This window comes from Gouania willdenowi, chromosome 17 (genome assembly GCF_900634775.1).
Source record: "Gouania willdenowi chromosome 17, fGouWil2.1, whole genome shotgun sequence".
In the NCBI taxonomy this organism is placed as follows: Eukaryota; Metazoa; Chordata; class Actinopteri; order Blenniiformes; family Gobiesocidae; genus Gouania; species Gouania willdenowi.
This window is the reverse complement of record NC_041060.1, coordinates 6,588,469-6,842,750: the sequence shown is the minus strand read 5'-3', so window position 1 is coordinate 6,842,750 and position 254,282 is coordinate 6,588,469. Positions and strand designations below refer to the sequence as shown.

Below are 254,282 nucleotides of genomic sequence, written 5' to 3'. Positions count from 1 at the left end.
CGCAGAGCCAACAGGTAATAGTTTTTATAGAAGGGGCGGGGCCATCAATAGTGTTTCATGATGTAAAAAGCCACCAAAATGTCACAAACCACCATTCTCAGCCAACAGCAAAATTTGGATTCAATGGCCTGGTTTCAACCCATAGAGGGTAGTGTTTTATTTTTACAACAAAATATGACAAATGTTAAATACTTTGACCAAAATGTCACAACTTGGACAAGAATCAATCTACCAAATACATTTGTTTAGTTTCAGAGTTTAATTAATCTTTACGTAAGACCATTGCCATTATTATTTAATGTACATATTACTTTTTTTTCTAATGTAGATTGGTAAACTATTTCATACAAGGATATGCACTGTGGGCGTGTTTGTTTACTGTGGACAAATCCCACTCATCATAATACGTAGACACCGCGTCGACTGCTGCCGCCCACTAGAGCGGTGCGTCTACAGGGCGGCCATCTTGGACCGGTGGCAATCTCTCCTACAGTTCATACATCTATAGAGGAATGATGTGTTTACACTATTCTAGTTGTCATAAATCGTTCAATTCTAAAACAATTTCCACGGGGTTTGTTTGTAACAAACGTCAGACATGATAAGTAGATATAGAACAAAAGGAACCCAGAAAACATTCAGATATGCTCAGGTTTTCATTGACAACGTTGTTTAAGTCTATACATTGCATTTGACGATTATTATATAATTGTACTACAACTGTTATTGTTATTCTTATAAATATCATATTCTCATATTATTGTTATTATTAATATTTTATAATATAGTTACTGGTATTCTCATTATTATATTATTATTATTGTTCATATTATATTATTGTTTTATTATTAATATTATTGTTTTATTATTGTCACTGGATTCTTATAATATTATTTGTATTACTCGGATTATTATTATAGCCATCACCATTATTACTACTACATCATCATCATTAATTATTGTAGCCAAATAACTGAAATATTCAAGGATGTAGGTGTGGGATAGTGTTGAGGGTAAAAGCATTTTAAATATCTCCAAGCACCTTGTATCATAGCAACATGTGTAAAGTTTTAAAAAATTAAACAGTTTGAAATCGGTTCAAAATTCAACGAATAATTCTACTTAGAGATTGAGAACTACGTCTTTCTGTTGTAATGTCCATGTACCAACAGTCCAAGATGGCGGAGTGTTGACGTGTCGTTATATGTAAAGTAATCAAGTATTTTTTTTTTTTTTTTTTTAACTTTTTCACTGTTAACGAAGTAACTGGTAAGGTAACAAAGTACAAAATTAAAACAAAAAAAAGTTATTCAATCTCACTTCCTTTTGATGGTCAAAGTGTCTAATTACTGTGTTTTCTTTATCAATATTAGTGATGTTAATGAAATAACTGACTCATTAACTGGCTTCATTTGAATGAAGGACTTCCAATCATGACTCATTTTAATTTAATGTGCCGCTGCGGATCAATTGTTGATTATTCATGGTTTGTGGAGCTGTTTCAGATGAAATGGTGGTCACAGACTGTCACACTGCTGTATAGATGAATGACGCACTAGAACGAACGGAGCTGTCAGCACTTCACAAAAGAACATGATTAACAACCGTCAGACGCGTATGAACGTCGTCAATGACTCATTTGATGTTTGCCTTTATTAAAATGCAGATTTTTACATCTTTAGTGCATAATTAACAGCAAACAAGCATCTTTGAAATATTATGTGTTACAAAAAGAGCTCAAAACCACTTCAAAACACACAAAATGAAGAAAGAAAAGAAAAAACACAAAATGTCCCCAAAAATTAGTTAAAAAAAAAAAAAAAAAAAAATCAACAAATGACAGAAAAATACTCATGAATACAAAAACACAAAAGAAAAAAAAAAAAAAAAAAAAACAAAACAAACAACAAAATTAAACACATTTGTCTCCAAAAACAATACTCAATACACAACCCTTTGTTTATTCTAAATGCTGACATAAATGATGGTAATGTGGCCCTTTGGATCAGACAATCACATTCTTGTGGCCCCAGCTGTGATAGAAGTTTCCCTATCTGTTTTATTAGATTCCTATTATTTCCTGGGCTGCAGAGACGGCAGAACTGGTGACTTCCAGTCATCCTGTTTTCCTTGAGAGCAAATCTCAGATGCTTTTAATGCTTTTTTTGGCATCAGGGAGAATATAATGTATTCTAGACTTCAGGCTTCATCGCTGTGGGGGTCACAGGGGTCATTTGGAACCTCTCCTAGCTGTCATCATGAGTTACACTGGACAGGGTGCCAGTCTATCAATCGACTAACACACAGGCAATGACACTTGAACGGTAATCTCAAGACAACAACACATGTCTGCTTCATAACACAACCAAAAAATTAAAATAAACTTTACAATAAACTAAGAAAATCTAATGAAATCAGTTGGAATGCAGATTAATGTGAGTATACCTGGTTCTTACACATGTAAATACATCATGTATGCTTCATAGATCAATAAAGCAAAGGTATTTCTTCCACAAAACAAGATAATTTATTCACAAATGTCGAAGGTTGAAAACGCTGCTCACAAATATGGTTTTGAGATTGCATTGTGGGTTTGGGAATCACGTAGAGGTGGTGGTGTGTGTGTGTGTGTGTGTGTGTGTGTGTGTGTGTGTGGGGCGGGGGTTATAATTTATTTACACAATTACAATTATTGAATAATTATTAAATACAATAATAATATTGAAACAGATCATTTCAGATAAAATATGCTAGAAAACAATAGCAGGGGTTAAATTATAGAACTGCCTAAAGGATGAAATAAAACAAAGCACCAACATAAACCAGTTTGAGAAGTTTTTTAAGACATAAATCATAAGTTTAAGAAAGACGAGCAACATTTTTCCCTCGGACAGCAATAATATATAATATGTATATATGAGAGGGAGATTTTTGATCATGTTGTTTTGATGATTTCAAATTGTTTTTTGCTGCCAGTTTTAATGTCCTTATTGATTTTAAGCTGTTGAATATTTTCTGTTGCACTTTTTGATCATGTAAAGCACATTAAGTTGCCTTGTGTATGAAATGTGCTATACACATACATTTGTCTTGCGTATATCGGTATGAAATATAGTAATACTTAAAAAAAAAAAAAAACCTGTTATTATGTATTGCCACACTAAATGTAACTGAATTATATTAACATCATGTACATTCATGTGTGTACACATGTTTGATGTGCATGTATAAACCTGTATATTGTGCAGAATTATTTGTAACAATAGGAATAAGTTAAAACATTTGTGTGTGATATTATCTAGAGCAGGGGTCACCAACTTTTGATATACAATTTTCAAATACTAAATTGCCACGGTTTCACTTTAATTAAAGAGTAAGACAATAAAGAAAACTAGTAGTAACTTAAAAAGGTTGGAAATATTTCAACATGCAACACTTTTTTTCTAAATTCGAGAAAGGTTTCATTTTCATTACATTTCATAGTTAGTGGCTAGTAAAATAGAGACAATGATTTCCTAACAACTTTTTAACAAATCATAAAACTGTGACATTTGTACAATTTTGTAATATTTTACAAAAATCCACTTTGCATTTTACATCTTATAAAAATCTGCAGTGTCTTAAGTTAAATTCAATCTGCAACGCTTAAATTTTACCCAAAGTTTAAGCGAAAATAAACATGTATAGATGTCAAATTTAATACAAAAACTTATGAGACGCAGTATGTAACTACTATGGCTCTGACTACATCCGTTACCCGTATATATCTTTGTGAGTTTGAAGCCTGGCAAGTAAATCAGATTTTAGATTAAATAGACAAAGCTCATTGGTTACTGGTGCGCCTGTTAGAAGAGATCTGATGGCACCTCTTGTTGTCCATGTGGGCTACCCGGTGCCCGCGGGCACCATGTTGGTGACCACTGTTCTAGAGAACCTTGTTTTGTTTTGTTGTGATGGGGTAGGTATGAATAAGCCTTCACCCTTTCGGTTGAAGAATTAGACATTTGAGTGTTTGTTCCATTGAATTTTATTTTGGCAGTCTTCAAACCCGAGTTAGATTAAAATATAGTTGAATAAAAAAAAATGCAATCAAGAAGAATATTTTGAAAAATGTACAGAGTAAAAATTTAGTCTTTCAATCTAATCACGGCAGAAGCAAAACTATGAAAATGTGATGGTCAGCCGTTTTTTTTTTTTTAGCAGCAGCAACTCATATCACGTCACAGTTCAAATCCACAGAAGCTCCAAACACAGCTGCTTACGTCATCAAAAGACCCAGAGTAAAAAAGCACAGAGTGTTTCAGTATTTGTAGCTCACTTTGTTCTTTAGAAGAACATTAAATCAACTTTTCTGTGCTTTAAATGTGATAAAGTGCTATTAGGGCTTCATACACTTGCTCAAGTGTTTTTTTCATTGATTCTCTCAATCGTTAGAGGGTGATTTGCTCCTTTCTTACTGCAGGGTGAGCCCAAACACCTCGCTCCAAATTTGACATGGCACTGAGCTGGAGAAGCCACGCCTCCAGGAAGCCGTGATTGACATGTAAACAGACACACCCACAAAGGTGAGCATTTCAGCATCCTTTGCACAGTGCCATGTATGTACAGTATTTTCTACAGTCTATGTATGTACCGGTAAACGCCCCGCCCCCACACTCTTTTTCAATATTGCTAAATATTATTAAGTTTAGGTTCAGATAGTGGCTATTTGACACTTCAAATAGATTTTTTTAGTTGCTGATTCCATTACTTTTATTGATGCCATTTTTTTCATTCAAGGTTAAAACATATGTAACCATCAGTAATTAATGGGTCAGTTTTTCCTCATACCGACTGTGGCTGACTATGGTTTTTGAGTAATATCACGCGATCAAGCCTTTTCTAACATTCCACACTACAAAATATGTAATAAAAGTTTGTATACCTACTAATATTGGATCAGATTGCTATAGATATCAGCCAACACACAAGGCTGCAATATTGGTGTCATATCGGAAATGAAAAAGTTGATCGGGACACCCTTAAATATCAGAATCACACGGCGATCACAGAATGATGGGTATTTTTCCACATCTCGTGTGACAGCTATTCTTCTTCTTCTCTGGCTAAATGACTCAGTTGGGCACTAGATATTTATATATTAGGTCAGCGTGAGGCACAGACTTTGCTTCAGGCAATAAAACCAGAGATTCATTTTAAAAAAAAAACAATGTTACATTTTTTAAGATTTATCAACATTTCGACACCCAGGAATGGCTGTTTTAGGAAAAGGTGTTTGTAAACAACAACTCCAGCATGTACATGACACAACATGTAGAACGAAACATCTTCCTGATGGGACGATTGATGGCATTAGAAGTCTGTGTGAAAAAAAAAAGCCATTATCATTCAAGGTAAAGTCTATTGTAGCTGTGGGGCAACGGCCTGATCGAGGACACTGATGGCTGGAGGAAAGGACACACTCATGCTTCATGTTTTGAAGCTTGCTGCATATATGAACAGAGGCCCTCTTTCCCCGTATCATGTCATTGAAACACCAAATTATAACCCAGTGGAACTGATGAGCCGTCACCCATGAACCCGCAGAGCCATCGCGCAGTCCACAACCAGGAACGAACCAGGAACGGCCAACGACTTCATTTCAGCTGCAACGTTATGGCAGAGTCTATTTAGACTTCAGTAACGTACGCAGACAATATAAAAACTGTTAAACCACAACTGATGACCTTTTGTCCACAGGAATGATTGGTCCATGGATATTTTCTCAAATATGTAAAATTAAGAAAGTGTTTATAGATACGTTAAACATAGCCATAGCCCCTATGGGTACAACCGATGACGTTGGTCTAAGGCACCAGACTCAAGGATTCTTCCTTCTGCTGCCGTGGGTTTGAATCCCACTTTTGTCATGTATTTTTTTTTTACATTTTAACATAATATATGTTTTTTAAAGGTAGAATTAAATATTTCCTGGGTTAGGGTCAGGGATAAAATAAAAGGGTAGCTAAATATAAATATGAGCTAAAATAAAACTGACGGAACTTTAAGTCACATGGTGCACCTATCACGTGACCTAAACTGGCCAATGAGGGGCGTTGCGTATGCATAGAGTGGCAGTCTATTGATACGTTTAACATATCCATAGCCTGAGCAGCTTATACAGTTTGCATCACAAATAGGACCTTCACCTAAGGTTTACTATTCCACACACACACATTAAAGTGTCTAATGCTGTGTATAAATCATGGCGTCATGAGGAGCTAAAGTGTGCATTAATCATGTGCTACAGCAGAACACCATCGTCAGGTGCAACTAAACAATATGTTTTTATGTCATTCTGAATGTCTGTTTGCACATCTCTTTATATATTTAAGATACAAATGCCTATAGCCAAGTTTGTTTTTCATTGTATAGGTAATAGTTGAAGTGTGGGGGGGACTTATTGAGAGGCAGAGGGAATGCTTTTAGGTTACAATGCAACATTTGATATGAAAAAGGCATTGGAATCATTGTCGGTTGATTGAGAGATATATATAGATATATACACACACATACATAATATAATAGAATGAGATGACCAATATTATAGATCTGTTGATATTTGCCATGAAATGTCATATCAGTATCTTTTTTTTCCACCATTGTCTTTAATGTTTTGAGAAAAAAAAATGTATATACATATTTAATTTATTAAAATGTAATTTTTTTCAAGGAAATTTAAATTTTTAAAAAGGGTTTTTTTTTGGGGGGGGGGGTTAAAAGTTTTAAAGGTATTTTTTTATTAAATAACAAAAAAAAAAAACAAGATTATCATTTTTTTAATTCTGAAATTTCAACTTGGAAATTCCAATTTCCGAGCTTGATTGAAAGCTGCATTAGCCGTGTTGTTCGGCTATATCCATGGACCTTTGGGGGAGTGCATATTACACCTCTAGGGGCGCAATTTTTAGATATTGAGTGAACATTGTGAGGTTTGATCAGATGTTTTACACACACAAAACAAAAACCACCCTTTTATAGTAAAAATGTAGCTCAGGGATCAAACTGAGTTCAGTAGACAGAAGTGAAAGTTAAGGATCTATAGTGAACCAAATAAAAGAGTGAAAAGAAACTCGACAATAAAAACTAATCTTAATTTTAAAAAAAAACCTAAACTACCTCTGAGGGCTGGTAGATCAAGGGTAAAAGGAGAAGAAAGGAGCAACAGCAGCAGAGTGGAAATGTGCAGACAAAGCAGCAAACGCACATCGACAAACACCAGCCGTAATTGCAGTGATTAAACAGGGTCATTATTAGTAAGAATCCTCTCATGTAGGTTAAACATGAGGAAGAAGAAGGTGAAAGTAACTCCCTGACACACACTGACAAAGCCCAACAGAGAGAAAGATCCGGAAATAAAGTAAGTTTAAAAATCAGAAAACCTTGATCGAGACACACACAGCTCAGGAAAATGTAGCTAGGGTTATTGGAAGTACGTGTGTGTGTGTGTGTGTGTGTAGGCAGTTAAACTATTCATGAACGAATCAAGAATTTTGCATTTTTCCACCATGAACATTATTTTGTATTCCGTTCCTCAGCCTGAACTGCTGGCTTCACATTTTCAGTGTTTTTCTTCAATCAGCTTTGACATTCTCATCATAAGGACAAATAAAGGGCATTGCTGAACAAAAGCTATATTCTTTCTGCTCCTTGATGGCTTTTGGTGGGATTTGGTAAAAGGAAGGATTTCTGTAATTCTTCTTTCTGGAATCAGCAAAAAAAAAAAAAAAAAGTGTCAGTGTAGCGATGTGGCAGACTATAGGGAGGGAAAAATAGAATGAATAGCAATGAAGCAACGTTTCTCTGCTCGCCTGAAGACATGCAGAAGTTAAAAGCGGGCGGTTGTTCCGTGTGAGGACCTCTAGGAGCTCCTTCAAGTTTGGGAGAGTAATTTTACAGTCTAATCCGAGTCCTGACGGCACAGCTCGTCTCGGATAAGAGAAAGTTGGACAAAAACTGTCCAATTCTAGGTGTTAAAAAAAAAAAAGAAAAGTAAAGCTTTACCGAATACTTTTGCATTTTATGTTCTCTGAACTTTAGGGATTCTGGTGATGTTGTAAAGTACAAAACTCTGTCCCTACTATTGAAGCACATACCTTCAAACTTGTCCCTGAAGTTCCTCTCAGGGTGTATTCACACCGATTTATTACTGACTCTCTGATGGGCATAGGACAGCTGATCATTATGGTTTGGCTCTATTTGTGTTCCAAGTGCAACTTCTGATCCAGACCAAAGGCACCATGACTGTAAAGATTTCTCTGGGCAGACGAACAGAAACCAAACAAGAGGCTATGATCTATGGGTCAAAGCGAGCGCTTAAGAGTTTGCAAAAAAAAAAAAAATCTGCCTTCTGTTTGTTCTTTCACAACATTCAACAATGGAGCGGAAATAAGTTACCGTGCTTTTTGTGCCGTAGTCAGTTCTCCTGATCACCCAGCGCTGTGCGTGCACTACATGGTTCATCACAATTCCCGTTTCCAGTCCGCACCGAGTGCTGATGTTCACAGCGCACCTACAGTAAATCCATATAGACTTTGATAGGAAACGCCCTGAGAGCGATAGAAACAATCACGCTAAAACTTGCCCGTTTGATCCGCTCTAGACTCCGTTTGCGTGTTCACACTGTCCAGACTAGCAGTGCAAAGGAACCCTAGAGCATTTTAAACGCTCTACAATCTTGGTGTGAACGCACCCTCAGTACTCAGCGGAGGGCCAGTAAAATGAATGGTTTGTTTTGAAAATGTGTTGCGATTCAGTTTCAGTCATATCTTTGTACTAAAACGCAACTTAGTTTAAGCCAAAATCAGTCATCAAGTCTGTTCAGTTATAGATTTAGCTGACTAAATTACATTGAATTTTATAATCGACTACATTCTTGTTGCTTTTGTTGTGTGAATCATTATCAGGGAGGTCAATCATTTTTATCCATTGGCTATTTATTCTCCACAATCAGAACATTCATTAACAAATATTTGTGGCTGAATAATATGACTGTGTGCCTTCACTCTAGTTTAACCTATTGCAGACCTGATTGGAGGCTTTGACAGGCCAAAGTTGGACCTTGGGCCATTAGTTAGACACGAGGAATGTGTGTTAAGTGCATTAATAAATTGTCAAACACTACTTAGTGATTTCCATCCACTGCTCTCATTAATTTGGAACAAGCTGCCCAGTGTAAAGTGTGAGTGTGGTTCAGCAACATGTGGAACATCTTGAGTTGAGAAGCAAAAAAGCAGAGAGATTGATGACCAGATGAACGGGACTGAAGACAGACAAGAGAGAAGAAGAAGACATGAGCGTGGGATGAGGCAAAAGACGCACACGCGCATAGAGACGGTGACGTCAAACCGGAGCGCAGCTGACCACCACAGCCTCGCGCTCCGTGCAAATCTACTCCACGCTTCCACGCTGAGAAAAGGAAAAGGAAGAAGGAGGATGAGAGGGAAGACAGGGAGGAAGAAACAGTAAGAGTGAGGACGGAAGAAACGCTCGGTGCGCCATTGTGAGCACAGGACACTTTGATTAGGTCTGTGCATGTGCGAGTGGCCCAGCGGACAGGTGTGTGTCGAGGAGGAGGAGGGTCGATCTGTGCGTCTGCCAGGATGGATCCAAGGATCCAGTGATCTTCTGTCTGCTGAGCCGTGCGCGCAACAAACAATAAGTTCCCGTGTGTCTCGAGACCGCATTGGTGGATATTTACGCATTTTATCCCTGTTTTGAGCCTAAATTGATCTCACGGAATCCAATCATTTTCAGCTTGTGTATATGTTTTTCCTTTTCATTATTATTTAAGAAGAACTGGATTTAACGCGGATCCCTGTGGCGCAAATTGGAGACGGATGGCGAAGTGAACGGATCCAGCTGTGCCAGCGACGCACGAGCCGATATATACAGTTGTTTAATTTTATTTTTTTTTCCAAACACCGCCTGCGTCCAAACCAGGCTCTCCGGTCGCACCGCAGCATCCCGATGGTGCGGGCGGTGGGCGCGCGGTGGCTGCAGCCACGGTTATTCTGAGTGAGGATGGTGGTAATGAACGGGTAATCCCGGAGATGTTTTTCCACTCGAGGAGGATTTGTGTGCCGTTTCTTCAGCTCGGGGATCCCTCGCGTGACAATGACCTCCAACCTACAGAGAACAAGCTTCGTGTCTCCGGTTCGAGAGGATGACATCTTCCCACAACCGCTAAACTATTTCCTATAAGGAAACAAACCGAACCTAAGGAGAGGAGAAGACAATAGAAGAGCAGCAGCAGTGATGGAGCTGTCCGAGGTCCGGTGCTCCAGCGCCAGTGAGGAGCTGTACACCATCAACAGAACCCCGAGCAGCAGCAACAACAGCAACAGCAGCGGCAGCGGCAGCGCGCGACCCAAGCGCCTGCTGTGGCAAGACCGCGGTGCGACACATCACCGAGCAGCGCTTCATCCACGAGCAGGGCGGGGTGAAGGGCATCAGCCCGGACGAGCCCTACGACCGAGCCAGCAGCGGAAGCAGTCTGCGGGTCGGACGTTCTGTGGGGGACCGGCACAAACAACGGCGGCACCAAAGTGTTCCCAGAGCGCGCCAGCAGCGACCTGGGCTTCCTGCAGATCGACTGCGCACCGAGCAACTCGGATTTCTTCCTGAACTGGGGCTACACGTATCGGGGGGTCATCTTCCCCACGCTGCGCAACGCCTTCAAGTCCAGGGACCTGGAGCGGCTCTACCAGCGCTCCTTTCTGGGCCAGAGGCGCAAATCTGTGGTTGTGATGAACATCTTGGACGTGGTGACCAAGCTCACCCTGCTGGTGCTGCACCTCACCCTGGCGTCCTCTCCCATGGACCCGATCAAAGGCACGCTGCTGGGCTTCTTCACGGGCATCGAGGTGGTGATTTGTGCCTTAGTGGTGGTGAGGAAGGACACCACCTCGCACAGCTACCTGCAGTACAGCGGCGTGGTCACCTGGGTGGCCATGGCCACGCAGATCCTGGCGGCCGGGCTGGGCTACGGGCTGCTGGGGGACGGGGTGGGGTACGTGCTCTCACCCTGTTCGCCACCTACAGCATGCTGCCGCTGCCCCTCACCTGGGCCATCCTGGCCGGACTCTTCACCTCCGGGCTCCACATCCTGGTCCAGCTGCTCATCTCCCAGAAGGCGCAGCTTTCTACCAACCAGGTACAAAACTCATCATCCCACACCAATAACCTATAGTTTTTATTCTGAGTCAAGTATCCATTTGTCCGACTACATTTTGCTCAGATACTGTGGAGAGAAGGAAAAAAAAAACTGACTAAAGATAGAATGAATAAGTGATAACCCACGTCTGAAATAATTACCATTTTCTAAATAAGTGGAAAGAAACAATGTTGAGTGTCTCCTGAATATATATATATATTATATTTTATTTTGTCATCACCTTGTGTGCGACCAAGACTGACTCTATATTTTCAGTTCATATTCTAATCAAGATCATTTCTATCGTCATTATAATAATAAATTTCACCTAAAAACACACATTTTAAAATCCCCATATTTTAGTGATTTCATTTGTTAATTTTCCACATTCTCATTTTCTTAAGTACCCCCGTAGTGCCAGCGTGTACCCCTATGGGTACACACACCCTCATTTGAGAAGCACTGCTCTTGACGGGGTTCTCAACTGGTCTCACATTTTGATAACCTGACCAGATTTAGTTTTTTCAAAAACAGCTGTTGAAAACACCACATAAATAATGTTTCTGTGCAACATGCATTTCACAGCATGCCTGTCAAAAGAAAGTTTATTTCAAATTAAGTCCAGCATGAGAGACATTAGTTATTTATTATTTATGACCAACCAGTCCACGACCCATCCAGTACAGGTTTACGACAAACCAGTTGGGAATCGATCTAGTCTTTGTGGATATTTATGAGACCAGAACATCCCAATGCTTTTCTCCATGTTTTCTCATTACTGGGTTATTTATTTATTTTGCTAATGTCCTGGGTGCTGTATATTTGTGGGGTGCAAACTTTCATTGGAGATTCAATTATTCTCATGGTATGGGTTTTAATGGTTGACTACTCAGGGATTCAAACCACCAACAAATGCACAACTAGGACTGGTGGAGAAACAGCTCTGGATAAGTTCATTAAATCCATTATTCCCCATTTAAGATAAAAAAACAAACATTTTTAACAATCACATTCCCTGATTATTCACCATCTTTTTGGGCTTTTTTTTTTTATTTTGACCAGTTCCTTATTTCAAGCCACGCTTTTGGCTCCTTGGTGTGTTTTCCACTATTTTTATGCGTGGCTTTACATTCCAAAACCCTAGATGGACTTTATTGCAGCACATGGCTATTTCAGTTCTTTGTCAGATTTTTTGTTGACAGCATCCGTCAACCAATGGGTGTCAATCTGTCAGTCAACCTGTGCCGCGTGTGAGGTTCTGAATTGATGGGATGCTGAAATCCAGCTTGGCCTGAATGCTGAAATTTCAGCACCTGGAGCTGTCCAACACAGACGTCATCCATCCTTACCACATCAAATAGTGGTTCTTTACATTTCCTGTTTTTTGTTCCCTTTTATTTGTCCCATCTTTTTGTTTTGTCATAACTCAAGGAAGGGTAGTTTACTAATGCAGATTTAGTGTTTCCCCACATTATTGGAAATTAAAATCCTAATTTCTTTGGGAGTCACGGTCTGTTTTAAAGTATAAAAGCAGTTTTTTTGGGCAGAACATGGCATGACCACTTGTTACAAAAATCCCTTACAGTGACTCTCAAATAAGTAGATTTACATGAACTCCATTTTTCATATGGAGAGAAAAGCTTGAACGACTGGGTGTTGTACTTTAACACCTTTAGCTTACAAGCTGAAGTTCAGCATTAGATCAGCCATTTGGAGCAAATAATTAAAGTCATTTAAAAAGAGAGAGAGATGCAAATTTCTACGTAGCAGGTGCAATCGTCATTAGAACTTAGTTTATCAATTATACAAGAGAGAGAAAAAAAAAAATGTAATCAGTTTTGTGCATGAGATCACTGATGTGAAACTGAAACGGAAAGTGCATGGAATGCATAAAAAAAAAAAAAAAAAAATCAGAGGTAAGTGAACGTGGCACCATTCTGTGCTTTAATTTTAACTCCCAGTGCAGACTCGTGAAGGCTCCAGGGTATGGAAACTTCCAGCTGGGAAACTAATTTGTCGGCTTTTTGAGTGTTCGTGCATCTGCATTAGTAGTTCTATGGATTTATAAACCTTTTTGTAGCGATATCAAAAATTCCAAACTTCTAGACTTTTGTGTACTATATCAGACATAGGCAACTGGCGGCCCTAAGGTAAATATACAAAATTACAGAAAAATACACAAAATGAGCAAGAATACATTAAAAAAAAATACAAAGAATTACAGCTATGCAGGAAAATACAGTAAAAGACAAGATAAGAAAACTCCCAAAACTACTACAAAAAAAAAACAAAAAAAAAAAAAACAGTAAAACTAAAAATTAGTCAGAAAAAAATACAAAATTACACAAAAAGACAAGAAAAACACAAATTACTCTCCAAACCCACAGCACTAACAAACAAGCAAAACGACAACAAAAATTCACAAAAAAAATGCTCAAAAATACGTAAAAGTACTACTGAAATCGGCCTCACAACAACAATATCTGAATATGTTTAATACATGTTGGAGCTTCATTAATAAATGGATATTGAATGAGAACTTCAAGTCTAGATTCTATACTGAGATATGTAGAGTCTCCTCTGACCATTTTGAATTAAGTGGAAGAATTTCAATAATGTTTTTAATCATCTCAATGTTCTGCTGTAGGTCACACAGACTCAATGAGTTTGGCTAAGATTAGAATTGTCAGATACAACTTGTTCACTTGTGATACAGATATTAATTTAATTTCAGCACAAATCATACATACTTTTTTTTTTTTAATGTGGAATGTTAGGAATGAGAAGAACTGACCCATTTCTTATTAGCCAAAGAGTTTCATACATTTTCACCTTGAACATATTCATTTTATAAATTTGTAGAAAAGGTTTAACATAAATTATAAGACCCTGAAAATAACGCCAATAAATTAAATAAACAAATTATGAATCAGAGTGCCAATATCAAAGATTTTAGATGCAGGCAGATATGAGATACTCATTTTTGCTGATATCGGACCAATATTCAACATCACTAGTGGATCAAAAATAACATTTTGCTCTCACAAAGAAAAGCCCCCCAAAAATGAAAACCTCAAAGACTGACAAATGGGAAGTAGTTAAGTTACTTTTCCGTTTTTGGAGTTTTTGTACTGTGGTCAATTTTATGACAAATCAATAGGATCAAATATTGTATACATGGTTACGTTGTCAAATATTTCAGTATTCTGGGAAGGGTTTGGGTCAGTTATGCATGTTTAATTCCAATTCAATTATGATTACGATGGCCTGCATTTTTTCCAATTAAAATATATTTTTTTTTTTCCCTGAAAATAAAATACAATTTCATTCTCAAATACTAAAGTTCAATTACAATTACTGAGCCATTAATAAACAAGAAGACAGTCATCAACATCCCCCGCCAGATTGTTTGCCATTATAACTTACAACCTTTTCCTAAATATCCTAAATCTAAGAATGTAGATGTATACGTAAGAAATTATATCACATAATAAACTAACTAACAAACGAGTTCTAAGAGAAACTGTCTCCTTTAAAGATACCTCGAACATAGTTTAAAAAAAAAAAAAAAACAGAACAAGGGCAATAACTCCAGAAAAAAATAATTGTGCACTTCTCATTTTCAAACTCCATCAGTGTATTGATAACCTGAAGCCACACACCAAATTTGGTTATTCTATCCTAAACGATTTCTGAGAAACGCTGTCCCCTTTGAAGATACATTGAACAGAGTCCAAAAAACGGAACAAGGGCAATAACGCCGGAAAAAACAATTGCGTGTCCCTCATTTCCAAACTCCATCAAGGTATTGATACCCTGAAACGACACACCAAATTTGGTTATCGTACCTTAAACGGTTTTGAGAAAAGCTGTCTCCTTTAACTCGGACGGCGGGACGCACCTCAAACCTAAAGCCCCCTTCACACTTTGTGACGGGAGATAATAAGCAATAAAACGTAACCTTCCTCTTGTGTTAGCATCTCTAATGATAACGGGTGAGTTTGATCCATGTCTTAAACCAGCTGTAAAATACACTAACAAAAATTATTTATCATCTAATTTCTTTCTCATCTCTTGGTTGCATTGTTTGGCTTCCTTGTCCTTGAAGATCTTGATATTAACATTTTTAGTGTGGGCATCTGAGCCCGAAATATTAACTTTATTTTTTAAAATGGTGAAATGTTCCTCGAGAATAGTGACAGGTAGTAGGAAAAGTTGACATGAAACTTATTTTAATAATTGTTAACTATGGACGCGTGTGAGCCATAGAACTGTAACAATTGTAAATGACCGGTACAAAGTCAATTATCTGAACTCAATTACAATTCAATTAGGATTACAACAGCAACAGATTTTTACAATTATAATTGTACATATATCATACAATTATAATTGACCCCAAACCCTGATCCTGGGTTTGCGGTCATGCAATCTAGTCCTAATAATCCCCTTCTGGGAGTATTGGCAGTAAACTCTTCTGTTGGTTGGACATAGCGTGTTAAATGCTGTAGAAACACATGCACCGGCCATGCTTAGCGTGTAATGTCCTCCATCTGAAGACAGGATAAATGGGGACTCACCCACTGATGTCACTTTTCATCCCATCATGCTTTGCTGTCTATTCAGTGTTGACATGGTTGACCCTCTGCGTGGCCATATAGATGACTGTAGATGTGGGTAGCTGTTTGGGAGGAGGGTTTCCCAGTTTGCACAGGGGAAAATCTGCTTTCCTTGCCACTGGTGCCTTAAAAAAATAAAGGATAATTTGAGAGCTGGAATCAAAGCGTGTCTGCTTTGTTTGGCTGTTACAGTCTTTTATTATTGATCAATAAACACTCATGTCTGATAGTGGCAAGAGTCGGTCTCCTAAAAGCTTTTCCAGTCATTTAGTTGCTATAGCAACTAAAAACACTACTTCCATTGTGAGTATGCCATTATGTATGAGATTGTAGACTGAGAGGCCGCTAACCTTTTAGCTGGCCACAGCAACTGTTTGTGTAGTTCACCAATTAGGTCTGAGTCGAAATCTGTGTTTCTGCTGCCAAGACTCAGTGTGATCATCATATCTGGGGTTATTTAATGCCAGGTTTTAGAGCCATGACCAGGGGCAGTAGGAGATCAGTGAGGGCAGGGGTTGGACTAGATATGTCAAGGTTTGGTGTTGGATGACACAGTTACAGAGATAAAGGAAGGTACCAGAGTTACCAAAATAAAATCCATCTTCAAAGATATTTTTGAAGTAATTTGCTTATATTTTAGACTGGCATGACATGTATATACTGTAATAATTGCAGAGTGGAACTTTTTTCACTTTAAAAATAAAAAATTGGTCTGAGGTCAGGAGTGTCAAACTCATTTTAGTTCAGGGGCCAAATATGAAGAGATTTGATCTTAAGTAAGCTGCAGATTTTAGTTGGTAATGAGTAGTTTCAACATTATTGGAGTTTACACTTCCATGTATAAATTATATAAGGCACTGACAATACGTGACATATCAGTCCCTGCATGGTCTGTAGTTAAATTTTCCCTAATTTTGTGACCAGTTTTTATTTAATTTGGGAAAATCTTGTGGAATAATTTGAGGAAATTTGCAGGATTTTGGAAAAATTCCAAGTTCTTTCAAAAATTTCAGACTAAAAATGACTGTCATCATGTGACATAGGCATGGGAAAACTGAGGCTGAGATGTCTACCATTAAAGGTGCAGTCCGCAACTCTCAGATCCCTCCCTCCCCCTCTCTCCACGCTGCTCTCTTGCCCTGCCTCCAAACTTTCTAAAGGCCCTCCCTCAGAAGAGCTAACAAGCTAATGTTAATCCGACATCACAGTAATATAACATGCTCTGTTAAAAGCATATTACTGCAGCGCTTCTCGCTCACTTTGTGCACAAACCTCAGCAGCAGCAACAACAGAGTGTCACAGCAGCCCACACAGAGGCTGCTGCGCGCACACGAACAACACATGCACTACAGAGTTCTAGTGTAACAATTACAAATCAAACAATGTAAATCAAGCAACAGTAATTACCTTTCAAGCAGAAAAATCACCAATTCCATCTGATGGACTGTCAGACAGTCCATCAAACACAATCCCAGCTCTGATTGGTTCTTTTTGCTCGGTCGCGGTGCATTCTGGCATGAGTCTGTTTTTTTCACACAAACTACTAGTTTGATGTTAAGCTGTCCTTACATAGTGACAGCTTTAGCAAATATGACAAAACGTCATTTTTATAAGAGTAGCAGACTGCACCTTTAAATCAGTTGGTAAATTACACAATTATTCATGTTTTCTGTTTTTAACTTTCTCCTGCAGGCCACATTGAAGCTTCTGAAGGGTCATTTTATTTTTATGTGACTATTGAGTTAAAAAGGAACCTAGAGTAAGTATTTAAGTATGAGTAAAATCAAATAAAAACATTTTATTTTTCCCACTGCAAATTTGTTTTTTCTGTATTGTGAGCCCATTATTGTCTATCTTCTCACCCTACTTGCATAGTACAAAACCCAACAAAAGCCAACCCAAAGAGTTCAAATAACAAAAATCACACAGACTTACCGACAAGAAACAAATAAATAATCCGGGAAACGTAGAGAACCACACCTTAAATATACAGGGACAGTAATTAGGTCATTAGGAACACCTGTGGGAATGGGAGGAGCAATGGGAGGAGCTAATCAATCCCTCCCCCACTCACAGGATGTGAAGACAAACAGCAATTAATGACCAACCAGAGCAACAAACTAACAGCATAAGTTACAGAGAAAATGCTAAACAAGACTAAAACAGGACCAACAGCAACAAAATAAAACATTTCAACCAACAACCTACAGAGGATAGAAGTAAACCAAAAAAACAAAACCACAAAAATAAACACAAAAATAACCACCATCCCCAGATTATTATAGTGTATCAACACATGGCAGATGTAACAGTGCTGAATACAGGGTCTGGTAAGGCAGAAGGTCTGTAATAAGGAAGGAAATTTTAGTCACATGGAATTTAATGTACATCTTATTTTACATCATGCATGTTAACTGTAGCATGACACTGAAACTGCTTCAATGTAAGGATGGTCCTGGGCTCGGATTAAATGGGTGGAGAACTGTTGATCTTTTTAACACTGATTTATATTTATATATATTTATATTCTTCTTTTTACAATGTACTTTTGTAATCGCTTTAAACTGACAGGAAAATCCCAACAGTTATGAAAGTAGAGTGAACGAGGAAAAGTGATGCAAAGCTTCTCGTCAGCGAGAGCAAATGGGAGGTCCTAATTATAGATAATTTGTGATAGAATTTAAATGGGAGCTGCAAACGTTTGCTAATGAATCACTGAGTCTAACACGCCTCAGTAACGCTGTCCACTCCACCCGTGATCCCCTCATTAAAACAGAACGTTGCTAAACGTAATGAAATGACATCCAATGATAAATCGATCGCTTGGTTTTAACACCTTTGTTCTAACTCGTGGGTGTCAAACTCATTTTAGTGCAGGGGCCAAATATACAGACCAGTTTGATCTCATGTGGGTCACAGATTAGATTTTAGGCAGGAAAAAGAGCAATTTCAACACAAATGTGCCCTAGTTTGCACTTCCAGGTATAAATTACATATACAATATATATGAGACCGACAATATCCAGGCATTAAGTGACCTTAAACTTAACTTTACTCACATTTCCTTGATATTATGTTTGATTTAGCTGAATAATTAAAGGAAATTCACAGGAGTTTTACAAAAGTTGAGTTTTTTTCCCATCAATTTGAGATTAAAAAAATAAATTTGTAAATTTCTATCATGTGTATTTTGAGGGGCTGCAATATCTACAAATGAATTATTTTGTCATTTACACAATGATACATGTCTTCTTTCATTTTTATTTTCTCCTGCAGGCCAAATTAGATGCTCTAAGGCAGCGATTGTCAACTGGTGGGTCGGGACCCAAAAGTGGGTCGTGGACCTGTACTGGGTGGGTCGCGGACAGCTGGTCAAAATTAAATAAATGCTTAATGTCGCTCATGTTGTATTTTATTGTGAAAGAAACTTTTCTTTTGATAGGCATGCTGTGAAATGCATGTTGCACAGGAAAATATGTAGATTTATGTTGGAAAAAAATATTATATATGTGTTTTCAACAGCTATTTTTGAAAAACAACATTTTGTTGGTTGAATTCTAAAAAAAGAAAAGAAAAAAAAAGTGGGTCGCGATTTAATGTCCGTGGCAAAATGTGGGTCCCAGGGTGGGACCAGTTGCTCTTAGGGGCCGGATTGACACGTATTCTAAATTATACTGTTTTTTTGGGGTCTTATTCTTCTAAACTGTCAAATGTTTCCAAGCTCAGTTTGAATCAGTAATTAATCCATACTAATAACAATAGTTAAGATAATAAGGGCAGTATTATTCCTTTGTAATGTTTAGTATGAATTATAATATAGATAGATGTTAAAATTGTTCCCAATAAAAGTCATTTCTATGCTTCTGAGTGAAGGATAGCACTTTTATCTACATATTTTGAAGTCCCAATGCTTGTATAATGATAATTTCTGCTGTGTAAGCTCAAGGGTTTTTGAAGATTTTAATTATCTTCAACTCTCAGCGTCCCACGTCTTAGCCTACGGCGTTCATTTAAGCACAGGCTCGCCCTGAAATGTGTCGGAGAGAAGGATTACTTTAGCGTAGCGTTTTGGTACGAGTTGACCTGAAAACACGCCTCACGTGTTCCGTCTTAATTCAGATGGAATGACATGCAAGTGTGATTGCAGTAGGGGTGGGGGGGGGGGGGGGGGGGGGGGGCGGTGGGATTAAGAGGGCTCATGCAGCACCCCCGGGGTTTGGACGACTTGGCACAGTGTGAAAACAAACATCCTGAACTCAACTCGGATTAATCTGCTCTTAGTAAATGTGTTTGCAGAAGGATGGAGTGAAGAAACTTTAGCATTCATTTGGAATACTCAACGAAGATGAAATAATAAAGAAAGTGTCTATTCTTACGGTTGCCGTACGGGCTACCCCCGTTACTATTGGTACATTTACCGAAGTATGCGTACGTACTGTAGCGTTTTAGGGTTAGGGTTAGGATTAGGGTTAGGTTATAACCCTATATTGCAACAATTTTTAGGGTTAGGGTTAGGTTCAGTCTTAGTCACATGACTTAAACTGGCCAATGAGGGGCACTGCGTACGGATAGAATGTCGGTATATTGATAAGGCAACCGTACGGACCGATAGCCTCTACCAATAATAAAAGCTACTCCAGTTTAATTACAGAATAAAGTGTCAGATTTGCTGTTAGGACATAAAATCTTGTCCTTGCATTTAGGATGATTGGGTGAAGTCAGGTGGTTACATTTAAACATTTATTTTGCCTAAATGAACAATTATTTTCGTGAGTCTTCTAGGATTAACAACTTTTTACACTTAAAGCTTCAGGGACGATTTATTTTCTTTTTTTTTTTTATCAGATAAAGACATAGTGTGGCCTAATAGATCAATAAACAAGATCATTTTCTCAGAAAAAAGATGTGAAAGGTTGAAAATGCCAATCGAAAGTTTATTTTGATGTCAATGGTAAGCACTCATTTTATTGACACTAGCTGTGTTTCCATTACAGTTTTTTGCAAAAAACAAAGAATATTTCAAAAGTTTCGACAAAGTCATATTTGTGCTTTGTTTTTGTTTTTTTATCATTGATGGTTGTTTTGGGCAGGAGCCTCCATAGTAACTCTCGTAAAATCTCATCCCGAGAAACTTCGCCACAGGAAGTTGGATGCTGAGAACCTCCTTATAACACTCCTCATTACTTTGTTGTTTCCTGTCTAATGTGGTAGCAATAATTTTGACGTATACTGCTAAGAAATGTCTTGGTGTCCTCTTCTGTTTACACATACCGCGCCATGTTTTCTCAGAGAGCAGGGGTCATGTGACCATTTACGTCTTGTTCTGTCATGTATTTGTGTGTTTCCATAGCACTTTTGCGATACATTTCAATATTGAAACGTCTGAAAAACCTCCACATGAAAGCGTGCACCTTTGAGTGTTTTTTTTCAAAATTCAGGTGTTTCTATCACCAGTTTTTATTGCGCTATTTAAATGTTGTGCATTTCTATGGGGAATGTAAATGCAGCTATTGTCAGAAAAGTTTCACGCATTGCATTGTGGGATGTGGAGTCCCAGAGACAAATGGATGGAAGTGTTTTTACTCCATGATTTCTTGTGTTTCTTGGCCAGGCAAGGAGGACAGGGATTCGCTTGTCACCATTTTTCTTCTTGTTTGTTCCCAGTGTTTCCCGTGACATCATCTCACTTTCATTTTCGGCCTGGATTTGGATCTTTTCATGTAAATCCCAAAATAAACAACCATGATTGGTTTTGCCACAACTTTTGGCCATGAAAACACAAGAAATGTGTTGGGAAGTCACTTTTGCAGAGTTTTTGGGGGCAAACACAAGAAATCACAGTAAGAATGAAGAAAAAAAACACTTCTTTGCGTCCGTCTATAGGACGCCACATCCCACAATGCAGTGAACAAAACTTTTTCAATGAAAATAAACTTTCAAGCGGCGATTTAAACCTTATGGGAGCAAATGATCTTTGATTTAGTGATCGATGAGGCCAACACTGTGTCTGTATCTGATAGAAAACATAAATTTGCCTCCAGCAGCTTTAAGGTTTATATAATCCATAAACTACTTAAACGAGTGGACCCTCCGAAAAAGCCAAGTAGCGATAAGCATTCATCTATAATGTTGACGTTTCTTAGTGATACTTTGATTACATTTCAAGGCTATGAATTTGCTTTTTTTAGCTTCTTGTTTCATTGAGTTACAATACTCAAACGTCTTTAGATGCTAACCACACTGTGCCGTATGACTTCTATTTCATATCCAGTCTTGAAACAGGCATTTCCCGTGCCCACCCTGTCTGTCTGTCTGTCTGTCTGTCTGTCTGTCTGTCTGTCCCAGAAGCTGATGCTTCATCGTGTGGGACTCATTTCCACAGATCCTCTCCCTCCATCCCTTCATCCTTCTTGTCTTTTCTCACCCCTAAGCTTCAATCTTCCTGTCTGACTCAGAATAGCCTCCATCGATCCGTCCTCATCTCTGTACCCTGTAGGCCCTACATCCTTTATATGTAGCCCGTCCACGGCTGCCGTATTGACCTCCACGTTTACTTCCAAGCATGTCTGATTCTTGGTTTTTTTTTCCCCCCACTGGCTGGAGTATTGATGGCCGCCCGTTTGCGGATGTCATTCATTCTTATTTGCCTTGTCGTTAAATGAACACATGCATCAGTAAATAACGGATTAGCTTGTTCTGGTTGTTGAGTGTGTCTATGCTAACGGTAAAGGAGGCTAGCTTTTGTATTTGGTGTTTGTTTGCACGTAGGTAAGAGCTTTATAAAACTGCCAATAACAGTGTGTGCATCCGTCTGTTCTCTTTCTCTCTCTCTCTCTCACACACACACACACACGCACACACAGGCGCCCGCGCACAAAACACAGGGTTTCGTACCCACCGATTAGCTGCTCTTCAAGCTCACTGCAGCTTCCTCTTTCAAGGTCAAACTCGGCTTACCTCTAGCGCCTGCTGCACAGATGAGATAGAAGAGGAAAAAAAAAGAAAAAGCCAAGTGTGGGTTTCACACAGAGGCTACACACACACATGCATTTTTCAATCCCATGCCCAGGGCTTGGAAATTTCTGCATTTTAACGTTTCCAAGGCTTTGCGTCTATTTTCATATTTAACCAAAACCAACCTAATCCTTATGGTGGTCGTAGTGTCTTTTTTTTAAATTTTTTTTCAAGACAATTAAAACCTCCTCTTTTGATTTAATATTTAGAATTCATGCATTTATGTAAGAGCATTTGCAATTAATTTGAAATGTGCTTATGTGTGCTTTATTATGACTCGTTTGCTGTTTATTTTTGGAATCATCCATTTTTTGTGAATAATATCAAAAACACATACATTTTAGGGTTAATCTTCTCGATGTCAAGCTGTGTTTTTTGTGCGCTGTAATTTCATGCTACTTCGCATGAGTGTGCATCTGCAGCATCCTCAGCTTCTCTGATGTTTGGATCAGTGTTTCCCAAATGGGGGTACGCGATGGTTCAGAGAGAGAGAGAGAGAGAGAGACAAATTCACAATTGAAAGGATAAAAAATATGGGCATTTATAATGTTTATTTTCAGTTACAAATGATAATCGCACTAAATATTATCAGCAACTCACAGGAAGACAACATAAATACACAAAAACGACAACAAAAACACACAAATATACGGAATAATAGAAAAAACTGACACAAAATGACACCAAAAACACAGAAAATTACAGAAAAAATACACAAAATGGCATAAAAACATTCAAAATGATGGTATAAATGATCTTGATTAGAACATGAACTGAAAACACAAATGTTAGACTTTAAAAACTATAGAAATAAATCTAATCAGGGGGCACTAAATACAATTTAATTCCACTTATTTACAACACGAGATTCTTTCAAATATGTGTTATCACTCATAATTATTATATTCCACAGAATTCTGAGTAAAATGTTGCAGTCGGACAAAGGGGGTACTTGAGGCAATACGTTTGAGAACCACTGGTTTAGATTATACACCTAAAAAATAACACAATCTAACAGTTAACACTATGGATGCAAAATGCAGTATGCAAAATGAAACAGCTCATTAAAGGACTAAAGAGAGAAAATTCAAACTATCAACCCAGGCTATATTATAAATGATGAACTGAGGTTAACGCTGTGAAAGGTGAACTGGTGAACGAGGGACTACTGTAAATCAAACTGCCAACGAACTTAAAATAAATTATTATTAAAAAAAAATGTAAAAAAATGCAGCCTTTGCGATGAGAAAATTGAGTTTTAGGATATCGTGATAATATCACAAATGCAAATGCAGCGACATTTATTCGTCATTTTCTATATTGCCAAAAAATGAAAACTCGATATATCTTAAATCACGATATATTGTCCAGCCCTAGTGCATAGTACGGAGTGTTGCCATTTGGAACACAGCTTTGTTTTTATGCCACAGTTTCTTTCTATTGCCTGAATTCCCAGCGACCTTCAAAGTGTGTCTGATGTATGAACTGTACTTGATCTGCAGTTTTCCTTCTGTTTACTGAGAACCATGACTGAAGTTGATAAAAATAATTTCTATTGGGGGGGGTTGGGGGGGTGGGCAAAGAGTGGGACAATCCATTGATTCCCTCCTCTCTTACGCGTCTCATGCGGTTGAACTTGGACAATCTGGCTGTTACCAGACACTGCACTCAGCCGCTCTTAATATTTAATGAAGGATCAGAGCCATCAACCGCTGCTTTTTGAGCTTTTAATGGGAGAGTTTTTCACAAACATTTCTGTGCACTGACCTCCCAGGCATTTTCCAAAAATGGGCGCAGACGGTAAAAGCTTTTACCGCCGTTCACTTTCACCAGCTGTCATGAATAAACACTGAAATCATGGCAGAGAATAAACACTTGAGTGCCTCAATCTAAACAAGAATTGTTCATGATGAACATGAGTCACACAGAGGTTACTCAGAGAAAAAAACATTTTTAAGAACATATATATGGAAAATAAAGGTTCTGCTAATTAGTTGACTCAGATAAGGAAACTCATTTCTATGGTTGACAACCAAACAAAAAAAAACAACTTTGAATTTTATTTTTATAAAACACCATATTTTTCACATGTATCATCCTCACATTTTCTTTTCCCAGAACAAATCATTGGCTAAATCATCTAATATTTATAATAGGGGAGAGCGGGGGTGAAAGTAACAGTTTCCAAACAAACATTATTTGGAAAGAAATAAAACACTGATAATATTTTTCATTGTATCTACTTACAGTACATGTGTTGTCTGTCAGTACCTGGTACTTTATTTAATCAAATGTGTATTTACAGAATAGATTTTGTTGTTACTTTAGTCCCTCATAATTAGACAAAAGTAACACAATGAAATACACCGTAGTTTAAAAAAACTTTTTTTTTTTTTACCAAAAAAAAAAAAATATGTATATATATATATATATATATATATATATATATATATATATATATATATATATATATACATATATATATATATATATATATATATATATATATATATATATATATATATATACATATATATATTGCTATTGGTCCAGACCGTATACCTCAGACAAACCTGACTTTAGTTCCGGCACTTCCTGTGTGCATGTGTCCGCCCAACGTAAGCCAAATGCAAGTAGTTCCGTTGTATTGATAAATAATCCAAAGCCAGAAAGCCTCCTACAGGTGCATGTGCACTAATACGTATACTTACACGAATATGAACAATACCACCTTAAATGTTCCTACTATGATAAACCCTAATTCTAACCCTAAACCTAAAAATGAAAAAATTACCTTTTTTCAACATGACAGACACGCATTCCCATTGTCTATCGTAGGAAACTTTCACGGTAGGTTTATTCTACGCTACACCGTCACTGCCGGACCCGTCCCTGTCACTTGATCGTGTCCTTCTAGCTATAGTTCCATCAGTTTTATTTTAGCCCTAACCCTAACCCAGGAAATACCCTGAAATGTTTCTTTCATATATGTATTTTTAAAGGTGGAATTTGCCATGTTAAATAAGTTAAAAGGGATTTGAACTTACACCAATGGGAGAAAGAATCCTTGAGTCTCGCACCTTAGACCACTCGGCCATCCTAACACGGTTGTAACACGGGCACATTACGCTTAAATAGGTCCGGCAGTGACGGAACCGCACATGCGCTCAGGAAGTGCCGGAACAATAGTCAGGTTTGTCTGAAGTCCGGGTCTGGAAGTATAGAAACTGTGTTAAATATATTGATTTATTAGAGTCTGAGATGGTTTGCTGAAGACAGCTTTGGGGAGGAGATGCACTAAGGAGATTGGTGTTTTGAAGATTTGGAGCAGTGGTGCTGGTTGTGCTGGTTTCCCTCCTGTAGTTTAAAGTTTGTGGTGTGATTTTATACAAACATTGTTTTTTTTTTTTTTTTAACACCAAATCACTGTAGTTGAAGGTTATATACCTTTTTAGCTGTAAAAACAGAAAACTGTACAAAATGTCCCATTTTTGTTGCTGATTATATGGTACTGTGCTACTGATGGAGAATTGGATTGAACAGTAATAAGTCCAAGATCATTTTTTTTTTTCTTTCCACAGCAATGCATGTTTTGTTATTGCAATGAAATAAATGAATTTATTTTACTGCTTAATTGTGACGATCACCAGCCCTCCCTGAGGTAGGGTAGGAGACATTTTATTATAGGGAGGATATAAAAAGGGAGAGCAGTGTTACACCTAGGTGGAGGGGGAGCGGAAGGGGAGCTATAATGGTGGTGGCTGTGATCAGGGGGAAGGAGTGAGTGGTAGTACCTAAAGCAGGTATTTGGGATCAATGTGTCTAAAGTTAAGCCCAGTACAAGTTTTATCCCACATCCCAAGCATGCCAGCCAAAAACAGCTGTAGAATCCGCAAATATTCATATTTTTTGATGTAGGTAGCACCTTATACTCTGCTTCTATCTTGTTTTCAAACCAATACACATACCTTTCATTTTAACTGAATTTATGATAAAACAAGCCAGCCGAGCATGGAACTATTTGTTCTCTCATGTTCATACTACAATAACTCAGTTGTACTGATACCTACTGTGTTCAAAAGTCTGTTATCTTTAAAAAGAGACCATCCTCATGCATGTTCAACAAACACAGTTATCATTCCAATTTGCTAATGTCTTGGACAGGCGTTTTTCCCAAATCTGGGTGGACTTTAAGGGGTTAAACACCACGAATAGTCTTTGCTTCTGCAGGACGTACACAAGTTGTTTTCCTTTACTCTTCTGTTGGAGAAGGCAAAATGAAATGTTCTTCATTTTCTAACAGCGTTGCTGGTTTGTCACAGTGTCCTGCGGCTTTAGCTAAATGAAATGATCATATAGCCTCTGAGTCTGGCCAATAAATTACACTGTGTGTACTTCACCACTTTCTTTCTTTTGTTTCTTTCACTTTTGATCTCTTTTGTTTTCAAGTGTTCACTTGACCTCCAAAGTTAATAAGCCAGTCCCTCCTTCTGCCAGCCAAACGCTGACTCAGCGCTCACCCTCCTCCTCCTCCCCTTTCTCCTCTTTGCTCTATAATCAGCGAGAGGCTCAGACGTTCATCTCAATGAAACCTTCACTTTATGTCCCTTTCACTGAGCTGCTGAAAGAAGCTCATTACACCCTATCACATTGCTTTCGAGTCGATTAAAACATCCATTTTCATAAAACGCAAACTCTTGTTTATAAACTGAATTAATTCACTGAGCATTGTTACAGATGATGCCTTTGTGACGTGTTTTAGACGTCATTGTGCTCCAGTCGATCCTTTGCCTATTCATGGAAAGCTGAGAGGAACATTTATTCAATAAACGCAATAATATATCTATATATAAGTCTGTTTTTTTCTGCAGGGTGTCACAATCGCAAACAAACAAGGTTAGAAGTGAGACAATGCATTGAGTAGAAGTACATTCTGTCCTGGCTCTGTGCTGCAGTACGCTCAGAGTTAGTAGAATAACATTAGAAAGCAGACATATTGTAAGAACAAATCTTAATTCTTATTCCTAAACCAGCAGCCTACATGGAAAACCAGAATAATATTACATTTCTCAGAGTCCCATTGCTGTGTTTTAATGATTTAGTGAAGTGTTTTTCAACCTCGGGGTCGCCTGAAATGTCTAGTAATAATAACATGTAAAAAAAAAATTCTGATTAAAACTTAAAAATGTTTTTAAATGATTTTTCTGTACATGTACATAACGAAATATCATCCCCAAGTTTCCCCATTAAGCCCTTAAAAAAATAGAGTAAAAGAATAAAAATAGAAAAACAAATAATATGGTAATATAAACATAATATATCCAAAAATAAGACGAATATACAACAATATACAAAACAATAGGGACAATAATGTCATAGAAACAGATGTACAGTAGAGGAAGGGGTAAAACACTCAAAGAGCTTAAATATTTATTATTCTTTTTCAAATTAAAACACCACTGTTTTCTATACTTAAAATATATATATATATATATATATATATATATATATATATTTATACTGAAATATAAACCTAGTTAAAATAAAAAGCAGTATGAATATATCTGAGTGGGCTAATATTATCACTTTGTATTTGTAGCACAGTTTAACAAACATGATTGAAAAAAAAAATATATATATATATACATATTTTACAGGGGTCACTACAAGAAAAAGGTCGGGAACCTGTATTTTTTTCTATGATTAAAAGGAAGATATATTAAAACGTGTAATTAAAGCATATAATTGTAAATAGATCAGTGCTATCACTTGGTTCTTGAATATTTAGTACTGGAACAAAAGGTGAAGGACTAGCAGTGCTGATGGTCGTCAGCTAGGCTTGAAACTTAAAGATGAAACATCATTCAGTGACGGACATGACTCAGCTCTTTTCCCTGAAGGCGTTGCTGTGTGGTCTGCAGAGGAGCGAGGAGTGAGTGAATGGCTGATGAGATGTGACAGAGATCTCTGACCCAGGAGAGAAAGCTTCATAGATATCGATCCTTTGATCCATCAGATCCAAACACTACGAACAAAGGAAAAATATTGTCATAAGCCGTGTGTCATCTGCTGCCAAATGCTAACATGCTAACAAACAAAAGCCAGCTACAAACAAACTATTAAAACAGTGTTTCTCATATGGGGGTAATCGGTGGTCCTAAAGGGGGTATTTGATAAATTGATAAAAAAAAAACTATAGAAATAAATCTATTCAGGAGCCACAAAATCAGTGTTTTTCAACCTTGGGGTTGGGAACCCATGTGGGGTCAACTAGAGTTTAAATGGGGTCACCTGAAATTCCTGAAAAATTAAAATGCATTTTTGAAATGTTGTAATTACTATTATTTTTTAAAAATTGAAACAACACAAAATCTTGTATTTCTATTGGTTCATGAATCTATTAAAGCTAAAATGCAGTAAACATATATCTCAGCTCCAAAAAAATACCTTTTGGGTCGCCAGAATTTATTGATATCAAAATGGGTTCACGATCCAAAAAAGGTTGGGAACAACTGCACTAAAAAATGTTTCATTCCACCTTTTTACAAAATGAGGTCCTTTGAAAATGTATGTCATCACTCATTCATTCCATCATTATGCTCTATAGTTGTTTTTAAATAATAAATAGTTTTTAGAGGAAAACGTTGTAGTCAGACAAATGGGATACTTGGATTCAGAAATAAGAGACAGGGGGTACTTAAAGGTGCAGTCTGCATCTCTTATAAAAGTGACTTTTTGTCATATTTGCTAAAGCTGTCACTATGTAAGGACAGCTTACATAGTCTTTGGCAGATTGCCAGAATGCACCGCGACCGAGCAAAAAGAATCAATCAGAGTCAGGATTGTGTTTGATGGACTGTCTGACAGCTGTTGGTCACATGCCCCGCCCCTTTCCCAGAGCTGTAGCGCCGTCTTTTTTACAGAGTATGGTCTGGAGGAGTAGTAGATGGAATTGGTGACTTTTCTGCTTGAAAGCTAATTACTGCTGCTTGATTTACATTATGTTTGATTTATAATTGGTACACTAGAAATCTTTGGTGCATGTGTTTGCACAGCAGCCTCCGTGTGGGCTGCTGTCAGTGACGCTGAGTTGTAGAGTTGCAGTAATATGCCTTTAACAGAGCATGTTATATTACTGTGATGTTGCTGTCTGACTAACGTTAGCTTGTTAGCTCCTCTGAGGGAGGGACTTTGGAAAGTTTGGAGGCAGGACAAGAGAGCGGGGGGAGAGGGGGGAGAGAGGGATCTGAGAGTTGCGGACTGCACCTTTAAGCCAAAAAAGTTTAAAAACCACTGCATTACAAGATAAAATACATTTCCCAGTTCTAATTATACAGCACTTTGATGACTGGTCACGCTTGTTGTAGCCGTTAGTTACTTTGGATCACACACCCCTCAAATTGAGGTCAGAAACTGAATTGTGAGGCTTCATTTCTGGTATATGTGACCATGCCGTTCTCATTGATTTATGGTAGTGGCTATCCGTACGGTTGCTGTATCAATATACCGACATTCTATCCATACGATGCGCCAGTTTATAGGTCACGTGATAGGTCAGTCATTGGCCAGTTTAGGTCGCGTGACTAAGACTAAACCTTACCCTAAACCTAACCGTAATTCGCTACGTACTTGTGCTTCGGTAACCACACCAATAGCACTGGGGGTTGTCCGTACGGCAATCATACAAATAGACACCTGATTTATGAAGTCTTGTGGCCCACTAGCGCGATCGACAAAATGCCTCTGCGATCGACCGGTAGATTGCGATCGACACGATGGGCACCACTGCTTTAGACACTGCACATTTTTTGTAGCCATCGGTGGAAACTAAAATACTGTACATCGGCAAAACCCATGTGTGAAAAAATCAGTTTCATTCTATTATGTCACATTTTCCTTTTTGTGAACTTATTAGTCAGTGAGAACAGACTGTGTTCTAGTTCATGTTTTATAGTTAATCAAGAATCTTACCTCCAATTTCCATTGGATGTGTAACTGCTGCATAACAGCAACATAGCTGATAGATTTACATTAAAATCAATATGCCAATTTCCACCAAACACATGCAGTTTCACTGCTAGTTACGCAACAGTTACGCAGCCCTTCTATTTTTGCCGGACGCTGGAGCAATTCTGCGTAAATTCAGCAAAGATAAGCTTGTGTGGGACAGGAAGTAGTGCACAGACACAAAATAAAATATCAGGTACTAATAACAATACTCCGTGTTCAAGGCGGACCCTAATTCCATCTGATTTCCAACCCGCTTGCTTCTTTTCAGTGTGGTGCGGGTCTGCTGGTGTCTATCTCCAGCTTTCTTCATGTGCTAGGGGGGGCTACGCCCTGGACAGGGCGGCCCTGGATCGTATTTCACATATAAATATTGCAGTTCTCTATGGTTGAATCACAATAATCTCTACAAAAGCTGAAGATCTACTGGGCAGGACAGAGTCGATTCCCTTCTACTCCTCCCCAAGGACACAATGAACTGTTTCTATGGCTTTGTGGTTTTCTTTGAATTGACTACAACTCTCTATAGAATTAGCGAGATCTCCTGATCTCCGGTGGATTGACGGACTGCGGATTACGCAGCAGTTACGCAGCGCAACTTTTACAACATAGAAAAATTGCCAAGTTTTATGTGGTTTTGATGTCTTGTTTCGTGCCGTAGCCGGTATCCTACCATCGCACAATGCCCTGCATTCTGCGTCATCTTTGACATATCCTAAAGCCATGGCCGAAAGTGTTTATGTACACAGCGCACCTGTATCACGCTTTACTTTAATTGGAAACGCTCCAAGTACGGCAAAAGCAATCACTGTAGAATTTGTACTGGGCAGACTAAACACTCTAGGATTCTTTGGTGTGAACAAACTCTTAGAGATACAAAGCTGGCAGTGATACTTTCTTAGCATCACTTTCCAAACAACTCTTTGCTCTACAATACTTTATTCTTTGAACATTTGCCCTGTTTGAGTCTTGACGACTTGCTGAGGCGGGTTTTTGTCTTCGAGTGAGCGTGTTTTTATGCTCAATCTTTACATTGAGGAGGTGGGATTACCTTCTTAATGTAATCCCACTTTACATGCAATGACTACATTGCTATGTAACGTAGTCATAGCAGTGGGTGTTAGCCTGCTTTTACCCACTGGGGTCAGCAAATGACATTAGTATGTATGAGATCATTGCTATCTTTTAAAATAGTTAAATCAGCCAAACAGTAAATTAAAGGTTCTCTCCTGACTTATGTATTGATCAGACTAATAGTTTGCAGTTTTGATGACATTTGCCTTAATGAAATATAGATTTATTATGCATGCCTAGACGTTTACAGGTTCGTGGACATTTATGATTGATTAAAATCACATTTTGCCTTGAGGTTTTATTCCATTATTCTGAAATGCTCATAGCAATTTCTCTATTACCTCGTTTGTGTGTTAGAAATATATGATTTCTGTTTTGCGTTTGTTAGAATCATAGCTTTTTCTTAGGAATTCATTGAGAGAGTTTGTCGCGTTTAAGCTCGATTGAAGCTAGACAAGCATTGTTGACTCTATCAATTGATTTAGTCAGTGATGTCTCCAGCTGGTTTGGCTCTGCTGCAGTGAAAATATTTTATTACATTCATTTTATTTTTGGACTGGCAGTATGAGGATAAAAATAAATATTTAAGATGCAGTAGTAAGAAAAACATCTTTAACAATGTGTAGACAAAGCTTCTAAAAGGAAAACAAGCCAATATAAGCATCCACTGATCCATTATTAACAGCATTTTAATACAGGTGAATTATATTTCCAACTGTTTTGATGGTTTTTTCCTATTGAGTGTAGTATAGAAAGTATGAGTAAAGTCCAAAATGCATTCTTAGACTCTGGCCAATTGCCGGTGGGTTATACGCAGGTCGACACTTTGCTATTACTCAACATCCACCACCTGTCGGCCCTAATAAAACTCTGGCTGTGATGAATGCATTAGTGATGAAAAAAATTGTCAAAGCCGATGGTGAGAGTGACCTTTTGACCACAAAATTCTTCGTGGGTTCATGAAGAAAACATGGATGCTTTTAGAATGTTGAGCGTTTAACCTCTCGACTGTGAGCTAGCATAGCGTTTATTTGTTATTATATGTTAGCCTAGTCTGAAAAAGAAATGTCGTAGGTGTTTATATTTAAAGAAAAATGCCAGGGCTTCAAAAGAGAAAGTTAAAAATAATCCAATTCTCCCCACAGAGGGAAGTTAAAATGACAGAAAAATCATGAATTATGGTGGAAATGACCAAATATGTTAATTGGAGATATCTCATTCCATCCAAACTCACAAGTTCAATGAAGCTCCACAATATGGGGCTCGCACTTTCCCCTTGCCTATATGTATCACACGACTGCTGTCATCTTTAATTGCATTTAATTGTGGAAAGAACTTTGAATTGTTATGAAATTCTACAAATTCTGCCAAGCAAGTCCATAAAATTATCCTGAAAATATGTTAATTGGTCACAAAATCAAGTTTTTTTCTAACTTAAAGCTGATATCTGGAGTTTCTGAGAAATCTATGTTTATGTATAATTCTTTTGAAATGCGAAAAAATAACTAGTCTTTTACTATGGTCTACTGCCGGTGGTCATTCATATATATCAATGTATATAAGCCCCGCCTTCGTCCTATCGACCCCTATACAAATTAAAACGAGCGCCGTGATTGCCCAGCCAATAGGCTTTGACTTCCTGTAGCGGAGTCTGTCAATCAAAGTGAATATGGAACCGTACACGGAAACAAGGCCGCGCGTCACAACAGCAAACAGATAAATATGATTTTGGCTCTTACCTGACCCATAGACCTATATCAATGCGACCCGATGCAACCTTGTTATGTTCCGCAATGCACATGCAGAAAAGTAGAGGCGTGGCTTCTGGTAGATTGGCAGAGGCAGTGGGAGGAAGTGAAGCTGTTTGGGGCGGGACATCGAGGCGTTTTTCAGAAACTCCAGATATCAACTTTATTTAGACCCTGCAGTGACTGATATCTGTCATTTAGTGCTTGATGTCTTACATACTGTATATCAGTGTCAAACGCATTTTAGTTTAGCGGCTAAATATGGAGCAGTTTAATCTCAAGTGGGCCACAGATTTTACGCTGGAAAACCAGCTATTTCAACCTAATGTAACTTAGTTTGCACTTCTGCATATAATTGTTATAAAAAGTATGTAAGGAATCTACAATATTCAAGCAATAAGTTCTAGATTCTAGATAGTCTTTTATTTTAAAAAAAACCTTTTCTTTTGACAAGAATGCTGTAAAATGCATGTTGCAAGGAAAAATGTATGGATTTATGTTTAAAAAAAGATTATATATATGTGTGTATGTTTTCAACAGCTATTTTTGAAGAACTAAATTTAATTGGTTGAATTCTAAAATATGTAAATAAATGGTTGTGATTTAATGACCGTGGAAAAACGTGGGTCCCAGGGTGAGACCAGATGAGAACCCCTGCTCTAAAGGGCCGTATTGAGTTTGACACGTGCTATATATCATTTGAACGTGGAAGTGAAAACTAGTGCATAATCAACATTAATTTGCTCTTTTTTTCTCCACCTAAAATCTGTGATGCACATGAGATCAAACTGCTCTGTATTTGGCTCCTGACAAAAAAAAAAGAGAGTTTGACGCCCCTGTTTTATAGCATTGCATTGTATCTCACTCTTGCTTGTGTGATCCACTAAAAGGTTTTGTTAGCATTCAGGACTCACTGGTTGTCTAGTGCATGTGGTGGTTTTCTCTCCCCTGGGATCTCTGGCCTTGTACAGCTCCAGTGTTACAGACTCTAGTCGTCCGTTGCCTCAGGCTGTTGCCCGCGGCACAGAGTTGTCCTGAGGGACCGTTGCCCTCACAGTGCAGGGAATAACCATCAGCTTGCAAATAAAGAGCAAACAGACGGACACTGGAAAAATAACGGCTCACATCATGGGGATGGAGAGTTTTTATTTTTTATGGAAAAAAAAACCCATTTCACCTTTTGTCAAAATGAGGGCACTATAGTTTAATATCACTGTCTTTATTAATTCAATGAGGTCAGTCATAAAAATGATTTGTGGTGTGAAAATTAGAATTTCTTGGTTTTATTATATTTTGTATATATATTTGATTTTATTATGTATTGAAATGATTGATAATACGTGAACTCCTTTTGTTAAAAAACAAAACAAAAACAAATTAATGAAGAATTATTATTCATTATTCATTTGTAGCACTACATTTACATTTTCTTGTAGTAATTTCAGCGAGTTAATTTTGTCTTCTTTTTTTAAAATAATAATAATAATAATAATAATAATAATAATAAATGTTGAGATATTTGAGCCACAGACACATGACAGATAGACAGAGATTCCTTGCTTGATAGATAGATAGATAGATAGATAGATAGATAGATAGATAGATAGATAGATAGATAGATATAGAATAATAACAATATTAATAATCATGAACACTCTAGGAGGAGTTTGCTTATTAAGATGGTGTGGTTTGGCCAAAAATTTATAGAAAAAGTGCCAAATTTGGCATGCTGAATTCAAAATTGCAGACTTGCTGTTGAATTTAGGTTGAAAGTTGAAATGACATTTTTGTTAGTCATGACCTAATGCATATACCTATTGAATGCCATCAAGCTAGTTCAAACCAGTGGAAAGTTACAAACGATAAGTAGCGCTAACGAGTCCTGAAATTGCATCAAAAAACTACACGTTAAATTCTTCACCAATCTATACCGTTCTGCCAAATTTCATGAAATTTCACCCCCGGTAAAGACCTCAAGGACCTCATCTATCTATATATCTATGCAGTAGAATGCACATATCAGTCCGATGTATGCATCACTTCCCAGCTGACTATCTAGACGAGTTGTTTACGCTGACAGAAGCCAATAGAGCTTATACCACAAAGGCTGCCCTCAGCTTCTCGCTCAGAGGAAGAACAATGTTCTATCCATACAGTGACATTAAGGGTAGGAGTGAGATGCTGCTGATGCTGAGCTGCAGGCCGAGCTGCAGGAAAATGTCAGGATCACATGCTCAGGATAAGCTTCTCCAAAAGGCCAAATACAGTCCAAGTGCAGCAGTGCTGCGTTTTCTGCTTCAAACATGGAGAGAATTTGTCACAGGTCGGAGGTTTTTCATTAAAAAAAAAAAAAAACACTGCTGTGATCAGCTCTCACGGATGTACTGTCTTTGTGTCTGGTTAACGTATACAGTTACACCTGATTTGATGGATGGAGATAATAATCATGAGATCATCAAGTTGTTGTGATATTTGAAAGCAGAGGATATGGTTAGAAAGTTATTCTCTTGTAATCAATAAATAAATAAAGAAGTGTATTATTGGCAATAACTTTGCTTAGAAAAATCTGTAAAAATTTCCTTGAAGTGTCATAAAGGCTGTCATTAAGTGTTGTTTGCTAAATGATGACACCTTTGGAGCTATGTTGGCATTTTGGGGGTTAGGTGAGGGATCTAGTGGGGTTAGGTAGGGTTAGGGTTATGACACGTTCACACCAAACGTGTCCAAAGCATCAACAGCATCAGGTTTACATAGACAATATATGTTGGACGTGCTTCTAGGGAGCGTCAGAGGTCTTGCTGCGTGTCCAGCGCCTCCTGTGCGGCGCGTTTTGAAGCTTTTCGCGTGGCGGATGCTGTGCGTTTTGAGATTTCAAGCTTTTGACGTGCGTCCGGAACCTCCAACGCAGCCAACACCGAGCTCATCCTGCTTTAAAAACACGAGACAGAGCGTGGGGGCGGGGCGTTCACCGGTACATACATAGACTGTAGAAAATACATACATAGCACTGTGTAAAGGACACTGAAATGCTCACCTTCATGGGCGTGTCTCTTTACATGTCAATAACGGCAGAGAGCTTCCTGGAGGCGGGGCTTCTCCAGCTCAGTGCCGCGTCAAATTCGTCATCAAAGTGGGAGCGTGTCATCAAACTGGAGTGAGGTGTTTGGGCTCACCCTGCAGTAAGAAAAGAGCAAATCACCCTCTAGCTAACGCATTAAAAGAGTTTCTATTAAAGGTTCTTTTGAGCAGGAGCCTCGTATCTCCTGTGAAATCTCATCCTACTTTGAGACTTTGCTGCAGGAAGATGGATGCTGTCTATGGTGACAGTAATGTTTTAGTCAAGTATAGTACTAAGAAATGTCTCGGCCTCCTCTTCCGTCCACATGTACAGCGCCATTTTTCTCCTAAAAAAGTGGTCATGTGACAAGATACGTCACATCCTGTGACGCGTAATAAACGGAAAAAAGTAATAATGATAATAATGGCTTGAATTTATATAGAGCTTTCTTCGAGGACACTCAAAGCGCGTTACAGAAACCATTATTCATTCACACGAGTCACTCACACAGTCATACCAGTGGTGGTAAGCTACAATGTAGCCACAGCTGCCCTAGGGCAGACTGACAGAGGCGTGGCTGCCATTTCGCGGCTACGGCCCCTCTGACCACCACCAACATTCATGCACAATTCATACTCACTCATACAAGGCAATGTGGGTAAAGTGCCTTGCCCAAGGACACAACGTCAATGACTCGGTTAAAGCGGGATTTGAACCCCCAACCCTTCAGATACTGGACAACCCACTCTACCACTGAGCCATGGAAGCCATGTTATTAGATGTGAGGGGAAAGATATCCGATATCCCCCAAAAAATATTGTGCATATGTATAGTAAAAACATTGTGAATGCTAACCTCTAAATGTACTCTCGCTCTATAAACTACATGAGAACTACCCAGTAACATCTGATCTATGATAGAAGCTATGACAGTTTGATGATGCACTCTAAGTGCATGGTCTGGTAGAGGTTGCTTCCTTGTCTTGCAGCAGCATCTTCCATCAACATTCACATTCCAGTGCCGTGCCAGATAATGACCAAGATGATACGAGAAAGTTAATCCAGTTTTTCTTCATCTGGTTGCTTCCGATAACACCTCCAGAACATATTGGCGAGCATCTCAGCTTTCATCACTGTATATCTAAAATGAGGTGCTGTATCTCTCACTCACACACACACACACACGCACACACACACACACACACACTTCCCAAGACGTTCCGTTGGTTTAATTTACACATGCAGCAACACCCAGGCTGTGATAGTAACGCAGCCAAGAGGAGCTGCTGTCAGACTAACGCGGGAGAAGCGTTTATTGAAATCCCACTGCTATCTCTCTGTGCGCTGTAATTTCACTGCATGGTCCACCTACACCTCCTGCACACGCTCTCTGGATCTTTTTCCTGTAACTCTGAGTTCCTACAAAAACTGACAGCATGGTTGTCAGCAGGGGGAGTGTCATCGCTGCAAAGGTCATCGTCTTTTCACATTTCACGTGATGTGATTGGACAGCAGGAGTTGTGCCGTGGCGTGGTCCGTGATGAACACTTGCAAACATTGCAGGTCAGGGGACATTTTTACATCAGTGCATGCATGGTTGTTTTTGGTAGAAGTTTGGTTTTGTTTTGAAAGGTGAGAAATGATATTGCAGATTCCAAAATAAAACAAATAAAATGGATTCTGGTCGCTTAAAGAGAGATTTAACCCAAATGACAAAGACAAAGACAGCTCAACTGAAAGACTGTAAAGACACGTAACTCACACTGGTTTGATGAGGTTTAAGGCTGTTTTTTCAACATGTCACAGCCCGTACTATACACGACAAACACAATGAGTATATACTGTGTATTCTATATATATATATATATATATATATATATATATAAAATCCAGTATTTCATTTTTATATATAAAATCCAGTATTTCATTTTTGAAAGAACAACAGCGAGAGGCGCTTTGTGCATTTTTGGACGGTAAAGACGGCAAAGTGGAGCCGTGTTGTTTTTTTTTTTGTTTTTTTTACAATAGGTGACATCAACAAAGCAAGAGGCTTGAGTTACGTACAATGACAAACGTCGGCTTTTACATCAGTTATTAACATACAGGTATAAAAATAAATTAAAGAGAGAAAAATAATTCTGTATACAATTTACATTTACAGTTCAAATTCAGTACAAAGTTCTTTGGTCTTTACAGCTTTAGAGTTGGTGCAGCGTTTTAAAGTAATTATGTATCAAAGGATCAAAGTGATTGGAATACTATGAATTTAGGTTTCTGATTGGAACATTTAGAGCAGTGTATATGGTATTTTGCCAATAATAGGATCAGGTTTACAACAAAGAAGTTTTTGGAGGGATTTTTTTTTCATAAACACCAAAAGTAACATATTTTCTATCAAATTGTATGTTCACATTAAGCTTTCCATTCACAAACAGACATATGTCATTCCAGAACATTTGAGTATGTGAGCAGTCCCAAAAAACATGGGTGATTGATTCTTCAGCATTATGACAAACAGAGCTCCGAGGATCTACATTTGGGTGAAATTTTGAAATAATACTGTTTACAGGGTAACATCGATGTAAAATTTTCAGGCATACCTCTCAAATCATAATGGTTACAAAAGTATTTTCTAGGCAATAGCCAAACATAGTTCTAGTCTATGTCCATAAAAGCATTGTTCCAAACAGCGGAGCCTTGTTGTTGTTGTAGCAGCGTCTTTGCCGATGACGACGCCAGCATTTGTTACCGTGTGATTGGCTAAAACATATCATGGTGGACAGGCGCTTTGCCCAATCAGCGTCAAGCATTATGTTCATGTCCCTCCCTGGTTCCGAAAGGATTCGCCCAGATCGATGTGGAGAACTCGAGTCAGAGGGAGGGCTACACATCAATCTGGCTCTTGCCAGGTTACAAATTAGTAACAAAGTAGAAAAAAAAGCAGACATAATGCATTGATATATATATCTGTATATTTATATAATTCAAGTAATCCAATATTAGGGATGTAACGATTAATCGTAAGGCAGTTAAAAATCGATTCATAGATATCGATTTTCTGAAAATTGAATCGCAGTACTTTTTTTAACCACATTTCCACAAGTGTTGGCGGCGGGCGGAGTCTGCTAATACTTTCTTTCTGGCTTCCTTCTACTCTTAAATATGTTAATAAATGATTCATTACCCCTTTAGCACCGAAAGAATATCTGTAATATTACTTGAATATCTGTAAAAGTCACGTTTTTCTATTGACTCTGTCTGCTAGCATAGCTTCTCTTCTTCACTCCAAGATATCTGCATGCCAACCGACCACTGTATTACCAGCGCCCTCTGCTGGTCCAAACAAATATGACGTAAATCAGTGCAATCGTTTTTTTTTTTTTTTTTTTTAAGTCCAATTGTTAAGGCACAAAATACATTTTCAGTTGCACTTTTAAAAGAAAAAGAACTATTATGCAGTTTTGCATTGTTTATTATAGAACCAGAATTTAAATTAATAGGCTTCATTTTCATTTGTATTGTTCCTTTATTTATTTCATTCAAGATTTATTTTTAGTTAAATTGCATTGTTTTGAATAGTTTATCAAGGAATTATTTTGACAATGAAAAATAAAAGGAAAATAGTACAGCATTTTCTAGTTTTTTTTCCCAAAAAACCCAGTATCGTGAATCGAATCGTATCGGGAGTTGAGTGAATCATTACATCCCTATCCAATATACATGAATGTGTCCAAACATACACATACATAAGTATATATAATCATGATTAGAGTGTTACTTGATCATAATTAATGAAAATTGGTGTAAGCAGCCATTTTTATCTAGTAAATCAAAAGTGCAGAGCTTTTGTAAAAAAAAAAAAAAAAAAAAAGTGTGAACATTACTCATTAATGAATTAATTAAAGAGGTTGTGCATGTCATGTTCCATTTAAAGTAACCCTTAGTGCCAGATGAAGGGTTTTGTATTTTCATCAGGAGATAACTGAGCGTTTGAAGCGGGTTAGCGTTAGCAGTCTGCTGTCCTCTTTTGCCGCAAGCATAACGGAATAAAAACCCTTATTGGCACAGGAGTGTTTTCTGTAGACGAGCATCAGTAGCAGCAGGTTTAGCGCTAGTGAGCTAAGCCAACTCACGTTTTCATACAGCTGCCATTAGTCGCCTAAAGCAGAATTAATGGAGGTGCTCTGCCAACGGTATGGTCTGGTGATTTCATTGTGACTTCCCCCATAGAAGACAATTCATTTGTTCAATCTGAGAAGTCTCCAACACAAATGTAACATTAGATGTGCTGTGTGTATCTGATAGCTATTGATAGATGATGGTTGTTGTTTGTGTTTCATGGCTCAGAGCCCACTCTGTTAATGATGAAGCTAATCGTGCACGCTGCTGATGTGACGAGCTCAGATACACTCACACTGCATCCTCACCTCATCCGTTAAGCAGTAAATCAAATATTCTATTTGAATTAGTGAGGAGGTCTTGTTATTTTGATGAAGCATATTGATTAAATCATGCATGTAGACAATGGGGCTTAAAGTTATGACGTTGGAATTCCACAAGGCTCCGTTTTAGGGCCTAAGCTGGTTCTAATATATGTAAATTATATTTGCAAAGTGTCCCAAATTCTGAAGTTAATTATTTTTGCTGATGACACAAACATATTTTGTTCTGGAAATTATATTAATAATTAGATTTAATTAGTAGAAAATGAATTGACGAAATTAGAAAAAATGGTTTGAGAAAAAGAAAACAAAATGGATGTGTTTTGGATCGTGTAGGACAGACTGTAGTTTAAAATTGGGTCTAAATGGAACAGAAATTGATTGTGTACTGTATATGAGACCAAGTTCTTGGGCTTCATCATAGTTCATGAGCTTAGCTGGAAGACACACTTAGAATATATTAGAAAAAAATATCAAACTATTTGTATTCTACACAGAACAAAAAGTATAAGAGACTGTCCGAAGTTGCTTCATTCATTTATTAACCTTATATTGCCTTTTCTGGCCTGTTGCTCAGAAAGCTGGAGTAATCCATGTAAAACATATGTAGATCCATTTATCAAATTGAGAATAATGCATGAAGTGGATACGCAGTTAATGCTTCAGCCCATTGCATTTTTGGTTGTTAAAATGTACGTTTATTCTTTGTATTGTATCGTATTGCATTGTATATGTTTCTATCTATCTATGATGTAAAACAAACACCCAGTGTGGACTAATATTTTATTTGCTCTGAGCTCATTAGCTACAGTAAAAGCTTCTGTTTATCAAGACTATAGTGGATTAGACACCAGTGCGTCGCTATGCTAACTATGCTAACATAATATTTTGTATTATTCAACTGTCAAGAAAAAAGTTGTAGTTAGACAAAGAATTTGAGGGAAACTGAACTGTTGTTGTAAGCTAACGCCTTTATGCTGTTAGCCAAAAAGCTAGCTCGCTATAAAATTAGCCTACAGTTAGCTTTCACACTGAATCTCTTTTCTTCTAGATTAATCGCTGAAATAAAGAGAGCAAAACTTTCATCAGGGTAATTACAGTATGAAAATACAGTCGTAGAAATAATTAATAAAAAATGTTAATTACAAAATAAACAAAGAAAGAAAAATATAGAATAAATAAATAAATACCATTTATGGCATATATTTATTTAGGTATTAACTGATTTATTTGTGGCATATATATTTAGGTATTGAGTGATTTTTTTTTTTTTATGACTTACAACCGTATTTTTATTTATTGTTTTTAATTATGGCAGAGTTGGTCATTCATATTTTGGCAATTTATTGGTGGAATTACGATCTCTGGCAATGCAGAGCAGACTCTGTCATGTGTTAGAAAGTTCCAACACAGACACACTTGGCTTTTTTTTTTTTCCAGATTCATTAGAATGACCACCCTAGTTACAGGTGAGCATATTGTTTGTGGGTAACCACTCCAAAAGTTGACAGTAGAGCTTTAAAACCTGCTGAGGCTTGTTTTTATTCATTTTTTTTTTTTTTTAATCACTCAGCTTTGTTTTGCCTGGTTTTAGAATAAAGTTCACAGCTGATGACTGTGGTTTTTGCAGGTGCAAAAGAGATTACTCATGATTTGGAATCCAAATACTGATAATAACAAATTAGTGAGAAATAGAGACTTCCACAAATTCCTGTTATCCAATCATGTCTAAATACAGTATATACTGTATATGTAGACTGTGGCTGATTTTGATAATTGAAGAACTGACATACAGTATGTTGGGAAATATACATACTCTCAGTCAGTATAAATACACAATTTGCCATGTGTCATTTCTGAGTTGTTGAGAACAGATTTAAAGGCGGCTTTTAAGGAGTGATAATAGATCACAAACACATTCTATTTCTGTACGTCACACTGTAGAGGCACAGATCACGCTGCAATTAATTTGAAATCATTTACGATAATTATGACTATTATTAACTATGGCTGATTATTTTCCATGTAGTTGTTAAGCAGTGTCTCTTCCTGGCCTGCTGCTTATAATGAGACCTTGTTAAAAAGCATCCACATCACTGGCATTTCCTTTTAATGAGTGCACCGGCAGTCTCCATGCTGATGCCCTTTATCGTTATCCAGCACCACTTTTTCCAAAACAACATGGCCGCCAGAGCTGTTGCTTATGGGGTTTTTAATTTTGGTCTCCGTAGGTGGGGCACAAGCCTCCAGGGGCCGACTAAGAAATTGAATCAGTGCTGATAGCGTCCAGGGAGACATTCACAATAACACACAGTAGCGCAGGGTAACGCCGAGCTAGGTTTTCTCAGCTCTGCAATACTAGCGAAGCGCCTCGAGGGAGAAAGAAAGGCGCCATGGAGAAAGATGGCTCGGTGCATGAAAAACCCATCCTCTGATACTCCCACACATACTCAGCTTTAAATGTGAAGATTTTCTCTTTTTCCCTTTCATAGCGACAAGCATGGATTCCTACATCAACGCTTAAAGTGGAGGAGGGTACGCCTCCACTCAACTGATACCATCTTCAGAAATAACAAATTTAAGTAATTACCAAAATTAGAGCCTAAGTTGCTATTTTGTGTGTAATGTTGGAGCTTCTTAGTGAATTAAGGGCTGTGTGGGCAGGTTTGGACCATTTTCATCAACATTTCAAAAATAATAATAATTGTGCATTCGATTTTACATTGCACTTTATCATAGACACTCAAAGCGCTTTACAGAATTAAGGCATTATTCTTTCACTCCACACATGGAGCCTTTGATATGTGCTCAGGACGCCCTAGGCATGAGTTCAGAGGCTAATCCTGAATTCAATTAGGTTTCATTTGAACTCAATTATTTTCAATAAACCAGAATTTCCTGCTCACAATTTGCTTGATATTATATATATATTTTCTTTTTAACATTTAACAATTCAAATAGACTTTAATGTATTGGTCACCATCCTTTCTGAAACTGTGAGTTACTTAATAGGTACTGTATAGTTTGAAAAGCACTTCTTAAAGCTGCGGTACTCAAATTATTTTCTTCAATTAAAAAAAAAAGATTCTTCTTTGCATCATATATTATATTGTAAAAAGTAATAATTTCTGAAAAAAATCGTACATCTGCGTGCTGTTTGTGCCTTATAATTAAGTGTTTTAGTTAATAAAACCCCGGAAGACAAAATATTGGCCGTCACCCCCTCCAGCTCCAATCACAGGATTTAGAGAAAGCCTCCTCATTGGCTGCTGTGATAAATAATGAAGCGCGTGCACGGTGCAAACTTGCTTTCAGTCTTTGACTAACTTTGGACGCACAAGTGGCTGTTTTCCTTCTAGACATGTAATCTAATGTTCCATTTTCCTATATTTTGTGTGCATCCTTTTGCGACGTGTTTTAGTGCACGTTCAGCTCTCGTGCGCGATTTTTGTGCACTTCCAGAGAGGAGGAGACTGGGAGGGATTATCAGACTGGGAGACGGGATTTACGGTTCGAATTCAGCCATGCCCCTCTGCCATGGTTCAAGATTCAAGTAGTGCAGCTTCAAATAATAGCAGTTTGACGGTTTCACTTTAATTCGAGGGTAAGATAATAAAGAAGGCTAGCAGTAACTTAAAAAGGTTGGAACCTAAAAAAAACTTTATTTTTCCTCATTTATGCAATAGTTTTCATAATTTTTCTGTATAGAAAATCCACCTTGTGTTTTAAAAAATATCATATTATATATAAGATACCACATACACCAGGTTTGCAACACTTAAAAACATCACAATGTTTCAGTGAAAATAAACATTTAAAGATGAAGGCTTCAGCAGTATATAACTTTACAAAGTACTAACTACTTCTCTCATCTGTATTTGTCTTTGTGAGTTTGAATCCTGGAAAGTAAATCAGATTTTAGACGAAGCTCATTGGTGACTAGAGCTCCTGAAGGCATCTCACGTGGTGTTGGTGACCACTGTTCTAAAGAATGGTAAAGCTGTGACCAGAAGAAGTCACACAGTTACAGTATGTTGTTTACCTGCTTTAATGCAACCCAAACAAAGTATATCAATAAAATGACATATAAAGTTTTAACCAGTGGGCGTGCACCGTAGCTGTTCCCACTGAATGTTCTTGAAGCCAAAATACAGCGTTAGGGACGCTGTCATCTTGCAAATTTGACTTCATTTGCAGCCAGAGTCTGTGCAGTAGGGTCCTGCGGGAGGAGCCCTGGTAACATGCTCCGCCTATTTAGCATACTGCCCTGATGAATTACGCAGCCCAGCTATGCCACAAGCTTAAGTATCTTCCCCACTGGAAATTCTACCAACGGCTTAGAGGTTAATACTAGTACTAGCAGCTCAAGAAAGACAAAAAACTGAACAGAAAAGGTTAATTAATGGCGTCTCGGCAAATCCCATATTTCAACCTCAAATAACTCATTTAAAAACAAACTTCACAGAAAAATGAGCACTTGAACACAATGTAGAGTGATAATAACTAATGATCGCAGTATTTTAACTTTACAGTTTGACCCACATTCCATCCGTTATCACTGAGGAGGCGGGGTTTATGACCTATACTGCAGTCAGTCAGCAGGGGGAGCTCTAAAAATAAAAGCTTCACTTCCCCGTGAGCGTGCATCGTCCATTCTTTTTACAGTCCATGGTTTTAACCAAGACTTGTCTCTTAATTACATTTTAAAGCATTTATACCAGATATTTTTCCAATATCAGATTACATTGGCATCTAACTAGTTTTTATTGGATTTATTGAGATTATATTTTAGGATCTTCTATAATTCTTTATTTATTTTCATTCCATTGTAGATTAAACTTTTGTTGAAGGTTAAAATAGATGTAACCCATTGGTTATTAATGAATAGGTCAGTTTTTCTCACACATACTGTTGCTCACTTTAGTTCTCCAGCCTTTCCTAACATTCCACACTGTAAAAATAAGTCATTAAAGTATGCAGGATTTGTGCTGATATCATATCGTATCAGCCAATGAAATCAAGGTTGCAATATCGTCATCGTAGAGGAAGTGAAAAATATGTAGTAATCATGCAGCGCTTGAATGTAACTGTCAGCGTAGATCTTGACGTAATCAATAACCCTGAAACCTGTATAGCTATAAGATCGAGGTTCTCTGCTTCCTTCACAGCAGAACGCTCCGGATGTAAAGACATGTTTCTCTATCTGACTCCCTTGTCCTTCTGTCTGACTCTGTTGTTCTTCTGGTGCTTTTTCACCTACAGTTTAGAGTCCAGAGGTGGGGGTTTGATCCCCCACTTCTTTCCCATTTGGTGGTCTTGAGGGCCTTTGTTCTCCTTCTGTTTCCTGTTTCAAGAATCATTGTTTTCACCTCTCTGTCGACCCCCTTTTACCATTTACCACCAAGCCTAGTTCTTATTTTACACAAGCATTCAGGTGGACATAATCAGACAGAACTTAAAACCGTAACTTAAATTACAAATACAAATGATTATTTTAGAGTATTTGAATTTAATCAAGTGGAAGCATGTGTTTATATGCCTACATGTCTCACTGTAAGGGGGATACAGTGCCTGATCCCAACCTCTGGTAGAAGTAGTTGTAATGGTAATTACAATCAATGCTGAGAGAACGTTCAATAATGAGCCTCTCTGCCCCTGCACTTAAGCAAGGCTTCATTTCTAACAATCTGACACTTTTTCCAAGAACACCAACAAGCATCAGGCAACACACCTATTTTTTTTTTCAAAATAAACTTTAAAAAAAAAGAAGCAAAAACAATTAATTGCAGCTATAGAATACATGAAAAGCTATTTAATCAGTGGCTTTTCACCCACATTGTTCTGCTTCCTCACACAATTAACCTACTGCTGAGGTAAAGGAAAGAAATCGAGCACATTGTTCACTTCATGGATTTTGTCGTTAAGCTTGGAAAAGTAGTGCTAAGAGCCACAGCCACTCAGGTTTCTGCTTTTTTTTAGGCTTTACCACAGAAATGGGCAAGTTTTATCACAGTGGGGTCCACAAAAATGTGATTGTGTGACCCTAGGGCCACAGTAGCAACATTTATGTCAGCATTCCAAAGAATGACCAATTTGAGCATTAATACAAGCTTGAAAACACACATTTTGTGTGTCTTTAAATTCATTTTGTAGATTTTCTCATCAGGTGAATTTTTGTTGTCATTTTGTGTGTTTTTCCAAGTCATTATGGATGTTTTTGTTATATTTAGTCTGTTCTTGTCATTTTGTGTGTCTTTGAAGTCCTTATGTATATGTTGTTGTTTTTGTTGTCATTTTGCATGTTTAAGTGGTTGTTTAGTGTGTGTTTGTTGTCATTTTGTGTGTTTTATGAATAATTTATTATTGTGTTTTTGTTGTTACCTTTTGTACTTTTCTTGACATTGTGTGCATTTTGCTGTCGCTTTCGGTGTTTTTCGGTAGTTTTGTGTGTTATGTTGTTCTTCATACAACTTCCAACTTCATGAATTACAATTTCGTTTTGGAGGCCTCACAAAATTAGACCTAGGGCTGCATCTGGCCCCCGGGCCGCCAGTTGCCTATGTCTGCTTTACAATAACACATCTGCACGACCTTCCAATGACCGCAGAGTTACAAGAGTGTAGCAGATGCTCCCATCATGTCCAGACTTGTTTACCACTGTAATTGCTCCCCAAACACTCTCACCTCGGAAGTGTTTCTGGGAAAAAAACAAACATCAAATGTGACATCCTGAATATGTTACCAGAGCAGATTTGACGCAGTGAAATGTGGCATCGGAAGGGATTTCCACCATGATTTTGTCCTGAACACTTTGCCAACTCACATCACGTTAAGCTGCTGTTGGCAGGACGGAGGGCGCTCGGCTCGGCAGTGGCGAATCCCTCATGAGCAGTTTCTGCTACTGTTGCAAATTGTTGCATCATCATGATCGTCCTTTCAAAGCTTTCTCAGGTCTTGCTTTTCTTTGCTTTGCACACTCATGGTCGATGAAAGGCTTCAATCCTTAGACAGTCCTGGAAACTACATGGTGGCCATGTTTTTCTAATGTGAGGAGTTTTTTTTCATCATATAGAGAACGGACTTGAGCATGAAATATAGAAAAATATTGTTTCTGTGCACTCAGAACCTCAAAATGGGGTCATGACCCGAAAAAGGTTGGGAACCTCTGTGTTAATGCATATTTTATGTTATTTTGTGTGAGATTTTAAGAAAAATTGTCATGACTTTTACCTTTTTCAATGAAAGCTTACATTTTTACCTATTTTGTTTTCATTCTTTGCAACTGGACTGGAGGGGTGGGGCTTAAAATGTTTCGTTCTTCAAAGGGGGCGTAACAGAAACAGTTTTAGAATCACTGATGTAAAAGATAGAAATTGCTGCTTGAAAATTTGTTCTCATCTCCATCGTAAACACTAGATTTGTGGACATTTCTGGAAAACTTTTACGCATTGCATTGTGGGATGAAAACGAAAAACAGGAAACCTTTATTTGTTTTCTCAATTACCGATTTGCCAAAGTACGTGACCCGGAAGTGAAGCGTTACACATTCCGAGATATCTTTAGTTCTGCAACACTTAGGAGTCTCTAAATCCTCCAAAATGTCCGTGAGGAGGTTCTGTGCCCAACACCAGCTAAAGCGAAAAGGACACGTTTCAGATGCACAGTTGGAAGCAGCGATCATGCCGAACTGCCGTTAGCATAGCCGTTAGCGTGGGGATGAGAGTACTCTTCCACTTTTTCGTTTTCTGTACCGAAGCAAAAGAGCTTGAATTTGAAAAACAAGGCGTTTTCCATTTTTTTCATTTTGGTTTTGGAAACAAATATCAAATTAGTGATTTTTTTCGTTTTTCATGTTTTTGTTACATAATGAAAAATGAATGATACACGGATTGGGATGCGTAGTCCCATAAATTAATGCATTGATTGACAGTGATTGGCTTGACACCATTTTTGTTGTACTCTGTACCTGGTATTTTCCCTGTGATATCACCTCACTCTGCAAGACATTATGTTTCGACGGAAATAAAAAGAAATAAACATCCGCCATTGTTTTGCCACAACGTTCAGTTTGTGAAAACAAATTAAATGTGTCAGGAAAGATGACACATCACGGTAAGAATGATTTATGCATCTGTCTACGGGACATCACATCCCACAATGCAATGCGAGGTTTTATTTTTTTTTTCGAAAACATCAATGAAAACTAATTTTCAAGCCACGATTTCATCCTTTTACACCTACATTATGGCTGTGTTCAAAATCACATACAAACGTACTACTCAAATGAGTATGAAGTGTGTTCCAACATGACAGTATGGAAAGATTGAGTATGTGTGAAACACCTGGATGTATACTATATTGGGACATATGGTGGGCACACTAGTCATACTCAATTGCCCCATGATGCATTGCGTGCAGAACATAAAATCATCCTGGGACCAGCTTCAAGCTAAAAGTCCAACATTCCCTTTTCAAAACAAAAGCATCTCTTCTTGTCTTCCATTACTTTTTTTTAACACTTTTATAAATCAGGCTCTTGTTTTGAAGTTAACCAGAAGTTTTTGTCAGTAGCACAATGGAGGGTCTCCCAAAATCTCTGAATTGTCAGAATGAAATGTGTTTTCCGCAAGTTTTATGGATCAAATGACCACATGTTGATATTCTACTTGGTCAACAGAGATATTTAGCCTCAGTGTGCTTCAGGTTTTTGTCGTTGTACGTCCGTAATGCATCTTGGGAAACTTGGAAGTATACTTCAGTGGGAACGGTCATCACCCTACTCATCATTCTAACCATACTCATAGTATATAGTAGACAGAGTGTGTAGTGTATACTACGTTAGTATGCGATTTTGAACACAGACCATGTATTTGTCTGATAATTCACCCGCAGTTTTAAGTTTCACCCACAGACATAATATTCCATGATGTTGTGCTGTTGTTTACATTGTGGTATCTTGCTTAGACCAGGTTGGGTTTCATCTTATGTCGGACCGAACATTGTGTGGAGATATTTAAGGAGTTGAAAGAAGACACCAGACGTGTCACCTTCATATTGAGGTTTCTATAAACTCTATCTACTTTATTCCATCGACAATGATCTATGACCTGATTGGCTCCTTTGTCTTCTCTGGTTTCAGACTTATTAGAGTTTATTCAAGACGTGCATTGACTGACTGACACCTCACAATAGCAAGCTTGCCAATGACGCTTTGCACACAATGCATTAAGTTTTTATATCATCTGGACTCACCTTTCCTTTACTGACATGATTACAAAGGCTTCATTGTTGTGGGTTTAATCAGGAGTTCTCAACCTTGGGGTCAGGACCCAATTTGGGGTTGCGAGACACTGGGAGAGGGTCGGGTCACCAGACGCCTTCAAGAAACTAAGAATATCTTTGGAAAAATTTGAGCCCATTTTTACCCTTTTTCTGCAACTACACCATATTTTAACCTATTTTCATCACTTTTTCTTGCCATATTTTTACTCCTATAATTACTTCCATTACTGCCCCTACTCTTTCAAATTTCAATGCCTTTTTTGCAATTTTTTTCCACTTTCAAGACATTTTCAACACCCCTACCTAATGTCACATATGTTGACCTCAGGTCACTTTTAACCACTTTTGACCAGATTTCATGCTTATTTTTTGCCAATTTAACCACATTCATGATTTGTCATCATGCCCATTAATTTTCTCTATTTTTTTTAAATCACATTACCACAACCCTCCTCCCCCCATTTCTGCCACTTTAAGGCCAATATTGACACTTTGAACCCTTTTTTACCACTTTTTCTTGTATGTTTTTGGCTTCACTAATTTGCAATTTTTAACCAATTTCTGTGGTTTTTAAAAAAAAAAAAAAAATCACATTTCACCACATTTTCCACCAATTTAGTGACTTTTAACCCATTTAATTCCTGATTAAAACAGGGATGTACATTTTTAAGATGACTATATACTATGATGCAAATAATAATAAACTTCCTGCATAGCAGTGGATATTATTCAGATCAATAAATAAAAGCACGGCTTCTTCTATTGTGTTTGAGTCACCATTCAATTTAAAGTAGCTCTTAGAGTAAACATATATTTATTTAAACAGAAAATTCCCTTTTTATCACCTTACTGCGTATATATAACAAATAAAAATGCAGCCATTGATGGTTTGCTGTGTCACATTAGTCGAGTGGTAATCCTTTCACCCTGCGTCTTATCACACAGCCCCAGGCTGTTACGTCTCATTAAAAGGACTCTGAGATCCTTGAATAGAAAAATCGCTGATTAATGGAGACGATCTGTGTTCACACGATGTTCATTCATCAAGATTTAGAGTCTCCTAAATAATACAGAACCCTAAATGTTTCAGCTGAAGTGGTTGTTTTAAAAACGTCATAATGAATGGTCTGTAAGCTGATGCATTATGCATTTTTTTTCACATAAAACATCCACTAAAAAAAAATGAGAGATTTTAAAACAAGAACAGCAATTTGAAAAGTTTTTTTTTCTTCTTCTTCTTTTGTGTTCAGCTGCTAGTCTTACAACATCTTATTAATTAATCTTGTAGTGCGTATTTTTAGTGTATATTTTAGTACTGCATATTTATAATATAGCCATTTTTTATCATTATTTTTCAATTATTTTATTTTATTAGTTTCTGAAAAGTTCCATTTCATCGTTTCTTTTCTAGTTCAAGGAAATCTGCCTTGAGGTCTTCAGAATCAGCATTGCATACATCTTCACCTCTACATAAATGGTAATAAAGTGATAAAACTTAAGTTTTTTACTGCTGTGTGTGGAGGGCGGGGGGGTTAAGGTCTTTATCAGAGTTTGTTATTATTCGAGGGAATTAAATCTTTACTTCACCTGTTTGAGTACCCTTATGTTTTTCTGTGAGAATAAATGTTAATCTCTTCACTCATGTTTTTAGTCCTTGAATGAACTCGCGTACTGATTAGGTTGGAGTCGTTTTTAATTAATTGGAACCTTTTTTGAGAAGCGAGGCACTATGGGGCACCGATTGTAAAGGTGCGCATGCTAAAAGAAAAAGCTACTTTTTGGAACATTTAGCAACAAACCACATTTACAAAATGTATCTCAATGCTTTTGACCTGATTTACAGCAATATTTGGGAACTTTGTGATGTTGTTTCTCTTAAAATATAATTTCAGTGTTAAACCTGAATGTTAAAGCTAAATTGTAAATATTATATCTAAATCTCAATGTCACATTTCAATCTAAATGTTTATTCTAAATCTAAATATAAATGTTAAATGTAAATATAAATCTTTAATGTCAAAACTAAATGTCAGGGGTGAGACTAAATATTTAGCTAATATGCAAATTCACCGTTTAGATTTAGCACTTAACAATTAGATTTAACATTCAACATTTAGCATTTAACATTTAGAGTTGCCATTTAGATTTACCATTTAGATTTAGATTTAACATTCAACATTTAACATTTAGAGTTGCCATTTAGATTTACCATTTAGATTTAGATTTAACATTCAACATTTAGATTTGGATTTAACATTTAAATTTAACATTTATATTTTGATTTAACATTGACATTTAACATTTAGATTTAACATTGACATTTAACATTTAGATTTAAAATTGACATATTTTTACAAGAAAATATCAAAAATTTCTGTAAATATGCTGTAAATATGGTCAAAAATAACATAAAAAAATGTCACATACATTTTGTAAACGTGGTTTGTTGCTAAATGTTGCAAAAAAATAGTTTTTTTATAATAGCATGTGCAACTTTACAATTGGCGCCACATACAGTGAAACCACCAAATGATCCGATTGTTGCTCAGGTCAGCTTGTGCTGATAAATGTGTGGAGCTAACAATATTAAACTGTGAATTCAGAGCAATACTTTACATGCTTTTTCTCTTTTAACTGAACTTGTGTTTGTTTTTCAGGTAGCAGCTCAGGCGGTGCTGTTTCTGTGCATGAACACGGCGGGGATATTCATCAGTTACCTGTCGGACCGAGCTCAGCGCCAGGCCTTCCTGGAGACACGACGCTGCATTGAAGCACGACTCAGACTAGAAACAGAGAACCAGAGACAGGCAAGTACAGTCCACATCCACACAAACTCATGTCTCCAGCTTTTTGGTTCATTTTCATTATTCAAAGGAATGTTTTACCATTTCTACACATTATTGGTTGTGTTAAATACATGGCTGTCATTTCATGGTGAACTTTTAAGAAAGCTGGATTATTGATCAGATTATTTGGCCATTATTTTGATTAAATTTGGGATGCAGACCTCAACCATTTTGACTCAAATGGTTTACACAAGTAACTTTAGTTTATCCCTAATTCTATTGAAACGGTCAACAGGAAATTAAGCATGTTAATTAGATTTCTGTGATACTAGGAAACTATCGTATGTCCTTGAGCGAGTGCTGTTACTGTGTGAACATTTCCTGGCTATTATCTGACTGTTTGCTAAATGGGATTTATGAGAATTGTATTTCAAAGAATGAGGATTTCCTGGCAAATTTGTCATCTTGGTTTTTAAGATTTACGTTCTTGCTAAAAAAAAAAAAAAAAATGCATGTGAAAAATGTTGTCAAGAATTTTTATTGACGCAAACCAACATCCAATCAGCGTCGCACAAAATAAATAAAAAATAAATAAATCATCCTTTTTGTTCAGTTTACTGCAAAGAAACTCACTTCATAAGACTTTAATTAATGAACCCTTTGTTCTTTGGTTATTTCGTTTCAAAACCAAATTAAAAAATAGAAAAGCGGATTGTTTTTTGTTTTGGTTTTATTAATTTAGAACCAGAGACAGGAAAACAGAAAAACAGAAAAACCAAACAAACAATGGGGTTCTGTTTTGTGTGATATTTGGATATTTACAGGGAAACTAGGACGAGAGCTCCATGTTTTAATCTAACCACAGAACGACCCACAGATGGACTCTTACTCTGCTGCGTTTGATAAAAAATGATCTTGTATCATGTTGTCCACCTCACACTGATGGCAGAGGTGTAATTTATGTGTCGATGATGTTTTGTTAAAGAGTTATTGATGCTCCGAATTTGAGAATATCTGCCAACTTTACCAAACAGTGTTACGGTCCAAATAGTATCCAGATAAACTGGTGACTGGGCGGATTTTTGCTCTTGGTCCAGACATAAAAAGACATAAGTCACATTACTGATGAATTGAAACGTTATTAATACATAATTATATCAAAACCAAAAAATGGATGTTACGTAAAACATGCACACATGTGATTAAAGGGACCAGCGGTGGTGTAATGAATCTACTGGTGCTCCTCGTTTCTTCACTTTATTTGTTAGTTTTCCACTCTCTCTCTTTCAAGTATCCCCTGTAGTGCCATTCCATACCCCTAGGGGTACACGTACCCCCATTTGAGAAACACTGGTTTAAACCATGTCAGACTTGCATTTCTCATACATTTAAGGATGGACTTTCAATTTGGTTTTAAGGTAACTTTGTTCCTTGTTATAGATACAACTAAAATGTACACCCTTGCCTAGTCTGGTCCCTTTCTTAGAAAGTATTTCACTCCGACATCTAGATAACCTTCATTAACCACTGGGCTTTTCTAGCAACAAAACATTTGGTGAAAACCAGCAAATTATCTGTTCTGCAGGTTGGAGCCTTGTGTTTGCAGACTGTAATAAAAGCAAGCAAAACAATGGATGGATTTTAGTGAACTGGTCTAACAGTTATCGGATAGGTTAATGAGAGCGTTGGGAGAACGTACGGCACAGACATGGTATTGATCCGGAGCCTCGTCCCTCACACTGTGCATCACGGCACTTTGTCTCATTCAGACACACACACGCGCTCATACACACACACACACACACATCAAAACTAACAAGAAGGCAGTGAGTCAGGGTAGTGAAGTATATGAGGAAACACAGCTACAGAGCTGTTAGGGACACAGGGACGCACACACGCGCACACACACGCGCACACACGCTGTTTGTGAGCTTTGTTTACACAGTGAAGTGGCGAGTGAGACTCTTCACAGAAAGCTTTTACAGACGTGTTTCCTGGAAGGTTCTCTGCACCAATCAACTCCTTGATGGACACATTTAGCCCTGCCCTAAGCACAGGGCCATTATGTCATCACATATACTCATATAAAACTAGTCAAGATTGATTCTGCTGTTTGTAACTCTGCCCCCAAGACTGGTTGGAAATCTAACCATTGAGTTGCTGTTCATAAGCTCATTATCAAACAGTTCAAAAAGAATTTACCACTTAATGTGATACAAGTAGTGGGTTTTTTTTAAAAATATATTTTCCCCTTGTTTTGAACTTTAAAGTCCTGATCCATTGGGTTTGCTGACCCAACAGTGTTGATCGTTTCTTATTTCAGATCTACGTCTTGTAAATTATAGCACACTTTAGTGTTAAGTGTTAAACCCATGGCCCGGGGGCCAAATACGGCCCTTTGGAGCATCCAATTCAGCCCACAGGAGACAAAACATGAATTGTGTAGATGAAACTCAACAATATTTACAGGGTCTCAGTTTTCCCGGTGCTTATATCGCATGATTGCAGTCATTTTTAATAGTAAACAGTTAAAAAAATTAAAAATTCTCATAAAATCCTTAATTTTTTCTCAAAATATAACATATTTCCTTTAATTCAATAGAAATTGGTCAAAATAATCTAGGAAATTTAAAGTGAAGATGCTGTTTGAGCTGAAATCTATCAGTTATTGTTTGGATATTGACGGTTACATACATATTTTGTATTTTATGTATACGTAGAAGTGCAAACTATGGCACAATAATGTTGAAATTACTCGTTGGAAGCTGGAAAAGGACTGAAGAAGATATACAGAGAGCAAAAAAAAGCAATTTGGGTGCATTACACTTGATGTAGAGTTTGGGTCACTTGATCTTATCTTTCCAGTAACAATAGACGGGAGATTACTACAACAAGAGCAATCTACTAATGTTTGCTACTGGAAAGAACTAATCTGGACAAAGATCCAGCAGAGTGGAAAGCATCATTATGAAGATATGCTGTTTGTCCAACCCCGCTATCAGCACTGTAGTCTGAACAAGGTTTGTCATAGGAAAGGCCAAGTTGACTCCCTAACCAGAGACTTTACTGCCACACCAGTTGTGGAGATGGTGAAAATGCTACTTGTTGATATCAACTAGAAGCCCAATGAAGTCAAGATCTTTAGCAACAGATGGTTTGTAAGTAAACATTTACTGAGGTGTTTATTCCTTTATGTGCCTGTTACGGTCCCCCTCTAGGATGGCTTGTCAAAAGGTTTGAGGGGCGGCAACATAAAAATAACTCAACGAATCCAAAGGGACTGGAGACCCTGGCCAAACTTAACAAAAGTAGGTAGGACACTGGTCCAACCCTATACAGGGCCGTTGCACCCATGTCCAGCCTCTAAACTACAAAAAGACTACCAGTAATCTCCAGCTCAAACTAAAACAGCAAACCTACAAACATCAAGTGGGGACCAGAAAAAACTCACCACATGTCTGCTGCTGCTCAAATGTTGTTGGGCCTCCACTCTTTTTATACATCTCCTCCTCCCTCTCCACCTGATTGCTGATCTGAAACAGGTGTTTGAGTTGAGAGGGAGGAAGGGTAAGCTGAGAGTCCAGGAGGCAACTGCGGTAACAGGATCCATTGTATCAGACGGACTTACATCTTTGAGCATTAGCTCTATAGCTCAACAGATATCATCAGGTCTTGCATCCAGATCAGTGTCTATGCTACAGCTAACATGTAGAGATTGGTTCCTCCCTTGCCTTTTCATCTGCCTTCATATTTTAAATCAGACGCTACTGATGCTGTATTAGAAATTGCAGGCAAGTTATCCGCTACTCAACATAAACTTCATCATAATAATCAAGGTGTTATAGGAGATCGACTCATAAATCCAAGGTGCATGAAGGGAATGAGAAGTTTCCATAAAACTTAGTGCAAAGTCAAAAACTCTCATCTTCTGTCAGAAACTTTCATGTGTAGTATCAATACAACGAGGTGATTCATCAAAGCTGACAGAACACATCGTTTGAGTCGCGGGTCTGAATCGTTTGGCTTTAGACAGGTGCTATTAACCAGAAGGTAGTTGATCTTCATCCAGAGCATCTTAGTGTTTCCACATGATTGATGTATTTTGGCTAGATGTGGTTACTAATGGCACCTGTGGCTCAGCAAACCACAGGTAATGCTTTTTGCATGCATGAGTACTTAAGTTCCTGTCATTACGATATTGATTTAGTTTTATCAATGCTCTTTAAATTTGATACAATGCAAAACAAAAAAATTGGGACACTTTTGAACACTTAACTTGTTTCAGCTGAAGTTATTACACCTCACCCTAGAGCTGGGCAATATATCGAGATTCAAGATATATCAAGTTTTCTGTTTTGGCGATATAGAAAGTGATAATATCGCCTATATCAAGATATATCTCCATATTTTTTTAACTTGTTTTTATTTATGAAATCACGGTACGAAGCACATCATACAAGTATTTAATATTATTCATAGAGTAGAGTCAAACAGTGTCCTTTATAATTTTTTGATATTTATGAGATATACTGTATATATATATATATATAGTATATTGTAGCTTATTTTGTATTAAAATACTTATTTTAGGAGTCGCTGCTTTCATTACTTCTCAGAACAGCATGAAAAGCACAGTTAGATTTGATTACTAAGTGTGTCCTAACCCAGACCTTCTCCTAAACAAGCCACACTACAGAACTCACTCACACGTGCTGTCCCTTAGAGGAGGGAAAGCCAAAAGTGTCACATATTGTGCAGCTGTTTGTTAATAAATGAGCCTGTGTCACATTTTTCATCAGCAAATTTAACCCAGAATTGTCTTTCTGGTCAGACTTTATTGAGTTAAAAATATTGAGATTAATGTCGTATGTCACCATTTTTAGAAAAGTTATTAAGATATGAGTTTTGGTCTATATGGCCCAGCCCTAGCAAACCCATAAAGTCCTTTGTCGTGTTCTGTAAAGTGATCAGAAATCTAGACCGTTGGTGCACATTTTCCATCTGGTTCTGTTGACAAAATAACCTTGTGTGTTGGTGGCCTAGGGACCTGTTCACAGCTTTAGCCAAGTGGTTCTAACACAGCTGCAAGAGGAGTGAACCACATGAAACCAATACAATTAGTCATTCTGTAATAATAAGCATTAGCTACGTCTATATTTGGTGAAGACAACAAAAGAATGCAGTCAGTTACGAGGCTGAGGCTTTGACCAACACATACTGTACTTTAGAACAGCGTAGGGGACTCTATCACAGTGGGGGCCACAAATCTGACGGCCACATGGTCAATATTCATTTAGAATAATGACCAAATGCTTTTGTTTGTGGTTTTGATGTTTTGTCAGTTTTTTTGTCATTTTGTGTGTTTTTGGATTCATTATGTATGTTTGTTATTTTTTGTGTTTTTAGTGTAATTGTGTGTATTTCTCTCTCATTTTCTGCATTTTTGTTGTCAATTTGTGCGTGTATGGGGTTACTTTCTCTATTTTTGTTGTTTCTGTATTTTCCTGTCATTTTATGTAACGTTGTCAACACTTTGTGTGTCTTTGGATCTGTTCTGTAATGTGTTGATTTGTGTTTTTAGAGTCATTATGTGTGTTTTGGTTTTTTTTTTTGGGCCTGAACTACAAAGCTCGATAATGATATCCTGAATTTATCTCCGTTAACGGGCTTCACCTAACCAGACATTGTCCGTCAGACAGAAGCTGTCCTATGAATCTTGATTGCAACTCGCTAAATGAAACGAGTTGATTTCAGCCTGGCTAAGTCCGCGCTCTTGTGACGGAGGAGGAGATTGCACCGTCAGAAGGGGGCGGGGACTGCGAGCAACAGCTGTCAGACAGTTCATCAAACACAATCCTGGCTCTGATTGGTTCTTTTTGCTCGGTCACGGTGCATTCTGGCAATCTGCCAAAGGCAGCAGGAGGGGCTCAATGCGCCTGTTTTTTCACTCAAACTAATTGTTTGATGTAAAGCTGTCCTTACATAGTGACAGCTTTAGCAAATATGACAAAAAGTCACTTTTATAAGAGATACGGACTGCACCTTTAAAAATATGAAGAATTAAAAATCAAAATTCAGACCAAAAACAACTCTGTTGTTGCAGTAAAAGCAGGAAGTAATGAATGCAGGAATTGATTAGTGTTATTGCTTAAATTAGTGAGATTATAAATGGAGAAGAAACAGACACTCTGATCAGTTTCACTTTCTCTTTTACCTTTGTCTCTCTCTCTGATGCTGCGTTCATTCAGATCAGCCTAAATCATAAGGTGGAATATATTTAAATTTTATATTATAGGACTGAGGATCTTTGCATCACCCCAGAACACATGCATGAATGAATGAATGAATGAATGAATGAATGAATTAATGTATTTCTGTATTTTCCTGTCATTTTGTATAATTTTGTTAACATTTTCTGTCTTTGGAGCTATTCTGTGTGTTGTTTTGTGTTTTCGTAGTCATTTTGTTTGTTCACGTGGTTGTTGTGTCCGTCTTTGTTGTCATTTTGTGTTTTAAATTAGTTATTCTGTGGGTTTTAGGAATTGTTTGTACTGATTGTGATTTTGTGTATTATGTTGGGCTTTATATTCCCTCCAAATTCTTGAAATACAATTTTTGGGGATTTGTTTTGGGGGCCACACACAATTAGACCGATAGCCATATGTGGCCCCCAGGCTGCCAGTTGCCTATGTCAGCTTTAGAAGAACAAAGTGGCCATCTTGTGTTATGCCTACTTTTATGGTACAACTTGTTATATGTTACTTTAAAATCAAACGTACCACTTGGTGAAGGAGTGAGATCTGAAAATAACTTTTGGTTTTAGTAAAGATTCAAGTGTTTAGCGTCCAGGATGCTTCAGTGAAACGCTTCTCTGTGTAAACTGTAACACAGACACAAGCCGAGCAGTGCGCAGCAGACTGTGTGAAGGCAGCGAGCGCTCACCAACACAAACACCTGCTCGCTTCTGACACATTTTCACACTCTGCAGAGCTTTGCCTCTTGGTCACGTTCACAGCAGAGCTTCTGTTAGAGGAACTGTCTGAAAAGCTGTACACAGTGTTCAAACTGTAACAATGTACCGTACTTTAGAGTTAGGTAAAGAAACGTGTGTTATTTTCGAGTGTTTGAGCGGATGTTTTGAAGCTAAAACAATGCGTCCAGTATCTACTTTAACATACATGTCTGACACAAACATGATTCAAAATCATTTTGAAGTGGTTTATAGCAAAGTTGATTTACAAAGCTATTAAATCTCCTCTTTGCCAGATATATTACAGTTCATTCACACATTTACTTCAATCAATCAATCTTTATCAATCAATCTTTATTTGTATAGCGCCAAATCATAACCAATGGTATCTCAAGGCACTTTACAGTAGAGCAGTCTTAAGGACGGACTCTTCATTTTATGGATACACACATATGCATATATACGTATATACACATACATATGTATCCCACACCCAACATGAATTCATCATGGCGGCAAGGAAAACCTTCTGTTAAGCAGCAGGAACCTTGTGTGGATCCCATTCCTATGATGAACAGCCATCCACGTTATGCTGTGTTGGGTGTGTGCAGAGAAAAGGGTGGAGACAGAGCCGCTGAGTCTCTGTAACTCCACACTGAGGATCCCACGGACCTGCAAGACAAAAGCCAGAAGGAGTACAGGAGCAAACACACAAGGGAGTAAGCAGACATAGAGGGAGTGTTTGAAAGAGGAATGGGACCCTCTCCGGTCCCTCTCTAACCTAAATGACCTCTCTCTTAACGCCCTCTCCAACCTCTCTCCAACCGAGCATGCCAGACCCCCCCCCCCCCCCGGCAGTCTATGCCTATTGCATCTTAATTATGAGCTATGAGCTGGTTCCTAACTAAAAGCTTTATCAAAGAGGAATGTTTTGAGCCTAACCTTAAAGGTAGAGAGGGTGTCTGCCCCCCGAACCGTGGTTGGTAGATGGTTCCAGAGAAGTGGGGCCTGATAACTGAAAGCTCTTCCTCCTATACTACTTTTAGAGATGAATGGAACAACGAGTAGTCCAGCATTTTGAGAGCGTAGTGTTCTGGGGGGATTGTATGGCACTACAAGCTCCTTGAGATAGACTGGTGCCTGTCCATTTAGGGCTTTATAAGTGAGAAGAAGAATCTTGAATTCTATTCTATATTTTATGGGAAGCCAATGCAGAGAGGCTAATACAGGAGTAATGTGATCTCTTCTCCTAGTTTTAGTCAGTACACGTGCTGCAGCATTTTGAACCAGCTGAAGTGATTTACTTAAAGTTTTATACATTAGGGCTGACATTATGCTGTCATTAATATGACATGAAATGTGTTATTAGCATGAATAAGGTGTCATCATTTTTAAATATTTTTCTTTTCTCCCACCACAGTTTGTTTTCGGACTTTTTCGCGTTCCGATGTGAGCCAGCCCCCTCTTTGATGACATGTGTTTAACCTTTGACTAGGCTATATGTGTGCCACAGGCATGTTCAAATTCTTTATTCGCACTATGCTGAGATGCTAAGGGAAGTGTTTATTATATGTTATAAAATATGTAGTTATCTGATTTCTTAATCAGAAAATTTAAGCTACTGTGAAGTTGCTGTTGCACTTTTGCTTAAACCTGGATTAAAGCTTCAAATAGTTGAATGACAGAGCCTCATTTACTTTTTATTTTAAAAAAAAAAGTGTTAAAAGTGCAATAAAGTTGCACTTCTGACAATATATCTGATGTCTGCAGTCATTTTTAAGTGCATTAAAAAAAAAAAAATTGAAAATCAATTCCAAAATTTTTCTTTAAAAAATAGGAGATTTTTTTTTTAGGCAAAATTGCCCAGCCCTACACCTTTGTCACCCTAACCCATCTCCCAACTTAGCACTTCAAATTTAACCCATCAAAAGGGGTTGTGCTGTGGACAGTCAATGCATGCTATTCCTGTGACATCCTAGAAACCACATTTCAACAAAGAATTATTTTTATTTTCCTCGGCTAAAAACTTAATTTGTACAAAAGCTTTGCCAGCATAATTCCAATTGTTAAAGTATAAACAATACATATTTTTTGGACATGGCTGTTTTAATGAAAATTGCATTTTTTTTCAGATAAATATTGATTTTGCATCTCTAGGAATCAGAATCAGATGTACTTTATTGATCCCAGGGGGAAATTACCTCGTTACTGATGCTTCAGAAATAATAATTAAATAGGAATTAAATACAAGTGCACACCTCAGGTAAAATATAATGCCAATGCACAAATATACAAATATAATACAGATATTCTATTTCCTACCTTGAGTCTCTCCTCCCTGCTCCCTTTCCCCCCCCACCCTCCCCCTCCCTCTCCACTTAGGTGTAACACTGCTCTCCCTTTTTCTATCCTCCCTATAATAAAAGATTTCTTACCCTTCCTTAGGGAGGGCTGGTGATGGTCACAATTAAGCAATAAAATAAATCAATTTATTTAATTGCAATAACAAAACATGCATTGCTGTCTCATAATGATTGCACTTCTTGTAGTGTTGACCTTTGACAGCATGTGCAGACAAGAGAAAAAATAAATATATATATATATATATATATAATACAGATAAATACAATTACAGTATAGTGAGCCATCTACCAACTACACTGTAATGAATTTAGATGATGAAAATCTGTTCTTTACAACCAAATTATAATCCATGGCACTTTCATCTTCCTATTGATTTGAGCGGTTCCACAATCAGAGCTCATTCATTTCCACTGGTGTGATTTCTGCAGGATAAATATTTACTTTTAGTGTCTCACTGAAGGACTAGTGACTGCATCTACCATCCAGACGGTTTCCCCTGGTGTAGCTTGTTCATTGAGATTAAAAGATGTGTGGACCTACAACCACTGAGCTGTTTTTTTATTTATTTATTTATTTTTTATTGAGTGTGACCAAGCAGAAGATGCTAGTTCGCTCTCTCTGCTATTATCCAGTATTCCACCTCTCTCTCTCTCTCTCTCTCTCTCTCTCTCTCTCTCTCTCTCTCTCTCTTTCTCCACTTCTACACATTTCAAGAGGCTCATCAGGGCTCTCCAACAGCGCCGTGGAGCTTCCTCGAGTGGACGTGAATTGTTAGGTTTCACGCTACACAACCGTGCACCATTACTAATAAGTAGTAGGTATTCCTGCAACATTTAGTCCTCCTTTATACAGAATAGAGGTATAATATTTATTCTAGCGTTGTTTTAGTCGTTGTAGCAGGTTTGGCACATGGAACACAGACGTGTTGTCGGTTTCTTGGCTTTTTATTTGCCAGCTCGTTTAGCAGCAGTTAGCCTCCTCCTCTGCAGCAGTTCAAACTGCAATCTGTTTCCTCCAGGCTGTCGATAGCTCTCAGTCCTCCAACCGCTCCCTTGAAGTTATAAAACAGGTTTGATTATTCACAATACAACCACACCTGTGATTATTCACCCCCCTGCTCACCAGGCACCCTTCACTATCACCAAGGAAAAAACAAAATGAGGGATTTCGCAATGAAATATTTTTGGTTTTGCCATTGATTTTATGTTGAATATTGCTTCTTAAATTTACATTGTTGTAAAGTGAGGTATTGGCTGTTTTTATTTGTTTTGTTCGAGCCATTTTTTTTTTTTTTGTTAAAGAAGATACTCTACTTTTAGGCTTAGTTCATCAAAGACTTGCTGCTGGTTCCTGTTTGAATAAGTTCAGTAGAAAATAAACATCCATCTATCCCATCTATTTTCAGACCCGCATTGTCCTATTTCAGGGTCGCAGGGGTTTGCTGGTGCCTATTTCCAGCTAACACTGGGCGCTAGGTGGGGGTACACCCTGGACAGGGCACCAGTCCATTGCAGGGCAACACACAGTCACACAACCACTTATATCCACTCCTACGAGCAATTTTGAGACTCCAATCATGTTTTTAGATCGTGGGAAGAAGCCGGAGTACCCGGAGGAAACCCACGGAGCACGGGGAGAACATGCAAACTCTGCACAGAAAGGACCCAAGTGTCCACCCCAGGGCTTGAACCCAAGACCAAGAAAAATAATAAAGATGCTCAAAAATGTTAATGTTTTTTTTAAAATTTTGTTTCAGTCAGGATCACTATAGTTTAGAAAACAGTTTAGATTTGGCGTTAAGGCTCTATTCTGGGACCTCTCCAACTTTCCACACAGCTGCGTGGTAGGCCCGAAGTGAAGTAAGCACCCCCTTGCTCTTCCATGAGCTACATGAAGAGGCATAAGTAGAGAGAGCGGTCAATGAAGTGTGCAGAAGTAGGCATGTTGGTTGCAGTGGTTTAAATACAGTGCTGTGACTAACTCTAACCAATGGGATGCATTGGACATGAACAGCTGGATGATTAACTGAATTATGGGCTGGCTACTGTCAGATGATGGGGCTGGGCTAGCTTCACTTCTGTGCCTGCCTGAACTAACACATTTTTTTACTTCGTTTCTCACAGAATGCCATCTATTCAAGGGTTGGCTGATCATACTTTTTAGTTCAAGAGTCAGACATTTGTGGTACTCGAACAAAACCAGGTGAAGATAGTGTCGAAGCCTTAGACCAAAAAGTAAAGAATGAAATGAAGAGAGATGCTGCATTGCTCTCACTCCAAATCTGCTTTTGTGTTTGCTAAGTAGCGCCACATTAAAAAGTCTTTGTTTTTACTGTGAGCCTGCTGGAGGAGCTCAGGTTGGTAGAATCACAGTCATCATCTAAAATGTACAGACAGATTGTTATGTAATTTGTTTTCCTGAGCTCTGATCTCTCATGTATCAAACATCTGAGTGTTGCCATTGTATGTCTGTACATTTGTAATTAAATCAAAGAGTGTGGCTATACAATGTCATGTTTTTGAAGAGAAAAAAGACTTCATTCATTGTTCATTTGAATTTAACTCTGGACATACTGAGATACTTACTCTGGGTGTGATCTTTTCAATTCAATAGGAATATAAAAATAACACATTGTGATGTTTTAATATTGCAACATCTTGTCACACGATCTCTTGTCCCACCTTTATGAAATAATGTGTGTCGTGTGTGCAATAGGAGCAAATAATATGATGTACTTTCTGATTTCTCTGTCATAATCGTACAAAAGTAAAACACATTTTGAAATTACTTCTCAAGCAATTTTGCAGGAACTACTATTTTTATAGTTACCAATGTAAACAGTGATTTTTTTCCTTTCATTTTTGTGTTGAAACTTTAACACTGCTCATTTTGCATATTGTATTTTATTTTATTTTACCAGTGTGCTCAATAGAAATAGTGACAGTGGAGGACATTTTTTTTTAAAAAGATACACTAAGAACTAATGTTATTTGTTCATTTCTCTATCCTCAGGAAAGATTGGTGTTATCGGTCCTGCCACGTTTTGTAGTTTTGGAAATGATCAACGACATGACAAATGTAGAGGACGAACACCTACAGCATCAGTTCCATAGAATATACATCCACCGCTATGAGAATGTCAGGTGAGGCTTTTGTTTCTGGTGGATTCAGACTGAATTTTAAGAGATATCTACAATTTTCTGGGCAAAGAAATAAAAAAAATAAAGTGCATGTAAAATAGAAAAACACACAAACTGTAAATACACACAATGAAAACATATTTTAAAGGATTTCTTTGTATAAAAAAAGTGACATCTCCATATTTTATTCAGCATTCTTTTCGCAGATGTTAAAGGCTTCACAAACCTCTCCACGACGCTGTCAGCGCAGGAGCTGGTCCGAATGTTGAACGAACTCTTTGCTCGCTTTGATCGACTCGCACATGTAAGTCATTAAATTCAAATATCTAAACCTCCTTTCAGAAAATTCTGTCTGTGTCTCTGTTACAATGGGAAAGATTGAGGGTTTTCAATTACATTTTTTAATTACATGTACGTCTTCAATTATCCATGTTCAATTGCAACTCAATTACGATTATGTTGACCTGCAGTTTTTCAATTACAATTAAAATTGCAATTTTTTTTTTCCCCCTGGAAGTAAATTACAATTATGTTCTCAATTACTGAAGTTCAATTTCAACTAGAATATTTGCGGTGAGGATGCAGGTGCTGGCACGCCTCACACTGCATTAGCTTAGCATTAGCATTAACTAGCATTAGCATGAGCAAGCATTTGTGTCAGTGCCAATTTTTTTCACGGGCCTGATTGTTTCGGATCCTTATAACGCGTGCACGTAGACTATGTCCCTTCCTTCACTCGCAATATACACAACAAAGCTCCTGGGACGTGATATTTTAATGTAAACTGACGATACAGCGTTTGTTAAATATTTTAATAGTGCACATGTAAATATGCGACTATTTTGTGGTGTTGTTAATTGTTAATGAAAAAAAACAGATAAAAACACACATCATTGACAATCAAAAACCAAAATAAATCAGAATTCACTCAAAACATACATTTCTAATAGTTTTAAATAGCAGGGTTTCAACCTTTTAAATAGTACACGAACTGCCGTAAAATAGGCCGACCTGATGTAGACGCGTTCCGTGCATGCGTTGAAAGGATCCAAAACAATTAGACCCGTGAAAGGATTGGGCACTGAGAATTTGCATTACCTAGCATTAGCATTAACTAGCATAGCATTACCATTATCATTTGATATCATTAGCATAACATAAGCTAGCTTTAGTATTAACCTAGCTTTACCCTTAGTCTAACATTAGCATGAGCCAGCATTTGCATTTTCCTGGCATTAGCATTAACTAGCATAGCTTTAGCCTTAAATATCATTAGTATAACATTAGCTAGCTTCAGCATTAACCTAGCATTAACATTAGCCTAGCATTAGTATTAACCTAGCATTAGCAGTAACCTAGCATTAGCCTAGCATTAGCTTAGCAATAGCATTAACCTAGCATTAACATTACCCTAACATTGGCATTAACCCAGCATTAGCACCAACCTAGCATTAGCCTAGCAATAGCATTAACCTAGCATGAGCATTTGCCTATTTTAATAATTATTAACTACGTCTAAACCATAGCACTGGTTTGTATTTCATTCAATTGTAAATATAATTTCCATGCCACTTACAATTACAAGGTCTTTATCAAAACTCAATTCTGATTACAACAGCAACAGATTTCTTGAATTACAATTATAACTATGGCATAATTGTTTAACATTTTATTTATCAATTGTAAATTCTTTTATACCGTTTTCCTGTGTATTTATGCTTTTATTTTGAAAGCCTAATGTTGAGCCTTGTGTGCGTCTATGGTGTGTATATGTATGGATGACAATGTATATAGAACAAAGCATTCCAGGAAAGAAAAACTGCAATTATCACTGTATGTTGAATGTTTACCTCCTGCTGTTCGGTCAATCGTGTTTCTTTTGGAGCCCAGAGCTCATCACGTCTGCGCCACCAACCTGAGCTCATAAAAGCTAAATAGAGAACCCATGAATAAATATTTTATTACAAACAACTGAGTGAATATCTGAGTCGCCAGTGGGAGCCAGTGTTAGATTGCACCGTCATGCTCAGTAACTCAGCATTTTATGATATTTAGATGATTAATGCAAAAGGTTCAGTTTCCATTGTGTATTCAATACTTAACTGTTATGTCTGGACGTCACTGCTCGTGTATCATATTCAAATGTTCAGCTCACCACTGCTCGTCATGCTTATAGTCATAAATTAACATGTTTTCTTCACACCTGATCCAGAAAATGTATTATTATTCATTCTTTTTGTAATTTATGTAATTTTTCCCCTTGTTTTGTACCTTCTACTGTTTTACTGTCTTAACTGTTTGTTTTTTTTTTAAATTTCCATCTGACTCTGGGACATGCACAATAATTCTATTGTACCTGTTCTTTTTAACTTGTACTTATGGCATTAAACTCTATTCTATTCTGTTATTCTATGCTATTCTATTATTTCATTATTATAATTATTAATATGCAGACACTTATGATGTGCAATAACTTGAATTCCCATTCTAGATAAGATGAAACAAATATATTTCTAGAAACAGGTTTGCATTCTGAAATAGAAACATTAAAACACTTTCTTGCCTTATTTCATGTATATATATATATATATAAATAAATAAAAAAGTAACTGTTTAGTACCAGAGAGAACAATCAGAAAACTATATCTGTAAATCATATGTCTCCTTGCCCCCGCCTGTAAATATGCATATATCTCTATTCTTATAGGATAATAATTAATATCTATCTATTTATATATAGTGTCTTTTCTGTTTGTTGCCTTCTGTTTTTTTTTCTTGCACTTTATCTGAGCTGTACTGACGATAAATTCCCACTGTGGGATCAATAAAGTTACGCTACTCTATATAAACAAAAACAAATTAAATAAAACATTTTAAATAAAATAAAAGACGTTTTTCACCAAAAAGAGACTACAAATAATTATTTCATTTTGACGAAATCCGGTCTTAATGTACCCATTTTTCCCAATCAATTTTTCCCCTGTTGTAAATAAAGTGTTGAATATTTGTTTTGTTGTCTGGTCTGTTTCAGGAGCATCACTGTCTGCGAATAAAGATCCTTGGAGACTGTTACTACTGTGTGTCTGGTCTCCCAGAGCCCAGACAAGACCACGCCCACTGCTGTGTTGAGATGGGCCTCAGTATGATCAAGACCATCAGGTACCAGCCTAGCCTCGCTTTGTCTTTGTCCCTATTCTGGACAATCACTGCTGCAGGGAAGTGCTCTGTGGTCGATAACACTCAGCACCAACTGAACTATCTATTGACTGATATTTCATATGGTGGCGTTGTTATTGTTTCCTGGTATAGGAATTAAAATGAAACGCTAGGTTCCGACTCAGCTTCTCTGAAACTTTCTGGAAACATCTGACAGGTGGTCAGTGATTGGTTGTTTCCATGGAAAGAGAAGAGGGAAACCAGGTCTAACTGGGACCAGACTAATCACTGATGATGATGAGGCAAGTTTATTTATATAGCGTAAAAAATTCTGTAGTTAACAGAGATGAGGAGGAGAAGAAAGCAGCTTAACACTACAGTGAGTGTTTGAAGCAGCTGAATTACTTCGCTGCTGCTGATGTGATAAACACAAAGCCTGAAGTGCTGAGACGAACTCACAATCACAATAGCCGCTTAAATAGCCATGTGTTTTACTGTAATGTGCAGTTTTTTTTGGCTAAAAACAGTGTGTGGATACCAAAAAGAAAATTGCTTTGAGGATCACTGATCTCCCACGCAAGAGCGAGGCACGAAGTCTGCGTCTACAGACACGCCCACTCGTGAATATGCATAAGTAGGCCCCAAAACAGCCCGTTTTTCAAAACATCATTAAAGGGACGTTTCAGAAAGCCAAAACTCCAGAAAAAAAAAAAAAAAAAAATGTTGGCGTTTTTTCAATAAGAAAAACACAAAAAACACAAAATGTGCATTTTTTTCAAAAATAAGGGGCAAAGTTGAATATTTCGTATGCATTGAGTGGGTAAATAATTGAGAGGAACATTGATTTTTAGGCATTATTATTTTATTAGCTCTGAGCATCTATTAAAAAGGTACCAAAACCTTCATTAAAGTGTCTTCAAAATGTCATAAATATTTGTTCACACTTTTTTTCACATCAGATATTTTCAACAACTTCAGACCTAACCATAAATAATAATAAATATTTTCATTATATTTGTATTCTTCTTTTTATTTTTGACAAATAATCCATTTATATCTCTCTCCATTTTGTATTTTGAAGATAGAGACTTAGATTTATGGGAAAACCACTTATACTAAATATGTGGTTATATTGGGAGTCAATGGGACAAAATGAGTCCAAAAACATAAAAAGTGTAGTACATTTTATATCTCCTGTTCTATACATCTTGCAATAAAAGTCATTATGGAATTATGAACACGATATTAAAAGAAAACTCCTGGCCAAAATTCATAAAATTTGTTTTTAAACTGAATAAGATATTGAGAATTTAAAAAACTGAATTAGTCCCTTGGTCCCCCGAAAGACTTTAAAACTGGAGTCATGTGCTCTGATTCTGGTAAAGACTTGAGCTGCAGCGTTCTTAACCAACTGTAGATGTTTGATGAAGACCTCCTGGTCTTCATGAGTCATGAAACCTTTCACTTTGGAGATTTGGAGTCAATACGAACACCCAGGTTTCAGATTGACTGATCTAGGATCAGTAGAACAGTGAGACTTGTGTCGTACTAGCGTTAGTGCTGCAGCCGCTAAAGCACGTGGTGTGTGCTGTGCGTGAACTGTCCAGAATAATCAAGCTTGGAATTAGCCTTTAAGGGACCAAATACCAACACAAGCAGAGCTGTATGGGCAGCATGGAACACAAATAGAACCTGAACTCAAAAATGCCTCCAAGAGATTTTTTTTCCCATGTAGATGAGCATTCCATTTATAGTATAAACAGTCTTGTTTTGCTTTTTCATGAGTTCATTGTGACCCAAAATGAATCAAAAGACCTGTATTAGTAATTGAAGAAATGAATGTCTTTGATTGAGGGATGTTTCAAAATTTGGCAGTTTTTTTCTTTGGTTTTCAGCAAAAAAAATCAACTCGAGACTAAAGGTGTGTGTGTTACTTTCACCAAATAGATGGACAGCATTAAGATATGAATAGAAGAGCAATGGTTGACCTTTAGTAATCATGTCAAAGTCCAATCTGCCTTTTGATTACTAGACAAACCACAGTTAACCCTAAGTAAGACACACTTTCTTACCTCTGCCAAGGAGATTATATTTTCACTGGCGTATATTTGTTTATTTGTTTTGTTTGTACTTCATGGATTTTGACAAAATATGAACCAAAGATAGATCTCATGCCTTGGAAGATTCCATTCCATTTTGGAGGGGATCTGAATCAATACACTAATCTGGATCCTTTTTAAAAAAATAAAAAATAAAAAAATCCCAATGTATGGTACAATTCCAAAGTGTCATATGTCGTTCCTTAATTAACCGATCTATATGGTTTGTTATGGTGGGTTGTTTCCTCAATTACCCAACTGCAAGTTACATTCGGATTGTATCTGGATTGTGTATTTCATTGTAATTTTTTAAGGGAAAATGGGGGTACCAACACATTTGGACCGACTGTATGGTTTTTAATGGGGTTAGAACGTTCTTCCATCCTTTATAGTATAAAGGTGGTTCCCAACCTTTTTTGGATCAGGGGTTTTCCCCCTTGGGGTCGGATCACAAATTTATCGCGACCCCAAAGACTTTTCTTCCTAAAATGAGTTTGTTATACTGTGTTACAAATGCAGAGTAACCAGGATTATTGCACCAGCTCGGCTCATTTTTAATGCTGCATTTGATTTATTTTCATTAGCGTTACGTCTTTTTTCTCTTTCTTCTTTACTTTATACTGCATTTGATTGAAATGAAATTTATATTTGAGAAAGTGAAAGTATGGAATACCGTTTTTGTGTTGTTTTAATCTAAAAAAAATAACAATAATTTAAAAAAAAGAAATTGACCTCCAAACAGACAAGAGGAATTCCCTCCACGTCCTTCTGTCAACAAAGAAATGACATCACCATCGTCCTTCTTGTGGCTGTCACCACTATAGCCACAGTGTATCAGAGCCTATTTCTGCTCCAGATGTTGTTCAGCACTCGTATGCACCTGTCCCTAACTCCCAGAATGCATTTCACAGCCCATTCTTTGTTACTGCTGTTATCAAGCATGAAATGAGTCTAGTGGGGAGGCAGAATTGGGTGTGACAGCCTCTTCTGCTCCTTGTGGACCTTTAATCAGCTCCGATCCTCCTTGAGTTTATTGTGTTTGGGAATAATAAAGTATGAAATGAGATACAAATGCATTAATTTGTGTGAAAAGCCTGCTTTTTTTGCATATTTTGTTGCAGAGGCTCCAATTTGCATAACATGTTTTTTTTTGTTCATTTCATGGTGGGTTTATGAACACAGCATTACCTAAACTCTGTTTCACCTGTGCTTGATGAATTCAATTATTCAAAGATTACAGTTACAAGAGCATTTAGTTCAAGATGAATCTAGTTCGGGGGTCCTCAACCTTGGGGTCGCAAGACACTAGGAAGGGGTCGCCACATGCCGTCAAGAAACCAAGAATATTTTTAAAACAATTTGAGGTCATTTTTGCATTTTTTAAAATTTTTTATTTACCTTTTTCTGCAACTACACCAAACTTATACATATTTTAACGTATTTTCATTTTCATTTTTTTTGCCATATTTTTGCTACATTATTGCCATTTTTGCTACTGATCCATCAAATTTTAATGCCTTTTCTCCACATTTTTTCCACCTTGAAGACATTTTAGGAACTTAATTTACAACTTTTTGATCTAATGTCACATATGTTGACCCATTATTGTCACTTTTAACCTCTGTTCACCATGTTTCATGCTTATTTTTGCCAATTTAACCACATTCACTATTTGTCAAGCCCATTAGTTGCAAATTTAAACTAATTTTTTCTACTTTTTAAATTAAATTACACCAACCCCCCCGACCCCCCCACATTTCTGCAACTTTTAAGCCAGTATTGACACTTTGAATCCTTTTTACTACTTTTTCATTTGTCTTTGGCCCCTCTAAAAAAATGTCTGTGGTTTTTAAAGTCAAATTTAACCACCTTTTCCACCATTTTGGTCACTTTTAACCCATTTTATTTCTGATTAAAACAATGATTTACATCTTTAGAACAATGGACCATCATGTTCGCTGACTTTATGGATGAATCCCAAAAATCTCTCCTCCTTATAGATGACCCTGTCTATACATGACTGTTCTTCAATGTTCATGTCTGTGTTCAACCACCTCCAACTATAGTGGGGGTCCCCGGTCTCTGAAACCTTTATTTTGGGGGTCAGGGATTGAAATGGTTGAGAACCACTGACTTAGATTGCAACAGAGTCCACCTACAATTGTATTTGGTTCACACTTCTTTCTTTCCTCCAGATACGTGAGATCACGCACGAAACACGACATTGACATGAGGATAGGGATCCACTCGGGGTCGGTGCTGTGCGGCGTGCTGGGTCTCAGGAAGTGGCAGTTTGACGTCTGGTCCTGGGACGTTGACATTGCCAACAAGCTGGAGTCTGGAGGCATACCCGGGTGAGGAAAAGAAGCAAAGGGCAACACAATCTACAAATAGATGAGACACATCTAGGAATTCAATAAGAAAGAAAGAGATCCACAGTCTGTGTCCTCAGGGAATCAAGAAAGCGTTTCAATCCCTGACTGGAAGGTGAGGCTCTTTATTGGCCTTTTTGCAGAGTTGCATCATGAAAAAGCTTCAGTTTCAGCCCAAAAGGAGTCAAGTTCACAACACCTGTAACAGTAAGAATGCAACATGATCTGCTTTAATCCAGATTCAACCAGAATTTGAAATCCTCATCTATCTATCTATCTATTGACATGTAATTACAGAACTTTCTCCTCGGTCAGTTCTAGTCAGACCACTCTAAGCAGATCAGATATCACCGTACACTGATGGCATTCACAAAGGCCTCTGCCTGAGGCTCTGCCATGTTTTGACTACCGCTATCAGGAACATACTGTATAAAACCCTGAGAGCACTGAATAACTAAGATTTTTTTACAACACCCATAAAGACAGATCAAATAATCAAAGGTATTTTTTCTGAAAAATTAAAGAATTTACTCACAAACAAATGTCGGGATGGAAAAGTTTCATTAAGAAGGTTTATTGTGTTTATTCGTCAGACAGGAAAAACTGTGATTTTCATGATGCCACTTTTGTTACTTTTTTTTTTAATGGTTACATTTCGGGTGTTTACGTGAAAATCACAATATCAACATTCCCCATTGTTTTGGCACAGCTTCCAACTGTGGAAACACCAGAATTGTCACGCTGGCATCAGTAGAGGATGCCCTGCAGCTTCAATGATAGCGTGATGAGCAAATTAAATATTATAACATGTTGCCTTATATAGATTAAAATTTTACAACATTGTTGCTTTACTGGGAAAGCTACTGCCACCTGCCACATGGAGTATTTAAAAACAACGCCAATGACAATTGAATAAACAAATGAAGAACCATTTCCCTTAGTATACGTTTGTTCTCATTCTGCATCAGAACAAAAGAACTTAAATGCCCAAGATCAGTAGATGTTGCAGGAGAAAAAATATAAAATCATCAGTTTATACATTTATACATTCACTTTACTTGAAGTTTTATACATAACGCTGACGTTACGCTGTCATTATCTGTCATTAGCATGAATAAGGTGTCATGAAGGTTGTCATTAAGTGTTGTTTGCTAAATTATGACACAGTTGGAGGTATCTAGAGCAGGGTAAGGGTTGGGGTAACTAACAACCCTTAATGACAGCCTTCACGATACCTTATCCATGCTAATGACAGGTTTCATGTCATAATAATGACAGCATGACGTCAGCCTTATGTATAAAACTTTAAGTAAAGTGTTACCAGAATCAAACAGCTTACTTTAGAACATAAAAAAAGAATAAATAAGGAAGGGAAAACTGTAGATAGTTATTTTTTTTTGTCCTCTTCAGGAGGATCCACATCTCCAAAGCTGCCCTGGACTGTCTGAACGGTGACTACGAGGTGGAGGAAGGCCTCGGCAAAGACAGGAACGACTTCCTCCGCCGCCACAACATTGAGACGTACCTGATCAAGCAGCCTGAGGAGAGTCTGCTGACGCTGCCCGAGGACATCATGAAGGAGGCGGCCAGCTCGGCCGACCGCAGGGCCAGCAGCGCCACCTTCAACGAGGCCTCCTGGAGCCCAGAGCTTCCGTTCGACAACATCGTAGGGAAGCAGAACGTAAGTCCCGCCTCTTATCTGCTGCTGACTCATCACTTGTTAAGCTCTTCCTGAGGACACTGTGAAAGAACATCCATCTGAGTAGCAAACGTGTCCTGCAGTGAACCGTTGTACAAACATTTACCATCAAACCAAACATAAAAAACATTCATTTCCAGTAGAGTACAGAGCCGTACTTTACCTGCTGATTTAGAACGTGTTTGTAAAATAACATCTCAGGATAAAGTTGTTTCTCTGAATGGATGTTTTTTTTGTGCAGTGCATGACATTTTCTCAATAGTCTCGCCCTTTTCTGTCGGTCATTTTCTCTATTTCTTTTGTCCGGTTTTCTGAGGACGGTTGGATTGCTATCTGCAGAGAGAATGTGTTACCGTGGCAACGCGTCTCTATGTGTCAGCCTGGCTGCTTGTGAGGATGACGAGCCTTTGATTGTGTGTCCCCCATGTAAACATCTTCCACTGTTCGTCTTCATTTTACTGGTGCTGATATTAAGTCAGTCCATCCCTGAGGGTCTGATTGACTTTTTAGGTTGTTTTTTTTTTGTTTTTGTGCCACAGACGGTTGAGTTTAGTTTATAAAGACTGAGCCATATTGGAGGGAGAAAATAGCACAACACAAAGGTTTTTCTCAGATTGTATCATTGGGCAGATATTTGACCATGTGCACACAATGACTTGTCATGTGACCTTGAGGGTTTTAACCTTAACATGAGGTGCAGCAAGTTTGACATTAATGCACGAGGCAAAAACATGCTTTGTGGAGAGTTATTTTAAGTCTTCAGTTAGTTACTGTTCTAACAAAACGATTATTCTAATTATAATGATTAAATACATGTCATATCAGGTTATTGCCAAATAAGTTTTATGTCCTTTGTTTTGTTTTTAATACACCCCCACATTTAACCTGATGATTGTTTTCCCTTTTTTATATATACAGTATATATATCTTTTTTCTTTGTTTTGCAACATACAACACAAACACAGAGACATTTACACAAAAGGGGAAGGAAAGAAAAAGACCAGACAGGTTACTATAGACAGTACAGTATTTACAAATATTATACATTATAATACAATTGTAATACAAATGTGTTTGAATTTCAATGAAAAACTCTGTCATAGACAGTGTTGTGGTATTACAAAGCATAAACTTCATGTGCATTATGAGTTAAAGCTACAGCGGAAGTTAGATCTGTGATGAAATGTGGGTAACACTTTACTTGAAGTTTTAACCATAAAGGCTGACATTATGCCGTCATATTTATGTCATGGTTAACCTTACCCATAACCCCACTAGATCCCTCCACCAAACTAAAAAAATACCATCATAGCTCCAAAGTGTCATAATTTAGCGAACAACACTTCATGACACCGTATTCATTAATGTCAGCCTAATGTATAAAACTTCATGTAAAGTGTTCCCGAATAATTTTAAAAAAATGTATGATTGCAAATGGATTTCGTTTTTTGACAATAACAAAATAAGTAGAAAAGTGTAGACATACTGACGCTCATAACAATGCTGTTTTATTCCTGGTCACGATAAAAAAAAAAAAATTCTTAATATCCGCTGAGTGTACGTGAAGATGGATGCAGCGGTTTCTTAGAGTGTTTGGATACGAAAGACTTTGCAAAATGTGCCACTTTCTTTTGTTTCTGGTACAATGACAGCCTGTCAGGATGAAAATCTGGCACTTTGCATCTCAAAAAGATCCTCGTAGGAGTTGAGAAGAAGCGTCTTTCATGTTGACGCTTGACTCTCCCTCCCTGGTAGTCGTACGAGTATACGCTACTCCGTCCTCTGGGCCTCTGTCTGCATTTCCTGTTGGTCTGATTCCATTTTCAGCATCAGTGGATTGAGGAGATAGTGGAATATTAAGAGAGAGAGAGTGTGTGTGTGTGTGTGTGTGTGTGTGTGTCCTAGAGGAAAGTAGAGGGAGAGAAAAGTAGATGAAATGGAGAAAAAAAGCCGTCCTGTGCATATTTGATGTGTTTATGTGTCCTATTATGCAGCAGTGAGTGAACACGTAGTCCTGTTTTAGTGTTCTGCTGCCAACTTGGAAGACTTCAGTTGGATTTTAGGTCGCCGATGACATCATCATAAGATGAGGCCAAAACTGGAACAAAGCCATTCTGAGTCATCATTACTACTTCATTCTCTATCTCTCTCTCTCTCTCTCTCTCTCTCTCTCTGTCTTTTCGGAGTTATTTTTACACCCCAATTAATGGCATTCACGTCGTGTCCTTCAACAAAAAACTGTGTTACAGTTTATCTGTGTGAGACCCTGAGCTTTGCAGAGACTCATTAAACATGAGAGAGAAACAGCTAACAAGGCTCTGCCCTGTGATAAACACATACATAAATACAAGCTTGAGGTGTGGAAATACATTTTTTTTAAAAAAAACAAGCTCAGTTAAGCTCAGACCTGTTTTGGAAAATATTTGCAAATTAAATACAACGAAATATACACGCCTTGTGTTAAAGAGACTAAGAGGTCTTATGTTGTACAGACACCTTAAGACACGTGTCAAACTCAAGGCTCGGGGGCCAAAACTTGCTCTTTACAGCTGGGGTTCTCAACCTTTTCAGTCTACGACCCCCAAAATAAAGGTGCCAGAGACCCCCACTGTAGCTGAAGGTGGTTGAACACAGACATGAACAATGAAGAACAGTCATGTGGAGACACGACCATCTATAAGGGGGAATAAAGGGGAGAGATTTTTGGGGTTCATTCATAAAATCAGCAACATGATGGTCCATTGTTCTATGAATCTGTGATAACCAAATGTATTTATTTACCTGAATATTATCCATATATAAATCATCAGTAAAATAATTTAAAATCATCAACACATTACATCAACAGCATGACCTAAACTCTCTCTCTCTCTCTCAATCAAACGCAATAGAGAGAAAGAGTGTCTTTAACTTTGATTTAAAAATGCTTTTATGGAAAAAGTGGTGAAATGGGATTTTTAAAAGTACAGAAAGTGGTAAAAAGGGTTCAAAGTGACAATATTGGAACAATTAGTTTAAACTGGCAAGTAATGGGCATGACACATTGTGAATGTGGGTAAACTGGCAAAAATAAGCAAGAAGTATGGTGAAAAAAGGTTAAAAGTGACAATAATGAGTCAACATGTGTGAGGTGGTAAAAGTGGTTTGTACGTGCTGATGTCTTATAAATGGAAAAAAAAAATGTGCAGAAAAGAAATGAGAGTAATGTAGCAAAAGTGCTTTAAAAGAAGCAAAAATATGGCAAAAACAGGGATGAAAATAGGTAAAAATATGGTAAGTTGGGTGTAGTTGCAAATAAGGGTAAAAATGTTGTTCAAGAAATATTCTGTTTCTTAAGGGCATCCCGTGACCCCAAATGACTTTGGAGCATCTGACGCAAAAAAGTCAGAGAAACCATGAATCTTTGTGTAAATTACCAACTAATTCAGTTGTAGATATCTCAGCTCGACATCTCCAAATGAATACGCAAATTCAATGAAACGCACATTTTCATTTCATCTCATTAATCATTAAAATAACTTTTCTTCAAAATTATTCCACAAAATTTCTCCAAATTATATGGAAATGTCTCACAAAATCATATGAATTGAAAGTAAACATTGTGAAGAAATGATTTCTGTCATTTATTGCAACATAATGGCTAGCGCTGACGGCTAGCGCTGTAGCACACTGAGGTCAGCTTCGGCCACATGTCTGAGCTGCTGCTGCTGCTGCTGCTGCTGTTTCTATGAATGTGCGTGTGTTTGTGACACACTTCCATGACAAACAGTGGTTACATTGTAAATGTCAAAGTCACCCTGCAGACAGTCTGTGTGATTCAGGACGATGAGCTCATGGGAACCAATGCTAACTGCTGTGTGTTTACGAAAGACAAAGGGAATGGCTTAGTGGCACTCACATGTGGACGTTACAGGTTTTTAAGCAGTTTTAGGCAAAACAAGACAGCAGCTGTTTGTGTTTAAAGGCAGATTTTAAAAGTCTGTCAGTTGTTAAGACAATAATACACATATTGCATTACAAAGAGCATGGAGATGTTGGTAAGTTGTTAACATCGAGTTAACGTGAGTTAAAATAATCGTGAGTTAAAATAATCTTTAAAAATGCCATTTTTGCTTGGACTGCAATTGCTCGCATGAGAGCAAAATTTAAAATGCTGTAAAAATTCAGATATTTTCCAAACAATCATCAAACATCTACCATGACTTTTAATGACAATTGAAAATATATTCAGCAGGAATTTTCCAATTTAGTGTTTGCATTACCATTTACAGTCAAACATTTGAATGCATTGTAAGCTTGATTTAAAAAAAATGAAAAATGTAAATGTTTGTGGATTGTTTGTGTAGGACAGTGTCAGCTGAGCAAAAACTATGGTAGGAAACGCTGACGATAGAAATCCTTTAGGTGGGAGTCCTTCAATGTTCCATGATTTACTCGCTAACTCCAGCCATCAGAGCATCAGCCGCGCTCTGTTTAAGGGAGCGCATAGGCCCCTTAGGAGAGCTCTTCCTCTCTGCTTCATTGACCACGATTACATGACGTGTTTTAATTCGGAATTAGTTAATCTGAATTAAATCCTTCTGAATTGAAGTGTTCTGCTTCGTGTTAACAAGGAAATAGTAATTCCCGAATTGAGGTTTACATGAAAAACCGGTTTATTATTCTTTATTTAACTCTGCTTTAGGTCTGGGGGCTGGGAAGGCTCTGATTGGACAGGGGGTGAACGTGACGTATCACGTTGATCACATTTGGGAAAAACACACAACAAACCTTTGATTGTCGACTGTAGCACAGAAGTCCACACATGATAACTGTTTTCACCTTTATTTTGATTGTCGTTTTGAAGCAGCGGCTCAACAATAACACACTTTAGAGGTGTAGAAGAGAGATAGGAAATAATCACCGGTAAATAAAGCCCAGTAAAACTCCAGAAAACAATAACCAGGAATAAATAGTTGCTCCCTGGTAAAAAAAATAGTAGCTCTACAGCCTGTGGATGCAGTACGGGGACGCATTCACTCCATCTCCGGGTCTTAGTGCCAGCCGTCCAGTGAAGCCTGTTCCGTTTCCAAAGGTCCATGTGTGTTTAATAAGTCTGTGTCTGTTTGAAAGTCTGCATGTTGATGCTTCTGTCCATTCAATCTTTTCATTATATTCATATCTTCTAAGGTTCTTAGTCTCAGCTGGAGTCTGGGTGGCCATCACCATGTTGTCACCAACGTGTCATTGCGAATGTGCACAACTACAGGAATTAACTTAAAGGGGTTTACATCTCCATCTTTAACTGTTCCTTCTTTTCCAGAGCAATGAAAAGCAGAACAAGTTGACAATTTGACTGAAAAAGCTGCTAAATGATCTAAAAAGCACTTCAATAGAAAACAACAGGCAGTTTACAGGCAGTGGGGCCATGTGACATCATCAATCACGTGATTTCTAGATGGCAGAACACAGGCTTTAAAACTGTAAAGTAGTTCCATTTTTAAAAAGCAATTAAATGGATATGGTGCAAAATAATGTTATTAGATCTTCTAATAAGTACATTTCAAAGAGTTGTGGCCAAATTAGTAACAACAGGGGAGAATCCCTTTAATAAGATTAAAAAAACAAAACAAAAAAACAGTGATGAACTTTATAGCTTCCAGTACAAGTACGTAGCATCTTAGGGTTAGAGTTTATGGTTAGGGTTAGGTTTCAACCCAATATTGCAACAATTTTTAGGGTTAGGTTTAGGGTAAGGTTTAGTCTCAGTCATGCAACCTAAACTGGCCAATGACTGACCTATCACGTGACCTAAACTGGCCAAATACGTAGGGGCGCTGCGTACAGACAGAATGCTGGTATATTGATACAGCAACCGTATGGATAGCCACTGCCATAAAGTTTAGATAAAATCACAGTTGAACTAAATTGTGGATTTTTTTTTTTTTTTTTTTTGACAGGCAGTAGCAAAAGTCAATCATCCTAGTTGTGATTTTCTTCTTGCAATTTTGACTCCAATGGATTTTTTTAATGGGATTTTTATCAATAGCTGTTAAACTTTTTCTGTAACGAATAAAGTAACTCGTGTCCTGTTTTATCACATAGTTCAATGGTCTCCAAGCTGCTCATTTAATTATGTTGAACTATACAAAAACAGTTTTTGGTTTTCACAAGCATTTAGCATTTGACAAACCATCGCACATGTAACATCTCACATGTATTTACAATCTGTAGCCAAGCATTACTGATCAATCTGCCTTTTTTTTTTACACTGTGACGAGCCCCAAATACCACATAACTAGGACATTACACCTGGTTCATGATTGTGATGATGAAAAATCATGATCATCAGGGTGACTGATTGCTCTCCCAATCCCAGAACAAGCTTCATTAGAAGCTTCAACAGTCCTGAAATGATTTTTCCAGCTTTCTGTGTTAGCGGAGCTGCATCTTTACCTCTTTCATGCTTCAGTGTGTAGCTGCTGGCTCCTCTCCTGTTCTCTCACTTCAGAAAGCCCATTTTTTTCATGTCCTTACATTATTGAAATGTATCCACATTTTTCAGAGCAGATCTGCAAAGAATTGGATGGAAAACCAAATGTATCCGTGTCCATCATGAGTTATTAATAGGTATACATTAGGGATGTAACGATTCACTCAACTCCCGATACGATTCGATTCACGATACTGGGTTCACGATACGATTTTCTCACGATTTATTTTACAAAATGGGAATGTTGACAAAACACTGTACTATTTTCCTTTTATTTTTCATTGTCAAAAGAATCCCTTGATAAACTATTCAAAATGATGCAATTTACCTAAAAATAAATCTTGAATGAAATAAATAAAGGAATAATACAAATGAAGAAGAAACCTATTAATTTAAATTCTGGTTCTATAGTAAAAAATTCAAAACTGCATAATAGTTCTTTTTCTTTTTAAAAGAACTATGCAGTTACGTAGCCTTAACAATTGGACTTAAAAAAAAAAAAAAAAAAAAAAACGTCATTTCACTGTATTTACGTCAGATATTTGTTTAGACCAGCAGAGGGCGCTAGTAACCCAGTGGTCAGTTGGCATGCAGTTATTCCACCAGTGAAGAAGAGATGCTACGCTAGCAGACAGAGCTAATAGAAAAACGTGACTTTTACAGATATTCTTTCGGTGCTAAAGGGGTAATTAATCATTTATGAGCATGTTTAACAGTAAATGGCGGCCAGAAAGAAAATAGTAGCAGATTCCGCCCGTAACGTCCGCTTCTGGAAGGATTAATATATAGCGCCCTCTGCTGTTTCAAAAAAGTACTGCGATTCAATTTTCAGAGCATCAATGTGAACCGTGGTATCTATGAATCGGTTTTTAACTGCCTTACGATTAATCGTTACATCCCTAATTATCAATAATGTGATTTTTGTTGATATAGCAGAGAAAAATGTAAAAATCATTATGTGTAAAACAATAGTAAGTCATGAGACAAAAATGTGCATACGGACCTTTTGTCAATAATCAATAACACTTTAGTATGACATTAAGATGCCACTATTTGAGGAATGTCATTGTCTGTACTTTTATATGCAATTAAGTTAAAAATCCTCATGACATTTTGAAGAATGTCATGATGACATGATTTGTTTTTTTTTAACTTTAGACTGGCATGAATTGTCAGTCCCTGTTTTTACGTTCGATTTGCATAGTAGTTGTGCACTGAAAAAGATGAGATTGAATGGAATTTTCCGTCATAGGTACACTTCAATTGTGAGAGACAGGATGTGAAATAAAATTATCCAGGAAATCACATTGTATGATTTTTAAATAATTTGTTTGTATAACGGTGCAGAGCTCTCTGGTGACTGTTTGAGGTTGTGGACAGGTGTCTTTTATACAGATACAGAGTTCAAACAGGTGCCATCAATGCAGGTAACGAGTGGAGGTGAAGAGCTCCATAAAGAAGAAGTAACTGATCTGTGAGAGCCACAATTCTTGCTTGTTTGTAGGTGCCAAACACCAATTTTACGCAAGAATTTACATATAAATTCTTTAAAAATTATACAACGTGGTTTGTTGGATTTTTTCCCCACATTCTGTTTCTCACAGTTGAAGTGTAACTATGATGAAAATTACAGACCTCATCTTTTTAAGTCAGACAACTTGAACAGTCGATGGCTACTGTGTATATATATATATATAAGTATATTTGACATATCGTATCATGACCTCTGTGTATCGTCCGACGTCTAGTGAAAACGTTTGAACTGTCTTGACCGCGCTTTTGTTTCCTTCCTTAGCTGTGATTGTAGATAGAAAACAAAAAAAAAATGCATATAGAAAGATAGATGAATAGATAGATAGATTTATTGATCCCGCAGTGCGGAAATTTACTGTCGTGACAGCTCACATCAGATAAAGTGCAGTAAAAAAGACAACAGAAAGGCAACACACTGAAAAACACAAGACACCCGAAAAATAGTGCAATAAAGATAAATAAGCAATACAATAACAGAAGATATACATAGAAATATAATTACAAAAATACAGTATAAATAGAAAAAATAATGTGAAAAGAATAAAGGATACACATATATACATATTAACAGGTGGGGCCAAGGATATATATTTACATACAGTACAATGCCTCAGACTGTTTGGTTTGTTGTGTGGTACAGCGGTGGGGATGAAGAACCTGCGGTATCACTGTGGGTGTTTCAGTCTCCCACTGAAGGGGCTGCTCAGACCATCCACAGTCTGATGCAGGGGTTGAGAGGTGTCGTCCATGATGGATGTCAGCTTTGCTACCATCCTCCTCTCACCCATCTTCTTCAGTGGGTCCAGGGAGCAGCCCAGCTTTCTGCTGCCTGTTCTCCAGCCGACCACAGCGTTGTGGATAGTAGAGGCTACCACAGTCATAGAACGTCCTCAATCTCCTCAGGAGGTGGGGGCGACTCTGGTCCTTCCTGTACACTGTAGCGGTGTGGTGAGACCAGTCCAGTTTTTTGTTGAGGTGAACACCCAGGTACTTAAAGCTGTCCACCTGCTCAATGTCCGAGCCCTGGATGTTCACCAGTGTGTGCGGTGGAGACCTTCTCCTTCTCCGGAAGTTGATCACCATCTCCTTTGTCTTACTGGTGTTTAGACTCAGATGATTGTGTTCACACCAGCTAAAAAAATCCATGATGGACGACCTGTACTCCAGCCCCTCCCCCTCATACACACAGCCAACAATGGCTGAGTCATCTGAAAGCTTCTGGAGGAGAAAGCTGCTGGAGTTGTAGATGAAGTCCACCATGTACAGGGTGAAGAGGAAGGGTGAAAGGACCGTCCTCTGTGGGGGCCCCGTGCTGCAGACTACCACATCAGACGTGCAGTTACGTAGCCTCATGTACTGCGGTCTGTCTGTGAGGTAGACAATGGTCCATGCAGCCAGATGTTCCTCCACATCCTCCAGCTTCCCTCGCAGCAGCTGGAATGGTGTTGAAAGCACTGGAGAAGTAAAAAAACATGACTCTCACAGCGCTCCCAGGTGTTTCCTGATTTGTCAGTGACCGGTGCTGGAGGTAGGTCACCTTAATGTTCGGCCTGTAGGCAAACTGTAGGGGGTCTATAGCAGCGGCCACCACGGTGTGAAGATGCTTGAGGATGATCCTCTCTAGACTTCATCAGGTGGGAGGTCAGGGTAACAGGCCTGTAGTGGTTCGGCTCCTTGGCGTGAGCAGTCTTGGGAACCAGAACCACACACGAGGTCTTCTACAGGGACCTTCTCCAGACAGAGGCTCAGGTTAAAGATGTACATGACCACCTCACATTTGGTGTGAGTCTTATTTAAATACATCACAAGTGGCCTCACTGTTGCTATGATGTTCTTGTTCATCAACGTGCGTAGCAAATACAATGCCACAGTGTTGGTGGTAGCATTGACAAATCAGTCACATAAAAACATGTTGGATTGTAGCGTCGGGTCTTCAGTGCTTTGAAGCGTCACTGGCGTTGCGTAACATGCCTGTTTATAATCCTCAAACCCAAATACTTTGTTTTTTATTACACAAGCTAATCCCTGTCACTACAGCTGTTTTCCTTTGCTCTGCACATGTGTGACGCTGATATACAAATATCAAGAGGTGTAAAGAGTACTGATATATCCTACTCACGTAGAAGTACTGTTACTTGTTTATTGAAATTGTACTCAAGTACAAGTAATTCATACATAAAACTAATAAGTACAAGTAAAAAGTAGCTTAATGAAATAGTATAAAGTAAAAGTTACTAGTCACTTTCCTCCCCCACGTTTAGTTTTGGTAATAAATCTTGCCACGGTCCCCTTGCATTCACTAAACATCTCATGTAGAAACCAAATCTTGCAAAATTAGAACATTTATTTTCCACAAAGGCGTCTGTATAAAATAAAAGGTTTGTCAAAATGTACAATTCTTTTTCAAATAAAATAACACCAATTTAATTCAAAATAATCAAATCATCAGGCTCTAAGTATAGCTAAATTTATTAATTCTAAAACTGAGAAAATAACCTCCATTCAATGCTGTTTTGGCATAGTGCATTACGTATAATCTGATTGGACGACTCGGCTGTGATGTGATGCGTTTGATTGTTGTCTGGTCATTTCATTCTTTTGTAGTTTCACAATGTCCGTTGACAGTGACGTGCCATGAGCACTAGGGTACGGTAGGCAGGGCGTTGCAAATCAAGACCACCAATGTCAACACCAATGACAATTTCATATGTTTCTGCTGGCAAGTGTTAATTCAATTCATTTCAAATCAACTTTATTTGTATGGCGCAATTTACAACAAAGTCATCTCAATGCGCTTATCAAAATATAAAATTTATAATAAGAAAGAAAAAAACCCAACAAGATCCACATGAACAAGCATTTAGCCATCTAACAAAATCATCATCATAAAACACGATTAGAGAATCATAAATAATTATTTAATATAACCTCCATACTCTCCCAACAAGATATATCTCATGACACGGCAGCACATCCGTTGTTTGTGTTGGAAACACGGAGAAAATGACAACAACAACAACTCAGGACAGCCTCAGTGAGGAGCATCCACAAAGCCAATCCTACCATTCACTGTAAAAAATACGTAACATTTTCTGACCTTACCTTTAAAACCTGACCTTATCTTTTAAAAGCTGTCGTTTTTCCTCAAAAGAACGTTTCTTTATCATCTCTAGCGCTGTCATCCTGCCTGTAGTGTTATCCCGCCCACTAGCTATTGAACGTTGCAGCTGTATCAATTCACTAATGCACTCTGAACTTACATATAGCATTTAGCATAGCACGGTTACGTCCAATTAATTTACAATTATATTATAATTAAAATAAATAATCAAAATATCAATTCACCCTTGGTAGGCACTACCTACCTTGCCTACCCTGACTGCACGTCACTGTCCGTTAATCATTTTAAAAGAAAAAATTATAATTTACTCTGTAACGGTTGGGTGTAGAAATGTAACGAATTGCATTACTTCTTTTAAAATGTACTTGAGTACAAGTAAAATGACTGATTTAGAAACACAATTGAAAACGTACCCATAAAAGCAACTCAATTACAGTAACGTGAGTACTGGTAATCCATTACTTTCACCTCTGCAAATATCCAGGTCAGTCTTGAAAAGAGGACACAGAAAATATTTACAAAAAGCGTCAATATGGCAATATATTTGCACTGAGTAATAACTATTTTGTTATTTTTTTCAACAGTACAGTTTAAGTAAAGCTTGATCCCAAACACATCTGACAGTAATGTGTTTGTAGAGTCAGATGTTACCACCCCACAGAATTAAACTTGCCCTTTTCATGGCATTACATAATCATATTATACAACTGCTGGGGATGGTTTATTAGTAATGTGCTGTATATCATACATGTAACCCCATAGCATTGTTTCTATACAACATCTCGCTGCTTGGGGTAACATTGCACCAGCCAGTAAGAGAGAAATGCCAGAGATAAAGCATGTGCCCTTTAGGCTGAATTGTTCCTCCTCAGCCCACGCCACAACTAATCATGGGACCACCGCTCACAGCACTGCCCCCTCTGAGATGTGGAATTATGAGCCAGGGGATAAGGGCAAGATTCTTATTGAGGTTACCAAGTAAGTCTATGAAGTCTATGGGTTCACCAATCTAGAGAAAGGTCTTTGTGCTGTGATACCTGCTGTTTTCAAAAGGGACAATAGAAGGGAGTAAATTGAGTATAGGCCTCAGAAGACCTCCAAACAGTTATAGATTCAGGTTGTGCAAGAAAATATCAGAAAATGAAAAAAATTCGACTTTTCCGTGATGTATTGTGTTGTGTTTTTTATAGTTGCTGCAACAATGTGCGTTGTTGAATATGCTGCTTTCAGTCGTATCTTTTCGTCTCTGAAGCTTTTAATGGATGTGTGGGTGACGTCATTGTGGCAAGGCAAGTTTATTTGTATAGCACATTTTATAAGCAAGGCAGTTCAATAGGCTTTAAATCAAACATAAGCTGCGTTTCCATTACCCTTGAAAATGTGCAAAATATAAAAAGCGCAATAAAAACTGTTAATGGAAACACCTGAATTTCGAAAATAAAAAAACTCAAATATTGCTAAAAACTTTTTACGCTTTAATGAGGAGGTTTTTCAGACTTTTTTTATATTGAAATGTGTCACAAAAGTGATATGAAAACAATTTTTCCCCAAATACACGTCACAGGATGCGACGTACCTGGTCACATGACCTCTTCTCTCAGAGTAAACATGACTCGATACGTGTAGACAGAAGAGGAGACCGGGACATTTATAGTTAAAAATTACTACTGCCATATTAGACATGAAACAACAAAGGAATGCGTGTTATAATCAGGTTTGGGCGTCCATCTTCCTGCAACAAATTCTCGCGGGATGAGATTGCACTGGAGTCGCAAGGCTCCTGCCCAAAACTAACCTGGCAAGAGCCAGATTGATGTGTAGCCCTCTCTCTAACTCGGGTTCTCCACATCGATCTGGGTGTGTGTCTGGCAAATCCTTTCGGAACCAGGGAGGGACATGAACAGAATGCTTGAAGCAGATTGGGTGAAGCGCCTGTCCACCATGATTTGTTTTAGCCAATCACATGGTAACAAATGATGTCGTCATCGGCATGCGCCGCAGAGACGCTGCTACAACAACAACAAGGCTCCGCTGGTGAAAGCTTTCCTTTGGGATAGTAATGCTGCAGTCATTATGTCGTTGAGGGACTTTTACCATTTTTGTAACACGAGTATGTGAGTTAAGGGCACGTTAACCATCCTCCTGCATCGACATCTTTCTATTTTAATTCAGAGCTATGCTAATAGAGGTAGCCCAGCTGGCTCCTCTCCCCGCAACTGTGCATGCACCAGTTTTGCTTCGGCGCTTCCGCCTTCGTCACACCTGGATATCCCGCCGTAAACCACAACACTGCCTCATGATTGGTTCTAACTGTTTCAGTTCGGATTCGAAAGGCAAAGGCAGCAACAGCACAAGATGGATTATGGTGTTTGTGAAAACTAGGAGAATCCATCTGCAGGCAAGGTTAGCCCAAAACAGCCTTCAATCGAAACACTTTATATTTAATTATACTTTGTCGACATTTAGAAATCTTTTATTTTACAAAAATCTGTAATGGAAACCCAGCAAACTGGCTGCCCTCAGTCTAATTCAATGCAGCCCTCAAAGTAAACAAACAAAATGAAAGAAAAATACACCAAACAAAAGCAAGAATACATTAAAAAAATCCAAAGAATTACAACATTGCAGGAAAATACAGTAAAAGACAAGAGAAAAACACAGAAAATGCTCCAAAAACACAAAACTACTCCAAAAATGACAACAGCGATACACAAAATTACTCAGAAAAAAACACAAATTTACAGAAAATGACAACCAAAGTAAACAAAAAGAACAGAAAAAATGACCCTGCAAACCCACAGTACAACAAACAAGCAAAACAACAACAGAAATACACAAAAAAAAGATGCTAAATGACAGCTCAAATACTCAATATGACTCAAAACAACATATATTTTACAGGAAAAATAACATAAATGCACAAAATGCTTCACAACGAGCAAGACAACATTAAACATAAACAGAATGACAGAAAAAGACTCAAAATCACTATAAAAAGCTCTTTGTTTTTTCCTGTATTAATGCTCTGATTGGTCATTATTCTAAATGCTGACATGAATGTTGATCATGTGGCCCTCAGATCAAACAAACACATTTTTGTGGCCCCACTTTGATAAAGGTTGCACACTCATGCATCAGTCTTTTGCCCTATAGCCACTGAAAATGTCAACATTGGAAAAGTCGTATCTGGTGATTGATTTTCAGACTGAAGTTATTATAACTATAGTGTCACTCTATAGGAATAGGCTGAGATTGTTCCTTTAATCATGACAAGATGGAGGTGATTGTCTTTGGTAACAAGGAAAAGAGGACTGCTGTCAGCAGTTTAAAAGCTTAAGACCAAGTCAAAAATCTTGGTGTTCTGATTGACATTCAGCAGTCAGATCAAATCACAAAAACATCTTCTACCACCTAAAGAACATCTCCAGAGTGAAAGGTTTAATGGCTCAGAAAGATCAGGAGAAACTGGTCCATGCTTTTATCTCCAGCAGACTGGACTATTGTAATGGTCTTCTGACAGGAATCCCCCAAAAGAGCATCAAACAGCTACAGCTGGTTCAGAACGCTGCAGCTCAGGTTTGAACCAGAACAAAGAGGTCAGAACACATTACTACAGTTTTAAAGTCTTTACACTGGCTCCCAGTCAGCCTCAGAATAGACTTTAAAGTTCTGCTGCTGGTGTATAAATCTGTGAATGGGTTTGGTCCAGAATACATCAGTGAGATGTTAGTCAGGTATGAACCCAGCAGGTCTCTCAGATCTATGGACACAGGTCAGATAGTGGAGCCCAGAGCTCACAGTAAACATGGTGATGCTGCTTTTAGTTGTTATGCTGCAGAGAAGTGGAACAAACTGCCAGCAGAGCTGAAGTCAGTATCTAATGTGAACATTTTTAAATCAAAGTTAAAGGTACTTTTTTCTCTACAGCATATGATTGAGAGGGAGATTTTTAGTCATGTTGTTGTTGATGATTATAAATGTTTTTTTTTTTTTGCACTTTCCACCACTTTTCACACCTAATGTCACATATGTTGACCCATTATTGTCACTCTGAACCTCTTTTCACCATATTTCATGTTTATTAATGCCAATTTAACCACATTCACCATTTGTCATGCCCATGTTTTGCCAGTTTAAACTAATTGTTCCAATATTGACACTTTGAACCCTTTTTACCATTTTTTTCTGTCCATTTTTGGTCCCTCTAATTTGCAACCTTTAACCAATTTCTGTGGTTTTTAAAATCTCATTTCACCACTTCTCACAAATTTTGGTCCCTTTTAACCCATTTTTTCTCAATAAAACAAGGCTTTATATCTTTAAGATGACTATATACTATAGCGCAGCGATTCTCAACTGGTGGGTCGGGACCCAAAAGTTGGTCGCGGACCTGTACTGGGTGGGCCGTGGACAGCTATTCAAAAATAGATAAATACTCAATATGCCTTTTATTTTTAAGGAAACTTTTCTTTTGACGGGCATGCTCTGAAATGCATGTTGCACGGGAAAATTTATAGATTTCTGTTTTAAAAAAAATTACATATGTGTGTTTTCAACAGAAAAACAAAATTTGGTTGGTTGAATTCTAAAAAAAAAAAAATTGGGCCGCGATTTAATGACCGTGACAAAATGTGGGTTCCAGGGTGAGACCAGTTGAGAACCCCTGCTATAGCGCAAATAATAATAAACAACCACCGTCAGGTACAGTTGGGGTCCCCCGGTCTCTGGCACCATTATTTTGGGGGTTGTGGGCTGAAAAGGTTGAGAACCACTGACATAGTAGACAAAACAAATGGCACCCTCTCCACAATTAGTATTAAATCATCTTTAATATCAATGTTTCTCTCTTTGCTATTGCTATGTGTGAACATTTTCTCCAGATGTTGATGTATACCTTTAATTTCCTCTGTTACGCAGAAATCACTGGACCATGAAACTTCAAACAGCGGCCGTCCATATTCTCACGGTTGTTCTGATAGAACACACATTTGCATATGTTGATGCTATTGGATGTCAAAAATGGACCTGACATTCAACAGAGGAAAAAAAAAAAAAATGTGGAGCAATTAAGTTATGCTTCAGGCCATCAATTCATTTAGTGGACAGAAAATGAAATTTTAATGATGTATCCGAGTATGATGGATTTCATGTGTTAATGTGTTGAATGAAGCGTGGGGAGGTGCCTGGTAAGAAAATATAGGGAATCTCTCAACACCTCCATCACTCGCTCTTCAGTAATTGAGCGACTGCTGGCTCCATGGGTCGCAGAGACTCTAAAGGGTAATTTTGGTTCCAAGCTGCAATAAGGCTACATTGACTCACAGGTATTAGTGAGAAGATAATGTCAATGGCTCTGATCTTTTATCACTCTTAACTCTAGCACTGTACGTCCTTGAATGTGACATCTTCTTAGGGATGGACTAGAGCTCAACACCATTACAGAACAAAAGTAGAACACTGCTCAATAGGGGGAAGAAATATACTGGTTTCATTTGACTGGGAGAAAAAAAGCTATGGTGTTATTGATGCAGTTCTTCAGAACTGTCTTCATTTAAAAAGGAATATTTAACCTTTACTGTGACAAATAAGTGGTTTATAACAGTATTAGTCTGATGCATACCGTATCCATACTTTGTGCTGCACCTACAAACAATCAATTGTCCATTAGTCATTTTTCTGAATGCTTTTTGGAAAGAAAATTGGGTAACACTTGATACATAAAGGCTGACATTACGCTGTCATTATCTGCCATTAGCATGAATAATGTGTCATTAATGCTGTCATTAGGTGTTGTTTGTTACCCTAACCCCTAACCTTAACCCTACCTAACCCCACTAGATCCCTCCACCTAACCCAAAAAATGCCAACATAGCTCCAAAGGTGTCATAATTTAGTGAACAACACTTAAATGAGCAGTATTATGAAAAAAAAAAATCACTGTATAATGGTTTTGCTACAGTGATATACTGTACATCCCTTTAGCCTCATTCAGAGGGCCAAAGTTTCCTCCCTCCCTTGTTATTCCACATTTTGTAAAAAGTCAGCTCCAAACGGGCGAGTTGGATTATTCTCGCAACTTGACGTCACCTAGCGGAATCTCCTCCTGCAGTCAATCCTGGCTCCTCCTACCCTATAAGAATGTGAGCTCCTCCCCCTCAAACTACCTCACAGCTAAAACAAAAACTGCAATTTAATATGGAATATATATTAAACTTTATTGTCATATATGTAAACCTACATACACGAAATGTGTTCTCTGCATGTAACCCTTCCCTGAGGAGCAGTGGGCAGCAACGCTGTAGCATCCAGAGCAGTTCCATTTTTAGTACCCGTTATATTGCCTTGTGTCACGTTTGTGACACAATGCGACGCAGCCGTTGAACAAAACAAAAGATTATCACCTTAAATGCACTATTCATTCAGTTAATAGAGATGAGGAGGAGAAGAAAGTGACTTAGCAGCTTAACACTCCAGCTGAATTACTCCACTGCTGCTGCTGCTGCTGCTGCTGCTGTGATAAACACACAGCCTGAAGTGCTGATAACTTTCAGTTGTTCCTTTGCAGAATGACAGCTTGAAGCTATCTATCTATCTATCTATCTGGTTAGCTAGCTAGCTAACTGTGTTCCTGTGTCTTGCAGCGTCTTGTTCTTCGTCGATTGCAAAGATCCGTTCTAACTTTCAAATAAAAGATTGTGGGTTCAAGTCTCTCACCCTGTTGGTTATTCCCTGATTGTGTTTCATTTCCTCAAAAAGCTGTATTTCCCTCCAACAAAACAATGCTACTTTTGCAGCTAGCTTAGTATTCATGGTGGTCTAAGAGATGTCAGTTGATTGTAATGAGAAACAAAGACATTCTGAGAGGATTATCAGTGTTTCATTAAATAACATTTTAATATAGAGAGGCGAAATAAAGTTAAATTGATGGAATTACTCACAGTTTGTTTTGGGAAAAAGTCAAAGTTTGCCAAAGTTAGTAGAAGTTAGCGACATGTGACCTTGTTTTATCTGATGTTTTAAAGCTCGTTTCATTGGCTGTGTTTTCTTGCCTCTGTTTCATGCTTTGTATTTTTAAATCTCCATCTGTTTTGTGTCTTTTATCACCACTTTTTCTTCCTCCTCTTCAATCACAGCCATACATATAAATTATAGCTTCTTCTTGTTTTTATTTTAAATGGGTGCTTAATTACAAGCTTCGCCACCACTAACGTCAGTGCACAGTGAACATAATGCAGGAGTGAATGGGGATGCATGACTTGCTCTGTCTGATTGCAAATGTTGCATTTTGATCTCCCCTTTTTTTTTAAATTCCTTTTTTACCTTTATTTTCTGTCCGTTTTGTGTATGTAATGAATGTAAATGTTGGTCTTTTAATTTTGATTTTTTTTTTCTATTTGTATCTTGAATGAAACATAAAAAAAAAAAAAAAAAAAAAAAAAAGGGGGACAAGCAGGTTCATTCTATGTGCATGTGCTTTCCCTCTAGACTCTGGCTGCCCTAACGAGAAATTCGATAAATCTGCTTCCAAACCATCTCGCACAAGCTTTGCATGTCCACTCTGGTCCTGAGGAAATTAACAAGCGAATAGAGAGCGCCATCGACTTACGGAGTGGCGATAAGTTGAGAAGAGAGCATATCAAGCCTTTCTCACTGATGTTTAAAGACTCCAGCCTGGAAGAGAAGGTAGCTGGGGTTTTAGACAGTCAACTGTTTTTTTTTTTTTTGGTTTTTTTTGTCTCCCCCTCCTCATACCTACTCCTAGATGAAGATTTTCAGATGCCAAAGAATGAGAAAATCCATTTATGAACAGGTTAAAGACCCCTGAGAGAAAGTGTCTTTTCCTTTTAATTTACTCCATGGGTGACTTTATAAACGTTATATAACATATTCAAAAGTTTTCCTATCAGTGTTTCACTAACAATAAAGTTACATATTTGTACAGTCATTTACAAATGTATTATTTGATTTATCAAAAAAACTCTTTATTATTAATTTGATCATTTATTAAACCTATATCTTACTTATTTTAATTGATGTAATTTTCAACCCGAACCATCTTTTTTTTTTTCCTTTATACAGAATTCAATAATATAGAACTATATCAATATATAAAGCTACACATTGTTATTGAATAAAAAAAAAATGTCTTCACTTGACTTTAACCATTTAAATTATTATTATTATTATTATTATTATTATTATTATTATTATTATTATTATTATTATTTATATAGAAACCTTGGAGGATGTTTTGTGCTTGAAATTAGGGCCAAAATGATAATCATGATTATTTCAATTATTATTATCATATTAGGGAAAATCTGTGTTTTTATTGCACTACTTTTAAACAGCAGACTGCAAATACTGCACCAGGCAAAACTTTTAAACAAACAATATGTGTACAGTTTATAGTGAAAAATTTAGCTTTAAAATTAAATTTTAATTTTATAAAAAATTACCCAAGGATTTAAAATGTACCAAAGGCTAACACATACAGTATATACACTATAACAGAGTGCAGAGCCCATTTATTAAATGTCAATAAAGCGGACGATCAGGTAATATTAATCGTGATCATGATTAAAATTTGATTAATTGTGCAGGCCTACTTGAAATTAATAGTTGTTATATTTCAGTGGCACATTTAAAACTTTAAACTAAAAATATGACACAAATTAAACATCAAACCAAATACTTTAAATCACTATTTATCTTCGATTCGCTGCAGTTTCCTATAAAACTCGTGTTTGACCATCAAAAGTAAGAGTCCAACATTATACTATTATGATTGATTCATTATATTTTTATTTTTTTTATTTTTGTTTAAATAACTTTGGTATTTACTTTGTATTGAGGTAAGTTGAGGTAAAAAAAAAAAAATGGTAAATTAATTCAGGATTTATTTTTAGCTGCAGTTATAGAAATAAACACTTTAAAATGATTTAAGGTTAGTGTTTGTGGAACAAAAACTAAACTAAAGACATAATTCAAATGTTGACAGAAGTATTTCAACACTTTAGGAATTGTACGTCATCTCTTAATTACTGTTCCTAAAGATGTTCAGGTCCCAAAAATAGAAAACATCCCTGAGTGAGACGCTTTTCCTCATTTTTAATAATGAAAATGTAGATTTTTTTGAATACATAATAGCAGTTTTTCCCTCTCCTTCCCTACGTTTATGTTGCTCCATCTAACGGCGATAACCACCAGTTTATTTCTGTAATCCTTGGTCACCCTCTGAACCTCTTCATTAAACATGGAGTGTGTTTTTTTTTTTTTTTTTTGTTTGTTTGTTGTGACAAAATGTGAAGCGTCTTCTTGCTAATTTCCCAGCACCCTTTCAGGAAAGAGGCAGAGCGAGGTGGGGGGGGGCAGCAGGGGTCATGGAGATGGAAAGTTTTAGAATGAGATGATGAGTCAGCCACACTGACTCCGTCTGGAGACTCACATCAGCATCCGCAGACTTTTAAAGATGCTGATGTAGACAGTCTCTAAAACTGTCCAGACCCTTAGATATTATCAGTAATGTTGGCCCCGTAACGCCACTTTATGATATATATAAAAGCTTCTTTGGGATTAATAATCTTTTTTTAAAAAAGTAAAAGAGGAAACATTTAATCACACTGTGAATTTCAGCTTTATCTTTGTGCCTCTTCGGTAAAATCGGACCTTTTTTGGGATGAACTTCTTACAGCACACAGATGCAGATTAAAGAACTTTGACTGTAGCAAAGTAATCAGAAGTTTCAGCACATTCAAACACTCCTTTTATCATATTATTCATTTAAGATTTGAAGGATGACCTAATACTTGTGTCAAACTCAAGGCCCGGGGGCCAAATTTGGACCTTTAGAGCATCCAATTCAGCCCAGCAGGAGAAAAAAAACATGAATCGTTGTGTAAATAAATTCATTCATTTTTAATGTTAAACTGTTGGGGAAAAAATCTGAATTCTTACAAAATCCTTCATTTTTCTTCAAATTATGACATAATATTTCCCTTAATTAAATAGAAATTGGTCACAAAATCAAGGAAATGTAGGTGAAGATCCTGTAGGGACTGATATCAGTCAGTTATTGTGTGGATATTGCCAGTTTCTTGCATACATTACGGTATGTAGTACCGTAAGTGCTAAACTAGTGCACAATTATTTTGAAATTTGGCCCCTGAACTAACATGAGTCTGACACCACTGACCTAATGCATTACTTTAACCCATTCTAGATCACAATTTTAAAATGGATTAAACAGTTTTACATACATTACACTCTTATATATAAGGATAAATAAAATGGAGGTTAATCATGCTATACAACACGTGTCAAACTCAAGACCCGGGGACCAAATCTGGCCCTTTAGAGCATCCACTTTGGCCCGCAGGAGAAAGTAAAAATGACAGAGAAAACATGAATTATTGTGTAAAGTTACCAAATTATTCAGTTTTAGATATCTCAAATTCACCAATTTAATGAAACTTCACAAAAAATTTTTATTGCAAATTGTGGAAATAACTCAATATTTCCACCAATCTTGCAATTCCTCACAAACAATTCCGCTAAATTAAACAAAAATTGGTAACAAAATCAATATATTTTTTTAGTGAATTCAACCGATATAAAAAACTAGGGCACAATAATGTTGAAATTGATCTTTTTTCCCCACCTATGGTCTGCAGCCCACTTGAGAACAAACTGGTCCATATTTGGCCCCTGAACTAAAATGAGTTTGACACCCCTGCTTTAAAAACATGCTGATTTTGCATCTGTGGCTTTAAGCTTAAAAAAGAAAACAAATTTGAATCCTCTAAATGGATGTCTATTTCTCCTATCGTAGCTCCAGTGCCATTGTGCCTTTGAGCTTTGCACCTTCCCCAGGACCCCCACCGCTAACCCACCGACTCCTCTCTCTCTCTCTCTCTAACGCTCGTGGTTGAACCGTCGCATGTGCATCGTGTGTTTGTGGTCAATCTTTGGATTATTGCTCATGGTCTGAAGCTGGTTTCTTCTCTTCTTCTCTGTCGTCCTTTATCTTTCACACTCTGTTCTTATTCTTTCCTATGCAGTACTCCCAGATGAGGGACGAGGTTTTCAAGTCCAACCTAGTGTGCGCCTTCATCGTGCTCATCTTCATCACAACCATCCAAAGCCTGCTTCCCTCCGCCAGGTAGGAAACTCACTGAGGTGAAGAACCAAGATGTTACTGTAGTGGAATCATTTTATGGAAATAGTTAGTTTTAGCATGAAAAGCAATCTGTGACCCATTCAGGGTTTTTTAATCAAATAACGACAATGTAGGCCTCATAAGATCAATACATTGAAAATTGTTTGCTTGAAAAAAAATCTGAAAAGGTTAAAATTGCTTCTGAAAAAGTTTGTTTTGACTCCCACCACATGGACGTTGTCAGAAAAGTTTTGCACATTGCATTATGGGATGTGGAGTCTCGTGATGTCACCTCACTCTATGAGATTTTGGCCATTTTGGCTGGATTCAGATCTTTCTGTTTAAGCCACAAAATAAAATCTTTCATTCCATGAAAACACCAGAAATGTGTTGGGAAGTGACTCTGGCAGAGTTTTTGGCAAACACAAGACATCACGGTAGGAATGACGTAAAAACACCTCCTCACTAAGTAGTTATTAATGCCTTATTAAGTATTTATTAATGCCTTATTCTTATTGATGACTTATTATACACTTAATGGCAGTCTCACAGTCCAAACAGGATTACGTTTAGGTTTAGGATTAGGATTAGGATTAGGATTAGGGTTAGTGTTAAGGTTCGGATTAGGGTTAGGGTACATTGAGATGGTAATTCATATATAGCAACTTCTTTACTTACTACTAATAAGTAATAATTCTGAGGTTATTGAGGGAAAACTCTTAGTTAATGTCTTACTGGTTGTATAATAAGGCCACGCAGAATAAGACATTAATAAGTACTTAATAATGACTAATATAGAGTCATGTTACTAATGTGCATGCTAATAAGCAACTGATTAATGGTTAATAGGTGTTCCCGAATCTAAAGTGTTACCAAAACTAGTTCTAGATCAATTACAAGCCAACAATATCTGAGTCAAAATCAAATCATTTTCAGGTTTAATTGAATCTATTCTGAAGACTAACATTAGACAGAATCAAAAGCTGTGGTGACCACTCCTCAACAATATTTACTAGAGATGTCCCCATACAACTTTTTCACTTCAGATACCATTGGGTATTGGTCGATACCGATATCGATCCAATACAATATCATACATACTTTTATTACTTATTTTGTAGTGTGGAGCGTTAGATCAGGTGATGTTACTCAGAGAACAATAGTCAGCAACAGTAGGTACGAGAAAAACTGACCCATTTATTATTAGCCAATTGGTTACATACATTTTAACCTTCAACATAATATCTACAGTATTCTACAGTTGAATAAATAAAATATAATGTCCATTGGAGATTTTAGATGCAGTCGGATAAAATCCAATATTCGTTTTCTGGCTGATATCGGACCAATATCCGATATCAATATCAGATCAGGACACCCCTACTATTTACTAGAGGTGGGACAATATATCGTAGGACAAGACAGTATAAGAAGATCACAAGATGTATCGTTGAGGGTGTAGAAAAAAATCCAAGCAAACTACTACGAACCAGATTGTAAAACTTTATTTTGACTTTACTTGAGGTTTTATACATAAGGCTGACATTATGCTGTCATTATTATGACATGACACCTGTCATTAGCATGAATAAAGTGTCATATTGTGTCGTTTGTTACTCTAACCCTTCGTTAGCCTAGCCCAGCCTTATGTATAAAACTAAAGTGTGACCATTTTTTTCATTATTCTTTCTGAGTTGAAATGTTCCTTAAGTTACTCAAACCATTCAGTATTTATACACCATAGCAATCCTAAAAAACCTGTCTTTTATAAATACAGCCATGGTATTCAGCAGTAACCCAAAGCATAAAGTTGATATCTTTCTATTTTTATTAAAAAATAATAATTACCCATGGGACAGTCATTTCACACAGCTGAGTTTTTATGTTGTTCCTGTTTCCTAGCATTAGCCTAATATGAAATAGACCATTACCAATTAGGGCTGGGCGATATTGTCCAAAATTCATATCTCGATATTTTTTTCTCAAAATGATGATATACGATATAAATATTTTTAACTCGGTAAAGTCTAACCAGGAAGACAATTGTGTGTTAAATTTACTGATGCAAAATGCCACAAAGGCACATTTATTGCCACTCGTGGCACTTTTTCTCCTCTAAGGCAGTGTTTCTCAACTCTTCAGATTAGGAGAACCCCTTCGTCACTCCAGTTTAGTAACCTTTCTGGATTTATTTACATTTTGTTAACATGTTGGCTTCTGAAATGTCCTACAGCTCGAAAATGTCAACCTGTACATTTAACACACGCTAAATATCAGTTTTGTGCATTATAATCATTGTATATCAGAGAATATATTTTCCTACATCTTTAGTAATGTGCATAACATGTTAGTAACAATTTAGTAAGATATTAAGGCCACAATCTTGTTTATTCTAATAATGCTGTTTATTGTCAACGAGTGGAAAAGATGGTGGATGAGCATGTGCAGTGTCTGATTCAAGTACCCCCTGTAATGTGTTCAAGTACCCCTAGGGGTACACGTACCCCTGGTTGGGAACCCCTGGTTGGGAACCCCTGCTCTAAGGGACAGCACATGTGAGTGAGTTCCGTAGTGTGGCATGTTAAGGGGGAGGTCTGGGTTAGGATGCACTCAGTGATCCTGTAAAAAGTGCTTTTCATGCTGTTTGGAGAAAGATCAAATGCAGCTCCTCCTAAAACCAGTATTTTTATTACAAAAAAAAAAAAAAAGAAGAAGAAAATATATTGATATAGGCAATGTTGTAATTTTCTATATCTTGAATCTCGATATACTGCCCAGGCCTAATTACCAACCAGTTGTCTGAAGTTTACGGTCTCATGTTATTCACAGGAATCTAAATCCAGTTACAGAATGTCAGTGAATCAATGGAGGAACAACAACAGTTTGATGTAAGATGAAGAAATATCTAAGAATATCTTTTTTGTGGTTAGTAACCTAAAAGAAAATTGAACCCAAAACCAACTGTTACCTAACACTTCTCAGATAGAGTTTCTCATTGTATTTCCTTAAAGGTGGGAAATGAAAGGGACAACCTGCGATAGTGAACTATTCCTGCAGCTATTCTCAATGTATTATGTGCTATTTGGCTGTTACTGCTTGTCACATTTGTTCTCAATCACCCCACTTCACTCTCCACTGGAACGTCTTGATCTTGATCCTTTGTGAACATGGTTTTTTTTTTTTCAATTCTCTTTGTTCTCCCAACTTTTTTTTTTTTTTTTTGGGATTTACAGAATGGTAACCATGGTGATTCAGTTCTCAGTCCTCATCGTCCTTCATTCCTGCTTGGTGCTGGTTACCACCGCTGAGGACTACAAATGCTTGCCTCTGGTCCTGCGTAAAGCCTGCTGTTGGATCAATGAGACCTACGCCGCACGGAATGTCATCATATTCGTCTCAATCCTCATTAACTTTCTGGCAGCCATGATCAATATAGTGAGTTTCTTTTTTTTCCAGTTTCAACATTTTGAAAATGTGTTAAATTCAGTTGTTTTACTTTGCAGCTCCAATATGATGCCCCATGTCGATATTGTGTTCAAACAGAATGACGTAACTAGTAGTTGGCCTGTGATCATATGAACTGTAGTATATGAATATTTTTAATTACATTACATTAAAGAGTACATCTAGGAAAAAAAAAATATTTTGATTACAAATTGTTCGAAATGTTTTACTAACATGCTGTTCCTCCAGGATTTCGGGCTTTTTTTTTTAGCTTATACACTGAACATACCCTGAATGCAAAAGGTGCAACAGTTTTTAATCAAAATTATTATCAGAAGTGCAAGTCAGTAAACAATATCGAACTTAAGGAATCTTAAAGTGCATAAAATCAACCTGTCATGAAAACGTATTTCTTTAGGCATAACAAAAAAAATAAAAAAATTCAAAGCATTCATGAACATACTGTATGTAATGATATTGTGTGCTTCCTGTTTGTTCTCCCACGTGGGGTTGTGCACTGGCTTCCATTCTCTTGACGTGCTTTGCAGAAGCAAAATGTTTGTCCATGGACGACTTCCGCTTGTGCTCGATGATAACATTGCATTTTGAACAAAAAAAGTTTACCTCCACTCTTATGAAGCAACGTTGGGTACTGTTTTGCACGGTCCTTAGCCAATATTTTTGTTGGCAAATGCGAGGTATTACTATCGCACATGACTCCATTTAATGCTTTCTCACGGCACTGGTTGAAAACAGGATGTGACGTAGGCATTTTCTTCTTCGGAGGTTCCTTGTAAGCATCGCCAAGCATAGACATACTATACATAGACGCACCGCTCTAGTGGGCAGCGGCAGTCGATGCGGAGTCTACGTATATATGTCTATGGCACAAAGCCCATAGAACATCCTCCGCTACTTCCAGCAACTACAAGCGCTAAAATGACAAAAATAACGATAAGCAGCCACATATATATGTTGTGAAAAAGTTGCGGGATTTTGAAAAAAATTGCAATGCCGCACTGATTTCGCGAAGTTTGCTTGATTTTGCGTTAATAGGTGCGATCGCAACATCGCGAAATCCTGGAGGGACTGAACATACTACTCTGAACATACTAAGTTTGACGTCAAAATGAGTATTTACTGTGCACACATTAGTTAGTATAAAAAGATTGCGTACACGACACATACCAGGATGTATCCAATATATCGGGAGAATTTTTAAGTATGCACGGTGGGCACACTAGTCATACTCATAATAATCGTAATAGTGTCTCATGCAGCAATGTCAATGTGACTAGGAATTGTTTATTCTCCAAAAAAAAAAACATGATTACAATAAAACGCAACACGAAAAGGAATAATTTATTTTCCAAAAAAACATGATTATAATATATCATGACAGTCATATTTTTTATTGATGGTCGACTGATGTGACGTTTTAAGCATTTTTTAAATCAGTACAACAATCTTTGTATGACATTGCGCATGGCAATTCCAGCACGGGTACATCTCAGTACGTAGCAGTCACGTACTGAGATTTTACGAAGGTAAATTCAGTCCGTGACACCGGTAGCACATTGCAGGGGGTACTCGGAAAGATTTTAAAATTATTTTTTAAACAATTGGGAAATGTTCCTAGTTCCTTTTAAGCTATTTTTGGACAAATTCATCACAAAACTAACAGTACGCTTAATAAAATACTACATTTTCTTGTGATTTATTGAAACAGGGTTTTTCTATGCTGTAGAGGCCATTTTATCACACTTCTGACTATAGTTGACAATAATTAGCTACATTTTACAAAGGAGACCACATTTACTTGCTATTTAAGTAATCATATAAAAGTTGCATGGTATATATATTAGTAAATAAATAAATTCCACTTTAAATTCCACTTGTTTTTAATTTGTAAATTAAGCCTTAGGGAACCAATGTTCGAGACACATTTAGGTGTTTAGGAGAACCCGCTGTTCCACAAATGAAAAAATATATGAACTAATGGGGAGGGTCTATTATAAAGAAAGGGGGCTCTACCCCTAAACATGCCCCTCACCCTTCAATCATCTATTTCCAGAATATCAATTCTAAAATATTCAGTGCTTGATGAAAATGTTATTAAAATGGGATTTAGGATAAGACAACAAAAGTAACTCCGCCTTTTTTCTTTCCGTACAGTTTTGGTGCGACTTTGACATGTCACCGACCTACAAGAACCAGACCTACAATGAGTCGGTGGCGATCCCAGACATCTGCTTCTACCCGGAGGTAGTCACTAAATGAGGCGTCACAATTTTCTAGTCAGGTCCATCTGTTGTGTGTTCTCTCTTTTTCTCACTCCTGCGACAGTGGCGAAGTGATGAATTAAACATCGCAGACATCTGCTAACACCCAGAGGGAGGTCTAGCTTCAGACAACGCAGACCGATGGAGCCATCAACAGAGTCACGGAGAAAATATCCATTATGTTATTTTACTCACACAAAAATACAGCTGATTGATGGATTCAATAAGTGAGGCACATTTTTATAGCTCCAAGCTGGGGTTGACTCATGAATTTTTGCATGTCGACATCATAAACATATTTCTTCCCATGGGTCAGAGTAGCTTGTTTTTTTATAAGAAATGCCATGGGGGCGTTTTTGACAGAGAAGTTATTTACTATTTTCTGAGTTGGAACCAAACCAGATTGGAATAGTAAATCAGACTCTACTATAATACATCACGATGTTGATACAAAAAAAGTTCTATCACTAAATATCTGTTCAATGTATGTCTTTCTTTACGTTATGAAGATACAGCACTGTCAAGTACCAAAAATATCTGGATCACTGATCAATGATCCTGATCATGGTGTCATGATCGTTCACACTTTAAAGCACATCTGTCAAACTCAAGGCTCGGAGGCCAAATCTGGCCCTTTGTAGCATCCAAAGAAAGGGGGCTCTACCCCTACACCCCAAAACAAACCAACTCATTTAAATGTAGATATTTCAGCCTCTCCAAATGCAATGTAATTTCCCAATATTTGCAGGTCTCAAAGTTTCCCATGCTTATATCACATGATGGCAGTCTTTTTTCAATCGCAAACTGTTGAAAAAATCTCCAAAATACTTTCCAAAATTCTGATATTTTCCTGAAATTTTTCCACAGATTTCCCAAAATCAAATAAGATTTGGTCCTATATCATGGAAATTGAAGTGAAGGTCCTGCAGGGTCTGATTTCACTCATTTATTGCTTGGATTTGGTCAGTTTCTTACTTCACATATAATTTACTGTATACGTAGAAGTGAAAACTAGAGCCACAATTTTCCGCCTAAAGTCTGCAGCCCATTTGAAATCAGAGTGGTGTAAATTTGGCCCCTGAACAAACATGAGTTTGACTTTACTTAAAGTTTTATATAACCATCTACAGCCATCTGTAACAGAGCAGAGAGAGAAGGAAGAGGAGAAGGCACTGACTGCAGAAAAACATGATACAGTATTATCAAGTCAGCCTGCCTTGGCCTTGGGCCTAGTCAATACTTATAAAGGTGACGCATATCCTCCCGTTTATTGGTAAGCTAACAGCGACTCCAAGGTCTGTGAATGCGATCGTTCACAGACGAGCCCATGTCCGCTCTAGTGGTTAGTTTATGTTATGATTAGCATAAATAAGGTGTCATGAAGGCTGTCATTAAGTGTTGTTAGTTACCCTAACCCTTAACCCTATTCCCTAACCTTAACCCTAACCCTACCAGCACCACCCCTACCCTACCCTACCCTCCCTAACCTAACCCCCTAACCCCACTAGATCACTCCACCTAACCCAAAAAATGCCAACATAGCTCCAAAGGTGTCATAATTTAGCGAACAACACTTAATTACAACTTATTCACGCTAATGACAGATAATGACAGGGTAATGTCAGCCTTATGCATAAAACTTCAAGTAAAGTGCTACAAAAATTTCATTCCCCATTAATAACCATACAGTAAGTCCAGAAGTATGAGCACCCCCATTAAAGAAAAAATAAAAATAAAAATCACGATGAATGTGCAATTGAGGAACCAACCCAAATGAACTGAAACAAATTTCATAAAGATTGATTCATTACAAACAGATATACATTTTTAAAATGTTCAGTACATTGATTCAGATCCCCTCCATAAATTAATAAAATTTTCTACATATTTTTTTTCAAAATCTGATGAGTACTTTTGATATAATCTTCCTAATAAACAAACAAATAAAGGTGAAAATGTGACCTCTTTGGTGGCAGTAAAAACGACAGCTGCAGTTAATGCTTTCGATAATCTTAGTTTGGAGTTGAGGTATTGAGGTTAATCAATATTTAGTTGTGTAGTGTGTGTGTGTGTGTGTGAGGCCAGAAGTGAGAACATGTGTGCTCTGCTTGGTGCTTTCACACTGACTACAGTGCATGTGTCACGCTGGAGGGAGTTTCTCCTTCCTGCCAACCCCACTGCTGTCTGCTGTTCACTATGCCTTCGCCAATGATCATATTACGTTAGCTGGATGTAATTTCATCAACTTGTATATTAAAGGGACACATGGTGTATCTGACGTTAAATCTAAAATTGTCAACAACAAAAAAAATCAAGGACAGAAGTGTTCTGTATTGTTCTCTTTTTCTTCAACTTTTGTGTTTTTATCCTCCTATAATTGATTGAATCAAACACTGCTGTTGTCCTCTGGGTCAATCTGACCCCAGGACAACACCAGTGTGTACTTTTATGTAATTAATGTCCAATGGCACTAAATTAAATAGGGTATAAAATTTAAAATGTGTGGTTAGGGATTGGACTGAAGTCAGACAAAAGAGTAACACTGAATTGATTAAATACATGTATTATTTGCTTTAAATTACAGTCAAACCAGGCGGATCATTTTGACCCCATGAGGACAGCAGGTGTTTAGAAATGAGGAGGGTTAAAACAAAAAAAAGTCATATGTCATTTCTGTTTTTGTATTTAAATTCAATAAACAGTAAAATAATCACATTGTGGTTATTATAAGAAATAAAGTAAGTTTTTTTTTTTTTTTTTAATTGTGTTTGCTCAAAATAATTAAAATAAAATACAAGGGCTGAACGATTAATTGCATTTGCGATAATATCGCAATATAAAACGCTATTTTCTAATTGCAAAGGCTGCAATCTTTATTTATTTTTTATTTTTTTCTTGTCCTGTTTTGTGCTGTCCTGTTAAGTTCAGAGAGTGTTTAAGAAGCATAGTCCACATGTTTACATTTCATTAAACGTGAAGTTTGATATGTTGAAGACGTAAAGCCACAGATTTGTTTGCTTTATTGTTGTAATCCGTGCTTTAAAATGTATATTTTATTTTTATTTAAAGTTTAGATAAATCTGAAATTGTTTATTATGAAACAAATTGGAGGTATTGCTCGTGTTCATTGAAAAATACATGACAAGAGGCCCTTGAAAAAATAATCGCATACTAAATCGCAATTAGATTATTTTCCAAAATCATTCAGCCCTATAAAATACGTAAATAAATCAAAATGATGCTATTTTAGATGAAAGAAATGTAGGGCCACTGGGCAAACTAATAACATTGGACATTTTTTTTGTCTACAGTTTTCTTTCTCGTCTTGATTTTATTGTTTAACAATAAAATGGGGAAAAAATTCCCAGGAAGAAAATTTAAACAAAAAACCGATACCAAAAAAGAACACCTAGAAATGAAAATCCCAGACGGAAAAAGAATCTAGATGGAAAAAAAATAAAATAAATTATCGAAAATAAAAAAATATCCATTTAAAAAAAAGTTCTACAATTCTTTATTTGCTACTTTTGCAACACACATTGGTTCAAACCCTATTTAGTCTTTCTTTAACCCTGAAGAAAGACTAAATAAATGCAAGTTACTCTGCATTAGTGTAAAAATATGATCAAGAGTTTGGAATTATTTCATGACTAATCAGGTAACATTCAAGTGCAAATGAAGACTATTTTAAACATCAAGCGTCAATGCACTGTAATCAACATGCTTTGATATACCAGGTTTGATATTGAGGTTAGAAAATGACACAAAGCGACATATGTTTTTCAGATATGAACAGCCTTTCTCTTATATCGGAACAACTTGTGATATTTACAGTAATTGACATATTTCGTAATCTGTGTAATGTTGCTTCTCCACTTTAGATTTAGTTTAGAAGCATCAATTTCTTCAACATGGCCTAATTTGTCATTGTTTGTGTCAGTATTTCGTATTCACAGGCGTGTTGGCCATGGTGACGGGTGCTGTGTTCCTGAGGCTGAACTCTGTGCTGAAGCTGGCGGTGTTGCTGGTGATGGTGGCCATCTACGCTCTGCTGACCGAAGCCTTTTACTCATCGCTATTCGTCCGATACGACACTGTTCACAACAACACAGAGTGAGTGGTTTTGTGGGGACTGGTTCCTCGAGTAGCTACGGTACTCTTAAATCTCAGACAACATTGGTCGCGGAGAAGGCACATCAACATTTCAAGCACATGCAATAGTTTGTTCTGAAGACTTTAGATTGGATTGGATCTAAAATTCCACCCTGGCTTTTTCTGTCCAGACCAGCCCACGACATCAGCGACACCAGTAGATGCCGTTTTTAAGTCAGTGATGCTCAATATGTTGCTCTTTAAGTTTCAATTTAGAAAACCTTCAAAGGAGGAAACTTTTTAACCCCTTTTTACCTTTTTCCTTTGGCCATTTTGCAACTTCTTTTCTCCCATTTTTGCCACTTTTCAAAAAGTTGTGATACTTTTTTCAAATTTTAGCCACCTTTTGCCAATAAATACTGTATATATTTTTTTCTTTTTTATTGTCCATTTTTGCAAGTTCCTTTTGACTCTTGGGCCACTTTTCATCCAAATGAGTTAACGTTTGCCCAATAAATACCACTTGTTTAATTTTCCCCCACATTTTGCCTCTCTTTGTTCCACATTCTTGCCTTTTTCACTTTTGTTTGCCACATTTTGCCCCTTTTCACTATTGTTTGGCACTTTTTGCCCATTAAAGATTCCCTTTGCCATTACATACCATCTGGTTCCTCTTTATTTGCCCTACTTTTGGACTATTTTAGTCACTTTTCACTCTTTTCTTGCCACATTTTTGCCACTTTTGGACCATTTTTGGCTACCTGTTACCATATCTGCCTCTACTTGCTCGTCAAAAAAAAAAAAAAAAAAACGTAGCGGACCCGACCGGCCCTCCGGGACGATGCTCGGTATGGCAGATGGCCAGTCCACCCCTGGATCAGGTTGAAGATCAATGATTATGGCCACAAGTATCAGTAATTCTTGTTTTAGTTTTAGTTAGACACAAAAATAACAAGACAGTCATCAACATCCCCCGCCAGATTGGTTGTCATTGTAACTCACAACCTTTTCCTAAATGTCCTAAATCTAATAATTTGGATGTACACATAAGAAAATATTATGACATCAGAATATGAAATTAATAATTATCTTAAACGGTTTCAAAGAAGAGCTGTCCCCTTTGAAGATACATCGAACAGAGTAAAAAAAACAGAAAAAGGTCAATAACTGCGAAAAAAAAATATTTGCGCGCTTCTCATTTTCGAACTCCATCAAGGTATTGATACCCTGAAGCCACACACCAAATTTGGTTATCCTATCTTAAACGGTTTCTTAGGAAAGCTGTCCCCTTTGAAGATACCTCAAACAAAGTTAAAAAAAAAGAGGCACAAGAGCAATACCCTGAAGCCACACACCAAATTTTGTTTTCCTATCTTAAACGATTTCTGAGAAAAGCTGTCGAGTTTAACTCGGACAGAGGGACGCACGGACGGACGGAGCTCAAACCTATATCCCCCTTCACACTTTGTGGCGGGGGATAATAATGTGGAAGAAAGTAACACAACTACCAAGTAAAGACGGGAAAAGACAAGGCCTTCATTTGTTTTTTTAATTTGCTGTCGTCATCAGTTTTTTCACCAAAGCTACATTGACCTTTATTCTAGACACGCTTCTTACAAACACACAAAAATGATCTGACTCCCATATAGTCATTCTTTGGCATTTACAGTGACACTGTGAGAAAAATAAGCATTCATTTATTTAAGTAGGCTATGCCCCGGGGCAAGCAGAGGGTCTATCAAGTACTAAGGAGTGCCACAGGGAGCTGAATTAGGGTCAGATTATTTTCGGAACGCGCAACAAGAGAAAAGTTTAGCTCAAAAAGGTCAAACAGTTCATTGATTTACAATGAATGTATCTGTTTAGTAAAAAGCCTCAACCTAGTATTTAAAATGAGTCAGAATGAAACACCCACTGCTCAATTTAAAGCTTTTTTTTTTTTTTAATAAAATAAAGATATAGTGTCATATCAAGAAATCAAATAATTTTTTTGCAAAAAAAAAGGTTGAAACTGCCACACGAAAGTTTGTTTACACCTATGGTGTAAACAATTTGTTTGTTGACATTGTCGGAAAAGTTTTGTAAATTGCATTATGGGATATGGAGTCCCATAGACGGATGCATAGAAGTGTTTTTACTTCATTCTTACTGTGATTTTTTTGTGTTTCTTTGTCAGACAAAGATTCAGTGATTTGTTTGACTTCATTTTTGTTCTGATTTGTTCCCCGTGTTATTACCTCACTTTGCATGACATTCAACTTTGGCCAGATTCAGATTTTTCCCTGTAGACCTATAGAATATACATTTGTCTTGGTTTTGCCACACCTTTCAGTCTGTGGAAACACCAGAAATGTGTTGGGAAGTCACTTTAGCAAAGTTGTTTTGGGGGAAATAAAATAAGTCACAGTGAGAATGAATGAAGGAAAAACATTTTTATGCATCCGTCTATGGGACTCCACCTCCCACAATACAATGAGCAAATGTTTTCCGTCAATGTCAATATGAGAGTGTTTACCCTAGAAAATAAAAACAAACTTTGGAGTTGCAATTTCCACCTTATACTTTGTTTTTTTTTTTAAGCCAATTATCTTCAATGTATTGATCTATGAGGCCTACACTATGTCTATCTGATTATAAAATCTATATACGTATATTGTCTCCAGCAGCTTTAATTACTGTTGATTGGTCAGAAATATATACTGTACCCCACAAACGTGGATAACGAAAGTTACCTCTTAAAAAGATCTTTCCTTTACATAATCACAGCCAGGATTTGCTTTATGATTCTGGAATGAAAAAATTCCCATAGTGCTATTGTCACGTTAGCAATTCTTCTTCATTTGACTGGTTTCAGTTTGGTTTGCACTCATGTAGGCGATTGCATAAATACCATTTTTTAAAAAAGGACCATGAATGCGTCTTTCAACATTTAAAAGAAATGCAAATGGTGTAATCCATTTTTACATTTCATATTGTATTCTACTGTATGTGTGGATTATAGCGTATATGGAGCATTTGCAATCTAAAATACACTCTGGCTGGTTCAATTTTATAATGTCAAATCATTGACTTTTAATGTAAATGTTTCATTGCACAAGTTTAAACGTCCACCAGCATCATTCGCTGACCACTGAAAAAAAAAAAACTAAATCATGTTGTGTTGCACTGAAAACAAATAATTCCTCGTGTTTCACTTGATATTTGATCCAAGCTCCCTAACTTCTGTTATAAAATCCTCTCACTGAGACCAAGATTAGCCTCAGCATCTGATCCGTAGTCTCAGAAGAGACGCAGAGGTTTTCCCCCTTGTTGTTTTTTCTCGTGTAAGCTCGATTTTTTAACCACGTGATGTGCTTTTAATGTCAGAAGTCAGAAGTCAGTGTTTTTTGTTTTTTTTTTTTTGCAATCATTAATTTGTGTTTCTTCCTCTGTCTGGTTTGTTAAAAGTGGATATAGTGAATCGATTCACAAAAATAAAATATGTGTAAAAGTTGACATTTATCTTCCACCTCTTTCCTCTTTTATCATCAGAAACTTTCTGGGAACCAAAGAGACGTCCTTACTCCTGATGGCCATGTTTCTCCTTGCTGTATTTTACCACGGACAACAGGTAAGGCCTCAATGTTTTTTTTTTTTGTTTTTAATGATAGCACACGAAGCACAGGTTTCAAACAAGCTTTAACGTAATGTGCATGAATATCTGTACTTGTGTTTTTATCACTGACAACAATATAGGATAGAAACATGGAAGTCATACACAAATGAAGGTCAGATCAAACACGATTTTCCATTTTATATGAATAAAAAAAGTTTAAAAAAAATCAGCCCAAAAACCCCACATTAATATTACTTTGTAAAATGTAAACATCATAAGTTATGTTTATTCTTTTATTTTTTCTAAAATGTGCACAGCTGTCGCAAAAACATTGCACTACATGTAGTGGTAGCCCAGTGCTTCTCAAACTGTGTGGTGCGCCCCCTAGTGGGGAATGGAGTCATTGCAGGTGGGGCGTGATAAACAGGAGGACGCTTTCAATTTCATGCCAATTCTCTAAAATACCTTCCTTCACTGACAATAAACATTAACACTAAACAAAATGCCTACACACAAAGAAAAGAATAATGAGAAGAGCATTAAATAATTACACTGTGTTAGATACGCGACCAGGAACTAAATGTAACGTAGAACTAAAAAGCAAAAAATAATTATTGAGGTATTGATGTTTTGTTATTTCTGGTGTTTTTGACTACTGCACTTTTACATTTTTTATTTATTTATTTTATGTAGGCAAATAGTTTAATTTAGTTTTTCAGTTTTGATTTACAGTATTTATGAACTATGTTTTGCCAAATAAGTTTTTTGGCACAGATTGCAAACAATGTTTCATTATTACCTTTGTTTTTTAATGCAGGTGATTAGTTTAATTTAAATTTAGATTTTTTTTTTTTAATGCATTACGCAATATGATGTTACTTGTTCCCTGTTGAAAATGTGCTATTTCAGAGGATTACTTGGGGTGCGATGGGCACAGGTCAAAGTTCATCTTCATTCCAGAAAATTAGAAAAAAAACGAGAAAAAAAAAATGTGTGAACCACTGTGTTGGCCTTTGACGCAAGGACAATGGAAATAAACCTCTGCATTCACACATTATCTCTGCTATTTATTTTTTTTTACAAAGGATACAGTCAGGGTTGATTGTTTTTCTTCTCTCTATGGAAGCCTTTGATCACATAGTGGAGCCTCAGCCTCAGGCAGACTTTAGATGGACATAGCCCCATGAAAAAAATAGGAAAAGAAAGAACGCTCTGGAAACCTGTGTGTGTGGGCGATAATCCTTTGTTTGCTTTTATCCAAATGAAAGTAGTATTAAACAATGTTTTCTCCGAAACAACAGGGAAAGTTTGTTTGTGTGGTTATGATGAAGTGCGTCATCGGTGCAATGCTTGATAATGCAATTACAGCCTGTCAGAAAAGCAGCGTTAGTGAACAACAGCCTTATTATCCTTATTGCTCATTTACTATTAGATTGTCACATAAAAGGAGCTCACTGCTGCTGTATTTTTGTAAACACAACAATCAACCTTCCACGGCACCATGGCCATTGTAGAATTAAAAATTAAATACATTTAATTCATTAGTTAAACTTGAGGCCAAATTATAAAACCCAAAATATTTTTCTACGCAACACAAATGACATTATACAGGTTTTTTTTAAGCTTGTTTTATGTTTTTCTTCAAATTGTTCCAATTGTTTCTCTAATGATATTCTTGCTTGCAGCTGCAGGAAGAAAATGAGTGAGATGAATAAAGAGGACGAGAAGATGAATCAAGTGCAACATCTCTCTCTCTCTCTCTCTCTCTCTCTCTCTCTCTCTCTCTCTCTCTCTCTCTCTCTCTCTCTCTCTCTCTCTCTCTCTCTCTCTATCTCTCTCTCTCTCTCTCTCTCTCTCTCTCTCGCTCTCTCTCTCTCTCTCTCTCTCTCTCTCTCTCTCTCTCTCTCTCTCTCTCTCTCTCTCTCTCTCTCTCTCTCTCTCTCTCTCTCTCTCTATACATTATCATGCATTACCTTGTCAACAGGTTAGAGTGCTGCAAGTATTTATAACGTCTTCATAAAACACATCTCACCTGAAAAACGAGACTATCGATCCTGCTCGTTACCCAGTTTAAATAAAGATTATATTTAAAACCCGCCTAGTCCGCGGGGTGAGTAAATTATCACAACACCACTCATTCCATCGCTTCGTATCTAGACACTGAGCGCAGGGTTTGCTCATTCTTTGTTCTAGCCGGCTTGTTTTTTCAGTGCATCACTACAAACAACAGTCTATTGAGTCTATGGAGCGTCCATGTTGTAAACAAAGCACTCATCTGCTACGTGAAGCAGGAGGGTCAAATGTCGTCGGCTGCTGGTCCTTTAAAACTTTTTTACTTGGTTTTTATTTTGTAAACCTTTTAATTTTTTATCGCCATTGTTATTATTTCCTAGCCACTGTGTTTTTTGACTCTTAAAATATTTGTATATTGTGTAAGTTATAGTAAAAATTGGGGAAACTGTCATGAAAACTTTTGACCACTGGGGGACAATGCCCCCGCCTCTCTGCGCGTGAAGGCGACAAATCTCTTCTTGTAGATTGGTTAGCTGGTGGTCTGTAAATGCGACTGTTACATATGAGCCCATGTCTGCTCTAGTGGTTAGGTTAGCTCTAGTGGTTAGGTTAGCTCTAGTGGTTAGGTTAGCTCTAGCGAGATCATTACACACATTTTGTATCCTTTATGTCTCACCAAATTGTTATTAATAAAATAATAATGATGATACTTGGAAAAAAAATACTGAAATAGACATAAATGAATTTAATAATGTAAAGCGAGGTGACTGATGTATTTTTCTGGTTTGTTCTGCTCCTCAGCTGGAATACACAGCCCGTCTAGACTTTCTATGGCGCGTTCAGGCCAAGGAGGAGATTAACGAGATGAAAGAGCTACGAGAACACAACGAAAACATGCTGAGAAACATCCTGCCCAGCCACGTGGCTCGACACTTCTTGGAGAAGGACCGCGACAATGAGGTGACGTCATACTTTATACTAGTTTTATCTAAAGAGAGCAACATCTTGTTAACTGTAAAAACTGTTAAATCAAGTATTGAGTAAGTTCTGTATCGTTATCAGCACTGAAGCAGAAACATCTGTTGGAAAGAAAAAAAAATCTAAAGAAGAAAAAAGTTCAGTAAGTTCAGCAAATGATTTTCTCACATTGTAAAGAAAAACCTCAAGCAGCTCAGATAAAAAGAACCCTTGGAGGATAGAAGTGCATTCATTCATTATCACACTGAGTCAAATGGAGTGGATGGCCATGGCTGTTTAAAAGTTTCTAAATGCATCAGGGCAAAAATGAAAAGGGTTTATGTTAAACTGTTTCTGTCAGTTACTACGTAATGTCTCAACTCTTATTCTTCTTTCTTGGTTATTGGCATGTTGCAGTAACTTAAAGGTGCTGTACGCAAGTTGTATAAAAGTGACTTTTTGTCATATTTGCTAAAGCTGTCACCATGTAAGGACAGCCTTACATGAAACTGGTAGCGCGCTCATTGAGTCCCGCCTACTGCTCCTGCTGCATTTGGAAAATTGCCAGAATGCACCGTGACCGAGCAAAAAGAACCAATCAGAGCCAGAATTGTGTTTGATTGACAGCTGTCGATCACTGGTCTCTCCGCCCCCTTCCTGCTCAGCTGTAAACAGCTATACTTATAGCATTAGCAGGTTGTGTGCCTGGAGCGCCGTTTTTTTACAGTGTATGGTTCAGAGGAGTAGAAGAAGGAATTGGTGACTTTTCTGCTTGAAAGGTAATTACCACTGCTTGATTGGTAGTTGTTACACTAGAACTCCATAGTGCATGTGTTGTTTGTTCGTGTGCGCGCTGCCTTCACAGCAGCCTGATTCAATACTCGTTAGGCTGCTGTGTGTTCACTGTATTGTAACGCTGCTGCGGATAGATTGGTGTGTGCACAATATCCTTTTAACAGTGCTTGTAATATTGATAGTGTGATATTGCGGTCGGGCTAACGTTAGCTTTCTGGGGGAGGGACATTGGTGCCAAGGCAAGAGAGAGGAGGAGAAGGATCTGAAAGTCGCATACTGCACCTTTAAATAGGTGCATATCACCACCTATAGTACTGGAGTGTGTAAACTCCTATGTATACTCCCACACTCTGAACTCTTATTGAGTATCTGTGTGACCTAAAACTTCTGAAATTGTTTTTGCAATGTGTGATAGGTCTACCCTTATCGTCAGATAAATCTACATATATTCTAGTGCAGGGGTTCACGACTGGTCCCACCCTGGGACCCACATTTTGCCACGGTTATTAAATCACGACCCGCTTTTTTTTTAGAATTCAATCAACCAAATTTAGTTTCTTTTAAAAATAGATGTTGAAAACACGCACATATATAATCTGTAATTTAAATATAAATCTGTATATTTTCCTGTGCAAAACTTTCTTTAAAAATAAAAGACAAGTCCAACAAGAGAGACCTTTTTGACCAGCTGTCCGCGACCCACACAGTACAGGTCCGTGACCCACTCTGGGGTCCCAACCCGTCAGTTGAGATTCACTGTTCTAGTGTACATAAGTATAGACTGGGATCAAATTCCAAACCTCTCGATCAGAAGACGACTCCTTTACCACCTGAACCTATCTGGTCTCCTTTGGTAAAGGATGCATCAGTGTTCCCTAGGATAAAGGAGGTTATATACTGTAGGAATCATTGAGCCTCCTTTCCTTAGCTTAAAGAGAATTTGAACTCTCTTTATCATGGCAGCCATTTAAACACTTCCGGGGGTTAAGGAAAAGTGGATAGGAAAGTAGATAGGAGGGACTATTCGGACGCTGCCCTGGAATGATAATGCCACTGTTCCTGTTCACCTCCCTGGTTTGAAAAAGGCCGCCCTAATCAGAACGTCACATGCACCTGCACCAAGCGGTGTCACAACAAACATGGCGCCAGCCACAGAGAAGCCGCTCAGAACTGGTTCTGAACTCTGTTCGGTTTTAAAAGAACTGGATATATTGTTGAAATCAAAACAAGAAGAGGCTTTAAAACCGTAAGTCTGTACCGTACTACTCACCATTTTCCACTGCCGGCTCTGTTTAGGGAAAAAGATCTACGCGTGTTGCGTTATGGTTGTCCTGTCCGCTCCTTGTTTGGTTGGTTACTCTACGTGTATTTGTCCCGCCCCAGATGTAATAAACATTGAATAATACCAGGAGATTAGGATGGATTCCAGGCTACCACACCTTGGTCTCTCACAGATTTAGGAGTGTAGAGTTGCTGATTACAGTAACCAAAACATGTTGAAGTCACCACCTACGAAGTAGGGGTGGGAGGCTCTGGGTACCTCACCATACGATACACAGCTCATGATAACGATTATCTCATGATATGACAATACTGCGATTATCGATATATTGGTCAGAAATCAATCTACGATAATCTATGACATTACAAGAAAAAAAACAGATTAAGTGAAAAAATAAATGTTTTATTTAATATCTCTGAAAGACAATAAATTAAGTAAATAAAGTGTCATATGAACAGTGACACTATTTTAGTGCAACATTTCTGTAAATAAGTGTCAACATACCAATGTAAACGAATAAGTATCTCCAATAGTGCTTTTCTTAAACAAAAAACAGGGTCTTTCTTTCCAGTGACATCATTATAGTGCAATATTCCAGTAAAAAACATATTGGTTCCCTCAACAAACAGTGACAAAATTTATGTGAAGACGTACCTGCACATTTTAGTGAAAAAGCAATAAAGGTTTTGAAAATAATAAAATAAATCTTTAAATAAAAAAATCAAATAAAAAAAGATTGATAGCGTGAGCATATTGATAATCAATCGTGTGAAAAAAATATTGCGATATATTGCCATATCGAGATATCGTCACACTCGTAATACAAAGACCTTGAGCAGCTATGTTATGAAACTGTGCTACAGCTACAGGTTTCTACACAGTCGGCCAGTGCTTCACGCTTCAAGGTCTCTCTGACCAAACAGGTGACCAGTATAGTTCTGTAATTATCTACCTCAGCTTTCAAGTTGCTTCTAAATGATGGCGATAATTACAGGAAGTCTCCTATAGCCACTGAAAGCTTGAAAGCTACAGTTTGTTATCATGGATAAAGTACAGCTCACACCATAGCCCAATGGTGAAGAACTTTTCCAAAAGACATGTACCTTATCCTCCTCTCTAAGGAACCTTGATTTCACCACAAACCTGCTCCAAAATTAGTCCCCTGCATTTATTTCACAGCGTCCCCAGAGAGCCTTGGATTTTTCCGCCTGAAAGGAAACGTCTGCATAATTGCTTTTCAAAGACTGTTTGAAAAGAGAGAAAGGCTACAGGAAATCAACTAGGCGGCTCATTCAGCCAGAATTCTTTGTTGAGCCAGCAACGCTTTTTTTTTTAAATGCATGCACGTATTTTGAGTCTAATAACATGTTGTCAGTCTGCAGCTGTGATGTGTGCCTCTGCTGCTGTAATGACTCAGCGATAAACTCACTCTTTTTCTTTCCACATCTTCTTTATTCTATAACATTCAAATATCAACTGTTCGAAGTTATCTCTATAACTGTATTCATTAATATCCACATAATTCATCTTTAACACTTATGGAAGCATATTGCATTCACGTGGGAAATAAAAAAAAATATTAATGTATTATTATTGTTATTATTCATTTAATTTTTTTTGTTTTTCTCACTAATTGTTTTCTGTTTTTGGGACATTTTTTTTTCCTGTTTTTCAAATTATTTTTTTTAGTTTGATAAATAAATAAAATAAAATAAAATAAATGCATCTGTTGTTTAAAATGCCCGCTAAGCTCAGAAAAAAATAGTCTTTGAAATATTTGAAATACAGAAAAATAAAAAATGTGCACGAAAAACAGAAGAAAAATTGCTCCAAAAAAACAGACGAAAAAAAAGTCTCCAAAAAACCATTAAAAAATAGCATGAAAAAAAATCAAAACAACAACAAAATTGTTTTCAAGTGAATGCAACACGCTTCTGTAAACACTGTGGCGTTTTAGTGATGCTAAGCTAACTAGTGCTAACTCTTTCATCCTCCCTGTCAGTGGGGGGCAGTAGGTTACAGCAATTATATTTTTTATTTCTTTTCTTTTTCTGGTGCTTCTTCTCATCACTGGCCACAGTTACATGATGCTTTTTTTTTTTTTTTGGAATTAGTTATTCTGAATTAAATCAATCAGAATTAAAGTTTCTGCTTTGTGTTTACATGGAAATAGTAATTCCCGAACTGAGGTTTACATGGAAAACGGGTTTATTTAATTCTTTAGTTAATTCTGCTTTGGGTCGATGGGGGTAGAAGCGGAGCCGTCGGGGAGGCTGCATTCAAAATCATGCTAGCTTTTGAATTGAGTGTTAAGTGTTTACAAGAAAGAGGAATTATTTCATTCGGAATTAAAAAACAAAATAAACCAGCCACCTAATTCGGAATTAAGTTTAATTCAGAATTAAATTAGCATTAGGAATTAGGTGTTTACAAGGTCAGGTTAAGGAGGAATTAACTTTTATTCCGCTTTGAAGAGGAATTGAAGCTCCCATGTAAACGTGGCCAGTGAACCAGAGGACAGTTTTTACATTACAGATTTAAATCTCCTTATTATCCTCGTCCTTCCATGGTAGTCGTCCTCATTATCAGCTCCTCTGATCACATCACCTCCCCAACAAAAGCCAAACAGCCAATGAGTTAGAAATGTCAGTCTAGTCGGAAACCAATGTCATTCTGCTCCCATGCCTGTTCATAATTAAAACTAAACAGTTAACAGTTAATTAAGACGTTTGGGTCCTAACTGCTCATCATATTTTAATTCATTCTGTTTATTATTGTGTGATGTTGATAATAGAGAGTTTTAATACTGTTTGGTTATCAGCCATTTGACTCAAAGATTGATATCATCAAAGTATTTTTAATTTACTTCAACATGTCGTTTGCAACATATTCTGGTCTCACACTCCAACACTATAATATCTATATCAATATCTACGTTCTGGGTTCATTTCCTTAATGACACTCAGACCTTAACAAACTGTGATTAGGTAGATATGAGCTTTTTCCCTCAAAATAATATTAAAGTACCTCAAAGTGTCAGTATTTCTATTAATATGAAAGCAACCTTCATAAGCTGCATTTGTGTACTTCACAGCTTTACGGGATTTAAACGACTCAAGCTTAATTTCCCCACATTGTTATTTTTTTAAGGCAGTCCTTTTGATTTCAGAAACGTCAAAGTTATGCTAATAATATGCAACGTTAACATCACATCGCACTCTCAACTTAAAATAGTCGACTCTTCCCTGCCCCTTCCGTTGTCCTACCCTGACTCCATCTTCCATGTTCCCTTCCCCCTCATCAAGGTGTAACACCGCCCTCTTTGTTTTATTCTCCCTTTAATAAAGTTTTTCTTTCTGAAGGAGGGCTGGTGTTGGTCACAATTATGCAAAAAAATACATGTATTTATTTAATTGCAATAATACAACATACATTGCTGTATGATTACACTTGACATTCGACAGCAGTTCATGATACGATGACCAATAATGGGCTTGTACACTCAATGATTCATCTTAGGATGTTTTAATATTGCGATATCTTGCCGCGGGTCCTTGTCCCACATTTACTAATAGTGATTAAATATACATTAACCCATATGTGTCAAACTCAAGGCCCGAGGGCCAAATCCGGCCCTTTGAAGCAGTGGTTCTCAAACTTTTTTGGCTCAAGTACCATCTTTCTCTAACTTTTGAATCCTAGTACCCCCTTATGTCCGACTACAGCATTTTACCCAGAATACTGTGAAACAACAGCAAAAGAGCATAATGATGATGGGATGAGTTATAACACACATTTTACAGAATCTTATTTTAAGTGAAGTTAAACAGTACTTAGTGCTTCCTGAATAGATTTATTTCTATCGTTTATCATTTCTGGTCATCTCCCTCCTGATGTGGGACCAACACTGACCCTTGTATTTTCAGTTTATGTTCTAATTAAAATCATTTCAATCATCATTTTGTGTGTTTTTTGTGTCATTTTGTGTGTTTTTCGTATGTGTGTGTGTGTGTGTGTGTGTGTGTGTGTGTGTGTGTGTGTGTGTGTGTGTGTGTGTGTGTGTGTGTGTGTGTGTAATATTTGGTATTATTATCATTTTAAATTAAAAAATAAACATTGTGAAAATTCGTATTTTTAATGCTTTCATTTGTAAATCCCCCTCCCCCCCCCCCTCTCTCTCTGTCAAATATGCGTGTGCCATGAATCTGACGATACAGTACAAGGTTTCAAGATTTACAGATATACAGTATATCCCGATACTAAACAATATCAATATCAATAATTGCAAATTTCACATTTTCAAGTGTAAAATGGTAAGAAATACAATTTATTTCATTTTTTTTGAGTACCAACATTAAAAACAAGTGGCATCTTTCAAACTGTCAAAAAAAAGTTAAACATTTTCTCATTCTTCAGTTAAATAACATGATTTTAAAAAAATCGCTTTTGATATTTTTTGGATTGATACGATAAATATTGTGATATATCGCAGAATCGATTTTTTATAGTGTCTAAGAACTGACTACTATTATTAAGTTCTTATTCCCAGGGCCGGGATTAGGTTTGCTATAGAATAAATCAAATGTGGGGATAATTGAACATCTAAGAATTGAGGCAGTTGTGTGTTTCTGTTTCACTCATTTCCTGCTCTAAGTTGCATTTTTGTCGTCAAAGTGAAAATAATGGCACTGGAAGGGTGAGTGAAGTTAAATACCAGTGTGTAGTGTATATTTAATTGTACTTGTTGGTTTTATTTTCCAGGAGGTTGTAGCCATAACTTGGGAAGTAACTGAGGGGGAAAGACGTTTATAGTCTTTTTCAAAGGTACTTTCTGCTATTGAGGGTCGATATTAGCCCGAGCTCATTAAAGGCTTATAGTTCCAGTGAGAAAAAAAAATGTCAAAGGCTGAGTTATTTCACAAATGGATATAATTACATTAGAATTCAACAATGGTCCATACATACAGAGAGGGATCCTGGCCCCTATTTAAGTGTTAACTTGACACGTTGAACCCTTTATGTGTTTGTCTGCTCATTAGTTCTTCTATCAACTGTTTCAGTATGTAAAGCACACTGTGGTACAGTATGTGAGGGAGGCTAAGGCCAACATTGACCCCTAGTGGTAGTAAGGATGTACTGTAGTGTTAAGACAAACTCCCATTGGACCATCTGTTTCTACAAGCAGGGTTGGGGTCAATTACAATTGTAATCGCATAATTACAGTTATTACATAATTGTATTTGTAATTGAAAAAAATACTGTTGCTATTGTAATTTAATTCTAATTGAGTTCAGATACTTGACTTAACATTAAAAATAAAATAAATAATTAAAAGTAAAAATACATTATATATATATATATATATATATATATATATATATATATATATATATATATATATAAGGTAAGTGGGGTTTTACAATGAGTATGAGTGATATCGCACATTAGTAAGGCTGTGTATAAATATAATTGTATATTTATATATAAATCTAGGTATAAACTGACAGAAAAAAGGCCCAGACACCCACGTCAAAAATATTATTACCAATATTTTCATTGATTGTGAAGCCGAACAAGGTAAACAAGAGATTAGAAACAAATTAGATGATAGAAATTCATTTTTTTTGTGTGTATTTTGCAAGCAAACTGATGCAGAAACATGTCTTTGGCTTTCTATGTGTACATGACAAGTTTGTCTGATGTGGGTCAAATTGACCCGTTATCATTAGAGATGCTAACAGAAAGCTAACACAAGAGGAAAGTTACATTTTATGGGCTTATTTATTAAAGTCTCAATAATTGTAATTTAACTTTAGTAATTGAAAACGTAATTGCAATTGACTTTCAGGGGGGAAAACAATAAATGTAATCTTAGTTGTAATCTGAAAAAATTGCTGGTTACCGTAATCAGAATTGTGTTGTAATTGAACATGGATAATTGAAGATGTAATTGTAATTCCCTGACTACAAGGACATAAACTAAAATAGAATAGAATAGAATAGAATAGAATAGAATAGACCTTTACTGGGAATGTCATGTTTGCAGCAACACAGTATATACAATACAAGAGCAAAGTGGAAGAACAAAAAAATAAATATAAATACTAACATAGGATTATAGTGCAACAGATGTAAAAACAACAAATGTGCAAATGACATTTGATAAATTGGGTTGTGGGGGGGGGGGGGGGGGGGGCGCAGGGTGTGGTTATGAAAATGTGAATGTTGAAATGGAAACAGAAACAAACATTATAGTGTGATATTTCGGAGTTGAGTGATCAAATCCTTACTTTTGCTCGTGACATTAACGTTTTTATAGACTTGGAAGAAAAAAAGAAGAGACGTTTGATAAACATTTGTATTTCCCAGGAAGAGGCGTTGAGAGTATACCATGTCTCCCCACAGGAGCTGTACTCCCAGTCCTACGACGCCGTGGGCGTCATGTTTGCCTCCATCCCAGGCTTTGCTGACTTCTATTCCCAGACGGAGATGAATAACCAGGGAGTCGAGTGCTTGAGGCTGCTCAACGAAATTATTGCAGACTTTGACGAGGTGAGACGGCAACACTTTACGTTTTTCTTTATACATTACATGTATAATAGGGCTGTGTATTGCCTGGCATCTGGCGATACGATTCATATCCCGATACGATTTGCTATATCTCGATATTAAAGCATAAGGCGATTATCGCCACATTCTGCACTTTCAAATCGTTCCCCTTCAAAGTTTGCACAAACCTTTCTGCTTCTGTAAGGATTTAGAATTAGTCCTCAAGGACAAATGAGTTAACGGACAATGTACAGTAAATCTAAAGTAGAGAAAGTATTTCCAATGTTTTTGAAAGAAAACCTTGAGACATTAGAACCTGATGAACTGGAGTTGTGTCACAACTAAAAACTACTTCTACTGGTGGATGGTCTTTTAACCTATATTTGTTTGACTTTATTCACACATTGTGGCTGATGTGTTATGTCTTTATAATGAAGATGTCTTAAGTATTTAAAAAAGTTATTGTATAACTTTTGACAGTTGCTCGGAGAAGACCGATTTCAAGACATTGAGAAGATCAAGACGATCGGCAGCACCTACATGGCCGTCTCTGGTCTGTCGCCTGAAAAACAGGTCAGATACTACAGCACATTTCTAACATGTTTGGGTTTATTTGATGAGATAATAGAGCAAACTGATGCACAAACATTTCTTAGGTCTTCTATGTGCACACAATGTTTAATCTATACTGTTATACTTCTATCCCAGCATGGGGCCACAAATATGTGTTTGTTTGAACTGAGGGCCACATTATCAACTTTCATGTTAGCATTTATGATAATGATTATAACCTGAGCATTAATACCAGAAAGAACAAAAGGTTTGTGTGGGTTTTCTTTTGTAGTTTTGTGTTGTTGAAGTCATTTAGTGGTTTTCTCTGTCATTCTATGTATTGTTGTTGTGGTTTTGTGTATTTTTCTGCAATTTGCTGTGTTTTTTGTTGTTGTTTTATGTGTATTTCTTAATATTTTGTGAGTTTTGGGATTTCTTTTTATTTTGGATGTCATTTTCTGTGTTTTTGTTGTTGTTTTTTTATATTTTTCTGTCACTGTGTATTTTGTTATTTTGTGTACTGTGAGTTATATTGTGTATATTTGTGTCATTCTGTATATTTATGTTGTGGTTTTGTGTATTTTTCTCTCATTTGGTGCGTTTTTGTTGTGTTTTGTGGTTTTTGAGTACATTTTGGTTTTTTTTGATGCCATTGTGTGTGTTTTTGTTTACGTCACTGTGTATTTTATCATTTTGTGTACTGTGAGTAATTTTGTGTATTTTTCTGTCAACCTGTGTGTTGTTGTGGTTTTTATGTATTATTCTCTCATTGTGTGCATTTTCGTTGTTGTTTTTATGTGTTTTTGTTAATGTTTGTATGTTTTATTTGTTTTTGTCATGTTGTGTTTTTTTGTAATTTAAAAAAAAAAAGGTTTTGTGTGTTTCACTGTTCTGTGTATTTTTTTTTTTTTGTGGTTTTATGTACTTTTCTGACATTTGTGTGTTTTTGTTGTTGTTTTATGTTTTTTTTGGAGTATATTTTTGTATTTATGATGCATTTTTTTGTGTTGTGTGTATTTCATTTTGTATAGTGTGAGTCATATTCTGTATTTTTCTGTCTTTCTGTGTATTTTTTTGTATTTTCAATGTGTTTTTGTTGTTTATATATATATATATTTATTTTTTTTTTTTTTTTTTTCCCATCACTGTATTTTGTTGTGTTGTGTACTGTGATTCATTGTGTGTATGTCCAGTTGTTAATGAAGCTGAGTGTTTTGCTGCTGGATAAACAAAGCTATGACTCACTCTATCCACACATTTAGTAAGATACGAATAGAGGTGGATGTGTTTTCCGTCCCTCGGGTCCCGACATCTCGCCGCGTTAAACCTCTCTGCTCTGCTCTTCTCACTCCTATAGCAATGTGAAGACAAATGGGGTCACCTGTGTGCATTGGCAGACTTTGCAATCGCCCTCAACGAAAGCATCCAGGAGATTAACAAGCACTCATTCAACAACTTTGAGCTAAGGATCGGTAAGAGCTTTTCCCTACACACAGGGAATGAAAGTGTTCTCTGTAGGTTGGAACCCTCCATTACTTTCTTTATCCCAGTGTGATATCCCACCAGGAGGAATATATATACAGTATATAGATTTCTACACGTATTTAGTGATAAAGGACACCTGACTATGCTCTTGCAAATTTTAAGTTTATGTATCATTACAAAGCTACTAAACATCATCTTAAAGAGTAATTAAATGTGTTTATGACTCAAGAATTGACAGGTTTATTATCAGTTGGTTTCATATGACTTTAACTTTTTGTGCATTGCATTGTGGAATTTGTAGTCCCAGAAAAGACTTTTTACAAGCATGGCCTTTCGCTTTAAAAAAATGGTTTATTGTGGGAACTGTAGTTTTTTTGTTTTGCTATGGTTCCGTGTGCGTTCTCGGAGCCAAGCAACTGTGTGTAAGCTCTCCTTCGATGATAAAGTGCAGCATCCAGTAGGGATGTCCCGACACAACTTTTTCATTTACTATATGATACAGATATTGCAGCCTTGCGTATCAGCCTATACCAATATTGATCCGATATCAGCATGAATCATGCATATTTTTTTTTTTTTCTTTAATAAAAATAATTATTACTTATTTTGTAGTGTCAAATGTTAGAAAAGGCTTGTTCAAGTGATGTTACTCAAACAGAGAACAATTGTCAGCAATAGTGAAACTGACCCATTTATTATTAACCAATTGGTTACATACATTTTAACCTTCAACATAATATCTACAGTATTCTACAATTTAATAAAATAATTAAAAAATGAATTGGGGGAAGAAAATGAATAAATAGATTTGTTTTTTAAACGGAAAATGTGAAGTAGTGTTATTGAGTGATTATTGTCCAACTCTCAACGTTTTAGTCAAAGTTTTTCAATTTGGCATGTTTTGTTGTAAAAATGTAGGAGTGATTGCCCTCTATTGGTTGAAACGCTACTATTACAATTGAATTTTGCTATTGGCTGAGAATTATTTTGGTTGCTTTTTACATCATGAACCACCACCATTAGCTCCGCCCCTCCAAATAAAAACTTTAATCCGTGGACTCTGTAATCTGTGGTGAGTAGGTTGGATTGAGAGAATTGTGAATCAAGAGCTATAGTGAGTTGTCAGTAGGTAGTTCTTTGAAGATTTTTATAGCATAGACTGGGCGTGTCTTAACTGCTCCAGCAGCCCCACCCATAATCAAGGCATTTTTTGAATTTCCAGCCTTGACGCACATCAGCCAAAACCTCTGGGTTTATCTACTCTTTACACATGTTGTCTTATCATGCTTTGCATAAGAAAGCACTAGCTTACTGACATGAAAACAAGTGGCATAGCTTGGTCGTAGTTGAACCTCTTTGTTCCTGATGTTTATGCACAAAAAAACCGTGCCAGACATTTGTCACAGAAGCAGTCATTTACTTGCCAGATGCATTTTCTTTTCCAGCCAGCAAACTGAGGTTATTTTGGGTTTGTTTTTTTTTTTGTTTTTTTTTGCTTGGCGTCCTTAGAGAGTAAAATGTACAGGCTGAATAACTTATTTTTAACTTGTGTGCAGATGGTTTCTAGACATAGTATCCCAAGTATGAGAAACAAGGCCACAACTGTGATTGTGAACTTGTTTCATAATCTCTGCTGACGCACGCGTTAAACAAACCATTAAAGAAATTCTGTTAACATTTCAAAACTTTGAGTTTTTTTATAGGTTGTGTTGGATGACTTTGGAGCCTTGAAGCTGCTGATTGTGTGTTTGACAGGTATGGCTCACGGCTCGGTGGTAGCAGGGGTGATCGGCGCCAAGAAGCCACAGTACGACATCTGGGGGAAGACCGTCAACCTCTCCAGCCGGATGGACAGCACGGGCGTGAGCGGCAAGATCCAAGTCCCTGAGGAGACCTACCTGATCCTCAAGGAGCGCGGCTTTGCCTTTGAGTACCGGGGCGAGATCTACGTAAAGGGCATCAGTGAGCAGGAAGGAAAGATCCGAACTCACTTCCTGCTTGGTCGGGTGCAGCCCAACCCGCTCATCCTGCAGCCGCGCAAAATCACCGGACAGTACTCGCTGGCTGCCGTGGTGCTCGGCCTGGTGCAGTCACTTAACCGGCAGAAGCAAAAGCAAATCCTTAACGAGAACAATAACTCGGGCATCATGAAGGGCCACCACCACTATAACCGGAGGACGTTGTTAGCGCCCGGTGGCTCCGATGTGGGAGGAAGCCATCACACTGAAACTACTGATAAAACAGAGCTGTCCTGAAGGGAAGACTGGAGTTTGAGTTCCACACAGATTTTTTCAGACACTCAACAGCTCTGCAGGCAGAAGGAATCTCCTTGGTTGAGCTAAACCTCAGTGGGTGAGGAAGAATTGTTAAAAAAAAGGGTGAATGAGTCATTCCTTCATCTTAAGAAGCAAAGGCTGCTTTTATTGCCTTAACTACCATCTGAAGTAGGGGAAATGTATTGCTTCGTAAACACTGTTTGTAGTTGGAAAAAAGAGCCTTGTACTTTTTAAACATACAAAGCAGTTTGAGTTCAGTTTTTTGAGATCCTCTGTTCTAAAACTAAATACAAGAGTACTGAGAGAACACAAACCTCCACCAAGCCCCAAATATCCTCTTTGCCAGATCTTGATCAGTGATCCTGATCATGGTACTATGATCATTCACACTTTTAAGGCTTGTAAGATTTATTTTTCATTCCTATTAATAACAAAACAATAAGTCCAAATGTGTAATCCGGTTCCGGTTTAGATGAAACTTGATGAAGTAAATGAGGAACCAACCCGACATAACTGAATCAAATTTCGTGAAGATCAGTTAAATACAAACAGAGAAATGATTTTTTAAATTTCCGTCAATGATGAAAGTTGTGATTTTTCAGGTTTTTTTTTAAAAAACTGATCCAAAATCAGTATATTGATCCAGATCCCCTCCAAAACTTTTTTGTCAAAATCTGTTCAGTACTTTTGACAAACGGTGAAAATATGACCTTGTCAGAGGTTTTAACAAGAAAGCAAAATCTTTGATCTAACTTTGTTTTAGAAAATTTCGAGGGATTGTGGAGCCTCACAGGTCTTTGAACACCTTCTTCATTGGCGGTTTGTCTTCTGTTGGAGGTGTAGAACAGTTACACTGATTTTATTCACACAGGGTTTGGTTTTTTTTCCAATTTAAGCCTCAAATAAAACAAACCCATGACATTTTTACAATGTACACAGGTACTGTGAAGGTCAGATATGATGACTCCATGGGGAAGGAATAAAATAAAACACCAAAAGCGCTGCAAACTAACCCATACATACACTGGGGAGTCTGAACACAACTGGAACATCGTGATCCAAACCCAACAGTTACACAAGCTGTAAACGAATACCAAGTGAGTAATGGTATTTTTACAGATAATCAATATCATGGGGATTGTTTTGAGGAATTCAAATTAAACGCTCAAAGGGAAATCCTTTTCTTTCTCTGAAAGGCAAGAGAAACTAAGAAGTGAACCAGGATTTCACGTTCCAAACAACAGTCTTATAAGGACTCTAACATGCAGGTCTTTGTTGCCATGGATAAATGTGAGACTCTGCTGAAGCTTCTACACTTTATTAAAGTTAGACTAATCACACATACTTTCACTCTAAGAGTGTGTTAACCTCAGAAAGGTTCATTACCTGTTTGCTCCAAAAGTAACAACGGATGTGACCACATCTTGCAATAGTCCTGAACTTTTGGCATTTTTCTGGCCCGTACAAAATAGATGTGAAGCAAAAATGGCCCACATTTGATGCTGAATATGTTGGCTAGTTATCTTGAAACACATTTGGGCCAGTTTTAGCTAAATTGTGACAAGTTAGCATTGACTAACCTGGATGTGAGCCAAAAGTGGCCCATATATAAGGTGCCATACTTATTTGGTTTGGTCATGGCTGACGTCTGGCATTGTGATGGCTTGGTCAAGATTCGGCAAACAGGAGCGGAGCGTCCAAATGCCATCATTCCATGTGGTATGTGGGTCGGATGAATCAAATTAAACTTTATTTATAGAGCACTTTTCATACATACAATATAATTCAAAGTGCTTTACATCATTAAAACATTACATACAATAAAAAATACCCCACGCAAACAATCCACAGGAAACTAACAACATCACACAAACCCACACACACAGACGCATAGCATTAAGATGAGGACAATGGTTCATGATACCTGGCTAGCACAGTAGATCTTGGAGGAAGGACAGCATCACAAGGGCCAGGTGTGGCAGATATGGACCAGATAACTTTTGCTATCTAGGAATATTTCTTTTACCTCAACACTCACTCGCATTGATCAGTTTAGAAAATGTTTTAAAACGTTCCCTTTACTTTCATTAAGAATTTGACTAAAATCAGGTGTTGTTGTCAGCAGAAAAATCCGAAACCACTTGGTCCTCACCCAGACAAGTGTTTTTAAATTATGCAATGGAATGTACATTGCTGGCAAGGACTAGTTAACAACAAAATACTACCAAGAAATCAAAAGACTTCATACCCACACCAAACAGGGACTGGTATCCTGGTTCCCTTGGTTTCCTTTTGAACAACTTGCCTCTGGTTGTAAAGGAAGAAAATGAAACAAACTGATGTCCTTAAAAAAAGTCTTTATGATCTTACTTTGTATAATTGTGTCTTTTTTATACATGTGAAACCAGCCCATGATGAAGAAAAGGGTTGTTTGTTAAGGATCAACGATCTAAGATAAAGTATGCACAACATTAAACAAACATTGTGTGAATGTGTCCCCGTGTGTTTGCTGCTATTTGATGTGAACCAATATTAATACATTGAGAAGTGTGTTTTTAATCTCTATACTGTACATGCATGCAGGTGAGGTTCCACCTGCGTGGACTATTTTGCACTGATTTACTGATAATCTGCAGGTGACAGTGAAGCAACAACATACACCAAAACGTAAGGAAGAAGAAGACTGCCAGAACTGCAATTCTGACTTTTGACTTTTGCTTTTGTAAAGTAGATTTTCCTGAACCCCCGGAACACGCGCAATGTTTTTGGTTCTCTAAAAAGCAGTGAATGTAAACGGGAATAAGACTGGACAAACACTCGTTCAGGGCTAACATTAGGAGCTGATGATTATCAGTTTGTTGAAAGTAGTATGCCGACCTTTCAACATCATGAATGTCATGTCAAACTGAATGCATTTCCATGTTTGAACTCATTTTTGTTAGCAGCCGCTGTGGTTTGACTCAACCAATCAGATTGTTTCTCTTATGAGCGTTGCTGCTGTATGATGAATAAATACTTGTAGAACTGAAACTCCATCTAAAATGAGACGGAGAAGAAGTGATGGATGAAGAAGAGATGAATTGGGATTGCAGCGTTCTATTTCATCAACCCTCGTCTTTTTTTCATATCTGTTGGATCCACTTGGACTATCCCATAATCCTCCTGTCCTTTTCCTTTTTTAAGTGGCCCGGCTGCTGACTCACTCCCACCTGAAACCCAGAATCCCCGTCCCTCTCCGAAACTCGCCTGGTGTCAATGTTTCTTTTTTGTATTTCTTTTATAACTGAGAACACAATAAAAAAAAGGGGTCTAATTTTTATACAACCAATGAGTCCAATGTTTTTCTTGATTTTGTCACATTGCCTTTTTTAATAGGAATGTAATGAAATTTTGTGGCATGAAATTTCGTGAAATAGAAAAATTAAATTCATAGGTTCACCAAATAAAATCAAGTAAAAAGGTTTGTGATTTAAAAGTGCCAGCAAGTGTTTCCCTCCACAAAAACAGTTAGATTAGTACATTTATTTTCATTACTTATTTGTCTCACACTTTTACAGTCGAATAGTTTTTAATCAACAAAGATTTGTTTCACATGTGTTACTTTTCATTGGGAATTTCTTTAATTTAATTTAATTTTTTTATATTGTATTGTGAGTATTTTGGATTGTGAGCCCAATATCGAATTCCATATCAAATCATGAGTTAACTATTTTGTAACACCCCTACTTTTTCTAATTCTTATTGGTTTGATTTAGTCTGCCTTCACTGAATCACAACTTTAATTAAATGACAATGACGGCAGTCAGAGTGCTAATTAACTTTTTTCTGATAATGGCTTGTTAGCCAAGTAGGCTATCGCTACATTGATAGCTCGGTTAAGTGAACATAATAAATCTGTCCCTGTATAACATTGTTACATGCTGGAATACATAATTGATTTGTATGTAAAGTGTATGTTTAATCTTTCCCAGAGTCTCCCGAGTCATTGTTTACATAGCGGGTTAGCGTGTTAGCAGCAGGGGTCCACAGTGTGCTGCTAGATCACTTGGTGCTTGATAATTGTATCATCACCACAGATTATTATATAGTCTGATCTCAATATCGCTCTAACGTACTAAAAAAGTAGCCTATTACACTTTAGCTGCAGTAGCTAACAGCATTGCTACGCTAATTAAACCAAATCTATATTTGGCTTTATTTAGCTTTAGCTACTCAGTGAGAAGTGGACAATGACGTAGCAAAAAATGACCAAACAATAGAAAACATTTGCAATTAAACTCGCTTTTTTAAAAAGAAAAAAAACTTTATATTTTAGGACAATTTCCCATCGTAACGTCCACTCCAATACTTGTGAAAGGGACAACTGCGCACTACATACTAAAATATTTACTAATCCAGACCCTCTTCTTAACCCTAACCCTTCTAAACCAGGGGTGGCCAATCCTGGTCCTCAAGGGCCGCTATCCAGCATGTTCTAGATGTTTCCCTCTTCCTACACACCTGATTCAAATGATTAACTCATCATCAAGCTCTGCAGAAGCCTGATAACAATCCTGGTGCTAACCCCTACCTAATCCTACCCCTACCTAATCCTAACCCTACCTAACCTTAAGGTTATCAAACGTTATCTAACCCTACCCCAGTAATTTAACCCTCCCCCTACCTGATCCTGATCCCTAACCCTATAACCCCGTAATTGAATCCTACCCTTAACTAACCCTAACCCTTAACCCTATGTAACCCATGTGAACTAGAGGCCAACTTCCTGCCATGGTTTTATTGTGACACCTTTAAAGTCCCTGGCTCCTCCCCCTTCAAGCTTGTTTGCTCCACTGAATGCTGTGATGGCTGCTCTCACTGTGGCGTCTGCATGGTCGGCTTACTGATTGAACATCACCACTGAAACAAAACCTTCATAAGAAATACCTGGATGAACATCTTCTCCTATAAACTAGATATCTCTCCACTCACCGGTGAGTCGTTTCACATTGTACTTCAATGTGTTTCACTAAGTATTTTGCGGATTTGTGGTGTTCCAGACTCCATTGAAATTCCTGCAAAATTAAGCCAACATTAGCTGCGGAACACACATGGTGAGTCTGACCATTTGCACTTTTATTTAAGTAATCATTTTATTTTCTAATTTATAATCAAAGCCGAATTGTTAAATGAATAGTATTGTAGTAAAATAATACTTCGCTTTTTGTAGTTTTGATTGATTTTGACCATTTCTGTTACTTTTTGAAAGAAATGCCCATTCGGCTATGTGGTCTTGAATAGGCTTTGACCTACTAAATGAAATGATCTGTTGTGCTACAACAATGATTTATTTGAAGAATCTATTTAAAACATGCATGTTTAATTTATATGATATGACTTAGCTTTACAGCTAATGATGTTGATTTAAAAGTGCACTTTATTCCCTTTGATCTCTGAATATATAGAATGAAGCTTCATTTTGATTTACCTTGATATGGATTTTTCTGCTATAATTTATAGCATTTATTTATAACTGTTTAATTATTTAACAATGACAAATTGTTTAAATGTGCTAAGGTGAATGCATCTTCTGTTTTAAAATGTACTTAAGTTAATTCCTTTTTGACTGATTGTTGTTGGCCTTGTTTTATAGGTCAGGTTTTTAGGTTTGTCCTGGATCACCTACCACTCTCGACCACTAGATGGCGAGCCACCACCCAACCACCGCTGCATCGCGGTAGGAATATTTGATCTTTTTGTTTCCTCGGACACTTGGACCTAATACGTGGGTTATACCCTGGGGACCTTTTCTGTTTTGTATTTTTTTTCCCCCAATGCGAAAGAACTTTGCGAAACCCTTCGCCTTCCAACTTGGCGAAATCAAACAAACTGAACTGAACTCAAAGGAAATTAACCTTGAACTGAACTTTGACTACAAGTTTTAAAAGAAGAAAATATTGTCTTTGTTTTGTAATTGTATTTTGTTTGTTTGTTTATTGCCTATACCTGATTATTAATAACAACTAAGTAATATATATCAATATAAATTGACTCCAAATATCTTTACTATATATAATATCTTTAATATACATGTACTAAAACGAAATCCTTGTGTCTGTGTCCAATTATTCACACACCTTGGCTCTACAGCCGAACCTATTTCTGTTGACCTTTTTCGCAGTCAGTTCCTGAGCCCTAGTGTGTTATTTGTTACATTTGGCGAGCCAGCCAGGAGCCTTGCTGTGTGAATAATTGTTTTGGTCCGAAAACTTTTTCCAAAATTTTCGGACCCTGACGTTATCTAACCCTACCCCTACCCGACCCTAATCCCTAACCCTACTAGATCCCGCCACCTAACCCAAAAAATACCAACATAGCTCCAAAGGTGTCATAATTTAGCAAAAGGTGTCATAATCTAGCTAACGACAGTTAATAACAGCCTTCATTACACCTTATTAATGCTAATAACAGATGACAGCGTAATGTCAGCCTTATGTATAAAACTTAAAGTAAAAACTTCTTAATCATCAATAGATGCACTGAGTTTCAGTAAGATTGATCAAAGGTAAATGTGATGAAAGACTTACCTAGACGACAGGAGATGAAGTCACATGATATCAGTAGTTCTTCAAACAAAGACTTATTATTCACATAAAACTGCAAACTTGATGTTTTTTAATAGAACTATATTAAAGAAAGCTGCAAGAATGTGGACAGACTGAAGTAAGTTGTTCCTACACAGAACAAACATGATAGCCTGTGAAATGACCTAAACACAAAGCTGAAAATGAACGTGCCTCATGTTAGTGTCATCATGGTTTTGGGCACAGACGCATTATTCCATCCCTCAATGCTTTGTTTATTTTCCTGCTTATCCTGATCAGTGTTGTCCAGTATTAGAAAATGCAAACTGTCATGACGACAGCGTTTTAGTGCCAGAAAAATTATATATATAATTTTAAGTCATACATGTATGAATTAAACTTTTAAATTTAAGAGTTTAATCTTAAAGTTTAAAATTATTATCTTGTTTTTTTTACTGTTGCCCAAAATGCCATTACAGTACAAAAGTTGTAAATATAAGAGTTCAAAAGTTATACATTTACAACTTAAACTCTTAAATTGTGCACTTTGTTGTGAAGTTTAAAATTATTATTTTATTTATTTATTTTTACTGTGGCCCTAAAACTTCATCGTAGTTTAAAAGTCATACATTTACGAGTTTCAAATTAAAAAATGTACGACTTTAATCTGAAAAATGTATATATTTTAACTGTGGTCACTGCCCTAAAATGCTGTCCTGTGTGATTTTTTTTGTGATTATGATTTTACCTGCTGGTAAAAAAAAAAGAAGAAACTGTTTATACAACAGGATGTGTCACAGTATTTAAGGAATCCTTTTTCAAGCTGAAATTCCATGAACATGGAAACAGAGGGAATACATCTTGCATTAGATAAAATCAACACTAGATAGCAGTAAAGCACCAGCCAGACTCAGACAGTTGGATTTAACTGTTGAAGAGGGAAACCATACTGACATTTTTTTAAATGTAAAAACAGAAAAGATTGGTCAGGTTTCAGGTGCCATTTGCTCATTTGACTGTTTTTCTAACATCAAAACAACTGGATATTTACTTATTCATTCATTTATCCATGTATATGTTTTTTGATGAATTATTCCATCTATTATTATCTAGTTTGTTCTGTTTATACAGTTATACATTAAAAAAAAAAACATAAATAAGAGAGGGGAAATAATAAAAAACAAAAAGTGTTTGGACTGAAATACCACATATGCCTTAAGACATTGTTTTATGGCAAATGTTTGCTTTTATTCAAAACATCCATATTGTGTATAATAAGCTACTCTAGCTGTATTAAGCTGCTAATGCAATGCATTCAAATGGATTTTAATCATTCTAATATTCAAGCCACCATCTTCTTGCCTCCACCTGTGTCTTCAAATCAGCCCTGGTAGATGAATAAATCAATAACTCTAAGTTGGCTAATGTGGTCACCACAGTGACAAAGACTCCATGCTTTAGGAGATATGGATTGTTTCTCTCATTTTTCTGCCCCGTATGGATTTTCTGTTTGACGTGACAGAGGAGAATGAAGAGAAAAACAAAAACGTGGGGAGAGGGAGCAATGCAGAGAAGAGGGTTGCTATGGCGACGCCTGCACAGTGAGGCTGCACAGTGTTCATGTGTATGCACTGTGCTGATTATAATTATAGCCATAAACAAGGCAGTATGGCTAGTTGTAATGTCTTTTTTTTCTTGGTTTTTTTTTTTTTTAAAAAAAAAGGAAGAGAATGGGAAATGTTTGATATTTCTGAAGCTTCAGCGACGAGAAAAACTTTTCCGTTGCTGGAGATCATCTGAATAAAAAAGATGCACTCATTAAAACCTCACTGAGTCGCAGGAAAAATAATACAACTAGGAGATGAGGAAAGTCTCCTGGGCAAAAGAAGAAAAGGAAAGAGTTTGGGAGGCAGGTCATGAGGCTCACAGAAACCTGATGTGAGCTCCTTCAGGGTCCAGATGCAAAAATAAATAAATAAAACTTCAACTAGACTAAAACAACAGACTGACGATGTGTCTTTGAATAAAAGCCCAATAAAAACAATGAACTGAAAATCTTTAGCAGTAAATGCTAAAGTTGGGACGTTTTCTTGTTTTAAATCACAAGGCTGTGGTTGTTGTAATTATAGCACTATATAAATAAAGTTGAATTGAATTAAAGTTAGGTTGAGGGTAGGAGTAATATTGCAAGAGGGAGGGGAGTGAGGGGACACCATGTACTACACAACAGATTGTTTTAGTTTGTTTTGAATTTTTTTATATTCCTACTGAGTTGAAAAGGTCACATTCAGAGTATTTCAACAGTAAAATTAATAAGAATATTTTTCCAAATGCAAAAATGTTGTATTGTTTTCATGAGCCCAGAATCATATCTTAAACGCAGTGTATCCTCCCACCTCTACTAAATACATGAAGTCTAAATATTTTTGCTATAAAACTGAATAAACACCAGCAAGAAAAGGTAGAAGATTTTATTTTTTTTATAACACTTTACTGGAAGTTTAATACATCAAGGCTGACATCACGCTGTCATTATTATGACATGATACCTGTCATTAGCATGAACAAGGTGTCATGAAGGCTGTCATTAAGTGTCCTTTGTTACCCTAACCATAACAGTACCTAACCCCACTCCCTCCACTTAACCCAAAAAATGCCAACATAGCTCCAAATGTGTCATAAATTAGCGAACGGCACTTAATGACAGCCGTAATGACACCTTATTCATGCTAATGACAGATAATGACAATAAAACTAAAAGTATAATGTATATCACCATTGATGAAGATACAAATGGTCCAAACGTATGGGCGAACACCATTTAAAAAAAAAAAAAAAAAAAAAAAAGGTGCACTAAAATGTGCAACTGAATAAAATTGCAGAGTGGTCAATTATGAATCGAGATATGATTTGTTTTTTCACCAATTATGACAGATATGTATTTTTTCATTTTTGAAACTGATCCAGAATCCATATATTGATCTAGATTTCCTCTAGAATTTAATTTAGTCTTCCATAGTGTAAGTTCTAGCTTTGGTCCAATTTTTGTCACAATCACTTTAGTGCTTTTGACTTAATCCCGCTAACAGATAAACAAATAAACACCAGCAATAATATTACCTCTTTGGTTGAGGCAATATAATAACTCTAAATGAACCGCACAAAGCCCAAGGGTGTGACGGTTTTTACTTTTAAACCATTAGTACAGTACCCATCAGAAGTATGTATTCATATAGTGGGAGGAGCTCAAGTAGAGTTGTCAATTATGGCCAAATGGTTTGAAGGTTGGATGTACAAAGAGGTGTACATACTCTGTACTCTGTAGTGTTATAAAGGGGTATTTTAAAAATAGCGTGTGTGATTTCCCCTGTTTTTTTTAACAAATTTTTATATTTTTCTGTAATGTATTTTTTTGGAGACATTGTGTATTTTTGTTACTTTCTGTTGTCTTTTTTGTATAATTATTGTTTTTGTTGCCATTGTAGTGTAATTCTGGTGTCATTTTGTGTATTTTCGTATCTTTTTTGGTGTAGTTTTGTCCATTTCTTTTGTCATTTTGTGTATTTTTTGTATAAATATTTAGTTTTCTGTATTTTGAGTCAATTTCATATTTTTGTTGTCGTTTGCTGTATTTTACTCTGTCCACAAACACACACACGCACGCAACCAGACCTTTCTTGGATTATAGTATAGATAAAATGGCTATAACCAACGTCTATAATCTAGTCTTAAATTGATCAAACTAAATATAGATAAGAGGATGGTTAGTTTACCATCTCACCCTTTAGTGAAACCTCACGTTGGCACGAGAACATGACTTTAGTGTCAATGTCAATGCTGAGTTTACATCTTTGTATCAGCTGGGGAAAAATAGTATAAAAGTGCTCACGTCAAACTCGCTGAACATAATTCGGACGTCAGCTTCGCCATGGCAACCGCCTCCTTCCTGCTGGCTACACTCTGCGGTGACCAGAGAGAGAGAGAGAGAGAGCCATCTGGGCCAGCAGGAGAAGGGAGCAACAGAAATCTCTCACACAAACAACAAATCTACATGCATTAAGGAGTGTAACTCAGCATCAACTCACACAGGAACACTCATATAGGCTCGCGTTTTATACGTACAGTATAAATATAAATGGGTGCGGTTTCCTTGATCCATGACCATCCATTCCTCCTGAAACATAGAGGTGCAGGAGGGGGTTAGCAAGGAGAGGGGAGGGGGGTGGCGTACTTAGCGCCCTACATTCAACCATCAAACCTACTATTACATAAAACTACTACTGCCACAAAAACCCTGCCGCTTGCTGCCTGTTGCTAGGCAACAAGTCCCTGAGCCCCATCATTGCATCTCATTGGGCCTTGGATAGACCCGAAAGCATCGAAATAAAGGCTGCAAAACGGCACAGGTGATGAATATAAACGTGTGCCGTGATGTTGAAGATGTGTAAGCATCCTTTAGTTAAATAATCCTCACAAACCTACAGCTTATATAAACTACTGCCATACATTTTGGTGTCAGTTCAACGAGAAACATGTCAAGAAGGAATTACACCTCAGAATCACAACAGTCAAACGAAAGCCAGTAACACTTTACTCAAAGTTTTGCATTACGCTGTCATCATAATGACATGACACCGGTCATTAGCATGTATAAGGGGTCATGAAGGCTGTCATTAAGTGTCAGTCATTACCCTAACCCTTTGTTACCCTAACCCTACTTATTCTAACTCCACCTAACCCCACTTGATTCCTCCACGTAACCCAAAAATGCCAACATAGCTCCAAAGGTGTCATAAATAGCAAACAACACTTAATGCCGGCCTTCTTGACACCTTATTCATGCTAAGTAGTAAGTAAGTAAGTAAGTAGTTTATTTATAAAGCGCTTTTTGCAGATAAAATCACAAAGTGCTGTACAGGGTTGTGGTAAAAGTACAAGTGCAACACAATAGAATAATAAAACAAATGACAGTGTAATGTCAACCTTATGTATAAAACTTCAAGTCAAGTGTTACCCAAAAGCCTAAGCAAACCTTTGAACAGAGGATTAAGATCAACTGCTTGTCCATTCAAAGGGATTAAGTAAGAAACAATCAAAAGGAACAGTTTTAGTTCACTTGTGTTCATATAATTCAACTTCCACAAACAGGTACATACAGAAGATAAAACATTTGGTTTCAAAGGTAATACAGGTCTTAGATGGATAACCCAGAAAAGATTTTTCATTTCCTTCACCTGTGTTTATTTATTTGTCTGTTAACAGGATTACATCTAAAGTACCAAACTGATGTTGAGAACATTTTAACCAAAGATAGACCTTACGCTATTGGAAGATTCCATTACATTTTGAAGGGGATCCTAATCAATACACTGATTTCAAATCAAAGTTCAGAATTGACCAATCTGAATGATCATTATGATATTATGATCTCACTCACTGATCCAGATAACTGTCAATATCTGGCAAAGAGTAGATTTGGCACTTGGCGAAAGTTTGCGCTCTCTGAGTTAAGTGTGAAAAATGTAAGTTCCCTTAAAAACCAAAATAATTAAAGATTGCAATTATTTTTTCTCAAATTGAGTATAAAGTGCAGGTTAAACTAAACAACAGCATCTATTTAAATGCATATGTGAGGAACATCTAAATAGAACACACACTTCATTAGTGCTTCCAGTGTCACGCAACCTCATGTTGCATCCCTGACTCACACACCAACAGATCCCTACACTGCCTCTGAATTATTAATGATACTCATCAATATTTGATCCCACTTCTTATGATTCCCTATCCACGCAAAGGATCTCGCTCATAATTCTCTCCCTTTGAAATATATATACAGGACCAGCCTGCTGCTTCCCGAGCTGTGATTAACAGAAGGAAAGTTGTGGGTGTATTGCAGAGATGGAACACAAATCTGTGATGGAGGCTTTTTTTATTGGGTTTAGGACTTTAGATCATGCATGCAGCATGTTTTTCTACCTCAGTTTAGATGTAGAACCACTTTAAGTAAGCGATTCAAGAGTCTAAGGTATACATGAAACAAATTTAAACACTAATAAAAAAAAAAAACCCTTATGAATGTCTCACGTTGCAATATATTGACCATTATAGAAAAACATCCTTGAAACCATTAAAATACATTAAATTCAGAACCTGGCACTGCCTGTTCTGCAGAGTCTCCTGCTGTGCAATTTCAAAGTTGTTCTCTAAGACTCTTTACCTGAAATGACTTTTCCTTTTTTTGCAGCAGACAAAAACAGGCACCACCTTGTTAATGTTGCACCAAAAATAACTTCATTGCAACAGCCCCTGTTGCAGCGTTCATTAGTGCATTCTGCTTGTAAAAACCCAGAAAATAATTTTACCAGCTGAATTTGTCACTTTTTTGCCTGTAAACCTCTTATGCAGAACCAGTGGGTATAATTAGCACCCTTCATCCCAGTAGAGGCACTTAAGGGAGAATTTGTGAATCTAGGACAGTCGATAGTGCAGCGATTTACTGATGAAGGCAACTGTGTGCCAATCTGCTGTAATTGTTCTTAACCCTCAATAGTTCAAGACGAGCACAAGGGCAAGACGAGCACAAGGGCAAGACGACCGCTTAAACAAGACGAACGCATCGTCAAGATGAGCACATGGGTAAGACGGGCACATGGGCAAGACGGGCACATGGGCAAGACGGGCACAAGGGCAAGACGGGCACAAGGGCAAGACGAGCACAAGGGCAAGACGACCGCTTAAACAAGACGAACGCATCATCAAGACGGGCACAAGGGCAAGAAGGGCACAAGGGCAAGACGAACGTTTAAACAAGACGAATGCATCGCCAAGAGGAGCACATGGGCAAGACGAACGCAAAAAGATGCAACTTTTCAGGGACAATAATAGACTTTATTGTTCTACTTTCAACAGTTCAGGGTTCGATTACTCCCATAGTTATATGTGAAAGTGCAGTCAGACTTTAGTGCTGACCAAGTAACTTCCATGTATCTTTAGTCCAGTTTAAAACTGGGCTTTTCTCTTCACAAATAACCAAATGTGAAAGTGAAGCAGCCTGAGAAAAGCAGAAGCAGAGCCTTCAGTGTGTTGTTTAGTAACTTCCCTTATGGAGATGAACAAGCTTTTTTATTCTTTTCTTTTTTTTTTTTAAACGGAACAAGTGAAGGATGTGCCACAAACCATACTATCTGTATTTCATCCAAAAGTTTTTCTTATCCACAACAGATGCCAGTGTGATCCCATTAACTCTACCAAAGTGACATTTCTAGGGTTTGACGGATTGAAAGTTGTGCCAAACAAATGGCAGCTATTCATATTTTGGCTTTCATAGAAACATCCTAATACTGCTGAAATCAGAGTTAAAGAATAACGAAGCAGAACAAAAACCAACTTCAAGCAAATCACTGTCTTGTCTGATATGACACAAGAAATCCCTGTAAGAATAAAGTAAAAACACTACGTATGAAAACTGTTCCACTTCTGTACAGTCTTTGCATTTGTCTACAGGATTCCAAATCCCATCATGTGATGTGAAAACAATATGAACATGTTTTGTATATATATGAGAACATTTGACAACAGTGATTGTTTATGGTGGAGTTGATTACGAACTCGCAAGCAGCAGTGTCAACCTTTGACATTTGTTTCTGAGTAAATTCTATTCTTTTTTTTAAAGAAATACCTTTGATTATATTAATCTATGAGACCCACACTACATGTCTTGGTCAGTGTTTGTAAAAAAGTTAATTATCGTCCCCAGCAGCTTTAATTCAAATGAAGGATTTTCTGAGATCCGTTCTTCTGTTCTCAGATGCGTTGAGTGTAATTTCTATCCTCTCATGTGGCATTCTTAATTCTTAAATTGAAAATGGTTTATCTGGGAGTTAATACATTGCTTCAGTAAAAAAAAAAAAATGTAGTTTATCATCATCAGTGACTGACTTATTGACTTAAATTTGGTTGTTCTGGATTGATTTTTAGCAAATGTCATCAATACAAGGTTGTCAATAATGCACAGCAGTACAGAACATATGGTTGAAGTTCAAAACAAACCAAAATTGACTTGATATAAAATAACAGAAAGGAGACTCAAGCCAAACCTTTCTGGAGAACCATGTTTAGTGGCTTATTTTACAGTACACCAAACTAATGTGGGGCCACCTCTCACGCTGTGATAAATACCCGCTAACATCAAATCTTTTCAGGAAATAAGCCTTTTTTCAGGCATACTTGTAGATTGTTATTGTGTAAGGCATCGCTTCAACATTTAATCCCCCAAAATGTTCTTAATACAAATGCTTATTGTCATACGCAGGGTTTGCAGGGTGCAGGGGGAACATTGCCCCCTCCTCGTGGTCAAAAGTTTTCATTACAGTTTCTCAAATGAATTCGAAAAAATACAATTCTTAATATAATGTACATGATATAAGTTCCATAAAATACAGTGACTATTTTTTATAGTATAAGTTTCCAGTGAAATGGTCCCAAACTTTTGAAACTTTAGGTTGGTTCTTCTTCTGTTGCACAATTCTTCTTTACAATGTAAATGGTGACGCAACACTGCACCCAGTAGTTTATGTATGGTACTGCAGCAAAAATGATGCAGAAAGTGGCAACGATGCACATTTTTGCAGTCAACATCGTCAACTATGTTACTAATCATTTTTGCATTATGGTATATGTTACACACATTGTTGGCGCCCATCTTGAGACAGTCTATATATTGAATTTTTTTTTTTTTCCTTTGCCCCCCCGGCAAGAATCTCAAACTCTGCTAATGCTAATATTTAACCACAACACTTGCTATTGTTGTGGCATTGTAGCTAGCATAAATATACTGTATATGCTTGTTGGTGAGAACAAAGTTGAATTGACATGACATATACAGTGCCATGGGGAAGGACAAGCTCACAGGATGAAGGCGACAGAGGATTGATGGCATTTGGATCTGGAGGACCAGACCAAACCCACACCCACACCCACACCCCCTAACGGAATGTGACAAGTCACCCTCTGAGACGAATCCCACATCAAAACAGTGCATTCTCATTGTGTGTGTCTTATATTTGACACACTTGTAGCGTGTGTGGGGATGTCAGCTGAAGCTGAAAACCTGCGGTCGTTCACCGCTGGCATCTGTTCTTCACATCTCACTAACACCAGGTTTTTCCTGTCAAAGAGCACACAAGTTGGTTCCACTGATTCTTTTATTTAGCTTGTGTCTATTCATAATGAAACAATCATAACTGCATAATATTCTCCTTCTTCGCAGCATCTCAGGGTTCTCGGCTGCTTTGAGTTCAGTTAATGTGTTCAATAAGTCATTTGTATTCAGCCATTGTTCCGTGGTATAATATCCATTTCCCTCGTTTCTATCTGACCGAAAAGCAATAATAGGCTGCAAAACACCCAATGTACTTCAATTTATGTTGAGTTTTTTTTTTAATGACGAAATGATTTGTGGCTCATAACATCAGCTGATATCTAATACGCCACCATAAGCTGCACAGAAACAATATATATCGATTCTTGTTCCAGCATGCTCTGAGCTCATGGTAAAAGCACCACCATTTAGGTCTGTTACAAGCAAAGACAACTGGCGCCACTCCCACTAATTTTGTGTGGAACCACAGGTAATGCACAAACTTACCAAAAATACACAGAATTGCTCTAACAAAACATAAAAAATACACAAAAGCCAACAAACAACAAAAATTGCTTCAAAAAGATATAAATATACAAAAACAACAAAAAAAATTTATAAAACAAGATCAGACATACACAAAATGACAATAAATTATGCAAAAATATGAGAAGAAAACACAAATGACTCCCAAAACACACACAAATTGAGAAATAATATTAAAAAAAACACACAAACACACACGTATTATATATAAAAACATACAGAAATTGAGAGAGATACAAAAACAACAAAGAAATACACAAAATAAGAACAAACACACAAAATGACAAATTATGCAAAGATGGGGAAAAAAAAAAAACCTTACACAAAATGAATCCAAAAACAGACAAAATACATAAATTGAGAAGTAATATACAATACAAACACAACACAAAAACACACAGAAAAACAAACAAATTGATAGAGTATACAACACAACAACAGAAAACAGCAACACACATTGAGAAAAAGTATACAAAAACACATGAAACCCATAATTGCTTCCTGTATTAATGCTCAGATTGGTCTTAATTCTAAATGCTAACGTAAATATTGATAATGTGACCCTCTGATCAGACAATCACATCGTTTTGGCCCCCGCTGTGATAAATCTACAATGTCCACCAAAAACTTATCTAATTGTAAAAACAACATTCTAATCATTTGTGGATTAAAGTCAAAAATACAGTGAGTTCATAAAAATAACAGCTGTAACGTGAAGTCAGAAACATGGATTAAACATTAATTAAAAATGATTTCATCTTCATAACAGGTGAGCGCTTCAGTGATTCATTATTAGTGAATAATCAGTCGTTCTTGAAAGAAGCAGCATAAAGGGAAAATCATGGTTGCCATGACAACCGTGCTAGTAGTTGAACCCTCCTGACTTTACTATGATGCACACATTAGCAGCTTGGAGACCAGGGGCCTGCATCGGGCCCCTGAAAACAAGGACCGCAGAGGGAGCTGGTGGTGAAATGAAAATTACACCAATAGCACACACACACACACACACACACACACACCCCTCCCACCCCACTGATTCCCACTCAGTGTCTGACAGATACACAGAAACCCCTGCTGAGCTCCAGAGAGAGGTGGAATTAAAAAGAAATATCCTGGGAGCTGCTGGAGTAGAAGCTTCTATTGAAAAGCTTTTCCAATAAATTGAACGTGTCATGCTGTTGAGCTTAAACGCCTCCTTCCTTTTAAAACCAGTCCCAAGGGCCACTAATCCTTGTCCCACTGTTCTATAGGTGCATTTTCAGGGGGTTTATTTTTACAAATGACAAAAAAAATAAAAAGCAGGTAATGAGAATCAGCGTGCACTCTAATTAGCTATTTCTGTTCCAATAAGCACAGGTATGTTAGCATGAGTCCACCCATTTCCCTAATATTTACTGCTACTTTACTTTAATTAAATTACAGCACTTAGATCAGGTAAAGGCTGTAGTACCAGGCTGTGGTTTATGCAAACAGACAGCAACCAGTCACACAGAAAGACCAAACTGAAATAGAGAGGATGATTACAAATGGGACACACCTGGGCCAGGATGGGAGGAGGAGGAGGCGGGATTTGGAAGAGGGAAGTAAGGGACCGAGGGTGAATAAAAAGACCAAAGGAAAACGAGATTTAAAGGTCCAGTATGATGCTATTTTTCACCCCAACAACGTAGTATTTGAGGTTTATTTTCCCAGACTCACCAGTTTTCTAGAGTTTTAGCCCTCTGAAAAATGGGCTGTTTTGGGGCCTACTTATGCATATTCATGAATGCGTGTGTCTGTAGACGCTGACTCCACACAACAGCTGATCACTAGCGATTTTCTTTTGCTATTCACACACCCTTGTTATTGTTTTGTTATTGTTATTTTTATACTGTATTTTTTTTAACTAGATTTATATTTGAGGAAGTGAAAGTACAGAATACAGTTGTTTGAGATTGAGTGATGGTGTTTTCATTTGAAAAAGAAGAAAAAAATTACAAAAATATAATTTTAAAGTTAAAAGTTCAGGAATTTTGGCAATATTAAAAAAATAGAAACTTTTCATGGGAATTATTTATTGAAATGAAGCAGAAATTGGGAGCCATTTTAAATCACGGTATCATATGTAAACAGAGTTCGTTGAATTTGTCACAAATTATTGCAGGGGGTTGGCAGTTTTCCCATGCTTGTATAGTATAACAAGGTAGAAGTCATTTTTACTTTGAAATGGTAAAAGAAACAAAATTACTCAATTAATCAATCCTCAAATTATTTGACAAAATTTCCCTGAATTTCCCAAAACTCGATACGTTTATACAATTTAAACATGAACTAAAATGAGTTAGACACTGCTGATGTATAGTGTATAAACTGTATGTGAAGTCCTTCATCTCTCTTTCTCTCTACTCCTCAGCCTGTGTCCTTCATAATAAAAGCTGAGCTCTCACAGTGTAGAACAGGAGGAAATGCGTGTTTCGCAGTAGATGCACTTGCGCCTGTTGCTAGGCGAGAGCCAGCACCATGGTTACCCCTGCAGCCAATCATGGTGATGCATGAAGCTCCAAAACCAATGAGATGGTTGGTTAGGTAGTGGGCGCATGGTTTATGGGTCATTTAAAAGAAAAAAAAAACAAAAACATGATTTCTCAATGGGATAGTTTTGTAGTTTTGTGTTGGACATCAAAAGCAGGAACCAGGTGGTACTTTTTCAGTTCTTCCTACTTTTTCTTTACACACAGAGCTTTAAGATGTTTATTCATTTTCAAAAACATTTTTCATCAGTTCTGAACAGTGATGGCCTTTCAAGTCTTCTTTCAAAGGAATATTCACATGACTCCACACCAGGGTTGGGGTCAATTATAATTGTAATTGCGCAACTACAATTATGATGTAATTAGCACAACAGTGCGTAGGACCCTATTGTAATGCACCTCGTTTTTATTATTATTATTATTACAAAAAAGTGATTGCATTTTTGAGGGCCTAAAGACGTTTAAAAAATCATGAAAATTTGAACGCATATTAGGACTGGCGAAAAATGTGATATTTTGGGGAAATGTGAATGGCAAAATGACTCAATGGCGCCCCCTTGAAAATCATATTTGCTCCCAGCTGGCACTGATGACGTCATCACTGTAGAACTTCTGCAAAAGTCTGACATCATCACTCTCTACATCACAGACAGACAGCGATTCCTTGCTTTTATAGCGAGATACATCTTGCATCCAACACTGCACTGTTAAAGTACTTCACACATTCATATATATATTTTTTAATTACATGTTTATTTGTTTGTGTTATAAAACAATCTTGACAACCTGTTCATTTGCGTGATGTACTACGCTTATGGAAGTTATTAACAGTTTGTAGTCGATGCTAATTAGTTATAGCAGCTTTCATTTGTATGCCAAAAAATGAGTTATGGTTTAACACAGCCGTCATTTATAATCATAGCGCCACCTATTGGTAAAAGGAAATCATAGGCATTATATTTGCACAGAACATTACAGGAGAGTTTGTGATTTAACCCTTGAAAATGGTCAGCTACGTCTCAACACTTTAAAATATCTGCCACACCCCGACATGCAACACACCTCAACGTGCGCCATGTCCCGACATGCGTGTAGTTGCGAGGGCCCGTTCGTCGCTGCTTGCAGCTTTAATTCTAATTGTAATTGTATTTGAAAAAATCTGTTGCTGTTGTTATCATAGTTCATTTGTAATTGCGTTCAGATAGTTTGTTTTGTATTTGGAATTGTCATGGAAATTCCCAAAAAAAAGCAAGAAAATGGGAAAAATTTGCTCCTTTTTTTTTTAGATAAGGCTACATATAGTAAGGCATAAAAATGTAAACATTTTGGAACTTTTTTTTAAAGCTTTCAGTAAGGCATACAAATACAAACAATATAGACTTTTTTTTTCCTGAGATAAGATCAAGAACTTAATAACTATAATTAAATATGATGAACACACTGGGATGAAAATCTACTAAGGGATTAAAAATGACAAAAATGTGAAAAATTTCTGAGGCAAAACAACAAAATAGAGATAAGGCTATCATAAGGCATAAAAATTTATTATACGGTTATTTATTTCAGGCTCAGTAATTGTGATTAATTAAATTTGAACTTCAGTAATTGAGAACATAATTGTAATTGAATTTCAGAGGGGAAATTATAATTGTAATTCTCTTTCTAATTGGAAAAAGTGCTCGTCATCGTAATTGTAACTGAGTTGTAGTTGATCATCATGGATAACTGAAAAGTAATTGACCTCAACCCTGCTCCACACATATACCGGTAGAGTTAAACGTAGGATTTATTTTATAAATAGAAAAAATCAATATAAAATCAGCAGGAAGTGGTTTAATGAGAGTTTGTGTTGTTGTTTGACAAGGATTTGATTTGTTTTTGCAAAAAAATGTCAGGCCACCCCCCGTGTGTCTTTTTATTCATCGCTGGTTGTTTCCACTTTAGTGAAGCCATAAATACCGTCCCTATTGCTTCAGTGGCCCACCAAGCATCGAGTTAAAACTGCTTTAAATATTCAACATGTTATGTAAGATTATGCAAGAACAAGAGAGAGAAGAGAAACACGAGGGAGATCATGGGAAACAATCAATATTTTAAGAGTGCCCTCATACTCACAAAACCAATGCACATATTCTCAATATGGCTGTTACACATGCTTCTCTGCAAAGAAATTAAAAATAATGTATTGTAGATGCTCTTTTTTATTCAAATTATTCAATATATTAACTTAAAACTGTTGTTGAAAACATTGCCCATTGCCATTTGAGGAAATATTTGGTTGGCAATAGTTGCAGGAATATGCCATGTATGAGTTCAGGTGTAGTCGGACTAATATTTATAGTGTTAATACTTTTATTTGTGCAAACTGTGACTTACATCCTGATCTGTAATGGGAATTTCACAGAATATTTCAGCCCAGTCTCACAGAAATCATGAAACTGTCCCAAAAATGAATGGATGTAATTTCGCGTGATTTTCTCATACTTTTTGTGCTGCAATGAACTTTTTTTCATAACTTTTTGAGGCACGTGACATGGTTTCTATCCATGTTTATTTCTATCGAGCTGCTTGGAACAAATTGCAAACTGATTTAAGTCAATGGAGTTTATTACCTTAAAGGAAACTATGGGCCATTCATGTAGCAAAAGTTTTGTATTTTAAGCCCCAATGTGTAAAAAAAAAAAAAAAATTCAGAGTATTTAGAGCATCCAATTCGGTCCTTTGCAGAAAGTAAAATTGACAGAGAAAACATGAATCATTGTGTAAATGAAACTCAACAATATTTGTAGGGGCTCACAGTTTTCCTGGTGCTCAAGTTAGTCATTTTTAATGTTGACAAAACTCAAAATTCTTACAAAATCCTTCAATTTTCCTCAAATTATTACATTATATTTCCCGTAATTAAATAGAAATTGGTCACAAAATCTAGGAAATTTAAAGTGAACACCCTGTTGGGACTGATATCTGTCACATAATGCTTGGATATTGTCAGTTTCTTACATATTTTGGATTTTATGTATACATAGATGTGTAAACTAGGTCACAATCATGTTGAAATGACTAGTTTTCCACATGAAATATATGGCCCACTTGAGATTAAACTGCTCCGTATTTGGTTCCTGAACTAAAATTATTTTGACACCCCTGGCACAGACAGATCGGTAAATGCGTATATCGATCTGTAAATGTGGGATCCGTAAAAACATATTTGGAACATAGACAACAATGTGTAATAATTAACAATGAAAAGTCACCCTTTGCGATATTGAAAACAGGTGTCCCACAGGGATCAATACTTGGGCCTCTCCTCTTTACACTGTACATTCATTATTTACCAAACATCTGTCTGGGTGCTGGTTTCCAAATGTATGCAGATGATGCAGTTGTCTATGTGAGTGGCAAAAATGTTGAAACCATTACTTCACAGCTGCAGCAACACCTTAATTCTGTGTCAATATGGTTTCAAAACTCAGGACTAACCCTCAACGTGAGTAAGACGGTGTCATTTTGTTTTGCTTCTTGGAAGAACTGAATCTGACAATTAATAGTTAAAGGTATTGTGGACGATGTTTAAAAAAGAAATGCCCTCTCCACATTTTGAAAAAAAATGCGCATGTGCAACACGCCTACGTGTGCTGGAGAGCGTGCACGAGCCCCGTTTTTCTCGTGTACAGCTCTGTTTACAAGTTGGTGTGGACATCGGTCATACAAGCTTACCTTACAAAAGAAGATTTGCACTTTTCCCACTACGTCAGACTCGCCACCGGTAAGTGAAAATCCATTTTCAAAGGACCCGGTGCGCACCGGGCACGAGCACGAGCACGTACGACGGCCTTTCGTAAACATGATTGACAATTAGGAGGACCAATAGTCAACATCGTCCACAATACCGTTAAATATCTGGGCCCATTCTTGGACTTCCATTTATTGTTTGAAAGTCATGTAAAAAACAATAAAAAAATAAAATCAGGCATTTAAGGCTGATTTACAACAGAGCATTAAAAATAAACATCTGTCAGAATGCACCATTGTGGAGTATTGCAGAGGTTTACCTTTCTTAACTTTAACTGTAATTCAAAATTATTGTATAAATGTTTGTACAACCAAGCCCCTGATGTTCTCAGAGGCTCATAGTCCCACTTTGATCTGTGGGCTCCATCACACGAGGAGCTGCTAATGGAAATGAGAAAGTGGCCCTTAGTAAAAAGACCTTTGGACAGTCAGCCTTTACTGGCACTAAACTCTAGAACTCCTTGTCTGCTGAGCTAAAACAGGACTTAGATCTGGGGGCTTTTAAAAATGAACTAATAGACCAAGTGTAGACCTTTGTATAATGTCAGAATTAATGTCACTGTAAATGTATTTTCCGTATTCTGTATTTTCTATGTGCATTTGAAAAGCCATTCTAGGGACGGACGTTACAAATTAGCCTTGGTTATAAATGTTATAGTGTGATACATGTTGATTGTTTACACTTGTCCCTATCAAATAAATGAATAAATAAATAAAATATCAGGCATCTAGATTGAATGTGTTCTTATCTTTCCCAACCCTGAATAAAATGTTCTAATAAATTGTAATTGCACGAAATGCATGAGTTTGAAAGTAGTGTCCACCAGCACAAAAATACGCTGAAATCGTGTTAGAACGCACGGAAATAGAAACATAAATTTTGGTGACAGTGCCACGTTGCCAGATTTCATGCCTGTGCTACAATCCTATTATAGGTGAACACCTGTGCACAACATCTTAGACTGAGATCAGTTAATTTGGTTTTTACACTTAGTGTTGTTTGAGTTCAGGTCAACCTCATCTAAAGTATTACTGCTCTATCTTTATGTTGCTTGGGGACTTTTTTTTAAGCACTTAGCCTGTATTTTTTTTTTTTTATTATATTTCATGCACTTATTTCTTACCATCCATGCAATTAAAACACTGTCTCTGCACTCTTTCCGTCCTTCTCTCTGCTGCTATTTTGGATATCAAAGGAAATGTTTCTAGTCTATATTTTCAGCACCAAAGCAGGATGCCATATGGTCATTACTGCTATATACTGTTTTTTATTTTACTCATTATGTTTTGGTTTTTTCTGTCTAATATTTCCTAAGGTTCACAGTACAGGTCCTGATTTGAATTGCAAAGACTGTATCACAAGGTTTTTCTTTTAAAGTTGATTCCTAAAGTGCTACTGTACATGCTAACTCTGCCTGTGTCTAAAATACAGCAGAATATCATCACACAGATGCCTTATTGGGACACCCCAATAGTCCCAGACTGTCACTGGGAGCAGATTCGGCACATTTGGCCCAAAGGCCTCCAGAAACGAGAGTACTGTATATCTGGCCGTCAGGAGGCTCTGAGTGATTTTGACAAAGACTCACCTCCCTCTGGTTCTTTCTCTCTCCCTGTTATTCTCTCTGATCCTCCCCCACAATGCCTCGCTTTGAAAGAGTGAGAGATGGAGGCTGCGTAAGGATCTGCTCACAGTCTGTCTATAAATGACAGGAACACTTTGAAAGTGTGCTCACACAGTTCCACGCAGCCTTCAAAAGGACTGTTGCACTGGAGAAGGGGGAACCCAAAAAAACAGAGACAAGAGACTGAAACGGACAAAAGGAGATCTTCTAGGTAGGACAGCAGGAAGTTTCCAGCTCCAGGCACTTCCTCTGGTGAACACTGCAGTAAGATTTACAGTAGATGTAGAGAAAAGTAAAGGTTTCTGTCAATAATTGTGTCAACAAAAAAGTCGAGGGTTGGAAATCTGTGCAAGACACATAGAAAAAACAAAATGCAAGTGATGCAGTTTTAACAAAAGGTGATATTGAGTACACAAAGCACACGTATTATAATGAGTATATATTTAAGTCAAATGGGAAGACTGTAAATGAAGCTGTGAAAAAGGAAAACGTACAGTCGAATGTCAATTTAAACCCCTCCCCTTTCCCTCCTGTGTGCACTCAGGTGTTCCTCGTCTCTTAATTACCTTCTTTCACTATTTAAAAGAGTGTTTGGACCCACACTGTGTTCAATTGCACTCAGAACCCAGATAAATCCAACAGAATGAATCGGAAAAGTCTAATAAATTGGCCTTTAAGCTCAGGACACCAACTCAGGAATTCGAGCATGATCCAAGCAGCCTGAGTCGATCAGAATGACGTCTTGGCAAAATGGCGGCACACACCGTGAGATGTAAACAGTCCTGGGATGTTCTCTTCAACTTTTACTTTAGTGTGTTGTCTAATTTGGTATTTGTGTTAATAAAAGTGTAGAATTACTGCATAGTAGCATTTTCTCTCCAATTCTGTTCACATTTGAACGCTGTCTGTGTAAGTGGTGATGTCCGTATAGTTCAATGCATTCTTTCTACAGTCTATGGTTCAATGATGCATCCAGGATTCTCCTCACTGATTTGTTCAAGTCATACTTAATATGACGTTTCTCTCCCTCTCTTACCCTCAAGTACCTCAAATATATTTACCCAGCAGGCATTTTTGCACCTTGAAAAAAATCTAAACAAACATCAGTTTACTGTGGTCAGTAACAAACCAATATGTAAATGGGGCCCATTACCCTGTACATGTCACGGGGGCACCAGGGGGACCCCGGAGGCCCCATTTTTCAAATGACTACTTTTCCGTTAGTTCTCGTTAGATCGGAATGCAGTTTGGTATGAATAATCTATGAATGAATATGATGAGACGCTCTGAACCCTTTTTTTGAAATGGGGTAGGGGGTCCGGGGGCCCACCCCCCATATCAGATCATTTCCAAATTCATGGGAACATAGTCGTGTGATATATCATTTCAAAGTTAATTCAACGTAGATTACGATTATGCATCGCAAAATTTGATTAGGGGCCCTTGGTGCCCCCGTATTTTAGGCAATCTCTATGAAAGTTGTTTTCTAATTTATTTGTGAGTCAAATACTGTGACAGTTGATGGTACCGAATCATTGACACATACCAATATATGAACGGGCCCATTATTCAGTATGTGCCAGGGGGCCCCTTTTTTCAAATGACTACTCCTCCGTTAATGCTCGTTGAATCAAGCTGTAATTTGACATGGATATTCTATGAGCGGATGTCAAAAGCCTCTCGGAGACTTTTGAAAGGGGGGGACGGGGGCCCACCACCTTTTTACGGTAATTTCTAAATTTATCTGAATACAGTCGTGTGATATATCGTTTCAAAGGCAATTCAGCGTATATTACGATTTTACGTCGCACAGTTTGATTTCTTTCATTCTGTGGAACCGAATCCTTTGACTGAATTATCATGCTATTCAGCACATAGACGTTCCGCGGGCCAAGCCATAGTTCATCAGAACTTGTTGAAATTGAATAAACCTTAATTTGTAACCACTGTGGCCACCTTCTCACCATTCCCTAACATCTTGTTGTTTATAATAAAAAACTTAAATCCATTTACTGCGTGACAATAATTTGATTCCACAAAGTAATTGACTTAGAGTGTATTCATACTAGAGGTAGAGGATGGATACTCGACCAAAACAGGACCCGACAGTGTCCGTCTTCGTCAGTGATTACTTGAAGCAGCACGTCCTTCTACTCATTAGATGGCGTAAGTCATTATTTACAATTTGCATTCTGGATCCCTGGTAGAACGGGGTCACTTCTTCATTCATGTAAACCTGGTATAGCCACACACACTGTTGATAACAGCTGCTCGGTGCTTGCCGTTTGTTTCTATCTTAGTAGCGCTACAGGCTGTTTACCTTGTGAACACAAGCGACCAAAATGAAAAATGCAACAATTGTATCCGTTTAGCTTCTGATTCAGAACAAAGCAAATGAGCCACAGGTGTGAACACTGCCGAAAAGTCCAAATCAAATTTTGTGATTTGTGAGGTTGTCAGGTGGGCCAAGAGGGAAAGAGGTCGCAGGTGGAAGTCATTCAAAGTCCTTTATAATGAATAATAATGAAACACAAAAATCCAGAAGTTCAGGTACAAAATAGACAAACCTTCATAAACTATGAACAAAAGACGCTTGAAACATTAGATAATCCACTAACACTCAAACTGTGACCAAACTCTAGAGCTAATAGGAAGCTAATCAGAGGAATGGGATTCACCTGACGAACAGAAAGGGAGCCTAATCACGCACACACACACACACACACACACACAAGCCTAAACCAGCAAGACAGACAACACTGAACTGAACAAAACTAGAGTAGCTCTGCAGTTGAAAATATATTATACTTCAGAAACAATTACAGCATGTTTTACACATGAAAAGAAACATTTCTTTAATTAGAAAAAAATAGAAAATAAATTCTACAACTACGAAAAACTATCATGTTAGTTTTGGCACAATCTTACCTCTGTCTCATGACTTTTGGCATCATTTTCCCCGCTTGCAGATTCACACACAAATGCCAGTAAACTTTGTCAGAAATGTCCTTTTTTTTCATACTTTCTTTGTACTTTCACACAGCACAGCACAATTGACTTTATCATATATTTATACTCATATTGTGTGCATTTTTTTATATATATAAGTATATTTTTCCCTTATTTTGTGTGTTTTTGTTGTTTTGTGAGTTGCTGGTAATATTTAGTATGAATATCATTTTGAACTAAAAAAAAATACTAAAACCAAATATTTTTAATGCTTTCATTTGTTCATTTTCCTCTCTCTCTCTTTCCTGTAGTGCCATTCCGTACCCCCATTTGAGAACCACTGACTTAATGTATTTGTACGCTATCCTAATGAATAAATAAATGAAAATGAAATGAAATATTAGATGAATAAATTGTTATTGGGAGAGATATTTGTGGCGTTTTGGTGTTTTTCTAGCTTTCTGAGCAGTTTATTGGTCGTCATAAACTCCATTCATTCTCAACTGGTTCTTTTCACCTGCTTGGTCGTCCTTATACAATGAGGTAGTAGTTGTTGTCACCAGTCTTATAAAGGCGTGTTCTTCTTCCCTGTTTAAATACTTCACCATACTAAGCGTTATAATTTGACTCTGCTCCTGATTCCTACAATAATTCAAGCCTGACAATTGTGACATGAAAGGAGAAGCCGGTGTCTGACAGCGGTGTAATTACTGCATGTAGGACGCTTTTGTTTGGTGTTAGCGCTCCGCTGTGGGGATTGGAAGAGTTGAGACAAAAAGTAACATTTTTCCTTCATTGTTTGCAGTTGTCAACCAGCTGTCTATGCTGCAGTTCCCACTTCACTCAGTCTTTGTCTTTCAATGCTTTATGTGTGACAGAGATTTTTTTTGTTTGCTCCTCATACAAAAGGTCACAGTGTCGACTTGTGTGTGACAGATAACGCGACGGATTTGGATTTTCAAGTGCTTTGAAAGAACAAAATTAGAAATGCATCTTTTGTGCAGCCTCGTGTGTGTGTGTGTGTGTGTGTGTGAGGTTCATAGGACCGTTGTTTCAATGTGTGAAGGAGACATTTTGTAGTAAGGCTTGCGAGCTGTACCAACCCACGGAAAATTGAAAAGAGGAAAAAGAAAATGTGGATTTGCCTTTTTATTCAGGTCCAACAGCAAAGAATCATGGAATTTGGTTGTTAATGTGACTAAATAAACTGTTACGCTCATTCTATTTTTAGTGATGGTGCACTGCAGCCCAAATACGACAATCTGAAGCTGGGGTGTCAAACTCATTTTTAGTTCAGGAGCCATATATGAACCAGTTTGATCTCCAGTGGGCTTCAGATTTTAGGCAGAATAACAAGTGATTTTAACATTTATGTGCACTTGTTTATGAAGTATATGCATCGACAAAATCAAAGCAATAAGTCAGGGGTGGCCAATCCTGGTCCTCAAGAGCCACTATCAGCATGTTTTAGATCAGGGGTCACCAACCTTTCTGAAACTGTGAGCTAGTTCATAGGTACTGCATGGTCCCAAGGGCTACCAATTAGAAAAGCACTTCTTAAATACTATATTTTCACAGTTTCACTTTCAATAGAGAGTAAAATAACAAGGAAGGCTAGCAGTAACTTAAAAGGTAGGAAATGTTGACACTTTATTTCTCCGAATGTATGCAATTGTTTCATTTTCATAAAAATTTATAGAAAATCCACCTACAACTATACACTAGATCCGCAACACTTAAAAACATTTGTTACAATGTTTCAGTGAAAATTAACTTTTAAAGATCACTTTATCTGCAGTTTTTAACTTTACTAAGTAGTAACTACATCTCATATCATTTATATTTGTGAGTTTGAATCCTGGAAAGTAAATCAAATTTTAGATGGAGCTCATTGGTGACTAGCTCCTGAGGGCCCCTCACATGGTCCATGCGGGCTACCTGGTGCCCACGGGCACCATGTTGGTGACCCCTGTTTTAGATGTTTCCCTCTTCCAACACACCTGATTCAAATGATTAACTCATCATCAAGCTCTGCAGACGATCCTGGTCATTTCAATAAATAAATCAGTTGTGTTTCATTCAGGGCGTTTATGCTAAATTTCTCAGTAAACCAGACTGAAGTTCCCTTTGGCCGATTCCGTAATGATGTCAGAATGATCTTTGCTTTTTTTTCTTAATTTCATCTTACAAAGATCTATGACTATGTTTTCTACGTAAGTGCTGGTGTGTTAGTCATTAGTCAGATGGAAAACGAAGTCCACGATGGATAGTTTGTGCAGCAAAAAAGCCATTAAATCTTTATGGGAACCATAAAAGTTGGAGGTTAAACAAAGGTTGACCAAGGTTGGCTGTCCTGAAACTATTCCTCCATCCCATCGCTTTCCAAACACTGTTGCTACAGGCATTCTACAATGAGTTATATGTATACATTTCCACATTTCCTTTACAACCTAGATAGTGCATGTTGCAGCTATAATATCTTTAAAAAAAAACAACACATGGTGCTTTTCCTTTTAAAAACAAAAAAAAAAAAACAGTTGAAACAAGCTGGCAACAGTCGTCCCATCCACTTCTTATGTTTGCAGTGTCGCCTGTTGTCTCGCCTTGTTGTTTGGTTCATAGAGGAGGACGGTGCTAATGGGTGAGAAATGCCACGTTGTCAAGTGTAAATCACAGCGGAGATATTAGAGATATTAGCTTCTTGATTCACTGCCATAACCTGCACTCACAGAGGGAGGGAGGACAAATGAAAGACATCGTTTATTACTGTTCTGGCTACAGTTTCTTGTCTTCATAATCTGTCCTTCTGATCTCTACATTAACATTTTTATTGCAATAATGAAAGGTGACATAATTGCTTATGCGAAGCACTGAGACCTCAGCAGCAGTTTATCAAAGGCCTCCTAAGACCAAACAAACCTTTGCATAAAATCCATGTGTGAATGGTAATTTTTTTAAAAAAGATTGTGAACTATGTGCATGCAAATCTGGCAGGAATGATTTCTTAATGCTGCAGTATGTAAGTTTTTTATTTTTGGTGCCATTTGGTCAAAAATCCTTACCCACTTTTGAGCATATTGTAATTAAAAGTGTTCTGAGTAGACACTGGAACTCTTTATATTTAAGGTTTAGAAATCCATTGATAGGAAAAGTGCAATGGCGGACAGTCCAGCAGTAGTCTCCATTGCAGCTTAAATCACAACGGTTTCACGGCAAACCAAGCATGAAAAGGAAGACCGACAATTAGAAGCAACAGTTTAAAGGTGGAACAAACTCCGCCGAGGACTCAAATCGGACGTCGGTGACCGCACAATCTGCCCCACATACTGAGTCAGAGGGAGAGTGATAACAGACGGGATAAATCTCTTGTAAACCTAAGAGACGCGGATCCAAGGTAGAGAGAACATGCCCAATTCATTCTCAGTATGGACGCGGAGTGGTGTTGCTATGCTCTGAGCGGCAGGTGGTATCATTGTTTCTTTACAAGTTTCACGATTCTACATACTGCATCTTTAATTTGTCAATTTTACAAAAGACACGCACATATGAACATAATGGTAAAAGTCCGAACTCGAGTGGAACGTAGGCACAGCGGACTCCGCGGCCACACGGAATGTCTGCACACCTCAGAGCTTTCTTAGTCGAGCGCACCTTGAGCGCACTGCCACGTAGTAGTTTCCCACAATCTTTAGCGCTTCTCTGTAGTCTTTGTACTCTTTCTGGGACGTGTTATTAAAGATGTCGGTACTTTCGTAGCCCGTCTGCCAGTCGTTCCCCAAAACTCATCTCCATCTTTCCTGCTCTTTTTTACCAGGCGGTTGAAATGCAGGTCGGTGTTACATTTAACGTGGGTCGATGTGAAAAATATATGCCAAGCAGTGTTTTGTGTGACACCAGGTACGTGGAACGGAGTACGCAGGGTCGTAAAATTTAAGCTTAGCGTATGTTCCGCCCGAGTATGTTTGAGCCTTAAATTTGTAACATAAAGTGGATTTTAAATTTAGCAGCTAATAGTATCACAGTCTAGGGGCTGGGTGTGTCCTGTTTTCACAAGTATGTTCAACTAGTTCAGAGGTACGTAGAGATCATTTCAAATGTGCCTTCAGACATCGGTGAGTGTTTGCACACAGGTCTGTGTCTGTGTTGTGAGTAGTGTGTGTTGTGTGCGCTGATTTTTTTGTGTGTTCCCTTTTGGTACTTTGAACAGTTGGTTGAGTTCAGGGTTGTGTAGGTTTGGTGTGTGACTTGCAGTGTTGGGAACGTTACTTTAAAAAAGTAATTAGTTATAGTTCCTCACTACTTGTTCAAAGAAGTAACTATAGTATCTATAATAAAAGTAACTAATTACCAAGGAAAGTAACTATTTACGTTACTGTTTTAGAAAAAAAAAAAGTTGCTCTATGTCAAAGAATTCAGATTTTTTAGATGCGTGTGTCGTTGTTTGTGAGGCGCTTCATTAAATTTGAGTTGCTTACAACAGATGTGGACAAAGTCTTCACTCCTGGATATAATGAACACTTCACATGTACGTTCTTGCCTTTGACCACAATTAATTTAAAGTAGTGTTTGTATCGTCACCTTAAAAAACGTCAACTTTTCATCAAATTGCTCCACGCTCGCCATCTCTGCTGATTCATCAAATCTGCATTGTGTGTGTGTGCATCGCGTGTGCTGGCACGTCGCCTTAGCCAATCATAATCGCTCACCTTGTTTTTAACCCGCCTCCTCACGACAGCTGAGTAAGAAGCCAGGGTTGCTTTCGGATCGCAGTTTATTCAATCAAGGCATGTAACGCACCGCATTTAACGTTCAGTAACGATAACGGCGTTGTAACGGCGTAAAAAGTCATTAGTTAGATTACCCCGTTACTGAAAAACAAACGCCTCTACCTAACGCCGTTATTTTAAACACTGGTGACTTGTGGATGTGCGTTAGTGTGGGTGAGTGCCTGCGCGTGCTGAATCTGAGGCCACGGCTGCACGGCTGTCCTGGTTAGGTATTTAGGAGACTGAGGACAGCTGCATACAAAATAGACACACTCAAGTTCTATCTGTTTGTTCAATCTATTTCCAGTTTTTTTCAGTCGCTTTGGTGCTTTTCTCACATTACTCTTAGCATTTACGCAGCAGTTATATGGCAAGCCCTTTTAACATTTAATAAGATATCTGCAATTCAATTGTTACATGTAAAAATGTAATTGCAGCTATCTGCAATTGAATTTTGACATGTGGCAATTCTAATTCATGATATCTACAACTCAATTGTTACGTGTAACAATTGAATTGCAGATATCTGCAATTGTTCTCACATTGCAGATATCTGCAATCTAATTGTTACACGTAACAATTGTATTACAGATATCTGCAATTGAATTACAACATGTCGAAATTGAATTCTTGATATCTGCAATTACATTTTTACATGTAACAATTCAATTGCAGATATCTGCAATTGAATTACAACATGTTCAAATAACATTGTAGATATCTACAATTAATATGGTAATTCGGACCACATATCCGAAATTAATATGGTAATTTTGAGTACATATCCGAAATGACGTCATTGACCCGCCCACATATCCGAAATTAATATGGTAATTTTGAGCACATATCCGAAATGACGTCATTGTCCCGCCCACATATCCGAAATTAATATGGTAATTTTGAGCACATGTACGAAATTAATATGGTAATTTTGAGCACATATCCGAAATGACGTCATTGTCCCGCCCACATATCCGAAACTGCATTTCCACATGTTGTAATTCAATTGCAGATATCTGTAATATAATTGTTACATGTAAAAATGTAATTGCAGATATCTGCAATTCAATTGTTACATGTAAAAATGTAATTGCAGATATCTGTAATTCAGTTTCTACATGTCGAAATGACATTTTGACATGTTGAAATATATTTGTTACGTGTGAAAATGGCTTTACAGATATCTTGAATTAACATTTCAACATGTCAAAATTACATTTGAACATGTTCAAATGTAATTTCCACTAGTGAAAACTAAATTGCTACATGTCCGCCAGACTTATTAAATGTTAAAAGGGCTTGTCATAGCAGTTTGTGTATTTCTCGAAACAATTAGTGCAAAACCTTGTGGATAACCTGCAAAAGCACGTCACTTGCTCAAAACGGATAGCCCATTCCTCAAAAGCAAGTAATCATGTCAATGAAACTGACGTTGTCATCAAAATGAGAAGTCTTGACACCATCGTTTATGATAGTCAAATGGCCTTGTCATGTTTTCATTATGACAGTTTATTCTCTCAGTGTTTTCCAATGCAAAAAAAAGGTCAGAACTCAGTGACACTACCTGGAAATGCCCCAGACAGCACTATACACTACTCGTACAGTCATTTGAAAACTACAGTAAAGTTACACATTGCTGTAGTTAGGGCAGTCAGTGAGTACAAGACACTGAATACGTACGTTTCACATTTTTACTGTATATGCTCTTTGCAATTCTACAGCATTGTGCCAAAGAAAAATACACTACAGTCACTTATTTAGACTAAACATAAGAAACACCCTTTTTGGTAGAGCTGTGAACAATATACTGTAATAGTACATATTGTAACTTAACATAGGTAAATCATTATGGTACATCCAGACGTTCCTGTCTGTCTGGTCACATATTTTCACCGACATCACAACAGAGACATTTCACGGAAAAAAATATATTTAAAAAAAAAAGGTTTAAAATTTGCTTGGCAGAATTTAGTTCAACAATTTTGCATGTAATGACTCAAGCAAAGAAATGAAGACTATTAGTTTTATTGGGAACGACTATTCAGGGTCCATACGTATAGTTCATTTTGACTGACATGTCATAAGCAAATGATAATGTTATGAAACAGCAGATAATTGTATGAAAGCAACTGATACGTGTCGGAAAGCGTTTGCACTTTGTTCAGAGGAAGGAGAAATTTCTACTGTGATGTGCACAAATGACTAAATGTTGTGGAGGTTGAACTAATAGTTATGAGGATTTTCTTTCTGATGTGAGAAACTGTAAATTCTGAAACAGAATTAAAACAAGTGCACATAGAATGTTGTTTAAAATAATAATAAAGAATAGTGCAGTTTTTTTAAGTTTTTTATTGATAGTTTTAATAGCAAATAGATAACAGTCAAAAGTTCAGCACGTGCCCTCTATACTACATTGTTCCAGATACGCATGTATAACGGCCATTACAGCAAAATAATGAGTAGTAAAACTGTTTATTTTATGGCCACATAAAGGAGGTCCAGAGTTCTCTATAGATTGCACTAAATAGCTTGTATAATATCAACTTTTATTTATTTATTTTATCTCCAAGCTGGAAATGTGCCTGGATTTCATTTCAGAAGTCGGTTTGTCTTATTACTATGTGTTATTAAAACATGCAAAGGCTTTGTAAATGTCAAAAGTATGATCATTACTAGATGAAGACACTATGTTAGTAGATACCCCCACTATTCCAATACTGACTCTCAGACTATGGTATTTGTATGTAAGCTAGTAGGTATTTTATCCGTGTCACGGTCTGAGTTTACCTCGTACTGAGATTGATTATGAGCATGCCCACTATACCAGAAAACAGTGAGGTAGGCAAGAGGGAGGCCACGCCCCCTCCCAAAGGCACGTTGCTCCTCTGCCTCGTTCCCATTATGTTTCTTTAATGGTGTTTTATGATGATGATTTTGTTAGATGCTAAATGCTTGTTCATGTGGATCTTGTTGGGTTTTTTCTTTCTTATTATGAATTTTATATTTTGATAAGCGCATTGAGATGACTTTGTTGGAAATTGCTTTATACAAATAAAAATGATTTGAATTGAATTAACACTCCCCAGAAGAGCTGGAGGAAGTGGCCGGGGAGAGGGAAGTCTGGGCCTCCCTACTGAGGATGCTGCCCCCGCGACCCGGAAACGGCTAAGCGGGAGAAGATGGATGGATGGATGGATAACACTTGCCAGTAGAAACATATGAAATTGTCATTGGTGGTCTCGATTTGCAACGTGCCTACCCAACCCTAGTGGTCACGGCACGTCACTGCCAGAAAATTAATTTTTGCTAGTTCCGCTGTGAGTTTTGCTACTTCCGCCGTGCTGAGATTGAAAATTCAAAGCTAATGTTATTTGACGAGTGCTGAACGGCTCCTTTTGTTGGGGAAAAATGTACAACTGCTCCATATACGAGGCAGGAGAGGTTCTAACGCCACAAAGAAAGGATAGACAGGTTCATCTTCTTCATGGTGAAGGGTCATTTATTTTCCAAAAAACATGATAATACATGTTGCAATAAATAACAGTTAACCTAATGTAACTTTACAATAATAAGCTGTTGTATTCATATAAATTTGATCATATATTCATATATTTTGTCATTGGCCGATTTATTTTATCGATGGTCGACTGATTTGATGTTTTAAGCATTTTCTTAAATCAGTACAGTAATCTCTGTGCATGGCTAATTCAGCACTGGTGCATCTCAGTCCCGTACCGAGATTGTAAGAGAATCTCAGTACGGAGGTAAACTCAGAACCCCCCAAAATCTTTAAGATACTGCCAAACCAGTTGACGAGCAAAATCTTTATGTGTTGTCCTAAATAACAAAACAGTGGTTTTATTAACATTTGGCAGCTCTTTTCTAGCTCTTAGTTTAGTCTTTGTCTGTTGGTAGTAGATTCCTGTCTGTCTCTGTGTGTTTGTTCTGTGGTAGTGACCATGCAGGCTCCCTCCTGCGTTCACTCAGGTGTTCCTCATTTCCTAATGACCTCCCGTCACCATTTAAAGGAGAGTTTGTACACAGAGCAGCTGCTGTTTTTGGTTTTAAATAAATGGCCTTTATGTTAAAAAAGAAAATTAGACACGCCTCTTTTCCTCTTTCATCTCCCTCTGCATTTGGGAAATAGTTTTATTTATAATGGAAATAGCTTGATTTAAATGTTTTCATTCAGCTAACCTAGTAATAATTATGAAAACAGGTTTCCTGACAGGTTCTGTTTGGTTTTAGATGTCTTCTGTGAGTCTTTTGACTCTCTTCTCACTCTTTAGCTGAGTGTTGGACACAGAATGACTGCTGGGTTATTGTCTGTTACCTCATCGTGTGACCCCAGATCTGTGGTTCCCATGTGTTTCTGTTGGTGTTTTGGGTTTTTGTTAGTTTTTAATAAATGTGGACTAGATTTTTATTTTTGACCACTTCATCCTTTTCTGCACTTAGGTCCCCCACCCCCACACCTACCCGGTGTGAAAATTCAATTTCACTTTCAAATAAGGGTGGGACGATACACTGAGTTTGTGATAATGATACAATAAAATATTTTTGGAAGGGGAAAAAAGACTAAAAATGTTGAGGAGGTAAAAATAACCATGTGTTTATTTGTGGACCTTTTTTTCATTATTTATTTGATTTTTACCTCTGCGCTTGGGTGACCATATGTCTGGTTTCACCCAAACATGTGGTCTTTTCATTTTGTCTGGGCTGTTTGGGGATATTTAAAAATATATATATATATATATATATATATTTTTTTTTTTTTTTACAAATTAATGAAATTGTCCAGGTTTCCCAGGGACCTTGAATGCATCTCCAGAGAACTTTCATTTAAAAGATTGTAATTAAGCTAGTATTTGCGTATCTGAGAAATTCCACCAATTTCTGAAAGCTAATGAGTTGCTAATGAGTCATCCCTCTATCCTAAAATCTCTGAATCAGAGTAAATGACCAAAGTAAATGTCAAATATAGATAAGATACTGTACTAAACGCTTAAGGCATGTTTGCCAGTTATGTATAGAACTGAAATTCTAAGAAATCAAAATGAAACCATTGCACATTCCTCCCTCCCTTTGCCTTACAATGGTCTGTTGGTCGCCCACGGGCTTTCTGGCTCAGTGATTGGACGTGGGTCAGAGCGTTGGGTTAACTATGCAAAAGTTCACTCAGAACAATCGGCCGTTTTTAGGAGCTCATTGTTTGCTTTTTAATTGAATCAGTTAATGTTTGTTTCACATCACTGGTGCTGGATTGTAGGAATGTTGGGTAGGTTTTATAAAAATGTGGCTGTGTCATGGTCTGCTGACTCATCCCAGTAGTAAACTGGGATGGTATCCATATCCCTGTGACTTTGGCTGTGTTTGAAATGGCATACGAACATACTATTCACACTCAGTCTGATGTCAAAATGAGTATGTTGTCCAGGGGTCTCCAACTTATTTTAGTTCAAGGGGCCAAACGCGGACAAGTGGGCCGCAGATTTTAGGTGGGAAAACGAACAATTTCAACAATAATGTGCCCAAGTTTGCACTTCTATTTATAAATTAGACGTAAAGTATAGAAGGCATCAACAATATCTAAGCAATAAGGGACAGATACTTAAATGTCCATTGATTTTTATTTATTTAATTTATTATTTATTTTTTTACCAATCTCTATTCTTTCGACAACAATTTAAAAATTCATTATTTGGTAATTTACACAATAATTTATGTTTTCTCTCTCATTTTCACTTTCTCCTGCGTGCTGAATCGGATGAGTTTGACACGTGATGTAGTGTGTTCACATTAGAATGGAAGGATACATGTATACTACTGTAGATTGGGATATTTTTGAAGTATGCACAGTGGGCACACTAATCATACTCAACTGCCCCCGAGTGTGCATCGTACTGAGATTGTGTATGTATACCCTGTAATGCCATTGTGTACTCCTATGGCAGACATAGGCAATTGGCGGCCCGGGGGCCAGATGCGGCCCTCTGTCTAACTTTATCCGGCCCCCAAAACAAAATTGTAATTCAGGAAGTTGGAAGTTATATGAAGAACAACATAGCACACAAAACTTCAGAAACACAGAAAACAACAACAAAAGAAATTTAAAAAAGGCAACAAAAGTACACAAAATGATAACAAAGACACACTAAACAACCACTTAGTCAAAAGGACTTCAGAGACACACAAAATGCCAATGAAATGGCACAAAATGACAGCAAAAACACAAAAAATATAACAAACACATTTGATAAACACACAAAAAGGAAACAAAAATGTGCCTTATTGACAAGAAAATGGACAAAATAAACTTCAAAACACGTAAAATGTCTAAAAGCTCAAAAACACCAAGAAAACTCACACAACAGGACTACAAAGACAAAACACTTTGTTATTTCCTTATTAATGCTCAGATTGGTCTTTATTCTAAATGCTAATGCTAATAATAATAATGTGGCACTCGAATCAAACAATTTTTTTGTGGCCCCTCTTTGATAGAAGTTGTCTATCTCTGCCCTAGGGGTACACATACCTCAACTTGAGAATCCCGGCTATAGTAAACATTGAGTTTGTAGTGCATAGTACGGCGTATAAACACAGCCATTGACCAGGATTAAGAACATCAAATTAGTAACATTGCATTCAATAGAAAGTACGACTCATGTGTTTAAAGAATGACTTACACAAGTTATTTAAGTTAAGGTCAATTTATTACTGTTGCACCATTTATACAAGTACATATATTTCAAATGCATCAATTTCCATATAATTTTCTTTTTTTTTTTTTAGTCTGAATCAAAGTGGGCTATGGGAGTAGCAGTGATGAGACATGAAATGGAGATATCAAATTCAGTTGCCATGGATGCAGACAGAAATGATTTTTTTTTTATACATTTTATTTCCACTTGACCAAAGAGACAGGACTACAAGTTCACCCAACCACAGACATGCAATTTAGTGAGTCGAGAGAGGGAGAAAAACTGCACCATCTGACACACAGCGCACCTCCACTGTTTGTTTCTGCTACAGTTTGAAGTGCTGAGAGGAAAGCGCTGTGCGTCAGGTGGACGGACGGTTGGCTCACAATGACTAATTATAAAAGACATACACCTATGCAAAAGGTGGAAGAAAGAAGAATATTCAAATGAGCATGGCAGTCAAGTACAGTTTAGGTTGCTGGTACGTGGCTCGACTGGTTTTTTTTTGTTGTTTTTTTTTTTATGTGTGTTTTTCTCCATCTTTTGTTGCTCTCATACTGAAAATGTTTTCATGCTCTTTCTTCCTTTGATGACTTTCTAATAATGTAAAGTAACTCTGCGACGCTAATTCTATTCTTTTCTTCCATCGCTGCATAGATGCACATAACATGAAAATTATATTTCGGATTAAAGTTTCAAAGGGGCGTACATTTCCCTGTAGATTTTCCACAGGAACTTAAGCTTGGGAATTTGGGTAATATTCAAAAATATTAACTTCTCAAGGGAATTATTTAAAAACAATTAAAAATTCAATGAGTGTTTAAAAAGTCTGTGAATTTGAAGGTTGTCCCTTAACAGGGATGTTCAATATAGTTAGGAAAATATATTTTAGCATCATTAAAAACATCAGAATTAGTTATTTAAAATTACTACCAATTTCTGGTTAATTAGAAAAAATAATAATTTCCATGAAAACTTCAAATTTTTCATTATTACAAGTATTCCTCAGCTTTAATTCCTTTGGAAATTTACAGGAGATTCTTCCGCCCTTTTGTGACCCTATTTCTGAATAATAAAAGAAGTCACTCGGTCATAAGTGGTCAATTTCAGAGTCTAATATTGACGACCCGTGGTTGTTATGGAAAAATACTGTAAATCATATGTGATTGCTGTATAAAAAGTTCAAACATCCCCTTATCCAGTCCTTCAGTCTGATTCCGTTTTGTCATTATTTCTAAGTTGAATAGATATAAGCAATCATTTACCTCTAAATATATTTCTAATGTAATTCACATGGTTGTCATGGTTCTTTAAATTTACATTTTCTTCACCAAAAAAGTCTTGTTGGTTTGCTTTACTTTATTAAAAAAGGACTTTCATATTTAGTCTTGTTTTAGGCTTTTAAACAAAGGAAAAATCAACCATGAACCTCTCGTGTTTAGTCTATTTTCCTTCAGAAGACACAACTAATGGTACACTATCTGTAATCTCCTCCTGACACAGTAAACATCTGTCTTGGTACTCCAAGCAACTTCCACTCTCGTCTCCAAACAAGGTTATTCCACCTTCTAAACCCAGGTCTGCAAAATAGATATGACTGTTTTTCTCGTGACAAATTTTAAGTAATAATTTAAAGGATTTGCATTCCACTCGCTAAGGACATTGTAAAGATGTTTTTCGGCGAGGCTTTGGAGATTTAACAAGCATTACAAATGTTTAAAAAACCACTTAGTTGGCTAATAATATATCTAAGGGTTCCGAGTACAAAATGTAGAATCGTTTTCTGCAAAATTTCTACACCAAGAATGTATTTTGTTCCTGCAAAGCCTGCTTTTATTCAACCTTCAGAATGTCTTAGAAAACAGAAGAAAACAAAAAGTCTCATTTTCACTGCATCAATTTTAAAATTCTACTTAGCGTTTGCTCTTCTAAGACGTGGAAGGAAGAAAATAAAAGGAGGGAGAGGTGTTTAATAGAACCAAACGACACCAAACAGCTGAGGAAGGATGAGCTTTTAAAAAAGTCTCACACACACACACACACACACACACGTGCACACACACACTTAACCAACTCCACATCACTGAAAACTGCAGGTACCAGGTGGGACGGCGGTACACTGAAGTGGAGGATGAGAGGACGAGGGGGGGGAAATCCGAAATTGAAGTCGAAATGTGATTTGTAAACCTTCCCCGTCCAGTTCTCAGAATAAATTCCTCTAAAATCCTCCCCACACCCACAAAGGACATTCTTCTTACGCACAAACTCTGGACCAATCTGAGTAACTGGAAGGGGGCGGGGGGGCGGGGGGGGGGGGGTATGATGAATGTGGGATTTTGGAAGTTTTATGGCCGACTCAGACTTCAACGTATCAAATTCTACAGCAGAAAAAATAGACGTAACAACAACAATAATGGCAATAATCTTCTGCAAACAGTTGGAAACTTCTCTCAAGGTGGTTTCTCCAGTTCTCCAAATTCATTATCATTACAATTATTGTTATCATCGTAAAATGGATGGGGGCGGGGCTAGTAAATGTATTTTTCATTTCTTTTTTTTGTTTTCATTGTTGTTAAGTTAAGTAATTGATTTTCTTAATAATGTGAAAAGAAGCTGTCCATTAATCTTGAACTGCTACGGTTTGATCCTTGCTTGGTGCCTCTGTGGCGTTGGCCTCCTTGGACGGGGCGTCGGCGGCTGGCGTTGAACTAGGCGGGGCGGCGGGGGCCTCCTTCGGCGGCTCTGAGGGCTTGGGGTCAGGGGCCGCTTCAGATTTGGCTGCTGGTGCCGCTGGGGCATCAGTCTTTTTGGCCTCGTCCTTGCTCTCCGGCGTCGCCTTGGCCTCCGGCTCCTTGGCAGCTGGGGCGGACTCTTTGGCCGGAGCGGGAGCAGCTGGTTTCTCCTCCACCTTGGCGGGCTCAGCGCTCTTGGGCGCCTCGGTTTTGGGCTCGGCGTTGGCGGCGGGTTTCTCAGACTCCTTCTTTTCCTCGTCGTTGGGTGTGACGCCATCGGCCGCTGCCGGCGCCTCCTTAGCCGCCGTGTCATTGGCTACCTCCTTAGTATCGGTGGTAGGCGGGGCCTCATCTTTGTTGTCTTTGGGTGCTTCGCTCTCCTCAGCGGAAGCTCCCTCAGCTTTAGCATCCTTGTCTTTGGCTTTGTCGTCGTTAACATTGTAGCCCTTCTTCTTTTTACTGAGCTTGCCTCCCATTTTGGATTTCCGGCTTCTGAAACACAAAGAAAAGGACACATTCTCAGTCAGCATGGTAAGAAACAAATAATGTACATGTTTAATCAAAATTAAAAATCAACCTGTAGAGACTTTTAAACAATACATTGAATTTCCCTCATACCGATACTAGTATTGGCACTAAAAAGCTGGACCCGGTATCGGCAAACACTAACTATTAATAGCCGATGCCATTTACAGCATTAAACTTTTCTTCAAACGCAGCGCCTTGTGTTTTTTGCCTGATCACAGAAACATGTCTGGTTACATGTTCAGTGCATGCCAAGGAAAGCTATTGTGATTGGCCCGGAGTTGCCGCTCTGAACCAATAGCAGGGGCGCGTTTTCATGTTGCCGAAAAACAAGCAAATGCCCCTACTTACGAGAGAAAATGTCGGTGATTTCGAGGACGTTTACCAAAGTACACGTACGTCGCGTCTTAGGTTTAGGGTTAGGGTTAAGTTATAACCCTATATCTCAACAATTTTTAGGGTTAGGTTTACAGTTATAATAATAAATAATACATTTTATTTGTAATGCACTTTACATTTGATGCCAAACCTCAAAGTGCTACAGGATAAAAACAATGCAACACAACATATATTAAAAGACAGGACTAAAAGAGGCATTAACTGTTAAAATAAGTTTCTGTGAAAAGGTGATATTTAAGTTTTTTTCTTAAAAATGTCCACCGTTTGTGGGGCCCTAAGGTGGTCTGGGAGGACGTTCCACAGGTGGGGGGCAGCGGCTTCAAAGGCCCTGTCGCCCATTGTTTTGAGCCGTGTCTTGGGCGTGACCAGACGGTGCTGTTGGCCTGACCGGGTCCTGGTTGACATGTGTGGTGTGAGCAGCTCTGTGAGGTAAATGGGGGCTGCACCGTGCAGACAGTGATGGGTGTGCAGGAGGATCTTATATTCTATGCGGAGCCAGTGAAGTGTACGGAGGATGGGGGTGATGTGCTCGTGTTTTCGCACCCTCATCAGGACCCTGGCAGCACTGTTCTGCAAATACTGCAGCTTTTGGAAGCTCCTGCCAGGGATCCCGATGAGGAGTGCGTTACAGTATTCCAGCCTGGAGGAGACAAAGGCATGGACGAGCTTCCAGTTAGGTTTAGTCTTAGTCATGTGACCTAAACTGGCCAATGAGGGACACTGCGTACGGATAGAATGTCAATATATTGATATGGCAATCTTACGGATAGCCACTGCCTGTAACACTGCAGTATCGGCTGATACTATGCAATTGGATATCGGTGTCGGCATTGGGACCAAAAAAAAAAAAGAGTATCGGAAGATTATTTAACATTATTTATATACACAAACAAGAAAAGTTCTTTGTTTTGTGTTTGTGTCTAATTTTGTGCGATCCACAAAATGACTCCAATAATGCACAAAATTACATAAAAAATACATAAACTGTAACAGTTCAGCCAAAAAAAAGCAAAAATGACAAAAAATGTAATTTGTATAGAGCTTTATATCCACTGGTAGTCCCAAATCGCTTTAGAATATCAGCTCATTCACACATTCACACACCAATGGGACTGAGCTGCCATGCAAGGCAGTCGACCACTGGGAGCAACTTAGGGTTCAGTGTCTTGCCCAAGGACACTTCGACACATAGACAGGTATAGACTGAGATCGAAACCCCCAACCTCTGGATCAGAAGACGACCCCTCGTCCACCTGAGCCACGGCTATTCAAAAATGCATGAGAAGGACACCAAAGACCCACAAAACAACAACAAAACATGACACGAATGACAGAAAAACAATAAAAGACAACAAAAACCACACAAAACAACAACAACATGAACACTAACTTATTGTCTTATTGCTCAGATTGGTCAATATTTTAAATATTGACATGAATGTTGATAATGTGGCCCTCGGATCAGACTATGATCAAAGTTGTCCATCTCTGGAGTAGAAAATTAAACGTCTGAATATAAATATCAATATGTCTCAACAAATAAAAACCCTTTCAAGCTGGCCGACTCTTCAGACAGAAATTGAATGAGGAAAATGCGTCTCTTTGAATCAAAGTGAATCGATCAACGACATCAGCAGCTTCTCAGTGTGAAGCCTTTGATTTTAGAAGCACAAAACCGTTGATAAGTGTCTGCAGTTAGAAACAGTAAAAATACACCAGTATTACCTCTATTATAGCATCACAGTGGGACAATATTCATGTGAAAACAACAGCAACACAAAATCCACATTAAAAAAGCCTTTCACTGGACTTTAGAGACCAGGCATGTTTTTCTATTTTTCATCTGATGCTTTTACCAAATATAATAAAAGTGCATTTGCAGCAGAGGTATTATGAAATGCATCCTGCTGAGTGCTCCATTCCAAACGCGCTTTTTAGCATCTCAAAGGACCACTAATGGCTGTTTGAATCAACGCTGCACAGTTTGTAAGAATCTATTTATTAGTTTACATCACGAGGGAGTGGGAGCCATTAGTTTAATAAATACACAATACTCAACACTCAACAGGGAAGTATACTTTAAACCCAAATAAATGCAACATTTTCTAGCTCTAGTCCGACTGCTGACTATTTATGAATAAACAAATACGCTAAAATAATGTAGCTTATATTTGGATAGGAATCTTTTGACCTTTTAAAGCAAAATAAAGACGGAAAAACAACTTTAAAGGGTAAAAATAGGGCAACTTTGAATGTAGAACCCAATAGGAATCCATTTCAGAGTTTACCAATTTCCCTTAAGTGTGTCAAACATAATTATTACGGTTAATTGAGTAAACTAGTGTAATTAATTTGATATTTCTCTGCTGTATTTGCATCGAATGCGACATATTACACACAACGTTTGACATCTGTCCGTTTGCTAAGGATGCAACACATTAGAACCCCAATTTTATGGTAGAAAATGAACTGTGTGATGTGTGTTATATGGTCCCAAAACATGTTAGTGAGAGTTTAGTCGTTGTCGTAGAGCTATTATGTTTTCAGGAGGTGAACTCTGCCATGTCGTGTCATTGTACGTCATGTTTTGCATAAGAAGGGACATTACCGTCTCTTTTCCCACCTATTTATGATGGAAAACTGTTTAAATGTGTGATTTTGTCCAGAAAAATACATGTGCATGATAAAAACATAATAAAAATAATAAAAACAAGATTTTTCCATGATTTCCCAAAATCAGAGCCCCTAAATCAGTGGTTCCCAACCTATTTTGGATGTTCGTTATACTGTATTACAAATACAAAGTTGCTAGTGTTAGTAACAAGTGTCGTGCCAGGTCAGATATTTTTGTACTGAATTTATTATTATTATTATTATTATTATTAACTAGATTTATATTTGACAAAGTGAAAGTGTAGATCATTTTAAAAATTCTAAAATAAATTTTTAATTTTTTTTTTTTTTTTTTTTTAATTGATTATTAGACACTTCAGGTGACCCCATTTAAACTCCAGGCGACCCCACGTGGGGTCCTGGCCCCAAGTTTGAAAAACACTGCCTTAAATATTTCACATGTAAGATAATACAAATCATCACCAAATACTAAAAACTTTTGTTTTGGAGGTCACCATCTGTCCACTTCATGAGGGAGAGGACGTCAACGCTACAATACTGTAAATTGGCTTCTGAAGCAGCAAACATGAAGCTACTTTTTAGCACATAAATACGCTTCATGTAGCAAAGCAACATCTTGATACGTTAAAGCACACGTGTCAAACTCATAGCCCGGGGGCCAAATCCGGCCCTTTGGAGCATCCAATTTGGCCCACGGGAGAAAGTAAAAAATTACAGAAAAAACGTGAATCATTGTTTAAATGAAACTCAACACTCCTGCTGCTCATATCACATGATTACAGTCTTTTTTAATGTTAAACAAGTGAAAACACTCAAAATTCTTGCAAAATCCTTCAATTTCTTTAATAATTTTAAAGAAATTGATTCAAAAAATTGGTCTCAAAATGTATGAAATTTAAAGTAAAGATCATCCTGGAACTGATGTCTGTAACTTATTGCTTAAATATTGTTGGTTTCTTACATATTTGGTATTTTATGTAAATGTAGAAGTGCAAACTAGGGCACAATAATGTTGAAATTACTTGTTTTCCTGCATAATTTCTGTGGCCCACTTGAGATCAAACTGCTCCGTATTTGGCCCCTGAACTTAAATGAGTTTGACACTCCTGTTTTAAATGTTACAGAGCTTTGCAGGAAAAATATGATGGTGACACATGAGTAAAATGAGGCCAAAACTCTGCGTTTTATAAGATCTCCCAGTTGAATGTGTTGCGTTTTAACTGAGATTTTCCAGCTTTTCTTTGAGAGACTTCATATTTCTATGACTTTTATATATTTATCATTATGTAAAATGTCCTACAACTGCTTAGAAATTTTAAAAGGATGACATTTTGGACTTGGAAAGGTTCATTTTTGAATTACAGGGTTTTAGATTATGTTATTGTACATTTTCTATCGCTCAGTCGACCACGAGGATGGATAGTGTTCAGTACTCACAGACCTACCCTGTGAATCCACTCAAAATGCTAATCACAGACTGAATTACTTCAATATTTATGCCCGACTTCTCTCCATCGTACAACAGTCGGTATCTGCCTGGGCTACAGCTCCTGCCACGGCGTTGCACCAACAACAATGGAGGTCTCTCTCTCTGTTGCATCACATCGTTTGACTTCCAGCTTGTGCTGCCAGTGCAATGACTCACAAACGTTTGGCAGACAAAGGCTATTCAATGGAAAACGCACGCCGGCCGCTCGGTGTTCATATTTGTAGAGTCGGGAAAAGGGGCCGAGACAACCTGGAGAAAATGTGCCGCGCTGCACAAAAGACTGTAGTCGTAGAAGCACAAAAGCCTGCGTGAAAAGCCAATATAAGACCTTTGTTGCATTGAATTAAAAGGGAAAGTATGTTTACAACAAAAACAACCATCTATATAGTAAACCAATATCTGGTGAATAATTAGTCAGACTTTACACCAACCCTTTCTTTAAATTGAATCTAGATCTTAATTTGGATTTTAAGAACAATTGACCTCGAGCTCATTTTTGACACATGGGAAATCTGAATCTTAATGTTCATTAAACATTATATACAGATCTCTGACAGACTACTAACCATTGGTCCTTTTTGTGCTCAAATACTTTAGTATCTTCATGTAATCCCACACAGACTCTATGACTATGCTGACCAGGATCGAACAAAGTATCTACCAGAACGTCTCAGAGTATTTTCTGATCAATTCAAACTTTATCTTCAAAAATGGCTTTTGTCAGGGATCTATAGAATAATTTGTAATGCATAGAGTCAGACATAGGAATGAGGCGGCCATCGGTCTAATATTGTGTGGTCCCCCAAAGTCAACGCACAAAATGACAGAAAAATACACGAGATGACTGCAATAATGCTCCAAAAAATCAGAAAAACATACAAAATAACACAAAAAAGATACTAAATGACAACAAAAAACACTAAATGATGACAAAAGACACTATATGACACAAAAAAAAACACTAAATAACAACAAAGACATTAAATGACATCAAAAACACACAAACTGAGTGAAATATAATTTACTGTGTCTTTAGCAGGGTCACAAATGTAGTTGTCTGATCCGAGGGCCACATTATCAATATTCATGTCAGCATTTAGAACAATGGCCGATCTGAACATTAATAGAGGGAAGACAATGAGTTTGTGTTGTCAGTTTATGTGGTTTTCTAATTTTGTAATCTTTTTATAATGTTTTTGGAGTTTTGAGTATTTATTTTGTCTAGTGTATATTTGTGATTTTTTTTTTTTTTTTTTTTTTTTTTTTGCACATTTAATTTGGGGGCGGCTCAAAATTAGAGCAAGGGCCGCATGTGGCCCCCGGGCCACCAGTTGCCAATGTCTGATATATACTCATTGGGTTTGTAGTATACAGTACGGAATGGGCCGTTTGGAACGCAGCCACAGTCTCTGCAGACTCAACCAGACATCTGTGCATCTTTCTGTGCTTCACCTTCCCTGAGATCACACATGCACTACACCACATTATTACCCTTGTTGCTTTTTTCCTCAGTTTTCCCACAATGCTCGTCACTCGCTTTGTTCAAACACCAACTCTCCAAATCCTCAACCTCCCAAACGGCTGAGTTAACAGAGCACGTGTTGGTTTGCAACAGCCAGAGAAAAGGTGTTAGTGCAACACTATGCAGCAGAAAACAACAATCCATTCCACGTCTAGAAAAGAGGAAAAAGGAGATTTGATGAGTAGAACCTATTGAAGGAACAGATGGTTGAGTTCCTCCTGCTCTCACCCATCCATGGTGAGTCATCAGTCACGCCCCCACTCACCAAAACCCACCCACGCCAATGCTTGACTCTTTCTCTCCCCCCCTCTCTCTACTCACATCACCACCACCTACATCCACCATCATTTTCTCCTTGCAATCATTCCTCTAGACTCCTGCTCCTCCGCCTCCTCACATCTCAGCTTTCATCTATTCCACCGCAACGACAGCGACGACACTTTGAAACCATGCCACCGCGATTGAATTTTGCGACATCCTCTCTTTCACATCCTTTCTTTGAAATGCATATTTTAAGCTCCCATTCAAATCGTTTTTGTGGGTCAGATTACATTCTAGCAGGCACAGGATAGTCACAGGAGGTCTATGGGTCGGAATAAGAAATCCTAGCAAGTCCAACTGAGATAGTGCTTTAACAAAGGTAGAGAATCACGTTGGTTCTACTTCAAAAGATGAATTACCGTAATGCCATTCTCACAACCAATGGCATCCACAATCAGTGAGGGGAGGAAGCAAAGAAATCAGTCAACAAACAGGAAAAACAAACATTTGCAGAAGTCTTTAAATGTCATTTAACATCCACCCCTAGTTGTGGTTTTAGTTCCTTTTCTTTTTTTTTAAGGAACACTTTATTAAAGGGAGGATATAAAAAGAGAGGGCAGTGTTAGTGAGGGGGGAGGGAACAGGGAAGAGGGAGTCAGGGTAGGACGATGGGCAGTGTTACATCTAGGTGGGTGGAAGGGAACAGGGAAGAGGGATTCAGGGTAGGACAATGGGCAGTGTTACATCTAGGTGTGTGGCATAACGTCAGATTTACAGTTGATATGTTTGATGTTTTCTTGTTCCTTTCATAGTATCATGTCTATGTTGTACTCAATCCATAAAGACTCTTCTAATAATTATTCTACATTATCACGTTATTGTTTTCCTCGTTTTGTTTTTTTCATTCAAGCTCTATCTGATTGTATCATGCAGTGATGTGTACCTTTGTGTTTGTTAAACATCTCTTATTGTTGCGATGCAGACAGAACTCATCTGCTATCGTGACTCGCCGCCCAAGGCTAAAGACGTCGGTGTCGCACCGACCTCCATTTTTAAACAGCTCTCCTTCAGCAAACAGATTTACAGCCTCTCAGTATTTACTGTATCTATTTTAGATGTAGCAGCGCTCTGCCTTTTCCTCTTTAAGGTCCTTCAGCGTTCTGACATTCCAGAGTAAACTCGAAGTCAACGTGTGGAGAAAGAGGAAAAGTCGTCTTTGTGATTGAAATTCTCTACTTCCTATCATTCCATGCACACAATTACACAATTACATCATTTACTGTATTTACTTATAGAAGCTTAATACTAGTTTTAGGTATTATCATTACGGCATCTTGACTTGTCCCATGAACTGGTCATTGGTTGGAATCATCCTCTGGTTTCTACAGTTAGAGATCCATTACAACCTTACAGACTGTATAGTCCTAGTACATACTCTGACTTTCCATTTTCAAATTTGCCAAATGTAACCATTTTCTCATCATTTCCATCTAAGTTTATCCTATTCTGTACATTTCAGTTATTTGTTTTCCCTCATAAATCAGATTTAATTACTGGCTTTTAAACTCCAAAACATGCCTGGTACGATTAAATGACTTAAATATTGTTATTCATTTCATATTTCTCTGCTGTATTTGTGCCGAATACACGGGCTGAAATCCCACGAGATTGACGTGTGTCTGTTTGCTAAAGTTGATGCAAGTGTGTGATATTGTCCGAAAATATGTCAGTGAGGGTTTTAGTCAGTGTCATGAAGCTATTTCCATTTCAGGAGGTTAACTCCATCATTTTGCATCATATATTTGAGACTGAACATTTCTCTCTGCAGTCTCTGTGCCCATCTGTTTATTTGGGGAGTCAATTCATGATATTGTCCTCAAACATGCATGTGCTGCTATATTCTCTGTCATATTAAAATCTCCTCATGATTATATTTGTTGGAAAATAATAAAAACAGTTGGAAAATAATATCAATATTGAGATTTCCACAAGGACTGGTGCCTATACCATCATCGCAACAAGAAGGCCTGTGATTTGCTATTTTACCTCTAATTAAGTTGGATTTTTTTTTAACCTATATATATCCACAATATCCACATATAATTTTTCCTTACCTATTACTTACTTTTTATGTGATTTTAATTAAAAAACATTTTTCTTTCTTTTTGCCGATAATCTGGTATTGCTGAGGGTGGGAGGGAGGGAGGTTTTTGTGAATTATTGTTAATTTATGTTCATCCTATTAATGAAAAAGTCAATAAACAAATTGTGGGGGAAAGGTGATGACATTTCTGGGGGGGGGGGTTCATCTTTTTTCTGCAATAGTTTTGCTAGAAAGTAGTACCAGTAGTTGGTATTATGTGTTTGATATGTAGAAAGTTGAATGTCAGGGTTGTTTGTTTGTTTGTTTTTTTATTAGATTTGAGGCAGGGCTGCCCACTGTTTTCCATCTTGCAGGAATATTAGAGAAAAAGAGCAAAGAAGGCGTAATAACACCTTTGTTGTTATGAAAAAAAAAAACTCTCTTCTCACCAAGCTCATCTATCTATCTCCTATTCTATCTATAAAGCAAGTAATCTCTGTCTGTCTGTGTGTGTGTGGCTCAAATATCTCTGCAAGTCATGCTCAGATTGACCTGAGACTTTCAACATGGCTGCTGCTTGGTTCAAGGGTGTGCAGCGTGGGAATTGTTTGGGGGCCCCACCCCCACGACCCACCTCCTGAGTAGATGGACTCAGGGATGATGTCAGCAGTCCTAGCTCTACAGTGAGCTCTACAGCTTTGCAGAGCAGCTCGATGCTGACAGGTAGTCATGGTAACTCAGGCGCAAAGGGCTTTTAAAAACAACAAAAGTGGGTCTTATATCCTAAAAATAATACTCCGTAAATATTGACCAGCAGGTGTCCTCAGTCAGTAACGTTTGTAACTAAGGTGAGTAATAATAATAAAAAATTGTGTGTGCGATAGCAAGACATACAGTACCTCCGAGGGCCACTGCACTAGTTTAGACAAATACAATCATTGCTAATCTTGATAAACACAGTGTATTCCAGGTGTTGTAACGCTTTCATTCATAACACCGATCTGAGCACGTTTCCCCCCTCTTCCATTCAGCTGCTGATTTAGGTTACGTCTGTGTTTTACCAAACCACAGCAGGCCGTGTGCACCAGGGGGTGAGCGCACACGCACACGCAGAGAAACTAGAGCAGAAAATTTGGTACATTCACCCAAACAGACACACATGCTTTAAAAGAAAACTGCTCTGCACTTAACGTAAGAAGAACACACGACTAAGGGTTCTGAGAGTGGACTGCACGTACACTCCTGCAGGGTGTTTTTAAAGACCTTGAGCTAGCGTGACCATGCGTCTGGTTTTACCAGGACATGTCATCTTTTCATGTCTTGTTCGTAGATATTTTACAAATTAATGAAATTGTCCGGGTTTCCCAGAGACCTTGAACTCATCTCGGGGAACACATTAATACAGACATGGGCAACATGTGTCCCTCTGTCTTGTTTTTTGTGGATCCCAAAGAAAATTGTGATTCAAGAAGTTGGAAGGAATATGATGCCCAACATTACGCACAAAAAAACTCACAAAACACACAAATCGGCAGCAAAATGCACAAAATACACAAAAACACGGAAAATTCCAAAAATACATAAAATGTCTCGTAAAACATTAATTGACAACAAAGACAGACACAACAACCACTTAAACAAAATGACTACAAAAACACACAAAACAACAACACATTACAGAACAGCTCCAAAGATGCACAAACTGTTAGACAAAATGACAGGAAAATACAGAAAACAACAAAAATACAGAAAGTGACTCAAAAACACACAAAATGACGACAAAAAATGAGTAAATGACAGAAAAATACACCAAATTCCAACAAGACAAACAACCTTAAAAACACACATAATGATTACAAATACACACAAAACAACAACACATTACAGAATAGCTCCAAAGACACACAATCTGTGAACAAAATGACAGGAAAATACAGAAAACAACAACAGCAATACAGAAAGTGACCCAAAAATGCACAAAAACAATGCAGGAAAATACACAGACACACACACATAATGACTCCAAAAACACAGAAAATGACTCAAACTGATAAAACATCAAAACCCTTTTTTACCTTTGTATATTCAGATTAGTCATCGGATCAGATACACATTTTTGTTGGCCCTGCTGTGGAAGGGTTGCCCATTCCTGCATTAATATAAAAGACCATAACTCCGCTCATATTTGAAGAGAAATAGAGAATAAAAGAGATCAAATAACGCTGGATTAAAATGAAAAATGTTATTTATTGAAGTGTATATTTAATGATTATTTACTGTTCTGTAAGCCTTGAGTTTTTTTTTTTTGTTTTTTGCTAGTTTTAATGTCTAGCAGGTAAAGTTTCTCATTGTTTCATTGATTGAGAGATTTTACAAAGGTTTATATGAGATATTTCAAAGACAGATAAACAGTTAAAATGCACAATAAAGGTGACTGACTTGAGTCTCCACTGGTTTCAGATTTTCTTTTTAAGTCTTTGTTATAAAGACAGAAATGATTTTTTACACCTTATTGACAACAACAACTTATTTATTTCATTATATTGTATATTTTGCGGTTACAAGGTAGATTTAAGAGTATGTTGAGGTCAACCTACTGTTTTTTTACAAGTCAAAATATGGTCACCCTACTTTTAGCTATAGCTGAAGCCATGTGAGGACAGAGAATATCATCAGTTAAAAAACAATGTGGTTGTAATTTCTTTATTTGTTTCTAAAACAAATGACACTGTTTTTTTTTTTTTTTCTGGTTTTTTTTCAGGTGTACTATTATATTCCATGGGATTTTTTTGCTGGCGTGCACAGAGTGAACCATCTGTGAGGAGCAGTCCTGGTCCCCTGTGTCAAAGCTAACAGCAGGACCAGCGGCTACAGCTATTTCTGTCCAACAGTAAACACTCCACAGTCTATAGCAGCTTCAAGCTGTGAAAAGCCAATTTCATTGGGATCAGTGTGAGCTTTGAGTTGCTGAGGATAAAACATTTTATGGTATAGAAAGAAAACAACAGCTGAGGTTTTTCGCCGAATCGATTTGAAAATAAAATCGACGGTGTCTGCAGGTGCGAGAGAGAGAAAATTACATTTTAGGAGAAAAAAAAATAACATCTGAATCACCACAGAGCTTAATTGCTAGTTTGCAGTCAGACTCATTTAAATAAACAAAACCACAACAGTGTGTGTTTGCTGAGGCATACGTACTGCAGCTTTAAAGCCATTTTTATGCTTAACCAAGCGTTAGAACTTTCTTCCATCAAGTTGTGCAGCCAAACAAAATATCTGAAAAAGTGACTGCCTAAACAGGAGCTCAGATTTTACGTTTCAAAATTTCCCAAATTCCCATTTCTCTGTCACTTCACACTTTTTGTGGTCATTCCCTATTTACAGTGAATGACTTTACTAGATATTACATTTCAAACATGCTAAATAGAGTTAATTACTATGACGTATTAGGGCCATATTAAAATAAAATAAATATCTGAGCACTACGACAAGATTAAAGTCGCAATATTTCGAGAATAAAGTTGTATCTTTATAAAATTGGAATTTATGAGATTAAAGTCCTAATATTTCAAGATTAAAGTTGAAATATTTCAAGAATAAAGTTGTAAATGTGCAATGATGAAGTTGTACATCTTAATAAAATCATAATTTTATGTGATTAAAGTCATAATATTTCAAGATTTTTGCCGTAATATTTAAAAAAAAAAAAGTCATATCATGGAAATGTGTGATTATGGTCCCATAACATCGTTTATAAAAACCTTTTATTTACAGCCATCTTTGCGTTTTGCATGAAATCATGTGCAGCAAATTGAGGATTTAAACCACGCCTACTTATGCACGCTTTGTCTACAAATGCCTCGTAACCCCCTGCTCCTCCTCTTCTGTCTAATTAAACATCTGTGCTTCTGTTCCAGGGGATCCTGCTGACCGCTCTCTCTGCTTATGCCTCTCCATGTAGCTCATGGAAAAGTGAATGGGAGCATGTTTCGCTTAGGGCTTTCCACACAGCTGCTGGAAAGGACAGAGAGGTCCAAGAACAGAGTATTACCGCCAAATCTAAAATGCATGCTAAATAAAGCTACTGACTAAAGTGATCCTAACTGAACTATGTGATTGGAGGATCATTGTTTCTGCAGTGACGTGTCACCAGGTAAACTCATCACCATTTGTACTAATACACCATCTAAAGCTCAACCTGTCTTTGTACCAGAGCCTTTTCAGATTTTCATGTCCATCACAACACATTAAAAATCTCCAGATGAAGCTTTTTAATCACAGAATAACAATAACCCATCATACTGTAACTTGTAACATTATTAAAGGGATTATGGGTGGAATTGCACATATCACGTCAATAACCACATTTCTGGTGAAAAACAGTTTATAAATGTGGGATATTGTCCCAAAACATGTATGTGAAACATTTCTGCGTCATTTTGGGGTTCAATTTTAAATAAAGAACAAGAATTTTTCTGTCCGTTTTCTGCAATTACAGAAAATTGGGGGCCCTACCAATAATCATGGGTGTTAAAGCTGAACTATTTCTGGATCATTCCCTTTTATACCTTGATCTTTGCCACCATCTTCCATTTAGAATCAGAATCAGAATGCCTTTATTGTCCTTATACAACTGTACAACACAATGATTTGGCTTCACCTTAAGGTGCACACAGCTACAAAGAAAAACAACAAAAGAAGAAGAATATAAAAAGTAACTCTAATTAAGGTAAAATAAGCTATGTACGGTAGGAGTTATTTGCAGGTAGCAGAATAGTAAATTATGAATAGATATTGCAGAAATATAAAATATAAATATTGCACAGTATGAAATGTAAAACTGGAAATATGAAATATAAACATCGCACAGTATGAAGTAAACTATAGCAGTATAGTGTTTTGAGGTTAATTAAATCAGTTCAAATATGAAATGGTATGGGTTCTGCATAAAACCAGCCATTGGTTTATTTTTAAATTGCATAAATGCATAATTACCCTGAGGGTAACCTACAAATACAAAGTGCCCACTGTTTGGTCTGGCTTTATGGCACACACACACACACACACACACACACACACACACACACACACACACATGCTAACAAACACTGGTACAAAGGACAAGCACTCAATCCTAGGTATCATTTAACACACACACACACACACTTGTAGGTGTTTAAAAGATTAATCCTGAGCTTGAGAGAAACTGCTTGGATGGAGATGCTTTATGATTGTTGCAGCTGCTGCTTATGAGTCAGAGGACACACTCGCCCCAGATCAAAGCCAGCGAAGCACTTTGAGACGCTTTTTTTTTATTTTTTAGTCGTGAATGCAAAATGGTTGTGAACGTTTAGTTAGGAGGAGGAAACCGAGCGGAGACAAAACAAGCAGAGAAGTGAAAGTGATTGTGTCCATCTCTGAGGATTCAGTGGCATTCTGCTGCTCAGATGAATCCTGTCCCATGTGACCTCACAGTTTGCACACATTAGGGAGGATTTGTTGGGATGTAGAAGAGCTGGTTTTGTAAATGTTGTCTGATTTTTAATGTTTGTTTTAAATGTAACATTTGAAATGTGGAATAAAATGCATCAGTGATCTTTGGAACCTAGGCAGTAAGGCTGCACGATTTTAGCTCAAAACTAAATCCCAATTTTTTTACTTTGGAAACTCAAATTACTGTTCTTTTTTTTGTTTTTTTTGCAAGTAGAGACTTTGAAATCCCCTTCAATAAATAATCCGATTTCGATTCTATTTATTAATTAATTAATTAATTGTGCAGCCTTAATAGGCGGAGTTTGACATTCTTGCCAGGGGATGACAAAAGAAAAAATGTAAATAAATATATAAACCGTCTCGAGATTCACGCCAACCACAATGTGTGTAACACATACAATAATGCAACAATGATTAGTAACATAATTGTTAATGCTGACGACAAAAAATTAGCGTCGACGCGTTAATGTTGTAAATTCATGATAAAATCAGGCCAGTGGCCACTTTCTGCTTCATTTTTACTGCAGTACCACACATAAACCGCTGAGTGCAGTGTTGCTTCACCATTTACATTGTGAAGAAGACCTGGGCAACAGAAGAAGAACCAACCTAAAGTCTCAAAAGTTTGGGACCATTTCACTGGAAACTTACTGTATACAAACAAGTGTGACATGAAACTAACAGTAATATGTGAGAGAATCATCTGATATCATTATTACTTATATAAATTGTATTAAGAATTGTGTTCTTTCGAAGAAAAAAATGGGAAAACTGTAATGAAAACTTTTGACCACTAGGGAGGGCAAACTCTACATATGCATTCAAAGGGTTTTGTGCTGTTGTTGGACAATGGCTGTTGTCTGCTTAGCGATACTGGTTAGCAGAGGTGAAAGTAATGGATTACATTTACAGGGGTGGCCAATCCTGGTCCTCAAGAGCCACTATCTAGCATGTTTTAGATTTTCCCTCTTCCAACACACCTGATTGAAATGACCAGGATCGTTATCAGGCTTCTGCAGAGCTTGATGATGAGTTAATCATTTGAATCAGGTGTGTTGGAAGAGGGAAACATCTAGAACATGCTGGATAGTGGCTCTTGAGGACCAGGATTGGGCACCCCTGGATTACAAGTACTCATGTTACTGTAATCGAGTTGCTTTTATGGGTACTTGTACTTTTTTGAGTGTATTTCTAAACCAGTAATTTCACTAGTACTTAAATGCATTTTAACAGAAGTAAAGTAATTATAATTTTTTTTTACTTCCATTTCATGGTCTCTTCATGAACTGCTGATCTAGTTTTTACCTAGTCTGTTGTTACCCACATGGTACATTTGGCATGGCACTGTTTTAGAGTTCATAAATGTAGCTATACTTACAGCCTAAGAATGTTGTTTTTTTTAATTGAATTTATTGGTGTTATTTTACTTTAAAAATTATTGCAATTTTTTGTTTTTTTGCTTTTTTTCCAAATTTTCTTTTTTTTCCCTTGTTTTTCTTTTTTCAATGTTCCTTTTTCTTTTCACTTTTTCTAACTTGTTTTTTGTGGAAAATAAATTAAGTTCCTATTGTGCAAGATTTAGTTTCTTCCTTTTTAAGTATTTACTTAATCGTGGCAAGATGTACTCCCAAAAATAAACGTGGGGGGTGAAAGTAACTAGTAACTTTTACTTTGAGTACTATTTAACTGAGCTACTTTTTACTTGTACTTGAGTATTTTATGTATGACTTAATTGTAATTGTACTTGAATACAATTACAAGTAACAGTACTACTTCTTGAGACAGATACATCAGTACTATTTATTTACACCTTTGCTGGTTAGAAAGGTACAGTAAAGGACTAATATCTGGGTGACAACACTAATATTTGGATGATTGTTTGTCCCAAAACAGTACCAGATGAAAATAAAAATAAAAAAATTCATTATGACTAAAAATATATATAAAAAAAGATCATCGTATGATTTTAAAAAAAAGTGTTATGTAATTGTGACACTTAATAATAAAATGTTTTTATCTAATTATTTGGTCATCAGTCAAAGACTTTAATTCCTGAATTTAAAATAAAGAAAAACTTTGAAATCTGTGCAGAAAGATGCAGTAAAGGGTCAGGAAATGAGTGAGAAACCTTCAAAGCTCAATCGTTCTGCACATGTGAAAAATCAACATGAGCGATGGGTGCAATGGAACAGTCAGTGACTCTGTGCTGCACCTGAACACACCACCACACTCAGTTAATACGACTGAGTGCATTTGTCGGACGCGTTTGCTGCTCTGTTTTCACAAACAGATAAGAGACTTGAGGACACCAAGGACAGTGTGACCCCCCCAAGGCTGCTTCATATGTTGGATATTCACACGGCCTCAAACCAGCCCTAGTTAGAGCACGATATGTAACAACAACCTGAATTGTAATAAAAAAAAAACTGAAACGTTATAACTGGTCAATAATGTAACAAGATCCTGAGCCCAAAATGTAAAAATTTGCCTTTTTAAAATATAAACTATATGAAAGTAAGAAAAAAAGGATATATACATAAACACACACATATTTACGCATACGTATTTGTGTATTATGCTACATCAGGCGTGTCAAACTCATTTTAGTACGAGGGCCAAATAGAGACCAGTTGGATCATAAGTGGGCCGCAGGTTTTAGGCGGGAAAACACACAATTTCAACAATAATGTGTCCAAGTTTGCACTTCCGGTTATAAATTAGATATAAATCAACAATATCTAAGAATAATCAATAAGTGACAGATACTTAAATGTTCTTTGATTTTTGATTTATTTATTTTTTTTACCATTTTTTATTTAATTTGTGGAGATTTTGTGGAATCACTTAAGAAAAATTGCAGGATTTTTGAAAAGGAGTTTAAACAAAAATTTACAACTGCATTATTTGGTAATTTACACAACTAGTACAGTGCCCGTCGGAGGTATGTATTCATACTGACATTAACAGGAGTTCCACAGTTTTGTTGGGAAAAGGAATGGTATATATGTATCTATATATTTTCTTTTGGTAGCCAGAACATCACCAAAATGTAATCAGCTGTTCCTTGACCCATTATCAACATTTCCTGAAAATTCCATCAAAATCCATTCATAATTTATAAGTTATCGTGTACAGACAGACGGCGTCACACTGCATTAGCTTAGCATTAGCATAGAATAGAACACTGATGATGAAGTCACTGTTGATGACATCATCAGTTAAAACATTCTGATTGGAACTCTGATGACATCACTGTTGATGACATCATCAGTGTTCTAAAACAATGTTTGACAGGAGTTCCACAGTGTGGATTGGTCATTTCAAATTGGTTTTAAATTGGTTTTAGAATGACCATATGACTCCAAAATTACGGATGCACACACTCAGGGTTTTTGGAAGCTGTTGACAAAGTTTCAGGTCGATCAGACACTGCATCTGGGAGATATTCGCTCCACACACACACACACACACAGACCTTTCTTGCATTATAGATACAGTAGCTGATTCATGTTTTCTCTGTCATTTTCACTTGAGTTTGACACATGTGGTCTACAATGTTACAATTCTTTTATAACATTCGGGTCCAGGTGAGGTCATTGTTACATATTGGACTCTAAGTAGCTGACTCACCTCTTCAGCTGTTAGAACTGCACTGGTTCCTCCATTAATGCTAATTAATATTCTCTCCTGTTTCGAAGTAATTAAGATGAGACGAATGCATTCACAGAACCATTCACGCCTCAACGCTCTAAGATCCTCAGAGACGCAGGAGGATGAACAAACGAACCCAGCAGCTCCTCAGGGACGCGACACTAAACGAATAAGATCTTATAACAGTTACATGAGGAACATTTCCTAAGGGAGAACACATGCTGTACACACACACACACACACACACACACACACACACACGCTAAGAATTAGCTGTACACATGAATTAAAAGCAAGTTTGTGCATTGCATCAGGTTATTATTTATCATTTCATTATTATTTTTATTTGTTGCACTACCTCGGATTACCTGGAACTTGTTATCATAATTGTGGTTTCTTTTTGCACAACTCTTTATAATTATTATTATTATTCAATCTGTGGTTCTGTTAATTGTTTCATGTTGTATTAGAGGGTATTTTTGCATTTTTCTAAATTTTGGGGTATCGAGTACCGAATATTCTCAATATTCTCAGTTATTGGTATCGAGTGAATTTTTTTTAGTATAATGACAACCCTAATATCTGGGTGACAAACCTAATATTTTGATGATAGTTTGTCCCGAAATAGTAACAGATGAAAATGGAAAACCCAGACAACAAACAAACAAGACTGAAAAATATATTAAACTTTAATTCCTAAATTTAAAAAAAGATAACTGTGAAATGTATTCATTATTTGATTTTTCTTTTTTTTTTTGCCCAGCCCTACTTTGACATTATTAATAACCAAATCTTTCACTGTGGAGAATGCACAGACCTTCTGCCATAATTTAAAAAAACATGTTTTTAAGAAATTCATTCATTGAATTCCACCTAAGTGACCTTCACCGCATGAAAAGCTCTGAAATCAGCCTCATAATGATTTGTAGCGACGCAAACTACAGGAAGTGACATCAATAGCTCCTCAGGTATTGATATCTAGAGGCCAAGTATCGAACCCACACCACATTCTACAGGAATGTAGCAGCGACAAAGAGGATTCAGAGTTCATCTGAAAACATGTGCTCAGGGTTCAAACTTTTCTCTTTCCAGCAGGTCATGTGTTTATGCTTCATCGTGACTAAAGAAAGAAACAAACAAAAAAGTCAGATTTAAATCCAAGACATTAATATAATTTAAACATCCACACTGAAGGTAGATATAGTGATGCACTTCCAATTTGGTAGTTTTTGTGTGTGTATTACACACACAAAAGCGTGATCAGACATGTTTGATATTAGTAGGCCCTGAGAGCACAAAAAAGCATGTTTTACGTTTTTCTATTCAAATATTGAAACACTGTTTAAGCACCAATAGCACAAATACCAATAATATAGATATACAATACAACAAATAACCATTTACATGATAATAGTCAATAAAAATAAGTATTTCGGGCCGATTAAATTTTATTTAATTCAATTTATTAAAGCAAATAACACAATCCCTTTTGAATGATATGATTTCCAGGCTTTTAGAGTTAATGGACTTTAGCGCTGACAGTTAATTAACGGCTCAGATCTTTCCATTATTGTAAAAAAATGAACAGAAATCTCCTTCCTGAAACGAAAGTGGCAATATTGCAATTTTATTCAAAAACAAGCTGAAATTGCAATATGGCAGGGAATATACCCTCACAGACATGCTTTTGGTCAATATCACGCATTTATACAATTTTTAACCATAAAGCAGGTTGTCTGATGTGTAGAAACTTATTTGGCACAATTTCGGGAAGTTTAAAAATCCGTAAGGACATCTGATTAGGAAAAGCCATTGAAATGAAAACAGTACGGAAAAGATTAAACTGACAAGAATGAAAGAAATGAAATGTAATTTATTTTATTTTAAATTCCACCGCGAAGCGATTTTTTTAGAAAAATAACCTTTTCATGAAGTACGTAGAGTGGTGGCACAGGCACAGATTCCTGAGGGAAAGCAAACACTGATAAGCATTTGTGACACTTCTACTGACCTGTACGCTGGAATGAAAGGATAAAAGAATGTGACAAAAGAGAAGTTCAACACATAAACGTCAGGGGTAAATATGTAACTTATTCCATAAAATGAGGAAAGTTGGACAAATAGGGCAAATACTACATTGATTCATTTTTATCTTGTATAAGATATTTTTTTTAAAGGTAAATCTTCTTAAGAAATGATGACACACACACACACACACACACACAGTAAATGTGCAAAATGACTCCAAAAACACAAATAATGACAGAAAATTACACAATAGATTGAACAATACAAAAAATGACTCCAAAAACACACAAAACAAAAGCAAAAACATACAAAAGAATATAAAATACACACAAAAAGAAAACGCAATTTAACTAAAATGAGAACAAAAACTCACAAAACTGACTCTAAAAACACAAAAGGACAATGAAAATTGGCAAAATGAAAACAAAAACACACAAAATACAAAAATATATGACATAAATAAATTATGAAAAAATAATACAATATGACTTCAAAAACACACAAAAAAAACTACAAAAACATGCAAAAAAAAAGAAAAAAAAAACATAATTACACTAAAATGAGAAACAACAAAAACATATGACAAAAAACATACAACATAAGAGAAAAGAATACAAACTGACAACAAAAATACACAAAATAGGAGTAAAATGAACAAAATGACAACAAAAACACAAAACAAAAAAAATATTCTAAATGCTGAAATGAAAGTTGATAATTTGGCCCTCAGATTTTTACTGTACACTGTTTTTGTGCACAATAGCAGAAGTATCCAAAATGTAGCATATTTGTTAAAAAAAATAAATAAATAAAAAACTCTAATAGCACCATGCTAACACAATGTTATACTTCATTAAATGATGAATAAATCACTGACAACAGGAACAAAATGATGCTGGGATGTAGATTAACCATCTCTCTCTCTCTCGCTCTCTCTCTCATCCATTACTGCAGAGTTTCTGGTAAACACACACACGCAGTTGGAATTCTGACTAAAGTGAGAGTTTCTTTTTCTTTTGTTCTGCGTAAACAAGACGTTTATGAAGTGTTTCAGTCAAACTGAATCCCATTCCCCAGTGATGAGTACATACTCAGTCGTTGACCACGATGACCCTCCTCTGCGATAAGGCATGAATGATTTTATTTGATGCAACAATAAATTGCTCCACGTCTCACTTTTCCATCAACATCCAACACAGATCATTAGATCAACCACACGAACATTACAAACACGTGTTTATTTATCATTATGATCACCAAATGTTAATGTTTCTTTATAACTACTAGAAGAAGAAATAATATGATACAATTCTAAGTGCCAGAAATGCAACAATGACACACACACACACACACACACACACAAAAACAGTGTGTGTGATAACCAGCACTGATGTCGGCAGTCTGTCTGAGAAATCCACAACCTTTGACCACTTCTCTCCAACTCAAACACACACACACACACACAAACATGCTCAAACACACATAACCATCTATCAGTCTGACTATTGCGAGGAGGAGGAGGAGGAGGAGGAGGAGGAGAAGGAGAAGGAGAAGAAGGAGAAGAAGAAGGAGAAGAAGAAGAAGAAGAAGAAGAAGAAGAAGAAGAAGAAGAAGAAGAAGAAGAAGAAGAAGAAGAAGAAGAAGAAGAACTGCCTTTAAAAAAACTTACCTAAACTTTCACATTTAAAGTGAAATTGTTTAAATGTCTACAAAGGTTTAAACTTTAATCCAACGACACTTTTCTAATCACATTCATAAGTCATTGTTTTCAAACCATAACAGAACAAATAAACAACAGAAATGGCACAAAAGCTGCTTGTAATTGTTGAATCAAAGGCTGTGTTTGAAATGTCACACCATAATGCTATACACCACAAACTCAATGAGTATATACTGTATATACACTATAAGTATGATTAGGATGATGAGCGTTCCCACTGAAGTATACTTCTAAGTTTCCCAAGATGCATTTCGAACCTTCAACAACAAAAACCTGAATCACACTGAAGATAAATATCTGTTGATTCTCCACCTTTGAGTGAGAAAGTGACCAAGTAGAATATCAACATGTGGACATTTGATCCATAAAACTCACGGAAACACATTTCATTCCAACATTTTGGAGATTTTTGGAGACCCTCCATTGTGCCACTGACACAATGTCCGGTTAACTTCAAAACAAGAGCCCTATTTACTAAAGCATTTAAAAATAATGGAAAACAAGAAGAGATGCTTTTATTTTGAAAAGTGGAAATTTGATTTTTAGCTTGAAGCCGGGACCAGGAAGATTTTATGTTCCGCTCACAATGCATTATGGGACGTTTGAGTATGACTAGTGTTCCCCATGTGCATACTTCAAAAATGTCTCGATTTAGTATACATCCGGATATTTCTCGCATACTCAATCTTTTCATACTATGTAATGTGAACACATTCCAGCTTGAAGCCGATGTCACAGTCTGAGTTTACCTCGTACTGAGATTGATTATGAGCAATATGCGCATCGGAAACTGAATTTTTGTTAAAAAAAAAAAATAATTGAGTTTTGTTTATTTTGGTTTTCAAAGTGAATAGTAATTTTTGATATATTATATATATCAAAAATATATATTATATATAATTATATATATATGTATATTACTTGTGTTTTTCAATTTTTATTGTATATTTCTATTATTTTGTGTATATTCTATTTATATTATTGGTGTTTTTCTATTTCTATTTGTTTTGGTTTTTGTTCTATTTTATTGTGTTTACAGTACTATTATATTCTTTAACTTTATTCATTCTTTAAGGGCTAAAGGTGGAACTTGAGGACGTTATTTTGTTATGTACTGTACATGTTCATCAAGCAAATAATGACAAATAAAAATCCTTGAATCTTTAGTGCATAGAATCATTTTAGTGAGACACAGAGTTTTTCTTTAAAACGAAATAACACAAAATAAAAGCACAATTGCTGACATTGCAACCTTTCCTTTCTGATGGATTACCGATGTAGAATAAGCTCTTGCTAAAGGCCACAGTCTGAGGGCTTTCACTTCTCTTTGTGCTGGTGTTTGTGAGGCCAGAGAAAAGCTGTGGCCTTGCTTTTTATCAGTGAACACACTCTCACAGACTGGACAGTGGCAAGAAAGTAAATATCCACAGAAGGGGATCCAGTTCCAGCCCACACATCAAGGTCTCTTCCTGCCTGAGCCCGCCCCTCTTACCCAGCATGGGTCCAGGGTATGACCATATTTGGTGTGTTGAACAGCCTTCAATGTGAGATGGGGGATGTTTACTGTTCAGATAGTGTCACTTTTTTTCTTTAATCTGGCATCATTCTCGTAGATTCAACACCATATCTATCAAAAGGGAGGTTATATTACTACTGACTGTTGGGGTGTCGATAAGATCTCTGCACATTTCGGATGAAAAATGGCCTTTGATGGATAGCAAACGTGTATTTTATTGTGTCAACCAGATCTAGGGGCTCAGATTCCCTATTTAGATGACTTTACTGGCTATTAAACTTTCCAAAATCATACCAAATATGCTTAATCTGGTAAATCAAGTCAACTACTGTTAATAAAAAAGATTATCTAATTCGTAATTAATTACCATAATCGCATAACAATATTTGTTCCAATTAAAATGGATTTTGGTATATGACTGAATCAATGAAAACAATAAATGTGCTTAAACAACAAAATTATGTTTATTTAATTCTTTTCATCACTGAGTGCTAACATAATGTGCAATATGAGTAAAGGATATTATGACTGCATTGTTCACAAAGCACAAACTTCAATTTCACTAAGATATATTCATAGTTTTCTGGATTTTTTTGTAAACTTTCTAAAACAAATTCATTTTTGTGTATTAAAATAAAAAGCAGCACTCAATACAGAACATTCCAGAGACATAGAAACTGAAGATTGCAAAACACAAAATAAATAGACCAACTGATGAAGCTGATGAATTTAGTTTGAAATAGTCTTTCTACATAGCGGTTGATAAGTGGGGTCAGACGAGGCTATCTGTAGCAGTGCTTCTAGCCCCGCCCACATCCTCTACCACAGAGAGTGGTAGACTGTCCACTACAATCATTTATCCACTGACTTTGTTCATTTGTCACTCATGGACTTATTTTGGCTCTGAACCCTGTCATCTTGTCCAGGGTGGATTGGAGACACTGTCTGCTCTGTAGCAGCTAGCTGTCTGTGCTAGCTGCTACATGTTTAGCATTAAGGTGGTAGCAGAGGCTGAAAGAACTGGTCTTTGGTTTTTGATCTGGTGTTGTTTTCAAACTAAAATTAACGCCAACAAAGCACAGCAACAACTTCTCCTCAAGTTCGTAGACTGTGCATCAGTATTATGGGTACACCGGTGTCACGGACTGAGTTTACCTCATACTGAGATCGATTATGAGCACATACCTGTATGCGAATGCGCACTACTGGAAAATTAATTTTTGCAAAAAGAAAAATAAATAATTCAGTTTTGTTCATTTTGGTTTTGAAAGTGAACAGGTACGTTGAATTAGGTTAGGGTTAGGGTTGCCTGCACGCATGCGCATACATGCTCATAATCGATCTCAGTACGAGGCAAACTCAGTCCGTGACACTGGCAACCCGTGCAATGAGAAAGGTTTCCTTGTTTTTTACGACTGGGGAAAAAAACGCGATTAACTGCATTATTTTATTTTTAGTGCGTTATTTTTTGCAATTAACGCGTTAAAGTCCCAGCACTAATTTATATGCTTCCGATGATTTATGGAAGCTGGGGATTATTTCACAAAAATTTCGATATGTCCATTTGTTTTGCGTATACGGGAAAAATATCATGGAAATGTGTGATATGATCCCAAAATATAAGTCAGCGAATTACCACCAAGTAGTGAATCACCTTCAAGTTTAGCAAAAAATCCCATGGGTAAGATTTTGAAGAAGATTATCAGTGAAATTTTACATATTGGTCTGATTTCTACATTTGCTAGACATTCAGACACCAGTTTTTTTAGGAAAATATAGCGTTTAAATGCCTGATATTGTTCCGAAACAAAACATACATATGAGGTATTTAAGTATGCGGTTTTCACCTGATAAATGATCATCTAATGTCTCATCATTTGTTCTACTCACTTCTATTTTCTGTTATGGAGAAAAAAAAAGGTTGAAAAAAATCATTCTTCCTTATCAGCAGTAGATCTCGCTTCTATTAAAAGTCGTACAGTGACCCAAACAAACTCCTCGTACTTTTTACTTTTTAAAAGCTAAGCATTGGCTTCTCTAGTTGTTTCTCTCTTGTGTGCTTATGTGATTATTAAGCAGAAAACTTCTACTTTATGTGGAAAGTTTTACCACTTTTTATTGTTCTTCATTCCTTTGCTTATCAAAAGTTGAACTTATCGACTAAACAAACCTTTCAGTCTGAGCTCAAATTTTTCATTAAGTTTATGTCAGGAGTGCTCAAAGATAAGAGGTCGCTCTGAACTAGGGAGCGAATGCAATATGCTTTTGATAAAACTGAGACATTAAAAGAAAACTCCTTTTAACCAAATATCCCTTTAACCAGCCGTTAGAGTAAGAACCAAAGAAAATAAGGTCAAAACAAATGAACTGGCATTCTTCTATATTTAGCTGGAAAACCAAAATCTCTGCCAAACGTCAGAAACTGTTAAATTATTTAAACTACAAATTATTTCCTACTACTTGGGCTTAAAATGAGACACGCTGCTGAATTAACCATATTCAAAAATTAAATATTGAAGGCGTATATCTGCAGAGCAATGACTTAGTTTAGATAGTTAAGGCATTTACAAAAGGTATTTTACAACCAGAAGGCTACGTTCACACTGCAGGGTATGATGCCAAATATGGAGTTTTTGTTAAATCTGATTTTTTTATGTGATCGTTCAAAATATGACTTCTAATGTGAGCCGATGCAGTATTTTTGCGGAAAGTAAATATGGCCCCCATACCACCTGATTGAAGATGACTCGTCTATTTTGGCTTGAACTAACCAGTTTCCCCATATATTTATAATCTAACAGTTCTAAAGCATCTTCTTCTCACCACTGACTGTTTTCTGCTCCTTTGTACGCCAGCTATTTTCGTGCCCGTCTGTTTTGCCGAATAATTGTGACGATTGTCGCATTTTGATGACACGCATAGATCGGATAACTGTGACCTAAGCGTCCGGACTGCAGTCGCATCGGATACACATCTGATTTATATCCACATATGAATGAGGCTTGGCTCGAATTTGAAAAAAAATCGGAGTTTTACTGTTTACGTAGACGTGAAAAAATCTGATACATGTCACATGTGGGCAAAACAATCGGAATTGACCAGCAGTTTGAACCCTAAGTACTGGCAAGCCAAATATACCCCCTACTACAAATACCTGGTGCTAAAATTGCTCATTTATAGTTGTATTACAAGATTTACCAATAAATTGTGTACAAGTATCTTGTAAAAACAACAACTATTGAAAGCAATACAAATTTCCCACAAGTTGGGTTTATTTACTAGAGCGCAGAAATGTGCAGTTTTTTTTCACAGAGAAAATATGATTGTATACGTAATCTAATGACCAGTCTGAACAATAAAACAGGAAAGATCAAACATTTTTGTATGTTTTTGTTGTTGTTTTATGTGTTTCTCTTGGCCTTTTCAGTATTTTTCTGTGTTTTTTAGTTATTTTGAATATTAATTTGTAATTTTTCTATTTTCTCCATTTTTGTTATCCTGTGTGTTTTTCTGTAATTCTCTGTATTTTTTTTTTTTTTTGAAAGTTTACTTTCAAGGGCCTAGGGCAGCCAGGGCCTCATACGGTCCCTGGCTGCCAGTTATAGACCCTGTGTTGATTTTTTTCATTGAGGCCCATTTACAATCTGACAATCAGCCAAAAATAAGAATAAAAATAAGTTCACTGCTGCTAGGATTGCATTGTTAGCAGCAGTACTTCACCAGTGCGTTAATGTGGTTTACCATAGAGAAGATCTGCTGCACTGCTCTAAGGTGTTTCTATGTGTTGAGAGTTGAACTCATTCTTTTATTAAATAAGAACATAAATCTGCTGCATACTGTTTGCCCCACTGTTTGTCTAAATAGATCATTTTTCTTGGACACAGGCCAAAATAACTCTGTGACTGTTGTATTCCTTTCCTGTTTGGGTTATCTTGAACTCAGTGAACCTTGAAATTACAGCTTTGGCTTTGAAACAGAAAAGCAACAAGACTCAATATCCATTGAATTCCGATCCTATCATCCACTTCATTAGAGCTCGAGTGGCTCGAGAACGAGTTCAAGATCCAACAGTCATAAATATACCCAAACTATTTTAAATACAGCTTTTTAAGATGGTTTTGTACTTACTACAAATTAGCAGCAACTTGATTTAATTGGTGACATCTTACTTAATAAATGTAGGAAAATAAAGTGCCAAACATTGACAAACCAATTACAGAAAATGACTCTCTACTACACATTTTCAAATTACTTCTTCAAAAGTAGTAACCCAGTCCCTGAAGCACATGACTGCTCTAGGAAATGATGTTTTCTTGTAAATAGAAACCTAAGTGTGTGCACTCAAACACATGCTTTAGTATTCAAAGATTTGTAAGAAAAACCTGTGATTACATCAGGATGCCTTCTTTATTTTTCCAGACAACTGTTGAGATAGTCTTGTCCTCCTTTATAAGTTGTTCATTTATTTTTCCTGGCCAAAAATCCCCAAAAGACTGCTCTTCACAGTAAGAAAAAAAAAAAAAAAAAAAACTGCTCCACACTTCAAAAATCAGCCCAGAGCAATTTAGGAAACATCTGCCACTTTCTCTTCACCTTGAAGAGACGTTTGACCTAGCTATGATGTGACAGAGATTTAGCTAAACATCTGTTTTTAAATGGTAAATTTGATCATTACAATGACAAGGATATAAATCTGTGTTACAACAACTTGTAATAAACTGGTTAAAAGGTGACTAAACAAACACATTTCAACAAAGCAACAAATGATATCCAAGAAAAATAGTATTCGGGGAAGCTAGCATTAGCTAACTAGCTAAACCGAATAGGATCCTTTCTCCAAAATCTTTGTGTAGTTTTTAAAACTCATAAAAACTGGTTAAAAGGTAAATAAACAAACTAATTTCAACAGAGCAACAAATGATAGCCAAGGAAAACAGTATTTAGGGAAGCGTCAGCTAACTAGCTAAACGGAAAACGACTTTTTTCCCCAAAAAAATCTTTGTGTAGTTGATGCAGTTTAAACAACTTGCACAACTTGTATAAACTGGTTAAAAGGTGACTAAACAAACACATTTCAACAAAGCAACAAATGATATCCAAGAAAAACAGTATTCGGGGGAAGCTAGCATTAGCCAACTAGCTAAACCGAATAGGATCCTTTCTCCAAAATCTTTGTGTAGTTTTTAAAACTCATAAAAACTGGTTAAAAGGTAAATAAAGAAACAAATTTCAACAGAGCAACAAATGATAGCCAAGAAAAACAGTATTTAGGGGAAGCGTTAGCTAACTAGCTAAACAAAAAATGACTTTTTTTCCCAAAAAAATCTTTGTGTAGTTTACACAGTTTTTACAACTTGTATGACCTTGTTAAAATGTGAATAAAGAAACAAATTTTAACAAAGCAACAAATGATAGCCCAGGAAAACAGTATTTGGGGAAGCTAGCGTTAGCTAACTAGCTAAACAGAAAGGGACTGTTTCTCCAAAATCTTTATGCAGTTTAAAACAAGATGACTGATCTCATTTTATTTACAGTATGTTTATATAATCAGATGTACATATAAGTGGTGCACATGCACAACCAAAATTACCAAATTTAATCGCACCAGATCAAATATTAAAACGTACATTTGCACACTTAAGATTTGGAGATAGATAGAAGATGAAGGTCATATATGAATGATATTTACTGGATCTTTTGTATTTTTTCAATTTGTTATACTCTGATGTTAGATATACAAAAAACACTATTTTTATAATAAATACTTCATATTTAAATTTCTTCCTTTTTTTTTTTTTTTACAGATTTTTTTTAGGAACAATTCCCAGATAACAAAAATTTTAGCACTTGATAATAGCAATTGTTGTGCTTTTTCGTTTTATTTTTGGAGTTCAAAAAGCAGGTATTTGTACTTTAGGTTTTCAGTCATTTAATACTCTGTGAGGCTCTAAAGAACATAAATGTCATAGTGTAGCAGTTTCTATTCATTCTCAGTTTAAATTAAAGTCAAATGTTGCATTATTCATGCATCCCTCTATTCTGTTCCTCTTGTGAGGTGGTTATGGAAAACATATATTTTTCAACAAGTGTATATAACCTACATATTCATATAATAGAACTATATTTATTACACTTTTCTTATATTAGTTTATTGATATAAAATGGCAATTTTTCCCCCTGATTTTTTCACTGGCTGTAAAAACAAAATATCTACTGTTGCAGAAGGGGGCTTCAAATAAACATAATAATTCAGTCTACCGCAGAGCCAACACACACACAGACAATCACAGTCGCACCCACGCAGTCTCACTGCCAATATGAAGACGAGTTACAAAATCCTGTGAATATATGAAAAAAAAACAATAATGGAAAAACATAAATTAGCTCACAGTCAACATTTTCCAAACCATCAAGCTCATATTTTATAAATGACTTTTCAGAACAAAATCTCAGCACATAGCAACAGTGTAGAAAAATGCAGAACAGCCAGACTCCAGAGTGGAGTGGGTAAATAGAAGCTGTCAGCCCTCATTATTTCAACAATTTACACCAGTATTTTTTTTTTTTAAAGCTGTGACATGTCAAAGCATTTTTCATCACTGCAGAGACCTTGGATATCTTGTGTAGTCCACACATGACAGGACAGACAGTTCTACTGCTGGGAGATGCACTTTGCGTAACCTTATAGCACATCTGCTTCAAAGACCGCACTCTAATTGATTCAAATTCCCTGGAACTGTAAAAGCAGTTTCACTCTGATGGGTTTTATCTTCCAGAACCTTGAAGACCTTGTGGCACAAAACGCAGCATAAAGTGAGACAGAGTGAGAAATGTTCCCAAATCATCATAATCTAAAAATCCACTTTTGTCAAGTATTGTACTTTAGACGCATACAAAACAAACTTCTCTCTTTATGTTGTTTTATGTGTGTTGGATAAAATGCTATTCATGTATTTAAATATTTCATAGCCCTAAATCGATTAAAACAGCCAATCAGCACTACCTTCAGCAGCCAATAGAGGGCAATGAACTCTCTATTGGAATGACTTAGGCTGTGTTCAAAATGTCATACTAACGTATTACTCATACTGTCTAACATCAAAGTGAGTATGTAGTGTGTTCACATTAGATAGTATGAAAAGATTGAGTATGCGAGAAATACCCAAATGTATACTATATCGAGACATTTTTGAAGTATGCACGGTGAACACTAGTCATACGCAAATGTCCCATGATGCATTGTGAGCGAAATGTAAAATCTTCCTATGCCCGGCTTCAAGCTGAAAATCAAACATCCCTTTTTCAGAACAGAAACATCTCTTCTTGTCTTCCATTAGTTTTTTAACACTTTTGTATATAGGGCTCTCGGAAAATCTCCGAAATGTTGTTTCTGCGAGTTTTATGGATCACATGAGCGCTTTAAATGCTTTCAGAACTTTCAAAGGTGGAGAATCAACAAAGATATTTTGCCTCAGTGTGGTCAGGTTTTTGTCGTTGTAGATTCCAAATGCATCTTGGGAAACTTGGACGTATACTTCAGTGGGAACGGTCATCATGCAAACCTGCTCATTGAGTTTGTACTGCACCGTACAGAGTGTTTAATTTCAAACAGCCTTAGAGCAGTTAAAATACTCTAGGATTTTGTTTGCCGGGAAATTCTGTTGTGTTTTGGCACTCAAACAATGTCTAGAGCAGATTACTCAGGTGGATCCTAGAGTGTTTGTTATGGACGATCTTGGAGGGTTTCCAATCAAAGTCCAGATTGGCTCAAAAGAATGTTGAATGGTCTCAAAGAAGAGACCATGCACTCTTGTGCGCTCACTTTGACCAATAAATGAGAGCCTCTTCTCATTTTTGAAGTCCGTTAAGAGAAGTTTCTACTCCAGTAACGGCGTCCCTAGCAACTAGCTCATGCAACTGCATTAGAGGCTGTAAGGAGCAGATCATAAAGTGTGCTGTGAACACAAACCGAGCCAAATCAAAGTAATAAAATTTTCAGATATTCTTGATATTATTGAGATGAGGTGTACTCAAGTGTGGTTGTGGAGAACCCGTCTATGCAGCTTGTTTTATCACCTTCCTAGATTATAAATAATAGATCATTGCACTGTGTTTCACAGAGGAAGATCACACAGTCACTAGATTAAAATGTGTCCAAGTAAACACCTCAACCATGCTACCCTTCAGGAATATACTCGGGCAAATCTTTCCTGACCTACAGATTTACAACAGATATGAACCCCGAGCAATAAAGACACACTCTGACAATGATCTATATGTAATATATCTCACTGGTTTATTTGGTTGTCTCTCAAGGGCAGGATGTAGCTACTCGCTATTAGGGATGCGCATCATTAACCGGTTTCGTTTGGGAACCGGTTCTTAGTCAAACGATTCTTTGGAATCGCTAACAAAAACCCTTTACGATTCTGCTATCTGTAAACAAACGTACCTCGCAAATTTGCAACAACGTCACACACACAAGCTGCTGCAGAGCAGGTGAGCTGAGCTGCTGCATTTCACAAAGAAGGACGACACCTGTAAGTCCTGCAAGAGGGATCTGTGCCCAAAGACAAAAACGCAACCATTATGTCCAAACATTTGGCCACACAACACGGCATTATACTCAAGCTCTATGCTGCACTAACTGCATTGACTCCTTTAAAATGCAGCTAAAGACACTTTTATACAGACAAGCTTTTAATTAACCTCTTCTTTTCCTTATTTTGAAGGACTACCTTGTATTGTAGCATTGTAAACCACTGTCTATTCTGTTTTTACTGTAAAGCACTTCGTGTGATTTCTATCTATGAAAGGCGCTATATAAATAAATTGTACTTACTTACTAACATTGTGTGATAATGATAAAAATGAGGTTAATTTATGATGAATAAATACGATTTATATTAACAAACCTCATTATTGATTTAATAAACCAGGTTGTATTCTTTTCTGTACACATGTACTACTTGTTTTTCAGCCTATTTGGGAATCGATAAAAAACCGAATCGGTAAGCAGGAATCGATAAAGCATCGGAATCGCTAAATCCTTATCAATATACATCCCTGCTCGCTACACATGTAGCAACTATCCTACAGCGCTAAGCTAGAAGCTATATTGTGATTAGTTCACACTCAGAAAAAGGGTTGAAGGTTTTACCGTACCCATAGAGTTACACAAATACCAACACACACACAGAAAACAGATGCGACACCTTTAGCTGAAGAGAGAGATGAGAAGTATTTTTAACCATTCTGTTATCCTTGGGGTCAATTTGACCCCATTACATTTTTAACACCTCGAGAAAAAAAAAGGTGTGGCAATGTTATATTAGCTACAAATTTCTTGACTTTTCCTAATGCTGCGGGGACTTTAACAGGATGTTTTCAGTGTCCTATATGCATAGTGTATGCATCGGTGTCCCTTTTTCCCCTTGTTTTTATATATTATATATTTGTGTAGTTAAAGACAAGCATAAAGTGTCTGATACGCAAATTTGGTTAAAATATTTGAACTCTAAATATTTTATGGGGCTTTTAAGTGCTGGGGTCAAATTGACCCCAAGGATAAAATGTGTGGCTAACACAGGGTCACAGGAGGGTTAATTGTTGCTAAGTGTGATTCTTCACTTTTTCTGTATTTGTTTGTGAGTTACACTGACATGAGAGGAACTAGTTGTGTTGGCATGGGGAACCACTGTAGAAAAAAAACATGCCTTATTATAATAACTTCAACAAGAAGCTCAAAAGATCCTACAGACCAAAAATTAACGGGCGTAGAAGAAAAAAAAAGCAGCAAAAATCTATTCTCCCTCGAGCTGATATAAAATCCTTAGAATTCACTAACACGTTTTACTGATTACTAAATACGTGAGGAAAACTCTGAGTTACCTTTTCAGTAAAACCGAACGCCGCCAAGCATTTAAATGTTTGCGTGCTGGCATCGATGCACGCCACTCAGTCTGCTGCTGCTCTGAATCATCTCAATTAGCACAGCTGTGAAGTGTAGCCAACACAACCCGCTGCGTTAATATTAGCTGCCAAAGTGCTTACCAGCTTATCAATATTGCCACGGTTTATAGTGAAACAAACATGCGCTGGTGCATCAATCCACACTGTATATAAACATCTTTTCCAAGTTATAAGAGGCTCCAAATATTACAAATATCGATTTAGGGAAAGGAGATTGAAATTAGCAACTTTAGACTATAGACCTTTACAGCCCGTGACCCCCAAAATAAAGGTGCTAGAGACCGGGGACCACCACTGTAAATGAAGGTGGTTGAACCACATTTATTTGTGTATTTATTTGAACAATATCCACTGTTATCCAGAGAGTTTATTATTATTTGCTCCATAGTATATTGTCATCATAAATATGTAAATCCTTTTTAATCGCAAATAAAACCACAGAAATGAGTTAAACTGGCAAATCATGGGCAGGACAAATTGTGAATGTGGTTAAATTGGCAAAAAAATGAACATGAAATCTGGTTAAAAGTGTCAAAATATGCAACAATAGGTGGGAAAAGTTCTGGAAAGAGAGTTTATAAGTGCCAAAAATGTCTTGAAAGTGGAAAAAATGTGCAGAAAAGGCATTGAAATTTGATGGAGAAGTGGCAAAAATGGGAGTAATTTAGCAAAAATGCATCAAAAGGAACAAAAATATGGCAATAAAAAGTGATGAAAAAAGGTTAAATTATGGCAAGTTTGGTGTAGTTGCAGAAAAATGATAAAAAAAAATAAGTAAAAATGGGCTTAAATTGTTAAAAAAATATATTCTCAGTTTCTTGAAGGCATCTGGCGAACCCCTCCCATGGGTTGAGAACCAATGCTTTAGACGACCACTTGTCGTTTCCTTTAAAATATGAATTAAAACAACTTTTTAATTCGTATGGACACATAAACGTTGCTGCCTCTGTATCCTTCATATTGTTATGCAATGCAATGAATATACAGTAGGAAACCATTTTAATGTTGCTAACAGAGAATAAATCAAATATTATCCTTTAATGGGGGTCAAAGATTTATGAGGTTTGTAATTCCCTGATTGTCAGTGAGGGAAGTTACATACTGCCTGTTGCCTAGCAACAGGAAGGTGACTCATAGAGCAAACTGAGTCTGGTAGCTAATGTGAGGTTTAGCCTTTCATTAAATGTGATTCAGATTCATTAAATATGCTACATTATTCTATATCTCTTAATTATCCTGTGGTTTGAGCAGCTTTGAGGCCATAACCACTACATTACGTACATTGGCTAGGTATGAACACCAATAATAGCTGATTTAAACATAAAGGCAGGGAGCTCATTAGGATGATATATGTCATAAATCATTGCCCATATGAGCTGCATATTTTGATTAATAAGTCATAGTAAAAGAAGTTGACTTTACTTTAAAAAGATTTGATTACAAGTTAACACGAGATTTTTTTTTTTACTTGACTTTAAACGATATTGTAAACCCTGAAAATTAATCTTTTTTTTTTCCATAAAAAAACATTAGTGTCATTGTAGATGTTTAAATTTTAATCACAAAATTGAATTTTTCACAGCATTTTGAATTTTGATCTCATGCTAACAGTGGGAGTTTTTCCATTTCAATTTTACCACTTTTGGAGCTAATAAATAATTGTTAAAAACAAATTATTAACATCTCCATGCTTTCGACAAACAATATGTCTATTTTTGAATTTTTGTTTTAATAACTGACATTTTTTACAGATGTTTGAAATCTGCCTTTAACCACCAACAGCTGCTGTTTCGTTTCACCTAATATTGCCTGGCCCCACCCATTGCTGCACAGCTGTTATAATTAGAACGCTACTGCACATGTGTCAAACTCATGGCCCGGGGGCCACATCCGGCCCTTTTGAGCATCAGAATGTAAAAATGACAAAGAAAACATGAATTATTGTGTAAATGAAACTCAACAGTATTTTTAGGGGCTCAGTTTTCCAGGTGGCCTTTTTACTGTTAAAAACCTAATAATATGTAAAAAAAAAAAAAAAAAAAAAAATCCTTACGTTTTCCTCAAGTTATGATAATAATTCCCTTAATTTGATAGAAAGTGGGAGCAAAATCTTGGAAATTTAAGGTGAAAATCCTGTTGACTTATCCTGGGACTCATATATGTCACTTATTGCTTGGTTAAGCAGGGTTTCTTACATAATTAGTATTTTAAGTAAACGTAGAAGTGTAAACTAGGGCGCAATAAAGTTGAAATTACTAGTTTTCCTGTAGAAATCTGTGGCCCACTTCAGATCAAACTGCTCCGTATTTGGCCCCTGAATTAAAATGAGTTTGACAGCCCTGGTCTACTGTATGCTATATCTGCAGTTATAGAGTTAAAGTAAAATTAAGGAAGAGGAACGCAGTGAATTAGTTCTATTGAAATACAAGCAATCGTACTACTTTTAACTGTTACTGTGAGCCATCCATTCTCTATGGGAGTCTATGGGGCAGCCATTTTGAGCAGCTATTCCCAATCTACTTGTTAGATAAGATGCAATAAAGTGCAAATAATAAACAAAACTTAAAAAAAAAACTAAAATGGACTCTCTCGGCGACTTGGAGATGGTGGTGTGAGGCGGATTTATGAGCCCAGGGACTCTTCAAAAAGTGTTGTGACAGCCTGCTCTATCTTCCACTCCATCACAGGATCCTGCCAATAATCCTCCCTCCCTCCCAACACACACACACACACACACACACACACACACACACACACACACACACACACACACTGTGTTAAGACACGAGGCTTGGAGTGCTGTTGAGTGTTGGGTAGTGTGCGCTTTCAAAGAAATTGTGAATCTTCATGTCTTACATCACAGACGCCACAGGACGGGAAAAGATGGAGGAGGACTTGGAAGATCGGGAATGGGAAAACCTAAGTCTCAGTCATTTAAGCAGATAACGTTTTCATCTTTGACAACAAATCTATGATTTAACGTCTTTCATCGATCGTATATTGGCAAAGAAAATAATCTAATTTGGGTCGCATTTGCCCATACACGTTTTCATTACAGTTTTCCAAAATGTATTAAAAAAATCACAATTATTAATATAATGTACATCCTATACAAATATTTTAAGTTCCATAAAACACACTGTCTGTACAAAATATATATGAATTCATTTGTTGTTCTTTTAAAAATACTAGTACTGTATATGTTTTCAGTGAAATAGTCCCAAATTTTTGAGACTTTAGGTTGGTTCTTCTTCTATTGTGCAATTCTTCATCACAATGTAAATGGTGAAGCAACACTGTGTCCAACAGTTCATATGTGGTACTGCAGCACAAAGCGGCCGCCGCCCTGATTTTATCATGAATTTACAACATTAAACAACGCATCAACGCATAATATGTTACTAATCATTGTTGCATTATTGTATATGTTACACGCATTGTGGTTGGCGTGAATCTCGAGATGGTCTGTATATTCAATTCTATTTTTTCTTTTTTTTGACATCAAAAAGTTGTTCTTGGGTTTCCATGGATACAGTTGATGGTAACGGAGTGGAAAGAAAAAGGAAAAGTGCTGAAAATCGTCAATCGAACCAACATTACAAATGAAAAACTAGCGAAAAACAACCAAATTTTTATAAAATCAAACAACTCCTCCTTCTATTTACTTATATTTCTGACTTTCTCTGTGGCAGCTTCATGGTATTTTTTCTACAAAGCATCAAAAATAATCTTTGCAAACACAGGGGAGAACATGTAAACACAGAAAAGTTCCAGACCTGTCGTTTTACACTAACCCACAATGCTGCTCATTTTCCTTTTAACAGATACATATTTTGGATTATCGTACTCATCTCCCATTAGATACAACAGTTCGTGTTCTCATTTTAATTACTGGTGTGTGTTTTCTATTATCAAATTAGTACCCAGCCAGTGTTCTAAATCTATAGGTTATTTTACTGGTATTCATTTTCACAAAGTGGGTATGGCTTAGCTGGTAATGTATAGTGGGTATATTTACCATATGAAGAACAACACGCCTTGTGTTGTCAGCTGTGTTTGCATCATGTAATCACCGATAGCAAATGCTTGTTATTTGCATTATTTGAACTTGTTCCCGTTCTTTAAAGCACAAGAACAATAGAATACCTGGAAGCTCTGAACAGGTGTTCACAGGTTAGTAAATAGATGCAGAACAATAGTGCATTAGATAACAACTCAACACACACACACACACACACACCAACAAGTGGCATTCAGAGTGACTTTCAGTCAGTGAAAACACCAGAAATGTGTTGAGAAGCCACTTTAGCAAAGTTTTTGGGGGCAAACACAAGTAATTACAGTAAGAATGAAGTAAAAAGCACTTCTGTGCATCTGTCTACGGGACTCCAAATCCCACAATGCAACACGCAAAACTTACTTTTGAGATCAAAGCAAACTTTCAAGAAGAAATTTCAACATTTTACCTTTTATTTATTGAAATATGAAGCCTACATTATGGCTGTGTTTAAAATGGCATACTCTATACACTACAAACTCAATGAGTATATACTGTTTACTATATACTATAAGTATGGTTAAGATGACTAGGATGATGAGCGTTCCCACTGAAGTATACTTCCAAGTTTCCCAACATGCATTTCAAACCTACAACAACAAAAATCACACTGAGGCTAAATATCTCAGTTGATTCTCCACATTTGAAAGTTCTAATAACAGTTTACGTGAGAAAATTACCAAATAGAATATCAACATGTGCTCATTTGATCCATAAAACTTGAGAAAACGCATTTCATGCTGACAGTTTTGGGATTTTTGGAGACCCGTCTTTGTGCAACTTCAAACTTCCACCGTGTATTCTGAAAAAAGTCCCGATGTAGTATACCTCCAGGTATTTCTCATGTATGACTATGAGTAGTACGTTAGTATGCCTATGTCTTTATCTAAAACAAAACGTATCATCTCCAGCAGCTTTAAAACTGTTATTTTAATATATTATAGAGTTTTTCTTCTCTTTGTCTTGCTTTCAGCTCTGTTTTAGGGAGTCTTGATCAATCGATAGTGCTGCAGCTTTGAAAGCTCGGCTGCCATTTAGTCCCAGCGCCTCAGCTCAGCGTCTTCCAAAGCCAGACGTGGTCTAACATCAATCAATATCTCTGCAGGGCCGCACCGCTCAGCAGCTTTTTCACAACAACATCAGAGCCAAATGGCATTTCAGAGATGATCATCCAATCGGTTATTATTAGTTTATTACAAGCTATCTTGTGCTGTCGAACAGTAGCTACTCTGCCCTGTATGTCATTCTTATCTCTATTTGAATTACGGGGGTTGTTGGTTATAGCTAAAGGAGAACCGTATAGCTGTACTTCACAAAGGTCAAATGTGACGCCATAAGTCAAGCTACTCCTTAGTGATTTCTCTCTGTGTTTGTAGGAAGAACGCAAACGAACGTACTGATCTTATAGCTGAGGCGATAAAATATAAATGCAGCTTCCGTCGGTAATTAATTGTATGTCGTTTGGACTTTGCAAGAGACTGTAAAAGAAAAAAGATGTAATAAACTGCGCACTATCAAAAACTCTTTAAATGTTGGACCTGAGCACATTACTTTGAACTGCTTCCACATGACGTTTACGACCAGCTTTACGAGCTGAATCCAATCGCACCGGAAAATAGATAAAAAACCAAACATAAAACACCTTTTCAGGAATTGCTGTAAATATTTGTTCGTTGATCTGGCAACTTGACGTAAAGACAAGGGAAACACTGGTGATCAAAGTTTTTGTGTGCTTTGTATTTACAGTGTTTGGTTTTTAGGTTTAAGTTGTACTTTAAAAAAGAATGTTTTTATTAACGCTGAGATTTATAAAAAAAAAAAACAATGAATAAAAAGAGGTTTGCCAAGATTGTTTTTGACTTATTCCGACGTGTATTATTAAATATTCAATTAGGTAAATGTTGACAGCATTTACTCGTCCATCAGTGAGAACACTATGGTTTCCGTAAGTTTAATGATTATTGATTAATGGCCAAAATTAAATAGCAATTTTCCCATTCAAACCTATTAGGACAGTGAACACAGCGCCCCCTATTATATAATACTGACTCCGTGGGGCATTTCTGACTCCGACAGGTTCATCTAATGCTTAGGTTCCCAAAGTGGGGTACGGGTACCCCAGGGGTACGCAAATAGTCATAGGGCAGTGTTTCCCTACCAGGGGTACGCGTACCCCTAGGGGTACGTGAGCACATTACAGGGGGTAAGTGTAAAAATTTAAAATATATTTCCAAGATAATAAAATATTCTCTGTCATTTCATAAGTACGTGTGCGCTATGACTTGTTTTTAAAATTTAAATGTCTGTTTAAAGGGGACATATTCAAAGGAGCTCCTTTGTAGTAAATGTCATAAAAGTTATATATAACACATGCAGGTTCATTATTTGTTTTGTATTTATTTATTTATATACTTATTTGTATTTATTTTTTATTTAATAACAATGTAATCATAATATATTAGTATTAATAATACAGTATTAATAACACAAACGTTTACTAAAATGTTATTTATTTTATTTATCATTGTTATTGCCTTGAAGGCAACATCATTTTATGTTTAATTTGAATTAAATAAGAAGATAATGCCTGAATATTAATTGTTCAATTTAAGAAGATGAAATAAAATGACTTGTGTTGCATATTTAGTTGTGTTATGTTCTACTTTTGGAGAATCATGAACATGTATGAGTGAGGGGGGTACTCATGGTATGCATAGAATACAGTTATTTAAGATTGTTTTGGTGTTATAATTTAAAAAAGAATATTGAAAAATATTTTTAAAATACATTTTGAATCAATATTTTATTATTATTATAAATTACTAGACATTTCAGAGAACCTCATTTGAATTCCATGTGGGGTCACGACCCCAAGGTTTAAAAATCCTGTATACATTATTGTATTGTGTTTTTCATATGTGCATCAGTAGGGGGTACATGGCTTCAGATTAAATGTCTGAAGGGGTACGTGACTGATCCTCACTTGCATTTTCTTTAGTGGAAATTGGCAATCAATAAATATAAAAACCATATTGGTTTTGTTTCACTTCCACAAGTAAACAAAGAAGATTTTTGTAAGAAATTGCAACTTTAGACAATTCACTCATGTAGAGTTTTGTGTGTGTGTGTGTGTGTGTGTGTGTGTGTGTGTGTGTGTGTGTGTGTGTGTGCGTGTGCGTGCGTGCGTGTGTGTGTGTGCTCACTGGACGACTAGTCACTTATTGTTAAAAAAACAACCTGAACATAGCCAGAGAGGCAAAACATTTACTACCAAACACAATATAATGAGAATAAACTCTGGACACACACTGTCTAGACTGCCTCTAATTGGTCATTTTGCATCCAACTGGGATATTAATTTAGTAATAAAAAAAAAACTATTTTAACAAAGCCAAAGTTTATCAGTGTGGAATTAACTAAATTCCACTTAGAAATTATTAATGACCTATTTTTGATGGATTTTTTGAAGTTTAAATTCTTTAAAGGTATCACAATTAGATTAATAACTAAAAAAAGTGAAAAATTGTAACAATTGTTTTATATATTTATTATACTAAATCAGCAACTTATTGTGTTTCAGTTTGAATACATCTAGTGAACTATGAAAAACTACAAAAAATCATTTTTTCCCACTGGCAGCCCAAGGGTAACTTGGTCAAATTCTGTGTGGACCCTGAAACAACTGCACAAAATCACTACAAATACACACAAAACGAAAGGAAAATACACAAAGTTAAGATTGCACCTAAAACACAAAATAACAAAAAAACAACACAAATTAACTCCAAAAATAGACAAAATGAGAGAAAATATACTAAAGTAAACCCACAACAAAAATACATAGAATGACAGAAAAATATTTTTTTAAAAAACGACAACGAAAATACACAAAATGACTCCTAAACCCACACAATCAAACCAAAATCCAAAGATTTACCCCAAATACACACAAAACAATTACAAAACAACAAACAAAAGTGACACAAAGACTCCAAATCACACAAGATGACTACAGAAACATACCAAAAAAAAATTGCTCTCAAACCCTTTGTTCTTTCCTGTATTAATGCTCAGATTGGTCATATGTTAAACCTCGGATCAGACAATCACAGTTTTGTGGCCCCGCTGTAATAAAAGTTGTATCATGAAATGATAAAGTAGAATGTAAAAATGAATAAAAGTCAAACAATCAATCTCTATTAGTGTGTGCCTATTTAACTAATATAAGCCATCATACAGGGCCTTTGATAAATCTCACTCCTACAGAAGAAAAGAAATCTGCTTGGCTGGCATTATTTCAGTTTCTCCTTTGTTGATGGGAGCTGACAGAACTGGGACTGCAGCACAACCGTAAAAAAAGGTTGAACAGCAACACCTACAGTACGAGCTCCAGCTCTGATGGTTCACCTCATTCGCTCCAAACTCTCCCTAGTCTTTGTGTCACTTCCAAACACTGTTTATCAGATGTGTGCGTGACTTCTATTGATGTAATTCATCTTTTATGACCAGAAAAACTTTTCTCACACTAAACCTATTTTATTTTACCTTTTTAATTTCAAACAAATCAAGACAGAGAAGAAAAAAAAAGAATAATTACAAGTATCAATATAAGAACAACATAAAGTGTCTCATGGAATCAAACAAAAAATCATTTGTTCCAAAAGGAGTAGGAAGAAGCCGATGACTTGCCACTAGGAAATTCAGAAAATGCCTTGATTATGGGCGGGACCCCTGGAGCAGTTAAGACACGCCCACAGCATACTATAAAATCTCCAAAGAACAATCTAGGCTATGCTAACTAGCCACTCAATACTCACTATAGCTCTCTGTTCACAATTCTCAGTCACTCTTGGTTGGTTTTGGGGTTTAGTTACTCTTTAATGCTGATATCCGGAGTTTCTGAGAGGACGTCTCGATGTCCCGCCCTCAACAGCTCCACTTCCTCCCCCGGCCTCTACAATCTACCAGAAGCCACGCCTCTACGTTTGTGCACGCCCTTGGTCGCATTGGTACGCACTGTTATGGGTCATCGTGGCGATGAGCTAAGAGCTTCGTAGCGCTCCTCCATGACACTATGCTGCTCAGTGATACCTGTTTGATGTTGTGACGCGAGGCCTCGTTTCCGTGCACAGTTTACGCAAGCGCTCTAGGAAGTCGAAGCCTATCGGCTGAGCAAACTCGGCGCTCGTTTTCATTTATAGGGGTTTTATAGGGGTCTATAGGTCAAAGGCGGGTCTTCTATACATTGATGTATATGAATGACCACCGACAGTAGTCCATAAAAAAAGACTTGTTAGGTGTTTTTTTTCAAATTTAAAAAAAAGAGACATAAACATAGATTTCTCAGATACTCCAGATATCAGCTTCAAGTAGGGATGTAATGATTCACTCAACTCCCATTACAATTCAATTCACGATACTGGGTTCACGATACCGGGTTCACAATACGATTCTCTCACGATTTATTTTACAAAATGGGACTGTAGACAAATGATGACTGAAAAATATTCCTTTATTTTTTGGGGGGAAAAAAAATAGAAAACTGTAAATAGAATACTGTATTATTTGCCTTTTATTTTTTATTGTCAAAAGAATCCATTGATAAACTATCCAAAACAATGCAATTTAACTAAAAATAAATCTTAAATGAAATAAATAAAAGAATAATACAAATGAAGAAGAAGCCTATTAATTTAAATTCTAGTTCTATAGTAAACAATGCAAAACTGCATAATAGTATTTTATGCCTTAACAATTGGACTTTACAAAAAAAAAATACAGTCATTGCACTGATGTACTTCAGAAATTTGTTTGGACCAGCAGAGGCCGCTGTTAACCCAGTGGTCGGTTGGCATGCAGAAATTCTTGCAGTGAAGAAGAGATGCTACGCTGGCAGACAGAGCTAATAGAAAAACGTGACTTTTACAGACATTCACGTAATATTACAGATATTCTTTCAGTGCTAAAAGGGTAAGGAATCATTTATAAACATGTTTAAGAGTAGAAGGCGGCCAGAAAGAAAGTGGTAGCAGATTCCGCCCACCGCATACGCTGCTGGACAAGAGAAGGCATAAATATATATATTAAAAAAAAGTACTGCGATTCAATTTTCAAAGTATCGATGTCGATCGTGATACCTATGAATCAATTTTTAACTGCCTTATGATTAATCGTTACATCCCTAGCTTCAAGCATTGGCTTCTTCCTGATCCATATCCAACAAATTCTTTAAACCATTGTTGAGGATGTGCTTTCACTAAATTCTATTGAAATTACATTATTGCTATTGAATATCTTCTGATTTATCATGTGGCCAAAGCTCACAAATTGAACTTATTTGGTGTCTATCAAAGTTTGCCTTTTTTATATAAACTGTAGTGTAATCCACGCAATAGTTGTTGAAATTTTCAGTCCTAAAATTAGGAAAAAAAAGTAACTAAATAGATGAGAGAAGAAAATGAAAAATATGTAAAACACTTATGAGGTTTTGTTGTGGTTCAGCACTCCTCTAATTGTCCTGTTTGACGTTTGAATAGTAAAAACCAAGCTGTTAATAATTGACTTACTGAATAACCACATTATAAATGCTTTCAGCAATGTTGGGACGGTTGAGATGAACTGAGAGGAATTTGGCAAATATTTTGGCTTTAATAACAGGACTCAATGTTCTCTCCATGAAGAATAAAGACTTGGATCACAGACGTGAGATTTCAAATAAAGGCCAGGGCAGAAAAGCAGCGAGCAGAGGTGTTAATATGGCTGTAAATATCCTTAAAAAGCATTTTTATTGGATGTGTTCTGAGAGCTATGACATTGACGTTGTTTTTCAGATTGAATCAGTCTCCATGAAAACTACAAAAGTTGATACAAGAAAACAAAGTGGATCATTTCTTTATCGGCTTTTCACCCAAATACTTTCAGACCCACAAGGACAACTGAGAAACTGGGTGAGATTTGGGATTCTGCAAAAAAAAAAAAGACGAAATAGCCCAACTCATATCAGATAACGTTGTCACTTTGGGTTTGAGCTATAACTTCCTGCGAGACAAGGCTGGATGTGACAGATGGTGCTGAATTTTGAATTTTGAAGAACATGTTGAATTTTAAAGCTACTTCGAGTGACGCTGTGTCGCGACATCCAATGAGTTAATGAGTTTCTCCCTACGTCACTTCCCCACTCGTCACATCACTGAAGAAATATCCATGTATGTAACCCAGAAATGACGGCGTCTAGCCTTCTGGCCTTTCTGGATTTTGTAAAACAAGTACAGTGTCGCAATCATGGTACGTGGTAGGATCAGCCATGATTTATGTGAAAATGATGTGCGTGACTATATTCAAGCGACTCATCGTGATTTAAGCAACTATAGTCGCTGAAGTAACGTTCAGTGTGGACGCACCTAAATGTCTAATTTAGAGTAGTTGACTGTTTTTTTGGGGCCAATTTGTGTGACTGTTGCGACCAAAAACACCTGATTTATTTTTGCAGCAGCTTTTTTTTATTTCCTTTTTTTATTTGCTACAAAAGTTGTGATATTTCGAGGCATTTTTATTTTCCGTAGGTCAACAAGTCAATTTGCAAAATAGCCATAACCTTTAAATTACAGAAAAGGATTCAAAAACAGTTTCACAAAATAAGATGGACTTCCATCATATTTTAAAGGTTTACAATGCAGAGAATATAAAACATGAAATTAGTGTGTGTTTAAGTTTTAATAATAAATAAGAGAGTGGTATTTTTTCTATTCTGCCATTTTCAGTGATGACTTTTCATTTGTGTTTCACAATAATGCACGCAGCGCAAAACAGTACAACTACATTTTCATGCAACACATCAGATAGACTGACTTTCTCTATGTTTAGCCATAATACTTGTTGGTAAATGACAGCGTTATAACAACTAAGAAGTGAGTGTGTGTAGAACTACACGATGACGTAGCAGCGCGGAAGGATCTGGGCATAGTCGGAATGTCGGATTGGTTAAAATGTTGCAATGCTTGTATAAAATGTGTGAAGATTTTTCATCAATAGTTGAAATCGCAACAGTGCGAGTGTAAATTGGCCCAAAGCTGCAAATAGGAGAGAATCGTCAACAGTTATGGGACGCAAGCTCAGGCTTGATCACCCTGTAGCTGACCACCTTTGATGAGGGTGTTTATGTTAAAAAGGCCGAAACACCCCCTGATTCAAAGGAACACGACTAATGATGCGTCCCAAAATTTACATCCTTCCCATACAGCATCTGCGATACAGCTCCCATATCACTTTAAAATGGTAAATCTCATGTTACTACCATCTTTTGGCACAAAAAGCAGTTTAACATTACGTCCCGTGTTTAATGATTCCTTCTGTGAATTTCCAAAGGGACTGAAAAAGTAATTTAAACTCACTATAAATGGGTTTTATATTCAGTTTATCCCTCTCTTAAGTTGTTCCAAAGGCTTTGCAAATACTTTGTGGCTCATCCTAAAAAATGGCTAATTCTGTCCATTCTGAAAATCTGTAAAGTTCTAAAGATCTCCAACACACAAGAGAAGTGACCTGATCATTAATACCAGAAAGGTGATCAAAGTAACTAAGATTACATATTCAACAGCATCATTCTCTCTGATATCACAAATCTGGAATTCACTGAACGTCCGCTGTAGTCAAGCGTTGGTGCACAACGATATGACTTCTCTACGTTGTCACAAGCGTAAACAACCAACTGCATCAGAGGTTTTACAGTCAGCTGAATCACAGCCAAACTTCTTGTAAAAGGAACTTGAAACAAGCTGCTTCCTCATTCCAGACAAACCAGTCGCCTCTTTGTGAAACAATACTTTTCTGGTTTTGGGTTTGTTTCTGTAGAGAAAGTTAAGCACTCAGCACTTTAACACTTATACATGTGTTACACTTAGAGCTGTCATTAAACAATCAGCTGTGAGTAGTTCCTGTTTTGCGTAGACACAAATAAAAGCCCACAGTGTATCACTGCTTTATACTTTATAGATGACACATCACATGGTCAGTTCATAAAGCTTTAGACAGTGGGAGGGAACCAACGATAATGCATAAATATTTAGGAGGAGCATCTTTAACCTGTTGTTCCACCATTGCGTCACTCCTTTTAGCCAAATATGTGATCTATTAACAAAATTGCAAAAAATGTTTAAGTAAATTTCAACTATTAATAGTTTTAACACAAATATTATTACTGTGATTAACGCAAAGTAAATAATTAAGAGAATCATTGCTTGAAAATCTAAGAATGAGTAGAATCTAAGTTCATTGTTATCAAGTTTACCAGAACAAATAATTATTAGACTAATGTTTAATGGAGTTCTGAATTCAGCCCCTTTTAGAATAACTTGAAATGTTACAACATTGGTCACTGGGGAACACATGCGGACCTTGGTCTAATTTTGTAACATTTCAAGTAGAATTCCATTGTGAGGGAATTGAAGTAAACAATGAAATTACAGAAGGACAATAAAAATAACACAAAGACAATAAAACAACAGAAATATGCAAAATGACTACAGAAAATCACACAAAAGGATAACAAAATACACACAAAAAAGAAAAATGACAACAAAAATACGCAAAATTTATTTATTTAATTCGAACAAACAAAAAAGAAAATGGATGAAAATGAAAACAAATAAACAAATCCTAATACATTTGATTCGTTTGACTAAGAAGGAGCCTATGCTTGTCCTACCCCTGTTCTTCACCTCTAACAAATGCAAAAGCCAATGAAATAAACTAAATTGACAATACAAATAAATATTCCAATCAAACTATTAAAAAAAAACAGAACAAAAACAAACAAAACAAACATGCGCCATCAACATCTGTGGGATTTACATTCTCCTTCTTCATTGCTGGACTTTTCAAAGATATATTTTTGTTCATTTTTTAACTGCATTATATTTATACTTAAATTGAATTGTTTCACCATGATCATTCTACAAAACCACCCCACAAATATAAATACATATACTATTTCAATTAGTCCGACACCATACAGTTGTTTCAAGTTTAGTTTCCCTCTAAAATGACTCCAACAACACATGACGATTACAAAAAACAAAAAAAAACAAAAAAATGAATAAAACTACAACACAAATACACAAAAATTACTTCAAAAACATACAAAACCCTTTGTTTGTTCCTGTATTAATGCTCAGATTGTTCATTATTTTAAATGCTGACATGACTGTTGATAATGTGGCCTAATTAGATCAAATGATCACATAATGGTCCCTGTTAATGGTTCAACATTAATACATTTTATTTGTACTGTACTTTACTTTACATTGAATACATTTGAATAAAGTTGGAGACACCCAAAGAGAAATTTTCAAAACAAAAGTTCTGTTTAAAAGGAAAGTATGGCCCTCTGCTCCTATTGATATGTCCTTTAAATAATGCCTGTGTTGTTTTAATCATTTATCATGTTATAGAGGTAAAAAAATCAATGGGTGGAATCATAATCACATCACCAATTTATACTGTAGCACGACAATTCATGGCAGAACATTACAATCTGAAGCAGGTATGAATATGATATTGTTGTACAGTCTATTTAGAAATGAAATATTAAAAGACAAAGAGGTGAAATGTTTTAATGGTGAATAATTTTCACAAGCTTTTCAAATCTTTTGCGTGTGAAGTCACAGAAAAGCAGATGGGTAGTACAAAGGATTGGTTTATGTAAAGTATAGGTGTGTGTGTGTGTGTGCGTGTAAAAGGATGACTGCACATAATAAGAGTAAAGTGGAAGTCCATTCAGGATCCTGTTGTCATTGGGATTACAGTAGATTGAGCTCAGGACCAGCTAATAATCACTTCATTGTTCATTAATCCACTGATTGTTTTATATTATTCATCATGGATTACCTCTGCGTACAAAAAATAAACAATAAAAAATTAAAAAAGTCAACATGTTAGCAGCAGACAACAATGAATAGTCGACTATTGGAGGATGAAAATGTTATCAACTGATGTGATGATGTGTCAAGCTGCAATGTGGCCTAATAAAGCATCACACGCATGCGCACACACAACGAGGGGTTAATAAAAGACACGCATCACTGAACGTTCAGTCAATACATCTTCAGTTAATACATGTAAAAAAAAAAGAAAGAAAAACAGCAAAAGAATGAATCTCTGCCATACATATCTCTCTCTCTCTCTCTCTCTCTCTCTCTCTCTCTATCTATCTATCTCTCTCTCTCTCTCTCTCTCCTCTGCATAAGGTGGTATCTCTACCATCCACACCCAACACCGTGTGCGCATGCGTGCCGCGCAAACAAAGGACCAGCAATTAACCGACGGAGGATGGATGATTAAATACAGCTGTGCGAATATTATAATAACACAGATGTGAACACGAAGGCAATCAACACTAATAATAATAATAATAATTATTATTATTATTATTATATAAATGTCTCTTTGAAACGTGCGTGTGAGCAGCACGAGACTGAAAATCAGGTGCAGCATCACTTCTCTATCACACACACACGCACACACACACGCACGCACGCACGCCCTCCTCCTCCTGATTCTTTACAGTGAAACAAACGCGATATCAATAATTAATCTGAATTATGACATAATCTGATTAGATATAGGAAAAAGAGTGTGAGATAATCCCACAGGAGGTGTGGGGGTTGGGGGTTGGGGGGGGGGGGGGGGGGGTCACACCTCAGACAAAGAGGAGGAGCAAACAGAGACTGATCAACTGTTCTCATGCCTGTATATTATTATAAGGAGAAAAGCTGATGCCCCTCCATTATACCAACGCGTTTACATGCACGCGTGCATTCTGTGACTATTAACATACCATATTGGTTTTAAAATAAATATATTAAAATAAAAAAAATAAAAATATTGTTGGAGTAAAGATGCAGAGTTAATAAAGCACGTTTTTTGTCATTAAAAGTGTAAAAAAAAAAAAAAAAAAAAAAACACTCAATGCATGTAAGCGCGTGCCACTTCACAATGCACACACCCCTTTTTTTAAGATACAATACATAGGATGTTAAATGAAAAATTCAGCAGAATGACAGACTTTTCCTTCAATTTATGTATTATAATTATTTTTTTAATCCAAATCTAAAAAGCGTTTTCTTTCCCATTTTCACTCCATCTGATTCCCTTTGTCTCCTCTACAGCGCGCATGCACACGCGCGCTCTCCAAATAGAGATGGAAACAGACAAAAGGAGGAGAGAAGAAGAAGAAGAAGAAGAAGAAGAAGAAGAAGAAGAAGAAGAAGAAGAAGAAGAAGAAGAAGAAGAAGACCTCCACAAAATGTTCGGAATGCTTTGTTTTTGTTGTTTTCGGGTGTAAAAAGAGGGTGAAATGAAAGCTCTTGATCGGCTCTTACCGTGTACACAGAAGTTCCTGCGCTGCCCTGCTTTTCTCACACTTTCAGGTGCTGCTGCTGAGGATTTTTTGCGGCTTCTGCTGCGCGCCCAGCGGCTCGTGCACTGCTTTACACCGCCTCCGTCTGCATGCGCGCTCTCACACGCTGCGTGCACGCGCGATGATTGTGGTTCAGATGGTTGTCAAATCAACTGATAGATTTTTTTTTTAATTCTAACGTGCACTCTCTGGTTTATAATCTAAAATGATAGTTATTCAACATTAGTAAACATCTTATTGATCATATTTACAATGTAATAGAAATACATGTTAATGATTTACAGAGTTTATTTAGATTTGAGCTTTTTGCCAACAATCTACAGTTGCACACTAAAATGATGTGTAATTATTTTTTGTGTCTGTGTTTTTTTTTTTTTTTTTAGGTAAATTACGCCTCTGTCATCCAGTGGTGTTTCACATGTTTAGTTGCTTTTGTTGCGCCACCTGGTGGTTACTTGTTATAGTAAACCTGCTGCCAAAAGTAAAATTTAATTAATAAATAAATAAAAATAAATAAATAAATACACACATGAATACATTATTAAATAAATGAATGCAAAAACATTGTCCAAAAATTTAATATAAATTGATAAATAAAAGTGGAAATAAAAAAAGAAAATACAAATATAAACAATTGTATTTTATGTTTTACTTTTGTAAATTTTATAATTTATGTTATACATGTAAAACATGTGTTTTAACTTTTATTTTGACTTGTATTATTTTATTCATTCAGATTTGGGTCTGTCTTAAGTGTGTCTGTGTTAAATTTTTCACCTATTGGTTGATTAAAACGTGAGTGCAGAGCTATAGTTATTAATTTATTTTTTATTGTGGCAGGTTTGGTCCTGCATAAGAACTTACTCCATCATAGACATTATTGAAAATATTTGGCTTATTTGGAAAGTTTTAGACTTAGCAAATCGTAATGTGTGATTGAATGAATAGCACATTTAAATGGATGAATAAAGGACTGAACATATTTTTAATAGGGTTGGGCATCGAGTATCAAGTATCGTTTGGTCCGAGTACTAACTTTCTGATTCTCCCGGAACTGCTCAAATTTTAAAATTTTTATTCCTACTTTCCATACCCAGTCCGCCGAACACCAACGAAGAAGAATCTGCAGGAAGAGGCAGAAATGTTGCATGAAATCTGGTGAAAAGAGGTTAAAAGTGACAATAATGGGTCAACATTTGCAACATTAGGTGGAAAAGTGGTGGAAAGGGTTTCTAAGTGCTGAAAATGTCTTGAAAGTGGGGAAAAATGTGCAGGAAAGGCATTGAAATTTGATGGAGAGGTGGCAGAAATGGGAGAAATGTCGCAAAAATATGGCAAGAAAAAGTGATGAAAATAGGTTCAAATATGGCAAGTTTGGTGTAATTGCAGAAAAAGCATACGAATAAGCAAAAATGGGCTCAAATTGTAAAAAAAAAAAAAAATTATATTCTTATAGTTTCTTCAAGGCATCTGGCAATTCCCTCAGTGTCTTGTGACCCCAAATAGGGTTCTGACCCCAAGGTTGAGAACACCTACTCTATACAATGATACAATCTGGGACCAAATAGGATGAAACCAAAACCTCACACACTGCAGTAGTTAATTTAACAACAGGGATGTCATAAAAAAAAAACTGTTATTACAGGATGTTCATACGACTAATGCAAATGCTGATGAAGATGAATGCTTATTAATATAGGTAATACTAAAAGCATTACAATAAATAGTAAATATTGAAAACGCTAAGTCACACTGTAGGTGCTGAAGGGTCACACCCCTATTTCATTTTATTTATTTTTAACCACAGATTGGGTTGATTCAAAGGAAAACACTAGTGAATGGGGCGGGGCTTAATCTTAGCTACTTTATTTTAAGACAGCAGAAAAGAAACTACAAAAGGTTGGATTAGTAAAGGTAAGAACCTGTTTTCAAACATATCTAAATATATATATATATATATATATATATATATATATATATATATATGGGTCAATTACATGAGGTGACACCTAAAATATTCTGTTAAAAAAACAGGTTTAAATGCATAAAAAGATACCAAATATGTAGTAACTTAGTATATATCTGCTCACTTTGATTTTTTTTTTTTTTTTTCATTTTATTTTTTATTATTCAAATTTTACTTACGGTAATGTATTCTGTTATTCAAAGTGTCAAAATATAATGTACTGTGACTGTCTGGCCACTGCTGTTTTAAAAAAAAATCTTTCAAATGACTCTAAATCTAATCAAATGTATTTTTTGCTCTATGTCAGTTATATTATATAGTATTTCCATTTTTATTCCCATCATAATATTCATGTAAATCTTGCCTGATGATGCCCATTTTATGAAATATCATGCAGTGAAAAATCCTTACACATCATTGACCCATATATCAAAATAAAAATTAAAAAAAACAATAAAAATAAAATAAATATCCACAAATCACGCACAAGTTCTAAAAAGGAGTATAGGGCCAAGTATACACTTTATAACAGGGATTCTCAACTGGTGGGTTCGGACCCAAAATTGGGTCACGGACCTGTACTGGGTGGGTCACGGACAGCTGGTCAAAAATAAATGAATACTTAATACCTCACTTGTCTTTTATTTTGAAAAAAACTTTTCTTTTGACGGGCATGCTGTGAAATGCATGTTACACAGAAAAATATGTGGATTTATGTTTTTTTAATAAAGTGTGTTTTCAACAGCTTAATTGAGAAAAAATTAATTTGTGGTTGAATTCTAAAAAAAAACTGGGTCACAATTTAATGACCGTGGTAAAATGTGGGTCCCAGGGTGAGACAGTTGAGAACTCCTGCTTTATAATATACATTTATGATTCATCTGAATTATCTTAAACATCAAATTATTTTTTGATTAAAAAAAAAAAAGTCCTGATCAGAAAACCAGTGCTGAATATATATCATGTATATTATGTTTATTAACTTACCTTAATGTAAAATATACGTAAACTAAAATCTGTATAATTTCATGAATGGTTTCTGTTGTGAACTTGTGAAATTCAACTTCTTATGAGAAAAATAAAAACAACTTAAATGTATAACTTTTAAAAATTCATATAGTGAGTATTGTGCATAGTAGTATTGTTGCTCATGAGAAAAATATCGAGCACAAACTGGATCAACTGTATTCCTGTTTGAATGGATACTTGATTCTGTCGTGCAGTACTCACATCTAACCACTAGGTGTCAGCGTTATCCAGTATTGACTGCACATTAAAACTAAGACACTGATAGAAAAACCTTAAATACAATACATGGTTTACACACAGTTTTCAAAACTCTTGCACTCTTTTTTGTAAACACACTTTTCACTCATAGCACACATTATTCAAAAAGTGAACACGGACACTGTGTTGTACTGTGTACAATACAGCACTGTAAATTAGTGTAAGATTATTTTTATTTAGTAATGTACAGTAGGCACTAGGGATGTCCTGATACAACTTTTTCCACATCCGATATGAGACCGATAGTGCAGCCTTGTGTATCGGCCGATTCCGATATTGATCCGATATCAACATGAATCATGCATTCTTTTTTTTTTTTTTTTTTTTTTTTAAATAAAATAATATGAATTACTTATTTTGTTGTGTGGAACGTTAGAAAAAGCTCGATCAAGTGATGTTACTCAAACAGGGAACAATAGTCAGCAACAGTAGGTATGAGAAAAACTGACCCATTTATTATTAACCAGTTGGTTACATACATTTTAACCTTCAACATAATATCTACAGTATTCTACAATTTAAATAAAAATTAAAAAAAAATAAGAATGTAAAAAAAAAATTCAATCCGATATCTGATATTCGGGCTGATATCGGACCATTATTCGATATCGGATCGGGACACCCCTAGTAGGCATCGCAGTGGTTTCCTCTGATTAATTTACTGGATGCATTTGTGTTTACTGTAAGTTGTCATTTTTGAGGACTGTATCTATATATAAGTATATATATATATAATATATATATATACTTTGTGTGAACACGCAGTGAGAGACAGTGTTGTGTATTTAGCAGTGCAATGTGCTACTTGTGCTCTGTGTGTGCGCTGCTTTTGAAAACACAGTTCAAATTTTGACAATAAAGTGCACTAAATTGTGTCCTAATAAAGAAAATAGAGTGTTTGGAGGAAATGTGTGCTATTTATCAGGTACAGTGTCTTATCAATCGAGGGAAAACTGTAACTGTGCACAGCAGAGTGAAGTGAAGTGAAGTGAGTGAATATCCACAGGATCAAACTTGACCCAACACATATCAACATCTCCTCAGACTCATTCCAACAGGGAGGAGCATCCGTGTGCACGGACATGTGCTTTCTTCACCTCTGGACTCAGCGGATGGATGATGATGATGGTGATGATGATGGTGATGATGAAGAGCTGTTTACGTAGGAGTCACAGTGGCTCGATGACCTTTGCAAACCGACCTTTACACACAGCTACTGACACATCCAGCATACAGTTTACTGACATGCAGGTGACCTCACACATCCAAACTACTACAGCAGTGGGACGGCTGTTAGAGAATAAATTAGATATCATTAAAATAACCACAGTTAAGATCTACTAGTGCTACAATTAGGAATACATGTACCCAGTTTTAATTTACTAGTGCCCGAGTACACTTTACTAGTGAAGCATGTACTAGTTAGAGGTGTCCCGATCCGATATCAGCCAGAAAACAAATATCGGATTTTATCGGCCCTCATCTAAAATCACAGATATAAGCTCTGAGATAAAATGTTCTGCTCCAGCACTTTTATTTACAGGTGACTGTGGTTCACACTCCAACAAAATAACCTACTGTTGCTGACTATTGTTCTCTGTTTGACTAACATCACTTGATCAAGCCTTTTCTAACATTCCACACTACAAAATAAGTAATAAAAGTATGTATGATTCCTGCTGATATCGTATCGAATCTATATCGGTATCGGCCGATACGCAAGGCTGCAATATTGGTATCATATCAGAAGTTTAAAAGTTGTATCGGGACATCACTAGTACTTCAGGGGTCTGCAACCTGCGGCTCTGGAGCCTAATCTGGCTCTTTGACTCTTATGCAATGGTTCCTTAAAGCTTTTTTTACAGAGGCTATTAATGATTAATGACAGATAAAATCAAGATATAACAAAAAGCCTCTTTTGGCTTTAACAAATAAGACTGTTTTTAGTCTATTACTAGTACTAGTACACTTAAAATATCTCACTAGTAGTACTAGTAGACTGTTTTTAGTTTACTAGTAGTACTAGTACACTTAAAATATCTCACTTGTAGTACTAGTAGATCTAATCAAGTTAGAGAGACCAGAACTAAATCCAGCTCCCTGATTGGTTGGAATACTTTCAAAAGCCAATGTAATTCCAGTTCCAGCAAGTTCAGTTTGTCTTCATTTTCAATAATATGTTTAGGTTTCATTTATTCAGACAACTTTTCATCACTTTGGTATCCTGACATATTTCGACTGTCAACTGCCAGTCTTCCTCAGAGGCTCAGGGACACCAGATGAAAACTAGCCTCGTTTGGCTAAATCTGGCTCATTTACAGCATATCTGTACATTAATGTGCATTGTCCCATTTTAAATAATCAATACATTCAAATTCTGAACAAAGTCCAGGACACGTCAAAGCGACCAGCAGATGCCTCTGAAGAAGACTGGCAGTTGACAGTAGATCAAAGTAAATTTCCTGAAAAAACTTGGCTGAATCAATTAAACCATAACATATTAGTTGAAAGCAAAGACTTTACTAGTAAAACTAGTAAAGTCTAGTTGTGCACTAGTAGAGCTTTATAATAGTTGACATGGCTGATATCAAATTTATGCTCAAACAGCTTTCCATAATAAGTGAGATAATTTGAGTGTACTAATAGAACTAGTGCACAAATATTTGATTTGGTAGTGTGCAAATAAAACTGGTTACTGGTATTACTAAGAGACTTATATAAATATAAATGGTAATAAGTCAAAGATTTACTAGTACTACTAGTAACCCAAAATTGACTGCATGTATTTTTAATATGAGCACTAGTAGTTAGTGTTTTTCTTTGCTTTGCAGTTTGTTTTTAGCACCATCTCAATGACACATCCTCTGTTTCCCTCTCAGTGTGACTTAAGGAAGTCTGTTTAGTTTTGGCTTTAACACAAACATCCTCAGAGCAAGAAACACCTCCCTAACATCCTTATCTTTATGTCTTTCATAGAAGAATGTTTGTATTCTTCATCCTGTTTAGAAGTTTAGTTATGATGGAAAATAATGACTTTGTTTTCAGTCCAGTGAGCAGTGACAACATGGGTGGGATATATTTAATAATCTCATGGTTCAATGTGGTGGCCCTCGTACTCATTTTATTTTATGGCTCCCAATGTAAACGGGCAAAGTTACTCAAGAAATAAACAAAATGTCTTGATAAAACGTACAAAAGATAACAAAAATAATTAAAATTATTCCCAAAATGCACAAAAGAACAACAAAAATTTAAAAAAAAATTATTCCAAAAAAACCCCATACAAAATTAAAGGAAAAATATGCAAAATTACCACAAAAATATATGGGGAAAAAAACCTGAAATAATCAAAAATATTCCAAAAATGCACAAGCTAACCACAAAAATATACAAACATACAAGAAAAATGCCCAAAAAAACCCCAACAGAAATACACAAAATGATTCTATAAAAGCGTAAAAAAATAAATAAAATTTTAAAAAATACACAAAATGACAACAAAAACACATGAAAGAAAACTGAAATAATCTAAATTACTCTAAAAACACACAAGGTGGCAACAGAAATACACAAAACGACAGCAAAAACAATAATAAATAATAATAATAATAATAATAATAATAATAATTATTATTATTATTATTATTATTATTATTATTATTATTATTATTTTTATTATTATTATTATTATTATTATTAGTTAATGGCTTACTGGTTGTTCAATAAAGCCATGCAGAATAAGGCATTGATAAGTAATTAATAAGGACTAATTAAGCCTTAGTAATGAGCATGCTAATGAACCACTAATTAATGGTGAATAGGTGTACCTTAATATAAAGTAATACCTATTAATAATAATTATAATGCATTGGATTTATATAGAGCTTTTATGGACACTCAAAGCGCTTTACATTGCATTATTTTTTCACTCCACACATAGTGGTGGTAAGCTACTATTGTAGCCACAGCTGCCCTTGGGCATATTGCTGAATTTCACAAATGTGCTCTTTATTGTATTGGATTTGATGGTTGTCTTTAAAAAAAAAAACCTGTATTCTAAGTCACAGCGTCTCTTTGCCGTATTTGCATGTTCTCTGTAGGAGTGTGACGATACCTCGATACAGCGATATATTGCGATATTTTTTCGCAAGATTGATTATCAATATGCCCACACTAAGTATTGATTTTTTTTTTTTTTTTTTTTTTCAAAACCTTTTCTGCTCGTTCACTAAAATGTGCAGGTACGTCTTCACAGAAATGTTGTCACTGTTTGTTGAAGGAACCAATATATTGTTTACTGGAATATTGCACTATAATGATGTCACTGGTAAGAAAGACCCTATTTTTTGTTTACAGAAAGCACTATTGGAGATACTTATTCATTTACATTGGTATGTTGACACTTATTTACAGAAATGTTGCACTAAAATAGTGTCACTGTTCATAGGACACTTTTTCAATTCATTGTCTTTCAGAGATATAAAATAAAAATAGTATTATTTCACTTAATCTTTTTTGTTGATGTTGTTATGTCATAGATTATTGTAGATTGATTTCTGACCAATATATCAGTAATCGCAGTATCGTCATATCGTGAGATAATCGTTATCGTGAGCGTTGTATTGCGTATCGTATCGTATCGTGAGGTACCCACCCTAGTTCTCTGCATAAAAATGTAAACAGTATAGTCACGTATTACCAATGTTTCCAGCACTAGTTTTTATGGGTGTGTAAACTGACAATAACGCCTCTTGTGGTGAACAAGCTGAAACATGCAAAGCTCCTCGTCACTCAGGAACAGGATCATGTCTTCACGTCAGCCTGAGTTTAACTTAATGTGACTTTAGTGTGGCGAGGAGTGGGCGGAGCTGATTGTTTGAACAAGTCCAGGGGCTTAAAGGAGGGTCCTGCTTCAGGGCAGCAGCAGCAGCTACTTAACTTCTGTCAGCAGCCACAGAATGAAAGGTCAAAGGTCACTGAGGTGATGCTAGACAGGTGGGGAGCATGCAGGACAGACAACTGCTAAACAGCTGGGAGGAGGAGCCATCACCAATATAGAATGTTCTAGACTTACTCTACTGTGCAGCTCCAGGTAAGCTACGCTGTCTCACAGCAAGAAGGTTGAAGGTTCAAATCTAAAGCTTGGCACCCTCCTATTAACCTTAGCATTACATTTTTTTCTTTTCTTCTTTTTTTTAATTATTATGATTCTTTCATTGTTTTATTTCATTTTTTTTTTTTAAATGTCTTATATTACTAAAATACACAAGTTAGGTATAACATTTCAAAATTGCCAAAAAAGGTACTTAGGCGTGTGATATTATGTTTTATTTTTTTTTAAATATGCCCTAATTTTTCTTCTTTTCTGCAACATAAAGACAAAAGACGATGTGATACCCCCTCAGCAAACACCTGAAATAAACATTTTACGAATAAAATAAATAAATAAATAAATAAATGAAATAAAATAAAACACACCAAAATTTTGGTAAATTATTTCATTTTCATTATTGTTTTTTTTTTTTTTAATTTATTTACAAGCTGCATGTCTTGCATATTGCTAAAACTCACAAATTCATTCGTTAACCTACTTTAATGTATTTTAATGGATGGTTGTCCTATTATTTATATGAGCGTTAGCCACTGGTGACATTGTGGCTGAAGTGGAGCAGTTCTCCTGTTTATTTCTATGGTTTGGTTCTTCATACAATCTTCTCATTCTTTTTTTTTTAGTCTTTTCTTCTCATTTTGCTGTTATCTCTACATGCACGTTACAAAGATGTGAACTGATCATCACGTGAAGCGTTGAGGTTTTTCTTTTTCTTTTTCAAAAGGTCAAAATGAGCCTGTGGCGTTTAATACAAAACCCTGATTATGAATAGAAGTATCAGATGAAACACCTTTAGCAACGATTAAACAGTGATTGTGTCTTCATAATAAACAGAGGAACAGTATCATTGTTAGATTTTTTTTTTCTCATTCTGTTCTCCTGTTTTTAGTCTTTAAATTCTAAAAGACGTGGCCTCAGGGTGCACACCCGCAGGGGTCAAAGGTCATGTGGAGTGCTGAGTATGGTCCAAGGAAAAGCCAGACAAACGGACCATTTAAAGGCTCCACGTAGTTAACCTATGGCTGAATGTTAATACCTAACCATGGAGCCCATTATCAGACTGTACACAACGGTGCAGGCCACACTTAGAGCCAGTGACCTCATTCATTTTCTGTTACTGTTTGTTTGTTTTATTTTTTATCGTTTATGTTCATTTGTAACAAAAGTAATGGAAAAATAAACCAGATGATTTATTTTTTTATCATTTATGTTTGTTTGACACAAAAAAGAATGGAAAAATAAACCAAAATATTTTCTTTTTTATCGTTTATGTTTGTTTGACACAAAAAATAATTAAAAAGCAAACCAGGAAATATTTTCTTTTTTATCGTTTATGGTTGTTTGAAACAAAAAAAAATAAATGAATAAACTAGAATATTTTCTTTTTTATCGTTTATGTTCATTTGACACAAAAAAAATAGGAAAAAATAAACCAGAATATTTTCTTCTTTATCGTTTATGTTCGTTCGAAACAAAAAGTAACAAATTTCAACTGCTAGTTTTCACCGTTATTAGAATTGAAACATTCAGAGGTCTTATGAATATCCACTACCGGTCAAAGGTTTTAGAACAGCACACTTTTTACAGTTTTTTACTGAAAATTATTCAGTTTATTGTGTCATTGCACTCTGAAATAAAAGCATAGAATAAATAAGCAATTTGAGTTGCTGCAGAACAGTTTTAAATTATTCATGTTCCCTGAAAAAGGCCTAGTTGTATAATTCTGAAATGTAAATTATTTTTTAGTTTTCAGTAATCAAACGTTTTTTTTTTTTTACATCTGGCTGTTCAGTACTTACCTTTGCACGACTTGAATTGCAATCCATATCTGGAAGGTGTTCTAAAGTCAGTAAAATGATGGTCCAGTTTCTTGAAGGTATCTGGTGACCCCCCCTCCCAGTGTCTCGTGACTCCGAGCGACTCCAAATGGGGCCCTGACCCCAAGGTTGAGAACACCTGAATTAGATTACTCAATCAATCAGAAATGTTCATTTTTCTCTTGGACACTGACTCAAAGAATGCCACAATTTCTCCTTGAGTTTTCTAAATGACCTTGTGATTGGAAGAAGAAGAAGAAGAAGAAGAAGAAGAAGAAGAAGAAGAAGAAGAAGAAGAAGAAGAAGAAGAAGAAGAAGAAGAAGAAGAAGAAGAAGAAGAAGAAGAAGAAGAAGAAGAAGAAGGAGGAGGAGGTGAATGTTTTTATGTGTGTGAACAGCAGGGGGCGTAATAGAGGCAGGGGGCTCCTGGAGCAGGGGGCGGAGCTTGGGGACTGAGTGTCCGCTGGTGGAGTGACTAAACTGGGGAAAGCCAGCAAAGTTTTACCGGCGTCCCGGTGCTTCTCCTCCTCCGCTACGTCTCCCTGCTTCACCCACTGGACCAACCGGGCTCCAACCGAGACGCAGCCCATAGAGAGAGGCCCTGAGGAGCCCAGGAGAGTGAGACCCTCCCATCTTTAAAAGCTCTCCTGGTTCTTCTTCTTCTGCTGAAACAAAAGACAGGATCTCCTACTGTATGTGCTCTCTGACCTCCATATGTACAGCTCCAGGAGGAACATGATGATGCTCTGAAGAGCTGGGACTTTGTTTGTTTGTTTGTTTGACTCACTCCAACAACAACAACAACACATGAGTGGGACTGGTCACACGCGTGGTTTCCATGCTCTAATGATCCACTGGGAATTACAATAAAGAAGGCAATGGATAACTTCTTCTCAGAGGTAAGTCCATTTATTCTTCTTATTTTACACTTACACTCCAGGGTTGCAGAATGCAAACTTTTACTCATTTATGACAACATTAATAATGTTCATGGACTATTTTCATACTTGGTGCATCATTTCTGCAACGTAATCGACCTCCATTGGGATAGAGCAGGGGTTCTCAACCTTAGGGTAGGGACACCATTTGGGGTCGCAAGACACTGGGAGGGGGTCTCCAGATGAAGATTTTTTTATTTTTTATTTTGATTGTTTTTTTAAATTTTTTTTTTACAATATGAGCCCATTTTTGCTTCTTTTTTTTTTTTTTATAACAATTTTTCTGCAACTACACGAAACTTGCCATATTTTAACCTGTTGCTCCTTTTTAATGGATTTTTGCTACATTACTCCCATTTCTGCCACTTCTCCATAAAATCCCAGTGCCTTTTCTGTACATTTTTTTTTCCACTTTAAAGACATTTTCAGCACTTATAAACCTTTTTCCCACCTAATGCTGCAAATGTTGACCCATGATTGTCACCTTTAACCTCTTTTCACCATATTTCATGCTTCTTTTTTTGCCAATTTAATCACATTTTTACAATTTTTTGAATCTACACCAAACTTGCCATATTTTAACCTATTTTCATCACTTTTTCTTGCCATATTTTTGCTCCTTTTAATGCATTTTTGCTACAACACTCCCATTTCTGCCACTTCTCCATTACATTTCAATGCCTTTTCTGCACATTTTTTCCAATTTCAAGACTTAGAAACACTTTCCACCACTTTTCCCACCTAATGTTGCATATGTTGAACCATTGTTGTCTCTTTTGACCAGATTGCATGCTTAGTTTTGCCAGTTTAACCACATTCACGATTTTCTCTTGCCCATTATTTGCCAGTTTAAACTAAGGCAGTGGCTATTCATACAAAGCCGTATCAATATACCGACATACATTCTGTCCGTACGTAGCACCCCTCATTGGCCAGTTTAGGTGACGTGATAGGTCACGTGAGTAAGTCGCTACGCACTTGTGCTTCTGTTTGCTATTAATACGTAGATTTTTAAACTACGCTACGGACATGCTACGTACGTATTTATGAATTGTTGTGATATTCATATGTAGCGCCCCTTATTGACCAGTACTTCTTTTTGCTATTAATACGTAGATTCCTAAACTAAGTTACGAACTTACTAATCCGAACCATAACCCTAACCATGAACTACATTACTTACTAACTAACCCTAACAGTAATCCTAAACTATGTTACGGACTAACTAACCCTAACAGTAATCCTAAACTACGTTACGGACTAACTAACCCTAACAGTAATCCTAAACTACATTACTTACTAACTAACCCTAACAGTAATCCTAAACTACGTTACGGACTAACTAACCCTAACAGTAATCCTAAACTACATTACTTACTAACTAACCCTAACAGTAATCCTAAACTACGTTACGGACTAACTAACCCTAACAGTAATCCTAACCTACGTTACGGACTAACTAACCCTAACAGTAATCCTAAACTACGTTACGGACTAACTAACCCTAACAGTAATCCTAAACTACGTTACGGACTAACTAACCCTAACAGTAATCCTAAACTACGTTACGGACTAACTAACCCTAACAGTAATCCTAACCTTCAGAAGTGGATTTGATTTCTTGTACGGAATGGTCACATGACTTCCGGTAAGGTCATAGGCCACATACGAATAGCACCGGGGGTTGTCCGTACGGATAGCCACTTTGTTAAACTAATTGTTCCTCCTTTTTTGCCACTTTTAAGCCAATATTGACACTTTAAACCCTTTTTACCACTATTTCCTGTCTATTTTTGGCCACTCTAATTTTCCTTTTTTTTAACGAATTTCTGTGGTTTTTAAAATCTCATTTCACCACCTTTTTTTTTTTTTTTTTTATCATTTTTGCTCACATTTTAACCCATTTTTATTTCTGATTAAAACAAGAATTTAAATCTTTTAGATCAGTGATTCTCAACTGGCGGGTCGGGACCCATAAGTGGGTTGCGGACCTGTACGAGGTGGGTCGTGGACAGCTGGTCAAAAATAAATAAATACTTAATGTCTCTCATGTTGAACTTGTCTTTTATTTTGAAAGAAACTTTTCTTTTAGCATGCACGCTATGAAATACATGTTGCACAGGAAAATATATAGATTTATGTTTTTAAAAAAAAGATTATATGTGTGTGCGTGATTTCAACAGCTATTTTTGAAAAACTAAATTTGGTTGGTTGACTTACTACAAAAAAAAAGTGGGTCACGATTTAATGGCTGTAGCTTAATGTGGGTCCCAGGGTGAGACCAGTTGAGAACCCCTTTTTTAGATGACTGTATACTATGGAGCAAATAATAATAATAAACGTCCAGGATAACAGTGGATATTATTCAGATAAATAAATAAATGTGGTTCGATCACCTTCAGGAACAGTGGGGGTCTCTGGCACCTTTATTTTGGGGTCACGGGCTGAACAGGTTGAGAGAATAAAGAAGGGATGAAAATGACCAAATGCATAAAGATGAGAATAATCTGTTTTCTTTCCTGATGGTTTGTGAATGACCTGGTAGTGACTGAGCAAGTTTCATCTTTTCTTGTCATCAATTGTCCCATGAAGTACTTTCTAATGTGCTTTTGTTGCTCTTCACTGGTTCTTTCCTGCTCAGAGGGGGGTTGGTAGGCCAATTCCCAGTAGATCTTTGGTATTTCCGCACCTCTTTTCTAGTTTCCTCCAAGATGAAAAAAAAAAAAAAAAAGCAGCAAAGCTATTAATAGAAGAAGTTTAAACCTGAGCCTTTGGTTGGTCACTTACTTTTCATCAGGGTGTATAAAATATGGGCTTCTTCTTTCCAACGCTGCTGATGAGTGATGTTCTGCTTCTCCAACCAACACACTAGATCAAACAGACACAAGTTGCATGTTGTATGGTTGTAAACTCACTGTAATTTAAGATTGGGCTGTTGTTGGTGGAACAAAATATGAACCATGTGGATTCTATACAGTTAAACATAGACTAACATAAGTTAGTTTTTGTTTGATAACTTTTGACAAAACTGACTATTACAGTGCAGTGAATCAGTTTGCTTGTACTTTGTATTTAATTTTCTGATCTGAGGGCCATGTGATTTACTTTCATGTCAACATTTAGAATAATGTCAAATCTGAACTTTACCACAGGAATTATCAAGGGTTTAAAAAAATAAATAAAAAATTGTCGTTTTGTAGGTTTTTTCTGTTATTTTTGTACATTTTTGTTGTCAACTTGTGTGTTTTTGGAGTCATTTTGCATATTTTTTTTGTTTGTTATTTTGTATCTCTTACTCATTTTGTGTTTTTCTGTTGTGCTTGTGTATTTTTGTAGTCAGCTTGGGTATTTTCAAATTTTCTCTGTTATTTTTTGTGTTTTTGTTGTTGTTTTGTGTGTTTTTGAATTGATTTTGTGTATACTTTTTGCAGTTATCTATTATTTCTGTTATGTTTTTGTGTTTTTGTAGTCCTCTTGTGTTATGTTTTTTAGTTTTTTAGCCATTCTGTGTATTTTTGTTTTGTTTTCTATTATCTTCTGTTATTTGTTTGTGTTTTTTGCGTGTTTTTGGATTGTTTTTGTGTATACTTGTTGCCGTTATCTATTATTTCTGTTATTTGTTTGTGTTTTTGTCGTCGTCTAGTGTGTGTGTTTTTTTTTTAGCCATTTTGTGTATTTTTCTTTTTTTTTTCTATTATCTTTTATTATTTGTTTGTGTTGTGTTTTTGTTGTCGTTTTGGTGTTTTCGAGTCAAGCTGTGTGTCTTTGTTATGATTTAGGGTCATTTTGTGTGTTTTTGTATATGCTTTTTTTAATTTAGTGTTTTATTTGAGTCAGTTTGTGTTATTTTTTTATGATGTTTGTGATTTTGGAGTCCTCTTTGTGTATATTAATGTAATTTATTATTTTTTTTTTTCAATATTTTTGTTGTTTTCTTGTGTAGTTTTTGGGAGCAAATTTTGTGCTTTTACTTCTAGGGCAGCACACGTGGCCGCATGTGGCCCCCGGGCTGCCAATTGCCTACGTCTAACGTACAGTTTTGATGTTGTATCAGGTAATAGCAGAAATCTCTGAGTCACCTGTGTCTGTTTTTTTTCCTCTTTAGTTTCGCACCATTAGGAAATGTCTGTCAGTTCCGTGGCTGACATTTAAAACAGTTTGTTTGCAAATAAACACAACATGGGAAAGTGATTTAAAGACTGTCTTTGCTTAAAACTCTGCTCTTTATATAGACATTTTTTTACCTGTTATTTTTCAAATGAAGAATGAAAGGTGAGGCACAGTGAGCTCATTGCTAACGTTCTGCTGATTAAAACAAGCACTAGTGTGGGCTTTGTGTAGTTTGTCTCTCTGTACAGTGCATCTGGCAACTCTGTTCTCTCTGGAAGTCTTTGGGAAAAGGAACTATTCTCATTGCCAGAAGCGGGCAGGCAGGCGTGCACAGTAGTTTCAAATATCAGCTGGGCTGCCTTTATATCTGCCAGCTAATCGCGGCTGAAACAAAGAGCCTAGTCTTTAAGGGAAAAGGAAATTTGACATGGAAGCAAATCAGCTTTAATGACCACAGATGGAGAGAACCACAGTTTGAGCACAGAGAGGAATGTTGATTTGGTTTGTAAACCAGTGTTTTTCACATTCACGCAGACGGTTAAGAGGAGGAACTCACAAAGACTGGAGAAACAGGAGGAAAAGCTCAAGCAATATGTGCACTGCTGTCTTAAAGTGTCAAACAAACATGTTGGAATTAAAACATGTGACGGACAACTAAAAATAGCAAACTATTATTACATGTCGAAAAATTATTGTACAGATATTAGGGATGTAACGATTAATCGTAAGGCAGTTAAAAATCGATTCATCGATACTCTGAAAATTGAATCGCAGTACTTTTTTAAACAGCAGAGGGCGCTATATATTTATACTTCTCTTGTCCAGAAGCGGAGGCGGCAGGCAGAATCTGCTACTACTTTCTTTCTGGCCGCCTTCTACTCTTAAACATGTTTATAAATGATTCCTTACCCCTTTAGCACCGAATGAATATCTGTAATATTATGTTTATATCTGTAAATGTCACGTTTTTCTATTAGCTCTCTGCTAGCGCATAGCATCTCTTCTTCACCGCAAGAATATCTGCATGCCAACTGACAACTGGCCCAAACAAATATCTTGACGTAAATACAGTGCAATGACTGGTTTTTTTTTAAAGTGTAATTGTTAAGGCACAAAATGCATTTTCAGTTGCACTTTTAAAAAGAAAAAGAACTATTATGCAGTTTTGCATTGTTTACTATAGAACCAGAATTTAAATTAATAGGCTTCTTCTTCATTTGTATTATTCTTTTATTTATTTCATTCAATATTTTTTTTTAGTTAAATTGCACTGTTTTGAATAGTTTATCAAGGGATTCTTTTGACAATGAAAAATAAAAGGAAAATAGTACAGTATTTATTTTTTCCCCAAAAAATAAAGGAATGTTTTTCAGTCATCATTTGTCTACAGTCCCATTTTGTAAAATAAATCGTGACAGAATCGTATCGTGAACCCAGTATCATGAATCTAATTGTATCGGGAGTTGTGTGAATCGTTACATCCCTAACAGATATTGGTAATCAGATGTGTGAAAAGTACTGATGTATCCTACTCAAGAAGTACTGTTACTTGATCGAAATTGTACTCAAGTACAGTTAGAAGTAAGTCATGCATAAAATATAAAAGTAGCTCAGTTAAATAGTATTCAAAGTAAAAGTTACTAATTACTTTCACCCCCTCATTTATTTTTGGTAATAAAACTTGCCACGATTCCCTTGCATACAGTAAACATCTCATGTATTAAACACATTTGATGCGGTTATCTTCAAAATGAGAATTATTTACAAAAGAACTAAACAAAACTAATAGAAGACAAGAAGAAATGCTTTTGTTTTGAAAAGGGGATGTTTGATTTTTAGCTTTAAGTCGCCCCAGGACAATTTTATGATTTTTTTATTTTTTATTTTCCACCTTTTGAAAGTTTTGAAAGCATTTTAAGCGAGAAAGTGACCAAGTAGAATATCAACATGTGGTCATTTGATCCATAAAACTCATGGAAACACATTTCATTCCGATATTGTCCACCATTTACTACTGATGAAGGTTCCGGTTAACTTCAAAACAAGAGCCCTATTTAAAAAAGCGTTACACGACAAGAAGAGATGCTTTTGTTTTGAAAAAGGACTGTTTGATTTTTAGCTTGAAGCTGGTCCCAGGACGATTTTACATTCCGCTTGTAATGCATCATGGGAAGGTTTAGTATGGTAATAATGTCCCGATATAGTATACATCCAGGTATTTCTCGCATACTCAATCTTTCCACACTATCTAATGTGAATGCACTACATACTAGACTTAGTATGACATTTCGAACACAGTCTTTCTGTTATTTTAGTTTGGCTAGCATCACCATGTGAGTTCCTTTATTTAGCTCATGGTTAACTGAATATCCTGATAAAAGACTGAGAACAGGAGCTCTGTTTTAGGGAGATGAGACCTGTGAGGATATCGTTTAAATGACACCCCGACCCATAGATTAGCCAAATGCTCCTCCTTTGCAGACTGTTATTTTCAGCACTTGCAGCCTGTGGCCAGTGAAGCGGCCCCAGTTCAAAGCGTTGGGGAGGAGCTGGATGGAGAGTTGTTTTGCTTTCAGTCAGCCATCAGTTAATACAGCTGTTTCATTTTATTGTAATTGCTGAGATCATTTGAAGTCCGAATTCCTTTTTTCTCCCCCTCCATTCAGTGTTTTGGTGTAAAAGTGAATGTGTTGATCGTGGCACATCCTTCAGCACAAGCTTTCCTGTGTCTAATTACGGTACTGAGCTGCAGCCAAAACAGTCTGTATCAGTCTGGGTCCAGAGACCCTAATAGGGGCAAAGTACAAAATCGTGACAGCTGATTTTCATCTTTTTTCCTCACACACAAAGAGTTTTTCCTGTTTATTTCAGCCCTAATTATGTAATGTCTACACTAGTATGTGGTGTTGAATGAAGGAAAAGCTACTGACTCTATTACAGACATGGGAAACTGGTGGCCGGGGGCCACACACAGCCCTCTTGCCCATTTTTTTTGTGTCCCCCAAAATAAATGCAGATGTCTCCAAAAAAACATAACACACAAAACAACAATAAAAACAGAGAGTGACCCCCTAAAACCGACAAAACCACAACAAAAATACACAACAATAATAGGAACATACAAAACGACAACAAAATTTACTTAATGAATCTAAAAACACACAAATCAACTACAAAAGTACACAAAATGATTCACAACACACAAAACAGCAACACAATGACAAACAGAATGACTCAGAAAACACAAAACAACTACAAAAATACACAAAATGATTCATAACACACAAAGCATTAACACAATAAAAAAAACCGAATGACTCCGAAAACATAAAACAACAAAAGAAATACACAAAAATAACTGTGAAACATGCAAATCAACAACAAAAAGACACAAAATGACTCCAAAAACACACATAACGACAACAATATTGGCCAATATGATTCATAACACACAAACCAACAACAAAAATAACAGAGAAACATGCAATCCAACAGCGAAAACACACAGAATGACTCCAAGAACACACATAACGACAACAAATTTAGGCAAAAAAGAATTAATGATACACAAAACGACAACAAAAACCAAAATATACAGAAATAAGAGAAACGTACAAAACAACAACTAAAATCCTTTGTTCTCTCCTGTATTAATGCTCGAATATAGGTATTTATTATTATTTATTTATTCAGATTGAGAAAATACCACTTATGTGCACCCCACTGTAATAAAAGTTGTCTATCTCTGGTCTAGAAAGTCTTTCAAAAGTCAGAAACTTGAATGCTTAAAGTGTTACTAAAGGTAAATACAAAAAAGGTAGAGTGAGATAGTTTTTTTGTTTGGATTTCATTGTCTGACACCCTCCAGGCTAAACAGCAGAATAATCCTGATCACAGGCTGTTAGCAGCTGGCTAACATCCAGTTAGATCACTTTCAGTCAGCACTGCAGACTGTTCAGTGTGTGTGAAGGCGGAGCGTGTGTGTACGTGTTGACATAGTGGAGTCAGTCGGTTCAGCCCGTGAGACGGAACGGACGGTTGCTAGGTTTGTTTTTATTTGAACTGGTGGATGGGGGTGTGGTTGGATTCACCTGTTCACCAGTCAGAGGCTGGCTGTCCCTCAGGTGTGTGTATTTACCGAGGTCACAGAGTAAATTTATTCAGTCACAACCAAACTAAAGAACCAACACATAGATCGCCCGAGCCCTGTGAGCAAAGGTCAAAACATACGTTTCTTATTTGCAGATGATAGGGTAATAACCAACGGTTCACTTTACTGTTTGCATTGATTGTTGTTTCATGAAAGAGATCTTCAACCTGAATGACAGATACTGCCCAGCTGAAAGTCTATGGATGCTTTATTAGCGGGAATTAGAGGTGATGTAGAAGCTGGAAATGCAGGAAAAAGTACTTTAATCACACGCTTGTAGTGGTTGACATGTTTGACAAACTCTGACATAGTGATGACTCAAGGAAGTGCTTGATTCAAGTCACTCCAATTGGTTTGGTTTGAGATTCAAGGCATCCGACGGTTGCCATGGTAGCATAGACTTCAACATATTAAAAGTAGGGTAGGTAACTTTTGAAAGCTAGCATGATTTTGAATGTAGCATCCTCCGAGGGCTCCACCTTATTGTATTTTTCACATTTTCGTGGACGTGTGTTTTCTACTGGTGGAGACATTGTAACTACTGGGAATGTTGACCAGCTCCTGTTCCTACATAAAAACTTGTGCCACTTCCGCACCTCCACTCTGAAAGATGGCACCGTAGATGCAATAATAAATAATTAATGTTTTGAAGAAAATAGTTTTGACTCAATTTGTCCTCTGAATGATCAATATCTTCTGATGAACATATACAGCAGCTTGATTTTTCATCTCTATGTTTAATTTTTATATTAACTGGGTAGAATATCGCAATATATTGTGATATCGTGACAATATTGTATTGTGATACGTATCGTATTGCAATATCCTTGCGAATACTCACCCCTACACGTGACGTTGTTTAGAATGTTTGGTGCTCTTGGCAAATAGTAGTGTGAAAGCCAACCAAAACAAATTAACACTGAGTCCACCTGACTATATACAGTATTTGAAAAGACCCTAAATAAGCTAATTCCTAATATTAGCTACTGGGCTAACAAACTAGCTAGCACTCTTTTTGTCATGGACAGTAGTTGGTAGCCAGATCACCACTTACAGTGCTTATTAAAGACATCATTAGACGACATACTGACACTAATATAACTCTTTAAGTGTCTCTGCTAGTGTTAGTCTGATTCCATCCAACTGCAACTGTCATCCACCCATTTCCGGCTCGTTGCTCATGCTACTCACTGCTCAGCTAACAGCAGCTGTTGTAATAAAAATTGTAGGCATGTGCCACTTTGGTTATACAGGCCATGAAATAAATAAACCCTGATATTACCTTCAGATTATCTCACTGTCAAACCAGTATCGTTCCTGTTTACAAACCAGCACTGGCATTTTAAGGTGTAGCCACACAGTATCTGCAGGTGAACCTTATTCAGGGTCACACCTCATAAGGAAGGGGAGGGTGAATAGAAGGAAAAAGGCAGACATGGACTGCTGCACCTCTGAGTCAGACACTATAATCAAGTGAAGAGTGGAAAAGCATGTTTTTAATGGAAATGTAACTTTGAGATCAATTCAGAGAATGAATTATTTGATTTAGGCAACTCTAAGAAAATCAGAATACAGTTGTAATTCCTGACCCACAGTTTGCAAAATTTTGAGTATTATTTTCTTACTTTTAAAATAAAGTTTCAACACTAAGGCTGTGTTCCAAATGGCATAGTCCGTACTATGCACTGCAAACTCAATGAGTACTGTCGACTACTGTATATACTATAAGTATGGTTATGAGGATTAGGATGATGACCGTTCCCCACTTTCCCAAGATGCATTTTGAACCTACAACAATGTAGCACACTGAGGCTACCTTTTAAGCTAGAAAGTGACCAAGTAGAATATCAACATGTGGTCATTTGATTAATAAAACTTGTGTTAAACACATTTCATGCCGACGTTTTCAGAGATTTTTGACATTAGACTTAGTTTGAGTAGTAAGTTAGTATGACATTTGAAACACAGCCTAAGTTTGGTTACAAACTAGTTTAGATTCTGGCCATCAAACCTTAACACTGCCTTATTTTATTCATACATTTCCATGTGCATGTCCTATAGTGGCAGCCTCAAGTTTATTGGCATCACATTTGGCAGTGCAAAATGAACTATAGACGTCAAATTAAGTGCATGACATGAACAAGTCTCTACAGCAGAGGCTAGAAGTTTGTTGAACTGCTGAGAGCTTTAACTTGTTTTACTGTCGTAAAACGACAACTAACAAAATATATATATACAGTAGTTTGACCCCTGTTCACATTCATCAGATATTAGGAGTGTGAAACTTTTCTTCTTCTGGCTTTTTTTCTCTTTTCCTACCACATATTTAAGCCGCCTGCATTTCTCTTCAGGCTCATAAAAGCCAACAGCGTAATCATAGAAGTTAAAAGGCTCACCACAACGGACAAAGGCCCGGCCCATGTTTTATTTTGATATTTAATGAAGGTTTCATGGCTTAGTCTCTGCTTTTCTGTCTTTCTTTCTCAACCCTGTGTTTCTCCTGGCCTTGTTTAAAATTTGAAACTAGACACCTGTAGCACTCCCCGAAGGAACTGAAAGGAATTCAAACAGTTTGCCCATTTTGTCATTTTATGCACCACAGAAGTCCCCCAGTGCCATGTTGTCATTGTAGGACAACTAGAACAGCTGAAGTCCATCTCATTCTGCACGTCACAGTGTATTCTTCAGGTCACCTTGACAAGCATTTAGAGCCTTAAGAATGTGAGACACAAATAGCTGAAATATTCCTTAGCTCATCCACAAAAGTACACGTTGAGAAATAATACTCAAGAAGTTTGTTTTGACTAGTATCGCAATCTTGTGTCATAAGTAGAGCCTCCGACTTTCCATTTCGTTTATTTTCGTCATTACAGGTTATTAAACATCTCCAAATCAGGCCAAACACACTTAATACAGTTAATGGAGTTAACAAGTCAAATTCCTTGTACTGTCCTAAAAACTGTACTTGGCCATTAAAACATTTCTGATTCTGATTTTATATTTCCACCAAACAAAAACGCACTGAAAATTGCATGCACTGAGATCACTCAAGATTTTGTGTGAGATTCAACATCCAGCAGTTTGCTATACTTGCTAGCGCTAGACACGAAACCACCCATTTTACAGCGAAAAATATTGTGGAAATGCATGATAATTTCCCAAAACATGTTGGTAAGAAGAGTTTAGTCCGTGTCAGATACCTAGTAGCTAGTTCCATTTCAGATCCGTCATAATGCGTCATATTTTGTTAGATTTTACGCAAGAAATGTGAATCCTTAAAAAGTCTTAAAAGGTATTAAATTCATGGATCTAAAAATAAGGCCTTAATTGTCATTCAAATGTCTTAAATTAATGTTTCAAAAGTCTAAAATTTTAATACACAAGCAGGATTTGTAATAAGTCTCACATTTCAAAATAAATGGTAACATTCGCTTTTTAAAAAAATAAATACTGTAATTAACCGTAACATTGTGCAATCACGTCAGCAGAACTAACTACAAAACAGTGACGTGGTTTCAGGGAAAAATGGCACTAAAAATTCTTAAAAAGTCTTGAAGTTAATTTGATTGACGCTGCAGGAACTCTGTTTTCTCAGAAAAATTATGTGTAAATGCTTGATATTTTCCCAAAAGTTTGCAAAGCTATATTCAGTGTCACATTGCAATTTTCACTTAAAGGCACACGGTGGACTTTTTGACCTAAAGAGTTGACCTATATGAGTTATTATAAATGATTCCTCAGGCCAATATACAGCGCTGGACAGTATCAATGCTCTGAGCGGGGCTTCCCTCTTGAAATACCGACTATGTAAGTTTGGAGGAGACGGACCGTCTTTGGCCAGGTCATATGACCTGGAGAACGTATCACTTTACGGCAGTTACGTGACCACAGGCTCGGATATATATAGTTCCCACGTGACGTCACATCATACGGGCATTTTCCGACCCGGCGCCATTGTTGTGGGCAGCTGAAACGAGTTTAGCCTCTGTTTACAGCCAAAAGAGCACAATATGGTAGTTTCGTGTTGGGTTAATGTGCACTAATCGCTGCGATAGTTTAGTTAAACGTGGATTCTTTAGTAAGGGAAGTCGGCAAGTCAGATTCATAACTTCAGGATAAAGATTGGCTCTCAGGGCTGCGGTGCGAAGCGGGGCTGGGCTCGCTGAAGTTACAGGTCAACTACTGTCTGCATACATAATCAAAAGACGAAGGGAGGCTGGCCCGACTGACTGTTTGTTGATGTTTGCAACAGTGGTGTGATGCTTGTGGCCACTAGGGGCGCTTGACGTGAACGTTACCGGTCTAGCGCCCCCAGTAGCCAAAAGTTACACAGTGTTCCTTTAATTTAGTTTGAAAAAACATACTAAAAAAATTATGTCAAAAAAAGCAGTGATAACAATATTGTTATTTCGCTACCAGGAAGTGATTTTTGTCCGTTTTTTGTGATCACAGAAAATCAGACGCCCTATAGTAGAAATGCCTCTTTTTGTTAATTATAGTAGCATTTCATTTTCTATGAAGGAACAACCACAGCATAAAGAAAAAACTGCCAGAGTTGCAATCTCCCATTCTAGAACCAGTTTGTGAGTTTGAAACAAACACATACTGGTCTACTTTTTAAATTTGGAGTCAACCTAATGCGTATGAGGGCTACACTAATCCGCTCCTAGCAGCTGGCTAACTGCACCTCTTTTTATGCTGTTGTTAAAATAACACCTACTCAAGCAGGCAAACATTCTGGATCTGAACAAAGCTGCCTGGACTCAATCTCAAACTGGTTTCACTGGCCTTAGCTGACTGTATAAAGGGCAGAGGGGCATCTATAGCTGTGGGAAATCCAAGCCTTTGGTTCTAGACTCTGGAGCAGACAGGAAGTCTGTTTAAATTCATTCCCACTGCCAGCGTCACCCAACAACGCGTTCCAAAATCTCTCATTTAAATTTATGGCTTTAATGAAAGCAGCTTAGCAGGCCAGTGGTAAGCAACCAGTGAGGGTTTCAACTTCAACTGGGAGACTTTTAAAGGCTTTTAGCATCGATGCTGCTGAAGATTTTATCCAACAACTGTCAAAAAGAAGGGAAATAAATAAACAGGCTGGCGTAGCAGAAACTGAACGGATTAGTTAGAAAACATGAATTATTGTGAATATTACCAAATATTTAAGTCGTCTCTATCTTTGTCCCTTCAAATACACAAATTGAATATAATGACACAATGTTTGCATTGCGGTTTTGTGCCTATATCACACAACTTAAGTGTTTTTGTATAGCAAATTGTGGAAATAACTCTACAATTTTCTGAATTTCAAGCATTTTCCCACCAAACTCTTTAAAATTACAAAAAATTGTTACAAAATCTTGCCCTGTGATGGACTGGCGCCCTGTCCAGGGTGTACCCCCGCCCAGCGCCCTATGAGAGCCGGAGATTGGCACCGGCAGACCCCTGCGATCCTGTTAAATGGGAATAAGCGGGTATGAAAATGGATAGATGGATGTTACAAAATCAAGAATTTTTGGACTGATTTCTGTCATTTGTTGCTTGGATATCGTCAGCGCCTTTTAAAGTGTATGTATCAGTTATACATGGAAGTGAAAAACAGGGCACATTAGTGTTAAAATGACACTTTATTTCTAACTAATCTGAGGCCCACTTGAGCTCAAACTGCACTAGATTTGGCCCCTGAGCAAGAAACGAGTCTGACTTAAAGTTAAAGGTTGTTTTTGAAGAAAAAAAAAGTTCATAACATTATAAATTCACTTCAGAAGATGTAAAAACTCTTTGAGCTCTGGGAAAATTCATGAATTGGCCTGAAGTCATTTTTTTTTTTACATATTCTTCAACTTCAAACAACTTCCTGGAAAATCTCTATTTAATATTCTAAGAGTTTTGACTTTGTGTGAAATCCGTCTTTTTGGTATCTGATATAATATACTCCTTTTTTTTTTCAACACTTTAGTGAAAACTCTTCTCCCCATCCTTCTTCCTTGAAAGTATGTCTTTGTTTTCAATGGTTTTCTCCAAAGCAAATTTCAATGAAATAGTTTTGACCTGATTCTTTAAATGCTCCATCTTGTAGCAATCTTTCTCACTTTTTAGGTTAATCCACGTTAAGCCTCAATAGGAGCGCTGTGTATGTATGTGTGTGTAGGCCTGTGTTATGGTTACGAAGGGGCGTCATGGTTGACAAGGTCGGCCGTTGTGGGATTTAACCGAGGAGGAGGTGAAGGATGAGGTGACACGTCTGTTTTGACTGTAACCATGTCTGTTTGGTGATTACTGTAGGAATGAGGGATTAGTATTAAAATTGTTTGGTTTATTTTGATTTTTAATTCCACAGATTGTTAAATCTCCTCAGCAGATTAAAGGTGATTCACAGCTTTCACTGCCTGATTCTGTTATTTAGTAAATTACTAACATTCATTCAATTGTATTTGTTCAATTTCATTCTTTTACTTTTGGTTCATGGCCCAGATATAACTGGTGTAGCGTAGCTCTGTACTGATGTAGCGTAGCTTTGTACTGATGTAGCGTAGCTCTGTACTGGTGTAGCGTAGCTTTGTACTGGTGTAGCGTAGATTTGTACTGGTATAGCGTAGCTCTGTACTGGTGTAGCGTAGCTTTGTACTGGTGTAGCGTAGTTTTGTACTGGTGTAGCATAGTTTTGTACTGGTGTAGCGTAGCTTTGTACTGGTATAGCGTAGTTTTGTACTGGTGTAGCGTAGCTTTGTACTGGTGTAGCGTAGCTTTGTACTGGTGTAGCCTAGCTCTGTACTGGTGTAGCATAGCTCTGTACTGGTGTAGTGTAGCTCTGTACTGGTATAGCGTAGCTCTGTACTGGTGTAGCGTAGCTTTGTACTGGTGTAGCGTAGATTTGTACTGGTGTAGCGTAGATTTGTACTGGTGTAGCGTAGCTCTGTACTGGTGTAGCGTAGCTTTGTACTGGTGCAGCGTAGTTTTGAACTGGTGTAGCATAGTTTTGTACTGGTGTAGCGTAGCTTTGTACTGGTATAGCGTAGTTTTGTACTGGTGTAGCGTAGCTTTGTACTGGTGTAGCGTAGCTTTGTACTGGTGTAGCGTAGCTCTGTACTGGTGTAGCATAGCTCTGTACTGGTGTAGTGTAGCTCTGTACTGGTATAGCGTAGCTCTGTACTGGTGTAGCGTAGCTCTGTACTGGTGTAGCGTAGCTCTGTACTGGTGTAGCGTAGCTCTGTATTGGTGTACACTCCACCAGGTCATTTCTTGGTTGAATGGCTGCACAGACGATATCGTAAAGATCCTGTATTTTTGTGACACTAATCCCTTAGTGTCCTGCTGAGCTGAGGTTTCCTATGGATGAAATTGTCAATTAAACCCAAGAAAGGAAAATTCAAGGGTTTGACACAGATGGAGTTTAAAGAGCAACGTGTCAATCAGCTGTAGGGATTAGCTGAAAATAACATATGGGTCGACTTATGACACATGCTGCTAGGTTACCTTTTACTATATGATCAGTAACGGCTCAAAAATTAAAATTTGGACTGTTTTTCTTCAAATCTCATGTAAAAAAAAAAAAATTACAATCACATATTTTAGAATAGTAATAAAGTGTTTGTTGTTTAAAGTTTAGTAATAAAGTACAAAGATTTTTTTTCTTTAATTGTACATGCTCAAGCCAAGGTTCAGCAAGGCCATGCTTGAGCCCCGTCATAATGTTTGGGAACCACTGGTTTGGTGGATTGTGCCTGAAAATGTGGATTTTTTCAGAACTTTTCTTTTCTTTTAATAGCAAAATTGTCAGTGAAGTTACAAACTTTGCCTCTTTGATCCAGCAGGCCTATTTTTTGTTTTTTAACTTTTTTTTTTTTTTTTACTGTGGTTAATTGTTAGTATTACGGTGCATTATATTCTGACACATAATGTGTCATGCAGGACAAGTCACGATATGTGTGTGTTCCTCAAACACTAAGGCACGCTTTACATTGTGAGCAGTTTTCTGGCTTTACACAACATTGTGTGTTGTGATTCATACACACCTGAAGGCAACGTTCATTAGAACGTATGAATCACACACCTGGTTCACTGAGCAAATATCCAAAGCATCACCCGTCCCTTAATGCTGTAATAGTTTTTTTTATTGCAAAATAGTTTCCTCCCCTTCTCATTCTGCTTAAAGGTAAAAGGAAAGGCCATATTTATGTGAGAGGCAGGTGTTCACATATATATGGTTCAATTACTGTTATCGTGTTGATGTTCCGGGCTTAAAATCGAGCCTGAGAGTTTGTGTATGTGGATGGTGGGAAAAATGCTTAGCATTCTTTCAATGGCTCAATGCCCGAAAAAAGTTTGGCTTCCGCAGACTCGTAAACAGTCTGAGAATGTAAAGATTTTTACAGGAAATTAAATCAAGTTCAAATATTTTCAATGCTTAGAATGACTGAGTCTGAGTGCTCATATCAACCTAAAGTGAAATTTGTGTTGTATTTTTTAAATGTCAAGATCTGCAGTCAATTGATCAATTCTGTGCTATACCTCAAACACATATGATTAATAAAAGTGTTGTAATCATTCTGTATATGATCAGGATTATGCATGTGTTTGAAATGTGGGAAAAAATGTTGTTTATTCAGTATGGAAAATTCAGAGGACTTACCTTATATACTGATGATGTGTTGTTGCATTAGTAGTAATAGTAATTTATAACCTTGGCCACCATTGGCTCTACCCATTGACTCCGCCCCTTGGCTTTATCTGAAATTTGTTGAACTTTTGGAACAGCATTGGCCTGAACAGTCGTAACCACTTCTATATGTCAGCGGCCAGCTGTTTGGAGTTTATGTTTGCAGCTGGCAATGGGACCCCAAATACCCCCATGAAGGACAGTTATGCCCGTAAACATTTCTGCCACCTGTCAGCTGACCATCAAGTTTTGTGAACAGCTTTAAGAACATTTAACTCATGTATGATCAGTGACTTTTCAAACTAAATAGCCAGATTGTCAATGTGGAAAAAACTGAACAAAAGAGGACTTTTGTTGTTTTTAAATCCTCATTTAAGTCATCAAACACATTAAATAGACCCTTGACTTAATAGTCTAGTTGAGAATAGTGGATGTGAATCCCATTAAAAGTGAATGTTAGCACTTGCAGGATGTTTGCGAATATCAGAGTTTAGGTGATTATTTTCTCAATGGTGCTTCTTTGAAACTAATGAGCTGCTGAACCACAACACGCCATCAACCCATGATGCTTTGCGGCAATTCATGATGGCAGATGTCAGACTCTTTAAGCTTGTGTTGGAAAGACAATAAAATGATTATAAAATGCCATAATAAGGCATTTTCTGAAGCAAAAATCTTCTAATTGGTACATTTGGAAGCTTTTTGGCCAAACTTGTAAAACCAGTGTACGGTCACTTAGAATAAATCCTTCAACTCTTAAAAAGCGCAAAGTGAAAAATTTTGATTTTAAGTTGTTTAGGTTAAGTTTTTGACTCAAAATAGCTGGACTACGTTCTCAAGCATCCTGTGCTGTTCCCTGTGAGATGTGCGAGGGCAGTAGGAGACCGGTTATCTGATGCAGTGATGTGTTGTTGAGCGTAACTTCCTGGAAACCCCCATCATCCACACAAACATACACAACACGAAAAGCTAAACATTCATTTTCACTAATGACCTCCTTCCCATCTATTCTGGTTGCTTTGTGTGAGACAAGGTTGTTTCTCATAGTACTTAAAGTATTAAAGTACTATATATATTTCACGCTACAAAGGAGGAACGTTGACAAGTACTGCTTGTGATTCAATGTGAGAGACGGATCTCACATGCTTTGTTTTAAATACATATTTTACTTTTTATCTTGTGTCATAGTTGCGCACTCTTAATTTTGATATCGCTCTATTAAAGCAAGGAATTTCTGTGTATGTGTGTCTGTGCCTCAAATATATCTGGTGTTCAGGGACAGACAGAGCTCATACTTGCTACATATACACGTGTGTCAGATGCTGAAATATTAAGAGTGATAAATTACTGCTTTCTCTCCTTGCCATCAGTCGGACATCATCATATCCTAAACCATGTTATTAATCATTTCTAATAGCCCAAATACAGACACAAACCTTGCAGTAACTTGTAAACCTTAAAAAGTAAAACAACTGAAGTTATTTTTTGTCATTTAAGTCCAGAAAATGCTCGATTACATTTCTAAACACAACAATCAAACTTTGTTCTATTTATTATTAGGGGATAAAGAAACTAAACCTGGTTATATTCGTGCACTTGATAGCACCGATCCAAACTATGTTTGCAATGCCCTATTTTGATGTGAAGAATGCGTTGCACTGGTTTGTTTGTTATGGGTTGCACTGGTTTACTGTAAACCTTTCATGGCTTAGAATGAGTTTCATGCATAACTGTAACTACTGTGCTATCTTAAGTCAAGAGGACAGAAATTGGGCCACAAGAAAACCATTTTGTGCTGACTGGACACACTACAGTCCTGGGACTTTTTGAAAAATGCGTTTTTCACTGGATAAAGTAAAATATAATGGGATGATTTTAAATAATGAAAGTTAAAACATTGTTACTTGTGTTTCTCCTAAGAAATATAATTATTGTCATAGGGTAAAACTAAAAATGAAGTTGTTTACGTCTTCTCCACTTTGTTCTTCAAAGACAATTGCGATTCCAAATAGTTTTCTTCTGTTTTTCTACTAAAAATGTAGTGATTTTGAATCTGTGGGAATCTACAGTTAAGGAGCCTTAATGCCTCTTTAAACATGCACAGCAATGTAAATCTCCTTAAAATGTGACCTTTCCAAACTTCTTAACCAAGCACATCTCTAACCAAGCCAAATAAAACCATAAATTGTGTGAGTGTTCTTTGCAGTGTGACACTTTTCCCCCAAAACCCATTAAAGGCCATCAATGTAAATCATAAGCTGTGGCGGTTAAAGCAAGTCCCAGAATGAAGGCTGACGTTATGTTGAGAAGGTCTAAACAGGATTATATTGACAATGTTTATTGGGCCTCTCTACTAAAGGTTTTTTATAAACCGGGAAAACAAATCGGGTTTGTCAACTCAGATCTGTGGCAAAAATGTCCAAGGAATTTGAAGTTCCCGATATTCGGTGTGAAGCACAATCCATGTATTGGTTTCTAAACCCAGTAGTAGTCATTTCAGTTCAGTCATCTTCAGGAAGTGACTTATACAGAACAGTGACCTATCCTAGGATTTTTTTCAACCAGTGAGCAGCATCGTTTGACAAAAACCTAAATCACTTTTTTGTAAAAGTGAAAGCATATCGACGACTAAAAGTCTGTTTACATTAGATTTCTGAGAATAATACGGTAACTTGCCTTAAATATCCAAACCACCACATAAAACAGATTCTGGTTTCTACCCGGTAAAGTAGAACTGAAGGAATGTTAGCATAGCAGATATGGTACGATAGATGATATTAAGTTCACGATAACAATACGATACATCCATCCATAGTCATCAACCACTTATCCTATTTGAGTCGTGGCCTGGCCACATATCTTACAGTGTTTTTAGAAAAGGTATGATAGGATGTTTATGAAAAAGGAAAAAAGACTTGTACATACTTAATATAGTTATGGCCTTTTGTGAATTTTATTTATTATACCCTACAACCCTCACTATAGCACTCGTACCCACAATGATACATTTTGTGACGTATCAACACCTAGTTGCACAATATATCATCTCACTCAATGAACATAAACAGCTTTAAATCGCTGACATGCAGACATTGACCAGTGAGAAGTCGCTGCCGTTTGTAGATGCTTGACCAGAATGCAGTAAAACTCTGTTTATAAGAAGGGAATATGATCGGAACCAGAGCCCGCCCTAAGCATGTTCTGATAGTCAATTGATTGCCAATTTGAAGTGTCCTATCATCCAGACATTAGATTTATCCGTGCATGTTTCTCGGACTATAATACATTTGGAAAGCAACACTTAACGTGAGGAAAATACTGTAAAGATTACTTTGTTTCTACACTTCCATCCAAAAGCTAGAAGTTCACATTTAGCTTTGAGGTACCAGTAATTCAGGTCATGAAAAATAGATAAAAATATAGAGAAGTGTAAGAGTTGTTTGTTTTTCACCTGTTAACATCTTTAAATTACAATAATCACGTTTTACGATCTCTGGACGGGTTGAGTTCTTTTAGTTACAACGTGTTGAGGGTGTTACATGCTTTTTAATTCTTTGTGTCTTCAGAGAATCGAGAAACAAATTATCTTTTCATTCATATTAAATGTCTGCAGATCTGTAGCTTTAATCTCTACAGATTTACATTCATTGTTGTTTTCCTGCTGTTTTTAAACTCGTGACCATTCCCAGTGCTACAAGTCTACAAAAGCATTGCCAAGCCACCACAGCTGGGCAACACATGTGAGCTCAGAGCCCAACTGCCAGCCTGTAACACATGTAGGAACACACACAGACATACACAGTAACGTGCAAGTACACTCTCTGAACGTACACTTTACAAACTGCTCTCACTTTTACACAATTGTATAAACAATGACTCAGATGCCCACAAATGACTCCCATGCTCCTGTGAACGTGCACACTTATATCCGCATGGAGCTTGGAAGAAAGTAGGTCAGGTGAGTAGTTTAAGAGACGAGGTGTGGTCATTTCCCTCCTCTGTGGCCTTAGTGGTCTTTAGCAGTGGAATCCTGTTAAGTTCAGCATTAGGTCAGCGTTGATCCTCTGCTGCAGATCTATGCACTGTGCTCTATAGTGCACCTTAGTTTCTTTCAAGGAGTTCAGAATCCTTCCTCTCACATAAGTTTGGTTTACCTCATTTGTTTCTGTCAAATAAATCGCTTTGCATGGATATTTGATAAGAAGCATCACACACATATCTTAAATAATTTGACTTTCAACTACGTTTTAAGGGTAATTTGACTCACCTCTCCAAATATTTGGTGTCTATCATGACAAAGCAGTGCAATATAAACAACAAACCATCTATTTTTTTTTTACTTTTGTATTTGACTTTGAAGCTTTCAAGACCGGAAAAAGCTAAATTAGGCTTTAGAGTGCATTCACACCGACGGACCCTAGAGCGGTTAAAATGCTCTAGGATTCATTTGCAAATGAAGTCTAGAGCGGATCAAACAGGTGAATTTTAGAGCGATTGTTTCATGGACGCAACCGCTTTCGGAGTGGATCAAACACAGGAAGTGATGACATAGTGTGCGCGGCATTGTGGGTGGTCAGGAAGAACCGGCGACGGCGCAAAACAGGCCTTTAAAACCATCAAAAGCATGGCAACTTGTTGCTGCTCAATTATTGAATATTGTAAAAGAACAGAGAAGGCAAAAGTTTCTGAACAATCTTAAGCGCTCGCTCTGACCCATAGATGAGAGCCTCTTCTTCGTGTTTCTGTTTTTTTGCATAGAGAAGTCTCTACTCCAGTAATGGCACCATCAAGCGGTTAGCTCATGCAAGTGCACCAGAAGTTGTTTGGAGTGGATCAGAAGTTACGTACTGAATGCAAACCAAGGTGATAAAATGATCAGCTGTCCTCCTCCCATTCGGACTGAGTACGGGACTAAACTATTGTGAAAGCACCCTAATTAATAACCAACTGATGAGCTTTGTTCTGGAAAGCATCATCAGGATGGCTAAAACTGCAAGAAGACCACACATAAATGCGGGTGATGCTTTCTTTTTGTTGTACTGTAAACAGTTAAATCCATGCTTGTATTTGTAAGACTGGCTGGAGACGCATAATCTTTTGTTTGCTGCGGAGGGTGGGTGGGTGTAACTAATCTATTTGTTGCATAAACATGGATTGGTTTTCCTCTGCATTCAAACCCCCCATGTGGAACAATAGAAAGGTAGTTTGTTGGAGCCCAGTAGAATTGGCATCTGGTGCGTAACACAGTAGTGGTAATTATGATGGTTGTAAGGCCTATTATTAAAATATTATCACCAATCTCCTGCTTGGCTTGAGAAATTAAAGCCAAAAATCTTGAATTTACAAGCCATGTTTTCAGTTCTGGAGGCCAAACGAGAAAAAAAGAAGAACAATTATGAATAAACTGTAAACCCGGGGGACATAACAGTTATTTAAAGATGGTTTGTTTGATGTTAGACAGAACTACATTATAAAATTGTGGACTTGATTTTAGTCAGCCCAGTCATCCTGAGTGGATGTTCCACCTTTAGGTTTGGTTGAAAAACTCTAACCTGAACTTGAATTCACTGTAGGAGATGACTCTAGGACATAGGTGGGCAAACTACTGCCCACAGGCCACATCCGGCCCGTTGGTCTTTTAAATCCGGCCCGCCGAAGCCAAAATAAACAACTAAAACACAAAATGAACCGTCTTGCTCCGTCATTTATCTCAACACCCGTGGGAACCAAATGATCTCCCGTTCTCCGCCTACACCCGCCCTTTTCCAGCCACCCAGCCAATCAACACGCAGAACACATGTAAACAAAGACGAACATTGGCAGAGAAAGCTGCACGTAACAATGATGCCGTCACGGCCATGGGAAACCACAACACTCAACGAATAAACTACATGTGGACTCAGTCCGTTACAATATCATAATTATGACTGCATTCCTTTGACTTAGTCCTGTGATGCCTGGCATCCTACTCGGTATGAACAGAAAATGTAAGATGAGGAAGAAAGCAGAGTTAGATTGGTCGCTGCCATAACACACCCACAAAAAAGAAGAAGAAGAAGAAGCGACAGAAGAACTTACTCATGATTGAAGCGGAAACTTGGATATCTGGCCAGATAAACAGTTCTTCTACGCTGGATAATCAAAGTATGCTGTTTGTTGATGTTTTATTGCGGGATCTTGTGGTGTCGCGTGAATACACCTGGTTTTGTAGTTAGCGTGCCTTGCGACCCAGGTGGAGATTGATGGAGCAAAACCGCGACGCTGACACAGCGATACACCTCTACAACAATGAGTGGCCCAAAGAAAAGGAGAGTTGACAGTGAGAGCTGAGTGTTTAATAATGAATGGACAAGTAACACGTTAAAATGCACTGAACCAACAGGGAACAAGTAATATTTCATAATAAATCAAAAACTAAATTAAACTCATTATTTGAATTAAAAAAACAAATGTAAAAAGTGCAGTAGAAAACCAAAAAAAAAAGAAAGAAATTCAGTACAAGTATGAAATAAACTAACAGGGAACAAGTATCATCATGTTTCATAATGCAAGTATATTTCATAAATAAATCAAAACTGAAAAACTAAATGAAATTATTTACCTGCATTAAAAAAAAACAAATGTAAAAGTACAGCAGTCCAAATATTCAGGAAACAACAACACTTTGTTTGCAATCTGTGCTAAAAAGTTTAAGAAAACAAAAAAGTAAATGAATGTTTTAAATCAGCTAATAAAAGTTTGTTTCTGGTTCTGCTCCACTTCACATGCTGACTTAAATTATGATGTTTGTATTTTAGTTCCACGTTACATTTTGATCTCAGCCGCATATCTAATGCAGTCTTAATTGAATGCTCTTTAAATTTCTGATAAATTTTAAGCTTCTAAATTTTACTTTATTGTCGATGAAGAAAGGGTTTTTAAGAAGATTGGCATGAAATTAAAAATTTCAACCATTCTCTACCACACACTTTGAGAAGCAGTGCTCTACTAACAGGCCTGTCTCTCCTTAAATGTACAAACGTTTCTTTAGAATTGGGGCTAAATTTGGGTGAAAGTTGCAAATCTGTAACACATATGGTTGATTTGTTATGAAGTTTTATAAATTTGAACTTCAGACAAGAAGAAGAAGAATGTATATATGCATTGCGTGCTGGCCCGGCCCGTCTGTCAATTTTTAAAAGTCCATGTGGCCCCTGAGCTAAAAAGTTTGCCCACCCCTGCTCTAGGAATTCCTAACAATGTTTTTAATGAATATATTGTCCTTTCTCCAGTTGTTATTTCTCATGCATCTTGGTTTTGAACATGCTGTAGTGTGTGTTTATTATATAAACTATTTGAGCTGCTTACTCAACCAGCAGGTTTTCGTGTTCTTCAAATGTTGGAAAAAGTAAACCGTGTTCTAACGACTAAAAACATTAGTCACCTCTAAAAAAGAAAGTCTGGAATGTTTGGATGGCCTCCCATTTTCCATTTCATTAATTTCCAAAAATCTAGTACCCATTTCCGTAAACCTCCCAAAATTATGGCAAAAATCTTGTGAATGATTTCTGTTTTCTATGCTTCAGTAATGCAAGACCAAACGGTACACTCAGAAAATTGGAGGCCTTACGTTTGTTGCTGGAATGTCAAAAGATAGCACTTGTTACGCCTTTCCAAGAACAAATGATATATTGAACAAGCAATCCTTTAAACTGACCATAAATTGGAAGTAAAGAGCCAAAAACTAACTCCCCAATGACAGTCACTGGGGATGTACCTGTACTATATGTCCAATATAAAACAAAACCTCTCCTCTCTCCACAAAACTGGGGGAAAAAAAGAACATATGTTGGGCTTTTTATCCCATTGTGGACCCCCAAAAATGCCTGACTAAAAATGGCAGACAAAACCTCATTGCTGTTTTCTGTGGACGCTGCATGTTTTGGTCGGTGAGTAGAAAACAAGGAAGCTGTCCAGCATGTCTGAGATTACTGTCTAGCCTTGTGGGATTCACAGTCGCTTTGTTCTGCAGACCAATAACAGATTGCACCACCTCTTCCTTTTTTTTTTAAAAAAGATTAAAAAAGCAATAAAAAAGGAAATACTTGAACACAAAAAGCAGAATGCTGCTCTAAACATCCTATAGTTCTTATTCAAGCTAATTCTCTGCTAATGTAAGGCAAGGCATGGCAAATGTATTTGTATAAGGCATTTCATACACAAGGCAACTCAATGTGCTTTCCATGATCAAAAAGTGCAATAGAAACATTCAACAGCTTAAAATCTATAAGAACATCATTTAAAACCAACAGTAAAATAATTTAAACTCATCAACAAACAAATTACATCAACAACAACATGACCAAAAATCTCTCTCTCAATCATACGCAGTAGAGAAAAAAAGTGCCTTTAACTTTGATGTAAAAATGTTCACATGTGATGCTGACTTCAGCTCTGCTGCAGTTTATTCGACTTTTTTGCAGCATAACAACTAAACACAGCATCACCATGTTTACTGTGAGCTCTGGGCTCCACTATCTGAC

At 36.9% G+C, this 254,282-nt stretch overlaps 3 protein-coding genes across 5 annotated transcripts in view; 2 read left to right on the top strand and 1 right to left on the bottom strand.

Moving 5' to 3' along the window:
- Positions 1-11,077: 11,077 nt before the first annotated feature.
- adcy8 (adenylate cyclase 8 (brain)) lies at positions 11,078-129,155 on the top strand. Of its 3 annotated transcripts, none has more exons than XM_028472471.1 (17): positions 11,078-11,194; positions 53,095-53,244; positions 65,570-65,700; positions 65,890-66,001; positions 68,729-68,856; positions 73,148-73,306; positions 74,735-75,005; positions 97,210-97,310; positions 100,541-100,742; positions 102,927-103,016; positions 106,974-107,146; positions 110,657-110,735; positions 113,535-113,693; positions 122,173-122,319; positions 122,797-122,889; positions 124,226-124,340; positions 126,109-129,155. In XM_028472471.1, the coding sequence occupies exons 1-17, from the start codon at positions 11,084-11,086 to the stop codon at positions 126,606-126,608; spliced, it is 2,721 nt and encodes a 906-aa protein (XP_028328272.1). In that variant the 5' UTR covers positions 11,078-11,083; the 3' UTR covers positions 126,609-129,155. The 3 variants fall into 3 exon arrangements, with proteins under 3 accessions (XP_028328272.1, XP_028328274.1, XP_028328273.1); XM_028472473.1 differs by having other exon boundaries at positions 11,083-11,194; positions 53,099-53,244; positions 122,137-122,319; XM_028472472.1 differs by lacking the exon at positions 11,078-11,194 and adding an exon at positions 51,883-51,914 and having other exon boundaries at positions 122,137-122,319.
- A 36,067-nt stretch (positions 129,156-165,222) lies between these two features.
- basp1 (brain abundant, membrane attached signal protein 1) lies at positions 165,223-217,831 on the bottom strand. The gene is made up of 2 exons (XM_028473619.1): positions 217,689-217,831; positions 165,223-168,453 (listed from the first exon to the last, which is right to left on the bottom strand). Exon 2 carries the CDS (start codon positions 168,435-168,437, stop codon positions 167,850-167,852), a length of 588 nt encoding a protein of 195 aa, XP_028329420.1. The 5' UTR covers positions 168,438-168,453; positions 217,689-217,831; the 3' UTR covers positions 165,223-167,849.
- A 10,569-nt stretch (positions 217,832-228,400) lies between these two features.
- Positions 228,401-254,282, top strand: part of myo10 (myosin X) — a 141,055-nt gene continuing 115,173 nt past the window's right edge. The window contains exon 1 of the mRNA XM_028472537.1: positions 228,401-228,805. Coding sequence (XP_028328338.1) covers positions 228,785-228,805 — 21 coding nt within the window. The 5' untranslated portion in view covers positions 228,401-228,784. The remainder of the gene's footprint in view (positions 228,806-254,282) is intronic.

What these genes read in the sequence shown, in the direction of transcription:
- adcy8 (XM_028472471.1), top strand. Translation starts at nt 11,084, where the DNA reads ATGCTGCCGCTGCCCCTCACCTGGGCCATCCTGGCCGGACTCTTCACC. An exon ending in ACATCTGCTTCTACCCGGAG is followed by an intron (nt 103,017 to 106,973) that starts GTAGTCACTAAA and finishes TGTTTGTGTCAG; the next exon opens with TATTTCGTATTCACAGGCGT. An exon ending in AGAAGGACCGCGACAATGAG is followed by an intron (nt 113,694 to 122,172) that starts GTGACGTCATAC and finishes GTCTCCCCACAG; the next exon opens with GAGCTGTACTCCCAGTCCTA.
- basp1 (XM_028473619.1), bottom strand. Translation starts at nt 168,437, where the DNA reads ATGGGAGGCAAGCTCAGTAAAAAGAAGAAGGGCTACAATGTTAACGAC.